We start from the raw sequence: 268,808 nt of genomic DNA on the forward strand, positions 1-268,808 counted from the left end.
GAGCACTCACGTGGACTCGTGACGTCATCTGGAGGGGCAACCGACCGACCAGCGGGGACATCACGCCACCTCGGATCACTTTTGCTAGCATCGCGCGCAGCGTTCACTTGTCTTAGATTTATTATTCTGTGTCGATCGTTCCTACCCACTTTTGTATTTTTTTAATTTATTTAAATTATTAAGCCGTTGCTAAAATCAGAAGTGGGATAGGGCTTGTGCCCTATCCGCTTTTGGGTTATCCTGGCGTACAGTTTGTTTTTAAAATTTGCATTAAATTAACAACGTAATGACCGATATACGTGTAACTGGAAGCAGGGTAGGAGGACGCTCGCATTCGCCGAATGTTCGAGACCAATTAGGAATAATATTGGCGCGTTTAATTGCTTAAAACTCAAATGTGAACGTTGCGCGTGAGTCGAGCCCGCTAGGGTCGTCTGCGACGCGTAGAAGACGCACGTCTCTCGACCGCGGACGGTGGTGGCGCCGGACCCGTGGTGGCGTTGGGAATCACATCACCGCCGCCGTCAGAGTCCCGCGCGTACGACGCTACAGACAGGATCATCGGAGCATTAAGTGCACTGTCCAAAGTAAGGTCGAAACATTTTTATATTTCTAATTTTGATCCCAGCGTTAATGATATCGATTCTTGGTGCGAAGTAGATTTTTTGTCGGATACCCTCTCATCAAATGTAATAAATCACCAAGTAACTAGGTCAACGACTTTATCACAACCGACCTTACGGTCTATTTTTATTGACGCGATAGAACATGCTCGAGACTGAATGCTCAGTTTCGATGGGTGGAAATAACATTCGAAGGGTACAAAATGTTACTAGTCGGCAACACACTCCATCAATACGTCAATTAGACAACAGTCCGACTGTCCAAATCGGTGATCATATAAACGGGACGCCGTCTTGTTCCATCGCCGTGTCGATTGTACCCGCGTTTGAGAATAGATGTAAAATAGTTCCACCACGCGTTGTGACAATAAAGAGGCAACTACCACATCAGCACGGATGTTAACCGAATCCATTAGATTCGTAAATTCAGATCGAACTCATGGTTACCTTATTTCTAAGTTTTACCTTGCCGTGCAATACATAGACACATTGTGTAAGGAAGTAGAACGGGCTAGATCCTTAACTGGGAAGGCACCGAGTATTTGTCACGAGTTTTGGGCTGTCTTAAGAGTGATGAGCGTACTTGGTTACACGTGTGATTGTCTAGTGACCGGACGTGGGGTAACTTCGTAAAAGACTTTAAGCCGTTGGGTCCGCAAAAGTTTGACTATGCCAATATTCTTTATAATGCTATGCAATTAGCATCAGATTGCTTTGCATCATACGTCGAGTGGGCCAGGAGATCGTTGGTCTGTCTTAAGATGGTCAGAGGTCTGACTAACAAACTCGGAACTTTAATAATGATACGGGGCATAATGGGCCCTCTGGTTGACTCGCGAACGCTAGTCTACAGATTCACGATTTGATTTAATTTTTGGTGGAGGTCAGGTAAGGCCGAGTCCTCGTAGGGTTCAGGCACTAGTTGAGTCACCAGTGACGCGTAATGTCAAACATTCTTGGGGTTGACTGCATGCTTCCAGAGATTTACGTGGTAACATAGTTCACGTAGATGTTGTACCGTGGTAACATAGTTCACGCAGAGATTTACGTGGTAACATAGTTCACGTAGATGTTGTACCGTGGTAACATAGTTCACGCAGAGATTTACGTGGTAACATAGTTCACGCAGAGATTTACGTGGTAACATAGTTCACGTAGATGTTGTACCGTGGTAACATAGTTCACGCAGAGATTTACGTGGTAACATAGTTCACGTATATGTTGTGACGTGGTAACAAATTTCACGTAAAGGTGTGACGTGGTAACGCAGTTCACGTTACGAGTGTATTGGCTTGACATGTTAACTTGGCCATGTCAACCAGACTTTACTCTCACAGTATATTATACACCCGATATGGTAACAGTGCCATGTCGTCAGTACATCTAACGTAACTCAACAAGAACCTACTATACATGAACACACTGAAATGTGATGTAAAATGCTCACAAAAACTACTAACTTTTACTAATGGTACAAATGGTACCATGAGTACAAAAATCATGATGGTAATGCAAACAATCTATTTCTATGACGATATCATAGAACACCCCGATAGAAACGCTGTGCACACAGTGAGTCCTGCATCGTCAGAGATTGAAGACGGTCATGACATCGAGGTGAACGTGGACGTCCACCAGTCAGGAGAGGCCGTATTAGAGGCGACTTCCTCTTAAGTCAAAGTCGATGGGCGGAGCCATTGATGACGAGCACTCACGTGGACTCGTGACGTCATCTGGAGGGGCAACCGACCGACCAGCGGGGACATCACGCCACCTCGGATCACTTTTGCTAGCATCGCGCGCAGCGTTCACTTGTCTTAGATTTATTATTCTGTGTCGATCGTTCCTACCCACTTTTGTATTTTTTTAATTTATTTAAATTATTAAGCCGTTGCTAAAAATAGATAATTTGTTAGTTACGTTAGATTCTTGTCAATAAACGAAATTATTTTATTATTACACTGGTCTAAATAAAGGAAATCAAAAACATTTCAATAATCTGTTTTTAAAGTGTCAGATGTTATTAATTCATGACCTCGTTTTGAATATTTCTGTTGTAGCTCTGCTCTTAGAGTTTTGCAGAATTATCAGTAAGGGATAGACAATGTATCAGGCTGTCAATTATCAGCGTTTCTATTCACGCCTAGGCTTAGGAACGTAATAAAAACAATTTTTCGCCTTTTAATATCATACATTATTTTTTATTTAATACATACGAGAATTGTTTGAAATTTGAATGTAAATAATTTTTCGTGTTATTTCTCTATAATCTGAGTTAATTCATGTAGACAACCAATCGATGAAAAAAAAAAACGATCGTTTATTTTTATAATTTATTGATGAAGAAGAAGAAGGGAAATATAAAGTTCGGTAGGGATTCTTGTTGACTTTTAAGTTATTCAAAATGACTTCTATGCCAATTGAATGATAGATTTAAAATTGATTGTCACATATTAAGCAAATTTAAATTCGGTTGCCAAATGTAAGTGCCAATTATTGACACTTTCGTCAATTCTGCCGATTAAATCTAATTAATCCGATTTCCAACGAGTAACTACAGTACGCCGGAACGTAGCGATCTATTGTACTATTGTATGTATTGATGGAGAAACAAAGGCTGCTCTCTCTTTGACTAGAATTAGTTTTGATTGAAGCTTCTTCACTCATAGGTATCTTATACCTTTAAACGAGCAATTCTTGTATATTAATATATATATATAATCTGAATCTCGGAAACGGCTCCAACGATTTTCATAAAACTTTGTATACAGAGGATTTCGGGGGCGATAAATCGATCTAGCTACGATTTATTTTCAGAAAATGTTGTTTTATTCGTGTTTTCAATAATCAACTCTTCCCGACATCTATTGGCGAATAATAATACTATTTTTCTTAATTGAGGGCAACTAATCGCTTTAAAGACACAACAAGATGGCGTTATCAAAAAAAAACCATCTAGGTCATCATCTAGTATACATATATGTAAACAAAACGTCCATACAAAGAGCAAACGAAGCTGTTCATCACATGAAATTGGTTGTGATGGGAGAATCGAGCCTGCGACCTTCGGTCCAGCCGTCAAGGGCGCTAACAACTGTTTGTTTGTTAATAACAATCTATGGCATAGCTGTTATATAATGAAATTGATACTTCGACTTCACGCCTTAAACAAATACAGATGACAGCTTTACGTAAAAGCAAACATAGCGTTGGACCTACCTGTGTTCACATACAAAGTCCTATAACTGTAAGTAATGATTTTACACATTTGATTATTTATTTTTTCTTTTTTATTGCTTTATTAGATGGGTGGACGAGCTCACAGCCCACCTGGTGTTAAGTGGTTACTGGAGCCCATAGACATCTATAACGTAAATGCCCCACTTGAGATACAAGTTTTAAGGTCTCAAGTATAGTTACAACGGCTGCCCCACCCTTAAAACCGAAACCCATTACTGCTTCACGACAGAAATAGGCAGGGTGGACCCATTCTCATGGACTCATAAGAGGTCCTACCACCAGTAAGTCCCTCAGGAATCCTGTAAGCTGGAAGCTTCGATAGAAGTGCCCTATGCCAGACCCTGTCGAAGGCCTTCGCGATGTCAAGGCTCACAGCGAGAGCCTCACCCTTGCTTTCCAAGAATTCAGCCCATTTATGTGTGAGGTATACAAGAAGATCGCCAGCTGAGCGACCATGACGGAAACCGTACTGCCGGACACTGATCAGCTGGCGATCCTCAAGATACTTAAGAAGTTGTATGTTTATGATTCGCTCCATCACCTTGGAAATAAATAAAAAGTAATCCGAGATTGAGTTTAAGGAAATCATTCGATTTAGGCCACGGACGAACGGAGTCTTGTCCCTTTGATCCATGTTATTTCATTTCGTATACAAACAAAACATCCCGGAATATAAATAAAATTATTCTCTCTAAATTGAAAAATGAAATGAAACTTATTTAAGCTACATGTTTTCTGCCGACGAACAGCAAGCTTAAAATTAAATATCCTCTCGGAGACTTCAAAGGATATCCAGTTATCTCTTGTTTGTATTATCTATAGAGTGTACTTAGATTTTATTATCTACATAATATACAAAGACTAAGGTTTTTGCACTGATAGGTGAATTCGTTCACAGCCTATCTGGAGCTCAATCACATAAACATCACAGCTTGAATACTCTCATCAACCTTCAGATGTTAGGCTGAAGTCTCAAAGGTGCTTAGATGGATGAGCCCACAGCCCACCTGGTTTTAATTGGTTACTGGAGCCCATAGACATCTACAACGTAAATACCGCCACCCACTTTGAGATATAAGTTCGAAGTTCTCAAGTTTAGTTACAACGGCTGCCCCACCTTTCAAACCGAAACGCATTACGGTTTCACGGCAGAAACAGGTAGGATGGTGGTACCCACCCGCGCGGACTCACGAAAGGTCCTACCACCAGTAATGTTCAATATTTTCATGATTTAATGATCTACCAAGAGTGATGCAATCGTTCTTGACAGTAATACCAGTTCCACTGAAATAGGGCTGTCGAAAAATTAAATTCATCTCATGTTTTTTATTGCCCGCTATGTATTACATATAAAATCGGTTGGTGCGTGGCGTCTGGTCTTGTATGACGTGAGACGGGAAGCAGCCTTCATTTAAATTGTAGGCTAACGAAATGTTAGCACCTTTTTTGGTGTCGAGAACGTTTTGCACATAAGACACAGTTGCTTCAAGTAAATTATTGTTGCTCCAATAACATTGACAATGTATTTAGATATTTCGATATCTTGCTAATGTCAATTTATCAGAAACAAAAAAATGGTGCGCGTTCTGCTTGGTGCACGTGAAAGAAGTGAAACTTCTTTTACGATGTGTAGTGTTTCTTCATTTTTCATCCTTCGATCAAATTTCTCTTGTAATAGGGAGTGAAACAGTGAAACAGCCTAGATCATTTTGTCTTTTCCCTCTCTCCACGGTCGAGTGGTTCGCGAGACGCTCTATCTATTTTCTCACTCTCGCTCTTCCTAAATTGTATATTTTCTCTCTAGCCGTAACGAATCTGTCGCGAGTTAAATTTTACTCTCAACGCGCCTAAAGAAGTCTCACTTCAAAAAAAAACTTACTGAAGAAAACAATAAATTGTGACACGCTTACTGGAGAAATAATTAATACGTCTCACATAGTTCTGAGATAGAGCAGTCTGTTCCTTTTCCACGAAGTGAATATCGGTATAGCATATTGCGCTCTACAATATTGACGTCACTCTTGAATTCAATACATTTTCTAGTATGAAATTGAAATAACCTCTAAGTTTCTTACTTTTGAATAGTCTTTTGTTTGATAGCGTTGACGGCTATATTTACCGTTAGCGTGATAGTAAAAAAAGTCAATAAAGCATTATTAGTATCTTTAAACGTGACAAATTAACGTATTAATATCAACAATTAAATTTTTTCAATGATAATTTGATGTTGTCGTCAAAAATATTTGGCATCTGGATATTGCGATTTTTTTTTTTGCCAGGAGGAAATCGCCGGACTTCCGCCCTCCACTGGGGACGGCGGGCGGAGCATGTCGAAGTCGAACCGACTAAAACCTCCTGTCGCTCAACAACCAACGTCCAAACCTCACATGAGACAGAACTCATGAAAAGGCAAAGGGGGGAAAGTGAAGTGTTTAGTGCGGAGCACATCTCTCCTATCACCCTCCCCCTCGGGACGCCGGACTGGCGGTCGTCGGCGCCACGACCACCAGCCCTCTCGGTCGGCAGGCTATCCGGAGCCCGCCTAGATGGCGCCGGTTAGAGTGAGCTATCCTACGGAATACCCCGCTGGGTCAGAACCAGCGTGGGTCGAGGATAGCCGGCCTTCCATCACCCGGATGCTCTTGCGTAAAACGCGTGCAGAGCAGCTTGCACGACGTCTTCTTAGGTCCCCCTCGCCGGTCCCCAGACCGACATATGAGGTGGACCCGAAACACTTAGAGGGCCAGGGCTTGGGCGAATTCCGCCTCCCTAGCCCCCGCTCGACGGCAGCGGGCTTGCGCGTCTCTAACGCGCCCCGCCGCCTCCTTCTGCGAGATGGTGCACTCGCAGAAGTCGAGCATCGCCTTCCACGACTCGTCGTCGCCGAGCATCGATGCCACAACACTCGGCAACGACTATTTTTGCGATGAGGACACGGCGCCACCCCTCCCATGCGGGGCAGGCGACGAGCGTATCCTCTGCCGTGTCCAAGTCGCAATCACAATGGTGGCACTCTGCCGTCGGCTCGGCTCTGATCCGGTGCAGGAACTCACCGAAGCAACCATGCCCAGTGAGGACCTGCGTGAGCCGGAAAGTGTGTTACCAAATAAATGGCCGAAATATAGATTGTATCGATGTGCCGAAAAATTAACTACCCATCAAATGGAAGTAACGAAAAAAAAACTGTATTCAATTTGTACATTCATTATTAATAACGGTTCCCGTGTCTTTGTTAATTCTAGGTCTCTGGGATTTAATTAGTCAGTCTCAGCTCTACCTGAGAGTGCTCTTATAATTTAATCTTGTCTTTTGTTTCGCTTCGCACCAATCTCGGGAAGTTACTTATCAGTGAATATTATGTTTCTCTAGAAACTATTATTCTTTAAAAATATTATTTTAACCAATTTCATAGAGCGAGAATTTCGGCTAGGATAGTTCTGAAAAAGATAATTAATAGCAACAAAACGGACTAAAATACTTATGTATACATGTGAATTAAAATGTGAAGGCTATTCGGATGCTTAAGGATTTTTTCGCAGTGGATGGGCCAGATTCATTGTAGCTCGCATGGCATTAAGGGCTACAAAAGATTCGATAAGAGAAGTTAGTATCACAGTGAAAAACGGCTGGTACTAGTTTTTAAAGCGCATTATAACTGATTAACTTCTATGTAATTTTTATTCTCAAAGATCATTAAGCATTTGCAAAAGATATTCATTGTTGTAACTACAAAACTGCGGCGTATTTAAGATACTTGGCTTCCAGAATGGCTCGTAAATTCCACAATGCTTCAAATTATTCCTCTGGGCTTCGCGGCAGCTTTTCCTCCAAATTAATATCGTAGGCTGTTCAAGGTTTTGTATTTAGAAAAAGTTGGGCAACATTTTTTTATTTATTTTTATTTCTTAGGTGGGTGGACGACCTCACAGCCCACCTAGTGTTAAGTGGTTACTGGAGCCTATAGACATCTACAATGTAAATGCGCCACCCACCTTAGATATAATTCTAGGGTCGGTGAGATGACGGCTAATAGAAGAAAATGGAATAGAAAAATTAGCCGTGCCGACCCTACCTAGTGGGATAAGGTGGAAAAAAAGAATACATAAATACACTTATAATAATCTCAATTACTAGGTAAGTAAATATTAATAATTATAAATAAGAGCACCGATTATATATATATTATATATTTGTAACTATACTTGAGACCGTAGAACTTAGGTATATCTCATATAAGTTCTAAAGTCTAAAGTATAGTTACAACATTTTAAATGTCTCATTTCAAAGGACTTTAAACTTATAGTAGCGCATATAAAATTCACGATACGGTCTATAACTCTCGCTGTAAATTCAAAGCCTTGACAAACTACGTTACGGCCAGTTCATCAAGCGTTTCAATAGAAGATAAATTGAGTTCTTTGATGGCGCGAACGAGGTTTGAGTACCTAAGCTAAAGGTTTTGGCCGGTACATATTCTTTTTTTTAAATCAGGATGTCATTGAATCCTAGAGATAACAAACTGAAAAAAAAGTAAAGGCAAGAACTAGCCTTTCTTGCAGGGTTTTGTCATAAAATAAATACTAACAAATCTATACTAATATATAAATCTACAGTGGTTTTTACGGATGTTCCATTATAACCACTGAAACATGCATCCGATTGACTTGAAACTTGGTATCCATGTAGAAAATACATTAACTTAATGGATAGGCTAATACTTAATATGAGTGTTGGACTCCCTAATAATAATGACAATAAATAATAAAGTTAATTTTAAATGCCCAGCGAAGCGGGCGAGTACATACATACGGTTAGAAGATAAAATATGATAGTAAAATAATGTTAAATATTATTATTAGTTTTTTTTTTCGGAACAAAGAAATATGTTTATCGCCTGTCATGATTTACATGATTTCAATTGTTTTAATCATGTATGATAAGCGTTATCTGTATAAGATATTTCCGTAGCAACTGTTTTGTGTCAAATAATGTTTGTTTTGAAAACTTGTAATCAATTCGATAAATGTTTATTTATTTTGCTTTTTTCAACAATGATTATAAATTATGTTACGTTACAAACGTCACAACGTTACAAATGTTGTTTAAAAGTAACAGTTTTTATCATGTCAACTTCCTTTAATAAAGGAAAACTAAGGATTCGCAATTATATAAATGTTATGAGCAGTAATTATAAATAATATAAAAAAAAATCAATTAAAATAATAATTATTATTATATTATTAAAATAATTATTATTATATTATTATATATATTATAATAATTTGTATTAATTGTATGTATATTTACGGAGATATGTATGTATATATGTATGTGTACATACATGTATATGTACTTCACTGGAATGGTACACCGCGCCTAGTTCGTTTCCAAATGATTCTTATCCACCCGATGGTTGTCTGGAAGAGATCGCTCTTAGCGATAAGACTGCCAATTGTACTTTTTTGTTTTTAATGTATCGCACTGTTTATTTGTTTTTTGGTGTACAATAAAGAAAACTCTCTCTCTCTCTCTCTCTCTAAAAAAGAGATCAAAATTTAAACAGTCCCCGAAAAATAGAAACAAACAACAGAAGTACTGCGTAGTTATAAAACTGCGTAGTTAGTGCCTAGTTACTACTGCGTAGTTTCCCCTACTACATAGTTATAAAACGTAGGTACGTAGTAAACTAATTAATTTAATTTCAGTGCAAATTTGGTAAATCACTGTTTTAGAATTACCCTGTTCCATGAAATGCTGTGGATTATTGCATTATGCTTAGCGTTTCGCAAGTTGCGACGCGAGGTAAATTGGCAAGTCGATATCACTCGCCGCATGCGCTGTCGAGGTATTGAACCTTAACTCCTTAGTTTAAAGACTACATTTGCAAAATACAAAAATAGATTTACTGGAGTTCTCATTTTTGAGCTTGCCTCGAATCCTATTTCTGATTTTAAACTAAAATTGACGCATTATTGAGTTTTATTCGGGGAAATAAAAGGGAGTTAGGCAGAGCTACTATCTGTATATTTTGATAACTAAGCATCGATTTGGTAGGTATTACTTTTTCATTACTTGATAAATAGTAAGTTGACCAATTTTTTTGTGTAAGCTTTTCATTATTAGAGATTCGTAAGCCGGGCTCTTGGCCGGTCCGTTTATCCGTATGTCACATTCATTGAAATCAGAGAAGTTTTTCACATTTAATTGTGTTGCGTTATTTAATTACTGCATAAAGAAATACTGAATGGACATTGCTATGAATTGTTTTTTTTTTTTTTTTTTTTTTTTTTTTTTTTTTTTTTTTTTTTTTTTTTTTTTTTTTTTCTAACAGCGAGACGCAAACGAGCAAGACGGATCACCTGATGGTAAGTGATTCACCGCCGCCCACGGTCACCAGCGTTTACGCCAGTGCGTTGCCTACCCTTCAGGTAAGAATATGCTCTTTTCTTGAATAACCCAATGTCGCAGTTGTTGGGGAATACCGCTGATGGCAACGAATTCCAGAGATTTACTGTGCGTGGCAGAAAACTGTTTTTAAAACGCATTGTAGTGGAACGCCAACCATCCAGATGGTGCGGATGATAGTTCCGGCGAGACGATCGGTTGCGAAAATCAGCGGCTTCTATTAAATTGAACAGCTCCTCGGAACACTCCCCATTGTAAATTCTGTATTGTATGTTTATGTATTTCACCTTTTTTCTCTATCGAATCGTTGGTAGCGTAAGTAGCTCTGCCAGCTTCGCTCGTTCCCGTAGGTGAGCTCACGGGCTCAATCCGAAAGAATGCCTAACATTAGCCCTAGCAAAGGCAAGGCTTCGTTCGGTGGATTACCATGGTCAACGTTACAACCTGACGCGCAGCTCTTCCCAAGGACACCCACTGATGGAGTCGTCGAGGCGATTATCTTGCGAAGTGCAGTGTCCGCAACGTGATTATAGCCGGTTTTTTGACAGAATTAAACAAGAATATACCGAACCGTGCGTCTTACTTAGCAACATTTGTCAGCAGATACTAAATTTAAAATAAAAATAGTACAAACAAAACATCTTTGAAATGTTAAGAAAATTTTCAAACTCAATAAATTCGAGGCACGTTAAAATGTATACTTGAAGAATTTCATTACACGGGAAACCTTTCCGAGACATCTGTTGATGTGCTTATACAATGTGTAGATTCACTAGAGAAATATAGGCTCTAATACTATGAGCAACAAAGCTGAATTTATATTAATAAAATTTTCCACGAGCAACTTAGACAGGCGTGTAATCAGAAACTATTCTCGAGACGAATTGGATCGATGTTTCAGGTTCTGTCGGTTAAAATATTGTTGCTAAAACAAGACTGATCTTTCGCCAATTAAAAGTTTGATTACTGAATAGCCGAAATTCTAATTAGTGATCGGAAATCTGAGAGCTGATTTTTATATTACTATGAAAAATTAAACCAAAAAAATATTATTCTAATACATATATTTACGCGCTGAGGATCGGGATAAATAAAAAGTTCCACCTAAGTACAAATCAAAGCTGTATTAACATTTAAAACACTTAATGAACACTTTAAAAATTCGCATCTTCCGCTTCGCTTCAAGTGCTCCGTTCGCTGCTTCGCTTCGAATAGTTCCGATTACTAACTGTTTCGTGTCAACGTTCTCTGCAACGCTTTTATAGTCGATGCGATATCCTTAGATTTATCGAGAACATTCTGGGCAAGTCGAGTAGCTTCAATGTGTGTTTCTGCTATCTGACAATAGATGGCGTTGTACTTCTTGATTTTACTAGTAGATTCGATATTCGTTTTTGATATTCGGCGATAGGTGGCGCTGCTCTTACCGACGTAACGATATTATATAAAAAAGTCATTAGGGCTCTTAAAATATTATAGATTAATTATTCTGCCTATTTTTGTGGTAATGTACAAGTGGAAAGTGTACTTTAAGTATCTGTAGCCCAAAAGGCCCGTGTCAAGTGATTCAATTATACTGTGGTTGCAGCTAAGCCAGGTACAGGTGAAAATTATGAACAATTTCTAAATTACGGCGGCTTGTGAAATCGAATTATAAAATGTTTAGGACAGGTATCGTTCGAAACGCTTCTGGACATTTTGCCGCAATCATAAATACTGAAAGCCAACATTAGTGAAACAACGTGTAATACACTACTTTCACTAATGATTGAACTCTTTTAGTTATTTTTTATCTAAAACACAATAATTATTCAATTTTAAATAATGATCCACGTGCAAAGAGGCGAGCTTAGGATTTTTCCTATGGTTGAAAAACCTCAATTCGAATCGTCCCGATTTATTATCCGTGCTTTTAGGTAAGCACCGGTCACCGTTCTCGTCGAATCCGTCATATGCGGCGGAAGGGTTCGGCAGTAAATTAACTCACAGAAGGAGCCGTCAGAGTTTCTCGCCGGATCTTTTCAGTGGGTCGCGATTCCGATAGGGTGGAATATTCAGCGAAGCACTGCCCTTCCTAGGGCTAGTGTTAGCAAATTGGCTGAGCCCCGTGAGCTCGCCCACACGTTCGGTGAAGCTATTATAATCCCGGAAGGTTACTAGCATAGGTAGGCTAAAAAAAGTGCGGTTGTGAGACGAACAATTACGAGACCAGACGTCTAGTTGATCCGAATATCATGTATTTTTGGTAAACAATAGGAATCAAACGCACTTAACGGATAAGGTGATCGTGATTTACGTGATATGCTCTCGTGTTATCTGAGAATGTGTGTACATGACGTGAAGGTTCGACACGAGTGGTTACGATTTCGTACCCGTTATAAATCAATTTTTTTTTGTTGTTGTGGGAATGTGTAAGGTTTGCGTTTAGTTTGTTTATCGATCTGAGTAGTGATTCCGATCCGGTGGTAGATTAAGCGAAGCACTGCTCTTGTTAAGGTTAGTGTTAGCAAGTCCTCCCAGGCTAAGCGACGTGAGCTCACCTACCAGACCGTGCGTAAGGGCAATAACCTCGAGGCTACCAGCGTTTAGGTAGGAACTTAACAGAATTTATAAAAATATTAAATTATAAGAATAAGAATTTGAAATAAGAATAAGAATATTAAATGATTTAATGTTAGGTGCCCGACTGGCATGAGACTCTCGGGTTGTCAGTTCCAGTATCGGCCGGGGACACATGTTTGCCGCTTCAAAGTCTGGCACGCACTAATTGGGGGTGCAAATGATGCAATAGATGCGCGGGCGCGTGTAGCGCGAGGTGGGTCGTCACGGCACGGACCTGAGTCACAATCCCTTTGGCTACTGTTGCCCGCGAAACGGAACGCTGCGTTACAATTATAAGAATAAGAATTTGAGGAACTTAACAGAATTTATTGAATAGTCTAAATGCGCGCCTGTTTCACCGACGCATTCTCGAACATTCCCGAATTAATTGTGTCACTGCCGGCAACGGTGCCGATGCATCTATCTTCGTAAGATTACCTACGTGCTCCGACGAACTAGCTTCTCACTTTGAGCTAGTAAATTAACTTGAAAATTACTTAACTTTGTACTCTGAGGGTGTTTTGTGAGTTGTCATAGGAAGCCGAAAATTCGCGTACCTTAACACGCTTTTGTTAACTTGCCATATTTGTACATATGTAAGGGAAAATTTGAACGTCATTTACACCAACTTCAAGAGGTCCGGATAACTTAAAAAATTTCACACGCATCAAGTACCGATGATAATACAATAATTATACAGCTTCGCTCTAATATCCTGACTAATATCAACACGATAAAAAAAGATGAAATTCATTGTAAGCTCGGTTTGCTTTCTAAGATTGTTTTCGACTTCTTAGACTACGTACATATGTTATAAAAAAAAATTTTTTGATTGCTTAGATGGGTGGACGAGCTCACAGCCCAGCTGACGTAAAGTGGTTACGGGAGCCCATAGACATCTATAATGTAAATGCCGGCGCCCACTTTGAGATAAGTTCTAAGGTCTAATTGATTTATATCAGCTGCCCCACCTTTCGAACCGAAGCGCATTACTGCTTCACGGTAGAAATAGGTAGACTGGTGGTACCTACCTGTGCGAACTCACAAGAGGTCCTACCACCAGTAAAAATTGAAAAAAGTTTAATTGATGTACCGCCTCTACACTCATTTACAAAATTTGCTGAATACATTTCGTTTCTTCAAATGAAATGTAGGGAAATATAAAAATTTATAGGAGAACTTAGTGTTTATGGGTGGAGGAAGATGTTAAATTCTTTCTTCCGAGACGTATTCTAGATCTGACGCGGCTTCGGCTTTCGGTAAAATTTTGTTTTAGTATGTCGTTTAAGTTTTACGACCTCTCTCCTCTCTGCGTTTGCAACTTTGTATTTCCCATGCGACGCGAGTCTTAGGGCTGATATACACAAGGCGCTTTGAATACGAGTCGCAAGTCATCGGATGCGGTTAAGTAATGCGAGAGCGCTTCATGAAATTTGGCTTGAAATTTTCATATACTTTTATCCTGAAAGTAACCGCCGACCCTACGAGAAAAGATTTAAGGCTCCATTGCGTGCTTTTTGAACACATCCTTGTTTGTAGTTGTTTATTTAATACATAATTGTTCTGTTAATGTCGTGGCGTGCAACCTCTTTGACCGGACATATGCACGACCTACAATGACTAGACCTGAATTAAGACGGAGACTTGACATTGTGAGGGTGTCACTTTTGGAGACTGGACAAGACAAATGAAAGAATGCGACCGTTCAATTGAACGAAACGACAGGAAAAAAGGGAAAAAGATAAGGTATTATGAATTTAATACTTATTAGACGACAAATCATCGAACCCACCGTTCAGTCACCGTACTTAATGAAGCGGATTGTCATCGTTCTCATCGATTCCGTCGCTTGCGACGAAAGGCTATACGAGGAAATTAACCCACAGACACAGCCCACTGAGTTTCTCGCCGGATCTTTTCAGTGGGTCGCGTTTCCGATCCGGTGGTAGATTCTGCGAAGCACGGCTCTTGCTAGGGTTCGTGTTAGCAACGTCATCAGGTTTGAGCCCCGTGAGCTTACCTACTAGTTAAGGTTACGTAGAAATAGCCTCTCAAAACTATCAGCTTAGGTAAGAAAGAAAAAAAAAGAAATAAAAAGAAGCGGATATATAACAGTTGTTCATTTAACAACGATTTTATGTTTGAATTATTCTGACCACTAGAATACATATTTTCTCCTGTTTCCGCGAGTCGTAGACATAATTAAAACTAATTTTACAGTTCAATTTCGTCTTTATTATATATTGTTAGACGCTGGGGCTTGGGATAAATAAATCTCCCATTGAAGTACAGATTAAAACTTTATGAAATACTTAGAACACGTAAGGAACACTTTAATATTCATAATTCACTTCCTACGCTTCGCTTCAGATGATTCGTTCGCTATTTCGCTTCGAAACTAAGTCAGTTAGTAATTGGATGTAGATCCTGCTTTAGTATCGTCTCTGCAATGCTTTTGTAGTCGATACGACGTCTCTACAATGATAATTATTGAAAACATTCCCAATAAGACCAGTCGTTTTCAGGTGTGTTTCCGCGATTTGATACTAGATGGCGTTACACTTCTCGAGCGTTCTCGATATTAATAATTCTTTTGATATTCGTCTCTGCTATTCGACGACAGACGGCGTTACTCGTACCAGCATAACAATATTTGTATTGTGTCTAAGTCTTATTTTGACTAAAAATAGTTCACAGGTTAGTTAGAATAGTCACGGATGGTCTTGCAATTTGTTTTTTTTTAAGTAAATAAATTACCATAAATATAACTTATATGTTTTTTCTTTGGAGAATATTTAAATAATTACGACAATATTATGTACTTTTTGTCGATTAGACCGTTACTTGTCGACATTTCATTAATGTGCAACTAACTACCGTTGAATTATGTATAAAATTAATAACTTACTCGTATTAGTTGGCATTTTCGTTTTCTTACAAACAAGAAACTTACTTTTTTTCGAAGTCTGGCAGGTTGACTTGGATTTTCATATTTTACGATCGGTAGGTACTCGAAGAAATTGCTCCTGTTTAAACGAGGCTTTAGTTTATGTGTTAGTTGGAAGGGAAACGCTACTCTGTTCGTCGGTAAGAGTTTGAAATTGGATCTATTGGTGCGATTATTTGTTACGAACTTAGATCTCAACTAATGGATCAGCCATCCTAAAACTTTCAATTTGATTTAAGCTTCATGTTTTGAACGTATTTGAATACTCTTTTTGAAAAAAATTGATGATGATTGATGAATGAACGTTTTGGAAAAAATCGTAAAATAATTTTACAGGTATTGTTTGATCGGCAATGGAATATTAACAACGGCCAATTTTTTTTAATACGCTTTTGTTACAATATAATAAAATAAATAAAAGCGTATTAAAAAAGATGGCCGTTAATATTTCTATTCTTAATTATTGCGAATGACTAAGATTTTGTTTGCTGCATTTGCGAATCAGCTGCCCTTGACCTGTTAGGTCTTCTTCGGAGGCGCTCGGGCGGCTGTTAACTAATTCCACCCCTCCTGGCTGAGCTTTTTCTTGCCCACCTGTCCTGGTAAAACTTGAAAAGCCTTCGAGCCACCAGTAATCCTTTTTCCTTCAAAATGTTTTTGAAGCATCCATTATTATCGCCAGGTCATCGTTAGCTCGTCTGGTCATATAGAGGAATTAAAACATACACCTACCCTAGTAAAGGCTCAAATCAGACAGGTACACTATTTTTCTAAGTAAATAAATACATGTATTATATTGCATAGCGAAATACATTGCGCTCTATTCATGTTGTGATGTGTATGGGCTGCATTAATCATCTGACATCAGCTGGATCAGGAGCTTTTTTTTTTTGCTTACAATAACTACCAAATAACTCTCAATATAATATGAGTATAAGTACAGTTAGGTACTGCTGTGTAAAGTAATTGAAATAAATATGACTTGTTTTATTTTGTCATCGAATTTCTGTTTTCTTCTATTTTCCTCAAGAGCAAATAATATCAGCATTGATGTAACTAAAAAATAAAATGTCTATATTTGTGGTTTTAATATAGAATTTATTTTAAACATATTTCAACTTAGATTTTATAGCGACAGCTAGCGCCATCTCTGTAATCACAGCGTAATTGATAGTTCAACACGCTTATGCTAGATGGCGCGGTTCAAGTTTAATCAATAAAGCTGTATTCAGTTACTAACAAGAAACCTACAATTAGAACAACCAAAACATACAACTTATTTGAGCGAGATATATTTAATAAGCCTTTCGAAATTATTTTTGATATATAAATTCGTAGACGAACCCTATGGCATGACCTTTGACTTTCAAAGTTCTATAAAATGTTTATGTTCGAAGAGTAATTAATTAGTCGACAACGTGTCTCGCAAACAGATGAATAAACAAAGAATTGTGATAAAAATTAACCGATCTTTATTTTTGTTTCGACTTTACCAAGTTTTCTTCATAAATTAGTATCAAGATGACATTTGTGGTGTAACTTTATTTTGTTTCTTATAAGATTTGTTTATTTATAATATTAGGTATAAATTACCTAAGATAATATTTAATTTTAGTCTTTTCATTTCATTATTTAAGATTATTGATAAATTTGCGTGACGAGAGCAATAAGTAACGTTCCAAGAAGGTTATTTTCTGGTGAACATTCTAAAGCATTTGCAGGTAGATAAGGAGGGGACCTTCAACAAGGAAGCCCTAGAAACCGACCCAGGAGGTGTTAGAGGCATTGCTTGCAGGAAGACACTGGGTGAACAGGGAGTTGAAACGCCATATAAATTAATCAATGAATCTATACTAATATTATAAAGAGGAAAGATTTGTTTGTTTGTTTGTTTGTTTCGAATAGGCTCCGAAACTACTAGACCGATTTGAAAAATTCTTTTTCCATTAGAAGCCGACATTGTCCCTGATGAACATAGGCTACTTTTGTTTTATTTTTTTGGTTTCATGAGTGTTTTAATGTTTCCGAAGCGAAGCGAGGGCGGGTCGCTAGTGAAGGAATAAAAGTGTAATTCAGAATTCTGTAGTTATTCAGATCAAGACTTCCTGGAACATCCTGAGGCGCTAAAAATCAGCGCACATCCATGAATATTTATCTTGTTAAAAACTTTTCAGGAATTTCACGTGGCGTTCGCTAAAAACGGTTCGTTGCCGCGAAAACAGATTTATTGGATTTGTACGAAATCATGTTAATTCAGTTTTCTTAGGGTTTTTCGTCCAGAAATACATCGTCGCGCCGAGTTTACATTGGAATTGGCCTTTCATTTTCTGAGATTACACAATCGCTATTTTCGCGTGATTATTTATTTACTAAAAAAATATTAATTAATAATACAGCGGCCTTTTTAATATCATACCACCCGCCACCGGCATACATTTCATCCGTGCTACCAGGGATTACAAGACGCATTGAAACCTGCCGGAATATGGTTGCGAGCACATGAGATCCCATCATTGATAACAGAAGGTTGCTTTACTTTAAAATAATTACCCGAAATTGCGGCTCTAATCTAGGGTTGAAAGTTAATAAAGTTAAAGCTAAAATTACTGATATGATAAGACGCCTCGTCTACCCGTACCGGGTGATGCGAATAAGCCGATGTTCAAATCCCGGCGGGCAGGTACCAATCACGTCTGTAGGGCTGCCTTCCACGATAAATCAATGAATAGTATCGGGGAATAAAAATGAAAACCGAAAATTTTATAGATTTGCGTAATTGTTGCAATTATGTAGGCATAGGTAGGTGCCACGATCCTGATTATAAATGGTCAGAATTAAAGGTCGCGGAGCAGTTTTTCTTTACCTACGTAGCCGCTGGTAGCCTAAGGGGATACTTTAATAACTCGCTTGATAGGTGAGCTCACGTGGTTAGCCGGAGAGGACATGCTAACACTAGCCCTATCAAGAGCAGTGCTTCGTTGAATCTGTCACAGGATCGAAATTACGATCCACTAAGAAGATCGGGCGAGAAACTCAGTGGGTTGTTTCTATGGGTTAGACTGCATGTCGAATCCTTCGACGAGTCCGACAAGGACCGATGCGTAGTGTGGCTAAAAGCACCGAGAGGGAATCGGAAGGATCCGACAGGAGTGGTCGCCGTAGGATAGGAGGATAGGAGGAGCCATAAGCGCGTCCACTCATCTAAGCAATAAAAAAAAAAACAATTGTGACTTGGTCCTGGATCTCATGTCTCAAGGTGGGTGACGACATTCACGTTATGACGTCTCTTGGTTCCAGGAACCACTTAACACTAGGTGGGCCGTCATTCATTCATTGAGGCAATAATTATATTTTTTTTATTGCCCTTTTAGGCAGACGAGCATACGGCCCACCTGATGGTGAGTGGTTACCGTCGCCCATAGACTTCAGCAATGCCAGGGGCAGAGCCAAGCCGCTGCCTACCGCAAAATTATATATACAACTTAAATTAAGACGACCATAAAATCTAAACAAAGCGTCTCATCTCTCATTTAAATGTGAAATATCGATTCAATCAATCGATTAAATAGTAAAGTGCCAACGAACATTTGTAGCTACGTAACAAAGTAATTTGAAAGTAATCCCCATTTATTTGCCTGTTGAGGCGGAATCTGTGAGAGAAATAATAAGGGTAAGGCGTTGTAATGGAAGACAGAGCTCCTCGGGAGAAAATAGATAAGAATTTCTCAACGGACTTTACGATGTTCTGTAGGTTATCGAAAAAAATAAACTAAGACCTTATCATTGGAACATTAAGGTGGGATTTTAAAAAGTATACGTTTTTAATGCGTCGTTTTAATCTACGTGAAGCAAAAACTTTGTATCCCTTTTTACGAAAATTGCGCGGACGGAGGAATATGAAATTTTCCACACTTATAGAGAATATAGAGAAGAAGTGCACAATGCTAATATTTTTTTTTAAATAATGCATAAAATATACATTAAATCAATAAAGAAAACATTACACACACTAGATACCATGTATTTGACGCACACACGCATGCATACTATTTATTGTCAAACTTTTGTTCTTGACGTCTCTGGTCAAATTGAGAATAGATTAAATATTGTTTGTGTTTATTAATATTTTTTTATAGTGTAGCCTTGGCAAAATTTGTGATTATAGAAATCTATACTAATATTATAAAGAGGAAAGATTTGTTTGTTTGTTTGTTTGTTTCGAATAGGCTCCGAAACTACTGGACCGATTTCAAAAATTCTTTTTCCATTAGAAGCCGACATTGTCCCTGATGAACATAGGCTACTTTTTTTTTTTATTATTATTTTATTTTTTTGATTTCATGTGTGTTTTAATGTTTCCGAAGCGAAGCGAGGGCGGGTCGCTAGTATAAAATACAATCATAAGAGTGTACAAATTTACAATTCCAATTAATTATAGTCGAATTTCGACTACTGCGGGACCTCTAGTTCTATTAATACGTTGTGTAAATGTTTCTGTGTGTTAAAACAGTTGGTAATATACAAAATAAAATCACTATTTGAAAGCTCTATGATAAACAGTTTCCAAACAGAGTTGTATCGAGTTTAAAGTTAATCGTACAAACAAATATTAATTTTGATGGGGCTAGGCACCGACGCGTCTTTGTTCCTATCGGTGAGTGCTCTACGGGCCACATTGTTCGTTTCCTCACTGAAGAATGAAAAAAAAGAGGCAAATTAAGTCGTAAACATTAATTTTAATAATTATTTTCTGAGGGACGACATTGAAAATAAATGGATTTTTTTATTATTAATTGAATTATGGATGAATGAATGGTAAATTATATAATATTATAACTATGCACTGCACTAAAATTCGCATGTCAAATAATAACAAAGCATACACGCTGCTTTTAATTTATGTAATAACTCATTTTCACTATGCTTGGCGAATAAATTATTTCTTTCTTTCTTTCTTCTTTCTTTATGTCCTAAGAATATTTCCATTGCTTTGTAAGACACCGTTCATCGCAATAAAGCCTTCAACTTTAGTTAGCGTTATGCTCTTCTGCTTACATTGGCAATAATCAAAAATAACTTCATGAAATGTTCCATGATCAAATGATTTTATCGTATCAATGATGACAGGTGGTAGGACCTCTTGTGAGTCCGCACGGGTAGGTACCACCACCCTGCCTATTACTATCGTGAAGCAGTAATGCGTTTCGGTTTGAAGGGTGGGGCAGCCGTTGTAACTATACTGAGACCTTAGAATTTATATCTCAAGGTGGGTCGCGCATTTACGTTGTAGATGTCTATGGGCTCCAGTAACCACTTGACACCAGGTGGACTGTTAGCTCGTCCACCCATCTCAGCAATAAAAAAAAAGTTAACTACTCTAAACTAAACTAACTCTAAATTATAATTATTATTTATTTTTTAGTTAAACTTAAATTTTTTTAATTTGTTTTTCAAATATTGAATTGTCATCGGTCCATAATAAGTATACCAAATTTCGAGTTAATCCGACGTTTTGAAGGGGGTCAAAATCCGTGTTCAAAGATTCCGTTACAAACATATTACATACGTCTGAAGCTAATAAAAGCGTATTAAAAAAATAATGTATGTATATGCGCATAATTCAATATGAATATTGAGTCTCATTTAATCTGTGTTATTATCACGGCTCCGATTTAGTCCACGGGGAACGCTAGAACAGGAGCTACTGAAACCGATTATCATAGACGGGTGAGCATCCCATCACAGGGGCATCAGGCTTCGCTGAGCATCGAACGAAACTGACTGGACCGAGAATTGCGTACTGAACATAATCCGTTGGTGAGTGCCATAGGAATTTATTGTAATTAATGAATAGTTAGTTTACTTTACTATTATAGATTGAACGACTTTTAGGTTTTTGAATACGCTTTTATTAGCTTCAGACGTATGTATGTAACGGAATCTTTGAACATGATTTTGATCTCCTTCAAAACGTCGGATTAACTCGAAATTTGGTACACTTATTAAGGACCGATTACAACTAAATATGAAAAAATATATTTGAAAAAATTAAAATTCAACTAAAAAATTAAAAATAAATAATAATGTTTAGATTCATCTATTTCTATGACACCTTAGTCCAACTCAGCCAAAGTATACCTACGTTTTTTTACCCTTGAAAATTTGAATCAGATTTAGCTCAGTCCTATTTACTGGAGCGCATTGTAAACCCATGGTAGGTGCGACCATTCTGTAGCGAAGCATTTACACAATCCGGTTAGTATGAATATAACTAATATCATTAACTCGCCCGACAAACATTGTTTTGCCATATAAATTATTTCTAGATTTTTTTTTGGGTGAACCACTCTTATCCTTTAGGGGTATGAATAATAGATGTTGACCGATTCTCAGACTAAGAGGCTAATTGTTTTTTTTTGTTTTGAATTTATAAACGTTTTTGTAATGCCCTTCTTATATTCAATATAATAACGCGTTTAAGGTGCTGGTGGTGCTGCCCCGCCTTTGTAGCGCATCAGGGATGTTTGCAGACGCGCACATATATTGTTTTTACGCTACCATGCGTAAGAGGTGTGCATCTCTGGTAAGCAGAGTGAGGGCCAGCTCCAACAGTATCCTGAGCATGATCGTAAGCAGGCTGGACTGTGTATACATGGGTCGCTGTGGTGCCATCTCCCATGGGATGTTACGACAGTAATTCATTGTGATGTAAATATGACTACTAACATAGGTCTTTTTTTTTTTTTTTCCTACCTAAGCTGAGAGCCTTGAGAGGCTATATCAGCGTAACCCTAACTTTTGTAGGTGAGCTCACGGGGCTCAAACCTGATGACGTTGCTAACACGGACCCTAGCAAGAGCCGTGCTTCGCAGAATCTACCACCGGATCGGAAACGCGACCCACTGAGAAGATCCGGCGAGAAACACAGTGGGCTGTGTCTGAGAGTTAATTAACTCGTCGAGCCCTTCGTCGCAAGCGACGGGTTCGATGGGAACGGTGACCGGTGCTTGAAGTAACTAGAAGCACCGTTAGTGGATCGGGAGGATCCGAGATGACGTGTTTTGGGCGACGTCGACTGCTTTCCATTCTGTCCGCAGGATCGGGAATGTAGTTACCGGCGGCCACGATGAGAGGGTTCTCGTGTCGTGCCGCTTTATCGAAGTGGCGCATTGACGCCGACTGCATATACTTACTGGTGGACTCTAAGTCCAGGTCGTCATGGAGGTCGACGTTCCTGACGAACCACGGGGCTCCGACGGCTATCCTGCAAAAACGGGATTGAATGATTTGGAATGACTTTAAGTGAGTGCGGGCCGCGTGAGCGAACACTACACTTGCATAGGTCATGACGGGGCGTATGCAAGTTTTGTAGAGTGTCACCTTATTTCTAAGGGACATTCTACTTCGCCTACATATCATCGGGTAAAGACGTCCTAGAATGAAGGCGGCGCGGTCGCGTACCGTCTTGATGTGAGGGCGGAATGTCATCCTACTGTCGAGGGTGACGCCTAAATATTTGACCTTCGGGGCCCACGGTATGGGCTGGTCGAACATTGTGATTGGGCGAATGGCGGGAGCGGAGGTGTTGACGCGCCTAGTCGGGAGGGGGATGCTCAGCGTGGTGTTCGGAGGGCGACCCCTTTTGAAGAGCACCGCTGTGCTTTTCGTGGGGTTGATGTCGATGCGCCACTTCCGGAACCACTGTCCCATGGTGGTGGCTGCGGTCTGAAGTCGTCGATGAAGCAACGCCTTCTTCCTACACGAGTAGTAGATGACGGTGTCATCGGCGAAGAGCGCCAGATGGGTCTCCGGAGACCGGGGTATATCATTGATATACAAACTAAATAGTAACGGGGAGAGGGCGGAGCCTTGCGGGACTCCGGCTGTGACGTGACGGGGCCGGGAACGCGTTCCCTCGACTCGATATCGGAACGGTAACATAGGTCTAAGTCTTATTAACAATTTATATGAGTCATGGTTACCTGCAATAAAAACATTATTATTATTATTATTATTATTCGATTTGCTTATTACTTTATCATTTCTGGATCGTTTTATTTTGAACGGGTAAGTATTAGCGCTCGAGCATCTTCCATAATTGAATTGTAATGTAATTTTGCGCGAACCAAACGTTGTATCAGAAAATATGTTTTTTTTTTTATTAGAATTGTTTCTTCAACATCAGTCATAGGTGTATATCGCGTCAGTTATACATATTGCGCACCTCTGTATATTACGTTTGTTCTAAGATAATATGTAGATCTAATATTATAGCGGAAAGCCTAAATACTATACAATTTTTTTATAACATATTCAAGTTTGATACTGATGAAAATTTGCTTTCATAAATTATTATTTAGTACACAAGATGCTTGGACGAGTACTTAGGCTCACATCACAACTTGAATGCCAAACCCATATTGAGACACAAGTTTTAAGTCGCAATATTAGGGTTTAACAGGTTTCTCAACTTTAACCTAGAGCGTATAGTAGGAGTAGGTAGAAGCAGGATTACGGCACCTTCCTGCCTTCCTGTGCACACGTCCTACCTACCCTACTTCTTCTTCCTAGTCGTACACTCTTGACAGAGTGCTCGTGGTCATGTATCATTCGAGTTTTACGACACCGATGCTCTCGCGATGCGACGCCGTGGGGCACATTTATGTTTGGTATGAGTCACTTTTATGAGGTCGGTCCATCGTGTTGGAGATCGTTCGCGAGATCTTTTGCCCTCAACTTTCACTTGCACCACCAACCGCTCAATGGAGTCCTCTATGCCTACTATATATGCCTCTATACCAACCCTACTATGATTTACGTAAATATGTACAATTTACGGATTTCATTAAATTCTTAAAAAATATATTTTATTTCTTAATCGCGGAAGTCAATCGTGAACACGTCTTAGCTACATATTTGCTTGAATAGTTTTTTTTCCTATCTGTTCGATTTGCACACCAAGTCTGATTGGATAAGAGTTTATCCGCCGTTTTAATCTTTAGGCTTAAATGCCAATAGTCCAACAAAATGGTTGCCACAGACTGATAAAAGTAAATTTTCATCCAACTTTAATACAGAACCCTAAAAATTAAATGTGATTCGAATTCTTTTTGAATACTCGTAGTTTCGGGATTAAATGGTATGTGTTAACTAGAAATGTCGCTGTTAATGTACCTCAAGACGTGCCTAAGGTGCGAAGTGGGTTATTACGACGTGCCCTAATGACGGTACGCGGAGGAAATGTTCTGCGGATGTGAGGACTCGTCCCGGACCGAATAATAGTTGTCCTGACTACAAACGTGAGAATTCCCATGATAACAACCGTTGCACCCACTTTGAATTGAGCTGTTTCGGAGACGACAGTGATTCTTGTAAGTATAAAATGAAAAAAGGAAAATTCTAATACATTATTATTATAAAAGAAAATATCAAAATTATGCCGTTGAATTGTTTTTCATTATCTATATTTTTACTCTCCATTATACTTGATAAAGCTGAAGTTTCTTACTTTATTATTGATTTAATATATGTATTATATATAAACAACATTAGTACCCAAAATACAACATGCAATCTGTTTTATAGAAAAAAACATGGTAAATTTAACATTTTTTCCTGTCCCACTATCCCTCGCCCTCTATGACTTTGTCTCTATCTTTATGCCTCTGATTTACTAATTAATATATAATACATATAAATATATATGTATATAAACAAGCTTAGTGTCCAAACCACACTTTGCAACCTGTTATATAAAGCATTTTGTTGTTTTTTATTGCTTAGATGGGTGGACGAGCTCACAGCCCAACTGGTGTTAAGTGCTTACTGGAGCCCATAGACATCTACAACGTACATGCGCCACCTACCTTGAGATATAAGTTCTAAGGTCTCATGTATAGTTACAACGGCTGCCCCACCCTTCAAGCCGAAATGCATTACTGCTTCACGGCATAGGCAGGGTGGTGGTACTTACCCGCGTGGATGCACAAGAGGTCCCACCACCAGTAATTACGCAAATTATAATTTTGCGGGTTTAATTTTTATCACACGACTAGCTGACCCGGCAGACTTCGTAGTGCCTCAATCGATAAATAAAAGACCGACGGGGGGACACATCAAAGGAAAAACAAAATTATTTTACTATTTAAACCCTTCTCTGGACTTCCACAAATAATTCAAGACCAAAATTAGCCAAATCGGTTCAGCCGTTCTCGAGTTTTAGCGAGACTAACGAACAGCAATGCATTTTTATACATAGAGATGTCATTCCTTCACCGTGGAAGTTAATCGTGAACATTTGTTGAGTACGTATTTCATTAGAAAAATTGGTACCCGCCTGAGATTCGAACACCGGTGTATCGCTCAACACGAATAAAAATATGGTACTTTTAACATGTTTTTCTGTCCCGCTTTCCCTCGCCTTCTGTGACGTTGTCTTTATAGCTAGGCCTCTGATTTACTAATTGTACTAATATTATTAATTGCGTGATGTGTCGATAGTATATTATAATGTATTGTAAAATGGTATGTTGTTGTAAGTCCTGTATATGTAAGTCTGAGATCGAACCTAAGTATGGGCACCGTGGCAAGGAGAACCAGGGCGATGATAATCAAAGGTCAACGAATTAAAAATATTCCCATATTTTAGATTTTCTGAAATATTCCCAAAACGTATCTGTTTATACATGGCTGAAGTCATTTAATTTAGTCTACATTTATTAGATATTAAAATAAATTAAGGAGTGTTTATTTTAATCTATCTATCCGTTGATAGGTATTTAATACACACGTCCAAGATTATCTGGAACATAGCCAAGCACTGTATCGAAAAAAAAACAAAAGCTTCTACGATAAACAGTTATAATTTATAATCGCGGGCATGTCGATGGAGCTGGGCTATTCATATTTATGGCACGTTATAATGTGTGCTTAAAATTTTCAAAAAGACTGTTAACCTGTCATGTTGAATGAAAACTGAGAGCTGATTTGTTGGAATGATTAATGTAAAAGTACTGAAAATGGCCGGTTTATTTAATAATATGATAAAGTTTGGTAGGGTGCGTGTATAATATTTTTTCGCATCTAGAATAATCTTTACAAGCTTAAACTGACATCTGACACTCTTTGTATAAGTAACCTAATGAAAGTGGGCATAGTTACCATTATTTTATTGACGTAAGCGGACCCAGTTTACTACCAGCCAAGCGACTAAAATCTATTATTAGAGGCAATCTATAATTTGCGTCACGAGGATCAGGAATGAATAGAAGGAACGTAATTTTTTTAATATATTTGTAATCAATTTAAAATTATTCTTTTTGAAAGTAAGCTATAATACCGATTCAAAGATGAGCCAAACTCTTGAGAAGTACTAGCGCTAACTTACCGGGCTTATCTGTTTGTAGGCGAGTGATTAGCTCACGTCCGATCTGATGTTGAGAGACTTGAGCTTGTGGACATCATAACTTAAATGCCGGCGCTCATCTTGAGAAATGAAGCCGATGTCTCGATAGCATATTTTAAGTGTTTTCTTGTTAAGACAAAATTACGTGAAAGAATTAGGCTTATGATTTCTCAGCCTCAAGCGAAAGAGGGCTAAGTGACATTGAATGGAGACTATGGCCCGCTTTTGTTTTCAAGTGTTGTATGTTACTTGCTGTCTTGTTATGAACTTATGTACAAAGAAAATTAAAACAGCGTGTAAGAAATCCGTGTACGAAATGATAAGAATTAACTGTCTTGTGTTCCAGTTTAAGGGATGGACAAACTTTTTTTTTTTTTTTATTTTTTTTTTATTGCCTTTGTTGGCAGACGGGCATACGGCCCACCTGATGGTGAGTGGTTACCGTCGCCCATGGACTTCAGCAATGCCAGGGGCAGAGCCAAGCCGCTGCCTACCGCTTAATACTCTCCACAAGCCTCGTTTGAAGAAGGACATGTCATAGCGCTCGGGAAACACCGCGGAGGGGAGCTCATTCCATAGCCGGATGGTACGTGGCAAAAAAGATCTCTGGAAACGCACTGTGGATGACCGCAGTGGCTCCAGGTAGTATGGATGAACTCTACTCCGGTGGCGGGCGGTGCGATGGTAAAAACGAGATGCTGGTATCATCTCGAACAATTCCTCAGAGCACTCCCCATGGAACATACGGTATAAAATACAGAGGGAACCGAAGTCCCTCCGCAAACCCAGAGGCTCCAAACGATCCGAGAGAATGGGATTATCGACAATCCGAACGGCCCTCCTCTGTATGGAGTCAAATGGAAGAAGCTGGTATTTGGGAGCCCCGGCCCAGAGATGAGAGCAGTACTCCATGCGAGGCCGGACTTGTGCTTTATAAAGCAAAAGTCTTTGTCCAGGCGTGAAGTACCGCTTCGCTCTGTTGAGGACTTCCAGCATTTTGGACGCCAACTTGGCTTTGCCTTCCAAATGACTCCGAAACTGGACATCGCTCGAAATGTCGACCCCAAGTATCCCGATACTCTCGGAAGGTCGCAGGGATACTCCTTGGAACTGCGGCGCCATGACAAAGGGGTCCTTCTTCGCAGTGAACGCGCAAACTTGTGTCTTTATCGGGTTGAATTGAACCAAGTTCAATTCACCCCATTCGGAGACTCGCCCCAGAGAGTTCTCCACTTCAGACACAAGTTTTGATCGTCTCTCTTGCACCACGCTCCGAGAGAGACTCTGATGGCCGATATATCGCGCATCCCCCGTGCTATCATCTGCATAGCAATGCATGCCATCAATAGACAGCATGTCATTGATATACAGGATGAAAAGCGTGGGGGAGAGCACCGAACCTTGTGGAACGCCAGCGTTAATGGTCATGGTATCAGAACAGTCACCGTCTACAACGACCGTGATGCTCCGCCCATCCAAAAAGCTAGCGATCCACTTGCAGAGACCCTCGGGGATTCCGTAAGATGGTAACTTCGATAGAAGTGCCCTATGCCAGACCCTGTCGAAGGCCTTCGCGATATCAAGGCTCACAGCAAGAGCCTCGCCCTTGCTCTCCAAGGCTTCAGCCCACCTGTGAGTAAGGTATACAAGAAGATCGCCAGCTGAGCGACCGTGACGGAAACCGTACTGTCGGTCACTGATCAGCTGGCGATCTTCAAGATACTTCAGGAGTTGTGTATTTATAATTCGCTCCATCACCTTGGAAAGCAAGGAAGTTATCGCGATAGGCCTGTAGCTCGATGGGTCCGACCGGTCACCCTTCTTGGGGATAGGGTGGACATGAGCAGTCTTCCATGAAGACGGAACCTTGTTAGTGCAATAAGAGAGGCGATACAAACGCGTTAGCGCAGGTGTCAGCTCAGGGGCGCACGTTTTCAGAACCACTGCGGGGATGCCGTCTGGCCCACTCGACTTATGAACGTCCAGGAGTCGGAGCTCCCGCCTGACTGCACATTGTGTGAAGCAGATATCCGGCAGGGAGCTATCACACCGGGGGATGCTCGGTGGTGTGGCACCCCCGTCGTCCACAGTCGAGTTCGAGGCGAAGAGTTTGACCAGAAGGTCAGCCTTCTCTTTCGCGCTGTGGGCCAGATTGTCATTTATGTAATTTATAGTTGAGGCTCTAACTTCATACCTCAAGGTGGGTGACGGTATTCAAGTTGTGTTGTCTATTTGTTTGGGTATTTCCTGGCCACACCCTCCGACCAGCCGAACTGTTGTAAACCCATGAAAAAAATTATTGTCTTGGATTGGACCGCAAGTTTCATTAGAATGTATTGGAAGACATATGCATTTAGATTTCGATTTTCTACCTCAAAAGCGGAAGACAATGACAGAGCACTCAGCCAGAAACAAAAGATAAGCTCAACTACAATGCATCAAGGGTCATTTAAGAAAGCGCATTGCATGTTCATTGTTCCTAAGATTGCTTTCCATAGGATGCGATCCTTCGCGGTCTGTTTGCAAATATGCTTGAGTATTGAGAAATCGTATGAAAGTTCGAAAATCGAAGAAAATCGTTATAAAAGTAACTTAAATGAGCACTTTTTTTTCTGGCCGGTTGCCCAGCCTCCTACGAGGTCCCCGCGCCTAGGGGGCGCGCGGGGTATGTGGGACTCAGCGATCTGCAGGTGTTGAGAGCAGACCGCGGGCCCAGGGAATTTTAGGGCCCACCCACTAATCGACTCCCCTGCACTCTTACACCCGACGTCCGATCTCCGTCCGGGGTCAAAACCCGGTCAGAGTAGGGGGGTTCCCGCAGTCAACACTAGAACCAGACACGCGGCATCACCCCGAGGACGCCCGACCGACGGGTCGTCGAGGCGTTAGTCGACGACCAACGACGTCGGTCTCCGCGGTACGGCCGCCCTACCAGGCCGCCCGGGCGATGCCCCTGGTGTTCCGGGATACCCCGCTGGGCCAGAACCAGCCTGCCGAGTCGGAACGCGATACACCGTCGACCCGGAACGTAAATGAGCATGACTCAAGCCTTATATTACCTTGTCCCATCTCAAATTGCACAATGATCAATGGATCATAGATTTCAAGGATATAATTTGTATAATTGGTAATCCTATTTTGAGCTATCCTTCTGAGTAAGCCTTAACTGTAATTAACGCCTCACATCAGAATATACATATATAACATTATTAATTGTATGGTATATGGGCTTCGGTAACCACTCGACACCAGGTGAATCGTGAGCTAGTTCATACATTTATGCAATAAATAAATAAGAATGAAAGGAACGAAAGGAATGAAACGAATGAAATGAAAGAAATATGAAAAATTAAAAACAATAATTGAATAAGTTAAGCATAAATACTTATTACGAATGTGGCGGGTAGCCATCATACAACGCAAGATAATTGACAGATGCCTGAATCTCGCTTACGACATTTTCAAGATAAAGCGCATACCTATATACAAGTTCCGAACAACAACGTTCGGAGTAACCTAGGTTACTGTATTGCCATACTGGTTGCAAGTGTCCTGGAAGGCTGATCTCCCATCGCCGGCGGCGTCGCAAATCCGCAAATTCATCTCCCCCTTTTTTTAGTCCATAGAATAGCCGCTAAGACCAACATTGTGTATTAATATAATACAAAAAAAAAAAACCCCATTGCTGTGGGACCCAGAATTTTTGGACAACCATCAATGGAAAAAAAAAAAAAAAACACACACACACACACAACTTCACGGGGGGACTGCAGATGGTTGACGACGGCGGGTGGAGCGGCGGCGGCTGGGTAGGAGGAGGAAGAGGAAGAAGAAAAGGGAAGAATGAAGAACGAAGACTAGAGAACGAAGGTATGAGGGTCGTCCATCCCTCCCCTACTTCATGGGAGTAGACCCGCCTCATTATCATCATTATCATCATCGTCGTCATCATCATCACCTACAGCATGACCATTATCAGTCACCATGATCATCATCATCATTCCCACATCAAAAATTAAACCTACGAAATATCATTACCTTCTCATACCAGCTCATCACCTACTAATCAACTACCAACAGGCAACAAACATCACCCCTGCCTCGTTAGGCAGGGAGTTCAAGCCCGGGCAGAGGGGATTGCCTCGAGGCCAGATCCGTGCCCCCGTAAGGGGACACGAAGACCCAACGACGTCCGGAGCAATATCACCCGCTCGGTGGAAGATCTTCTCTCTGTCGTTAAGCTTCCCCAAAACGAATAATGAAAATTATATGTGAATTCTACATCCAAGAAATTAAATACAGACATCAGTCATAATAATATCAGAATGCTTCAAATGCAACGTACAATTTTTCATATAATAAATTGGTATCGACAACGAGGCGTTGCAATTTTGTTTAACAAACACGCGCCCCTCAAATTTAAAAGCCTATGGCTTAAGCTGCTAAGCCATCGGTTCCATTGTTGCGTTGATACTTACTTATTGTTCTTGTGAGTTGTTTAATATTTTAAGTCTCGTTTCCTTCGAAGATGGCTTTTAGGTTATAAAAATTCACAATTCCGTTGTAGAAACCTTTTGTTTGACGTTTCAAATTGAGAATAGCATTGTCCGAGCTTTCTAATCTCTTGCTCGTTTATCGACATCAACTTATAATCAATAAAACAGATGATGCTTGAGTAAATACTCTTACAGATAAATAAACCGTTTATGATAATAAAAATAAATGAGAATATCCAGTCCAGATCTTTATGAAGGTGCTTTGAGGAGTTTCTTTTAGTTGCGATAACACGCAATTTCCCCCTATTAAATCTCTGGTAGCTTAAGGGCTATTCTAGCGTGGCGTGGCTTGGTAGATGAGTTCACGGGACTCAATCTGGAAAGACTTGCTAGCCCTAGCTAACACTAGCCCTAGGAAGAGCTTCGTTGAATCTACAACCGCATCGAAATCGCGGCTCACTGAGAAGGTCTGGCGAAACACTCAGTGTGTTGTGTTTATAGGTTAAGTTGTACTTCGAACTATAGCTCTCCGGAGAATCTGGATCAGACATGTTTCGGGCGACGTCGGCTTTGTCGGTGTTCGGGCCTTGTCGCCTCGGTCGGAGATATTGTTTGAGGCAGCCACGATAATAGGGGTCCCGTACCACGCCGCATACTCTAAGAAAATAGCGCGTATAGACGAAAATGAGAGATCTACTATGCAATAGATATTTGAAATTTGTTTATACCTTAACAAGCGCCGTCTTTAGGACTTGTGCGAAATATGTGAAATATAGTGCATTGGTGAAATAATTAAAAATAATGTACGTATAAATATATCTGTGTTTTATTTCATTCGTTAGGCTGAGCGAGCATTGCTTCTGGGATTGTCTCTGCGATTGTCTTGATACTTGGTACACTTCTTGTTGACTCTTTAGGAAAAGTTTTCATCTGTGTTTATTAAAATTATGTCGTCGGTGTCCGTATTGTTACATAAATGAGACTGTAGTTATTTTCATGTATATTTGAAACACACGTATGAGCGAAAGTTGCTGATGTATTTTGTAAAATAATAATACTCGTAATATAACGATACTTATTACTTAACTTATTTTGAAATAGCCTACATCGAAAAAGAGAAAGGAAATACTGAATCCTAAGTTTTTGGAACGAAGTTTCTTATGGGACGATGCGGAGGGGTACCCTAACCGCGAAAAAACGTCCGTAACGTAAGATTTTTATTAGTAATGCACACGGTGTACGACTTAACTTTGTAATAACGTACAAAAAATTACATATTTTTTTATCATTCATTGACCACGATCTCAGAGCGTTCGTTTGCGCAATACACTTACTCTTATGCAAACAACCGTGAATGAAGTGCACCACAATAAGTTCGCACGTTACCGAATGGCCGTGGGTTGTTGCGAAACCTCCAGTTTTATTTTCTTTATACCTCGAATAGAACTTAAAATTAATATTTTTATAATAAGGAACTTCGTTCCTATCCGGTGTCCCACGACACCACACATCTTTTTTTTCTTTATCACGTACATTTACCAACAATGTTAAATGTAACCTATGTCAATAAGAACTGTCAAAAATATGAGAACTTTTTGGCGGGAATGCGAGGAGTGAAGTTGTGTGATTTGTTTTATTTTGTCTATTTAGTGTTTCTTCGGGTTTAAATGTGTAATAATGGTGGTTTATTAACTGTTTAATATCTGTGAAAGTGCGCAAATGTGGGAAAATGAAACGTAACTTCTCGGGATCCTCCAAAAAGTCCACTGAAAAAATCTTAGTAAATGACCACCATTTTACTAAGATTATATTTCATCCCATATCATCTCAATTCATTTCATTTAATTTCATCCCAGTTGATTAGTGTCTCAAATTAATCATCTTCATTTCATTTCACTCCATAATATCATTTTTCATAAAAATATTAATAATATAAATTAAAATAAGACATGACTTAAAGGTCTCAGTTACCAGGTCATAAAATTTAAAAAAAAAGTCAAAAATATGAAAATATTTTAATTACAGATAACTTCTTATCATTTTATTGCGATATATCTCTTATTCCGTATGTCGGCCCGTATGATCTACACTAGCCTTGAGCCATAAAACCATTCACTATGAAAAGGCCAAAAATTTCTATACATTTCTTTTGAATATGAATGTCGCTCAGCCTAAAGATTTCTCATTAACATCCTCTTAATTACATCGAAACGTTTCAAGCTCCTCGTTACATGCTGACACTGAAAACGTCCAGTGAAAAGCTCTTTTGTTCCAAAAAAAGGATCCCTACAAGGACATTTTCCGAAAACAAAATTCTACTTTGAAAATAAATCAAAAGAGACCTTAAATTGATTCCCTTAAAGAATATTTTTGTTAGTTGGTGTGCTATGGACAAAAAATTAAGTCGTGGGGTGGGTTGTAAATGGCTTTCAAACAAGATATACTGGAACGAGTCATTATACTTGGATGACTGCGAGAGATTTTATTATTATTAAAATCTTCTAGCTCTCGGCTATCGCTTTAGTAATCGAAACATTAGTGCATATAGTATTTGTAAGTTATTACTAAGTCGTCGCAGCCTAAAGGATAAGACGTCCGGTGCATTCGTGTTGAGCGATGCACCGGTGTTCGAATCTCAGGCGGGTACCAATTTTTCTAATGAAATACGTACTCAACAAATGTTCACGATTGACTTCCACGGTGAAGGAATAACATCGTGTAATAAAAATGAAACCCGAAAAATTATAATTTGCGTAATTACTGGTGGTAGGACCTCTTGTGAGTCTGCGCGGGTGGGTACCACCACCCTGCTTATTTCTGCCGTGAAGCAGTAATGCGTTTCGGTTTGAAGGGTGGGGCAGCCGTTGTAACTATACGTGAGAACTTAGAACTTATATCTCAAGGTGGGTGGCGCATTTACGTTGTGGATGTCTATGGACTCCAATAACCACTTAATACCAGGTGGGCTGTGAGCTCGTCCACCCATCTAAGCAATAAATAAAAAACAAAAAAAACTTAACTAATAGCCTATTGTATCTTCTTCAGAATTTCTGTAGATAAAAGCGCTTGTCTAGGAGAGATCGCTTTGTAGAGATAAGACCGCCTATTGTACAATTGACAAATTGCTAGTCGTGAATGTCATGTCAGCTGTCAAATATATTTTTTTTACAAAGCAAAGCTGTCTAAAGAGCAGTGTTTCGTAAACGTGACGTCATTTGGCGCTTACGTCTATTTAGAATGAAACGCAATTCTAAGCCAAATTCATGAATGAAAACTATCGTATTTCCATAAAATAAATTATATGGGTCTGTTTATTTTGAATCTAGTATCAATTAAGATAATAATATGAGTATGTTAAAAAAATGAAATGATGTCAATTATAGCTGTCTGTTGACTGATTATCAATGTTAATTGTGTTTGACGGGTAATAAATTATATTCTCTCTCACTCGCTCTCTGTCTCTCTCTCTCTCTCTCTCTCTAGCTTGGAGCTTCAGCTAGTCTTCTTGTTTCTTCCAACATCATATTAATGTTTGAATACTGTTACTGATTTCATAAGATTCATATTGGTATTGTGAGACCGTTGTCTATTTCTACCAGTAAGAAATAATGCGTTCCGATATAAAAGATGGGACTACAATTCACTATAATTGTCAACTTAGATTAAAATAACGATAACAGCGTAAATGAGACGTACTCCAGTATGAAGATAGCACTAGATGGCCCTAAGCTCGCTCATTTGTCTAAACGATAAATAAAAATTAAAAACAAATGTAAGTGTAGTCATCGAAAACACCCAAGAGTATATGACAAATACCCGAAGTTTTTTTTTATATTGCTTAGATGGGTAGACGAGCTCACAGCCTAATTGGTGTTAAGTGGTTACTGGAGCCCATAGACATATATAACGTAAATGCGCCACCCAACTCGAGATATAAGTTCTAAGGACTCAAGTATAGTTACAACGGCTGCCCCACCCCTCAAACCGAAATGCATTACTGCTTCACGGCAGAAATAGGCAGGGCGGTGGCACCTACCCATGCGGACTTATAAGAGGTCCTACTACCAGTAAAAAGTTTCATAATACTTGAAATAATAAATAATTTTTTAGCCTTCCTTAAAAAAAACTTCTCATTTGAGCGGGCACGAAACTAACTTTCTCAATACACCAAAGGCTACAAAAAAGTCGAACAAAGTTGACGGTTAAGTGAAATGGCAGTAAATTAATCTGACGATCCGACGACGCGTGAACTTCAAATATGAACCTAGTACAGTGAATAAATATGTTAATAGAGATCGAATTTTCGTCCGTTTTTTTGCTAATGCAACTGTATCGTTATTGTTACTCTAGTTACTCTAAATGGCAGTTTAATTCTTAAGGTTTTATCTTAAAGCATTCAATTTCAAAGTCTGCATTATAACGTTTGCAAGTACATATACATAGATAATTTCAATGCCCATTATATATAGGCTTGTCACGGGCATTGTGCTAGTCGAAATTACCTCAAACGATTTCACAAAAATACGTGATGACTGTTAAGTATTCTAAATTATTTAAAGTGTAAAATAAGCGAGTCTGTTATTCTATACGGTTTTCCGTTCTTGTACCGGAGCCATCGAAGGCCTAATCTGTGCGAAAGCCTAATGGCCGACATGCTGTCATCAATCACGGAGTTAGGAATAGGTATTCACAAATACAGGTTCACGGATTTTCAGTGGTGAAATGCTCTGACAACTGCTTAATTGAATCATTGAATATAACGTATCGGTGCGAATTGACTTGATATTTCATATGATATGGAGCGATTTTTCGGTTTGACAATATATTATTACGAGTAGTAGCCGGTGTTATGGTGAAACATTTCTGTTTTGTATCCGGGGCTGCTTTTTAACTAGATAGCAGAGAGGCTATTATTATCCAGTGTCATATATTTTTGGAAGAAAGGTGGCCGTTTTTTTTCCTCCTACCTATGCTGATAGCCTTAAGAGGCTATTTCCGCTTCGCCTTAAAGTGTAGGTGAGCTCACGGGGCTCGAACCGGGAGTGTTGCTAACACTGGCCCTAGCAAGAGCAGTGCTTCGCAGAATCTACCACCGGATCGGAAACGCGACCCACTGAGAAGATCCGGCGAGAAACTCAGTGGGCTGTGTCTATGGGGGATGACCGATAATTTTATATCTAAAGCCGCACAGTGGCAGGTAGCGGCGTCGTATTACAGAAATCTATGAGCGATAATTGTTGTTCAGGTATGTAAAATTGGATATTTAAAAAAAAAGGTGAGAAATGTCTTGTGAATTCGGTTGGGACGTAATTCTTTTTTGTTTGCGTTTAATTTAATTAATGAAGTAATGATTAGAATGAGTAAAAAATAAAGAGTCGGTATAAAACAATGACACGAATCATGCGAATGTTATGAAATGCGAATAAAGTTGGCATTGCTGATAAATTTCTGGAATGTTAGTGAAAAAATTATATCACTATTTTATGTCAACTATTTTAAAAAAATTCACATTCTCGGCATATTGCCGGTAACGTGCGATAAGGAACACCGTTCCAAGAATGTACATTTTTGACGAAGCATGTTGCTGATAACTCTATTTCTGTAATCTGACGAAGCATGTTGCGGATAATAACATGTACTTTTAGGTTAGGAATATTGTGTTCTTTTTTTATAATAAATAAAGTTTTATAATTGAATCAGTTCTCTGTTATGATAGAAAAACGGCAAAATTATGGGTTTTGAGTAATGTGAAACATCTCAGACAACATAATTAATTCGCGACCGAAATAGCAGGTAGTGGGTGGATGATGCCGCCTACACATGCGACCAAACAGACTAAAACTTTCAACAAATTTCATTTGAGAATTTAGAATTAAATAAGTTATATAAGTCTCATTAATAAAATCTCTAATTTATCTAATATAATCGTGTCTTCCAAAACAGAAATTATAGAAACTTATGTTTTAATTAAAGCTAAATTGGTATCAGCATGAAATCAGACACTAATGAGGTTGGTTTTTAAATAGAAAATGTTGGATTTACATCGAACACGGTTTTATTTTGTGAAAATATAATTAGCACTACTTTCAGTGAGTATTACATTCGGTTTTGAGCAATAAAAAATATTAATTCATCGCATGTCTTTTTTATGATAAGGTTGTTTTTTATTAAGTGAGGATTTTTGGTGGCCCGAAGGCCTTTCCAATTTTACCAGAACAGGTAGGCGAGCAAAGGTTCAGCTGGAGGTATGGGATTTGGTAACAGCTGCCCGAGCGCCTCTAAAGGAGATGTAACAACTCAAGAGCTACTGCATCGCGAATGAATCTACTACCGAATCGGAATCGCAACCCACTGAGAAGATCTGCCGAAAAACTCAGCTGAACTGATAAAATTGTGTATCAAAAGATTGCATCTATGGTCGAAACTATTATATTCAGCTTCTTCAACGGAAAAATAAATTTAATTTGCTGGCTTTGTCACAAATTCAGTAATATGACATTCTGCAGGACAGAAATGTAAAGTGTACAAAGCTTGTAGATCATTTACGTGTACTTGTGTAGAATATAATATGTGTTATATTTGTAGTATATAATAAATTTCGTAAGTTTTTTTTTTGGGTTCCGAGTGTTGACCTCTTTGTTATTTTGGAACATAAGAAGGCATCTATATATTAATACGTGAAGCAAAAACGTTGTATCCCTTTTTACGAAAATTGCGCGGACGGAGGTGTATGAAATTTTCCACACTTATAGAGAATATAGAGAAGAAGTGCACAATGCTAATATTTTTTTAAAATAATGCATAATAGATACATTAAATCAATAAAGAAAACATTACACACACTACATACCATGTATTTGACGCACACACGTATGCATACTATTTATTGTCAAACTTTTGTTCTTGACGTCTGTTGTCGAATTGAGAATAGATTAAATATTGTTTGTCTTGTTAATATTTTTTATAGTGTACTCATGGCTAAATTTGTGATTATAGAAGTATAAAATACAATCATAATAGTGTACAAACTTACATTTCCAATTAATTATAGTCGAATTTCGACTACTGCGGGACCTCTAGTACACATTGAATTTGCTGTATTATTGTATAGCCGTGTTTTAAACGAGATACGCTATGGCGGGGCGATACAAGTTCTTAGCGTAGCCGAGAGCCACTTAAAACTCGTTTCGAACTTTATCCATTTTATGATACTTCAAAAGATTTGTGTAGAAACTGTGAAGATGTATGATTGTGCAAAGCTGTGTGCCCGAAACAGATTGCTTAACAACAAAAAACTCTGATTTACACATTATTAATTTATACCGAAGATAGGTGATTTCTCATTATTATTTTTAAAGTTATTTAATTTTGCAGTATACACAAAATATTATGATTTAATATATTAAAATATATTAACACAAATAAATTATTTAATACATTTTACAATCATAATTAAAGGTATGACATGTTCGGATTTTATCCTGTGTTTTTTGGAATGTTTGTTTTTTTGTTCGTGTCTTTCACGCTTATACTCTATAGCTTCTGTTGGCCCTTCAAGAATGATAGGGTATAACCCTACCATTCTTGAAAAATAATAATAATAAAAGAAAATCGGTTGACGAGCAAAGGAGAAGTAGAAGGAGGAGAAAATGGTACATTGATTTTGCTTTACCTATTTGTATCAAGATTTTCCTTCTCTTTCTCTCGCATGTCTGCTGTGTTTGTATATTTTATTTCTACAATTAAGGGCCTGTGCACACCACGTTTTTTAAACGCGCCGTTGACGCGCGTTCGTAGCGATGCAGACGCGATACGCACGCAAGTCAGACGCAGCCTGTAGACCTTTGCACACCTGTATAAATTCAAATACGCGTTTGAATCGATACAGACGCGATGCTCACGCGCGTTTGTATCGATACAAGCGACAAGAAACCATTCTGTGGGATAAAAACGCGCCGTCAACGCGGGTTTGTATCGATACACATGTGCGTTAGCATCGCCTTTGTATCGATACAGACGACAACAAACCGCTCTGTAGGATAAAAGCGCGCTTAAAAAACGTGGTGTGCACAGGCCCTAATTGTCTTTTATTTGTTCTATAAATTCGTTTCGTATTAATATACTGTTAATTAGTATCTTCAAAGCGTATTGTTCGTTGGATATAAGCAAAAGATGGAGCTTAGTTTCGATATAACCTATTAAGTGGAAAATAATTAAATGAAGGTTTTTTTTTTTATTACAACATCATAAGCCCGACGACGTTGTAGCTATTTTCGGAACGAAAGTGTTTTGCATGAAATATAAAGCGTTATTTCTTCGAAAAACTGTTCGTTCAACGGGCCCTAATTAAATATTGTATGGCTTTATTGGCTTAAAATAAAAATAAAAATTGTTAATATAAGCTATTCATTTTTAGAACATTGGTTATTTGTGATTCAAATTACGGATACGTGGAATTACTTAAATCTAGCGTAGCTAAGAAATCTTGTTTATCATTGACATATTTAAATAGTGGTTTTAAATTTCTCACTGCAAACGGCTTTTAAAAGGAACATTTGTTTTTAATGAAACACATCATCGTAATAGTAACATTCTAAATTAAAAATATTAAAATTTAAATTTAGGAGTTAAATTTCTTTTATTCTTTCTTAATTTTACCATATCTACATTTATCCATACAGGTCATGCAAATCCATGATGGCTCTTCGGTGGTCGGCGCCTGGGTGGTGGTCGTGGTTGGCTTGGGGGTCGTTGTCGTGGTTTTGCAGAAGAAATAATGACCGAAGTGAAGTGGTGCGTGATATTCGATTGGAGAGTGATCGAAGTAAGGATGCGGTTGTTCATCTTCAATGTAAATCAGAGATGATTCATCTGGAAAATAAACTTTTTAATTCAAAACCTTTTTAGCTATTATTGATTTTTAGGTAGTATGTAGTGGTTCTAATATAGACACTTCTTGGTTTATTTTTTACTTTTTCTTGTCCCATTATTCAACTAAATTCTATGACTGCTTTGTGATACGTTTTACCGACGGTAAGGCGTCTTGTAAGCCCACGCGGGCAGGTGCCAGCCATTGTATTGCCTATCTCGGTCGTACGCGGTTTGAATACTGGACAAGCCTGTACTGTAAAACTACAACTTAGAACTCATATTTCAAAAGCGGGTCGTGGCATTGATGCTATTAATGTCTACAATAGGTGGGCCGTGAGATCTTCCACCCATCTAAGCGATAGCAAAAAAACTAGAACACTAGTATCAATCCGTGCGTGCGATGGTGTATGTTTTTTAACCGACTTCAAAAAAGGAGGATATTCTCAATTCGATTGTACGTTTTTTTTATGTTTGTTACCTCATAACTTTTGACTGGATGAAACGATTTTGATGATTCTTTTTTTATTAGAAAGCTGACGCTTCCTGTGTGGTCCAATTTAGTCCAGTTCTGATAATGGTGTTCATGAGAAAATAAGTCTTAAGTTTGCATTAAGTATGTGCGCGACAAATAAATGAATAACTCAATATCACGCCAACCGAATTCGATAATAGTGTATATTAATTTGTTTTGGAATATATTTTTTTCTATTGTAAGTCGGTTTTTGTTAAATCATGTCTATTTACAATTATTAATATGCTCTGTAACTTGCATTTACGTAAATTTATTAATTTAGGATTGGGAGGCAGAGCGTGTCTTGACTGATGACTTATGTTCACAGTGAGTCGCATAACAATATTTGGCCTTGTCACCGTGATTGTCATACCACAGTTCCAAAAACGTCACACTCATAAATTACCGTGACTTTACGTAGGTCACTCGCATCACAGCCCTCGATATTAGAATGATAAAGTCGTTTCATTCTTTTTTGCTTTTCTAAATTACAATCTATTTAGATAAAAATGAATTGCTGTTCGTTAGTCTCGCTAAAACTCGAGAGCGGCTGGACCGATTTGGCTAATTTTGGTCTTGAATTATTTGTGGAAGTCCAGACAAGGTTTAAAAGGTAGATAAATATATGAAAATGCTCGGACTTAAATAAAAAATAACAATTTTGTTTTCTCTTTGATGTGTCCCCTGTCTGACGGATTCCTTTGGTTTGTTTTAAGTTTATTTTATACAAAAGTTTAGGTCTTTTATTTATCGATTTAGGCACTACGAAGTCTGCCGGGTCAGCTAGTATTAAATAAAATTACATTCAGGAGAACGGCAATTGTTTTGGCACGTGTCTGGCGTCAAATATACATTTGGACGACAGACACAGCTGAAAATTCAATGACTAATTGGCGCAGTTACTTCTTTGCTTAAAGGTCTAACTGTATAATGTGAAATGACTGTGAATTTGCATGTGTGTGAAATCTAGATTTGCAAAATTTTCTTAATGTTTTTTTTTATTGCTTTGATGGATGGACGAGCTCACAGCCCACCTGGTGTTAAGTGATTACTGGAGCCCATAGACATCTACAACGTAAATGCACCCACCACCCACCTTGAGATATAAGTTTTAAGGTCTTATTATAGTTACAACGGCTACCCCACCCTTCGAACCGAAACGCATTACTGCTTCACGGCGGAAATAGGCGGGGTGGTGGTACCTACCCGTGCGGACTCCCAAGAGGTCCTACCACCAGTGAAATTGGTGAGTATTTAGATTTTCTCTTTAACGCAAATCGATCTAGGGGTGGGTAGGTACTTAGATTTTATACCTCAAGATAGGGTTCACCTTGAAAAGTAAATCGGTCACGGTCGGTGCTTACTTAATGATATCTCGTTAGCTTGTCAACCTTAAAAGTCTCTTTAGTAGCTATAGGTACATAAAAAGCCAAAGTGATATCACACTATAAAAAAAAATCTACACGGTAACGCTTCGTAGATAAGTAGAGCGTGATCTCTATCTGAGAGTCGTAAAGCCATCTTGTTGTAAAGTGGGCTGAAGATCACGGAAATGTAAGAGTAGGAATACATACTAGAGACCTGTATTGTGATGTGAACGGAAAATAAAGTTTATTAATTGAATTAAGCTCAAATAATTGTCGTGTATATTAATACTGAACGAACTAGTACTGAAAAAAAAAAAAAGTTTTTTTTTATTGCTTAGATGTGTGGACGAGCTCACAGCCCATCTGGTGTTAAGTGGTTACTGGAGCCCATAGACATCTACAACGTAAATGCGCCACACACCTTGAGATATAGTTCTAAGGTCTCAGTATTGTCACAACGGCTGCCCCACCCTTCAAACCGAAACGCATTACTGCTTCACGGCAGAAATAAGCGGGGCGGTGGTACCTACCCGTGCGGACTCACAAGAGGTCCTACCACCAGTAAAACGTTATTTCAACTCTTTTTTTGACTTGTATTACATTGCGCACAGAAAGCTTAACTAAAATATATGTTTTAACAAGATTATTTTATTAGAATTGTGAATAAATTAATTACATATTCATTCTTTTTTTTTTTGCTTAAATGAGTGGACCTACTCGTAACTCACCTGGTGTTAATTGCTTATCGGAGCCCATAGGCATCAAGAATGTAAATTTTGAAACTTAACGTAAACCTGAATTCTAGTTATCAGTTTTATGACAGGCTGCCCCACCCTTGAAACCGAAACGCATACGACAGAAATAAACAAGGTACTTATCCGATGGTACTTTTATTTATTTATTTTATTTTTATTGTTTAGGTGGGTGGACGAGCTCACAGCCCACCTGGTGTTAAGTGGTGACTGGACCCCTTAGACTTCTACGACGTGAATGCGGGTGGCGCACCTTGAGATATAAGTTCTAAGTTCTTTTTTTTTTTTTTTTTATTGCCCTTGTAGGCAGACGAGTATACGGCCCACCTGATGGTGAGTGGTTACCGTTGCCCATGGACTTCAGCAATGCCAGGGGCAGAACCAAGCCGCTGCCTACCGCTAAGTTCTCAAGTATAGTTACAGCGGCTGCCCCACCCTTCAAACCGAAACACATTACTGCTTCACGGCAGAAATAGGCAGGGTGGTGGTACCTACCCGTGCGGACTCACAAGAGGTCTTGCCATCAGTGAAATTAATCGTGCAGGCTCACGCGATATCTCACCATCAGGAAAATTTTTACAATACATTTGTTCATTTTAATGCTGAATTGCGTATCTGAAGTACATATACTTATTTAGGGCCTTAAACACACAGGCTAACGGTATAAATGGCTGGTCTTATTTTTCTAATAAAAAAAACATTAATTGTTTCTAACTTACCGAGATCATGTCGACGCGGCGAACAATACAAAGGGCATATTTTGTAACAGAAGAAGATTGGCTCAGACTTATCTGTGAAACGAAATTCAATAATTTAAATAAAGGGCACAATCAAAAAGTTTTAATCCCAGCTATCCTGATTAAATGAAAACAATAAAGTTCAAAGGTTTGAGATTATTGGTTGGAAGAAGTAAATTTCAATGCTTACAAAATTCATTGAAAGAGCTTTATTGGGCTTAACTTCTTAAGCCAGAAACGATATTTCGGTGTCTGTTTAGAGTTAGTCTAGAATAGCACCACCCCATCTTTTCCCGGGGGTGTTGTAAACGCAACTAAGAGATTTACCGGGGAACGGGAAACAGTGTTCTTTGAGTTTTATAATAGTGGTTGGGTGGGTGTAAACTTGGGTGGGTATAAGGTGATCTGTTTGGGTATGTACCATAACCTTCCTTAGTCCTGTCGCGAAGGAGTCGGTTTCGGTTTGAAATGTATTGACAGTCGTTGGATAAAAAAGTTAGAATTCGATCTAATGTTTCAAGATACGGCATGAATTCTGTCATACATCCAAGCAAAAAATCGGTTGTCTGTAAAGTCGGTTTACTGACAATAGTTGAACGTGACAACGTCATAAGAAAATACTGATGGAATGGTTTCATTTTTCAAAAGAAAATTTTAATTTTGTTTGATAGATATTTTGTATGGATATAGAGAAGGAGGTAAATGGAAATCATTATTGAATTGATCGTGACGTTTCAATTTCCATCATGGCGTTTTCAATGTTCAAATTAGACTCGATTTGACTACGGCGTTCCATGAACGCGTCTTTGTTGTCGTCAAATAATTGGAGAAATTTATTGTCAGTTTAGCCACGTGATCGTGGAATGCCTCAGCGCGAGGTAACGCCGCACGAGTCATGTTTTTTCGTGCGTGCAGCCGGCTCCATCGAATTAAAGGACGTTGTCACGTCAAAAGAAAAACTCGCGCTTGTAAAAGACCGTATTCGCGTTCCAGAGATGCGAAATAAAAACTAAATTACACCAAATCATTAAAAAATATGACAAAATTAACATTCGTAAACTTCTAAGATTTTAAACTACCAGTTGTCGAGCGTCGTTTTAATTAATCACAGGACTACATTTGTGAAACTAATCTTGATTACGTTACGAACAAAAGCTATATCATGGGGTCTTAGAAAGCTTAATTTGAAATTCGAAAACGAATTAAGCAATATTGATAAGTACTAAGGAGATATAAATTATAGTTTTCAAAGTTTCATTAGTCGCGTCTTTGTGTTTTATTAAAGAGACTCTTTTTTTTTTACCTAGATGTGTGGACGAGCTCACAGCCCACCTGGTGTTAAGTGGTTACTGGAATCCACAGACATCTACAACGTAAATGCGCCACACACCTTGAGATATAAGTTCTAAGATCTCAGTATAGTTACAACGGCTGCCCCACCCTTCAAACCGAAACGCATTACTGCTTCACGGCGGAAATAGGCGGGGGGTGGTACCTACCCGTGCGGACTCACAAGAGGTCCTACCACCAGTAAACTCGTGTGATCCTAAAAATACTGTTGACTGTTAATGAACCTTAATAGATAATCATACACTGGAAAAGAGATTATTTACCACTGTCATAAATGTGTGAATTATTTTTATATTTTTTAAATATAGAAACAATTTAATTTAAGCAGTTAATAGATAATTTTAAAACCGTAATATGTATGTAGTTATTTTAAATAATATATGAAACGGTGAGCAATGCGATATGTCCTAATTCAATATATTAAAAATCTATGTTTTTATACTACTTTTACAAATAATCAAGTACTATTTAAATTATAAAACAAAATAAGCGTCATATAATAAAATAGAAACGAATAAATTTAAATAAATCAATTGAAATTACACTTATTTCTAATGCAAGAATCTATAATCTAATTTCTAGGATCATATTCAAATGTAATCTTAGTTAAATTAGCTTAGCTAAATGTAATATTAACAGAATATTAGTCTTGAAATTGAAAGCTATGGCAAGAGATAAGAATACATGAAAGTGAATTTTGCAATAAATAAACAACCACATAGACCACACGTAGGTATTAATGCTCCTACTTAATGGATTCTTATTAGGGTTTTTAAATCTAGATCTCGATATTGATACCTATGGTATTGTCCGGGCAACTCATCGAGTTCAAGTGGTGATACCAAAAAATGAAATCCTACTCGCACAGGTACTCACTGAACACGTAAACACGTAATGGCAGCATCAAGTAGCAATCCCAATTTTAATACAATTGATATCTAAACGTTGATCAATACTTATAAAAAACTTGTGGTTAATATTATCAGTTGATAAATTAAGCCTCCTAACAGTTTTTGCGCTTCAATTATTATAATATAATATCGATATATCGATTGGGTTTGGTTTGTGAAAATGCAAATGCAAATCATTAAATACAAAATAAAATGTATAGTTGGTCGGTCTTATCTTTAAGAGCGGTCTCTTCCAAATAATACACTTCGGGTGGATAAGAATCATTTAAGCATCTTTCCATACATATTATAAATGCGGTCTAATTACCGTTTGAAAAAAAAAGCAAATTTATTAGTAATACAGTACATTATATTAGTAGCATAGTATATTCAATAATGCTATATAAGATATTCGTAATATAAAACGTAATAACGGAATAAAAAAATAAAACAATACCCGCAAACAGAAAAAATGCTTCCATAAAATCCAATTTTAATAAAACAAAGCAAAATATAATGTTAACAAACATTTTACACACTAGAATAAACACGCGCCTTTCACTACTACACGAACACAGCTTTTCTTGAAAGCTTTCCGCGATCTTTATACGAACGTAACAGTGATTCGCTTATTACGTATCTGCATAACGACTTTGTGGCTTTTAAGTTATTGTGATTGACGTCATTGGAAGATCTTGGCGTCTAAAACACTCGTAAGTCTCTTATGAATCCATCAGATCCCATAACTTTTGCATTAGACGTCTTCAGCTCTAACATTAGGAGCAGGCTTAGGAGCCCCGGTAACCGTACTCGTCGAACTCGACAAAGAGTTCGACGTGCAACCTAATTCATGCATCAGCCCGCTAAGTTTCTCGTAGGATCTTCTCAGCGGGTCGCGATTCCGATCCGGTAGTAAATTCTTTCGCGAAGCAGCTGCTCTTGAGTTGTTAGGTCTCCTTCGGAGGCACTCGGGTAGCTGTTAACAAATCCCACCCCTCTTGGCCGAGTCTTTGGTGAAACTGAAAAGGCCTCCGGTAATCCTTCAATCATAAAAAAAAAACTCGTAATTCGTCATTCAAAGTTTTTCACTTAAATTGAAAACCCTAAAATCAGTAAATTGTCTGAGTTTATTGTTCTAAGGTAAATGTAAAAAAAGAAAGTATGAGATCAGTAAAGTAAAATTTGTCTCGGTCTACTACTTTCAAAATTATGCATTATACCTATATAAAAGCTAACTTTTAAAATATTCAAATCTATTTGAGATAGCTTTGAAATGGAAATACATTAGATAAAGAATGTTTGGAAGGCATTTTGGTTTTATAAATACCTTATTGTGATTTTTTTCAAAATGATTGATTGTTTAATTAAATTGGTTTTAAATATTGGTGGATTCGATTTGTTCAAACCGCTGTTGGGATTAAGAGATTTCGAACTCATGATGTTGTAAAAACTTAATTAAATTGTCTAATGTGCTGTTTTCCACTTCACTCTACCTCTCTGTAGCTTACTATTCTAATTCTCTCTCTCTCTCTCTCTCTCTCTCTCTCTCTCTCTCTCTCTCTCTCTCATTTTCTTCCTATGATCTTCTTCAGTCTTTCACCTTCTACGTAGTCCCAGGTTTCTGAAGTTAGCGTCTAAGTAATCTTCGGAGTTCAACGTTCGTCAATTCTCTACTTAATAAGAAAACCCACTACTTACAATAAATCGTAATAGCGTTATGTAATAGCACCGAACAATAAGTCTGGAAAACATCTCACGATGCAAGCGCACATTTAAATAAATTGAATTTACACAGAGGAAAGTTGACTGTGAATCCTAAGCTCGTTTCCTTATTACTAATACTAACTATAACAAGATCTGTTGTACAATTATTATAAGTTAGCTTGTTTAAGTCTTGGATTTATTGCAAGCAGCTTATAAGAGTTCATTCGTGTCTGAAATGTTTCGATAGTGATACTTCAATTTAGTTGGTGAATCGTAAATGTTCATAACAAATTTATAAGGAAATTTATTTCATAACATATGTTTTGTGAGAACAATGACTGTTGTATTGTAATGATTTGTTATAGCTTTCTTTAGCTCTGTAATATTTTCTATGCTATGCTATGTTATACTAAGATACATTAATGATATAAACACAGCACCCTAACTCGTGTAAGTCGATCTCAACAATATGTATCATGTCGTCATTGGTAAACGAATTTGGTGATAAAATTGGTTTGGTTTGTTTCAATCAAAAAATATATAGCAAGGCACAAAGTAATTTTTAAACTAAAACAAGACTGAAACAAATATATGCTGAGATTAATGGTTCAACGTTGATTATACACGTTTTCTTCTCAAACGAACCATATTCAATATTTGACCATTATAAACAGTACAAAGAACTAAACATAAAACCAATTTTTACTAAAAGAAAATCGGATCTTCTAACGCGCTCGAGAATAATGATAGAACTTTTCAAGATTGGGTGAAGCCCGTGAATGTACGCTTGTTCGAAACTACAAGGGATTATACCGCAAGGCGTTTCAATGCCGCGTAGTTCAGTTACCAAGTTAAGGAAGATATTATTATTTCGTATTGATTTCGCAGTTTTTTTTTATTGCCTTTGTAGGCAGACGAGCGTACGGCCCACCTGATGGTAAGTGGTTACCGTCGCCCATGGAGTTCAGCAATGCCAGGAGCAGAGCCAAGCCGCTGCCTACTAACAGTTTTCTAACTGTTTTTCTAACTGTTTAACTAACAGTTTTTCAACATGAACTGTAAATATCTATTTGTGTAAAGGAATATTTCAACTAAATTAATTTTCACTAAATTCAAGGTATAGGTACTTGACCTGAAAAGTGACACATGTTTCAATGAACGATTACAATACATCAATTTTGTTAGTTTGGACTGCAATCTTGGCGAGAATACCCAAAGACAATATTTAGTCCAGTTTGCCATGTTTTAATGGTAGTTCTTATATAATAATATTATAACACCATATTCAATATCTGTAAGTACATATTATAAATGTGTATATGAGAGAGAAACTGGTTGCATGGTGTTTTTAAAATAATGACGTCAGCGTTGCCGATGCCATTCTCTTCATCACTACATTGCCTTCCATAGTGACAGTAATTAAGTAATTAATTTCCAATGAATTCCACTTATTACATTTCAAACGTACAGCGATAACAACAGAGAGCTCCGCTCCGTTCGGCTGCTCGAGTCGGAATGGAGATAGCTTAGACATGAATTCTCTTGAATACCGTCTTAAACAGTTGTTGTGCGTAACATTAATGAAATTTAACTATTTTTAGTTAACTAAATAGTGACGTTGCATCGACACAATTATAATGCTCTATAAAACCTATGTTCTAAAAATTAATAATAATCTAATAAAAATTGCGGTCTTCCGGACATCATTCGAAAAAAAAGGCGGCGTCTGATTTTCCCTTCTTTGTTTTGTATAATCTGTACCCTTTGTCAATGTCACTTAATTGTCCAGTAAAAGCATAAATTCATTTATCAGGCTCAGCTTTGAGGTCTTCATGTAAATTAAACGGGTCGTTCATTGATTAGAGTTTAAAAAGGTTTTAACAAGCTTACATTATATATTTACATTTCTATTATTATTATATTTTAAATTAAAAGAAAAAAAAATAATTCTCTTGTGTAACAATATTGAGTCTGAAGAAATTAAGGAATTTGATATTAAAGAGGTGTTTAGACATATCTATTAACGCAAAATACGATAAGTGTCTCAGGAACTATAGGAAAATACGAAAAATGTATTGTTCTTGGGGAGAAAGATGAGCCCACGGTCTAATGTTATGTAATACCGTTGAAAAATAGACACAAAGAAATAAGCACCCACATCACAAGGTTATATCTATCTTGCGATGTTACATCGAAGTACCAATTACCTTCAAACAGGTATGAATGAAGGCTTATTATTTTATAAGGTATAAGGCGACTCTTGAGCTCGTCAGCCTATATTTAATTAAAAAAGATTCACTCGTATGACAATAAAGGTAGTAAAGTTAAAATTAAATGTCTATGGTTACACATGATGATGTTAAATTTAATGTAGAATTTCATTGAATTTAATGGTACTAGTATTAGTGTTTCGGAGGTTTTTATTTTTTTTATTTTGGGTAAATCTCTTTCGTAAAGGTAGCTTCAGTAAATAGTCACTCAATCCATCCGTAGACCCTCATTTCCATGTCGTACATACGTAAATTGTTTGATTCGTATAGATCCCTACCCATTTGGACCACTTCGGGAATCACTGGGTTGCTTCTGTGTTTGGAATACACTCGAGATACAACCCTTTTACTAGACGTTTATCGAGACACCTTATTTGTATCTTATAAAATATTTATACAGGCATGTACATTTTGACGCCGGTTATCGGAAGTATTGAGAAACAATCTTACCTTTTGAATGATAAATTTTGTTGACATGTTTTTCTTTTATCTATATACTAGCGACCCGCCCTCGCTTCGCTTCGGAAACATTAAAACACACATGAAACCAAAAAAATTAAATAAAAAAAAAAAAAAAAAGTAGCCTATGTTCATCAGGTACAATGTCGGCTTCTAATGGAAAAAGAATTTTTCAAATCGGTCCTGTAGTTTCGGAGCCTATTCGAAACAAACAAACAAACAAATCTTTCCTCTTTATAATATTAGTATAGATTAATACGTGAAGCAAAAATTTGTACCCCTTTTTAAGAAAATTGCGCGGACCGAGGACTATGAAATTACTCAGACTTATAGAGAATATATAGAAGGAGTGCAGAATGTCAATATTTTTTGTAAATTATACATAAAAATATATTAAATCAATAAAAAATACATTACACACACTACCATCTATTTGACACACACACGCATGCATACTATTTGTTTATTGTCAAACTTTACCTATTGTCTAGAGTGTGTGGTCAAATTGACAATAGATTAAATATTGTTTATCTTCATTCATATTTGTCTAAAGTGTAGTCTTGACGAAATCTGTGATTAGGGAAGCGTAATAGTCTTTGACAATAGAATCATAATAGTGTACAAACTTATAATTTCAATTAATTATAGTCGAATTTCGACTTCCGGGGGACCACTAGAAGATTATATAAATGACATCATTAATTTTGAAGTCGTCGTGGCCTAACGGATAAGACGCCTGGTGCATTCGTATCAAGCGATGAAACGGTGTTCGAATCCCGCAGGCAGGTACTCATTTTTTCTAATTAAATACGTACTTCCCAATAGTTCACGATTGACTTCCACGATGAATGAATAACACCGTGTAATAAAAACAAAACCTTTTCTTTTTCCTTCCTATGCTGATAGCCTTGAGAAGTTATTTCAGCTTCATCCTGACGTGTAGGTGAGCTCACGGGGCTTAAGCCGGAGTGTTGCTAGCACAGCAAGCGCAGTGCTTCGCAGAATCTACCACCGGATCGGAAACGCGACCCACTGAGAAGATCCGGCGAGAAACTCAGTAGGCTGTGTCTATGGATTAATTCGCTCGTCGAGCCCTTCGTCGCAAGCGACGGGTTCGACGAGGACGGTGACCGGAATAAAACCCGCAAAATTATAATCTGCCGTGAAGCAGTAATGCGTTTCGGTTCGGTTCGGTTTGAAGGGTGGGGCAGCCATTAATTACACTTTTAAAACTGAGACCTTACAGCTCGTGTCTCGAGTTGGGTGGTGGCATTGACGTTGTAGATGTCTATGGGCTCCGGTAACCATTTAACACCAGGTGGGCCGTGAGCTCGCCCACTCAACTAAGCAAACAAAATATATATTTAAAAAAAATGTAGTCACGACTGTCAGTCTATTACGTTTTCACGCCCGAACCATTGAAATAATTCTGACGAAATTTGGTATTGAAATAGTTTGAACTCTGAGAAATAATGATAAAAATACTACCTTTCATCCCTCTGCCGAGTACGGGTTTCCGCCCACGACTTACAAAGTATAGTCTACGCGGACGAAACTGTGGGCGGAAAGCTAGTTAATAAATATATGTAAATTGAAATGAGACATTTGAAGGTGATATATCAATTTCACACTGTAATATCTGGATATGAAAATATTTTTTTCTCTTCTGACAGAGATAAACGAGGGTATCTGTGAATAAATGTATTATTTGAATCCTATCCCAATATCATGCTGTCAAGGATAATTTTAAATTGCTTTTTTTTTGTAGGTAATTATTTTTCGCAGATATTTTCTGTTCTTGGTGCAAGTAGATATGCGCGATGTTTAAGGCTTAATATACGCTTTGGGCAATCAACGATTGGTAGGAACAATTACTTATACCGTAAAGTTACTATGGGAAATTTTGAAAAGAAATATCTGTTAGAAGTCAGGACCTTATGTTTGGTTTATGAAATTATTAAATGAACTTTCATAAGTTAATCATTATTTATTTAATTTATGGGTGAAATAGATCGCAGACCACTCACTAATTGGTCTATCCTAGTAATAAATAATAACAAAACAAAAACTTTCACTATGCATATTTCTAGATTGATTCTCAATTGTTTTAGAATTAAGTTATCATGGTTTTGCAGTGAGATCACCTCATGACTTGCTGGCGATGCTCTGTGTGCACAAAGCAAATCAGGTAAAAATGAGTATCGAGAAAAGTAATATAAAAAAAAATCATGACATAACATTTTCAAAGGAATCAGGATATACAAAGTTGTTGAGAACTCTCACTTTTAGTAATACTGGATTTACCTGCGAATCCACTTAGTTTACCTAAGAACAGGTCTCAGATTATCAGCTTATTTTTACTGGTGACGCAACGTGGCGATAATGATGCAAGCACCTGATATGATTATCGTGAAACGTCTCTCTAACTGTAAATTCTGCATCTTAATATTGATAAGTGTGGATACTGGTTGCTCAGCTTGTTTTTAAGCTTTATTTATTAATTATGGGTTTTTTTTTTCGCTTAGATTGTGGACGAGCTCACGGCCCTCCTGGTGTTGAGTGGTTATCGGAGCCCATAGACACCTACAATGTAAATGCCGCCACCCACCTCGAGACATGAGTTGTATCTTAATATTGATAAACGCGTATACAGTTGCTCAGCTTGTTTTTAGGCTTTATTTATTAATAATTAATATTTTAGGGCATAGCTTCGTTCTCTGTGATTGCTTTTGTGAAGCCATTCATATGATCCATTAGATGCAGTGGACGAGTTTTTCTAATATTTGTTGGAATATAGGCCACACCCCTGGTCCAAGAGTAGGGATTTGGTTGGTATATCCTGACAATCATGTGCTGAGAGAATATGATTTTTCAATAACACAGTCAGTATTTTCTAGCTATTGAAGAGAAATTAATACTAGTACGATGATCATAGATTTCGGTAGGCAGCGGATTGGCTCTGCCCCTGGCATTGCTGAAGTCCATGGGCGACGGTAACCACTCACCATCAGGTGGGCCGTATGCTCGTCTGCCTACAAGGGCAATAAAAAAAGAAGATATATATCATAGATCATAGGAATAAGTTCAGTTTCGTTCTCCGACATATTTATGTTTTTTTTTTATATATGATAGACCAAGCCACAGACTATAAAGTAAGCTAAGAGCAAAAATAAATTGAAAAATGCATAATGACATATGATATCGGTAGGCAGCGGCTTGGCTCTGCCCCTGGCATTGCTGAAGTCCATGGGCGACGGTAACCACTCACCATCAGGTGGGCCGTATGCTCGTCTGCCTACAAGGGCAATAAAAAAAAACCTCTTATTGTAATAAGGACCTATCACTCCGGAACATATCAAGAAATAACTTAGAATACGAGAAATAAATCTCTCAAACTATCTTCATTTCAAACTATAACTCGCTGCGAGATTTGCGTTTTCAATATCTGTGCAAAAAACAACAACGAACACGCAAAACTTAAGTTATTTTGAATTGTAGAAACAGGATAGGCGAAATTAATACTTGTTACAACAATAAATCCATCGAAATAAAAGTATAGTGCAATAGAATTTTTAAGAGCTATAGCGGTTCTTATTTGGAATTAAAAAAGTTTTCAGCGTAGGCTTTCGCAGAACATCGAAATTAATGGTTTTTATTTTATAAGAGATTCCTTGAAATTAATTACTTAGTGTAAGGCATATTGTAAGTTCGCACATGTATTACTAAAAGTACACATAGGTACGCATAGATTTACTGGTGGTAGTACGTCTTGTGAGCCCGCACGGGTAAGTACCACCATTCTGCCCATTTCTACCGCAGAACAGTAATGCGTGTTGGCCTGAAGGGTGGAGCAGCATTTGTATTATAAAAATGATGACTTAGAACTCATGTGTCAAGGTGGGTATTTACGTTTTTCTTGTCTACGGTCTTTGATAGCTATTTAAGTAGTAAGTAATTTTAAAGCTAAACTCGTTCACTTGTCATCATCATTCTCCTGCCCTTCTCCCAGTCCACCTGGGGTCGGCGCAACATCATCATCATCATTACAGTTTGAAGGGTGGGGCAGCTGTTGTAACTATACTGAGACCCTAAGACTTATATCTCAAGGTAGGTGGCGGCATTTACGTTATAGATGTATATGGGCTCAGGTGATCGCTCAACACCAGGTAGGCCGTGAGTTCGTCAACACACCTAAGCAATAAATGAAGTGTTTTCTCCGGCCATACTCCTCTATCATATACTAATTCTTCGCTCATTCCCTTCTTACCCATATAGTCTTTCACGCAATCCATCCATTTTTCCTTAGGTCTACCTCTTCCTCTAAAGCCTTCCACATTCATAGTTAAAACTCTCTTAACTCCTTCATCTGTCTAAGCAATAAAAGGTATCTCCAGTCGACCTGTTTTTGCTGCGAAGCATTTATGCGTTCCGGCGTGTACGTCTGTGACGAGATGACATGACCTTACAAAATCTTTAGGCCCGTTAGTTGTTAATATGAAGTGAACCAAGAAAAAAAGGTAGGTTTCTGTTTTAATGCTTCCAAATTAATAATAATATTAATCAGGGACAATTCACATACGATCATCTGGCTCCAAATTAGGATTTCCTGTACTATAGGAACAGAGACTGGTATAAATAGGTACATAGAAACGTTTAAATAAGCACATATTGAAGGTACGGATAAGGTACAATAATGGTATAATGCGCAGACATTAACATCACGTCGACTCCGAAGATCTGGAAGGCAACGAGCGTAATTAGATCTTTAACTTATTAGATGTTAGTACCGTGAGCTGGGTAGGTATTACGGCAGATAATTTCATTAATGTTACTATTCTTACACCTATAAAACTATATTAAGCTTATCGACAGATAAATATTGAAGTAATAGTGATCGCTTTGTTGAAATATGCGTAGTTACTGACACTTTTTTCTTCTTCTTTTCGATCGGGTCCAATCCGGCATTACCAAAGCTACTAAGCCTGACTACTATCAGACTTGATTAGTCAAAATCGTAGTTAGTTAAATTTGGTATTAGATTTTATTACTTGTGTGGTACGTACATACGTTTTTTATTGCCCTTGTAGGCAGATGAGCATACGGCCCACCTGATGGTGAATGGTTACCGTCGCCCATGGACTTCAGCAATGCCAGGGGCAGAGTCAAGCCGCTGCCTACCGTTAAGTAGTCAAGCCTCGTTTGAAGAAAGATATGTCATAGCGAAGGAGGACATGTCATAGCATACATTATTGTATGTTTTTTTTATTACGCTTGGCGGGGAGGGGGACCATTTTATGACCCATCGGGTGTTATGTCAAAGATGCCAGATATTAAAACGTAAATATCATGATCCGTATCGATATGAAGCTAAAAACTAAATACAATACGGCTGCCTTACCCTTAATACACCGATGAATGGGATACAAAATGGAGGGATGGTGGTGCCTTTGTGTACCATATGAATATATGCCCTACTTCTTATTCTACGAATTTATTAGTTTCGCTGGTTTAGTTTTTAATACATAACGTTTTTTATGTTCCTTGATTAAGGAAGTGGTTCGTAAAATCGTGCCAAGTGCCGTGTTTCATTAGAAAATTTGATATCCGCCTGCGGAATTTTGATTCCAAGCCTAGTCACATCGGTCGATATGAGTAGGTACATCGCGCGTTTCATCTTTCAGGCCACGACAACTTCAAGTAACGGATAATACATGGATGATTTATTATAGGACACGTCGCTCATTATAGAAAAACATTTTTAATGTTTTGAGCGATGATAATGTAGTTCGGTCATGTTGTTTCCGTCATTGGACGAAATATCAAATTGCTTGTTTCTTGATCTTCCTGCAAGATTTTAACAGTGACATCCATAGAATATTTTCTGCACATAAATTTTTTTTTTTTTTTTTAATTTTTGTTTCGAAATTAGTGTTTGTTTTCTGATACATTCCTAAGCTGTTCGTTTCTATATGGACCATAGATTATTTCTCGTGCAATAAGCACGATGAAATTATGAACCGTACTTTCATTTTCTTAAGGCATACATCAAACAGAATTATTTAGTTGCGGTAAGAAACAAATATCTCAACTGACCTATCGCGACAGAGTTTATTTACATTTTATTAACTTTCAAATTTTATTAGTTACTGCGCACCTTAAGCCAGCGCTGTTCAAAATAAAATACGCAACGTGGAAATTGTCTAACATTAGCACCGGCTAATGAAACTGTGGAGACGCCTTAATGAAGATTAGCTCTCGCGAGTCCCTCCTAAATGAGATTTGATACGTCTGTGAAAACGACCCGCCGACGTTTTTGTTTGTTCCGAATTTGTAGCTAAGCAGTTTTTTTGTGGGCTTCCACATTTCGAACAGTTGTCGGAAAATCTTCGAGATTTCGCACTGTAGTGTCTTCGCTGCTCGTTGCAATCAAAGAAAGGATTGTGTGGTTTTATGAAATCACGGTAAAAGTGAAACTTTTTTTCACATTATAGACATTTAACTCTGACAAAAAACATTTACGTTAAACACTGACAAAACAAACAAAATAGCGTGGAGCACTGGCACAAATGAGTAATAATCTATACACTAGACTAGACGGTCAGCTGCTGCGAACTATAGGCGCCACCATATTGGCCTTGGCTGCTCTGACTAGCGCCTTTCACTTTATCTCTACTCCGCGGCCGACCGTCACGCGACATGCAACACACAGACGAAAAAATTTGGGACCTGTAATAAAAGTTTCACTTTAATAATCCATACTAATAGCTTATAAAGAAAGTTAGTTTGTTCATTTATTACGTTTTCACGTCTTAAAACTCAAACGATAATCGTGAAATTTTCCTTACACTTTTTCAGGGTTAGGACACAGGACGAACGAAAAAGACACAGGATACTTTTCAGCCAGACACATAAAATGGTTTAGAGAGTTTTTTTTTTCACCAACGGCTTCGACTGCACACTTTGTATGAAAAACTTTTTTTTTTCTGTCAGAGTCCGAAGCTCATACGAGATGTCTGCGACTAGGGAGCACGCGGCGTATTTGGGACTTAACGATCTGCAGATGTTGGTAGCAGACCGCGGGTGCGAGGATGTTTTAGGGCCCTACCTTTCTTACTGGTGGTAGGACCTCTTGTGAGTCCGCGCGGGTAGGTACCACCATCCTGCCTATTTCTGCCGTGAGGCAGTAATGCGTTTCGGTTTGAAGGGTAGGGCAGCCGTTGTAACTATACTGAGACCTTAGAATTTAAATCTCAAGGTGGGTGGCGCATTTACGTCGTAGATGTCTATGGGCTCCAGTAAATACTTAACACCAGGTGGGCTGTGAGCTCGTCCGTGGCACATGTATTTCGAGACTTGGAATTCACGTTTCGAAATGTGTATTCAGGCAAAGTTTACGTTGTGGTAGGCTCCGGAAACCACATTGGGTAAGTCATATTATCGTCTACCGACGTAAAGACAGACATACTAAAACTTTAATGCTATTTATTGCTTATCGTGATCAATTTGTTAGTCCCACTAGGTACGGTCTGCACAGCAAATTTTTCTCTTCCATTCTCTTCTATCGGCCGTCATCTCAACACTCACTCCTCTCTCTCTCATATCGTCATTCATACACTCCAGCTATGTCTTATTCGGTCGACCTCGTCCCCCTCTACCTGTTAAAATAATTTTATATATAAAAAAAAAACCATATTTAATATATATAATTACATAAGCGATAGTTATCTGAATAAACATTCAAAATTTTCACATTCGAAATGTTAAGTTGAATGAAAAAAATGTTAAAACCCCGATTTATATTACGGTTTTCCAGATCGCCGCATACGTAGAGCTCTGGGTTGAATTTGAATATTTAGCACGTCCACAAAAGCGAAAGGCTCAAAACAATTGGCGAGCGATCAGTGTCGCACAAACAAAAAAGTGATTTCGAATCGAAATAAATAAAAACTGTATCATTCGTAAATCCTTGGGATTACATTATTCAACAAAGGATTTGTGAGTCGTCACAATGGGATGATCATTTAAAAGGAAAAACTTAGACTTAGAGTTCATCATTTAAATTTCTGCAGTGAATTGTTTTTCTCTGATCATTCTGAATAATTCTAAATAATTCTTACTGGTGGTAGGACCTCTTGTGAGTCCGCACGAGTAGGTACCACCACCCTGCCTATTTCTACCGTGAGGCAGTAATGCGTTTCGGTTTGAAGGTTGGGGCAGCCGATATAACCATACTGAGGCCCTAGAACTATATTTTAAGGTGGGTGGCGCATTTACGTTGTAGATGTCTATGGGCTCCGGTAACCACTTAACACCAGGTGGGCTGTGAGCTCGTCCATCCATCTAAGCAATAAATAATCAGACAGACAGATCACGCACGGTCATCTGGCCCCAAATTAGGATTCTCTGTGTTACCAGAGACCAGGGTACCAGAGACTGACATACATTCTTATTTAAATATATTTAACCTACGAACGAATCGAACCCGCGACCCTCGGCGCATCAGTCCGAGCCGTTAAGTATTGCGCCACAGAGTGACTTTGCATTCATATTGTCATGTATTTTTTTTTAAATTATGAGCCGTAAAATCATCTGTTTAATAAATTATTAAATAAGCACACGATTAAAAGCCAAAAGCTTTTTTTTAAAAGTGGACCGTGGAAGAGTTCAATTAAAAAATAAAAATCACGACTTTTCTTTTACTTTTTGCATACCGAATTTAAAAAAAATCGGTTCTGCCGCTTAGCCTTGTAAGCATGCAAGCATTTATAATGATATTAATTTTAAAGATGATTAAAGATTAAAAAGATGTAATCATAATAACTACATAACAAGCAGCGAAACTCCGTACCGTAGAAAGGCTTCGAAAAATTTAAAGAAGATATACATTTTAACGGCTCGGAATGAAGTTTACTGCGAATTATGAAAGAGCTAGGCTTCAGATGAAAAAAAAAACAGAATATAATCGGAAGCTGGTAATTGAAAAAAGTAACATTCGATTACTACGAATCGAATATCTTCAAAAAATAATTAATTATAGACAAAAAAGAAGATCGAACCGACCGAGTTGTAAACTACACCGATGAGCCCTATGTCGACTCATCACGATGATGGCGACTCGGGTGATGAAAACAGTGATGATGATGATGGTCAAGATTATGATAACGAAAAAAAAATTACAAATACCAGCTTCGCTTCAACTGAACGAAGACCTGGCAACAGCTCTAGTTTTGACTTAATAGAAGGAATATCTATTTTACCCCAAGATTAAATTATTACAATTATTAAGCTATATTTTTTGTTCATGTTCTAATAAATATATAAATAAATACATATGTTGATTTTAATAATTTAATTGCATTATGACGCAGAGTAAATAATGTTTTTGCACGTGAGTGTACCATGCGCAAACTTATCCCCACTACGTCAACAAATGCTCAAGAAGTTTGCCGGCTATTATATCTAAGTTTAATTTTCCCGATGAAGGAATAACATCGTGTAATAGAAATCAAACCCGTAAAATCTTCTTCTTCTTTTTCTTCTGTCATTGTTCGCAGCGAGCTCGGCACACTCGTATCGACATGATATATACGCGAAGGCTTGAATAGAGCAAGGGATAACGCCCGGCAGCAAGGTCCCTCCGGCGTCGTGCTGTTCTCTACTTGATTTTTTTTTTCTTTTAACACTTACTACAAACTAACTAAAACTACTATATACAATACAAACAGGGACAACAGTCGGCACGAGGGTCCCGCCACCGGCCCCACCTCTACAAACCAGAGGAGGAGCCGCGGCACTTGATTTTGGCGCTCACCCGCTCCCCAGAATGGGAAGACCGGAGCGGTGAGGGACGGTCATTGTAAAAACACTACCCTAACGGGAATTGGTCCAGCCACGGGGGTGGGAACTGCGCTCCCATAGGGAGCACCCCAACAGTGTGGAGGGAATGACGAGAGTGGACAGCTCAGCCCCACGGGGGCACTCATTATGAGCACTCCCATATCACTCTGGTTAAGCAGATTATCTTGCCATAGCAGGGGGTTCCAGTAGCTCCCTTGGTAGCACCCGACCATCAGGTAGCCTAGCGTGCTAGGGACCTATATTGTGGAGATGCTGGGTCCACCGTCAGCTCGCTCGTAAATATTACGAGTTAGCTTCCGGATGAACTCCTCAAGCGACTCCACATCAAGATCCCAGGCTATTACGTCATTTCTGACGTACCGGCCTGCTCTTACTATCGCGCGAAGAGCTAGATTTTACTGTGCCTGCAGCGCATACGCTGTGGGATGAGGTGATACCAGGCCGCAGTTGCGTACGTGATACGGGAACGGACATGCGTCTTGTAAATGCCGAGCTTAGTCCTGACCTGGAACAGGCAGGCAAACACCGGCCGGAGGAGAAACCTCTGGATCCAAACACGATATTGACGCCGCGGAGGCTGAGCTGTCCCGCTACGACTCTTGTACGGACCGGACCGAACCCCGGCCGTGACTGGGCGCACCGACGATTTGGCGCCCTCGACCGTGACAAGGAAGGATATTCCCTCCAGGTACGACCTCAGCAGTGTCACCTATGCAATTAAAAAAGTAGTTTTTAAGTGGGTGGTAGCATTGAATATATGGTAGCCACGTATACTTGTAATAACTTAATATCAGCTAGACTGTGAGATATGAAGGCCAATTAACATAAATTTTTCTGGAAATTTCCACACAAGTAATCGAGTAGTAAGAGCTTTAGCAACAAGTTAATTGGACGAAATTGTAACGATAAACAACTGACCCGTTCTCATTCGTCACGAGCTTTGTGGTTACCGTGAAGAATTGTCGTGTTGGGATAAACGTCTTTATATCATTATAGTTAAAGCTTCGAATTGCTTATAGTAAATTGATTTATCAAGATGGATATGTGGTTTATCTTTGCTTCATGGACGATTTACAGAAATAGTTACATTGTTTGCAGTCTTTTATTAGTAGTTAGTTACCCGTTTTCAATCGAATCTCATTTAGCTTACTCTTCAATTGCCCTGAAGGTTGCACCAAATTTCTGAAACAATGTCAAAGCGTAAACTTTTTTGGTACCAGGGATGTGTTGGTATTTTTTACACCCAAATCGAAGTTCCTTTTGTTTTGCTTGTACGGCGATTTCAAGACAGTCCTCAACGAAGGGCAGGCAGCTGGTTTGACATTTCGCCTAGTAATTCCCATAACCATACGCGGCGATAACCGGCTATTATGATGTCATCGAGGAACATTAGCTATGCTAGCTGGCCTATGATTATTTCAAAGCAGGAGTGAATCACAATTCATAAATCGCAGAGAGAGTCTGGTAAGCTATGGTACGGTATGGTAAGCGCTGTCTACAGACCTTTTTAATCTCAAAGCCACGCTTCTGATCTTCGAGATATGTATATTTTTTTGAGCATTAACATTTCTATATTTACGTCTAGTTAGCAAATAATTTTCTAAGCCTTGGTCGTTAATATGAACAAGTCCCGCGGTAAGCGAAGGTAGGCCATAACTATCTGTGACCCTTTTGTTTGAACTTCGTTAGTTTCGCCCTTTGACGATTCGTGCGTTTGAGTTGTGTGTCAACACGATTCAGACAGCCGAAATTGGGGTGAAGGCGTCAAGTGGACGAGTCGCTGACTGCTCACACACGAGGGCTTTGTTTTTTATTATCCTCCAAGTATTTGTTTCAAGGTAATGGGGTGAAGTTGTGATGTGCCGAATGTGGGCTTGTACTTATTATGTTACAACGAAACGCGGCTAAGAAAAGTTATTTTAGATTACTCCACTTAGGCGGAGCATGCAAGCAAAAATGTAATGTTAAAAAAAGTAGAGGCATTTTTTCTTTGATCAATTTAAAAGGTAATTTGTAAGTAGATAGTGAGGTAAGCGTTGAAGAATGAATAATTACAGCTTGTAGAATTCAGAAGTCTCCCGTATGATACTGGTACCAACCTGGTACTGGGGTACAAATGATTTTCACAATGAGATGCATATTATAAGAGCGTACAGTAAGCTCCGAGGGATCGGTTCCATCATGCTTCTCTGCATCCCACCTCGACGAGTGGTGGACGGGTGGCTTTCTACGATAAAAGAGATGTGAGGGTTAGCAGTAGGTCCTTCAGCAAAGAGCTAACTTTAGGGGCGTCATGATCTCAGCAGTGGTTGCTCATCTCAATCACGGAATCCCAAACTGCCATTTTGGGCAAGAGGCCTTCATTCCAAAATGACGTTAGAGACCCATAGCCAAACTACTTTTAAAATCCTATATCAGCTTTTAATCTTACCAAATACAAAATTTCGCTGTTAATTGAATTAGTGAAATTGTCAGTTTCTCCTCCAGATTAAAAAAAAAAACGCATAAAAACAATTAAATAAAAATAAAAGTTCAACAGGGTTCCAGGATTTCCACGGTTTTCAGGTTCTAAGCCACCACTTTGAGGAGCGTTGGTCTAAAACAATATTACATAAAAAAAAAACTAAATAACATCAACGTATTTCATAATTATCGCAGTATCAGTGAAAACCACTCGAATTATCTATCATTAGCCTTATTTGGTCTAGATACTGAAATTACTACAAAATTGCAGTGTTCTTATCTAGAATTTTATGCTACATTTGCAAAAAATAGTATATAAATAGCTGGCGTTCTTTTATTTTGTACATTAGTGAGTTGGAAAAAAAAACAACATGAAAGCGATTTTTGTATTGTTCGCTGTGTTTCTTGTGCTCTCCGTAGAGGCTGGTAAGTCTTAAAGGAAATTTTCTTTTGAAGCTTCATGACGAAGCTAATTCCGTTTTCGATATACCGAGGATTAAATGTTGGATAAACCAAGTTACAGACAATCCGTCTTCAGCGATTGCCACGCGACGACATGAAATAACTTTGTTTAAAAAAACTGCTCTCACAGGCGCACTGGCTTCCGGGTACATCTGTGGGACAGTTGAGTGGTTAACCCGATATATAGAGATCACAATGAAACGCCCGCTTTTAAAATTAATGAGGCGCAAGTTTCTATTGCTATCACACCTACTAAAGCCGAAGTCGGTGCTGATTCGAAGAATTAGGCGGGACTGAGTAGGCTCAGAATATGGGGCGCGAAGCAATCATCCGTTCTGATCGGAAGGGTGTTTGTTACAAGTGCTACAACATACTATTGAAACTTTGACCTGATGTCTCAAAGAGGATGGCTTTCATAGCACCTGATGAATTAGTTATAAGATGATAAACTAGTTTCGCTCGTCAAGAGTAATAAATAATACACTACGCACAATTAACCTCTGGGTCTGCGGAGGGAATTCGGTTCCCTCTGTATTTTGTACCGTATGTTCCATGGGGAGTGCTCTGAGGAATTATTCGAGATGATACCGGCATCTCGTTTTTACCACCGCACCACCCGCCACCGGAGTAGAGTTCATCCATACTACCTGGAGCCACTGCGGTCATCCACAGTGCGCTTCCAGAGATCTTTTTTGCCACGCACCATCCGGCTATGGAATGAGCTCCCCTCCACGGTGTTACCCGAGCGCTATGACATGTCCTTCTTCAAACGAGGCTTATGGAGAGTATTAAGCGGTAGGCAGCGACTTGGCTCTGCCCCTGGCATTGCTGAAGTCCATGAGCGACGGTAACCACTCACCATCAGGTGGGCCGTATGCTCGTCTGCCTACAAGGGCAATAAAAAAAAAATAAAAAAAAAGGAACAAACTCTAATTGCAAATTTCTCTGACAACGAAGTTAATAGCTTCGATCAGAATAAATCTGAGCAGCGATGAGAGTATTCAGGGCAGCGCTACTATTAAATCCTAATGAGGCAACCACTATTGTTTCAATAGTGTGTATCAATAATGTATCTATGTGGTTGTGTCACTAAAATGCTCTCAAACTGGTTTTTTTTCGCTATTTATTCACTGGTAGCCTAAGCTATTTCAGCTACGCTTTTACTGATAGGTGAGCATACGGGGCTCAAACTGAGCGAATGTGCTAAAACTGGCCCTAGCAAGAGCAGTGCTTCTCAGAATCTACTACTGGATTGGAATCACGACCAATTGATAAGATCCGCCGAGAATTTCAGTGTATCGTGAGGCCATCAGCCGGTAGAACACAGTGAGGGTAGATAATAATGTAGATATTGTGATTTTATTAATGTTTCGTTGAGAACAGCGTGTGTCCTATCGTATAACGCTGCCAAGTCTTTATTAAGATTTATAGTTATTAATAAAAAGTTATTATTGTGGGTGTTTTGATATTACATACATATATGGTTTGAGATGTACGAAAATAGTGTCTCGTAGTTGCTTTTTTTCAATTATTGATGCAGTTTATAGTACCATTAATGCATCTTTTGAAAAAAGTTTTAATTCTATTCTAAGTTTCAAAATCTCGCTTTACAATTGAACAGTAGCACGGTATACCAGCCAGTTTATCGTCTCTAAAATTTTCTATATGCGTATCTTCCGTACCGTTAATCTTATTTGACTTCAACTAAAACAATTTTCTCTCGTTCTAAACTCAATCAAATTAATTAAGTATACGGAAAATGTTTGCGCGAGTCAGTATGTGGTTGTGTTCCTTCTGCCTTACGGTAATGCGTTTTGACGTCACATTAAGAATATAATATTTAATATATTACGGCAAAGGCCAAGAAAGATTGGTTAGTTTTATTATTATTTCTTAGCTTGGCTTCGTCGAGGTGGACTAAAAATCAATGAAAAAATCTCATACTTTCTTATACAATTTATGGAGTTAAAGTACTTTAGAAATTTGATATTTGATGAAGCGGAAATGACACAATTCGAGAATACCATTCGAAACAATACGCTAAAGACACTTATACAGAACTTAATCTGCGAGAGCATGAGATAGAATTCACACACAGTGGAAATTCTTCTAGAGAGTTCTGTGAACGGCAAATCTCTTTTTTCTTCTTCTAAAAACAAAATTATGAGATATTTATACAATAGACGATCTCGTTCATTTGCTGTGTTGTTGCCTGAGCGTAGAACCAACCTAGGCAGCGGTTTGGCTCTGCCCCTGGCATTGCTGAAGTCCATGGGCGACGTTAACCAGTCACTGTCAGGTGGGCCGTATTCTCGTCTGCCTATAAGGGCAATAAAAAAAACACACACACACACTTGCTTTATTGTTAGTTTAAACATTTTATTATAGGCCCGAAGAATCAAAATTAAAATTAACGGGGTCCTATTAAAGAAATCAAATTTTCCACTGAATTTAATCTACATAGATTAGTGATGGTTCATGTATATTTTATACGTATCCATTCATGAATAATATTAAACTCTCATGAATATCTAGTGAAGTGATAATGATTGGTTTACATCCCATTTATTTTGTGTATGGAATCCATTAGGAAAAGTTTTAATGATTGTAAAGTCATGTTACAATGAGGCGGCTTAGAGCATTTTATAGATAATATACATAAATTAGTTATAAATAAACAACACAGGCACTCAAAAAAATGTTTACGGGTGTCGGCCACTAGATGGCTTGTTTACGGGTGTCGGCCACTAGATGGCTTCGCTTCCATTACTTTCTCATTGCTCCTGTAGATGGCAGTAACATATTACCTATCCTATATTTTATTTTTAATGAAGGATTTTGTAAACTTTCAGAAACTACAAATTGATAAAATTAAATCAATTTGTGTATAATAAATAAAGGCTTGTATGATTTTTTAAATTTTTTATTTAGTTGTACAATAACTTTATCATATATCTTTAACATATAAGTTTAGAGGCATCCACTACAAGATGTCGCTAGTTTCCATACAAAAAAAAATATTTGTCTTAAAGTATCGTAGTTTCAGGGGCCTAGATCATTTTGCTACAAGCGACAAAGTTTTGTTTTTAATGTCATGATTTTAAATGATAACCGGGGCTCATGAACACTTCAACGTAATTATCGTTTCTCATCGCGAGCGTGTCGTATCCGTGTAGACTCAGATTACGCCCTATCACAAGTAACGACGGGCAAGTGCTCACAATATGCTGATATCATTCTCTGAAAATACTGCTATCTGCGAAAATCGTAGTTGTGTCTGTAATACCGGTGAGAAGAGATTAAATAATTAAAATGGCGTCATATTCAAATAACAGCTGATCGACTTTCAAACTAAAGAACTTAAAAAAATATGTTTCAAATTCTCTTCACATTCTAAATAAGAATTTACCTGTTAATTATTGTATATGGAAAGTTAGCAGTAAGTTTTTAATTAGAAAGTTGTATCTAGCTTTACAACAAAGCAAGGCATTATCTTGCAGAATCTGAGAAAGCTATAATCCTAACAAATGTAAAACAATTGTCATGTCTTCAAATACTTACACACCGATTTTAAATGCTTACATTATCAATGTAGCAATAAATTATTAACTTTACCTGTCAGTTAGTTATTCCTTTTTGATCTTTATGAAATGTTACTTTAAACATATGATTTTTTGAGTAATTAAATTATCAATAATCGTGATATTAATACAAATTAAGAATAAATTTGGAATAAGTACATGTACTAAGAATGGTTTATAATTAAAAATTGCATGTAGTAAGTGTAAAACAACTTAAGTGTATATTTCAAATTTTCTTAAACCGATTTTACGAACATATGCAAATAATAAATTGTATTTGATCATAAATTGACATGAGTCAGTTCAACCTCGAAGTTAAGTAGACGATTTAATCCAATCAGAAGAAAAATCGTTGCGATGTTTTTTTGTACGCGGAGTTTTTTGTTAGGCATTGTGAGGCGATAAGGTCCCGGAAAATTCCGAGTGAAAATTTAAATCCATATTGACAGGTATTGTTTTCGTGTCGTCTTAGTAATTATCTGTGAAAAATAAACTAAGAAATTCATTGATAAAATAAAAATCTTTAGAAGTTTCTCAATCTCCCGCAGGCTAAATCATGTATATACATAGAAATATAAATATAATCTATCTATAAAATATACACATACATAGATCTATAGGTTTGTCTCTTTTTATGATTTTCAAATTCAAATGGTGCTAAAAGATTTATTTTCGAAAATAAAAGAGACATTTTTTTTTATTACACTAGATAAGTCAGCCACCTGTGTCTTGATGTTTTCGCTGGAGCCCTCAGATGTGACAACGTGAAAGCCCACACCTGCCTTGAGAAATGAGGTTGAAATATCAGTTGCGCTGTATATAAACTATTCTTCAAACCCAAAAATATTACAGCTTCCCGGAAGTAGTGCGACTATATGTAGCAAATTGTTGTTTTTATTTTATTGCACAGCTGGAATTCAAATAAGACAAAGTTACTCCTTACACTTGTTTTAGGTTGTATTTTAACCATCAGGTAGACTGTAGGGTCGCGTGATGTTTTTTTATTGGCTTACGAGACTGAGCATAAAGATTGTCAAGCATTTACTTTTGCACTGTTGAGTACAAGCCAAACACACTTCAGAAAAATATTTTTCGTAGACATTTTCCTGCCGCAAATCCAATCTGTAATCGCGGATTTAGCTGCATTCACTTTATTACAAATTATTTTATAAGTTTGAACATTATTAACTTTCTATTGTCAAAGACTAATAGACGTCTATAATCGCAGATTTGGCCAAGACTACAACAATATAGACAAATAATATTAAAGATAAAATTAATCTATTTTCAATTTGACACACTTTAAGCAATAACCAAAGTTTGACAATAAACAAAAAGTTTAAATATGTGTGTGTGTCAAATACACGGTAGGTATGTGTAATGATTTTTTTATTGATTTAATGTACATATTATTAATGGATAATTTTTAAAATAAAAATATTTGAATTCTGCACTCCTTCTCTATGTTCTCTATAAGTGTGGGAAATTTCATACCCCTCTGTTCGGGCAATTTTCGTAAAAAGGGGTACAAAGTTTTTGCTTCACGTATTAATAGATAGATGATTATTATAAATTGTGTCAAATGATTGTCATGAAAAAGTTTACTAGGTTCGGTAAATGAGAATTGTCTTCCGCCTATATATTAGCACAATGGTAGTTTTTTTCCTACCCAATCTAGTGACCTCGAGGGGTCATAGATTCACCGGGCGAGGGCCGTAGTACATTTCCGTTTCGCCTTTGAGATAAGTCCCCAGACACCCCAGACCCTTCCCTATACCTATTGTGTAGTGTAATTTCGTTGGCTTTTTTTTTGGTAAGCTTTCAAGACGATAAAGACATCGAAGATAAAAGGTTTAAAGTACAATTAGCACTATTTCTCGAAATACTTTCTTTTTGTAATAACCTTCGCCCATTAATTGAAACTCAATTACAATCGATATCTCAAAACTTCGAGATCTCTAGTTTACTATTTTGACATTAATAAAGATAAAAATTGATATTATGTAGCGTACTTAATTTGATTTTTATTGATAGCAGCTTGACTGTAGATACCAATGATATTTTATATGTAAAAAGAAGCAGATATGACTCGAAAACAGGCCAATTGGGACGTTTCGTCTTTAGTCGCGTCTAAACAAATGCAATAATAATATAACAAGTGCAATCGTTCCAATTATAGCTGCCTTTTTTACTCACGCGCTTATCCCATCTTTTGTACTTTTCATTAATGCTACTTGTCAACATGTGTGTGCACTATATCGGTAGATATGTAGATATATATGGCGCGATCAGATTTGAAGAGTCAGTTACTATGAAGATATCTGTTGTATAAAAAATCATTGGTAGATACTAAAAAAAAAACAGATAAAAAGGAGATTATGAATAAATTGAATAAATTGGAATTCTTTGTGAAATTCGTTAATGTATTACATATTTTTTTCATGACAATTATTTGATACAATTTATAATCTTATATATTAAATTCTCGTGTTACAATGTTAGTTACCATACTCCTCTATGAAATTTGACATATGAAATTTGACATGCATCTTCAGTAGGTTTAAGAATCGGCTACTATCTGTTTTTCATACCCCTTAGTGTTAAGGGTTATCCAGCCCTACCATTTATTTTTTATTTCTTGGACAATTTTTTTTTTGTTATAGTGAGGCATTATGTGGTTGAATGAGGTTTTGTTATTTTTATATTTCCTCATCGTTCACAGCGCTACATGCCACTTTCACTTATTTGTCACTTCCTTATATACTTAAAATAAGTTATTATTTTTTTCTACACTAGAAATTCCCTAGAAATCTTATATAATATGGCAAAACAACGTTTGCCGGGTCAGCTAGTAATCTATACTTATCTATACTAATATTATAAAGCTAAAGAATTTGTTTGTTTGAACGCGCTAATCTCAGGAACTACTGGTCCGATTTGATGAATTCTTTCAGGGTTAGATAGCTCATTTATTGAGAAAGGCTATAACGCTAAGACTCATCATCTTGATGATTACAGGACCATTCGGGAAGTCTACACTTTCGAACAAAAAAAAAAGAAAAAATAATTATCAGAATCGGTTCAAGCATTTTCGAGAAATCTGTGAACATAAATAGATAAGAAATGGTGGTCGAATTGATAGCTTCCTCTTTTGAAGTCGGTTAAAAAGCGTGATTTTGATACCTTAAATAGCTCCTTAAAATTCTGTTATTCAAAAATATTTTCACTTTCTACGTAAATGAAGAGGCGGGTAAAAGTTAGCGTTATGCCAAAGTAACTATTCCACGCGGACGAAGTCGCGGGCAAAAGCTAGCTATAAATATAAAGATTAAGTTCGTGCATTGAATGCCGTCGTTTCCGTAATCTTGGATTGGATATGCGGAAGGAAAATGGCTTAGAAAAATATGTTATCTGAATTGCTTTTGGCGTGTACTCAGGAGTCAGGAGTGCAAAAATATGTTATAGTTAATTGAAATATTTTGTCAGACAGTCTCTGTGGATTAGAATGATTTTTCGATCGTGATCTTATATACTACGATATACAGTGTGTGTATATAGTATATAGTGTAATCTATATATATATAAATGAATTGTTGTTCGTTAGTCTCGCTAAAATCAAATCAAATCAAATTTTTTTTATTCAACATAAATGAAAGTACATACTTGTTGAACGTCAAAAGAACTACCGCCAATTCACAAGAACTAGCCTCCGTCCTGAGAAGAATTGGCAAGAAACTCAGCGGGCATGTCTTTTTTTTTTTTTAAAAAGAAATTATTATTTATTAATTTTTTAATATTAGTTTTTTTTTAATATGAATTTTTTACAATGAGTATTATAACGCAACAATTACTACAATATTGAAATGCCCGGAGCGAGCAACTCATTCCCACTTTGTGCAATCTTCTAGATAATCATTGACATTATAGTAAGCTTTATTGCACAGATGTTCTTTAACAGTTTTCTTAAACCTATGTATATGTAGGTTCTGAACATCTTGTGGGATTTTGTTGTACAGGCGCACAGACAAACACCCGAATGAATTTCGTATCTTATGTAACCTACTCATCGGCACAACAAGCTTGTGTTTGTTCCTAGTATTTCTATTATGTATGTCCGACTTTTTAGGAAACTCCTCAATATGTTTACGAACATACATCAAATTTTCAAAAATGTACTGGGATGGCATAGTGAGAACTTTAATTTCTTTAAATTTCTCCCTCAGGGATTCCCTTGAGTGCATGTTATGAATAGCACGTATAGCTCTTTTTTGCAGAATAAATATCATTTCTACATCGGCGGCATTGCCCCATAGCAAAATGCCATAGGACATGACACTGTGGAAGTAACTAAAGTAAACTAAACGAGCCGTGTCCGCGTTTGTTAACATTCTAATTTTTTTTACTGCGTATGCTGCAGAGCTGAGCTTACTCGCCAATTTATGAATATGAGGTCCCCACTGCAGTTTGGAGTCCACTGTTATACCAAGAAATACGGTTGACTCAACAAGCTCCAATTATTCCTCAGAAACAATTACATCACTATCCACTTGTCTCACATTTAAAGATGGTTTAATACATTTTAAAGTAAATTTAATACATTTAGTTTTCTTACTATTCAATAATAGGTTATTGATACGGAACCATGAACCACACAAACTCGAGAACGGCTGGACTGATTTGGCTAATTTTGGTCTTGAATTATTTGTGGAAGTCCAGAGAAGGCTTAAAAGGTAGATAAATATGAAAATGCTCGGAATTAAATAAAAATAACAATTTTGTTTTTTCTTTGATGTGTCCCCCGTCGGACGGATTCGTTTTCTTTGTTTTAAGTTTATTTTATACAAAAGTTTAGGTATTTTATTTATCGATTGAGGCACTAAGAAGTCTGTCGGGTCAGCTAGTCAATAATAAATTCTTGGTAGTGATAGTTTCGATGAGTTACCAAAATTGGTTTACATGTCTGCTCATGAATTTTTTGAATGTCTCAGTCTTAGACAGATAGTTAGTCCGCTGTTTTTAATATCAAAGTCCTGCTCAGTTCTCTCAGTCCGATTTTATGGGTGGATTTTATGGGATTTTACTAGTCACTTATCTAGAAACTAGTTAACGATATTTTTATCTTAAGCACAAACGCTCTTAAGCAAGATGTGTTCACACCCAAAAGGGTGAATTCTATAATGTATTATTTTATGTAAATAAGTTCAATGTTTATGTGTGCAGTTTTCATCCAGTTGTGTGAACCTAATACAAGAAAAAAAAAAAATAACTCCGACCTTATTTCTGAAGGTAGATTTCTTCGTTAACTTTTTATTATTACTAGTGACTACTAGAATACAAGGCCCCCGGTAGCCGAAATTCGATTATAATTAATTGAAATTATTAGTTTGTACACTATTATAATTCTATTGGCAAAGACTATTATTACTTCTATAATCACAGATTTCGCCACTATAGACTACACTATAGACAAATATTAATAAAGATAAAAAATATTTAATCTATTCTCGGTTTGACCACAGGCTCTAAGCAATAAGAAAAGTTTAACAATAAACCATAGAGTATATATATGTGTGTGTCAAATACGTGGTAGTGTGTGTAATCTTTTTTGCATAATTAAAAAAAAAACAATTATCGTTCTACGCTCCTCCTCTATATTCGCTATAAGTGTGTAAAATTTCATTTTTTGAAAATAAATCGTAGCTAGATCGATTTATCGCCCCCGAAATCCCCCGTATACTAAATTTTATGAAAATCGTTGGAACCGTTTCAGAGATTCAGATTATATAGGTATATATTAATATACAAGGATTGCTCGTTTAAAGGTATAAGATAGTTAGATGAGCTATGATTTTCAATTAATTTCTCGGCCGTTAGCTCATCTGTTCATCTGTCCAAGCAAAATTAATACAGTTATGTACGTGAGAATTTAACATGTCTTCTAAATAAACGCCCCATGATATTTGGTTACGGTCCTTGCGTGAGCGACACACATTCCTTGAATATTCGGAAGCCTTTCAGAGATATTTTCGGGACATTGTAATAGCACGAACCTCGTACTTATTTATCTAATATTATCAGACGTAATTTTATTATGAAACGTAACGTTCTTTGTTCGTTTTTTGGTGTCTCCAAGCGTTTTAATGTTATGTTTATTAATTGGTGAACCTTTTGCGGGATTATTTTGATATTATGATAAATTATGAATAAACAAAGATAGAACAGTTGAGTCCACCTGTTGTTTTGTTTATTCGCTGTTGAAGAATTTTATATAAATATTTGGCCGATGTTTTGGTTATATTTACTGAAGCAGGCGACAATATTATCATGCCGGTGGTCATTCAGATGTTGAGAGTGGACCGCGGGCTCAATGATGTGGTTAGGGCTCTACCCACCAAACTACGCCCACTTGCATTTTCTCACCCGACACTCGGTCTCCGCCTGGGGTCAAAATCGGGCAGAGTAAAGGGGCTCCTGCGGTCATACCCTTACCAGACTTGCGGCGCCACTCTTTAGATACCCGAGCGACAGGTCACCGAGGCGATAGTCAACGACCAACGAAGCTGGCTTCAGCAGTACGATTATCCGCTAGGCCACCCGGGCTATCTCGCTGGTGTTCTAGGATACCCAGCCTGAAACGCGATAAAACGCCGCGTTGCTCTGCCACAGCTACGACCCCCTCAAGTCACTCCGTGATCATCACAACGGACGGGGCTGGACCAACGTCCTCCAAACCCCGGCTTGGAGGTGGCGGCATGGTGCCAACAGGGAAGAAAGACTCTCCCTCTCCCATTCCGCTGCTTCTTTCTGCGATATGGTGGACTCGAAGAAGTCGAGACACGCCAGCGACAGGTCCGGCTCTAACTTCACGACGAGCACACGGCACTGCTCCGCGAAAACAGTGCGGTACACGAACCTATGCTCTGCCGTGTCCTCGTCGCAGCTGGTGCAGTGGTGACACCTCGGAGCAATAAAGTTCCTAGGTTAATTACAACAAATTTAATTGTATGCACACTCTGCTTGCCCTTTTAAATTTTAATTCTAACCCTTCCAACTCTGTATGTTTAGAAAGTTTTTGTCACGTTCAAAATTTTACTCATAGCTCGCAATCTACGAGTATATTAGCTATTCATTTTTGGACAGTTATAAAGGCTTTTATTTCTCTCATCGCTAGTTTACAAATATTCATTCCTGAGAGATTCTGAATCTGTTATACTATGATATGAGACCAAGACTGTTATGAAACCGAATACATAATTTTTATTGATAAAAAAACATTCTTATACCAATCACATTTGTTCAGACAGGACGCTTTCATTGATGAAATTTACTTGTCATTTCAATCCATTCGGCCTGTTGTATACGAGTTAGTGTTGTCAATAGCACTCGCTCAGCTCGCATCGAAATTAATGAACCTTTTGTTGTACGGAGACGTACTTATAATTTCCTGTTTACTCAGAAACAGGGTTGTGTGATCCAAGTTTGGATCGTTTCAAAGAAAACCGACTACGTTTGTTGATTTATTTCATTAACGTTTAACCTTTATGACGCTTATGTCTGAAAAATAATTTATTCGCTACCGTCATACATACACTCAAGAAAATCATTATGTATATCTAAGAATCGAAAACTTTAGAGCGCAAACGAATGTAAGACCAACAATCAGACAAGTCGTCGTGGCCTTTTTTTTTTTTTTTTTTTTTTTTTTTTTTTTTTTTTTTTTTTTTTTTTTTTTTTTTTTTTTTTTTTTTTAACGCTGGGGAATCCATTTACGGATACCCGGTCGAGGGGGGTAACGGACCGGGTTATGTCGGACTCCGGCGCCTCCTGAGAGGAAGAAGGGGAGAAGAGAAGAGCCGAGGTCCTTCACCTCCCCCAATTTCTCACAGGAGACTACGCCTTGAAAAAGGCGCGCGAAGCACTTGCCCCGCAGAACGACTACCGACTAAACCCCATCGAGCCCCACCACTCCGACTCCACGAAACCCACGGTACCGCACAGTGCGCGCCGAAGGCTCGCCGTCGCCGGTACCCATCCTGTTAATAGGACGGCACTCCATCCCCGGGAAAATCCCGCAGGACTTCGTCTCGGAGACACACCGTGAGCGGTGCACAGGAGCCACCTTGCGCCGCCTCACCACCGGACCAACAGCCGAGTACCGGGCACCCCCGCACCCGGCACCCGACAGCCCCTACGGGAGATGAACGGGAGCTTCGCGCCCGTGCCGCCCACTCCGCCTTCTTCGCTGTGAAGCCGAAGAGGGATCCCACTCCCTTTCGCGCTCCTCAGCCTCACGGAACGCCATGACCAGGTCGCAAAACCTGGTCATGGCCTCCCAAGAATTCTGGTCCTCTAGCATGCGGGCGATGACAGCCCGCAAGGAGAGGTCTCCCCCCAGCACCGCGATGAGGTCTCGCCGCGAGCGCTCCCAACGCGGGCACGCTTCGAGTGCGTGCTGAGCGTCATCGTCCGGATGCCCGCACTGGTGGCAACCCGGATGTGGCTCTCTCCTGCAGACCTTCCACAGGTACCTCCCGAAGCAACCATGCCCCGAGAGGACCTGCGTTAAGTGGAAGGAGAGCACGCCGTGTCGTCTATCTGACCATGCCTCCAGCACGGGCACCAGGGCCTCGAGGGTGCGTCGGCGAGTGACTGAAGTTTGGCCAAGCTCCTCCAGCAACCGCTCCCTCCACTTGGCGTACGCCAGATGACGCGCAGCACGCCTCCACCGACCGACAGCCGACGGGCCGGGCGTCCGTCCCCGACTCAGGGACTGTGTTCTGCGCCGGTATACCGCAGCTGCTACCTCAGCCTCGAGATCCCAAGGAAGGGAACCGGCGAGGGCGCAGGCGACCTCCCGGGAGATCGTACGGTACCCCCTGATAACTCTCACCGCGAGCACCCGCTGCGCTCGTAGCAGCAAAGCTGCATTGCGTGCAGAGAGTGCGGGCGACCACACGGGAGCGCCGTACAAAGCCATACTGCGCACGACCCCCAGGTACAGACGCCGGACGCCGGCGCTGCAACCACCGATGTTGGGGAGAAGACGGGCTAGTGCGCCCGCCATCCCCAGCAGCTTCGGGACTAACTCACCAAAGTGGTGGTCGAAGCGCCATCGACTGTCCAGCACAAGGCCCAAATATTTGAGCTTCGGCTGGACTGCGATCGATACTCCGCCGACTATGAGATTCGCTCCCGGAGGAGGCCCCCTCCGGACTGGGTGAAAGCACACCGCTTCGGACTTGCGGAGGGCCACCTCAAGACCTAATCTCCGAATGCGACTAACGACGGTGGAGACCGCCGCCGTCGCAAGGATCGCTGCGGCTCTGTAGTCAGCTCCGCGGGCCGTCACCAGCGTGTCGTCGGCATAGCACACTACGTCGACGCCACGCAGGCTAGCCCCGCGCAGGACCCAGTCGAAACCGATGTCCCACAGGAGTGGTCCCAGTACCGACCCCTGCGGGACCCCGCACGACACCGCTTTCCGTCCCCACCCCCTCCTCTCGGGGAAGACTACATTTCGCCCTGAGAGGTAATCCTCTATCAGGGTGCGGAGACTAGGGGGGACGCGGTGAAACCGGAGCGATTCCACGATCGTGCTCCAAGGGATCGTGTTGAAGGCGTTGGCGATATCAATCGACACAGCCAACAACACGCCCCCCTCGGAGCACGCACGATCGGAGAGGTGGCGGACGCGCAAGACCGCGTCCATGGTGGAGCGACCTCTCCGGAAACCATATTGGTTAGGAGCCAGGTCAGGCCCAACGCTTTCGAGGTGCTGGACGAGGCGACTGGCGACGATGCGCTCGAGGAGCTTACCAGCCTCGTCCAGCACGACGATTGGGCGGTACCCGCTTGGCTCGTCACGTGGCCGGCCTTCCTTAGGAATAAGGACAAGCCGACCAGTCTTCCATGGCTCTGGGAACCTGCCCTCACGGAGGCACCTGCTGAATAGCCCTTGGAGGGCAGGCCCCAAGCCGTCACCTGTCAAGGCGAGCGCCCACGCTTGGGACGAGATCCCATCGGGACCGGGTGCCGTGCGCTTAGCCCGCATCCTCTGCACAGCCAAATCGAACTCCACCTGGGAGACGTCCTCAAGCTCTTCGCTATCAGCAATCCGCGCCATTGTCATCACAGGGGGACGAAGGCCGTCCCGGATAAATCGGGAAACAGACCCCCGACTACCCGCTGCAATGTTTCCGGCGGCAGGGTGCTGGTTGCGGGAGGAGCCCAGCGGCGAAGCGCATTACGCGCCAGCCTGTAGGGCCGCCCCCACGGGTCACGGTCCAGCGAGGCCAGTAGGTCGCTCCAGGCGGCCTCCTTCGCCTCCCCGATAGCCAAGCGCAGGGTTCTTATCGCCGTCCTGTACACTTCGTACAGGCGGTCCTCCTCGTCGGGGTCCCGGCGCGTTCTTCGTCGTCGATATCGCTGGTATGTGCGACGACTAATATCGCATAGCCGGCGCTGGCTGGCGATCTCCTCGGTCCACCAATGAACTTGGCGCTTAGGAGCGAGAGCTCTCACGCGAGGCATAGCAGCGTCACACACCCGTGACATTGCCTCGCGCAGACGCTCCACCCCCTCGCACACGTCTGCTGGCTCGCCAAGCGAGTCAAGACGCCACGCCTGCACTATGGCCGCCTCACGCAACCGCTCGATGTTGAGGCGCTTCTGGGCCCAACGAGGACCCCTAGCGCTGCCACTGATGGGCAAGGAAAAGCCCCGAACAGAACCCACCGGGGTCGCGGCGACAGTGAATCGGATGTAACGGTGGTCGGAGAGGGTCTCCTCGCCAACCATCACCGCCCAACCGCGCACGCGATATGCGACGTCAGGCGTGGCGAATGTAACGTCCACCACGGACCCACCCAAACGTCGCACGCATGTGAGTTCCGTACCGCGATTGAGGATGAGGAGACCGCTTCCGACCAGCCACTCCTCCACCGCTCTACCTCTGGGGCACGTCCTAGAGGAACCCCAAGACAATGACTTGGCATTTAGGTCACCCAGAACGAGAATCCGTCGGAAGTGCGACCTTCCAACGACGCGGCTGAGCTCGCTGAGGAAAACCTCAAACTCGGCGAGCGTCCTGTTTGGGGAAAAGTACACTCCCAACACGAATATCTCGGCCCAGAGGACGGCAACGAAGCCGCGACCTCTTTCAACAACGGCAAACGTAGGCGGAGCACCCACACAACAACGCCGGATGATTGCCACTCGGCCCTCCAAATCGGCCGCCCAATCGGGGCTCGAAGGGACCCGATACGGCTCGGCGACCACCGCAAGATGGGTCAACCCCTCCGCCATGCTCTGGAACAAAAGGTCCTGAGCTCTGGCGCAATGGTTGAGATTCCCCTGCAGGAATCGAAGGACACCTGTCATAGCAGGACGCCATTCGATGTCTCCATAGCCGTACCGGGCTGCCTCCGTGCATTTTCAAGTGCAGCGGAAGTTCCTCTTCTAAGTCTCGGTCTCGGGGACTTGGCACAAGCCTTGCTCCCGGAGACATGGTCCGCCGGTCTGCCGGCAGCGGTACATACAGCGCAGTGTGGTGCAAGAGAGCAGCCGGCCGCTACGTGGCCGGTCTGGCCGCACCGATAACAATCCCGGCTGCGGTCGACCGACGAAGGACATCGGGCGCTCACGTGCCCTAGCTCATGGCATCGGAAGCACTGTAGCTTCTTAGCCTCTAACAAACAAGCGCGGAGCACGCTCCAACCAACCCTCAGTTTTGGAACGGCGAGAACCTTCATCGTGGCAACGACGGGCAACCGGACCAATACTTGACCCATCCCGCCTGGGCCATACTTGATGTCTCCGATCTTCACCGCATCAGGAGCGCATTCGCCAATCCGGGCAAGCTCCGCGGTAAGTTCCTCCGGCATCAGGGAGTCGTCCAGTCCGCTGATGCGGATGGCTGCAGTCGTTACTGGCCTGGTCACTATGACCCCTTCTGCGGGCAGAACCTCACGAAGCTTTTGGGCCAGGAGATCGGCCTTGGCGCTCTGGTCTGCACCTTCCACTACCAGCACCTTAGACCCAGTCACTGCAGACCGGATGCGCTGGATGGGTATTCCAAGTGCCCCAGGATCTACCTTGGCCCTCGCTTCGGCGAGTACAGTGCGGTACGTGAGTCCTCTTTCCACGGCCTCTGGTTGCAGCTTGAGGACAACGGCCTGAGTGCGTGGAGGGCGCAGCTTCTTCTCTTTCCTCTTTACAGAAGACCGGTCTTTCCTTTCCGCTTCAGCGATAGCTGCCGCTGGAACCGTCCTCACTGCTTCCTCCCTCGGTCGAGCACCCCTACGGGTGACCGTTGACCAGCTCTCGATCATGGAAGCTGGAGCCGGGAGGAAGGTGTGCGTTTCGGATGAAGCCGCTTGCGCGGTGACACTTCTCTTGGGGCCACGCATCCTCTTTTTCGCCAATGTCATCGGTGGCACTGATGACGGTGCCGCATCCGGTGCAGCGTCAACGACGACAGGGGGATTAGACGATTTTTCCCGGCTCCTCTGCTTGTCCGCCGCTAGCGGTGGTCGCATTCGGGGCTCCGGTAGAAGCCGTGCCTCCAGCCCTTCAAAGCGAGCGTCGAGCATAGTGCCGACAGCTCGCATAATGCGCTGTAGGCGCAACTCCTCCTCTTCCTCCTTGGTGTTCGGGGCCGGGGTCGCAGTCGATGTGGGCAACGCTAGCACCTGCGAAACCCTCGCCAACTCCCTTCTAACTTCATCGAGCTCCTTACGCAGTTGCAGGATCTCCTGCTCCTGCTTGACGTTGACCGCTCGCAGTCTCTTAGCCTCTTCGGCTGCGGTGTAGCCCACAAGGTCCTCCGTGGCCTCCTTGACAGTGACTGCCAACTCCTTCAGTGCACGCACGTACGTGCCCTTCGGGCTGCTGGATTTGGCGGCGACCATCAGGGCCACCTCTGCACTTTGATGGAGCCTACGCTCGGCATCGGGCTTAGGGACAGACCCTTCAGCCGCTCTCCTCTTGTGGCGTGTGGTACGCGCGCTCTCAGTGAGCTCCTTCTCCTCTTTTTGTGCCTTGAGGTACGCTTGCCTGGCAGCGGCCATGCCAACGTACTGCCCTGTGGTCGCAGGGCGTCCCCGTCCACGCTTTGACGGCGTGACTGCTCTGGGCTTCACACCTGTCGGATCCTGAGCCTCCGAGCCGGAGCTGCTACTCAGCCCGTCCGAGCTTATATTGAGCACCCTTTTCCGCCGTCGTCGTGTCGGCGACGAATGGGTCGACGACTGGGCCGAACCAACTGTGGCCATATCGTTGTCCGACACGACATCGGCTCTTAAGGAGCTTACCTCAGGGTCCTTCTCGGACATAATTTTCTTCTTCTGAACTCCGTCCTTCCCGGACCTGACGTCTAGGCAGTTTTTGCCCCCCCCAGAGTACGCGGGGCAGCGTGCGTCCGACGAGTCGGCCACACGGAGGGATTCTCCTCCCGCTGAGCGGGAGGTACCCTCCTGGGGTAATAACTTTTTTAAACTGGCCATTACATAAATTTTTATTTATTTTTTTAACCCGGGGTACGGTTCCCTGGGACACCCTAACGACTGGTCCCCCACCAGCCATTCATTCTCTCGCCGGGTGTCAGAGCTTAGAATTGGGTATGAGAAGGAAAGAAGATGAAAATAAAACCAAATACAACAAAATAAAACCACAGGCGAAGAAGAATAGAAAGGCATGTAAAATAAAACAATGAACGGAAACAAAAGAAGAGAAAGAGACAGGGTAAAACTTAAGATAAATAAAAAATTACCAAGGGACAGTAAAAACAAAACAATAAAGTAACAAAGAAAAGGGAAAAAAGTGGAGGCCCACGCATCTCCAGAAGAACCACCCTTCAGCAGGTGAAGGGGGAGGAGAGCGTGTAGCCCCCGGTGCTGGTTTTGGTCCGCGTCGCTCAATCTCTCCCGCCGTAACACAACGGGAGAGAAGGAGCGATGCCCCTGTGACTATTGCCCAGAGGCCCGTGATCCGCCACCTACGGACGCGCCCGGTCGAAGTCCAGCAACTCCCCCGCAGACGAGACCCACAGCACGCAGAGTGCGCACCGCAAGCCCGTCCACGACCGGGTAGTCGTCGTGGCCTAAAGGATAAGACGTCCGGTGCATTCGTACATAGCGATGCAACGGTGTTCGAATCCCGCAGGCGGGTACCAATTTTTCTAATGAAATACGTACTTAACAATTGTTCACGATTGACTTCCACGGTGAAGGAATAACATCGTGTAATAAAAATCAAATCCCGCAAAATTATAATTTGCGTAATTGCTGGTGGTAGGACCTCTTGTGAGTCCGCACGAGCAGGCCATAAAAAAAAAAAACGTGATTTTGATGATCTTCTGAATCAAATTATATACACTGTATACAAAGTATACCTTATGTATATATGTTGGATGATTAACATAATATCGATATTGAAAACACTGCAATAAGATAAAAGTGTGACAGCGATGTCAGAAAAAGAGAATTGTCAAATACAGATTTAAGAATAAAGCCTGAATTTTGTACATAAGATTATAAATTATTAAAAAGTTGTAAAAATCGTGGTCTATTCTAATTTAGTGTTCCGATACTACTATACATATGTATACAACAATACCTAAAACATAATGCCCAAAGTGAAACATGTTAAGAACCAATTCTGTGCATTATTACTGGTGGTAGGACCTCTTGTGAGTCCGCGCGGGTGGGTACCACCACCCTGCCTATTTCTGCCGTGAAGCAGTAATGCGTTTCGGTTTGAACGGTGGGGCAGCCGTTGTAACTATACTTGAGACCTTAGAACTTGAATCTCAAGGTGGGTGGCGCTTTACGTTGTGGATGTCTATAGGCTCCAGTAACCACTTAACACCAGGTGGGCTGTGAGATCGTCCACCCATCTAAGCAATAAAAAAAAAAAAAAAAGTAGAATGCTCTTTGCTATAAATACGTTTGAGAAACGTTTGTAATTTAAATTAATTATTGGTTCTATTGCTTATTAGCGCGCTCGAAGTCTCAGAAGAACAAAGGCGCGAAGACAGACGATGTAGAAGTCACTGATGACATCGGCGAACTGGAGTGGCCTCTGCCAGCTCAGATTAAGAACTTTGATTTCTCCAAGGACTTTGAATTCGAAGATGAACCTGAAGAGGTAGGCAGTACCTTGTTTTGGTTTTGGTTAGGTAATTACGCAAATTATAATTTTGCGGGTTTGATATTCATTACACAATGTGATTCCTTCACCGTGGAAGTCAATCGTGAACATTTGTTGAGTACGTATTTCATTAGAAAAATTGGTACCCGCCTGAGATTCGAACACCGGTGCATCGCTCAACACGTATGCACCGGACGTCTTATCCTTTAGGCCACGACGACTTCAAACCTGGTAGCTGACCGTGCAGGCGTATAATACCGATACGGTAGGGCTATCTTTATCAGTAATTAATCGGTGGACCTTCGGCCACCGAGTCCAGCATAAATCACACGTTCCTTTAAGAGCAATAATCCTGTAGGAGGATCGCCTTCGCCCCTTGGCCCGCCCGCTAGTGGCATGAATTAAAAAATAAACAGCGTCACTGTTGGCTAACAAAAATATTAGTTAGATAATAATAATACAATACATCAGTACAGTAATTACGCAAACAAAAAGGCTTTAGTAATTTTAGAACATTATTCCAGAAAGGTAAATCCAGCTCCGGGAAGACCAAACATTAGACGGGCGACGATGCAATAACGGATCTTCCTCATATAGTATACTTGTTTGTTTGAAATCAAAGTAAACAGTGCCTAAGATTTATGTTGTATTATTTCCTGAAATTTCTATAGCTACAGTGTATTGGCTGTGGTGACCATTAGATGAAAGGACGATGATGGGATAGAAAAGATGTGATGGTCTATTACAATCACCTTTTATTAAGATGAAGGTGTTGTTAATTATTTAATGTTTTATTATAAATTTATGTTAATTTTTTACTGGTGGCAGGACCTCTTGTGAGTCCGCGCAGGTGGGTACCACCACCCTGGCTATATTTGCCGTGAAGCAGTAATGCGTTTCGGTTTGAAGGTTGGGGCAGCCGTTGTAACCAATCTTGAGACCTTAAAACTTATATCTCAAAGTGGGTGGCGCATTTACGTTGTGGATGTCTATGGGCTCCAGTAACCACTTAACACCAAGTGGGCTGTGAGCTCCTCCACCCATCAAAGCAATAAAAAAAAAAAAAAAATTAGCGATAGGCAGCGGCTCTGCCCCTGGTATTGCTGATGTCCATAAGTGACGGCATCAACTCACCATCAGTTGCGCCGTATGCTCGTCTGCCTACAGAGGCAATAAAAAAAAGAAAAAAAAAAAAGGTTTACACAATAAAAGTCTGTTCAAAGGTAGCCAGCCGTTTTTCTAGACGAGTGAACGAGCTAGTTAGGTTATATAAGATAGCCTCAATTGTGAAAGACTTTATTGTTGTTGTGTCAAAGATTGTGTTGAAAGACTCGTGAGGCCTTCGAGCCGGAACATTGGTTCATTGTCGTAATGAGTAATCTAGCCGCGCGGTCTTAAAATAATAATTAAGTGATTTTTTATTGCTTAGATGGGTGGACTAGATCACGGCCCATCTAATGTTAAGCGATTGCCGGAACCGATTGACATTAACAAATGTAAATCCACCAGCTACCTTGAGCTATGCGTTCTATGTCTCAGTTGGACAGTACAACGGCTGCACCACCTTTCAAACCGAAAAGCATTACTGTGTCACAGCAGAAAAGGCGGAGTGATGGTATCTACACGGGCGACGCAATACCACGCCCTGCCGCCAGTAAAAAAATATATTGATAGTTAAAATATATACACACATTCAGATTTTAAAAGCCGTGACAAAGAGCAGATAAACCTGATCATCAGCCGAGTGTTTGTCCGATGTGAAAATTGAAACCTCGACCCTCGATTCAGCGGTCAGGAGTTCTAATTATTGCACCGAGTCAGTCTGCTTCCTGATGGAATCACGTATACAAAGGTAGAGTACAAAACAACGCATCGTCGAACCCAACAGACAAACCTGATCAGGTAATGATTTTTGTAACTCAATTTTATTGATTCATCGCGAAATCTAATCTCAATAACGTTAATAATAATGATCATTATTATTATTTTATTGCCATTGTAGGCAGACGAGCGCACGGCCCACCTGATGGTGAGTGGTTTCCGTCGCCCATGGACTTCAGCAATGCCAGGGGTAGAGCTAAGCCGATGCCTACCGTAAACCACGTATTCTTCAAGAAGTTGTAATTTATGTCTTCAGTATAAGAGATAATAAGATATGGCGCCGTCGTGATAATCGCTTTATCGTTGCCGTCGCTGACTATTCCCTGAATCCTTATCACGCAGGAGCCAGTCAGCGTCGACGCCCTAGACACGCCCTTACGGATCCATCAGATCCAATAACCTTTGCATTAGACGCCTTCAGCTCTAACACTAGGAGCAGGCTTACGGACCACGGTAGCCCTACTCGTCGAACTCGGCAAAGAGTTCGACGTGTATCCTAACCCATGTATCAGTTCGTTGAGTTTCTCGCGGGATCTTCTCAGCGGGTCGCGATTTTGATCTGGTAGTAGATTTATTCGCGAAGCAGTTGCTCTTGAGTTGTTAGGTCTCCTTTGGAGGCGTTCGGGCAGCTGTTAGCAAATCCCACCCCTCTTGGCTGAGCCCGTGCTCGCCCACCTGTCCTGGTGAAACTGGAAAGGTCTCTGGGCCACCAGTAATGCATCATTAATAAAAAAACAAAAAAAAGACATGGGGTTCTTATTTATCAGAAAGACAAACGATCAAAGTTAAGATTCTCTGACATTAAATCCTTATTCTTAATCTTTAGCCTCCTAGTGTTTTTTGTGGTAAGAGGAAACCTTCCAATGAATTTGAATAATGCACCATTAACACTAGCATTTTTACCCACTTGGTCCGTAAAAAAATTCTCACAATTGACTATTTGGTGAAAAAAATAATTGTTTTTATTGCCTTTGAAGGCAGACGAGCATATGGCCCTACCCTATACCTGATGGTGAGTGGTTACCGTCGCCCATGGACTTCAGCAACGCCACGGCTAGAGCCAAAGCCGCTGCTTATCTTCGAAGTGTCAAAAAGACACACATGTATGTTCACGGTTGAAAAACATTACACTTTTGCTTTGTTGGTCGTGTAAAAACATGCTCTTAAGCCGCGAATTCCCTACAAATGAATTTGGTTTTTAAAGTTAACATAATTAAGTCTCACCTCGTTTGCAAAAATTAAATTAATTCCCTGTTCTCTCTCACGTCGAGGGGTGCTGTACTTCATTCATGTCAGAGTTGAACTTTAGAGGATTTATTATGCAAAATCGCGGTCATGCCACCGACGTTGCAGATAAAGGCTTGGATATTTGGCGCTTCATTATGAAACGTTATAGCTAACATTATATTCTAATGCTTTTAAAATTTTCATGTCGCATTCACAATTTGAATTAGTTGAAAAAAAAAAGTATCTGCAACTGTGCTTGAAAAACAAAGGCTTGTTAAAAATCATCGCATTTTACCTGCCGTGTGTCGATGGTACTTAAACAAAACCAATACCAATAAACCATAAATAAATAACTCGAATACAAGCATAATTCATGTTTGTTTTCCGACTTAATATTTATCTATAAATAGTGTTTTTTCAAAAGTACACTAAACACAATGCTATATGCCAAGTTCCTAAGTAATTTACAAATAGAGATTATGATTGATTGGATCAAAGAACATTTGTGATGTGGGGAGAGTTCGATTTTTTTAGCACTGCAATCTGCATATTTACTTTATAATAGCATCATTATTACTAAATAGCGCGGTATAAACGTGTATAATTATTTGGTAAGATTATAACGGATACAAACAGAGCTATCAATAAATGTTTGTGTTTCTAACTTTGTCTTGTTGTAACTTAACGCTAGCCGAGCCATACTAAATTTATAATATCTAAACAAGCTGAGCTCATTGTTGAAGTTTAAATCACGTCTTATTTATCTTGTGCTCAAAAATAACGTTTCCTTTTTTTTGGGGTTTATCAATTTTTTCATCTTTGAGTAAAGTTTGAGAAGCGAGAAACATCATTTCTAAGATTAAAAGATGTTGGGCTTTTATTAAGATAATCGTTGGATCGTATTCATTTCACATTTTTATTCGGTCGGATTACGCAGATATTGTTGAGAGCCTTAGGTTAGTAGTGGAAGTCTGTAAGCTTTTGATGATAACAAATGTTCGTTTTTCATGTTTTGTTTTTGCATGCTATTACTCATCATCATCATTATCCTGCCCTACGCCCAGTTACCTGGGGTCGGCGCAACATGTTTTCTCCTTCCATACTCTTCTATCATATACCATTTCTTCGCTCACTCCCTTCTTACCCATATCGTCTTTCACGCAATCCATCCATTTCTTTTTAGGTCTACCTCTTCCTCTATATCCTTCCTTTGCATGCTATTACTATTAACCATATTTAACTATACCTTTGTCAATGGTGGTAGGGCGTCATGTGAGGAAGCTGTTACAACGTCAATACCACCACCAATCTTGAGACTTTAAGTCTGAAGTCTCAATAGTTTTGTTTGATGGCTGACCTATTTCCCAAGCCGGAACGCATGACTCCTTCGCGGTATCATATGGTCAGGCCGGTGATACCTATCTCTGAGCGGACTTACAATACATACGGTATGAGACCAATATATTTTTATACGGAGGAGAAGAGCCTGTGGCTCCAAGCTGTTGTTGTCATGCCAAGTTACCATGTCCATGCTATGTAATAATATAAATAATATTACTTTCAATTATTTTATTAAAATATAAAAGCGGAGAGAAAATTTCATTATACAAAAGAGCCTTAACGAAATTTATCTACCTAACAAATGAATATAGTCTGCCACTTTTGGATAGAACAAAAATACCTAATAAATAAAATTGAATAGATAACAAGTCTTTGTAATGTAATTATAACATTAGCCATTACTTTAAATGAACCTAGAATGCGTGCCTCAGGGTATTTGTAAAGAATGTTTTCGAAATTGAGGGTTACGTTTAAAGATGTTAAAAAATAAATCGTGCCGTGGTAAAAGCTTGTAAAATACTTGTAACAAATTCTTTTTTAATTAACAAATAAACTGTTTTGAATATTCTACACCATCAAGGAAAATGAGTTTTAATATTCTATAAAACGGTAACCAGAGATTCTATTCTATTCTGCTACAGTACTATCTTCAACTACAGTAGATTTTGGACGTGATGCTGATGAGGAAGACGCTAGATTGGGTGTCGTTGAAGCTGCAATTGTTGTTGCCGATGTTGTTGTTTTTGTTGTAGTGACAGGTTGCAAGCTGGTGGACGGTATCGAGGAAGACGGTGATGTGCTAGGTCTTGAAGTTGTTGTCGTGTTATTAAAACACGATGGATCTAGTCCTTTGCAAATTATACACCATATCTGAAATAATTGAGGTGGTGAATTCACGTGAAAAAAATCTTAACTAGTTCACGTTGGTAAACACACAGACAGCGTTTTATTACCATCGCGTGTAACATGCAGCAAAGATGTGAATGTTGCGATGGATGTGTGGAGTAACGAGAATGGATAGAATGCGGAATGAACATGTTAGAGGGAAGTCTGAAAGTGGCACCTGTAACAGAGAAGCTGATAAGTGCGTGTTTGGGATGGTATGGACATTGTGATAAGACGAAATGAAAATGAGGTTGGTAAAAGAATGTTAAAAATGAATGTGGAAGGTTATAGAGGAAGAGGTAGACCTAAGAAGAAATTGATGGATTGCGTGAAAGACGATATGGGTAAGAGGGGATTGAGCGAAGAAATAGTATATGATAGAAGAGTTTGAAAGGAGAAAACATGTTGCGCCGACCCCAGGTGACTGGGAGAAGGGCAGGATAATGATGATGATGGTCTTTACTTAAACAAAAAATGATAATGTTACTTGACGACACAGAGATACCTAATGGTACGAGAGAGAACAGTGCTATGAAATTTATTTCTTTAGTCATTCTTGAACTAATTTCGATGCTACTTTAAAAAAAAAAAAACTCGTAATGATGGTCTGCTGCTGAATAGAAAACAATTTAAACACAGAATGAAACTATTTAAACTCATTAAAGCATCTGGCTGTAAATAGACAGTTAAAAAAAAAAGAATGTAAAATATTTATGGCATTAAATCAGCAACATTATATAGTTCATCGTTATCTACATTAACATTCTTGACGACATTCAATGAACTATGGTAAATTGATTCATTCTCACCACCTTGAAACGTGACGTTATTATCATTCAAAACGAAAAGGAGTTTTAAATTTTGTATGTACGTTCAGACTTCAAGAGTTTAATAAACAGCTGGATGTTATGAATGTTTCAGAAAAGACGTTTCGGTGTGTTTAATCAAGAAGTCCCCTAAAGAGATAAGAATTTCAGCAGGTAGAGGCGCAGCTGCGAATGAAGCCTCGTAAAAATATATTAGACTTACCTTTTTGTGCAGCGATTGACGAAAACTTGAACACAAGCCGAAGAGATTGGGGGAAGTTATTCTCCCGTCTGAAACATGATGAAACCTAATACTTATTAATGTAAAGCTAGAGGGATCTGCTCTTATGAAGCGTTTGATCAAAATTTATAGTTTTTTCTGGCGGAAATACGCCCACAACTGGCTGTATTAACATTATTTCGAAGCCTAAATAATGTAAAATGCATATTATTGTAAACTTTAAAGAATAAAATAAAATTTTATCAGCCTTAATAATAATTTTGAAAAGTTCGGTTATTACTTTAAAACGACTAATCATGTGTAGTTTCAATGAAATCCTTTCAGCATCTATTACAAAAGAATAGAGTGAATATTTACGTTCTTTTCCTGTTCCCTTACTATATGATTTTATTAAAACATTAATCCTACTAGACGACAATAAATTTAAAGGAAACGAATAATTTCGATATACCTGCATCGCCTTAAAAAATATTTTTACCTTTGTTCATTACAAGATAACAATCAAAACCCGAACACAAAAGCGAAACGAATATTACAAGGGTAACTTTGAGTAAAAGCGTCATGCTTAAAGTTCTTGACAAGCGCAGATTGAGTAATGACAAAAAGTCTGTTGAGCTACGCTTAAAATTATCTACGGACAGTTTACGACACAAAAATGAATCGCAATAAGACAGCTATGTGTGGATATAGGAACTGTAATTTATGGAACGAAGTTCCTTATGGGACGATGCAGAGGGGTATCCTAACAGGGAAAAAACGTCCGTAACGTAAGATTTTTATTAACTTAAAATTAATATTTTTATAATATGGAACTTCGTTCCTATCCGGTGTACCACGACACCACACATATTTTTTTTAATTTGTGGATAGGTAAATCGGTTTAAAGCCGACCAGGTATTCAAAGCCTGTGAGATCCAAGTTTCAGTTGTATAGCTATGTCTGTCCTCTTCAAATCAGAATGCTTGACTGCTTTTCAATAGAATAGGCAGCATGGTAGTATAAATCTGTAGTGGCTCACAAAAGGCCCTACTACTAGTAAATGCTGGTTTATGCAGTATTCTGGTGTGCAGAAAGCCCCCATTCTAGCAATACGCTTTGAGATTAGATTTCATGCTAATGCGCACTACTAATAGATATTAGTTTCTGCCTTGCAATGTGGATTGTAGATTAATTGTACATAATATTAAGTCTTCGACTGCATTTATAGATTTAGATTTACATTACTGAGATGTACATAATAAAAAAGAAATATTAAATAAAAATTAAAACCTTCACACACTGTTTTATTAAATTTTGTTCTCGGCTTTAACACAGGTTTTCCCTTGGGAAATATCGACTTTAATGTTCACTGACATTTCGATGGTCATCACTAGGGGCCAAAACATTATTTTGACATCGTCGTATCGTATGAATGAAAGCTAGATGAAAGTATACTGTTGAACAGAAAAATGTAAACCGATTTTTACCTTACGTACGTTTTGAGACAAATAATTTATATATTATCCATATTGTTCTTGTAAGAACTAAGGTATTATACAAAAAATATATAGCATTGTTTAAGAGCCTTTGGATTTTCCGTGAAGTCTATACCTTGTTATCTATGTGTTTCATGGCTGTAAATGTGATAGTCGCGACGAATACGGCCAGTTTCCGGAGACCCTCGCCGCTTAATCAACAGTACTTTGATTGGCAGTTACAAGTGACTTTAGAGGTCTGGATAAACTGGTGATATGAGTTTCGAAGGGAGCTGTTTCGCAACAGGCTGTCACGCACTTACGTGATTACTCATAATGCTGTTTTTCTTTATGGCTTGAAATTACTTGCAAATGGGCCGCGTAAATTGTAATATCCGTTTTGACAGTGGCATGGTACGGAAAATGGTATTATTCAAAGGAAATTTAAAACATACCAAGAAATAGAAGAAAAGAAAGATGTCTTTTAATTTAATAATTTTAAAGAATGCATCCAGTGTCCTTCGAATATTTGTTTTTTTTTATGGGATTTTATGACCTGGTAACTAAGACCTTTAGGTCATGTCTTATTTTAATTTATATTCTTATTTTTATGAAAAATGTTAATATGGAGCGAAATGAAATAAAATGAAGATGATTAATTTGATACATTAATTAACTGGGATGAAATTAAATAAAATGAGATGAGATGATATGGGATGAAATATAATCTCAGTAAAATGGTGGTTATTTACTGAAAAATTTTCAGTGGACTTTTTGGAGGATCAAAATTCAAAACTGTTCGGGAAAAAAGGCGCTCTATTCCGGACTCTATTTACCTTTCTGTAAGCATAAAACACGTTTATTTTAACTTTATTTACAAAATGTTATTGTTAAAACTAGGTGTGTTTATGTTTATAGTCTAGAAAGTTCTTCGAGTTTTTCAAATTTTGAACTTATTTAATAATAATAATATTTGAAGGCTTACATACGCTTTGAATAAATACATTAATTATAGATTTTCGTTCCGATGCAATTGCTTAACGTGCAAGTAAGACAAACTTTGTTACGATTTATGTGCTCGACTGTATTATTCAGCTGGAAAGCTGTTATTGAATTTCGCCCTAGTGTCGAAGTTTGGTATATTAATACGAAGATTCTGGCCTCGAAGCGTTGATGCGTAAGTAAGTAGTAACAAAGCGATTCCGAGAAAATGGATGCATCATTGCTAGGTCGAAATAGGGTAGGCGGCAATCTTTCGAGTTAGAAAGCGATTTCTCGACTATTCTTTTTGGAACGAAGTTCCTTATGGGACGATGAGGAGGTGTAGCCTAACCGGGAAAAAACGTCCGTAACGTAAGATTTTTATTAGTAATGCACACAGTGTACGACTTAACTTTGTAATAATGTACAAAAAATAACATATTTTTTTATCATTCATTGACCACGTTCTCAGATCGTTCGTTTGCGCAATACAGTAATTCTTATGCAAACAACCGTGAATGAAGTGTACCACAATAAGTTCGGACGTTACTGAATGACCGTGGGTTGTTGCGAAACCTCCAGTTTTATTTTCTTTATATCTCGAATAAAACTTTAAATTAATATTTTTTATAATAAGGAACTTCGTTCCTATCCGGTATCCCACGACACCACACATCTTTTTTTTTATTGCTCTTGTAGGCAGACGAGTATATGGCCCACCTGATGATGAATGGTTATCGTCGCTCATGGACTTCAGCAATACCAGGGGCAGAGCCAGGCCGCTGACCATCTACCTATTCACAACCGTATTTCGTTCGCACATCTTTGCTAGTGGCTACCATCATTTCTTTTTCTGCTGCGAAACAATCATGGGCTTCGTGCTGTTTTAGAAAATGGCGGCATGTCTAGTGACGTCAGTCTTCATCTAAGGATAAGACGTCTACTGCACTAGTATCGAGTTTGCGACTATGCAGGTGTTCAAATCCCTCAATCGGTTTCCAAATAAAATACGCACTACATCAGCTTCAAGAATGACACGACGAAGCAAGAGCATCGTGTATGTAAGAATGAAACTTGCAAAGATTATAAATTACATAAATACTGGCGTTAGAACATATTGTAAAACTACCCTGTTTGTTTCTGCCGTGAATCAGGCATGCGTTCTGACTTGAAGGGTGAGACAGCCGTTCAGACTTAGACTTTAGACCCTATGATGATTGATCTCGGGGCATGATTTACAACTTTTTTTATTGCTTACATGGGTGGACGAACTCACGGCCCACCTGGTGTTAAGTGGTTACCGGAGCTCATAGACATCTACAACGTAAATTCCGCCACACACCTCGAGACATGAGTTCTAAGATCTCACTTTTAACAGTACAACAGCTGCTCCGCCTTTCACATCGAAACGCTTTACTGCTTCGCGGCAAGATTAAATGCATTGGTGGGTACCTACCCGTACGGACTCACAAAACGTGCTACCACCAGTAATTACACAAATTATAATTTTGCGGGTTTCATTTTTTTTATTACCCGATGTTATTCCTTCACCGTGGGAGTCAATCATGAATATTTGTCAAGTACGTGTTTCATTGAAAAAATTGGTACCTGTCGGCGGGATTCGAACACGGGATTCCGCCGTTCTAAATTAGCCGGGTAAAAAAATAAATGCATTGCAATTGGATGGATGGTATATGGTATATGGAGGCTATACTAATATTATAAAGAGGAAAGATTTGTTTGTTTGTTTGTTTCGAATAGGCTCCGAAACTACTGGACCGATTTGAAAAATTCTTTTTCCATTAGAAGCCGACATTGTCCCTGATGAACATAGGCAACTTTTTTTAAAAAAAAATTTATTTTATTTTTTTGGTTTCATGTGTGTTTTAATGTTTCCGAAGCGAAGCGAGGGCGGGTCGCTAGTCTGTTATATTTCTCGTAACTGTCCAAACAGAACGAAATACGATTAAGTCTTGATTGCTCTAGACGATTTGAAGCACTTAGATTGACTATTCAGATAATAACAGTAACGTTCACTTAGTTCGCATTGGGGTTAAAAGCTTTAACTCGAGGCTAACGAATTTAGAATGAATTTTAGAAAACATTATTCTCTTTCGCTCTCTTTGTATTCGTAATATGTTGGACCGAGATAGGTATATATCTAAAATTATGACCACAATTTTCGCTTTTGCTGCGAACGTTACTCACTTACTTAGCTGCTTGAGATGGCGTAAATTTTGGTCGAGTGGCGGCTGAATTCTCTTCAGAATGCCAGACATTGTCCCGAGTAAGGGATAATTGGATTAGAATACATAATGCCTAGACTAATATAAGTTATAGTTCATATGGTTGAGCGAACTTTTAGAAATGCTGTTTGCTTGAAGCTAAATTAATCAAAATAGATCAATAATAAGGGAATCTTTTCCGCGGATTTTTTTTTACGGCACATTTTGGACGAGGCTTGTCAAAGAAATTTGAACATCCCACTATTGATTTTTATTTAAGTTTAGTTAGTCGATAACATCATATTATTTAAACTAGTATTAAGATTAGATAATTTATCTAGTTTATTAATTGTTAATCAATTTATAAAGTTTAAAAGACACATTAAGAATGTAATTATTTGTTTCATTTGTTTTAATTCAGTTTAAATTCTTGAAATTTAGTTTGTGATTTAAAGCTTAATTACTGGTGGTTCTTAATCCAGTTTGGCTGGTGCGAAAGTCGCTGCGGCGTAAAGGATCAGACGCCTGACGTACTGATAACGAGTACTACGTACGTAAATATGTACTAAAGAGATGTTTACGAACCAATTCCACGGTAAAGAGTGACTTAGTGTAATAAAAATTAAATTGAGATCAATTGAGACAAGGAACTCAAGTCTCAAGGTAGGTGGCAGCATTTAATGTTGTGCTGTCTGTGATCTCCGATAACCATTTAATACCTGATGGACCGTAATTTGTTCACCCATTAATTAGCCATTAAGCAGGCCGAATGCAGGCAACATTGGAGGAAGCTAGTGCAAAAACTGGACCAAGGTGATCACGACCCTCAGTAATGAGGAAACGACAAAGAAGAAGAAGAATTAATGCAATAAAAAAACGCTGTGTCAGTTGCGTGTAAGCAATTATAATTCTCTTTGATATGACCAGCGTCTACATGCATTATGGTAAAGTATGGTAAAGTAAATCGCTTTTAGCTATTAATTTTACAAAGTTTACCTTTGGCTAAACCTTCAAACGTTTGAGTGCTCTTACTCATTGCTATCCAATATTTGGCTCGTATTGGAAGACGATGATTAATGATCTATCCGACCGTGACGATGCTCAATAGTTAACTAACATACTAACTAATAAGGTTCAGGTCGAATTCGTGAGTTTCTTTGTGACTACTAATTAATTTGTGCACGATCTATCGGAATTAGTTAATACGCTTTTATTTGTTTCTGTTAAATTTATTTAAACGAATATATCTTTCAGTCTACCTAATGTTTTAAAGATATTTCCTAATATTTCAGATGACGTTAATGTCTCTCTGCTTTTTTTTTTATTGTTTTTGAATGTAAATTGTGTTTTTGGTGTGCAATAAAGTGTGCAAAAAAGTTTCTCTCTCTCTCTCTCTCTTAATCAGATATACTGCTTGTTGGCTTCTCTGCTTTCGAAGGATTTTTGGTAAAAATAAAACGAATAACGCGATATTAAACTCGACGACTCTATCCAATGCTTTGTAGTCGAAGCAAACTGTCCCTCCGCAATAAGGTAACTCTCTACAAAACTTGTATACGCCCCGTCATGACGTATGCAAGCGTAGTGTTCGCTCACTCAGCCCGCACCCACTTGAAACCCCTTCAGGTTATTCAATCACGATTCTGCAGGATAGCCGTCGGAGCGCCATAGTTCCTTAGGAATGTGGATCTCCACGATGACCTGGAGCTCGACTCATTTAGTAAGTATCTACAGTCGGCATCGCTGCGCCATTTTGAGAAGGCGGCACGACATGAGAACCCTCTCATCGTAGCCGCTGGAAATTACATACCCGACCCAGTAGACCGAATGGTAAACCGTCGACGTCGCCCAAAGCACGTCATTACGGATCCTCCTGATCCATTAACGGTGCTTTTAGGCACCACAAGCACCGGTCACCGTCCTCGTCGAACCCGTCGCTTACGACGAAGGGCTCGACGAGCGAACTAACCCATAGACACAGCCCACTGAGTTTCTCGCCGGATCTTCTCAGTGGGTCGCGTTTCCGATCCGGTGGTAGATTCTGCGAAGCACTGCTCTTGCTAGGGTCAGTGCTAGCAACTCTCCGGTTGAGCCCCGCGAGCTCACCTACAAACGTTAGGGTGAAGCTGAAATAGCCTCTCAAGGCTATCAGCATAGGTAGGAAAAAAAAATATTAAACAATTTTGATAAAAGAGCATAGTAGAGATAATTTGTTGAATGTATTAACATTGGTTCAGTTATTTTAAACGCGTGTACGATAAAATCCCGCGACCCTTATTTCAGCGGAAGGAAGGGCTGACAAAAGGGGTCGTTTGTTGCCTTTTCAGAATAATTTTATGTATAGCGAAGTTCCTATAAACATCCACAAGTTTTCTTTAGTTATCTGTGTTATAATAAAAGTTTAATAAATGAGGCAAAAAGTGAGAAACTATTTTTAATTTAAATTATGCCTCAAAGACTCCACAGTAATTAGAATGTGAATTGCATAACTGTCTGATTCGTAAAATAAGCGGTATATTTAATCGTATAAGTGAATCAATATAACAGTAAGTTAGTGAAGTAAGTCCTTGTAAGTCCTTAACAAAAATGATGAAGTCATGAAGGGCAGTTCGGTAGTTTTCCGTGTCATTGTAATTACACCTTCTTTTTTTTCGAACCGCACCTCGAATGAGGTACCCACGCCTAGGGATGCAGATGATGGGAGCAGACCGCGGGTTCAAGTAAAATTTTCACCAATTATTCACCAAACAACTCATAAACAACAACTACCACACAGTGCGTGGGCCCGGGAATGGGTTATACAAGGTACTTCGCAAAACCTAGTCGTGGCCAATATCCCACAGGACAGGGCCAAGTACCGACTCCTGTGGAACTTCGCGGTCGACCGGAGAGTTGAGCACCACATACGACCGAACTATGCTAGATAGGACCCGATCAGTTGGCGGCGGACGTGGGGACGCCATGATAGTCGAGCGCCTTTGCGATCACTGACCAGGGCTAATTGTTGAAAGCGTTGACATGGCTAAAGTTACAGCTTCGTCAGAGAGTGCACGCACGGGTATGATCGTATCGATGGTAGAGCGGCCCACTCTGAAGTCCTCCTGTTCCGCCGATGGGTTGGAACCGGGTCGGGATCGGGTCAGGTACTCGACGAATAGGGCGGCGACGACACGCTCCACTAGTTTTCGGCCTCGTCAAGCAATACAATATGGCAGTGTCCATCTTTCCTTAGTAGAACGAGTCTGCCCGTCTTCCCCTGCGTCGAACATCGTCCGACTGGAAGCAGGCTTCGAAAAGTCACACAAACCGATCCGCCAGAACACCGAAAGCCAAATCCCAGACCGGGCCTTGAGCACCGTCAGAGCTGGGGGTACAGCTCACCTGGTGTTAAGTGGTTACTGGAGCTCATAGACACCTACGACGTAAATGCCGCCACTCACCTTGAGTTATGAGTTGTAAGGTCTCAGTACGGTAGCCCCACCCTTCAAATCGAAACGCATTACTGCTTCACGGCAGAAACAGGCGGGGTAGTGGTGCCTATCAGTGCGGACTTACAAGAGGTCCTACCACCAGCTTCTTCCTATTGTACACTTGGGTTTTTACATTAGCTAATTTATTGTTAAAAGACAACACTCTACAAATATACTAAACAGAAGCTAGTTTAATGTTTTTCATTTTTTCACTTGTGGCTTTCGGAACTAAGCTAAGTCGCAGTTATGCGACATTGTAAAGATTGAGAGGTACTTTGTATATTCAGATATGTTTGTATGTACAAGAGGGGTTAGGTCAAGCCTTTCATATCTCACACTCTCATGATTGATTGATCAAGTCACTGAATTCGAGTGTGGTGAAAAAGGATTACTATAATAAGTAGAGTTCACATTAGTTACTACTAGTCAAGATTTAGCTTCATTTTATGTGTTAAATTTCATTTTTATTTATTAACTGACATTTCTTTTGTAAATATGCACTATAAAATTATTTAATATTTTCTAATGATAACACTGAAATTCGTAAAGAGCTTAGTAGGTCAACAAACAAAAAAAATGATTAATAAACAGATTATTCTACAATAGATTTGACTGGTGGTGACTCCGATAGTACACATTCCTCTCGATTAGTTCTTAGTAAGAAAAAGTATAAGAGATATTCTAAGTTAAATAAGTTTATAAATAATACGGAGCAACTTTTAAAAACTAGAAAATCTATTAATTATATAAAAACTATATGCAAAGACCGAAATGCACTGCGTACAAAACTAAATACTTCACTTGAAGAATTACAACATGTTCATCACAATCATGAGTTAGAAATAGAAAAGTTAACTTCACAAATAAATTCGTTGAAAACTGATTTGGACAATGTAACTAAAAATTATGAATATGCTCAAAAAGACATATGTGAACATATATCGGTGATGGATAACCTGCTAGATTTGTGTAATAATAATAAAGAGCGATTTGAATCTCTGACATTACAATATGCTAATTGTAAATGCCACTGCTCTATATCAGGTTCTCCAGTACCAGACTGTTCCAATAGTCAAAATCAATTTTCTAGTTCTACCTCTAAGTCCGTTGTAAACAATATAATGAAACCTGCGCTTACTAAAAACATTATTAAAATATTCAGTGATGAACTAGGGAAAAATATGGGTGTAGCGCTGAATGATCTGTGTTTGGGACAATCTGTCATAAATTATTGTATGCCTGGGGCTTCATGTACCCACATACTCAATAAAATTTTAAATGTGACTCATTGCCCTAACACAACAATAATCATAATGATTGGGAGAAGGGGAAATGCAGATATAAGAGATATAAAATATCAAATAAATCAATTATTAACACTACAGGTGAAAAAGATCATCATGTTTGCATTTCCATTTATTCAGAGTATGCCAGCAGAAAATAAAATCAGACATTGCATTAATGATTTCATGCAGACAATTTCTAATGTTAATAATTATTATGTCATGACACAATCAGAAAATATATTTTATACTATTGACATTAATTGCATGATAAAGAATAAATGTATTATTATGACAAAACCTAACAAATTCTATTTAGGTAGCTACAATTTTAGACAAGTAGCAAACTCGCTACATTATTTTTTACACATTTATCTAGCCATGAATTTGGCTAATCAACCTACTGCTTCTTTTGAGCAGAAAAAAAATATGACATCTATTAATTTGGAATCCGTTCCAAGTAATTTAAATTAATTACTAAGACAACAGAGTTTACCTCTTGCAGTAAATATGATTTATTTGGACACAGCCCATCAACAAATAATATTTCTTTGAAAACAACTGTGATCAACCTGGTGCATCAGAACTTACAAGGTTTGATGGGTAAAGAACTTGAAATTGATTTGTTCCTAGATTATAATAAAGTCAATGTTCTATGTGTTACTGAACATTGGCTTAAAAAATATGAATTAAATTGTAATTTTAAAAATCACCAGGTTGTAAGTTCCTTCTGCAGAGAGAATGCTATACGAGGTGGCTCACTGATCATTGTTAATAAAGATTATAAATGTAAGGAACGTAGAGACATTGTGAGCCTCTCTGTGGAACGGATTATTGAAATGGCCTGTGTAGAGCTTGAGCGATTCATTGTTGTAAGTGTGTACAGGCCCCCGAATTCGTTATATGATTTTTTTGAAAATATAATGGAACGTGTTTTATTAAAGCTTTCTGTTTCTAATAAACATGTTTTTATTTGTGGTGATTTTAATATAAATTTATTAGAAAATACAAATGCCACTATTAGACTCAGAACATTGTTAAAATCATATAACCTTAGCAATCTATTTTCAGAGCCCACAAGAATAACTAGCACATCGGCAACCTGTATAGATAATATTTTCACAAATGTAAAACCTTTACATAAATGCATTATTAATCATTTAAGTTCAGACCACAATGGACAATTCTTATCTTTTAAAATTAAATCTGTTTCAGATGTTAATAGTACAAGAAAGCTACCGTTTGTTCATATTAATATTAGACGTTTGGAGAAGCTTAGAGGTAAAGTTTTGGCAAAAATTCCGAATGTTTGTTATAGTAAAGATCCTAATGTTCATTACATGGATTTATTTAATGTTATTAATTCTGAATTTAGTGCCATCTTTACTTCTAAAACTCTGATCTTACATAATAAAAGATCATTCAATGAATGGGCGACTGTTGGAATTCACAAAAGTAGGCAGAGATTATACGATCTCTATCATGAAAAATCATATAATCATAATAAGTCATTTCATGAGTATGTCTCTCAATATTCCAAGCTGTTTAAAAAAGTCTGTACATTGGCCAAGTCATTGCACTTAGGCAATCTTATAAAAAATGCACCTGACAAAATTAAAATGACTTGGAATATCATTAATAGGGAGACTGGGAATGTCAGAAACAGCAATGCTGAATTAACTTTAAAAATCAATAATCGAATAATAACTTCTCATCAAGAAGTGGCCAGTGCCTTTGAGCACTACTTTGCTGATATCCCAGCTTCTACCACAAAATCTTTAATTTCATCTCCAACCGTCGCCGAATCATTACTGCAAAATCATGTTGATAAATGCAGTGTTAAGTTTAAGTTCACAAATATTGATATAAAGGACATAATTGATAATTTCAAGCTCATTAATATTAAGAAAAGTGGTGATTTATGGGGAATTTCAATTAATGTTATAAAATCCATTATTGATATAATTGCACCTTACCTTGCTACAATATTGAATTACTGTATTGATGGTGGTGTGTTTCCTGATCTAATGAAATATAGTAAAATAATACCTTTATTTAAATCTGGTAGTACTTTTGACCCCTCTAACTTTAGGCCCATTTCAGTGCTACCTACATTGAGTAAAATTTTTGAAAAAATTATTCTGGAACAACTTTTGAACCACTTCAATTCCAATAACCTGCTTCATAACAAACAATATGGATTCACTAGAGGTCGGTCAACTATTGATGCAGGTGTAGATCTCATTAAAAATATTTTTCAGGCTTGGGAAGAGTCGCATAATGCCCTTGGGGTTTTCTGCGACTTATCTAAAGCTTTTGATTGTGTTGAGCATAATACATTGTTGAGGAAATTACACCATTATGGTATTAGGGGCGTTTCATTAGAACTTATTAAATCTTATTTATCCGGAAGAATCCAAAAGGTAGACGTTAAAGGAACCAGATCTTCCGGTGTCTTACTTAATATGGGTGTTCCTCAGGGTTCCATATTGGGTCCCTTCCTATTTCTTGTATATATCAATGATTTACCTAAGTTTATTGAAACCCGTCACGAGGTCGTATTATTCGCTGATGATACATCATTATTGTTTAAAATTAAACGACATTTGGAAGATTATGACGATGTGAATGATGCTATCTCGCGCGTGGTACATTGGTTTAGTGTTAATAATCTGTTATTAAATAACAAAAAAACAAAATGTATAAAATTTACCACACCTAATGTTAGACAAGTTGACACTAATATTACTGTAAGTGGAGAGACACTGGAGCTTGTGGATTCGACAGTTTTTCTTGGTATAACAGTTGATTCCAAGCTGCAGTGGGGTCCTCACATATGCAAGTTAGCGAGTAGGCTTAGTTCTGCAGCGTTTGCGGTTAAAAAAATACGAATGTATATTAATGAAGATACGGCACGCCTGGTTTATTTTAGTTATTTTCATAGTGTTATGTCCTATGGAATTTTGCTATGGGGCAATGCTGGCGATGTCGAAACGATTTTCATCCTGCAGAAGAGGGCTATTCGTGCTATTTATAATATGCACCCGAGGGAATCCTTGAGGGACAAGTTTAAGGAAATCAAAATTCTAACTTTAGCGTCCCAATACATTTTTGAAAATTTATTGTACGTGCGTAAAAACATTGAAGAATTCCCCAGAGTCTGCGATTTGCACAATGTGAACACTAGGAACAAACATAGGCTTGCGTTGCCGGCGGCTCGAATTAAGAAAATAAGCAACTCTTTTAGGGGGCTGGGTGTACAGCTTTTCAACAAGATCCCACTAAACGTTCAACTACTACCTGTTCATAGATTTAAGAAAACTGTTAAGGAACGTTTGTGCAACAAGGCGTATTATAAAGTTAAGGATTATTTACTAGATGGCACTACGTGGGAATGAGGCGCTCGCTCCTGGCCTTTTCATTTTTCATTATTATTATTATTTTTTTAATTGTATTTTTTTGACTTGTTTTTTCTTTTATTGTGAATATTTCTATTTATTTAAAAAAAAAGAAAATATTTGAGAAAAAACAAAAAAAAAAGCCCGCTGAGTTTGTTTCGCCGGTTCTTCTCAGGACTGTGGCTTTTTTTTGGAACCGGTGGTAGAGTTAACATTGTTATTTGTATTTTGACATTCAACAAGTGTGTCATACTGACATCTAAGTTGAAATAAATGATTTTGAATTTGAATTTGAATTTGAATTTGAATTAATTTAATTAACTGTGTTTCGTCTTTACCTATTTATACGTAGATAGTCCGGGCGTAGCCCCTTAGGCTACCGCCGAGTAGGTACAGAAAAAATCCAGTGTAGATACTATACTGTTAATGTTAAAAAAATATGCCAAAATGTATAATTTATTAGTATAAATCTTCAAACGTTACGATAAAAAAAACGAATAAATCTAAAAAGGAAGTCCCAACAAAAGACAAGACGAGCTAGAAACACAAGGATAATTTGAAGGGGTACTCAGATTACAGCCAATCATTAGAGGTAATGTTTTTCCAGTCTTAAGAACACTTTATTGTGGGTTTAATAACATCTTCATACATTTTGACCTCCGCGTTAAGCGTTCGTAAATAATTTTCTTAGTCATAGTCTTAATTCTTAGACTTTGTAAATGCTATTAGGTTTATTTTTATGATGGTTATAGGTTACCAACAAGAACTTTGCTTTCAACTACTTACTTATCTTACTTAAAAGAAACAAAAATGCCGAAGATTCGCAGTAATTTAAATAGTGAAATGTTTTAAATTTCATGGAAATCAGGTAGGTATCACCACCCTACATATTTCTGCAGTATTGCCTGTGAAGAGTGGGGCTGGTGAGGTTTGAGGAGATGATTTAGCGGTGGGCAGAAGCTTCACTCTATTCCTGGCATAGCTAATGTCGTGAGTGACGGTAACTACTCAAGATCAGTATGCTTAGTGTGAATTTTTAACGTTTTCGATAGCGTAAAAGTTAACTCAAATTTGTATGGAGTTGGAACGTTTGCCGCTAGGAACGCTGTCCCAACTGCATCCAAATTTGAGTTAACTTTTACGCTATCGAGAACGTTAAAAAACTCGAACTAAGCACACAGGTGGGTTGTATGCACATCTGCAAAAGGCAAAACTACAAAAAAATTATCATGTTCCAGCTGTGACCCAACAACAATCGCTAACATTACGTAACTTCCACTTGTAGCGATCACACTGTGCGTTAACTAACTGATACCTACATCATGAAAAGCTTTTAAGCTCACCTCGTAAGTTCAAGTATGTATTCCTATTTATTTATTTTTGCTTAGATGGATGACTCTTCGGGTGTTAAGTGGTTATAGGAGCCCATAGACTAATTCTAATTCGCAGTTTTATAGTATTTAAAATTTGCTAGGTTTGAGTTATTTAGTTCATTAGTTTCTAGTTTTAAGATTTCACGGTTCGGATCAGCTATTTTAACAGTAATCTTCACTAGTGGCAAAAAATCTCACCTAGGGATGATTGGGAAGAATAAGTCATTGGGTTCATATCTCTTTAGAGTTTTTTTGGTGATTAGTCTCAATATTGATCAGTCAGGTTTAGTGTTTGTTTTTAAAGTGTGCACGCTTTATGTCCGTGTAATCATTGAAGTTATCCATTACGTCAGGCAACAGTTTGAAAAATTCACACAGAGTAAGTATCTTGAATAGATTTCCCCTTACAAAAAAAGTCCATCTACCCTCGATATTGAACAACAACCATACCATCCCAGTTTAAATAATTGAAAAAAAAAAAAAACTGTACAGTCAAGTTTTACAACAAAGAGCACCAAAATCGTATTCCAAAAATCATGTCTATTCGTAGCAATAAATTATTTGCTTTGTTTCAAATCTCGTAAAAGTACCCGGATACAATTTATGCTTCTAAATGCACGATTTTGTCTGTCTTTGTTGAACAAGAAACAGGCGAGAGAGCTGTAAGACTAGTTATTTAGGACCATTCGGGTTTGTTTAGACTACGCACTTAGTTTAAGGGTTAAATTATTTGAACATATTTCAGTACATGTTTGCTGATTTTTGTTTGTTTTGTTTATGTTCTGTGTAAATGTTAATTTGTTAACTGTATATTTGCACACGTTGTGACGTAGGCCGATTGTGATTTTTTATTACTGTAAGCGGGTGAACAATGACAATATAAATCACACAACATTAATTTCGTCTCCCTCGAGACATATATTTCAGGGTCGGTGATCACTTTATACTAGTGTGGGCTACTCACACATAGACATTTGCACATTTACATACGCACACACATTTACATTTAATACCGACACAAAGTACAGTCGTGTCGATGGGCATTCTCTTCTTCTTCTTAGTCGGACGCTCTTGTCAGAGCGGTCGTGGTTGCGCATTATCCTACCGCATCAAACGCACGCACCGAAAAACAATTTGTTGTGACGTCAGGTCCATACTTCGTTGACAACGCATAGCGGCTGGTGGAACGCGCTGACTTTAGTCAGAGTTTACACGCAGCACGTAACGCCTGGTTATGCTTTTATGGTATTACTTTATTTAACATATTTATTAGAGATTAAGAAAAAAAAATAAGAATAAAGCATATTGCATAGAATAATACGAACGCATTAGATTACGCGTCAAATTTTTAAATTTTTCCGCCAATTCATTCAGAAAAAGTTGGAGGACCTTTATTTTGAAACTACACTATAAGTGTTCCACCTTAGGTTTTTTTTGTGGACGAGTTTACAGCCCACCTGGTATTAAGTGGTTACTGTACTGGAGCCCATAGACATCTACAACGTAAATGCGCCACCCATCTTGAGATACAAGTTCTAAGGTCTCAGTATAGTTACAACGGTTGCCCCACCCTTCAAACCGAAACGCATTACTGCTTCACGGCAGAAATAGGCAAGGTGGTGGTACCCACCCGCGCGGACTCATAAGAGGTCCTACCACCAGTAAAACGAAATTTCTACTATTTCTAATATTTCTGAATTACCCTTTCGAGCTCAGATTAATTGTGTGTGTGTTTCGTAATAACTATTGTGTAAATAAGTGGAAGCGACGAAACTTAATTACGGACTTCCCATTGCCTTTCACCCACTTCACGCACATCACCCACCATACACTGTACCAGATTGGCGGCATACGTACCCGTGCGGACTCACAAGAGGTCCTACCACTAGTAATTACGCAAATTATAATTATGTTGGTTTAATTTTTATTACACGTTGCTATTCCTTCACCGTGGAAGACAATCGTGAACATTTGTTAAAAAATTTCATTAGAAAAATTGGTACCCGCCTTACGGGATTCGAATATCGTTGCATCGTTAGATACGAATGCACCGAACGTCTTATCCTTTAGGCGACGACGACTTCAAATCTCAGACCATGCCATGGGGATCAGCTCTGCTTCAGGGTTAGGTAGTGCGAAATTAAGATAAATATGAGGGGATCATCCTGAACAAATTTTCAAAGCATTACTCCGGAAACTTACCGTATAAATAGCACGGAAAGCATCAAAGTCTGTTTATACTTAAATAATGAGAGAGATCAAGATTACTTGATTTAGGGGGTCGTGAAATGAGTTTTACTAAGAGTTTTTCCTTTTACAGGGCTAGCAAGATTGAAAAGGTTAGAAACCGCCCCTAGCTAGCTAGGGTGCCAATTTTAATTCTGTTTTTTTTCCCCTGTAATTTAAAAATTTCGTAAAACATAATTTCTTACCTATTTAAAAAATGTTGAGTAGTCCAAAATAGTCTCTCGAAATTGTAAGCTTCTGTATTTAGTGCTTCAGCTACGCATCTAAGGACACTATTATGTAATAGCCAATGAAATCTGGCTGCACGCATTTAAAACTATTTGAATACTAATCTATAAAGATAGTCTGAACTGCTTACTATAACTATACAAAGTATTTAGTAAAATGGATCACCGACGCGCGACGCATACAACAAAAAAAGATATTCATCTCTTATGAATGCGATTACATGTTTTTTTAATTTTTTTATTTCTTAGATGGATGGACGAGCTCACAGCCCACCTGGTGTTAAGTGGTTACTGGAGCCCATAGACATCAACAACACAAATGCGCCACCCACCCTGAGATAATAGTTCTACGATCCTGAGATATAAGTTCTAAGGTCTCAAGTATAGTTACAACAGCTGCCCCACCCTTCAAACCGAAACGCATTACTGCTTCACGGTAGAAATAGGCAGGGTGGTGGTACCTACCCGCGCGGACTCACAAGAGGTCCTACCACCGGTAATTACGCAAATTATAATTTTGCGGGTTTGATTTTATCTGTAAATTATCTTATCTGTAAACTATCTTATCAATAATTACTATTCCATCAATCAGCTCATTGAGGGGTATAAAAGATAAATAAGATGCCGGAATTAGAAAGAGAGCCGAGTTGATCCTTAACGATTGTAAAGGTTCTCAGTAATTCGTTCCGCTCAGGCGTTCACATTCAATACTCGGTAACTAAATACACCATTTTAGTACTACTGAAATCTGCTGTAGTTTCAAAATAAAAAGGTTTTTTTTTTTATATTTCAAATGGACGTAATGCATCTTATTAATTATGTATTTATTTATAGCGTACATTTAATTTTTTTTTTTATTGCTTATATTGGTGGACGAGCTCACAGCCCACCTGGTGTTAAGTGGTTACTGGAGTCTATGGACATCTACAACGTAAATGCGCCACCCACCTTGAGATATAAGTTCTAAGATCTCAGTATAGTTACAACGGTTGCCCCACCCTTCAAACCGAAACGCATTACTGCTTCACGGCAGAAATAGGCAGGACGGTGGTACCCACCCGCGCGGACTCACAAGAGGTCCTACCACCAGTAAATAAATAAACCAGTAAATAATTAAGCACGCTATTAATCGTTTTAACATTGCCACCGATTTTTCAGAGCAATTTTTATCTGGCTTTTAATTAGTTTCATTATCTGTCTATATAACGGAATCTTTCCCCGTAAATTTCCAATACTTGGAAAAGTCTGGTTTACTTGAAAATTTGGAGTTGGCTTAATATTCAGATTTAATGAGACCAGAATTCTAGGGATAAAAATGGATTATTTTAAATCGCTTTACTATTTTCGTGCTCATTGTGTGCGTATTACGTGCTTTTCAATTTTTGAACTATATTCACTTCTTAAATATTATAAGTAAATCTTAACAAAGAAAGTTTTCAATTTTTTTTTTATTTTTTTTTTATTGCTTAGATGAGCGGACGAGCTCACAGCCTACCTGGTGTTAAGTGGTTACTGGAGTCTATGGACATCTACAACGTAAATGCGCCACCCACCTTGAGATATAAGTTCTAAGGTCTCAAGTTTAGTTATAACGGCTGCCCGACCCTTTAAACCGAAACGCATTACTGCTTCACGGCAGAACTAGGCAGGGCTGGAAGGCGATGCTCGACTTCTGCGAGTCCACCATCAAGATGGTGGACTCGCAGAAGTCGAAGGTCGAAGTCGAAGATCTGCAAGCAGAAGGAGGCAGCGGAGCGAGAGAGGGAGAGCTCTTCCCTTTCCGCACCGATCCGTCGCCGTCGAGCCGGGGGCCGGAGGCGGGAATACGCCCGTACGTCCCGGCCCCTGTAGGTAGCGGCCTCCCCCCGGTGAAGGTCAAGGGGCGACCTGAGGGGGTGAGGCCACGCGGCGCGCTACCAGCACTAGCGCGCTGCCGTGGAGCGAATAGAGCGACCGGTCGACGGTGTATCGCGTTCCGACCCGGCAGGCTGGTTCTGGTCCAGCGGGGTATTCCAGGACACCAGCGGCACCGTCTGGGCGGCCCGACGGGCTGCCGTACCGAGACGGCCGACGTTTCAGAGCCTTCGATTCGCCTCGAAGGCTCCGTCGGCTGGGCGTCCTTGGGGTGAGCCGCGCCGTCTGGTTGTAGTGTTGACCGCGGTAGCCCTCCTACCTCATCCGGGTTCTGACCTCGGAGGGGATCGGACGTCGGGTGTAAGAGTGCAGGGGAGTCGTTTAGTGGGTGGGCCCTAAAATCCTTGGGCCCGCGGTCTGCTCACAACACCATGCAGATCGTTGAGTCTCACATACCCCGCGCGCCCCTTTTGCGCGGGGACCTCGTAGGAGGTTCGGCCCTCTACCCGAAAAAAAAAAAATTGAACTAGGCAGGGTGGTGGTACCTACCCGCGCGGACTCACAAGAGGTCCTACCACCAGTAAAAAAACTATATCGGCAGTATTTTAAATCGGCACACAAATGTATGTATAAGTAAGCCGATTTATTTCCTTCTTTTTTTTTTTTTTTTGAGGTTTTATTAGCGTAGCCGGGCCAGTTTCAATGCAACCCATCCACGACTACAATGCCACCGCATACCTTGAGATATAGACAGAGAATCTCAGTGAAAATGGAATGACTGTTATCTTTCCCATAAATTTGGAACATGCGATTACGAGAAAAATATAGAAAAAAAAAAAAGTGTGTGTGTCCGCTCCGACGCACGACTGGAGTTTACTGGATATAAAAAATTAAACGAAACAATACGAGAAATAGTTCTATATTACGACAACACGATACACTACAGATTATTAACAAATTAACGAGACACAAAACAAACGACTAACAAATATATGAAAATACAATAATGAGAGAAACGCGCGATCAGTACGAGGCTTTGTGGCGGACTGCCGGCGCAGCAGCCCGGCGTCACCTGCGATAACGCATTTCGTGTGACATGCGCAATCAGGCGCATAACGCATTTCGTGTGACATGCTAGTACGATTTTGGTCCCCATAATTTTCATACCCCGGGCCTATATATGTAAATCGATTCTAAAGGAGTAAACTCCAAAAAAATTTCACAATTTAAAAATCAATAAACGTGTTTTTTTTTATTGACCTTAATTATTCCGACGATTATTCCGTCATATAAGGCGTCAGCTTTTAAAAGAAATAAAAAAACGTCGAAATCGGTTCACTTACAAAAAAGTTATGAAATAATAATATATATATCAGACAATATATTTAAAAAAAATACAGTCGAATTAGGATCCTCCTCCTTTTTGTGGTTGATGTGAAACCAACGCCGTCAAATAATGAAAAGCTAAAATTAATTTCACTCTTTTTCAGTTTAGAAATTCAGATTACTTAATCCCGGATCGAGTGGTTTATCACGGCCCACATTAGCCGGAGCAGAGTCAACACTCTGCCATCATTAGCGGTGTGTGCGTTGATAAGCGCATTAGCTGTACCGATATTTTCAATAATCATTACAATTCTGTTAAGCGCGTGACTCATGACCGAATCAGATATTATCAGTGAAACATTGGCGACCACTTTTACGAAGACTATGTTTTTTATCGGTTAAATATTTTGAGCGCTTTTAGAGTAAACTGAAATTAGGTGCAGATTATTAGGAACCATTTATTAGAAACTATGTGGATCTAGCCTAAGAGGCTACCAGAAGTAGTAGTAGTATGCCAGCTACGCCCAAACGGGTAGATGAGCTCACGGGGTCAAATTGACAGAATTGCTAGCACTATCCCTAAAAAAAGCGGTGCTTCTCAGAATCTACCACTGGATCGGAATCGCGACCTAATGAGATGATCCTCGATTACTGTTCGTCGTAATCGACGAGCTCCACGAGGACTGTGACCGGTGCTTGAGGGGCCTAAAAGCTCCCTGTCTATTTCAGTCGCGAAGATATTCTAGGTTTCCGTTTGAAGCTATACAATTCAATGTAGACTTCGATCGCAGGACTTCAGGTAAGTGTCCGTAATAACATTGTGACATCCATGGTCGCTAAAGACTTAAGTTATTTAGATCAACAAGAAAGCCCCTACTTTTGTATGATCGTGGGTTAGATTATGTTTTTCAGTTGAAGACGAATGATATTTAAAAAAGTTATTTATTATTGATTATGTCTTAAACCATTATAATTAAACAAGATTTATAATGTCTGTCTAGACTAGTGACGAGAAAACACTTACGGCTAATGACGCAATTGAATTTATTTAGCCGTTAATAATAAAAAAACACTTTTAATTAACACTAAAAACTTTTTATTACTGCTACATTCGCAATTGTACAACATAAATAACGAGTGTACTCAAAGCAATCATTCGTTCCGATATCAGTTATGCTGATATTTTAATAATAATTATTACTGGGAACAACTCACGTACGGTCATCCGGCTTCCATTTAGGATTCTCTGTGTTATGGGTACCAGAGATTGATAAATATACTTATATATGTTTAAATATATACTTCTTCTTCTTTATCCCCACCTTAACACCTAGGTGAGGTTGGCACAGCGGATTTTGCCATAGACATCTTAACGTCACACATCACCTCGACATTAGATAGGTCATCGAAACAAGTTGTAGCGGAGGACTTCCTTCACCGCTTCAAATTGTCCGATGATATTAGGGAACTCCTTAGAGCTAAGAACGCCTCGATACGCGCCTACGACAGGTATCCTACCGCGGAAAATCGTATTCGAATGCGTGCCCTACAACGCGACGTAAAGTCTCGCATCGCCGAAGTCCGAGATGCCAGATGGTCTGATTTCTTAGAAGGACTCGCGCCCTCCCAAAGGTCTTACTACCGCTTAGCTCGTACTCTCAAATCGGATACGGTAGTAACTATGCCCCCCCTCGTAGGCCCCTCAGGCCAACTCGCGGCGTTCGATGATGACGAAAAAGCAGAGCTGCTGGCCGATACATTGCAAACCCAGTGCACGCCCAGCACTCAATCCGTGGACCCTGTTCATGTAGAATTAGTAGACAGTGAGGTAGAACGCAGAGCCTCCTTGCCACCATCGGATGCGTTACCACCCGTCACCCCGATAGAAGTTAAAGACTTGATCAAAGACCTACGTCCTCGCAAGGCTCCCGGTTCTGACGGTATATCCAACCGCGTTATTAAACTTCTACCCGTCCAACTCATCGTGATGTTGGCATCTATTTTCAATGCCGCTATGGCGAACTGTATCTTTCCCGCGGTGTGGAAAGAAGCGGACGTTATCGGCATACATAAACCCGGTAAACCAAAAAATCATCCGACGAGCTACCGCCCGATTAGCCTCCTCATGTCTCTAGGCAAACTGTATGAGCGTCTGCTCTACAAACGCCTCAGAGACTTCGTCTCATCCAAGGGCATTCTCATCGATGAACAATTCGGATTCCGTACAAATCACTCATGCGTTCAACAGGTGCACCGCCTCACGGAGCACATTCTTGTGGGGCTTAATCGACCAAAACCGTTATACACGGGAGCTCTCTTCTTCGACGTCGCAAAAGCGTTCGACAAAGTCTGGCACAATGGTTTGATTTTCAAACTATTCAACATGGGCGTGCCGGATAGTCTCGTGCTCATCATACGGGACTTCTTGTCGAACCGCTCTTTTCGATATCGAGTCGAGGGAACCCGCTCCTCCCCACGACCTCTCACAGCTGGAGTCCCGCAAGGCTCTGTCCTCTCACCCCTCCTATTTAGCTTATTCGTCAACGATATTCCCCGGTCGCCGCCGACCCATTTAGCTTTATTCGCCGACGACACGACTGTTTACTATTCTAGTAGAAATAAGTCCCTAATCGCGAAGAAGCTTCAGAGCGCAGCCCTAGCCCTAGGACAGTGGTTCCGAAAATGGCGCATAGACATCAACCCAGCGAAAAGTACTGCGGTGCTATTTCAGAGGGGAAGCTCCACACGGATTTCCTCCCGGATTAGGAGGAGGAATCTCACACCCCCGATTACTCTCTTTAGACAACCCATACCCTGGGCCAGGAAGGTCAAGTACCTGGGCGTTACCCTGGATGCATCGATGACATTCCGCCCGCATATAAAATCAGTCCGTGACCGTGCCGCGTTTATTCTCGGTAGACTCTACCCCATGATCTGTAAGCGGAGTAAAATGTCCCTTCGGAACAAGGTGACACTTTACAAAACTTGCATAAGGCCCGTCATGACTTACGCGAGTGTGGTGTTCGCTCACGCGGCCCGCACACACATAGACACCCTCCAATCCCTACAATCCCGCTTTTGCAGGTTAGCTGTCGGGGCTCCGTGGTTTGTGAGGAACGTTGACCTACACGACGACCTGGGCCTCGAATCAATTCGGAAATACATGAAGTCAGCGTCGGAACGATACTTCGATAAGGCTATGCGTCATGATAATCGCCTTATCGTTGCCGCCGCTGACTACTCCCCGAATCCTGATCATGCAGGAGCCAGTCACCGTCGACGCCCTAGACACGTCCTTACGGATCCATCAGATCCAATAACCTTTGCATTAGATGCCTTCAGCTCTAATACTAGGGGCAGGCTTAGGGACCCCGGTAACCGTACTCGTCGAACTCGACAAAGAGGTCGACGTACAACCTAACCCATGCATCAGCCCGCTGAGTTTCTCGCCGGATCTTCTCAGCGGGTCGCGATTCCGATCCGGTAGTAGATTCATTCGCGAAACAATTGCTCTTGAGTTGTTAGGTCTCCTTCGGAGGCGCTCGGGCAGTTGTTAGCAAATCCCACCCCTCTTGGCTGAGCCTTTGCTCGCCCACCTGTCCTGGTGAAACTGGAAAGGCCTTCGGGCCACCAGTAAACTTTCAATCATAAAAACAGCGGATTTTTCTATTCCATTTCTCCGTCATCTCCACACTCACTCCTCTCTATGATAATATCGTCATTCACACACTCGATCCACGTCTTCTTCGGACGACCTCTTCCCCCTCTACTTTGCACTTATTTAGACTTCGTAAGCCAAGGTGAGAAGCCGCATTTTGATATTTCGTTTCTAGTGATGAAAAAAGAACCGGTCAGTTCCATATAATATACAAGCAAAGCTGTGTCTATATTTCCTTTATTTTATCGATTCCGATCCGGTGGTAGATTCATTCGCGAAGCAACTGTTCTTGAGTTGTTAGGTCTCCTTCGGAGGCGCTCGGATAGTTGTTAGCAAATTCCACCCCTCCTGGCTGAGCCTTTATCACCTGTCCTGGTAAAACTGGAAAGGCCTCAGGGCCACCAGTAATCCTTCAATCATAAAAAAAAGTTTATTTATTTTTTAGGTGGATAGACAAGCTCACGACCCACTCGGTGTCTAGTGGCCACTGAAGCCCATAGACAACAATATTGATTGTCATTGCGACATGAGTTTCTAATTTCAATTTTTATAGTAAATTATTTATTTTTCTACTCTTATTATTCCCACCAAGATTACAGAGGGCAATCACACGGAAACACCGAATGATGTAGTTCGTGTTAATCTAGAGAGTTCTAATTTGTTTTCAATCGTGCAACGTACTAAATCACAAGACAATACCGCTATTGTATTTAGATACTGCAAAGTGGGAGGCAATGAAAGCAGAAATGGCGCTTAGCCAGAAACCGGGAAGAGTTGCAATCGACAAAGGCTCATTTACTGTGCTGTGCTGTGAAAAAATTCTATCTACTATCAATATTTTTTACTGGTGGTAGGACCTCTTGTGAATCCGCACGGGTAGGTACCACCGCCCTGCCTATTTCTGCTGTGAAGCAGTAATGCGTTTCGGTTTGAAGGGTGGGGCAGCCGTTGTGGCAAGACTGAGACCTTAGAACTATAACTCAAGGTGTGTGGCGCATTTACGTTGTAGATGTCTATGGGCTCCAGTAACCACTTAACACCAGGTGGGCTGTGAGCTCGTCCACACATCTAAGCAATAAAAAATAAAAATAGTATTAACGCATTATTGAAAAATATAGCTTTTATTGGTATTAAGCATGATCCTTGCCTGCCTTGAAATAAGCCTTGTGATGTTTATGTCTGATGAGGCTTTAAGTTAAGCAAGCAAAACCTAACTCAGGTTTGAGCATGTGCCAAAGTAATTTTGATAATCCAATGTTTATTATACATATATTTTCGCTTCATGCTATCAAGGTCAGGGAAAATTCCTTATCGTGGTTTTTGTCAAGCGAAATATATAATTTAATAGAAATAGCAATATAAATTTTTGTTTTAGCTAAATGAGCTGCTGAGCATATATTTCAAACAGGAACAATATATACATATATAATAGTATTCGTCGATATAGTTTTTGATGAAATAATAAAAAATATACTAGAAGGCACATGCGTCAGACGCGCTGACATAAAAAAGTGGTGCATTCCTAACCTCGGCGGCTCCAAATGATGCAGATTGCTTTTCTCGCCAGAATACATTAAATTACTCTAACCAAAAATAAAAATGGATTTAAAAATAAGATCTGACGCACAAATTTTAATTGAGTTAATAATAGTAATGTTCGTTTAGTGGTCGAAGGTGCATTACATTTTCTGTCTTGTCTTGTATAGTTTTCCTTTTAAAGGCGAAAAAAAAGGGAAAATCTGTAAACAAACTATTCATACTAGTGGTTCGCTCTGTGATCTAAATTTAATCATATTCATTGACATCTTAAATTTTGAATTAAATTTTACAATATCGTTTTCTTCATTGAATTTTGAAAAGAATAATAAGATTTTCCAAAAAAAATTTGTAAAAGAAAAGAAATAGTTCGACAGAGAAGAAAATTGTACTTGACATCTTTGCGATCTTAATAATATTATTATATATGTTTAAAATATGTATATAATAATAATTGTAATAAACGCAAATGTCGATTTCAATTACAATTATTTTCCGGTCAAAAAGAAAATTACATAAACATATAATATTTAAAAATATTATTTATTAGTATAATTTTTTTCTAGAACTGAAAAATACGTTTCAGTTTGACAAAAAAAAAACCAAATTGACGACGGTATTAATCGTGAACAATGCCCGAATTTTCTATTTTATATGATATTGTCGCGTCTGTTGCGCGAATTCCCTGTTCGTCGCCACTGCGAGAACTAACCCCAGTCTATTCTCTGAGACTCGACCGCATGCCCGCCTCCACACGCCAACCAGAATGTTCCCAACTTTCCGCGCGAGTTTCATCTTATTCCAAAAACGAATTTCACATTACGAACAAATTGTTTAGTGGCTGACAATACTGGTATGGTCGAGAAAGTGATTAATATTTCATAACTTTTCACATTCGAAGTTAAATTGAGTAATATGATTTTGTTGAAAAAATAGTTTGGAATTTTCGTAGTAGTTAATTTATTGCAAAGTGTGTGAAGAGTTTGTTGGTTTTAAATGATTTACGAGACCGTTGCCAGCGGATGAGTCGACGGAAATTTTTAATCATAACTGAACGAACGGCTCTAGGTGAGTATTCAATTATTGTAATGACTCATTAAAACCAGTTTTTATTTTTTAGTGTTTTTTTTTCCATTTATTTCGGGGGCCATTTTTACTGTATTATTTGAAGTTCTTAATCACTACTATACGTATAATTCTGAAGCCTTATTCGATTCAAGTGCCCATTCAATTGATAATGTATTCAAAAAATATATATATGATGAGGAAAAGTAATTAAAAACAATTTTCACCCTATCAAGCAGTAAAATTTTAAGCATTCCGCAATAACTGACACATCCGTCAGTGTCTACGTTTTTCGCACGATACATACTTGGCCTCGTTTGGTAATGCGATTCACAGCACACATTATGAGCTGAAAATTGAGAAATTTTCAAACTACGGAGGATCGTTTTATGGCGTAACATATTATTATTTAATAAAAAAAATAAAGGTCTAATTTAAACAAGTGGCACGTGTGTTACATTATACATAAAAAGAAATGGTAAGCGTTATATTGTTGTACTATAGCATCTTTTTCGGCCTTTTGATACTTTCGCAATGGAGATGGATTGTGGGCCCACGCGATAGTCTTTTAATCACTGTCCTGCCAGTATCTACCATGTTTCTTTCTATTTCATCAAAATATCTCAAGATGGACGGGCTTGTCTCGTTCTAGTAATTATTTTGGATGAAGTGGTTATCAAAGTCTATCATAGACATAACGATTAGGTACCACCAACCCATCTTAAGACACAAAAACAAAGTTTTAATTGTATTGTAACGGCTGCCCCATACCTTTAACAGATATGCATCATTGACTCGCTCGGTATTTTATTGTAATATCTGCTAGTATCGCAGGCATGTCGATACTAATAACAAAGCCTCTAGAAGCCACAGGGTTTTAGATTCAAATCAAATAAATTATTAATTAACCTACCTTGTTAGAAAGCTTTTGTTAGAAAAGACATTGATATTTTAAGAGCCACAATCTGATATCTGCAATGACACGGGCGGTCGATACATTTAGTACCAAGCATTGCGACAATTTTGTGGACTGCAAAAAGTATGAAGCAAAATTTCGTCTTATTTTCAAATCGATAGTAATGCCTAAGGGCTTTCTTAGGAAAATTAGTGTTACTAGTACCGATGTTAAAGATAAAACAATGTAAATATTCGTGACTTTGTATGGCGTAATATACAATATCATTTCATTTATTACGTACATTTATGTAATCATATCAGTGATTGGAAATTGATTTAAAAAATAAAATAAAATTTACTAATTCGCAGTCAAAACTTTTGTGATATTTTTATCACCAAATGAAAAAGTTCCGAAGACATGATTTGCATCGTCGCATTGGTTTACCGATTAGATATTCCGATTGTTGGAAGATCTTCCCCTGGTAATACCAAACACTCGCAGCATTTTTCTCTACGTTAAGCGATTACTAAATTCGCGAAACAATTGCTCTTGAGTTGTTAGGTCTCCTTCGGAGGCGCTCGGGCAGTTGTTAGCAAATCCCACCCCTCCTGGCTGAGCCTTTGCTCGCCCACCTGTCCTGGTGAAACTGGAAAGGCCTTCGGGCCACCAGTAATCTTTCAATCATAAATAAATAAATAAAACTAAAGTCAAATTGATTATTAGATAGTAATCACTCGTGAGCAATTTAATATTGGAACCATTTGCTCTTATTTAATTAAAGTAATCCTTATTTTAAATTTCATTGGTATCAAAGATTTCAATTAATTACTGGAATTTAAATATAATTCTTGTCTAAACTAGCATAGGAATTTAACGCCAAACTACAATGAAGTTCAGTGAGTACCATGTTTAAATAAAGTTATAGCAATAAGATTACGATTATAAGTAATGATTTGATAATTTTTGCTCAAATACGAATTATCTTTTTGTGTCTTATACAGAATTGAATTATTTTTAAAATTTACATAATAATATCTCGGTTTTTCATGTTTGACGAATATTTCTACGCAAGCTCTAGGCACCACAAGCGGTAAGCCCTTAATACAAATTGAGCCACGATTTCAAGGGAATTAGTCTTAGACTTCGCAAATCCACAGCGTTCTATGTGCACTAATGCAACAACTACTTCCAACATCCGGTCCTGTAGACGTTAGCATAATCTCTCAGGTTGAGCCCCGTGAGTTCGCGTATCAGTCCGGATAAGCCGGATTAGTCGCTCGAGGCTACCGGCAATTTGATAGTGAAAAAAGCACTGGTTAGCGACGTTGCAATACATATTCAGTGCTTTTTTATTTTTTATTTGTTATTGCTTGGTGGGTGAACGACCTCACGGCCCACCTAATCTTAAGTGGTTACCGGAGCCCATAGACATCTACAATGTAAATGCCACCACCCACCGTGAGACATGAGTTGCAAGATCTCACTTTTAACAGTACAACGGCTGCCCCGACCTTCAAACCGAAACGCATTACTGCTTCACCGCAGAAATAGGCAGGGTGGTGCTACTACTACCCGTGCGGACTCACAAGTCTTACCACCAGTAATTCCGCAAATTATATTTCAGTAGGTACTACACTACATTAGTATAGTGTTTTGTTCACTACATACGTCAAACCCAGTTTCAATACAGCTTATTTGCATTTATAATAACGATATTTATATAGGCTCCCGATATTTTTATATTAAGAATAAGAAAAATATGTATATTTAGTTTAATTACGTAATTTATTGTTATTGTATTATTTATGTTTATTAGAATTGACGACACTATGAGTTTGATTACATGTTGTTGATAATAAGTTTGTTTTATAAGAAGAACATAAAGGTATTGTGATTCTTATACTTAATCTCTTTTAGATAATGTTCGTAACATATTTAAGTAGATTCCCTTTAATATTATGCGATTTCAATCCTTTGGTAGGTTCACCGAAGCATTGGTCTTGCTAGGGCAAGTGACAGCAATTTCCTGGGACTGGATGCCTGAATTCACCTACCAAACCGATGAAACTAAAGTAGCCCCAAAGGCTATCAGTGAGGTAGGGAACAATAAAATAAAGGTAGTAAATTCATTCCCGAAGCCATTTTCTCTTGAGTTGCTAGATCTCCTTCGGAGGCGCTCGGGCAGTTGTTAGCAGATCCCACCCCTCCTGGCTGAGCCTTTGCTCGCCCACCTGTCCTGGTGAAACTGGAAAGGCCTCCCGGCCACCAGTAATATTTCAATCATAAAAAAAGAAGTTACAGCCCTACCTCTTGCAGCGTCTTTTTTTTTTTTTATTGCCTTTGTAGGCAGACGAGCATACGGCCCACCTGATGGTAAGTGGTTACCGTCGCTCATGGACGTCAGCAAAGCCAGGGGCAGAGCCAAGCCGCTGCCTACCAAACCTACTGTCTGTTGTGCTGTATAAGGTCGACCATTGTAGCGTAGGACTAGTGAGGACGAGTGACTAAAAAAAGTTGGCCGGAGATTCGCCAGTTTCTTCTCCATTGTCTCCAATTCCTGACAGTACACATCCGCAGTAATCCTGGTGACATTTAGTAAAAACTTGATGAATTATAATAGCCGCACTAGATAATCAAACAATGACCATGACTTGTAGGGGTGAGTTTTCGTTTGGGGCATTGCCTAAGTGCTGAACCGGGAATAAACTAACATGATGACCGCGATTATCAAAAAGAATCCATTTTTCATTGCAAGTGAAAATGTGGTTTAAAATACCTTCTTTCTTTCTTTCTTTATTCTTTATTGTACACACAGTTAATATTACAGTAATTGCGTAAGATATAAAAAAAAAACCTTCGTTTCTATATCTGTTAAGGAATGCAAGACAAACCTTAACGCGTTCGTCGCGTTGGCGATCGTAGCTGCTGCTAACTCAGCGGTAGATTTAGTATAAAGAAAATTCTGATGACTCTTAGTCCACATAAACGGATAGTTTCCTTCATGGAAAATGGACACTAGAACAATTGCCTTTGGTCACAAAGATCTACTCCTAGTGCTATATTTCAAACATACGTATGTATTACTAGCGACCCGCCCTCGCTTCGCTTCGGAAACATTAAAACACACATGAAACAAACAAAAAAATAAAAAAAAATAAAAAAAAAGGAGCCTATGTTCATCAGGGACAATGTCGGCTTCTAATGGAAAAAGAATTTTTCAAATCGGTCCAGTAGTTTCGGAGCCTATTCGAAACAAACAAACAAACAAATCTTTCCTCTTTATAATATTAGTATAGATAATAAAATTACAATATTTTCTTCGCTTTTCACGAGTCTTAAGCACAATTCGTCTTTGCGCATTAAAAGTGTACAATTTCCAAAAATACTCGAAATGGAGTGAATATGCGTAAACATTTGGTATCACCAGTACTTTTCTCATAAATACTCTCAAAAGGCGTAGTTTCGTTTTTTTTTTTTTTGAGTTTTCCTATGTTTTGACTACTATTAACAAAAGTAATAGTACATAATTTTATCCTTAATTTAAAAGACAGATAATGTAACAGGTAAAAATTGAAAAATAAAAGTTGCAAAGATGAGTAATATTAAAAATATCACATGTTAAGCCTTTAAAACACTCTCCTGTAAAATTAAATAGTAAGTTTTGAGATAATACAGTTTTAATGCGCGAAGACGAATTGCAATTTAAATTTAGGGTTTTATCTCGTTTTTTTTTTAATTGTCTTTTCTATTACTTTCGATGTTTTTAATACTTTAACTTGACGGTCAGCCTTCCGATTAATCCGTATGACTTATATTGTTTTTTTTTATAATATGAATTATTATTACACGTATTATTAATTTTATATTTGAGAAACCACAAAAGTTGGCAATCTTTTTTGCCTTTTCAGATCTTTAGAAAATAATTTATAAGTATAACCAAATTAAAAGAAAAACACAAGTCAATAAAAACTTTCACTTTATGTTATTTCTTGCTCTGCTTTCTTTTACCGAAAATTCCAAGAGATGTGATCGACGATTTTCTTTGAATTACTAAAACTCTCTTTTATTTAATCAGATATTTTTAAATATCCGTTATTATTATATATTGTTATTATAAATTATTTTATATAAAACAAAAAAAAACTACCCAAAACTGTCGTATTTGGCGATATCCACAACGCTAGGCTCTTAAACCCTGGAGGGTAATGAATATAGTTTATTAATATAATTTTGTATTACCGGTGGCAGGACGTCCTATGAGTTCACATGGGTAGGTACCACCACTCTGCCTACTTCTGTCGTAAAGCAGTAATGCGTTTCGGTTTGAAGGGTAGGGCAGCTGCTGTACTTTAAAAACTGATACATTAGAACTCAAATTCAAGGTGTTTTTTTTATTATTTTTTATTGTCCTTGTAGGCCGACGAGCATACGAGTGGTTACCGTCGCTCATGAACTTCAGCAATTTCAGGGGCAGAGCCAAGCCGCTGCCTACCGCTTAATACTCTTCACAAGCCTCGTTTGAAGAAGGACATATCATAGCGCTCGGGTAACACCGTGAAGGGGAGCCGGGATGGCCAAAGCCGGATGGTACGTGGCAAAAAAGATCTCTGGAAATGCCCTGTGGATGACCGCAGTGGCTCCAGGTAGTATGGATGAACTCTACTCCGCTGGCGGGCGGTGCGATGGTAAAAACGAGATGATGGTATCATCTCGAACAATTTCGAATTTTTTCCGTGTACAAAAAAAAAATACAAGATTTAGATCACCTGTGTGCAACTAAAGTATAAATTTATTGACTCGGTGGTGCAATAGTTAGTGCGATGAATAGGTTTGTTTACTCTTTATCTGGGTGTTTGTTATCTATATATTATTATGTATACAAATAAACATCTAGATTTATGTTTATCACTCTCTGATACCAATAGCACGGAATTCTTATTTGGGGCCGGATGACCGTGCGTGATTTGTTCCCAGTTATTATTAAAAATTTAAAAATATAAATACATCAGTTGTAGTTAATTTTAAATGTGGTACTCGTATAACTGAGGCGTAATTGATATTAATTATAATTCTCGTTAACTAACGGGACGAGAACCTAAATTCAGGGTAACTGGAGACTGATGATGGGAATTCATATATTTTAATATTGGCATATCTATTACTCGCCGCCATAATTACTAAGTTGGGATAAGAAATAACAACATAAACTTTAGGCATCCTCAGTGGCAGATTGTGATGGTTAGGTTCCATCTCCTTCTAGAATAAATTTTTCTAATTTATTATAATTTTAAATTGTAGTTAAGATTATTTTAATATTTTTAATACGATCATATATAGACAAACCCAAAAACGTGTCCCGTTCACACGCGTTAGAAGTGAAAACTCCAGAAGTATTTTCTATCTCATTTACGCATTGGCTAAATGCTCGCTGACAATGTTTTATTTGTCTGTTTGTAACTTCACTTTTAGATGATTGAATCTTCTACATTGTCATGATGACATTTTTCAGAGTAGACCCGAATATATTTCGGTAGGCTTGACAAAATGTCATGATAGGTTTGAATATGTCTCCAGCATAAGTAATGTGTGGTTAATGTGAGCCCAGGGCGTGCAATGATGCACCACGCAATTCGAGATCGAGGTCTCTGATATATTCGAATCGTATTTTGCACGATATGGATTTGCACTTTTCTCTTGGGGTAGAACATTCATAAAAATGACAAGACTGTGGTACCGACCATAGTATCATAGCATTTCGTGTTATTTAAAGTTATAATTATAAGACTGGCGATCATAAAAATTCTTGAAAACATTTCAAAAACCTTTCGTTGGCTTTCTTCAAATTCATTTACTCGAACCCAGAGATAGATAGCCGCCGCCTATCTTGACCCATGCGGCATAAATTTCAATTTTATTGCATTGGAATAACGTCCACTCAAACCAGAAACGATGATTTCATTCCTTCGAAACTAATAAGCAAGGCGAGTGCCGATCTGTAAGTTTTTTTATTATTTTTTTTATTGCTTAGATGGATGGACGAGCTCACAGCCCACCTGGTGTTAAGTGGTTACTGGAGCCCATAGACATCTACAACGTAAATGCGCCACCCACCTCGAGATATAAGTTCTAAGATCTCAGTATAGTTACAACGGCTACCCCACCCTTCGAACCGAAACGCATTACTGCTTCACGGCGGAAATAGGCGGGGTGGTGGTACCTACCCGTGCGGACTCCCAAGAGTGATTACGCACCAGTGATTACGCAAATTATAATTTTGCGGGTTTGATTTTTATTACACGATGTTATTCCTTCACCGTGGAAGTCAATCGTGAACATTTGTTGAGTACGTATTTCATTACAAAAATTGGTACCCGCCTGCGGGATTCGAACACCGGTGCATCGCTATACACGAGTGTACCGGACGTCTTATCCTTTAGGCCACAACGACTTGATTTTAATTTTGCGTGAATACACCACTGATTTGATTTTAATTTCGATACATTATGTTGTTCATTGATGAGTTAAGTAACATACCATTACCATGAAGGTTCTATGTCAATTCGAAGTACCTTTTACAATAAAATGGCAATTTCATACTTTAACCTCCATCATTATACATGTTACGTTTTCACCGTGGACAAATACTACACGTGAGTGCTCGTATTAGATAACGTTATACAGTATAATCTGACTCCATTAAATGAGTTGCTTTTGCTTAATGGGTGGCGTCACAAAAATTAAAAATATTAGCCGCAAATAATTTTCGGTAATACACTGACTATTGACATATGATAGGCTACTTGATTTAGATAGTGCAAAAGGAAAATCACTGGTTTTGATATTTGTTATGCAAGTCGATAATCTTCTGAACGCCTACATAAAATAAGGCCTCAACCGCGAGAGATATTTCCTTCAAGATTTACTACAGCGTCAGATATAGTTGACACGTTTTTCTAATGTATATTGTTTCAATCATAGTCTTAATATAATAGTTTAAAATGGTCAATGCATTCATACGCCACTTAAGGCTGGTAATATTTTCACTTATTTTTTTTAATCAGTGATGTGATAAAGTTAATAATAAATTGTTATAAACGAAGGAATTTAATTATATTATTTTGAATAATTGTTATTTAAATTTCAAAACGAGATTCATTTCTGTTTGAATTATTCCATCTTGCGATGTATCTTTTGAGAAAGGCTTCGCGTGAAGATTTCAATTGTAGTTTGAGTCTCCGGTAACTCTTCCCCACATTGGGCCTCCAGATCTGGGAATAGCTTCAGATAATAGAAAGAAGACACAAAAATTATAACAGAATTTTAGATTGTAGAATGTGAGTTAGGAATAGACACGATTACTTACATGAGCACTGACAATCGGTTGGGCACAAAGTACTGGGAGTGGAGACCTCATATTAGACTTTTTAGCGTGGGCAGACAACCAACGAGCTAGACCGATGAGTCAAAGTGGCTAGTAAGGACTAGATGCGAAAGACCGAAAAGAATGGGGTACATTTGAAGAATTACATTCACACTCTGCATTGGGTGGACACGGGTTGAAGAAGAAGAAGAAGAACTTTGATGAGTATTGGTAAATGATAACACAGGTTTTTTTTTCTTTTTTTATTGCTTAGATGGGTGGACGAGCTCACAGCCCACCTGGTGTTAAGTGGTTCCTGGACCCCATAGACATCTAGCTATAAGGTTTATAGAGATATAAAGCTCTAAGGTCTCAAGTATAGTTACAACGGCTGTCCCACCCTTCAAACCGAAACGCATTACTGCTTCACGGCAGAAATAGGCAGGGCGGTGGTACCGACCCGTGCGGACTCACAAGAGCTCCTACCACCAGTAAAAAATACCACCAAAAAAATTAAATCGGGTATCTGAGTAGTAATTGACTTGTAATTAATATGTATTTGTGTTCAACGTCCCGCCTACTCTGTAGTCTGAGATTAAATTTCAAATTTCATTACAATAACAACAGGAACTCGTGTTTGGTGTTTACTGTAATACAATATTAAAACAAATATTATATAATAACAATAATAAATACCCTTCAAATTTACATTCAAAGTGAATTAGCATTGCGGTCACGTCCGAGTGATGCGTCCCTTGTAATTATCGGTTCACATATGGATTCCACTCTGTTGGTATTAAACTGAAAATCGTACTAAGAGGCTATTTCCGACTTCGCTCTACCGCAAAGGTAATAAAGCTTCTTCGGTTTTCAGTATGTGGCTTTGCATATTTTATTTCTAAATGAAATTTTCCAAGCCATAAATTAATAGTTTATGCGGCTTTCATTAAACGGTTCTGAAAAATATAGGATCATTTCGAAATACCTCCCCGACAAAAAGCCCAAGAATGCCTCACGACGAAAACAAGTAATAAGGTGTGAACAAATAATACAGAATATCTCCTTGTAAGTCACTTTACCGATCTATGCGGATTTAGAATTTGCACCTACCAGCAGAAAAAATGGACTAACCTCCCCAAGGCTCTACGTACCATTTCCAGCAGTAGTGAGTGCGAAGCTGCCGTAGCTTATTGTAGAGAAGCTATCCTTATTATCCGCCACCTAATAGAATTTTTTTTTATTGCCCTTGTAGGCAGACGAGCATACGGCCCACCTGATGGTGAGTGGTTACCGTCGCCCATGGATTTCAGCAATGCCAGGGGTAGAGCCAAGTCGCTGCCTACCGCTTAATACTCTCCACAAGCCTCGTTTGAAGAAGGACATGTCATAGCGCTCGGGAATCACCGTGGAGGGGAGCTCATTCCATAGCCGGATGGTACGTGGCAAAAAAGATCTCTGGAAACGCACTCCCCATGGAACATACGATACAAAATACAGAGGGAACCGAAGTCTTTCCGCAGACTCAGAGGTTCCAAACGATCCGGATGATGATACATTTTTCTAGTATTAAATTAAATCTTTGGATCTTTTAGATTTAAAATCATTGCGATGCAGGTTCTTTTATTACTATTACAAAACAACGTTTGCCTGATCCGCTGAATATTTCAAGTTCTTATCGAAATAACGTTGTTAACTTCTTGATAATATTGTATAAGTTGTATTTTAGTTTAAATTAGTTAAGGCAATAATAAGCAAACGAGATTAAGAAGAATTTTAACTAACAGAAAGGAAATGCCCGAGGTCAGGGACCGTTCTAATCCTCTTATCGCGCACAAGTGGTCATTTTAAAAGTAATTGAATATTATACCGTAGAGTTAGCTTATTACGTGAAAAACTAGATTAGTCTTACAAAAAGTAAGTTTTGGACGATCTCATCCTATTTTGCGGATTTACTGATCATCACAGGATTGTTTTGTTCTTTCTAAGATCTTTCGTTTTCGTCTAAAGCTACTAATATCATAAACGAATTAATATTGCATTTCCAACCTGAAATAAGAAGAACAGTTTCAATCTAATCAGTCGAACTGCTGTATAATCTAATGTAATATAGAATATGTATACCTGCATCTCTGCCCGTGGGTGTCGTAAAACAAGACTGAGAGTTTCACCATATAATGGGCAGTAGCGTTCTCTGAATATCATACCAGTATACTGAGATCGCCAAGTCGTATTTAATGGTAAGATATATTATAGATCCGCACCGGTTGGTAACATCACCGTACTTATTTCTGCCGTGAAATAGTCGCACGAATTGAATGATGGAGATTAATGGATGGATGAAACACAGCCCTAACAAATCAGACTTAGACCTCCGTCTGATCCTTTATGGACTTCCGTAATCACATACCACGAGGTAAGTTCTCATCTTGCACAAGAAGAAAAACAAGAAAAAGATAATTTAAATGATGCGTAAGATAGAACACGAACAAAGCTACAAGAGTACAAATGCTCATTTTTAAAATAATTACAAATGATTTTATTCGTTCATAAACCCAAGATTAGTATATTTTTATTAAATTGGCGAACAATAATATTTAGTATCGGCTGATAGGAATTTTAATGAGTTTAACGTAAGTCAATTTTGATTTAGGTTTACCCTCTCTAAATAATTCAATTTTGGTTTTACCATAAACTGGATTAGAAACATTTCATGGTTATAATTGCTTCAATTTGATTGTGGTTTACGGAACAATTATTATTTATTTCGGTATCCTAATAACAGATTTTGGTTTAATATTAAATTTATAAAAAATATCCTTGAGTTCTATTTATTGAAAATCGTCAGATGGTTTATTTTATTTAATAAGTTGGATCTGTATTGTTATTTCAACAGCCGATTTTTTTATCTATATAAATAGTTGTAGAGCTCAAATTTGTCTGCTTACTTTGAAACTGAATAGATTGAAATTATTTTTGCAATATGTGAAATTCTGTTTAATAATGCCTACGCCCTTTACCTATTTCCGAAAATCCCTTTCCAAAACAAATTTTGATCAGCTCGAAAAACCGCAAATAGCAGCGGGTATTATTATAAGTCGGATATTTACAAAGTAATTAACGAGTTCTTGGATTTCGTTCCCTTCTAAAATATGATGAGCGATATGAAACGCATTGTTTTCAACGCTTTAACAAACAGCAATAAGAAATTGAAGACTACTTATTATGGCCCAGAAGCTTTTATACCCAAGGGTAAATAAAATCGTCATCTTTCTCTTTTAGTTTGGATATTATAGGTGTTTGAAGCTTCGATCAACAATACAATGTATTGTTTGTTGATCGAAGGTTTGAAGACATATTATTATTATACCGAGTAAAAGCGGGTAGAATTATGAAATAATAGACTGACACTTCAACTTTGCATACAGTTATTGAGCTGGTTTATTAAAAAAAATGTTAGTAGTCGTGTCCTTATATTTTAATGTTTTTTTTAATAATATATTATGCTTACGATAACACACACTTGTAGTCTAGTGAAAGAAATTAATATGTCAGTCAGTAGTGTTCTAAAGTCCAAATAGTTGATTTTATAAGATCGAGCGTGTGAAGGTTATAATAATTATATTTATTTGAAAATAAAACCTACCAAAGTAGTAAATTTTAAGGAGCGAAATGAATTTAAAAATATTAACGTTCCCATTCACACCGAGGCCAAAAATAGACAACGGTTATGGTAATCGTAGTCTATTTTTGGTTTTGGAAACACGTTCAATGTTAGAATGTAATTCCTAGTACATTTTTACATACGATAAATGATAGAATAAAATATAGGTGGTAATAGATAGGAAATACTTTTTTTTTATTGCTTAGATGGGTGGACGAGCTCACAGCCCACCTGGTGTTAAGTGGTTACTGGAGCCCATAGACATCTACAAAGTAAATGCGCCACTCATTTTGAGATATAAATTCTAAGGTCTCAGTATAGTTACAACGGCTGCCCGACCCTTCAAACCGAAACGCATTATTGCCTACCACCACCAGTAATTACGCAAATTATAATTTTGCGGGTTTGATTTTTATTACACGATGTTATTCCTTCACCGTGGAAGTCAATCGTGAACATTTGTCAAGTACGTATTTCATTAGAAAAATTGGTACCCGCCTGCGGGATTCGAACACCGTTGCATCGCTCGATACGAATGCACCAGACGTCTTATCCTTTGGGCCACGACGACGAAATACATATTATTATTTGCAATCACCTACCTACCATTTTGAATATATAAAATGAAGTATCAATAAATTTTCACTTTAGCATTTACAGCGTTAAATAAATTAATTCGAACTAAACATTAATTATTAAAGACATACTTAATTATCTTTTTTAACTACTGTTTAAAACTTACCAAGGGACATCTAAAATTAAAAAAAGGCATAAAATAATTAAAATTATCCATCAAATCATTTTGAAAGTTTCTATCACGAGATTAAATTAAATTAATACAAATAGGATAGCCGAGCAATTTTTCTGCTTCCCTCTATAAATTTACTGGTGGTAGGACCTCTTGTGAGTCCGCACGGGTAGGTACCACCACCCCACCTATTTCTGCCGTGAAGCAGTAATGCGTTTCGGTTTGGAGGGTGGGGCAGCCGTTGTAACTATACTGAGACCTTAGAACTTACATCTCAAGGTGTGTGGCGCATTTACGTTGTAGATGTCTATGGGTTCCAGTAACCGCTTAACACCAGGTGGGCTGTGAGCTCGTCCACATATCTAGGCCATAAAAAAAAATGTAACAACGCATACATGGCTCACTCCATTAAAATTTTCATATGAACATACCGTCAACGTCGTCTTTTATGACTAGAGGTCCCGCGGCCGTCGAAATTCGACTATAATTAATTGGAATTGTAAGTTTGTACACTGTTATGATTGTATTTTATACTTCTATAATCACAAATTTCGCCAAGGCTACACTATAAAAAATATTAACAAAGACAAACAATATTTAATCTCAATTTGACAACAGACGTCAAGAACCAAAGTTTGACAATAAATAGTATGCATGCGTGTGTGCGTCAAATACATGGTATGTAGTGTGTGTAATGTTTTCTTTATTGATTTAATTTATGTTTTATGCTTTATTTAAAAAAAAAAAATAGCATTGTGAGCTTCTTCTCTGTATTCTCTATAAGTGTGGAAAATTTCATACTCCTCCGTCCGCGCAATTTTCGTAAAATGGGATACAAAGTTTTTGCTTCACGTATTAATATATAGATATCTAATACTAAGTAAGTAATACGAGTCCGCGTTAATTAAAAAGACCAGGAATCTACTTCTCATTACCTTAACATGTATTATGACGGAACCTCTAGGGATTGGAGAAAAACAATGAAAGTAAATTAGGTGTTCCTTCGGAAGATAAATTGTTATGAAAAATGGAAGATAAACTGACGTAAATTCTATAGAGACCAGAAATTTATGATCATTTATTTTTGAAGTTGGATATTTATAATTCATTAAACCAATTTTGTTTCGGTGTAAATGAGTGCAGATTTTTATAATTCGCTATAATTTTTCAAACATTGCCAGGAAATCTGTGCTAAGATTGGTGTGATGTGAATTTTTGTGAAATTTGAATGCTGAAATTTCGCATTAATATAAGTTGGATTTACACTTTTTTTTGCTCAACAACCAACGTCCAAACCTCGCATGAGACAGAACTCATGAAGAGGCAAAGGTGGGAAAGTGAAGCGCTTAGTGCGGAGCACATCTCTCCCGTCACCCTTCCCCTCGGGACGCGGGACTGGCGAGCGTCGGCGCCACGACCACCAGCCCTCTCGGTCGGCAGGCTATCCGAAGCCCGCCTAGATGGCGCCGGTTAGAGTGAGCTATCCTACGGAATACCCCGCTGGACCACAACCAACGTGGGTCGAGGATAGCCAGCCTTCCATCACTCGGATGCTGTTGCGTAAAACGCGTGCAGAGCAGCTTGCACGTCGTCTTCTTAGGCCCCCCTCGCCGGTCCCCAGACCGACATGTGAGGGGGACCCGAAGCACTTAGAGGGCCAGGGCTTGGGCGAGATCCGCCTCCCTGGCCCCCGCTCGACGGCGGCGGGATTGTGCGGTGCGTCTCTCACGCGCCCCGCCGCCTCCTTCTGCGAGATGGTGCACTCACAAAAGTCGAACATCGATGCCACAACACTCGGAAACGACAAGGCGTTTCCTATTTTTGCGATGAGGACACGGCGCCACCCCTTCCATGCGGGGAAGGCGATACTTTTTCTGGGGACAAATAGTTCTCTCATAGTTCGAACAACGTCAGGTATTACCGCTAAGATAAATACGATAGTATGTTTGCTTGTTCGTGATTTTACGAAGCAATGGATCTGCAAATCACCTACACAAGCAATGCTTTATCCGGGCAAACATTTTTCGTATTTTCTATCGTAGAAGCAGCTTCGGTAGGCAGCGGCTTGGCTCTGTCCCTGGCATTGCTGAAGTCCATGGGCGACGGTAACCACTCACCATCAGGTGGGCCGTATGCTCGTCTGCCTACAAGGACAATAAAAAAAAAAAAGTAGACAATTACAATTATACCGCGCTTGAAACCGCAACAGACATATAGTGTAGTATAAAACACAATTTAAATTTATCCAAATTACGCTTTATCATTTTTATGGTTCGAGTAATTAATATCACTCGTTCGTCATCTGCGTTCGAAATTGGTATCAAGTTTCTAATGCGCGTTCAGACTAGAATTTTTATCATTGTCAAATAAATTTTATTGGCGTTGAAGGGCAAATGAGGATCAGGCAGCTGTCGGAGCCAAACGTATCGAGACCGCCACTATTCAGCTGTTTACAAGGTTGTGGATGGTAATTTCAAATGCATTGGAGCAACCGTCTTGCCCTTAAAACCGATCGAATGATTGCTTTGCTGCAAATGCATAGATAGCCAGGTACTACAAAATACCCCGTTAAAAATGAAATTAATTATCAAAGCCAAAAATTTTGTCAACCCTAGTAAGCTGTTATGTCAGGGAACTAAATTGTTTAACAGAAAGGCCTACGTAGGTAGGTAGGTAGGTACCTATTTTTTTTGTCGTTCCGCGAATTAGGTGGAGATGTAAGTACATTCTGCGTAGTTTACTCTTTAATTTTACTGAAATAGGGTTTGCACATCAGTGAAAATATATATTTTTTTTTTGAGGTATGTTATACAGCGTTACTACGGTTCTTAATTATTATTTTTTATTGCATAGATATGTGGACGAGCTCACAGCCCACCTGGTGTTGAGTAGTTACTGGAACCCATAGACATCTACAACGTAAATGCGCCATCCACCTTGAGATATAAGTTCTAAGGTCTCAGTATAGTTACAACGGCTACCCCACCCTTCAAACCGAAACGCATTACTGCTTCACGGTAGAAATAGGCGGGGCGGTGGTACCTACCCGTGCGGACTCATAAGAGGTCCTACCACCTTTTAAATTGTGTTAATATTGTGAATGGACTCGTTATAAGGCCCCATTTAACCTCCTTTCGGCTTTACGGGTAGTTTTGTAACACCCTGTATACAGAGTAACAGCTCGTGAGACCTCTTCTTATTAGTCTTGGGCATATATCAAAGAAGCTCATCTCTACTTCAATAAACAAAATGAGACGCTCACAAACAAGCTTTTAACGTTTCAACGATTCTCGTCTGTGCCAAGGGAAAATAGTCCTTAAGTTGATTTACGTATTTAAGTGAAACGAGGTGACAAGAAAATAGGGTCGAATGCGTCGTACATTAAAAGGATCACGTACTTTATGGCTTTTATTGTAATGGGGCGACGTGACGCGAGTGCGAAACACAGATTCAATAATCGAGCCCGCCTTCAATAATGTTTGGCGTATAATTAATTTCATTATTCGAAGATATGTATGTGTGTGTGCATGTGTGTGTTTGTGCAATACATACCGTCTGTATTCAATAAAATAATTTAGTGATAGATATTGGTTTTGTGGTGATAGTGTTACTATCCATTTATTCATTTAATCGTCTTTTTATTTAATACCATGACTAAACAAGCGTTTGTCCATTTTGTTGATTCGATTAGGTTCAATGTTAATTATGATTGGTGTGCATGTTATCTCTCTCTCTCACTCTTTCTCTATCTTTCTATTCCTATCTCTTTTATACTACAAGTACTAAAACTAACAATTTGGAGAGTGAATATAGGAACTAAGGTACAAAAATAAGATGGCGATGAAAGAGAACGAAGCAATAGTTCAATACTTGTAGAAGCCACGCACATCCACAAAAACATTCTTATTAATAACATAGACAGATTATCATAATAAGCATTACCGCTTATCACTAATATGCAATGTATAAATATCTTCCGTTTTCTAAAGCAATGTTACTTCAAATACCATTCTGTAACCAATTATGCTATAAATTATGTCAATTAGCCATAAATCAGCCAATATCTAAAGATACAGATCATAATAGTAGAGATAAATACCGTTAAATTTTAAAAACAACCATTACATTGGAATAGCAAATATATTTAAAGATCATTTTAAAGTAATTTCTCCATTAAAGACAGCATCATTGAGGAATGGTGCTGAGTTCTGTCAGTCAGGTTTGCCAGTTCATTTTACATGTAAAGAAATAAAAACTGTGATAAAAGGTATGAAAAGAGGCAAGTCTCCTGGTAATGATAGAGTCAGCATCGAGCATCACCAGAATTCTGGTGTTCACCTGCCAAGAGTTTTGACTATGTTGTTCAATTTGTTTGTAAGGCATTCTCACTTACCAAGGGAGATGTTGGACACAATAGTTGTACCTATTGTAAAAAACAGGACAGGAGACATAGCGGACAAGGGAAATTATAGACCAATTTCACTGGCAACCGTCATAGCCAAGGTGTTTGACAGCGTGCTTGACTCGCATCTCAGTGGATACACTAAACTACATGATACACAGTTTTGATTTTGTGCTGGGCTATCTACTGAGAGTGCCATTTTTGCACTGAAGCATGCTGTCAAATACTACACCGATAGGAAAACACCAGTGTATGCCTGTTTCCTGGACCTATCAAAATCCTTTGACCTTGTTTCCTATAATATCTTGTGAGAAAAGCTACTGGGTGAGGGTGTACCTCCTTCATTAGTAAATATATTATCTCTGTGGTATGAGAAGCAGAGGAACTTTGTAAGGTGGTCCAATGTACTGTCGGACCCTTACAAACTAGAATATGGTCTATGGCAGGGTGGTTTGACCTCCCCGAGGCTCTTTAATATCTATGTAAATAAGCTACTTGAAGAGCTCAGCAGCACACATGTTGGTTGTCAAATGGATGATTTATGTCTTAATAACATTAACTATGCAGATAACATGGTGCTGCTGGGCCCATCAATGTGTGGGTTAAGAAAGTTGCTTTCCATATGTGAATCCTATGCTGAGGATCATGGTCTAAAATATAATCCTAGTAAAGGTGAGCTGTTGGTGTTCAGAGGTGTAAGCAAAAGTCCACCTCATGTCCCGCCCCTAATGCTCGCTGGCTTACCTGTACAAAGAGTAACACAGTCCAAATATCTAGGGCATATTGTAACTGAGGAATTAAAAGATGATATGGACATGGAAAGGGAACTCAGGGCATTGGCTGTCAGAGGGTATGTAGTGGCACAAAGATTTGCGGGTTGTTCAGTGGCGGTCAAAATTACCCTCTTCAAGGCTTACTGCCATACCTTTTGCCACAAGCGGTCTTCGGGCTACTCATACCCAAAAAACGGATAATACCCTGCGCATACAATATATAATGCTTTCAGGGCGTTGTTGAGGCTCCCACCTTATTGTAGTGGCATGTTCGCCGATGCGCACACGGATGACTACTTCGCGATAATGCGCAAAAAGGTGGCATCCATTATGCGTAGAGTAGGAGGAAGCACCAACAACGTCTTGAGGGTACTAGTTGAAAGACTGGATGGCCCGACCCTGGGTAGGTTCATCAAGTTGCATGTTCTACATGCTACTTGATGGGGCTGCCAGGGACGGAGTTGATTGATTTATCTAAATACTAACATAGTTCGTAAGTTATTTGTAATACTAACACAATATGAGACTGATGTCTTAAAATAAAAGTTTTTTTTTTTATTACATTTCAATTTGGATTCCTTTATTCAAATTATCAAGAATCTTTATCGACAATTGGGATGTTGATGGATCGAATTGGTGTACTGACGATATTTCAACAGTTATTCATATAAGTAAAACAAATTTACATAATTCCTTAAAATAGCGTTATCTGTGCACGAAATTTCGTACTTCGTCTTTCGTCGTCACTTCTGTTACAGAAAATGCTCCCTGGAATCGTTTCGTTCAAAAATAGTCTCATATTTATTATTTAACTCCCGCTCCCAAGAATTAAGTAGGTAACGCACGCCGCAGCACTCAATGTTTCGTGTAGTAGAATAAAAAAATAATTACTTTCTTATCAACAATTTCATGTCATTATCACCAGACTAATTAAAATTAACATATTTTTTTTATTGCTTAGATGGGTGGATGAGCTCACAGACCACCTGGTAAAGTAGTTACTGGAGCCCATAGACATCTACGAAGTAATTGCGCCACCCACCTTGAGATATCAGTTCTAAGGTCTCAGTATAGTTACAACGGCTGCCCCAGCCTTCAAACCGAAACGCATTACTGCTTCACGGCAGAAATAGCCGGGGCGGTGGTACCTACCCGCGCGGACTCACAAGCGGTCCTACCACCAGTAAAAATTACCAACAATTGCTTACCGTACACAACAAATAATAGAATATAGATTACATCCACATACATTACCGGTGGTAGGGTATCTTGTGAGTCCGCACGGGTAATCCCCCATCCGTATTTACGTTATTAAGATGAATATGGGCCTGATTATTATATAAATAAGGTATTATTACCCTATTAGGTAAACCCTTAACAGAAGATGCGCTATGAGCTCCTTCACCTTTGTAAGTAATTAAAAAAAAGGCAGATGAAACATAAATACATGTTTAAGTTTATCTATTTCCTTAGATTTCGGTCATCGAATCTAATCTGTAAGTTATTTTAGACGGCTTAAAATGACATTTCTCTCTGCGTTTGATCACTAATTTCAATTTTAGTTTTTGCCTCATAGAACTAACTTCTAGATGTGATCGTCACAATTATTAAGTTTTGGTTAAATAGGTAGGAATAGAAATTTGATAGGTTACATAGTATTTATTTTCTAATTATATCCCTTTAAAGTAAAGTTAATATATTTTAAAACCATCAGATATGATTTGGTTGTACCTCTGGTATTACGTGTGTCTACGAGCAATACCTATTAGCAAATGGAAAATGCAAAATAAGCGATAATTTAAATGCTTTAAAGTTGATACCCTCAATAAAGAAGAAAGATACAAGCTTAGTTTCGCTCGGGACCTGAACTAATACACTTAAGAAATGAATCCAGCTCACGTGCTCTCCTTTTTTTTAAAATGTGTTTTATATTCTAGATTTTAGCTTGTTTAACCACCTTAGACTGCTTTAATGAAACACGCACCCTTCATTTCTATCTTGAGATACAACCACTTTGAGTTTCAATTAGTGGTGATATAAAAGGATCGTGTCCTTATTTCTCATTCATATTACAATTATTTTCTGAATTGACATTTCTATGTTTACCATTATACATGGGCTTTCAGATGAAACTTTTAGAATTCTCGACAATAATTACTTCTTACTTTATGGGTTGCATGGTTATAACAAAAATTACTGCGTTTTTGATTTGTCTTATTATGAATGTGAAGTAGATAATAAGTGTCGCGTGTGAACGCGTGCTCTGAGTTGATAGTTTGTTTTAACAATTGTATAATATCATAAGCAATTATATCTTTTAAGCCATTTTGCGTAATTCATCATTAGCTAGCGGTTCTATCCGGAATTAAGTTTCAGTAATAAGCAGATGTGCCTTGCCTATTCAATTCAAACGAGTATTCACGCCTTTGAGACGTAAATAGACAAGCTTATGGCAAATATCCCAGATGCATTTCTTGCGGCTGCTATGAATTTAAATGAGCACATTGAAATACATTTTGTCATATAAGATTTGACTAAGTATTTTAGGGATAAAATATCTTGTTATAACTGTGGTCTGGGCTTACATGTTTTTCATTTTTTCTCGTGGTCATTGTAAAAGGCGACTTAGAGAGTAGCACTGTCTTTTAGACATTATACCAGCACACTGCCCTAACCAGCATTCACTGGCGGTATGGTGTAGTATGACCACAGGAGAAGATACCACTATGACCGTTTCGGTTTGATGTGTAGGTGGGATGTGCGTTATACTATACAATCCAGACTTCGACAACATGTCTTCAGGACAGGGCCACATTAACGTCGTGATATCCATGGCCTCCAGGAACTGTTAACACTAGGTAGATCGTGAGTGCTTTTAAGCTCTAAATATATTAGTAAAACCCAAAGATTAACCATAAATTGTCTTTGTTCAAAATAATTATCGTCGATTTTATTATCAATCCTAAATATAAACCTTAAAATTATCAGAGAATCAGAGAGGTTTATCAAAGAATTAAAAATACATTCTAATCGGTTTCCGATACAAAATGTTCTCGAAATTTTATTTTAGTTTAAACAAAGCCATGAGTTTGATATTGATGTTTTTCTTATTATTATTTTTTCCTACCTATGCCGATAGCCTTTAGAAGCTATATCAGGTTCGTCCTAATGTGTAGTTGAGCTCACGGGGCTCAAACCGGATTGTTGCTAACACTGGCCCTAGCAAGAGCAGTGCTTCGCAGAATCTACCACCGGATCGAAAACGCGACCCACTGAGAAGATCCGGCGAGAAACTCAGTGGGCTGTGTCTATGGGAGTGGTGTGTTGTTGACTTTTAATCAACAATTATATCAATTTTCAGCCTTACGTGGCAAACTGACGTAATTTCCTGATTTTCTCACTCGTAAAGTCTTTGAAAGAAGCAATTTTTCTTTTTGTTTATTGAATAAGGCCCATAACATTTAAATTCAGTCTTAAATTAATTTTCCGAGTCACAAATCTATTCGTCTACAGTATACTTTTACTTATGCTAACAATGAAACTAATAAAATACGTTCATTAGTTTATCAAACGTTACGAACTCAATTCACCCTAAGTACATTAAAAATTGAATAACTAAAAACACCATAATCTTCTAACGCGTAATCTTTGGATTGACGGTCACAAATAATAGCCGATGCTGTCTAAATATTTATGATCTGACTAAATTATTCGCCAACCAGGTGGACGGACATTATCAAGGAGGCCACAAACACCAGCGTCCCTTGCGCCATTAAGCAGGCCGAACGCAGGCAACATTGGAGGAAGCTGGTGCAAAAACTGGACCAAGATGGTCACGACCCTCAGTAATGAGGAAACGACAAAGAAGAAGAAATTATTCGTATCTGATTATAAGAAAATACCATCAAAAAGAAATCGTATTCTTTTCAAATAATACAAACGATCGAGTGTTTCATTGACGCAAGCTTTCAGATACAGCACTTTTATACTGATGGAAACGTTAGTGACGTACATATTGCGACGTAATATTCAATGGCAAATGTTTTTTATGATAGTCTATTTTGATTCAATGCAAAATTCGTGTGTCGATTTCGCCGGTGATACTTCAATTGAATCTTTAATATAAAGTGGTGATAGGACCTCTTGTGAGTTCGCACGGGTGGGTACCACCACCCCACCTATTTCTGCCGTGAAGCAGTAATGCGTTTCGGTTTGAAGGGTGGGGCAGCCGTTGTAACTATACTTGATACCTTAGAACTTATATCTCAAGGTGGGTGGCGCAATTACGTTGTAGATATCTATCGGCTCCAGTAACACTTAACACCAGGTGGGCTGTGAGTTCGTTCACAGATCTAATGAAGAAAAAAAAAGGTGATATAATGATCGATTTGAATTGTGGCATGAAGTCCGAAAATCTTATATGATAATAGAGTCTGTGACTTTGAACCAGCAGGTAGGTACACTCTGAGTTTTTCCAGCTACTGCTTTATTCTAGAAGCTGAAGAAATGCTTCTGGTAGATAATACCTAAATTAAAAATCACTAAAATTTACAATGTGGAAGGGGATATTTCTCGAAAATGAATGAATGAAAATGGAATATCGTCACACTTATCGGTAGGCAGCGGCTTGGCTCTGCCCCTGGCATTGATGAAGTCCATGGGCGACGGTAACCACTCACCATCAGGTGGGCCGTATGCTAGTCTGCCTACAAGGGCAATAAAAAAAAAACACTTGAGTAAGACGGTAACGTAAACAAAACCTAGCTCGGCTCTCGATTCTGAGTTCATTAATGACAATTAAAATCCTTTTACGATTGTATCTCGCGTTTATTATTCTCATTTTATTATTTGTCGTTTCGAATACTTATAGTTTCCATGGTTACGGAGCATTGTGAGCAAGATCAAAACGCAAAAGCAGTTTCAATTACAATCTACGATTCACTCGCAAAAGCCGAAGAAAACACAAATATAATAATATGAAGTTTCGATATAATTGTGTTTAGTTTAGTAAATGACTATTGTTTTAGAACTTGAGAAGATATTGAGTAAGCCAATTATTGGTTTTGCGAGAAAACATTTTTAGCTATTCATCACGAAATAACGAGCTGTATAAAAAGAAGGATTAAAAAAAAAGCCGTAGAAGACCGAAAGAAAAATTACCCTCTCTTAATATGTTGAGCTGTTATAGCTTACCGTGGTAACGATTTGCTTTTAAAATAGGTCGGGGAAAAAGTTACTTTGCATTTTTTAAGAAAATTCACAACATTTTTTAATATCGTTTATTTACATTTAACTAAAGTATGCAGCTACCAATTTGTTCGATAACTTTTTTCCATCTTGTAGATAGGCACATGATCCCATTCCTATAGAAATTTTGGGGTTTCTGATCAAAATACCGCGACAATTGGTTTCGGCAGTCCTCTCGTGATGTTAAACTGACACTGCCTAAAAAATTCTGAAGAGACCGAATCAGGTGGAAATCTGAAGGTGCAAGGTCAGGACTATACGGCGGATGCACTAACACTTCCCAGCCAAGCTCTCTTAATTTTTAGTTGTTATCATTATGAAAAACCACACCCCTTCTGCCAGTTAAAATAGTATAGTAGTAAATAGTAGTAATAGTAATAGTAGCCAAAGATATTTTATTACAAGTTCATACATACTATAATGCGAAAAGACTTTTTCTCCAACCTTTTATAAATCTATTCAAATTCCTAGTCCCGAAATCTCTGTTTGACAAAATACAGATTTGTGAAATTCAACTTCTTTTTTTTGGCAGAGCAAATATTGACAGCTTCATAGCACGGCTATCAAAGCATTTCGATAGTAAAGTTTAAAAAAAAGGGGTAGAAATTCAGCAACAAACTTCTTCTACGCAAATGTACTTTTTCTGTGACTGGGCAGCGGAAAATTCCTTCTCTTAGACAAGTATATCTCTGTAGACAATAGTTATCCTACAATAATGAACATTTTTTTTATTGCCCTTGTAGGCAGACGAGCCATACGGCTAACCGGATGGTGAGTGGTTACCGTCGCCCATGGACTTCAGCAATGCCAGGGGCAGAGCCAAGCCGCTGCCTACCGCTTAATACTCTCCACAAGCCTCGTTTGAAGGAGGACAAGTCATAGCGCTGGGGAAACACCGTGGAGGGGAGCTCATTCCATAGCCGGATGGTACGTGGCAAAAAAGACCTCTGGAAACGCACCGTGGATGACCGCAGTGGCTCCAGGTAGTATGGATGAACTCTACTCCGGTGGCGGGCGGCGCGATGGTAAAAACGAGATGCCGGTATTATCTCGAACAATTCCTCAGAGCACTCCCCGTGGAACATACGGTACAAAATACAGAGGGAACCGAAGTCCCTCCGCAGACCCAGAGGTTCCAAACGATCCGTGAACAATACTCATTATAATGTTTTTGTTTTTATGTAATAAATATTTGGCAAACTAGTATTTTTTTTATTGCTTAGATGGTTGGACGAGCTCACAGCCCATATGGTATTAAGTGGTTACTAGAGCCTATAGACATCTACAACGTAATGCGCCACTCACCTTGAGATATAAGTTCTAAGGTCTCCGTGCACCATTCTGTTATGAAGCAATCGCGCATTTGAGTTTGTACTAAAATTGGTTAATCCAAATAGTTAAAAGAATTGCAATAGCAAATTATTGTGGATGTCGACTCCGTTAATCTTTTGAAAACTAAATTCCATTGGCTCATTATAAGCAGTAACAATAATAACGTACTTTATAGAAATTCTAAATTTATTTGTATTAGTACTAAGTTGGTGTAACGCAAAATGTTTCTTATACAAAATTACAGTAAATCGAATTTCCTATCGTCAACGGAAATAGTTCCTTCGTTATTTTTTTTTTTTTTTTTTTTTTTTTTTTTTTTATGATTGAAAGTTTACTGTTGGCCCGAAGGCCTTTCCAGTTTCACCAGGACAGGTGGGCGAGCAAAGGCTCAGCCAAGAGGGGTGGGATTTGCTAACAACTGCCCGAGCGCCTCCGAAGGAGACCTAACAACTCAAGAGCAATTGTTTCGCGAATGAATCTACTACCGGATCGGAATCGCGACCCGCTGAGAAGATCCGGCGAGAAACTCAGCGGGCTGATGCATGGGTTAGGTTGCACGTCGACCTCTTTGTCGAGTTCGACGAGTACGGTTACCGGGGTCCCTAAGCCTGCCCCTAGTATTAGAGCTGAAGGCATCTAATGCAAAGGTTATTGGATCTGATGGATCCGTAAGGACGTGTCTAGGGCGTCGACGGTGACTGGCTCCTGCATGATCAGGATTCGGGGAGTAGTCAGCGGCGGCAACGATAAGGCGATTATCATGACGCATAGCCTTATCGAAGTATCGTTCCGACGCTGACTTCATGTATTTCCGAATTGATTCGAGGCCCAGGTCGTCGTGTAGGTCAACGTTCCTCACGAACCACGGAGCCCCGACAGCTAACCTGCAAAAGCGGGATTGTAGGGATTGGAGGGTGTCTATGTGTGTGCGGGCCGCGTGAGCGAACACCACACTCGCGTAAGTCATGACGGGCCTTATGCAAGTTTTGTAAAGTGTCACCTTGTTCCGAAGGGACATTTTACTCCGCTTACAGATCATGGGGTAGAGTCTACCGAGAATAAATGCGGCACGGTCACGGACTGATTTTATATGCGGGCGGAATGTCATCGATGCATCCAGGGTAACGCCCAGGTACTTGACCTTCCTGGCCCAGGGTATGGGTTGTCTAAAGAGAGTAATCGGGGGTGTGAGATTCCTCCTCCTAATCCGGGAGGAAATCCGTGTGGAGCTTCCCCTCTGAAATAGCACCGCAGTACTTTTCGCTGGGTTGATGTCTATGCGCCATTTTCGGAACCACTGTCCTAGGGCTAGGGCTGCGCTCTGAAGCTTCTTCGCGATTAGGGACTTATTTCTACTAGAATAGTAAACAGTCGTGTCGTCGGCGAATAAAGCTAAATGGGTCGGCGGCGACCGGGGAATATCGTTGACGAATAAGCTAAATAGGAGGGGTGAGAGGACAGAGCCTTGCGGGACTCCAGCTGTGAGAGGTCGTGGGGAGGAGCGGGTTCCCTCGACTCGATATCGAAAAGAGCGGTTCGACAAGAAGTCCCGTATGATGAGCACGAGACTATCCGGCACGCCCATGTTGAATAGTTTGAAAATCAAACCATTGTGCCAGACTTTGTCGAACGCTTTTGCGACGTCGAAGAAGAGAGCTCCCGTGTATAACGGTTTTGGTCGATTAAGCCCCACAAGAATGTGCTCCGTGAGGCGGTGCACCTGTTGAACGCATGAGTGATTTGTACGGAATCCGAATTGTTCATCGATAAGAATGCCCTTGGATGAGACGAAGTCTCTGAGGCGTTTGTAGAGCAGACGCTCATACAGTTTGCCTAGAGACATGAGGAGGCTAATCGGGCGGTAGCTCGTCGGATGATTTTTTGGTTTACCGGGTTTATGTATGCCGATAACGTCCGCTTCTTTCCACACCGCGGGAAAGATACAGTTCGCCATAGCGGCATTGAAAATAGATGCCAACATCACGATGAGTTGGACGGGTAGAAGTTTAATAACGCGGTTAGATATACAGTCGAAACCGGGAGCCTTGCGAGGACGTAGGTCTTTGATCAAGTCTTTAACTTCTATCGGGGTGACGGGTGGTAACGCATCCGATGGTGGCAAGGAGGCTCTGCGTTCTACCTCACTGTCTACTAATTCTACATGAACAGGGTCCACGGATTGAGTGCTGGGCGTGCACTGGGTTTGCAATGTATCGGCCAGCAGCTCTGCTTTTTCGTCATCATCGAACGCCGCGAGTCGGCCTGAGGGGCCTACGAGGGGGGCATAGTTACTACCGTATCCGATTTGAGAGTACGAGCTAAGCGGTAGTAAGACCTTTGGGAGGGCGCGAGTCCTTCTAAGAAATCAGACCATCTGGCATCTCGGACTTCGGCGATGCGAGACTTTACGTCGCGTTGTAGGGCACGCATTCGAATACGATTTTCCGCGGTAGGATACCTGTCGTAGGCGCGTATCGAGGCGTTCTTAGCTCTAAGGAGTTCCCTAATATCGTCGGACAATTTGAAGCGGTGAAGGAAGTCCTCCGCTACAACTTGTTTCGATGACCTATCTAATGTCGAGGTGATGTGTGACGTTAAGATGTCTATGGCTTCAGCGGTAACCTGAGGAGACGGGATAGAGTCCGGGTTAAACGGGAGCGATGGTGGATCAGATTCAGCCAGGCTGATGCCCAGCGTGTGCCAATCCACCACAGTCCTCGTGACGGGAACGGAATCGGGAGCGCGACCGAGCTTCATAACGACGGGACGGTGGTCTGAATCTAACTCTGAAACTACTTCGATCGAGTGTAAGCGCAGAGTTACGTTTTTTAATAACGCTATGTCGAGTATATCCGGGCGATGCGCGATATTTAGCGGGTAGTGAGTCGGGGTTAGCGGAGCGACGATATCGAAGGCGAGATCATCGACTAACGCGTCAAGCCGCCTGCCATTCGGGGTTGTGGTGTGTGAGTTCCACCTGATGTGTTTACAATTTAGGTCGCCCGCCAGAATGACAGAGCTCCCCATACCGAGCAGCGCCTCGATATCACTGCTTAGAACGATCTTATCCGGTGGAAGATAAACGGACGCGATAACGATCGGCGCGTGTCCCGTCAGTGAGATTCGGCACACTGATGCTTCGATATTAGCGAGCGCGGGAGGATCGAGCGGGACGCAATGCAGGGCTCTTCTATAGTAAATGACGGTACCACCACCACGGGCAGAGAGCCTGTCGTTCCTGACCATGTTATAGTTCGCGATTTTAGGGTCACGGCGCGCGGGCTTAAGTAGGGTCTCCTGCACTAAAAAGATATCAATTTGGTGGTCACGCAAAAAGTCAGAAACCTGATCACGTTGATTTGCGAGACCGTAAGCGTTAAAAAATCCTATCGTTACGGATAGGGGCTTTATTCTACTTATATACGCCATTGATTACCGGCGGAGTGAGGGGAGGACGTACGTATTTAATGACGCGTATACGTCGGCGTATTCCTGCACAACGGCGATAAAGTGTTGTGCAGTGGAGGCAGCGCGAATGGCGTCGCCCAAAGCGTTAACGCGCTCAAAGTTGATCGACTGAAAGAAGTCGATCGCTAAAGCGAGATTGTCGGACGCGGTCGGAGGGCAAGTCGCGGGAGAGGGACGAGTCGCGGGGGCGGGACGAATCGCGGAGGAAGGAGTTGTAGCCGTGTTCGTGTACGGCAGCGGTTTTGCCCAGGCCGAGACACTGGGCACCGCCGCCGGAACGAACGCTGGCTTAGCCTGCGACGCAGAGGGTGCCGAGGCTTTGATGTCTGGGCCGGAAGCTCGGAGGCGGTTTTGGCGGGCGACGCGGCGATTTATTTTAGGGGCTCGGGGGCAACCACGGTAATTCGCGGGGTGACCCTGTGTTCGACACAGGACGCAGCTAGGCGGTTCCGTCGCGGTTTTTTGGTCGCGAGCGCAGAGGGCCGTGGCGTGATCGCCCAAACACTTAACACATCGGGGGCGCGCGTGACAGTTACGGGAAGAGTGCCCGTACAATTGACAGTTATGGCACTGGCTAGGAGTGCCTTTTTTATGGGGGGCTTCGACAGCGATACCAGAGAGCCTACAGACGGTCTGTGTGTTAAAGATTTTCTTACCCTCGGGGGTAGGCTGGAGAGCGACTAGAACCATATTATATGGCTCCCTACCGCGACCGGTGTGCATACGGTGCACAGAATTCACTGGTAGGCCTTGTTCTAACAGGTCGGCTTTTACGAGCTCTATATCTAACTCTTTAGGGATTCCGCGTATTACAACGCGGAGTTCGCGCTCCTCCTGGAGCGTATACGTATGGAAACTTATACGCTCCTTACGGAGGTAAGAAGAGAGGGCCCTATGGTCGTCGGGTGTTTGAACCTTAATTTGAATGCCGTTCGCGAGGTTACGGGCATTCGTGAAATTTATATTTTTGGCCTTAAGGGCCAGGCAAACTCGATCCCAAGCTGCCTTCTCCTGAAGGATAACCGGGGGAGGGGTCTGGGTTTTATTTTGTGCCACCGGACGCGGCGACGGAGTGGCACGGGCTGGGGGCGCAACGGGAGTCTGAGGGCGGGGGCGCGACGCGTTCACGGCTTTGCTAATTTTAGCGGCCGCGGGAGCTCGAGACTCCGCGGCACGCTTCTTACCCTTCTGTACCATTGTGAATCCATCCGTCGATGAGGCGGGGGCGAGGTCGACCTCCATGTCCGAGTCAGAGTCGGAGCACGAGGAGGCGGGTGCAGGCGACCTACGAGCAAGTGTAAGTGTTTTAGAGGGGGCGACGGAGGCCGCGGATGATCGCTCAGCTGAAACGATGGTCACGGCGGACGACGCAGCAGCTTTTCTCGCCAGTATAGGCGACACGGGAGCGGCAGGCACGACAGAGGCTGCGGTGCTCAATGCAGAAGCTCTGCACGCAGGTACAGGCGACGCAGGAGCAGCGAGCGCGGCGGAGTCCTCGAGAGGGCTCGCAGTGTGATTGGCCTTGAAGGCCAGAAACTCCGAGGCGAGCTGTGGGTGGCGAAGTCGGAGGAATTCCGCGAATACAGCGTCCATGATCGCTGAGTACCCAGGTGGGGCGGCCCCGGGTCTTGAAAACACTCGCCTTGCGGCGAGGCCCCAACTTCTCGGACCTGAGCGGTTCTATTGAACACAGGTGGCAATGCGGCGCGATTACTACAGGACAAAGAAAAAGCACAACAAAACAGAAATTACGAAAAGAAACAAAACAAATAAATACTTGCAGGAAACCACTTTGTCGGCAGATGTACCACGAACACAGAAACAACAAAAGGAAACAAAACAAATAAAAACTTCCAGAAAGAGCACTTAGTCGGCAGATGTACCACGAACACAGGCCGCGCGAACAATGGCCGGGCTAACAAAAGCCGGGCGAACAAAGACCGGGCGATCGAGTGGACGATGAGCACGTCCGCACGTGACGGGTGCCTCTATCGGAATGTCCTTCGTTATTATTAACTTTCATTAAATTCTTCTGAAGCTATTCTTTGAGCGAACAAAACGGGGTGACATCGCCAACCCGCATTCATTCTGCTACGGATTCGCTTACATTAACTGTAAATTAGAATTTCTCTTTGTTTGGCCTTTTTCTACGTGCAACTTAAGTTGAATTCAACTTTTCGTCTTTCGAAAGTGAATTGTCTTAGGATGAACTAACTCGTGCGACTTTGTGTTACGAATTGGATTATTTATTATTTAGCTTTGTATTGTATTGGAATTCTGAATGCAAATTCTGTGGGCTGCAGTGCACAGTTTACCTTTGATTAAACGTGTTTCGGGTGTCGCAAATAACTGCCTTGGGTCTGTAAGTCGGCAAGAATCAATTTATTTTACTCCTTTTGAAAACAAACTTGAATAGTTGTTATGGATAAGTTTCTATCGAGGCCTCTTGACTCTTGATTGAATGAAACTCTTATTGTTAGGACTATTTGTTTACTAATCAAACTATTAATCAATATTAAATTAAAGTCCTATTTTATATTTTAACATTTTACAGAATAGTTTAGTTAATTTGAAAATTTTCCTTTTTTTTGGTATTATTAATATATGTGTTTGTGGTTTATTTAATCCCGTATATGGAAAGGTGACCTACCCATAGACATCAATCACGATAATGCCGTCACGCACCTTGAGACATGAGTTCTAAGTCTCAGTTTTCAGAGTACAACTGCTGCCTGACCCAATCAAATTAAAATGCATTACTGCTTCAAGGCAGAAACAGGAAGAGTGGTAGTGTGGTGTGGTCTTGTCACGATGGATTAGAAGAATTGAAATAATAGGTCCATTCAGTTTGAAGGGTCGGCTTATTCTGTAAAAAGGTGTATTTAGTTACAAGACAGTAAGACAGTAGTGCTGAAGAAGGACTTTAAATAAGGCTGTTTACATACTTGAATGGTTACATACTACAGTGGTATATACCCGTGTGTGTCGACAAAACGCCTGGTATTAAGCAGTTTCATTAAGCGTATTAATCTTATCATATAATCGAAACGTGTGGATCGAATTCTCTAATGTATTGCTCTAATAATTGTTCAAGCCTTCAAACCGAAACCCACAACTTCTTCGCCTCGGAAATACGTAGGACGGTAATAGCCATCGACATTGGCTCACAACATCCTAAACGTTGGTTGGCGATTGAAATATGCTGAATAAATACTCAACGAATGTTGCTGAGAATTCTCTAGTGAATACCTTAGTCGCCATTTACGACAGCTGCGTGAACTGACGTGGTGATATTCTGAACTAACACACGATCAAAAGAGATGTAACTCTGTGTGTGATTCGAGAGAAGCACCTAGTAGAGTATCTATGAACCCAATGTAATTTCAACTAACATCCTAAATATTATTAATAAAAAAAATAAAAAAAATGTATACAATTTATTAGGTACCTACATTCCGATGAAACTTTGCAGTCACTGTTCTGCTCCATTACAAGTATGTTTCGTACCATGAAGCTCCAATTTGAATCATAGATGTACAATAAAGGAATACAATTATTAATTTGATATTTTAAGATGGGTTGTAGAATCGAAATTAGGATTTCTAATTTTCGGAATATGTGGAGCGTACTCTGCTTTCTTTACGATAAGCTTGCAAATATTTGTTCAGTATTCTTAGTTATTTTTACAACCCTATTCACACACAGTGAATAGCAAAGCAATTTCTGTACGCATGACAATACTAAAACGAAACAGTATAAATGTGACATTGAGAAGCAATAGAAAGTGTATCAGTTTTCAAACGACCTCAAAGTTTAAGCCCTAATTGAATTGAAGCCGTGCAAAAGATGATGATAAGAAAACGAAGGTCTGCATGTTTTTAAGCTTTAATGACGAGTAACTAAAAAATATATTCAAAATGCTTTTTAACTACCACAAATAGAAGCTATTAACTAGTTTTTGATTAATTATAGCAACGTTGTTTACTCTGAAACTAGAGCAGTTTAGGGCTCTGATTTATGTGCTTAGTTACATGTGACCTGACGTGGAGCTATAACAGGAGCCTGTAGTAACTGTTAAGGGTTATTTTACAATGTATCTCCCTTAGGAGTGGAGCTAGTGATGGCAGTAGACAAAGACGAATAGAGACGGTCTGGTCTTTCTGAGCATTTCTCGATATTGCAGCCAGGCCTTTGTATTGCTAGAAGCAAAGTCAAGCAGTTGTTTGCTGTAGAAATGTTGCCATTCGCCCCAGGAGGCTTTTTAGTCAGTTGCGAAATTTATAAATTTATCTCTGACTTGGAGCCATTCCAAAATTAAAAACAGTATAATAGCTCTCCCACCCGTCAAACCGAAATGCTTTACTTCTTCGCGTCAGAAATAGGCAGAGCGGTGGTTAGCTACCCGTGCGGGCTCACAGACGCCTTACGTAAATAAATCAACCAATAAGTCAATCAAACATTTTTTTCCCTACATTATGACTAGTAGTTTTTCGATGGACGAGCTCACAGCCCACCTGGTGTTAAGTGGTTACTGGAGCTCATAGACATCTACAACGTAAATGCGCCACCCACCTTGAGATAATGTTCTAAGGTCTCAAGTATAGGTACAACGGCTGCCCCACTCTTCAAACCGAAACGCATTACTGCTTCGCGGCCGAAATAGGTAGGGTGGTGATACCTACCCGCACGGACTTACAAGAGGTCCTAACCCCAGTAATTACGCAAATTATAATTTTGCGGGTTTGATTTTTATTACACGATGTTATTCCTTCACAGTGGAAGTCAATCGTGAGCATTTGTTGAGTACGTATTTCATTAGAAAAACTGGTACCCGCCTGGGTTTCGAACACCGCTGCATCGGTTCAACACGAATGCACTGGACGTTTTTTTTTTTTATGATTGAGAGATTACTGGTGGCCCGGAGGCCTTTCCAGTTTCACCAGGACATGTGGGCGAGCAAAGGCTCAGCCAGGAGGGGTGGGATTTGCTAACAACTGTCCGAGCGCCACCGAAGGAGACCTAACAACTCAAGAGCAATTGCTTCGCGAATGAATCCACTACCGGATCGGAATCGCGACCCACTGAGAAGATCCGGCGAGAAACTCAGCGGGCTGATGCATGGGTTAGGTTGCACGTCGACCTCTTTGTCGAGTTCGACGAGTACGGTTACCGGGGTTCTTCAGCCTGCTCCTAGTGTTAGAGCTGAAGGTATCTAATGCAAGAGTTATTGGATTTGATGGATCCGTAAGGACGTGTCTAGGGCGACAACGGTGACTTGCTCCTGCGTGATCAGGATTCGGGGAGTAGTCAGCGGCGGCAACGATAAGGCGATTATGATGACGCATAGCCTTATCGAAGTAACGTTCCGACGCTGACTTCATGTATTTCCGAATTGATTCGAGGCCCAGGTCGTCGTGTAGGTCGACGTTCCTCACGAGCCACGGAGCCCCGACGGCTAACCGGCAAAAGCGGGATTGTAGGGACTGGAGGGTGTCTATGTGTGTGCGGGCCGCGGGAGCGAACACCACACTCGCGTAAGTCATGACGGGCCTTATGCAAGTTTTGTAAAGTGTCACCTTGTTCCGAAGGGACATTTTACTCCGATTACAGATCATGGGATAGAGTCTGCCGAGAATAAATGCGGCACGGTCGCGGACTGTTTTTATATGCGGGCGGAATGTCATGGATGCATCCAGGGTGACACCCAGGTACTTGACCTTCCTGGCCCAGGGTATAGGTTTGCCGAAGCGGGTGATCGGGGGGGGTGATATTCCTCCTCCTAATGTGGGAGGAAATAAGCGGCGAGTTTCCCCTTTGAAATAACACTGCTGTGCTTTTCGCTGGGTTGATGTCTATGCGACATTTTCTGAACCACTGTCCGAGGGTTAGCGCTGCGCTCTGGAGTTTACTCGCGATTAGAGACTTTTTTCTACTTGAGTAGTAAACGGTTGTGTCGTCAGCAAATAAGGCTAGCTGGGTCGGTGGCGACCGGGAAATATCGTTAATAAATAAACTAAATAGGAGCGGAGAGAGAACGGAGCCTTGCGGGACTCCAGCCGTGAGTGGTCGCGGGGAGGAGCGGGTTTCCTCTACTCGATATCGAAAAGAGCGGTTCAACAGGAAGTCTCGTATGATGAGCACGAGACTGTCCGGTACGTCCATATTAAGGCACCGGACGTCATAACCTTTAGGCCACGACGACTTTTAAATTTTTTTTTCAGTTTTATTTTTAATATTGCGTGTCTGAAAGTTTGCCAGGATCATTTTATTATAAAAGTTTTCTTGCACGTGTAAGGTCGGTTTACTGTGTGAATATTGGATACAGCTCTTTGAAAATGTTAGACGACGCACTTTAATGAAAGCCTTCGTTATTTTGAAGTTTTGCTTTCATAACGTTGACTTCCTTTACAAAGTTGTACTTTGTGAGTGAGTTCTGAGGTTAAGTACGCTGGGAGACTCAACGATTAAGAAAACTGCAAGGATTTCATCGCGTCATAGATAATAATAATATAATGTTATACGCTGGGGTTCGGGATAAATAAAATTCCACCATAGTACATTTAAAAACTTTATTCAACACTTAAAACACTCAACAAACACTTTAAAACTCTCAATTGGCATGTTCCGCTTCGCTTCAGGTGATCCGTTTGCTGTTTTGCTTCGAGTAGTTCCGATTACTAGCTACGTGCCATCTCTGCAACGGTTTTATAGTCGAGACGAAATCCCTAGAATCGTCGAGAATATTCCACAAAAGTCTAGTATTGTGTGTTTCCGCTTTCTAGCAATAGATGGCGGTGCACTTCTCGAGCGTTCTGGATACTACTAGATCCTTCGATATTCGTTCGATTATTTGGCGATAGATGGCGTTACTCCTACCGGCGTAACAATAATATTTTGATGTTTTTTTTTAGTACCATTAATGTAACTCACATGTTGCCCACAGCAATGCTACTGAATGACGACCACGACCGCTCTGACAAAAGTTATATGACAAAGAAGAAGAAGAATTTAACTTAAAATCACAATTGACTTTTAAGTAACCTTTGCTCAATGGTCAAAATTCCACAATAACCTCGGCGATCAGCCACTTATAATAATTTAATGCACTGCATTTACTCAACTACTTTGTAATAATAAAATAAAATAAATAGTAGATAGTGCTCAACTATTTTATCTGCACCTGCATATGTGTATGTGAAAGTGGTTTGTTTGTTAATAATGATAAGTCAGAAGAGGGACTTAGGCTATCTTTTATTCCGAAAAAACATTAATTTCTACGGGATAGTACACTGACACTTTGACTATGCGGTAACGGTTACTGTAGATATATTACCCCCTATTATCTATTAGATAGGATTTGGTTGCTTCACGGCAGAATAGGGTGACTCTTGACTTGTTTCTTCTTCCTGTTCAACCTGTGTCCACCCAATGCTGAGCATACGTCTCTCATATGTATTCCATTCTTTTCGGTATCTTGCTTTTCGCAGTCCTTACTAGCTATTTTGACCAGATTGTCCACTTTATTGGTTTTCTGCCCCCGTCACGACATCCAGTATGAGGTCTCCATTCCGATAATTTTGTGCCACACCGATTACCAGAGCGAGGGCTTTTATGGCCGGTCCTCTTCGACTTCTGTAGAATTTCTTCTTCTTCTCAGTCGTATGCACTCTTGGCAGAGTGGTCGTGGTCATCACTTCGGTTGGTGGTGCGCTTCACCAGACGTCGCCATTCCTCGCGTACCGCAGCCCTTCTTGTGCACTCGTTAACGGGACCGCTTAGAGCTGCCTTTATTTCGTCGGTCCATCGTAACGGTGATCTGCCGCGCGGTCTTGTATCCTCTATCATGCCCTGCACCACAAGGCGCTCAACTGAGGCGTCACCCCGTCGCGACACATGCCCGAAGAAAGTGAGAATGCGACCCTGAACGATGGAGGATAGTCGTAGTAGAATTTCTAGCAGCTACCAATAAATAAGTCCTCACAAAAGTCTAAAAATTACAGAATTTACAGTACATTTTAGTACCCTATATCTACTATACATTTATGGTGGAAGTAAAAATATTTTATGTATTAGTTTGTAAAAATTCGAGAATAAAAATAAATTTATTAAGGAACATTACATAAAAGATGAATAAATAAATAGTATGTGGTACTGTGACAGTCGGAAATTATCATCATTTGCACAAGGAAATGTGAACGTTAATGATATATTTTATGCAAAATACACTCTAAAGCCAATAAAACATAAGGTTCAAAATTTATTCCCGAAGTACATTGTTACATGCGAGGACAAGTTTTCCTTAAATCAAATTTAATTAAATATTACTTGTCAAAACATGTCATTTTATAATACAAATGTGTGGTAGCGTCACGTAAATGGATTTCAAAATTAATGTGTTGCATTTCTTAATTTTATTTCTAAGTAATGTGCATAACGGAGTTTCTGAAATTACGGGCTCTACGAGATCACCTACGAAGGCACAAACGCAAAAGACAGGTTTGTACTTAAGAATGAGAACCTATTCGATAGTTTTAACAAATTAATTAATTTTTACTGATAGTAGGACCTCTTGTGAGTCCGCACGGATAGGTACCACCACCCTGCTGATTTCTGCCGTGAAGCAGTAATTAATGTGTTTCGATTTGAAGGGCGAGGTAGCCGTTGTTGGGTGACCCATTTACGTTGTAGTTGTCTATGGGCTCCAGTAACCACTTAACACCAGATGGGCTGTGAGCTCGTCCACCCATCAAAGCTGCTCTTTGAAGCCTGCTTCGAAGCGGGACGGCTTTCGAAGCGGTGGAAGACGGGCAGACTTGTTCTGCTGAGAAAGGAGAGACGTCCTACGGACTCACCTGCGGTTTACCGCCCCCCCGCGTTACTGGACAAGGCGGGAAAGCTGCTCGAACGGGTGATGGCCGCCCGCATTTTCCAGTATCTGGCAGGGGTTGGTCCCGATCCGTCAGCAAAGCAGTTCGGATTCAGAGAGGGCCGCTCGACCACCGAAGCGGTGAAGCGCGTACGCGCCCTCTCTGATGAGGCCGGGACGGCGTTGGCGATGTCCCTGGACATGGCCAACACGTTCAACACCCTGCACTGATCGGTAAACGCGCGAGCGCTGGAGTATCACGGCAACTCTGCGTATCTCCGTCGGCTGATTGGTTCCTACCTCGAGGACAGCTCGGTCGTGTGCACCGGGAACGGTGGGGCGGTGCTCCGCTTCCCTGTCGAGCGCGGGGTTCCACAGTCCTAGACCCCCTCTTGTGGAGCATTGGCTACGACTGCGTCCTGCAGGGTGCCCTTCGCGGTCCTCTCCCGGGTCTGAACTTAGTTTGTTACGCGGACGACACTTTGGTCGTAGCCCGGAGGGGGAACGATTTGCGGGAGTCTGCTTGTCTTTCCTGCGCGGAAGTAGCTTTCGTCATCGGCAGGACCCGAAAGCTAGGTCTGGAGGTGGCACTCGATAAATTCCAGGCCTTGTTTTTTCACGGGGCCCGGAGAGCGTCGCCCACCTCGTGATCAGAAGCGTCCGCGTTCTGGCGCGATGGCAGTTTGAGCGTGGAAGCTTCAATCTCGGCATATCGTGCTTGAGGCCTAGTCTCACTGACTGGTATACGGGCGACGGAGCGTAGAGGTAATCTGCCCGGTCCTCTAGGTGAATCACGACCGAAGATGTCTCACCTTCCGGGTGACGCAGGTGCTCACGGGATGTTTCGGCCGCTACCTGCACTTCGTTGCCCGGAGGAAGCCAACGGCATAGTGCCACTAAGCCACTACTGAAGTTGATGTAACGAGGACATGGCGGAGCACACGCTCGCGTACTGTCCCGCTTGCGCGGAGCAGCGCCATGTTCTTGTTGCAAAAATAGGACTGGACTTGTCGCTTCCGACCGTTGTGGCTGCGATACTCGTCAGCGACGAGTCCTGGCAGGCGATGCTCGACTTCTGCGAGTCCACCATCTCACAGAAGGAGGCAGCGGGACGGGAATGGAAGAGCTCTAAAAAAAAGTTATAGGGATTTTTTTTAATTTTTTTATTGCTTAGATGTGTGGACGAGCTCACAGCCCACCTGGTGTTAAGTTGTTACTGGAGCCCATAGACATCTACAACGTAAATCGGCCACACACCTTGAGATATAGTTCTAAGGTCTCAGTATAGTCACAACGGCTGCCCCACCCTTCAAACCGAAACGCATTACTGCTTCACGGCAGAAATAGGCGGGGCGGTGGTACCTACTCATGCGGACTCACAAGAGGTCCTACCACCAGTGAAATTACCATACAATTAATTGAAAAATAAACAAAATATCTATATTAAACAAAACAGTTTCGTAAATAGTTGTACAGATCACAGCCTTAAGACTTTTTCAAACTTTTTTTTTCACATCAAAGGGAATACCTTCTCCAATTTTGATATTTTAAATAGAAGCCTCACCTATATTAGAATAACTGCTCAAAAATGTTATTCAGGGCTACTTCACTGTAATATTATTAAATAGCTTAATGATGTACAAGAAATCTCAACTGAAATAACCCCAACAGTGTATTAAATTGGAATTTTTCATTTTACAGATCCGGCTGGAGTACATATACCAATTCATGGAGTTGTCTTGATAGCTATCACTATAATCATATTGTGTATTATAATAATTTGTCTTGGCATAGCTATTTACAAGTTAAAAAACAATAGAAAAGAAACAGCTATTTCAAACTCGGATAATAATGTCGGTGATACAAAAATAGGACAGAATATATCTAGTACAACAGAAAAATACGTTAAACTGAAATCTTTGAAACAGGATACGAGCAATTATGATATACATATTCACAGTACATCGACATTGTCTTTGTTAAAAGTGAATGAAACTGATACATTAGCAAATTTAAATGAGGCTCAGTCCTCATTACAGTTAATAGATGCATCGAAAAATCCATTACAGTCAATGTTGTCTGAAGAATTGAGAAAAAAATTTGAACTGAAAAAACAAAAAGACATTGTACTTTTAAATGAAATATCGGAACAGATAAAAGGCGAATCTATAAACAAAACTATGATAGAAAACGTGTCAATATTAAGTGATTCAGGCAATTCAAAACGTATTGATGACTCGAAAGATATTCACAGTGGCACTGAAATGAATGACACAAATATGCCTTTAACTTCAAAAAGGCTTTCGGACGATGCTAATGTAACTATTTCAGTCACTGGTGTGAACGAAAACAATGATAAAACTGTACCGCATCATTTAATAAAAAACGATGTTTCAAGTTTAGCCTTTACAACACTTGAGCATGAAAATAATGAGAAATTTAAGGTTAAAAGTTCACATGAAATTAGAACAGAACAACAATGGCCTGTGCTCGTTAAAAAAAAAGAATCAAATGCTGGATTATCAAGATCGGCATGCGACTTAACCAGTGCTTCATCTTTTATGGGTTCTTATGATGAATTACCTTCCCCTTTACCTTTGAATTGTGATAGTAAAAAAATAATGGAAGATAATAATGTATATCATACTATACCACGTAGAAGATCTTCGTGTCACCATCTCTTTGTTGAAAATTACGATATTCTGCCACCGAACGAAAGAATTTCATACGTAGAACCTTCTTATTGTAACGCTAAAACGCCGAAATTAGAATTACCTACGGAATAAATATATATTTTTTTCTTACCCCTGTTACTCTAGTTGGGGTTGGCACAGTGTTAGTTTATGACATTTTATTTTGTATAGAATATAATATTGGTTTTAGCTCAGAATCGAAAGGGTAGTTTCATCAGGTTGATGTGAACTCGAACATACTGCAGTTATAGTAAGCCCCTTTTTCTTCTGCATTTATTTGTGTATGTTTTTAAATAAAACAACCGCAATATTGTCCGAAACTGATCTTGAAAACACTTCACAATTTACGTGTCTATAAATCAGAATAGTGCATAGGCTATTGGATAGTACTGTAAGGGGGCGGCTAGCGTCAGTCTTTTAAAAAACACAAGTCCTTTTCCACAACACTGTTTTATTCAAAAACGCTCACAATAAATGTTTGTTTAACATCTCTGTTTCAGTTCTTCTATTATATTCTGATACTACGCGAAACGACTGAACTTTACGACTGAGCTGGCTTTTACTGCACTGTGACTGTAACTGACTGAGACTAAGAAAGAGACCGATGACTGAGACTGGCACGATGACTGAGACTGGCACAGTGACTCAGACTGGCACGATGACCGAGACTGGCACTGACATGATGACACTGACGCCCACGAGGCCGCCTCGGTTTTATATTACTCTATATTGCTTGTTGAAGACGATCTAGAGGTCGTAGCCGAAAAAGATGGAGTGACCAAGTGTCTGAGTATCTGGACATCAGACTGAGCCACGCACTTCACTGTGCCACTGACCGACATAAGTGGCTAAAAATTACAAAAAAAGGTCACAGGCGGGCGCATCACGATGTTCAGCAATGAGCGATCGACTGAAGGAGGAGGAGGATACTGCTTGTCTAAGCAAATTAGTGAAGTGATGAAAAAATATAACATGTGCTGCTTGTTAAGCACATTAACAGTATTACAAAAGGATATTATAACAGTACGATTCATTTATGACAGGGTGACACGGGAGTGGTTTCAAGAAACTGGTAGCTTCACTAATATTTAAATAACGCTGTCATGCTTGTTGACGCTGTCATGTCAACCAAGAGTATTCACAAAGACGAAATACTACTTTAAAAAATATTGAAATATTTAAAAAACAAAAATAAAATATATAAATCATTACTTACATATTTTTTTGCATTCGTTTTTTATTTTCTATGATCGTTTTCCCTGTATTTCCACAATGACATGGTAGATATGATATTAAGAGGAGATGGTAAAAAAACTTTCTCTCGAAATTTTCGAAAGTAATTGAATTCCCACGGCAGATTTTCGAAAAATAGAACATTTGGGGGGTCATATTTGTTAATGTTTTAGGCAGTTCTAAAAAGATTCACACGACGGGCTTGATATGTAATACTATCTTGTTGACCTCCACACTTACATTATTATATTATGATCGACAGGTATATTGGCACAGATAAACTTAACACCCTTGTTACTTTATTTGATAAACTTTTGAACATCTTTTACTATAAGAAACATAAACATGACTTTTAAAAAACAGACTTGCATGTCTTTCCCGTGTTTATGGCTTAAACAAAAAAGACTTAGCATTTAGGCAAAGCAAGTCCCGGCTTTTGAGTTCATCGTAAATGTGAACATGAAATGCATCTCGTTGATCCGAAAAGGTGTTTTAGAGCAGCAGACTTTTTGGATGCAACTCTCGACCTATCGCTGCAATTGTTTTTTACTTTGTTTTTTGCGCAAAAGACTGCAATGTTTTGGTGCTACTTACCTTGATTATGTAGGAGTTAAAGTATAATATGCTTTGCACAGCGTGCTAATGCTAACATGTTTTGTTTGTCAATTGTAACATAAGGAAAAGCTATTTTGGAATATTTATAAGGTGACTAGCTGACCCGGTAGACTTTGTAGTGCCTCAATCCATAAATAAAATACCTAAGCTTTTGTGTAAAATAAATTTAAAACAAACAAAAGGAATCCATCCGAGGGGGGACACATCAAAGGGAAAACAAAATTGTAATTTTTATTTAATTCCGAGCATTTTCATATTTTGTTCAACTTTTAAACCTTCTCTGGATTTCCACGAATAATTCAAGACCAAAATTAGCCAAATCGGTCTAGCCGTTCTCGAGTTTTAGCGAGACTAACGAACAGCAATTAATTTTTATATATACTTAGTCAGGTCATAAATTCTGTCACATGTTTAATGTAAAATAATTGAAACAAGTTTATTCATTATGTAACCATTCATATACCAAAATGAACTTAACAAAACATAGATTCTTATGACACTAAAGTTTATTCAAAATGACCTCCGTGATTTTGAATACAGGCCTTCAATCTGCGCGGCCAGTCGTCTATCGCAGCACGAACGAGGTCCATGTTAATATCGGCGGCTGCCTTAATCAAGAATGTCTTGAGTGACTCCAAATTGGGATGAGGCTTTGAGCACGCCTTTTCCTCCAAGTGTTGCCATATCTTGTAATCTAACGGATTCAAATCTGGACTGGAGGAGGGCCAGTCTTCGTGCCGGATGAAGTCGATTTCACGCGCCGCCAGCCAGTCTTGTGTGCTCTTCGCTCTATGAGCTGGTGCCGAATCTTGTTGGAATACCCAGTGCCTGTTATTGAACATGGTATGAGAAACAGGTTCCACAAGGTTTGTCAGGACTGTATTTTGATACACAACTGCATTCGTTTTTACACCTTTCTCACAAAAATGTACCTCTGTTAAGCCCCAATAAGAAACTCCCAACCATACCATGAGCGAGGATGGAAAATGACCTCGTTGGACACGCGGAATACGGTTGCTCGCTTCTTCACTACTGTGTGCGTACACCTTATCATTTTGTTTGTTGTAGCTCTCTTCTACGGTAAAATTTTTTTCATCCGAAAAAAGAATTTCCCGATATTTTTTTCCCGCGTACCGCTTCAACAAAGCGTGGCATCTCTTCAGTCTCAGGTCCATTAGACGAGCATTCAAACGATGTCCTGTTTTTCTTAGATATGCCCGAAGCCCTAAGTCTTCATTTAACACCCTTTTCACCGTGGTTCTGCTTAACCCCATCTGAAGGGCCAACAGTTTCTGCTTACATTTGGGATTTCTTTGAATTCGCGCCTTCACAGCTTTTATCACTGCTGGAGTCCTAACAGACCGAGGGCGACCACTTCTTGACTTGTCATCTACACTAGAGTCGTCATTGTATCGGTTGATGGTACGATAAACGAATCTTTTGGTTATATTCAAAATTTTCGGTATGTTAAAAATTTGAATTGGCGCGTAACCGCAACGATGCAACGCAATAACTGCAACACGGTCTTCTTTAAGCGTCCACTCCATATTTAAAAATGAGTAAAATTTCTAAAAGTATACATTTTTATTTTCATGAACAATTCGAAATTCGAATTCGATAAACTTTTTTGTGGCCAGCATTCTAAAAGAAAAGTTTTTACTGTGTGACAATACTTATGACCTGACTAGTTATAGATTTAGTCCGATGAGTATTATTAAGTTTTATAGTATAAGTTGATGTATATAATAATATGTGCCTATTGAGTTGCTATTGTTATTTTTGTGTAAACTTAAAGTTCTCTTTTTTTTCTTTGTTCACTCTCTACTTATATGAGATTTTGATGGTGGAAATATGTTTGGTTATTGTTTTAGCAATTTATTTAAATATTATATGTTTATTTTGTACCGTTGGTTTCACAAATAAATAAACAAAACAAAATTTAAAAAAATATAATAGCATTCTGCTTTAAGTATTTAATAAAATTATTTTCTATTTATTTTTTTATGGACGACCAAAGTGGCTGTTAGCACTCATAGCATGTTTCTGTCTTTGACGTTTGAACAAACACAGCATTGTGTACATGATATGTGTAGTCTTATGCGGTTAGTCCTTAATGGAACTTGATTTATGTACTGACACATAAATAGTACTTGTGACTGCTACACTGTGTCCTGGTACAGAGTCGACGCCAGTTGAACTAATACACATCGATAAAACGATTTAAAATAAGAGAATAATACATTTTTAAACTATTACCAAGCCATGGCGGTAAAAGATATTATTTTTTTATTCGGCGATATGGTTTAGGTAGGACCTCTTGTGAGTCCACACGGGTAGGTACCACCACCCTGCCTATTTCTGCCGTGAAGCAGTAATGCGTTTCGGTTTGAAGGGTAGGGTAGCCGTTGTAACTATACTTGAGACCTTAGAACTTATATCTCAAGGTGGGTGGCGCATTTACGTTGTAGATGTCTATGGGCTCCAGTAACCACTTAACACCAGGTGGGCTGTGAGCTCGTCCACCCATCTAAGCAATAATAAAAAAAATATGTCCAAAATACATATCCATTAACATAATGAACGTTATTGTGTTTAAAAAAATATTTTAGAGACATTCACATAAAATGTAACACTTAAAATTTCAATACGTACGATATTTTTATTCTGCGTAATTTCACATGTTTATTCTTTTTCCAAACGGGCCGTCGTCTTATACTTTTAGCATGTGAACAAGATTTAGATGTTTTACGAACGACTTTACGAGTTCTCGTAAATGTTTGTTTTGTTTTGAAGAATTCATTGAAATAACATAGGTATTTGTAAATGGCGATTTATCACTTTAGACGTCGACGTTACACACTCTTTCTGTAATAAATTAATACATTAGAAAAATCTCTATTCATTGTCAAATGATTATATCGTCTTCTCGCATTAAAACTGTACTAGAGGTCCCCTAGTAGTCGAAATTCGACTATAATTAATTGAAATTGTAAGTTTGTACACTATTATGATTGTATTTTATACTTCTATAATCACAAGTTTCGCCAAGACTACACTATAAAAATATTAACAAAGACAAACAATATTTAATCTATCCTCAATTTGACAACAGACGTCAAGAACAAAAGTTTGACAATAAATAGTATGCATGCATGTGTGCGTCAAATACATGGTATGTAGTGTGTGTAATGTTTTCTTTATTGATTTAATGTATCTTTCATGCATTATTTAAAAAAAATATTAGCATTGTGCACTTCTTCTCTATATTCTCTATAAGTGTGGAAAATTTCATACTCCTCCATCCGCGCAATTTTCGTAAAAAGGGATACAAAGTTTTTGCTTCACGTATTAATATATAGATATTCTGAAAACTTACTAAATTTTACAGGAGAGTGTTTAAAAAGGTTTAAAATATGATATTTTTAATATTAATCATCTTTGCAACATTTGTTTTTTTGTTTTTATCAGTTACATTATCTGTCTTTTAAAGTAAGATAAAATTATGTACTCATTTTTTTAATGGTAGTCAAAATAAAGTACAATAAATAAAAATAAAAAACTATAGCTAAACTACGCTCTTTTGACAGCATTAATGAGAAAAATACTGGTGATACAATAAATGATTCCGCATATTAACTCAATTTCGAATATTTTTGGAAATTGTACACTTTTAAGGCGAAAAGACGATATGTTAAGTCTTTTGTAATGGTTTTTAAAATCAATAGCTGCAAGCTTAACCAACTCGGCACGTCCATGTTGACAGTTATAATAAACTTTCTAGCATTCCAATAAGAGGTGACGTGCGATTTCTTTCTGTTAATTAATTTATTTATTTCAGATATTTTTATAATCTTACAGCGAAGAGGAACGGCTTATATTTTTTTTGTTATTGCTTAGATACGTAGACGAGCTCACAGCCCACCTGATGTTAAATGGTTACTGGAGCCCATAGACATCTACAACGTAAATGAGATATGAGTTCTAAGGTCTCAGTATAGTTAGTTACAACGGCTGCCCTATCCTTCAAGCCGAAACGCACTGCTTCACAGCAGAAATAGGCAGGGTGGTGGTACCTACCCGTGCGGACTCACAAGAGGTCCTACCATCAGTATTTACGCAGAATATAATTTTGCGTGTTTGATTTTATTACACAATGTTATTCGTTCACCGTGTAATTCAATTGTAAACATTTGTTAAGTACGTATTTCATTAGAAAAAATTGTACCTATCCTGGTCCTGGATTGATATCTGGTCTTATTCTTTAGGCAACGACGACTTCAAAGTAATTACCAGCTTAATTACCACCAATAACTCATATTTTGTGGAAAATTCACTGTCTATGATGAGTGAATACGCAAGTTTCGCAGCACATACTTAATAATTAGATAGCCGTGTACAAGCAACAGAATTAATAGAAAAAATTGTCATTGTTTAATAATCCACTGAGTTTCTCGCCGGACTTTCTCAGTGGCTCGCGATTCTGATCCGGTGGTATATTCAGCGAAACACTGTTTTTGTGAAGCAATTCTATCAGGTTGAGGTGAGCTCACCTATCAGTTCGAGCGTAGCTTCGAAAAAATATACTTTTATCGTTATAAAAAGGAGTTTTCTGGAAAATTAATTTAGTTATTAACTGTTTTCCTTTGGCGTAACCTATACTAGTATATAAATCTACAGTGATTTTTACGGACGTTGCGTTATAACTACTGAACCATGCATCCGATTGACTTGAAACTCGGTATCCATGTAGAAAGTACATGTACTTAATGGATAGGCTAATATTTATATGAGCGTCGGACTCCCTAATGATAATTACAATAAATAATAATGTTAATTTTAAATGCCCAGCAAAGCGGGCGAGTACGGCCAGTATGCTTATAATTCAATTCGATGACTAAAATTTTCCAAAACAAAAGTTTATTTTGAGCGGCCTATCTGTCCCAAACAGCTCATTGTGATTGTTTCGACACATTCACTCGATCGGAACCTACCGGTGTGTTTGTTCCCCGGCGGCTTGTGACAGCCATGAGCCTAATAATATTTATCTTTCTGACGTTTCTATAAAGGAATTATGCCGGAAAATGGAGATTTAATAACGTGGGCGGGAAACCCGTGTTCGAATTTCCGTTCGGACAGATTTGTTTCGTAATTTGTCTCTTTATTTATTTTAGATGAAATTTTATTGTCACCATGGAAGATCACCATCGTATACTGACTGGGCTTAATAACAAAATTTGGATGTATTTACATTTATTATTTTTCGTGCTTAGGTCGTCCGTTTTTGATGATCAGTTCGGTATCAATCTCAATGTAAAAGACACACACTTGGTCTAATCAAATAAATCAAGGATCATGCTTCATCACACATTGTTACAAAATGACATGTAACCAATGGACCGAATTCAATAAGCTTTTTATCGTTATCTGTCTCAAAAAAAGATATCAAAATAGATCGTTATAGGGAAACATGAAAATATCAATGGAAAAGCGATAACAACAATCTACACGTTCAGTTTTAGATTGATACGGTTTTTGGATTCAGAAGAGCGTGAAATTTAACAAAATAGTGTTTTATATTTTTTTAGTTCTGTATTGTGAGGAAAATACTACTATTGAGAGGGTGCTATCGCTTTGTAGATCAATGTGATGACGCGACGGCACGAATTCTGTCACTACTCACTTATATCGCACATATGGTGTTATAAAGTGACTTATGAAATTTTTGTTAAAATTGAACTGAGTATGAGAAAATACATTTTTTAATAGTTATTATTGAGACGACAGAGATTTTTGCTTTTACTGATGAAGTTTAAAGTTGTAGTTTCAATATTATCATTTTATTTCTATAGTCTAGTAGAACTAATAAGAATTATATAATAATGCTACCGACCCGCCCTCGCTACGCTTCGGAAACTGTAATTTATTATTGATTTCTCCACTATTTAATGGATGTTATTATACAGATAAACCTTCCTCTTCAATCATTCTATCTATTAAAAAAAACCGCAACAAAATCCGTTGCATAGTTTTAAAGATTTAAGCACACAGGGATATAGAGAAAGAGACTTTGTTTTATACTATGTACTGATGTTGAATTTTCCAACGTTGCTCCTGAAAAATTACATAATTTGCTTAAGTGACGTTATCGCACCGTATGTGCGATATGTACGTTTGTCTATGCAGCGTTCTGATTCAGATAATTCATTACCTTGAAATTTCCGTTTAGCACGATTGCGGTTATTGCGAGATTTTTTCTATTGTACTCACCATTTATTATTAAAACATGCATTTTAGTAAATAGAGCATTTCACGAATTTTTGTCGTACATAATATTATAATAAATAAAAATTTCCTTCTGGAAATAAATAGCAACCGCATACAGAAACAGACGCGAGTGAAATCCTATACATATTAATAAATTTGTATCAGTAATAATTTAAGTACTTAACGTAAGACTGAATCATTCCAATGAAAAATCTGTAGTGTTAGAAATGCGTGCCAAGGAAGTGTGAATACATTTTTGACACTGTTTTTGCTTACACGGCTTTTAGTGTAATGCAAATATATGAATAATTGTAGGCGTGCAGCTTGGTGCACGTGAAATAAGTGAAACTTTTTTTGCGGTATTGTGGTTTTCTTTATTCCTCATCCCTAAATCAAATTTCTCTTGTAATAAGGAATGCTATGTATAAGAGAAAGGACCTAGCTCGCCTTGTCCTTCCCCTCTCTCCACGGTCGGGTGGTTTGCGAGACGCCTTGTCTATTCTCTCACTCTCACTCTTCTTCTTTTTGTATCTTTTCTCTCTAGTTGTAACGAATCTGTCGCGAGTTTTTGTTGAGGAACGAATGCTACTCTCAACGCGCCTAAAAAATTTTAACTTAAATAAATTGTATAAGATGTATCAAAAATGAACGAAATAAATGGAATGATTTCACTGATAAATAATAATTTTAGCATTGAAAGCCTTCTCCAAGAATAATAGTGATCACATACCAAATATTTACATATCGTCTTCTCTCGATCTTATTACTATCGGACACTAAGTATTTCTGACAGAAACAACAGTTATAACACCGACTACAATGCTCTTCGAAGTCTTTGAATTGATGCTTAGCTCAAAGCATCAGTACGCTGAGTTTCTTAAAGGATATTCTCTGCGGCCTGCGATTTGAAATCGAAAAGTGACAAGAAAAAATATATCTGCAAACCAGCTACCTGATCTGTTAGGCTTTCCTTTGTGTCGCTCGGTTAGCTATTGGCAATCTTTCCGCTCTCCACTAAATAAGCAGTTTAGCGAATTTGACCACTTGTCTCAAGATGAATAGCCGCATCTAAGCTCTGTAAAACCATATCGTTAGCTTCAGTAACGGCTTAATACCAGGGAGACCACAAGAACGCGGCTCATCTAGAACAAAAAAAACTCGCTCCACACTTTTTTTCGATATGGACATTCAAACCTTTCAGTGTGAGGATCGGTCCGAAAACAAAAGATTCATTACAGCCGGCATCAGATCAAACATGTTTGTGCATCGCTTATACGCCAAATGAAATTGGTTCACTATCCAAACATCTGTAAGGCAAACAGCGTTTGTATGCCTAGATCGATTAATAACTATGATCGTTCCCTTTTGATTTTATTTGGAAGATTTTGTCAACATCGCTCCCACTGAGATCTGACAAAATCATGACCAAAGAAGTTTCATAAAGCAAAAACTATTGAAATATTCATCAAAAATGTGAAATGGAAATGCATTCAAAAAATAGAACGAGAAATGGAATTTCTTTTCAGAATTTTAATCAAACATTTCAATATAGAGATGAAAAGAAAATTTCAAGCCATAGGTTAAATAAAAAAATATTTAATTTTAAATTTTATGAAGGAATCCATTTTCAAAAATGTTGCTGGTATTTGAAATTTAGATTTTTCAATAAAAGTTTCATAAAATCATTGGAGCTTCTAGGAAGTGTGGTACTTTAATCAAATATGATGGAATGAAGTTTAATGGGAATTATTGTATCAGAAAATTCTAACAAATTCAAAATTCTTGTTGTTTATATATAGCTTTTAAAATGCTGATTTTTGTTTGTCTTCGCCCTTTGTATAATAAGCACATTCATGACATTTAACGGACTTTGACTTCCACAGTGAAGGAATAATATCGTATAATAAAAATGAAACCCGTAATTACTGGTACGTCTTCTAGTACGTGTTCTGAGTCCGCGCGGGTAGGTACCACCTCCCTACCTATTTGTGCCGTGAAGCAGTATACGTTACGGTTTGAAGGGCGGGCCAGCTGTTGTTGGGTGACCCATTTACGTCGTAGATGTCTATAGGCTACAGTAACTACATAACACCAGATGGGCTGTGAGCTCGTCCACACATCTAAGCAATAGAAAAAAACCACTTAAAAATACTTCTTTATTGATTTTTTAATCATCAGATGAAATTATACTAGATTTAAATGATGTGTAGTGTAAGTAGTGTAGATAATATCTTATCTACACAACAGATGTAATTGATATTTTTTTGTTTAGCACCTGGTGTTAAGCGGTTACTGGGCTCAGGTAACCACTTAATACCAAGTGTGGGCTGTGAGCTCGTCCACACATCTAAGCAATAAAAAAAAACTCACAATGTATCCTACCACCAGTAAACTAACCAGTGTACTAATAATAAATTTTCCTTAACAGCTATCCATAATGACTGCCGAAGCTAACTACACGATGTCTGCGGAAAACGACACTGACGAATATATGCCATACGATGAAAGGTTGGAGACATATTTGGTTCCAATATTGTTCGCCATTATATTCGTTGTTGGGGTGCTTGGGAACGGAACATTAGTGATAGTCTACGCCAGACATAGAGGAATGAGAAACGCTCCTAACACGTAAGTGGCGCTTTTTTGATTTATATGGCGGGATAATCTCTATCTTAAAGCAATTGAGACTTTGATTTATCTTTCTCTCTTTCTATGAGATTTGAATTTTCATCTACAGTAATGATTCTCCGGAGATTGGGCAGTAGGGTCCTGTTAAGTATTAGACCAGCATATTGTAATACTAAACCCATATGACTTTGATTTATTTTTCTCTCTTTCTATGAGATTCGATTTTTCATCTACACTAATGATTCTCCTGAGATTGGGCAGTAGGGTCCTGTTAAGTATTAGACCAGCATATTGTAATACTAAGCCCACATTTATATAAAACTTCCTAACACTAGTCTCAGTAAAAGCGACTTTTTAGTAGCAATAGGGTTTTGCAGGCCAAAAATGATTCATCGTCTTATTAAACGTCTATGGTAAATTTTCTAAAAATTCAACAAAAGCAATTAAGTATAACAATAAGCACTTATTAGCAATTTAATCGATTTTATGTGAGATACACCTTGTTATAACGATTTTATAAAGTACTTAGATTAAAATAATGTAAAGAAGTTCATGGAAAACTTTGATTTCCTTACAAAATTAACTCACTTAAGTGGTGCTGTAAAATGTTTATTGAATACTAAAAGTTTAGTATAACATATCAAAAATTCACAAAATACTCTCTGTTAGAATTTAGATCTAAAAACATTCCGACTGGTGAAAGACTATTTGGTTTAAGCGATAATTTTCTACTTTACAGGAGAGCCATTTATAGTTTAAAATTTGGCAAAAGAAGATTGTGACAAAAAACTTTTTCAGCTATTTGAATGTAGTAAGCTTAATTGAGATTCAATTAAAAACATAAAACTGCTGATGCTAATACCAAATAAAACACATCTTTAATTGCAAAATAAATGTCCAAATAGGTTTTCACCCCTCGATTTAATTTCCACAGGTATATATTTTCATTAGCGTTAGCGGATCTGCTAGTCATCTTGATATGCGTGCCGTTCGTCTCCATAATCTACACTTTAGAGTCCTGGCCATGGGGAGAGCTTATATGTAGGATCTCTGAATCAGCAAAAGATGTGAGCATTGGTGTATCCGTGTTCACGTTGACAGCCCTATCGGCCGAGAGATATTGTGCGATCGTAAATCCATTCAGGAAACTACAAGTGAGTTACCGCTTAGATTATATATGTTATCATGATTTATGTTACGTTTCGAACGAAGCAAATGACAATCTATGTCCCTTCAGGATTAGATCGTGCCAAATAAAAACATTAATGGGGCAATATTTTTAGTGCTTCATACGGTTTGATATGGTTAGTGGGATATCTAAAAATCATATAGATGCCCAAAAATAATGTTAGCGTCATCTTTAGGATATAATCTCAAAATTTAAATTGCATTACGTAAAATTGCGTAATGACTTCTCGAAAGAAAAATACAAGACGGTGGAGAAGAAACGTGCCAGCTCGTGCCACCGTGCACAAGGTGCCATAGCATGCAATTAGTTACGTTTTACGATAATTTTTAGGAGTTGCTTTCCAGAGAATAGTATCTGTTCATGACTGTGGAGGTCACTCGTGAAGATTTTCTAGGTAAAAAAAAAAAAAGGTATACAGTGGTTTAAAAAACTAGTTACCTTCCCAGATTAGTACCATATATTAGTAGGGATCTTTCAAATCTTGCTAATATTCAACTCTATATTTGAACTTTTGACTTTCGATTGAATCAAATTACAAATTGATAAAAACAAAATTCATTGATGCAGGACCAATTAACATTTAGTCAAACAAGATTGAGTGCACTTAATTACCAGTATTTTAATCATTCTATTCATTTTCTTCTGATTAATTGATAAGTCAATCGACTATGTTATTTAAAAGGGCGTTGTGAGCATTTCGATAAATTTAGTAAAGGTCTACAGGCTTCGAAACGGAATAATTGATATACACTCGAAATTGAAATTAAATTGGGAAGCCAATTTTGATTCGGTAAGTAGTTCTCAATTCCGATAATTAAATCGATGGACAGTTTTGGAGTACCGAAGTTTCATTGAAATACTTTGGTTCTCATAAGCGATATCAACTTTCATTATCTGGTAATTCAGTTTGCTCATTATAATTGGAATTAAAACTGCATTCAAACAGCAGTTTAAAGTTAAGCATTTAGCACCTCAGCTAAGCATTCAGGTAAATGACAAACTAACGATAGGTTGACAAAGATTACCATTTAATCTAAACCAGTGGCCCCGCAGTAGTCGAAATTCGACTATAATTAATTGGAATTGTAAGTTTGTACACTATTATGATTGTATTTTATACTTCTATAATCACAAATTTCGCTAAGACTTATATACTATAAAAAATATTAACAAAAACAAACAATATTTAATCTATTCTCAATTTGACAACAGACGTCAAGAGCAAAAGTTTGACAATAAATAGTATGCATGCGTGTGTGCGTCAAATACATGGTATGTAGTGTGTGTAATGTTTTCTTTATTGATTTAATGTTTAATATATCTTTTATGCATTATTTTAAAAAAATATTAGCATTGTGCACTTCTTCTCTATATACTCTATAAGTGTGGGAAATTTCATACTCCTCCGTTCGCGCAATTTTCGTAAAAAGGGGTACAAAGTTTTTGCTTCACGTATTAATATATAGACTCTTTAAAGTTTACCGTTTTGCACGTCACCCACAGAATCTTTGTTTCCTTAAACTTTTGGCCGCTAAAACAGACATACAGACACCGGTTTAATCGATAAACGTTTGTTTCAGCTCCGCAAACTCCCACTTGTTTGTGCCACATTCATCTGGGGCGCGGCGTTTATCTTTGCCATCCCCGCCGCCATATTCTCCAGTACAGTGACAGTGGAGTTAAAAGACAACGTTACTATCGTATACTGCACGCCGTATCCGAAGGACTGGACTAACTACTCCAAGTACGATTTTAAATGGCTACGCTAAAGCGTGATAGATATTTTTTCATTGCGCCCGCCAGAATTTTCCAGAATGATTTCACGAGGCTAGCAAATGCGCGAAGCCAATTTTAATAGGGCTGTGGTGTATGCGAAACTTGGCAATATGTTACATATAGAATTAATCAAAATAATCTTAGTTGTAGAACACAATGGTAGACATAAACAAAAAGTACTTTTCAACGTTTAGCGGGTCAAAGGCGTAGTTAAAGCCACTTTGACTGGTCTATATTAGTTTTCCATTAATTATATTGATGCAGATTAAAAATTAAAAGCCAGACGAAATTTATGAGTCTTCATAAATTTAATAAAAAAGGCTCCCTCGCGCTAACTAAAATCGGAAAGTGGCCCAAAAAATGGACTAAAAAAAATAACGTTTTTGGATAAAAGCACAACTTATACAACCCTGCTTATTCTGATTGTGATTGATTCAAAAGTGATTCTGATTGGTGACTGATTGATCGCCAGTTGTTACGTAGCTGTCGGGATCTTGTTGCGTTGTGATTTATATTGTTTACTCAACTGCTTGCTAATATGTACGGTTCAGTGAATTATTTTTAATTGAGACTGGAACATAAAACTGCTATAATTAAAATGCTGTAAACACGGTTTAGTACTACCACACTTTTCTTTAACGTGCTCTTTTGATACCTAGTCAGGTCATAAATTCTGTCACATGTTTAATGTAAAATAATTGAAACAAGTTTATTCATTATGTAACCATTCATATACCAAAATGAACTTAACAAAACATAGATTCTTATGACACTAAAGTTTATTCAAAATGACCTCCGTGATTTTGAATACAGGCCTTCAATTTAGCGGTCAGTCGTCTATCGCAGCACGAACGAGGTCCATGTCAATATCGGCGGCTGCCTTAATCAAGGATGTCTTGAGTGACTCCAAATTGGGATGAGGCTTTGTGCACGCCTTTTTCTCCAAGTGTTGCCATATCTTGTAATCTAACGGATTCAAATCTGGACTGGAGGAGGGCCAGTCTTCGTGCCGGATGAAGTCGATTTCACGCGCCGCCAGCCAGTCTTGTGTGCTCTTCGCTCTATGAGCTGGCGCCGAATCTTGTTGGAATACCCAGTGCCTGTTATTGAACATGGTATGAGAGACAGGTTCCACAAGGTTCGTCAGGACTGTATTTTGATACACAACTGCATTCGTTTTTACACCTTTCTCACAAAAATGTACCTCTGTTAAGCCCCAATAAGAAACTCCCAACCATACCATGAGCGAGGATGGAAAATGACCTCGTTGGGCAAGCGGAATACGGTTGCTCGCTTCTTCACTACTGTGTGCGTACATCTTATTATTTTGTTTGTTGTAGCTCTCTTCTACGGTAAAAATTTTTTCTTCCGAAAAAAGAATTTCCCGATATATTTTTCCCGCGTACCGCTTCAACAAAGCGCGGCATCTCTTCAGTCTCAGGTCCATTAGACGAGCATTCAAACGATGTCCTGTTTTTCTTCGATATGCCCGAAGCCCTAAGTCTTCATTTAACACCCTTTTCACCGTGGTTCTGCTTAAACCCATCTGAAGGGCCAACAGTTTCTGCTTACGTTTGGGATTTCTTTGAATTCGCGCCTTCACAGCTTTTATCACTGCTGGAGTCCTAACAGACCGAGGGCGACTACTTCTTGACCTGTCTTCTACACTAGAGTCTTCATTGTATCGTTTGATGGTACGATAAACGAATCTTTTGGTTATATTCAAATTTTTCAGTATGGTAAAAATTTGAATTGGCGCCTAACCGCAACGATGCAACGCAATAACTGCAACACGGTCTTCTTTAAGCGTCCACTCCATATTTAAAAATGAGTAAAATTCTAAAAGTATACATTTTTATTTTCATGAACAATTCGAAATTCGAATTCAATAAACTTTTTGTGGCCAGCATTCTAAAAGAAAAGTTTTTACTGTGTGACAATACTTATGACCTGACTAGTTATAATTTAGTAAGCTTCTGATTTTTTGGCGCTCTTGCAATCGCTATGATCATTGGGTATACTGAAGACTGAGGATAGGAAGCTGGGAGCAAATAAATCTGTTTACCTTCTACCTAGTCTTTGGGGACTCGCCAAACGATCGATACCATAATTGTAAATTGTAAGGGTAACTTAGTAATCAAGTTCCATTGGGAACACTTAAAAACGAACAATAAGCAATATGCCTTTTATAAAAACATCATACAATTTTTTCCTTCACAGAGGAATGACAATTGCCAAAGCCTTGGTATACTACGGTTTGCCGTTGATCGTGATTACGGTTTTCTATTCTCTGATGGCTCGGAGACTACTTGCAAGTACCAGGGAGATGCCAGGAGCTCTTCAAGGCGGTCAAGGCGAGGCTCAGGCTAAAGCTAGAAAGTCGGTAGCTTGCATGGTCCTTATATTTGTTATTGGTATGTATTCGTCTTTGTTGCAAAGCATTTTTTTACTTTTAGTGTAGCTTACAAATTTTTTTTGTCAAAACAAAATTGTTTTCAAATACTAACATAATTATTACATAATTAATTATTCGTATCAAACAGCAAAGGGTAGAAATTACTTCTGTATTTTTTTTCTGTCGTTTTTTTGATACACTTTCCGAATTTTATAATTCATCACTAAGACATTTTTCTTTCAGCAAAATAATAATAATAGCAAAAATTTCGGTTCTGAAATAAATATTCAACTATAAGAATTTTAGGGATCTGGATCTATCCGTCTGTATTGGATATCAGAGGCTAGATAAAACAATTTCCCGACACTTAAACCCTTCGCAATCTTTTTATCACTTTCCTATACTACTACTTTTGAAATAAAGTCACATTGGTTTAAAAGCTACGTACATTTTTCTCGCTAAATCTTATTAGGAATTACTTGATTTATCGAAAAAACCGAAATATTATTTCAAAGGTATTTGAAAAAGAGTGTGTGGGCCGTTCCAAATAATTGAATACCAGCCCACAAATCCCTTTGTTACGCCTCATCGTTTTCTAGGACCAAACTCTCTAAATGGTTTATGTGTTTGGTTCAGTAAACTTCATGTAAAAATGGCAATTTATGGTCAATCGATAACTAAATATAAGCATTAAATTAATATTCTTTTCTTTTTATTAGTATATACATATAAATGGCAATTAGTATTTGGCATATGTTCTGATTTAATTGGACGATCATGACCGGTTTTTTGCACGATGTCAACGTATTATGATTAAGGTAAAACTGGGATCGATGAATCGTGATGACTAGTGGAAGAGCTTTATAAGTCTTTAAACAATCGTGACCTAAAGGATAAAATGTCTATAGGGCATTGATGGGGCTGTCGCCATAGTGTATCTTTTCACTATGCATGAAATCATGGATCATTTCGCCTGGATGGATGTGTACTGCCTGATAATGCAGCACTAAACCGGACTGGGTGTTAAGCACTTCGGGTACAAATCGAAATTTAAACCACGATAGTGACCAGAATATATTTTTATTTGTGTGATTATTTTTAATCATTTCTGGGTTTTTTTATAACGTTTCAATGATTCTATGTAGGTACACATTTGGACTGGTTTCTGAAATAAATGATTTTAATTTAATTTAAGAATGGCCTCTGAATGAAAACGATTGGAAGTTTGTTTTGTTGCAGTATTCTTCATCTGCTTTCTGCCTTATCACGCTTTTGAGCTGTGGTATCATTTGTCTCCGACTTCGTTACTCGACTATAACGATTGGACCCACGCATTGCGCATCATTGGATTCTGTTTGAGGTAAATAGAAATAAAAAAAATCATCATTCTGAGTGTTTAAAATTATAATGATACAAGGACTTCTAAGTCAATTGACACGAAATTGCCCAGTTATATCACCTGTCCGTCAGCGTCGTAATCACTCATCATCAGAAATCACAATCATCATCACAGAATGCTCATCTTCAAATTCGTTTCTTTAAATCTTTATTGATGAAAAGGAACGCAATAGGTTGATCTAACGCTAAAATGATATCGGTCAGCAGCCTTTTTTCATAAACATTATAATATATATAAGATTAACTTCATATTGCACTTATTGATAATTAAAATTTAAAAAAAGACTGCAAGCAAAAAAATTAAGTTTTTATTTTATTTATTTCAATTACTACACTAATCTGTAACCACAAAGAAACCAAATTTAGAGTCTATTATATAGTAAATTCATTAACAATTGTAAGTAGATATTAATTTTATAAGTTTATATGTATTTACAAAAGTTCTGATTTCGTTACTACTCGACCGACAATATGGTCAAATGCTATATAACTTATAAGTTAGTCGTAAAATGAAATAGCAATCAGTACTCCAAAGATTGTTTTAAGAAAGAGTGATTAAGTTGTGGAAGCATTACGCGACCTCCGAACCCATCTATTTAAAGGTGATGACGACACGTAACATTACATACATTCTTTTAAAATTGATACTTTACTGATTTACGAATTATAAATACCTCCTCTAGTAAATTTAAAAAGTATATTTTTGACATATTCATTCAGTTCCCCGAGCGCTATGACATGTTCTTCTTCAAAAGAGGCTTGTGGAGAGTATTAAGCGGTAGGCAGCGGCTTGGCTCTGCCCCTGGCATTGCTGAAGTCTATGGGCGACGGTAACACTCACCATCAGGTGGACCGTATGCTCGTCTGCCTACAAGGGCAATAAAAAAAAAAGTTCGTACTAATGTTTAGATTTTTGTGTGACAGACTAGAACATCCTAATTGATTTATTTAAAATTCCTAATCTATTTAAAAAGTATTTTTCCACAGTTAATGTAACTTTAAATTGTGCTAACTTATTTAAATTTTGTCGATAACGAATTTTTGTGTTTCCTTATTTTTCGAATTTTGATTTTTTTCATAACATTATAAACTAGATTTCTTTGAAATCTTTTAAGTAATTCAGTCAATTTACAAAACTGAGCCGTTGACAAGGGCGCTTCATATACATAAAAATTAATTTCTAGATAAAATGCTCTCTTAATTATAAACACCTGTACATTTTTACAAAATAATTGCTACACTGAATATTTACAACGAAAAGCCTATTTGTGCTGCTATTAATGATGCACAAATTATTAAAGCTTCATACAGACATTTTAAACTTTAATTGGCTCTCGTGTAAAGTTGCAAAAATTTCACTTTAACCAAATAACCTTTAATGTCTGGATATAATGAAACCCAATAACCGCAAGACTACATCCTAATATGTAGTAGTTTTAATTATGTCCACGATCAGTAAAAACCGAAGAAAAGTCTATGTTCGCAGCCGGCTTATCTATACTCTATACTAATATTATAAAGAGGAAATATTTGTTTGTTTGTTTGTATTGAATAGGCTCCGAAACTACTGAACCGATTCGAAAAGTTCTTTCACTATTTGGAATCTACACTATTTCCGTGTGACATGGGCTATATGCCTTTTTTTTTTAAAAATACGGATCCTTACTAAAACTCCAATAATGTAACCCAAGGTGTAAAAAAAATTACCTAAAATATTCTTCACATCGCGTTCCCTGCGAAAACTATTGATGATAGAATAAAATAATGTACTACGAATTTGTAGAACACATTATTATTTACAAAAAGTGTCGCAACAGCATATTATTATGTCTAACTATTATAGTTATGCCGCAATAAGTATACTTTTATTTAAAAAAATAAAACAACGTCAAATATCGTTGAAATTTTTGTTAAAGACCCGTGCGGAGCCGGAGCGGGCCGCTAGTTTCTTTTAAATTCTTAACAAATAAGCGGCATGGCCGTTTGCCAGTGTTTGAAAAATAACCGACTAAGCGTAGTATTCAATACAAGGAAAACATTTGCTGTTGGCGTCCACGGCTTTAGTGGGGCCTCGAAAGGGAAAACCCCGATCTTTTTTTACTATAGCCACGGTTTTTCCCCTTTCCTTGATTAAAAAAAACTTTCTCACACGACACGGGTTTAGCTATATCCGTCCAAAAAATTAATTCAATATTCCGTTTCGATATCAAAGAGCTGCAAACAAAACATACGTTGATAATATAATAATAATAATAAATAAATAAATATTTACTAACAATCACGCCACGTTAACTGGTCCCGTGATAAGTTCGTAAAGAACTTGTGTTACAGGTACCAGATAACGGATATTAATGTAAGATTTTTATTATACACATACATATATTTAATATTTAATATACATCCATAACCCTGGAAAAGACATTTATATTTATCATACAAATATCTTCCCTTGGCGGGATTCGAACCCGCGACCCCCTTGTGTAGTGACCATGTCACTTACCACTACACCAAACGGCCGTTATATAATATCTATGTGTACCAAACATTAGGTACTTCTTCTTTGTTTCCACCTTATCCCACTAGGTGGGGTGGGCACAGCGATTTTTTTCTATTCCATTTTCTTCTATCAGCTGTCATCTCAACACCCACTCCTCTCTCTCTCTCTCTCTCTCTCTCTCTCTCTCTCTCTCTTTCTCTCTCTCTCTCTCTCTCATATCATCATTCACACACCCATCCATCTCTTCTTCGGTCAACCAAACAGTAGATTGACTGTTTTAAATTCGTAGCTCCAAAAGGTAATATAATATCACAAGGAGAATTAAATACCTTTACAATAACGAAGTTATCTAATACATTAAGCTTCGTCCGTAGTCCGCAGTCCGGAGGGTTCGAGTATGTCCGGAATGTATCAAAAATACACCGTAAAACGACGGAGATCCTTTAAGCGTGGCTTACACCTGAAAATGTACTAAGAAATGTTGACTGGAATATACCTCCTGGGTCCTGAAATAACCCTTGGACTGCTTTTAACAATATTTACTATCCATTTACTTCCGACACACGATACGGTTGGGAATGCGTTTTGTTCACTATACCTCTGCGAGAATATGAAGTTATTTAGGCTTTTTGCTAACATTATAGTAAGGACACGCGGTAATAGGTTTTAGGGTCGATTTATTTTCATCAGTTCTTTTTCTTGTAAAGGTAATGTAGTTCAACTTGTCTCCCAATACAAAGTGAATATTGACATAAACAATAATATGCTTGTAAGATATTGTTACTACGATTTACATTCTTCATAGACTGTTTGTATTCCGCTGATAGAAACATCAAACAGTTGCACAGCAGAAATCACACAAAAACAGTACAGTACGACACATTACTACTAATTTGTAGAGTTATTAAACTTAAAAAAAAAACTGATCAAAGTAACACAACTAAAGAAACATCCAACTAGTTCTCTCAAGACCATTTTTTACAATGCACAAAAGTCCTGAAAATTAATAATATTATGACTTCTTGAATGATAAAACCCATTTCGGCTTTAGAGCATTCCAAAAATATTCATAAATTAAATAAACATTACAAGAAGTTCCTCATTACAAGAACTTCAAGAAACATTTGAAGTCGTCGTGGCCTAAAGAATAAGACGTCCGGTGTATTCGTATCGAACGATGCACCGGTGTTCGAATCCCGCAGGCGGGTACCAATTTTTCTGATGAAATACGTACTTAACAAATGTTCACGATTGACTTACACGGTGAAGGAATAACATCGTGTGATAAGAATCAAACCCGCAAAATTATAATTTGCGTAATTACTGGTGGTAGTTCCTCTTGTGAGTCCGCACGGGTAGGTACCACCACCCTACCTATTTCTGCCGTGAAGCAGCAACGCGTTTCGATTTGAAGGATGGGGCAGCCGTTGTAACTATACTGAGACCGTAGATCTTATATCTCAAGGTAGGTGGCGCATTTACGTTGTAGATGTCTATGGGCTCCGGTAACCACTTAACACCAGGTGGGATGTGAGTTCGTCCAACAATCTGAGCAATAATAAAAAAAAAGAATCTCTCTCTCTCTGTGCGTCGTATTTCTCAGAGCTGAGGGTCGTGACCTTTACTGAGCACTTTTGTTAGGACTATGCTCCTCCATTCACTCCTGTCCTCCGTGCAGTGGATAGCGACATTGATGCTGGCTTCCAAAGTCGTCTTTATCTAATCGGACCAGCGCATGGAACTACGCCCCCTAAGCCTCTTTCCTTTCACTTTGCCGGTGATGAGAAGTTTTTCGAGATTGTTACCCTTTTTCCTCGCAACGTGACCGAAAAACTCTAAAATCTTAGGTAGGCAAATGGTGGAGAGTCTTAAGGAGACGCCTAGTTCTTCCAGGATTTACACGCATTTGTCCGGTGCGCCGTCCAGGGAATCCGCGGCATTTTCCTCCAGCACTAAAAAAGGATAATCAAGAACGAATTTTGTCTTTAGTTTCCTGAACTCCTGCGTGAATCCGGTCGCTTTGTACTGCGTCAGCGGCGTCTTCAGGCAGCATTTCAATCGCTACCTGTGTTGTCGCCGAAGCGCTCTACATCCGACCTGCAGCTCGCGTCTATCTAGAACCGCCATCTGCGAAACATCATTCCGGAGCACTCACCGGCATCGGTGCAACAGGTTCGAATCATGATATTTATTTTCCTATTAGTTAATTTAATGCTCTACGCGGTTGAAAGTGTTATTCTTGGAAAGGTTGTGAATTATGGACGCTTATTTTAATGTACTAATGATCCCTCGAAGTCGATAGTCGGAATTCGACTATAATTAATTGAAGTCATAAGTTTGTACACTATATGATTCTATTGTCAAAGACTATTATACTTCTGTAATCACAGATTTCACCAAGACTACACTTTAGACAAATATTAATAAATTCAAACAATATTTAATCTATTCTCAATTTGACCACAGATTACAAGCAATAAGAAAACTTTGACAATAAATAAATAAATAGTATATATTACGTGCGTGTGTGTCAAATACATGGTAGTATGTGTAATGTTTTTATTTTTATTGATTTAATGTGTTTTTAAGCATAATTAAAAAAATATATTAGCATTCCGCACTCCTTCTCTATATTCTCTATAAGTGTGGGAAATTTCATATTATTCCTCCTTCCGCCTAATTTTCGTAAAAAGGGGTACAAAGTTTTTGCTTCATGTATTAATATATAGATTTCCTCTTTTTTAATTAGCGTTATTGGTATAGTTTTCATGTATAAACGCGACCGTGGCGTAGGTCGCGCTTGTGTATTTTACGATGATATGAAAAGTGTACATCGGACTATACAATTAGGTTCTCAAATTTATCGATACTTTAGAGCTCAATAATAATTTAGGAGGTACATGCAGTTATCTTACAATAAAGAATAGAAAAAAACTGTTACATATGCTCTTGCAGTCTGATCATGAAGATCTAGACTGTTTTGTATAAGGTTTTCCAATTAAAAATTGTGGTTACGGCTTGGGCACGGTTTGGGAATGAGATTCTCTCTTCAAATCGTGTCATCTAATTATTTTATGTGCTACTAGGTGACCTGGCAGACTTCGTTGTGCCTCAATCTAAACCTAAAAGACCTAAACTTTTGTATAAAATAAACTTAAAACAAACAAAAGGAATCCATCCAACTTCCGATTTTCATATTTATCTAACCTTTTAAACCTCCTCTGGATTTCCACAAATAATTCAAGACCAAAATTAACCAAATCGGTCCAGCCGTTCTCGAGTTTTAGCGAGACTAACGAACAGCAATTAATTTTTATATATAGAGATTTATCTGATCTATCTATTGATCTGTTTTAAAATTTGTCGAAATATATTAAAATTGAATTACCTATATGAAAAAAATTCATGTGCGACAATTGAGCTATCAAGAGCATTGACAATTCAACCTTTAATCTTGATCCAAAAATATGCGTTCTAATCGTTCACATTTACCGGCGGACCGTTTATTTCAACGATGAATGTTCCATCAACTATTCCAGGAACCCAACAACAGAGAGTGTGGTAATATCGAACTACGATTACGGAAGTACCAACAAGAAGAGCAATATCATAACGAGAAACAACGCCGACGGGGTCACCATACTTACGATTAGGGACTCCAATGTATTCATTTCTGGTGAAATTGACGACAAACGCATCAACAGATAAACTTTGACTTGGATTATTTCCATTATAAGAATTTGTATACGTTTTTTTTATTGCTTAGGTGGGTGGACGAGTTCACAGCCCATCTGGTGTTAAATGCTTACCGGAGTCCTATAGACATCTACAACGTAAATGTCGCCACCCACCTTGAGATGTGAGTTCTAAGGTCTCAGTATAGTTACAACGGCTGCGCCACCTTTCAAACCGAAACGCGTTACTGCTTCACGGCAAAAATAGGCAGGGTGGCGGTATCTACCCGTGCGGACCCACAATGCGTCCTGCCATCAGTAAAATATGTATACTAAAGATGTGAGATTTATATTACTCGTAGGTACTGTATGATAAAATGCAGAATTGTAATTTATTCTGCTGTGAATGCTACACTAATAATGAATTCGGATAAATTATAAGATTTATAAAAATATATTTGTTTAAAAAATTTCAGATTCTATAGTTACTTAATATTGAAACGTTCTAACTTTTGTAGAGTTTGAAAAATCCCAATTTTATACTGAACTCATTATCAAGACCAAAGAAAATTAGTTTTTAAGATGAAAAATGTTTAATAATATTAGATTGAAACATTTTTAGATTTTAAGAGAACTGAATAGCACGTAATGTTTGAAAAATGAATAAGCTATGCTTATAATATGACTAAATTATGATTACACCCGTAGAAAAACGAGAATCTTCGGAAAGCTCTCAAAACTTTTTTTTTTATAATAATTTTATCATTCCAATTTTTATACAAAAGTACCATTTATACATAAGCTAAAAATATAAAGATTTAATATAAGTAATTATAATGCTGTTACATTTAAACATTATCATAGGATGATATAAGTAAATAATTGCTTTTTTTAAACGTAGATTATTCAATAAGTATATAGAGTATTCATTCCTATTCGATTAGTGCAAATGTAGTAGTTTTTAGCCAAAACTTAAATTCATATAATAAATGGATGTCTGTAAAGAGCTCTTTTATTTAAGTCTACCTTCATTTTTACCATATATAGGAGCTTGTTGTTTGTAAATACAGAAAAAGTCATGAGATATATAATGTTACGCGCTGGGCTTTGGGATAAATGAAATTCTACCGGAGTACAAATTAAAAATTGTATTCAACACTTAGAACACTTAAAACACTTCACAAACACTTTAAAATTCTCAATTCGCTTCTTCCGCTTCGCTTCAGGTGATCCGTTGGCTGTTTCGCTTCGAATAGTTCCGATAACTAACTGACTGCGTGCCATCTCTGCAAATCTTTTATAGCCAATACCACAACCCTAATATTATCGAGAATTTTCCACAAAAGGCTATCTGACAATAGATGGCATTGTACTTCTCGAGCGTTCTAGATGTTACTAGATCCTTCGATATTCGTTCGGCTATTCGGCTATAGATGGCGTTATTGTTACCCGTTTAACATTATTAATATTGTTAAAAATAACGGTGCACGCATGAATGCCAAGTTTACACGGTTAGAGCTAGCCTGTAAACGTAACATACGAGCCATATTAAATTCCAAGAACACCAGATAAAAATATAAAATAAGACAGATTTGAAAAGCGTGCTTGGAAGGACTTTCAAAGGAAATGCAAAATGGTATTTTTTTAAATCACGTTGAGTGAAGCACTACAAGATCTCAGTAACATTACAAGATCTCACTACAAGATCTCAGTAACATTACAGGATATAAGTTGCATAAAACTAAACTACCATCCTAGCTTACTCTCTGACAACTGACACTTGTATCTCACCAGTCACAGAGGTGTTTAGTCGTATATAATCTATATTAGCAAATAAATATAAACAGGGCCATTAGTTCGCTTTCCGAAACTTGCAGACAAGATTCAAAAACCTTAATATTTTATTAAAATTCAAATGAAATTGTAGGACACTTGGGTAGAAATTTATTCGTAGGTAGAAAGGTGTTTTGTCCAGATAAACGTAATCCCGATATATGGGGACGAAGATATCAACAATGAACTTAAAAAAATCTTTAAATTTCTCTCCAATTCGCTCTAATTAACTCCCGCGTTTCCTATTGAGCTGTTTTTTGCGCCTGTTGTATATATGAAAGAAAAGTAGATTTAAAATGAAACCTGCATAAATTACGAACTCATTAGACTTACCTAAATGTTTCACCCGCGTTTAATTTGTAATTCAGAATGAATAGAAACTCTTTGTCGTTTCCTGGAATCAATTTATTTGTGCCATTCTTTCGTCCATAGCCTGCAAGTCGATTTGTAAAGTCGTTGGTACGTAAAATACGAACTAGCAAACAGTCTGTCGTATTATTAACAGCAAATAGGGTTTTACCCAACGTCGCCCGTTGTTATGTATTTATTAATCCAGGATATTCTAGAAAAATATCTTAGAACGAAATTTTAAAGAAAACTATGCAGCCATTTTCGCGTGTCTGAGTAACAGATGTCCAAACATTCACATTGATATAATATTAAGCGCAGACGACAAGCAATAAAATTTAGCATTCCGTTTTTAAAATCCCTTATTCGAATGCACGCTAACATGGAAGATTTTGTGTCGATGTCCTTTAGGAACCACTTAACATTAAGAGGGCCATTAATTCGCTTTCCGAATCATGCAGGTAAGATTAAAAACCTTAAAAGTTATACTTTCAATGCTCATTCAAAGTTTCAAATGACTATTACTGTCAATATATTAACGCGGTTGGGTTGGTTCATCAGCTCTTTCATTAATCTATATATTATAATACACAAGTCGATGTATGTAAGTGTGTTTTTTTATTGCCCTGTTAGGCAGACGAGCATACGGCCCACCTGATGGTGAGTGGTTACTGTCGCCCATGCACTTCAGCAATGCTAGGGGCAGAGCCAAGCCGCCGCCTACCGTTACCGTTCTCTGTAGACTCCAAAACGGCTGGACCGACTACAAAGAAATTATCAGGGAATTTTAAGTTTGATCTAGAGGGTGATTCTGTGAAGTTTGCTAACGATCGAATCAGAGACAAATCAAATATCGGCCAGCAAAGTAGGTCAGGTTCGATTGAAACATACGCGCCTTTTAGAGAAGAGACTTGTCAAATTAGTGAAAGCGTTTTTGTCAATAGCTTCATATTGAGGGGTAAAATACTATTTGTTTTAACCGGCATTTCGCTTAATACGCGGCGACATTAATCTTTGTAATTAAATGTGCATTTTATTTGGTACTAGCTGACCCGGCAGACATTGTAGTGCCTCAATCGATAAATAAAAGACCTAAACTTTTGTATAAAGTAATCTTAAAACAAACAAAAGAAATCCGTTCGACGGGGGACACATCAAAGGAAAAACAAAACTGTTATTTTTATTTAATTCCGAGAATTTTCATATTTATCTACCTTTTAAACCTTCTCTGGACTTCCACAAATAATTCAAGAACAAATTAGCCAAATTGGTCCAGCCGTTCTCGAGTTTTAGCGAGACTAACGAACAGCAATTCATTTTTATATAGGTATATATATATTAGCATCAACAGTTCAATATTTTTTATTTAACTTCAATTAAGTTTACTCCATTCATATTTGAAGTATTTTTGTTATGATATATTTTCCCAAATTTTAATGTCTCTCCTCTTGTAAAGTTGCAAAAATGTCACTTAAATCATAAACCCTTCATTCACCCTCCGATATAATTGTGTATGTGTCATTTCGTAATGTTAATATTCATTCCAGAAATTCTGTCACCGAAAAGTTCCGATATTTACCCAAAGAACCACACGTTATGTAATAATTCTTTGAGGATTCAGGAGGTACATATGTCAGGTAATAAAGAGAACGAGTTCCCGAAATTCATTTAGGTGCTGCCAATCAAGATTGCGTGTTGTAATTACGTTAATAATTACAGCTGCGTCTCTAATGTACTTCATAAAGTTTTGAGTAGCAAATTGGGATATCAAAGAGAATCGTATCGTATAGGGTTTTCCTCACGATGGCTTCTGGTTTAATTTGCACTGAATTTATGTTATTTGCCATAGTTTTTTTTTTGTTTTCCTTTGTAACAGTATTTATGGCCAGACTAAGTATATGGGTTTGAGGCTCACGTCCTTACGGATCCATCAGATCCAATAACCTTTGCATTAGACGCCTTCAGCTCTAACACTAGGAGCAGGCTTAGGGACCTCGGTAACCGTACTCGTCGAACTCGACAAAGAGTTCGCCGTGCAACCTAACCCATGAATCTGCTCGCTGAGTTTCTCGCCGGATCTTCTCAGCGGTTCGCGATTCCGATCCGGTAGTAGATTCATTCGCAAAGCAGCTACTTTTGAGCTGTTAGGTCTCCTTCGGAGGCGCTCGGGTAGCTGTTAGCAAATCCCACCCCTCCTGGCTGAGCCTTTGCTCGCCCACCTGTCCTGGTGAAACTGGAAAGGCCTCAGGGCCACCATTAATCCTTCAATCATAAAAAAAAGGATTTGAGGAGCTAACGGACCACCTGGTGTTAAGTGGTCACCAGTGTCCATAGACATCAAAGCACGTCAATGCCGCCGCCGCCGCTCTTCAAGCCGAAACGCATTACTGCTTCACGACAGAAACAGGCAAGGTGGTGATACCCATCCGTACCGACTGACAAGACACCCCACCGGAGTACTTTCTAGTACTACTTGCACTGTCACAAGCACTGTTACTGGTGGTAGGACCTTTTGTGAGACACCGCGCGTAGGTACCACCACCCTGCCTATTTCTGCCGTGAAGTAGTAATGCGTTTCGGTTTGAAGGGTGGAGCAGCCGTTGTAACTATACTGAGACCTTAGAACTTATATCACAAGGTGGGTGATATTAATTTGCACTGAATTTAAACGTAAACACTTTATTTTGCGTCTGTTAAGGAATTCGGTAAGTGTTTCTTGTTGAAGTGAAAACTTCTTTAGAATCGTTGTTATTTGAAAGTCAATGCAACGAAAAAGCGACAGTAAAAAGAGACAAATACATAAATTCATAAGATTTATTGTCGTATGAGAAAATGAAGTAGGAAGCTTTTTTTTTTTGCCTACCTATGCTGATAGCCTTGAGAGGCTATTTCAGCTTCGCCCTAGCGTTTGTAGGTGAGCTCGCGGTGCTCAAACCGGAGAGTTGCTAACACTGACCCTAGCAAGAGCATTGCTTCGCAGAATCTACCACCGGATCGGAAACGCGACCCACTGAGAAGATCCGGCGAGAAACTCAGTGGGCTGTGTCTGTGGGTTAGTTCGCTCGTCGATCCCTTCGTCGCAAGCGACGGGTTCGACAAGGACGGTGACCGGTGCTTGTGGTGCCTAAAAGCACCGTTAATGGATCAGGAGGATCCGTAATGACGTGAGTAGGAAGTATGTTTGCGTTCATCCACAGTGCGTTGCCAGAGATCTTTTTGCCACGTACCATCTGGCTTTGGAATGAGCTCCCCCCACGGTTTTTCCCGAGCGCTATGACATGTCCTTCTTCAAACGAGGATTGTGGAGAGTACTTAACGGTAGGCAGCGACTTGGCTCTGCCCCTGGCATTCCTGAAGTCCACGAGCGACGGTAACCACTCACCATCAGGTGGGCCGTAAGCCCGTCTGCATACAAGGGCAATAAAAAAAAATTATACTGTGCTTCTTATATGCGTGGTTATCTTTTTGCCATGCTTCATACCTAATATTCGTACTTAGTACATTCTGAATAAATCATATGTAATTAATATATACGAATAAAATGTAAGATAATTATCAATCTTTCTCCTCTTCCCGAAATTTTACATTCGTCTCATTATCTTGAAGCCAAAATATTTGAAGGTTTCACTCCTACCACGTGTGAACACATGCTTTTTTTATTATGTTAGGACTATCTGAATTCTTCGTAAGAGTAACTTTGTTAACGAATTTTAATGCTCGCTTATTATCTGCTAATTTATTATTACAATACATGCTTCATTGTATTTTTTTGCAAGCTCTCTAAATCAGAAATCAGAGGTCTAAATTTAGAAAAAAAATCCGTAGTTCAAAAATAAAAGTGAAAAATACTTCAATTTTGCTTACAGATTACTAAAATTATTAACGTAATTAATATATTCCTAGTAAATTTAATTGTTATTATTTTCAGAACAATGACGCATTATTTAGAGGTCACATGTATTAACTAATAAATATATCAACTCTGTACCTACCTGCTTTCATTTGTTTATGTTGTATGTATTCCTAATTTGTAATTAAGGCTTCGTTCACTCGTGCTTAATATTTAATTAGTCTCGTAATAATTTATTTTGTCCCAAGTAAAACGTGAAATTCTTTGGAAATAATTAAATCATTAAATTAGAAGAAATTTATTCAATTGACAGTTAATGAGATTTAAACAAAATATTATATTTCAAAGATTCAATGGGTTTCGATATTTAGGGACAATGAAACGTAAAAGCTTTTAGCTAAGCCAAGACCTAAAAAGTATGTTTTTTTATATTGCTCTTATGAGGAGATGGGCTCACAGCTCACCTGGTTTTAAATGGTTACAATGGAAATGCGTCACCCACCTTGAGATATAAGTTCTAAAGTCTCAGTATAGTTACATCGGCTGCCCCACCCTTCAAGCCGAAACGCATTACTGCTTCACTGCAGAAATAAGCAGGGTGGTGGTACCTACCAGTGCGCACTCAGAAAAGGTCCTACCACCAGTAACAGTGTTTGTGACAGTGCAAGTAGTACTCGAAAGTGTTTTGGTAGGGCGTCTTGTCAGCCGGCACGGATGGGTATCACCACCTTGCTTGTTTCTGTCGTGACGCGTTTCGGTTTGAAGGGTGGGACAGCCGTTGTAAAAACCAGGACTCCGAACTCAAGTGTCAAGATGGGCGGCGACATTGACGTGCTTTGATGTCTATGTACACTGGTGACCACTTAACACCAGATGGTCCGTGAGCTCGTCAAACCCATATAATGATATTGGGTACTTCAGAATGAATAAAAAACAATAAAAGGCTTAATTGCGTTTTCTGTTATACAAGTATCTATATCTATACTAATATTATAAAGAGGAAAGATTTGTTTGTTTGTTTGTTTCGAATAGGATCCGAAACTACTGGACCGATTTGATTGTCCCTGATGAACATAGGCTACTTTTTTTTTTTTTTTTTGTTTGTTTCATGTGTGTTTTAATGTTTCCGAAGCGAAGCGAGGGCGGGTCGCTAGTGTATAATAAGAAAACAACATTTAAAGCCCTTAATCTAATAAAAAGATAAGATAATAATATATATTTTTTACCTATGCTGATAGCGTTGAGAAGCTACTTCAGGTTCGCCTTGACGTTTAGGTGAGCTCACGGGGCTCAAACCGGGAGTGTTGCTCTAACACTGGCCCTAGCAAGAGCAGTGTTTCGCAGAATCTACCACCGGACCGGAAACGCGACCTCTTCTCAGTGTCGAGAAACTTAATGGGCTGTGTCTATGGGTTAATTTACTCGACGAGTACTTCGTCGCAAGCGACGGGTTCGGCGAGGACTGGGACCGGTGTTTGAGGGAATAATCTAATAAACTAAAGAGTTTTAAATAATAAAGGTTTTTCTTTACACCCATATTAGAAAAATATGAAAAAAAGTAGTCGTTTTTATTTACCCAGCTTCACATGTTCTATTAAATACAACGATGTGAGAAAGTTAAATATTGTTCATTATTAAAATACGTACATATCGAATTTTAGAGCTGTTAATTTTTAAAAATAACAGGGCAATTTGATATGGAAAGAAAAAAAAACAGTGTTAATTAATATGTGTACGTAATTATGACAATTGCAATCTGCGGAACTGAATAACACAAAACCACATTTCCATTATCAGTGCCCAACAGACTGTCAGATTAAACACAGTGAATTCATAATTTGCAAATTCATTGGTATTATGTCTACAAACAAAAACTTTTATATACATAATTTTGATATGGTTCTTTCAATACACGAAACCATATAAATGGTGACAGAATAAGGATCATAATAAAATATAATCGCCAACATTGAATAATAAATTCATGTTTTTTTTAAATAAATTTTTTTGTTCAATCATCAATTCATCATGTTCAATTCATCGCTACGCTAGCGAAAGTATTCTTAGTCTTGACTATTAAGAAACTTAAAATCTTATATCTTTAAACGAGCAATTCTTGTAATATAATATATATAATCTGAATCTCGGAAACGGCTCCAACGATTTTCATAAAATTTAGTATACTGGGGCGATAAATCGATCTAGCTACGATTTATTTTCAGAAAATGATGTTTTATTCGTGTTTTCAATAATCAACTCTTCCCGACATCTATTGGCGAATAATAATACTATTTTCTTAATTGAGGGCAACTAACCGCTTTAAAGACATCGACTAGTAGATCATTAAACTAGATCATTAATGTAAGGTCAATAGATAGTTGCACTAAGCCAGCTTCAGACATCGATATTATGTGATGAGAGAAACAAATTATGTCACTGAATCACAGGCCGCTATAGAAATGACCAGAATAATTGTGAATCTTTCGCTGTGCTCGAACCCGAACAGCTTGCGGCTAATAGCTCCCAAACGTAATTAGTGATTGTCCACATGCATTGCATAGTAATTCATCTAATTAAACTTGACGGAAAGTACTATTAAATTCAAGTTGATTTATACAGGGGCTCCCAAAGGCCAAAAAGAGTATAACTTACTTTAATATTATACATTCAGATGAGTTTAGTTTAATTAGAAGTTTTTATAAATCAATATTATATTATATAGTTCAAATTTTCTATTTCAATACTTTCGTTGTTTTGTGAGACGTGTGTATATATTATAATGGAAACTATTTTTAGTGCAGTAAGTAGTAAGTATCCTTTTTTTATGCAATACATTGCGGTTTATCCAAAGAGTATTGGTAAAAAAAATCCACTACCTATATTGATCTTTAAGAATTGTCAAAACAAAGTAACAGGTAAAAACGAAAAGTATTTTATGTAATTATAAAATTCATCCATTACTTTGAACAAAAAATATCACAAAGACTAACCTTCTCTGAAATTATTTTGCCAAAGCGATGTACACACGCAAAAGTCAAGAGGACAATAACCCTTGAATTAGGTGTAATTCAAGTATAGGACCGTTCATTAAACTAGAAAGGCTAAATTATTCAGGGTGATGGATTACGACATTGAATCTTGTAAATAATTCTGGATTAACGAAAAAAAATATATATATATACTGGAGAACTTCTGAATTGACACTTATATAGTTTTATTACGATTCAATTTGGCGTTTATTATTTCGAATCCTTTACAGTTTTCGTGGTCACGCGGATGCCCATCGCCCGCGGCTCGCGAAAACCGAAGAAAATTCTACACAGAAATTCTGTCATAATTCGAATTTCCATTTACATTGGAATTTCGTTAGGTTGAAGTGGCTGGTTGTACTGGGCCTTCAGTGATTCGCAGGTTACTGTTTTAAGATTTGTTTGTTTGTTTGTACTGTACCGAAACTACTGAACCGATTTGAAAAATTCTTTCACTGTTTGGAAGCTACACTATTCCCGAGTGACATAGGCTATAATCTTTTCTGAAAAAAATTAGGGATCCTTACTAAATTCCAATAATGTAACCCAAGGTGTAAAAAAAATACCTAAAATATTCTTTACATCGCGTGCCCTGCGAAAACTATTGATGATAAAATAAAATCATGTACTACGACTTTGCAGAACACATTATTGTTTACAAAAAGTGTCGCGACACCAAATGTTTCTGCCGTCATGATTCTAAAGCCTCGTACGGACTTTCCACAATCCGTACGTGTTGTACGCGTACCCCGCAAGCCAGGCTCGCGGCGATCCATTCGCAGATGGTTTGCAGTCGGTATTTAGTGGAGTCGAACGAAGTTGTCACGCGTTATTTGGACGGCACAATGGCAAGCCACGCGTTCCCGTGTTTCGAATAATGAAACCTCTATAAAATTAATATGGTTGTATGAATCAAAATCATTTTTATGGAATACGAAATCGTTGGATTATAGAAATACATCATTACGTGAAGATGCGCGGAGAGATATTTTAACAAAAAAGAAGATTCCTGTGAAAGACAAAGACGAAAAAATTTTCAGTTTCATGGCTTAAATCGTACTTAAGTCTGTTTCCTTATTGCTATAGATCGCGATACAATTTTTGAATGCAGTATCGCGGTTTCTTCTTTTTCTTTATATTTTCAAATTCAAATTCAAAATCATTTATTTCAACTTAGATGTCAGCATAATACACTTGTTGAATGTCAAAATATAAATAACAGTGCTAACTCTACCACCGATTCCAAAAAAAGCCACAGTCCTGAGAAGAACCGGCGAAACAAACTCAGCGGGCTTTTTTTTTGTTTTTTCTTAATTTTTTTTTTAAATAAATAAAAATGTTTACAATAACGAAAAAACAAGTCAAAAATACAATTAAAAAAAAAAAAATTTAAAAGTAAAAAGGCCAGGAGTGAACGCCTCATTCCCACGTAGTGCCATCTAGTAAATAATCCTTAACTTTATAATATGCCTTGTTGCACAAACATTCCTTGACAGTTTTCTTAAATCTATGAACAGGTAGTAATTGAACGTTTTGTGGGATCTTGTTGAAAAGTTGTACACCCAGCCCCCTAAAAGAGTTGCTTATTTTCTTAATTCGAGCCGCCGGCAACGCAAGCCTATGTTTGTTCCTAGTGTTCACATTATGCAAATCGCAGACTCTGGGGAATTCTTCAATGTTTTTACGATTATGGAATATATTTAATAACGCGGCAAATGCCGTAGCCGTTCTCTTCGTCAGTATTACACAAGGGTTACTCATGTCGCTTTATAAACGGATACGCGTACTTTTTTAAACGCGTAGCTTCGGCACGCGTTCTTTGGAACGCAAAGTCCGTACGAGGCTTAACAACGGCACAGTCGTGTCGCTCAATACGAATGCACAAATTCAAATTCAAATTCAAAATCATTTATTTCAACTTGGATGTCATCAAAAACACACTTGTTGAATGTCAAAATGTAAAAGAAAATGTTAACTCTACCACCGGTTCCAAAAAAAAAGCCACAGTCTTGAGAAGAACCGGCGAAACAAACTCAGCGGGCTTTTTTTTTTTTTTTGTATTTTCTCAACTATTTTCTTTTTTTTTTAACAAGAAAACATATTTACAGTATACAAAAAAACAAGTCAAAAAAATACAATTCAAATAAATAATAATAATAATGAAAAATGAAAAGGCCAGGAGCGAACGCCTCATTCCCACGTAGTGCCATCTAGTAAAAAATCCTTAACTTTATAATATGCCTTGTTGCACAAACGTTCCTTGACAGTTTTCTTAAATCTATGAACAGGTAGTAGTTGAACGTTTTGTGGGATCTTGTTGAAAAGCTGTACACCCAGCCCCCTGAAAGAGTTGCTTATTTTCTTAATTCGAGCCGCCGGCAACGCAAGCCTATGTTTGTTCCTAGTGTTCACATTATGCAAATCGCAGACTCTGGGGAATTCTACAATGTTTTTACGCACGTACAATAAATTTTCAAAAATGTATTGGGACGCTAAAGTTAGAATTTTGATTTCCTTAAACTTGTCCCTCAAGGATTCCCTCGGGTGCATATTATAAATAGCACGAATAGCCCTCTTCTGCAGGATGAAAATCGTTTCGACATCGGCAGCATTGCCCCATAGCAAAATGCCATAGGACATAACACTATGAAAATAACTGAAATAAACTAGACGTGCCGTATCTTCATCAGTATACGTTCGTATTTTTTTTACCGCAAACGCTGCAGAACTAAGTCTATTCGCTAACTTGCATATGTGAGGACCCCACTGCAGCCTGGAATCAACTGTTATACCAAGAAAAACTGTCGAATCAACAAGCTCCAGTGTCTCTCCACTTACAATGATATTAGTGTCTACTTGTCTAACATTAGGTGTGGTAAATTTTATACATTTTGTTTTTTTGTTATTTAATAACAGATTATTAACACTAAACCAATGTACCACGCGCGAGATAGCATCATTCACATCGTCATAATCTTCCAATTGTCGTTTAATTTTAAACAATAAGGATGTATCATCAGCGAATAATAGGACCTCGTGACGGGTTTCAATAAACTTTGGTAAATCATTGATATACACAAGAAATAAGAAGGGACCCAATATGGGACCCTGAGGAACACCCATATTAAGTAAGACACCGGAAGATCTCTTTCCTTTAACGTCTACCTTTTGGATTCTTCCGGATAAATAAGATTTAATAAGTTCTAATGAAACGCCCCTAATACCATAATGGTGTAATTTCCTCAACAATGTATTATGCTCAACACAATCAAAAGCTTTAGATAAGTCGCAGAATACCCCAAGGGCATTATGCGATTCCTCCCAAGCCTGAAAAATATTTTTAATAAGATCTACACCTGCATCAATAGTCGAACGGCCTCTAGTGAATCCATATTGTTTGTTATGAAGCAGGTTATTGGAATAGAAATGGTTCAAAAGCTGTTCCAAAATAATTTTTTCAAAAATTTTACTCAAAGTTGGTAGTACTGAAATGGGTCTAAAGTTAGTGGGGTCAAAAGTACTACCAGATTTAAACAGAGGTATTATTTTACTATATTTCATTAGATCAGGAAACACACCACTATCAATACAGTCATTAAATATTGTAGCAAGGTAAGGTGCGATTATATCAATAATGGATTTTATAACCTTAATTGATATTCCCCATAAATCACCAGTTTTTTTAATATTAATGAGCTTGAAATTATCAATTATGTCCTTTATAGCAATATTTGTGAACTTAAAGTTAACACTGCATTTATCAACATGATCTTGCAGTAATGATTCGGCGACGGTAGGAGATGAAATTAAAGATTTTGTAGTAGAAGCTGGGATATCAGCAAAGTAGCGCTCAAAAGCACTGGCCACTTCTTGATGAGAAGTTATTATTTTATCATTGATTTTCAAAATTGATTCAGCATTGCTGTTTCTGACATTATCAATATTGTATAACGATGGGGATAGGGGGAGAGGACTGTAGCGTGGAGTGCGGATTCGCTCTCTCCCCATATTAGGTTAGCTAGGCTATGCTAGGTTAAGTTAGATTAGGATTAGTTTAGGTGTGACTGCTGTCACTTAGATGTAAGTTAGATTAAGTTAGGTTTACTTTAGGTTAAGTTAGGTTAAGATGTAATTGTAAAAAAAAAGGGGGAAAAAAAGAAAAAAAAAATGTAGGAGAGAAGCAGCCGCCCCTGAAGAAAGAAGAAGAAGAAGAAGAGAAGAGAGAAGAAGGAGACGAAGAAAGAAGTCGACCCCACCCATATCTTCAAGCCTGCCTATACTCCATCCAGCAGCGCATCACCCCTGCCTCATTAGGCAGGGAGCCACATGTCCGGGCAGAGGGGTTTCCCCGAGGCCCGCTCCGCGCCCCCGCAAGGGGACGCGACGACCCCACGACGCGCAGTCAGTCAGTAATCGGAACTACTCGAAGCGAAACAGCGAACGGATCACCTGAAGCGAAGCGGAACAATCGAATTGAGAATTTTAAAGTGTTTGTTAAGTGTTTTAAAGTATTTGTGAAGTGTTTTATGTGTTGAATACAGTTTTTAAGTTTTACTTTGGTGAAATTTTATATATCCCGAACTCCAGCGCGTAATATTATGCGTATGAAATATTAAGCTACAACCGATTGGATATTTTTTTTATTAAAATAAAACCCAGAATGATTTTAGCCTATGATTGAAAACTGAGACTATATTATATAAAATCTAATATTGGGCGCTAAACACTTAGGTACAGTGTATAAAAGAATCAATAGATTTCAAATCGTATTTTTTTATATGGGTGGACGAGGTCACAGCCCTCCTGGTGTTAAGTGGTTACTGGAGACCATAGACATCTACAACGTAAATGGGGCACCCACCTTGAGATATAAGTTCTAACGACTCAAGTATAGTTACAACGGCCCGCCCTTCAAACCGAAACGCATTACTGCTTCACGGCAGAAATAAGCAGGGTGATGGTACCCACCCGCGCGGGCTCACAAGAGGTCCTACCACCCGTATATGAATTCTCCTTATTGAACTATCTAGCAAAATTCTCGTAGGATATTACTCAATTCAATGAGTAAGGAGCTGAAGTTCGGTTCGCAGTAGCCGCATCCAATACCCTTCGTAAATTGGCTTCCGTCTTCCGCGGTCAATAATTGTCCAACACAATATCCCGCTGTATTGGTTTCAGTGTAACATCGAAGGCTAACACACAACACACATTTCATTTGAAACAATGACGTTTCGTCACTGCAGTATTTTATGAGTTCCCCATTGGTGATTATGAAAATTCATAGTGTCTAAAATTTAAGGCCCTAAATTCGTAATTGGTTTTTTTTTTTATTCGAATCAATACAAAGTCAGGCTTACAGTTTGCACCAAAACAATTAACTCGTTAATACAAAAAACATTATTAAAATTATTAAGTACTATTATTATGATAAAAATAACATTATTTTAGAAAAAAAGTCTTCCCCAACTATCGGCAATAACGTCAGCATTCTGGATTTCGGACAGAAATTTGTTTAACAGCGCAATTGCCCTGGTCGTTGGACAGTTCCTAGCTCTACGGGTCCTTAGCCTCACCAACGCCGCGAATAAGTGGTGGTGGCGGCGCACTCCCGCCCGCGCATACTGTTGCAGGACGAATAGTGTCATTTTCCGTAGTGCCAAGGGATTATTTTAGATTTAGGGTCAAAGAAAAATATGATAAATTATTTAAAAAAAATTTAGGTACATTAATATTTCATAGACTAAATGAACTGCGAACTTCCTATTATACACTTCATACTTCAGTGTACACAGAGCATACATATATAATACATATAATTGACACTAAAATAAATATATATTTTATATCTATATGTCGTGTATAACGACTTTTAGTAATATTAAGACGGTGGTTTTGATTATTATTTTAAATGATGAAATGTTGTTTTGATAAATATCACAAAATGAAGGGTAGACTCCGTAACGCCACAGTATAAAATGGCGATACGTGGACAGAGTCGTGGCATTCCGTGTCAGACAGTCATTCCGTCCGTCTCAGTCAGTGAGTCTCTGGCAGTCAGTCAGTCAGTCAGTCAGTCGGTCTGTCGGTATGTGCAACGAAACTGTCGGTTTATCCTGTCATTGTGAAAGTTGTGTGTGTTGAGTTTCAATAATTATAATTATTATTGAAAAGTTTTATTGACTAAACTGAGTTCAATCGAATACGAGTGATGACGGAACCTAAAGCTCAGCCATCCGGGACGTGTGCCAACATATACCTAGTCAGGTCATAAATTCTGTCACATGTTTAATGTAAAATAATTGAAACAAGTTTATTCATTATGTAACCATTCATATACCAAAATGAACTTAACAAAACATAAATTCTTATGACACTAAAGTTTATTCAAAATGACCTCCGTGATTTTGAATACAGGCCTTCAATCTGCGCGGCCAGTCGTCTATCGCAGCACGAACGAGGTCCATGTCAATATTGGCGGCTGCCTTAATCAAGGATGTCTTGAGTGACTCCAAATTGGGATGAGGCTTTGAGCACGCCTTTTCCTCCAAGTGTTGCCATATCTTATAATCTAACGGATTCAAATCTGGACTGGAGGAGGGCCAGTCTTCGTGCCGGATGAAGTCGATTTTACGCGCCGCCAGCCAGTCTTGTGTGCTCTTCGCTCTATGAGCTGGCGCCGAATCTTGTTGGAATACCCAGTGCCTGTTATTGAACATGGTATGAGAAACAGGTTCCACAAGGTTCGTCAGGACTGTATTTTGATACACAACTGCATTCGTTTTTACACCTTTCTCACAAAAATGTACCTCTGTTAAGCCCCAATAAGAAACTCCCAACCATACCACGAGCGAGGATGGAAAATGACCTCGTTGGACACGCGGAATACGGTTGCTCGCTTCTTCACTACTATGTGCGTACACCTCATCATTTTGTTTGTTGTAGCTCTCTTCTACGGTAAAAAATTTTTCATCCGAAAAAAGAATTTCCCGATATTTTTTTCCCGCGTACCGCTTCAACAAAGCGCGGCATCTCTTCAGTCTCAGGTCCATTAGACGAGCATTCAAACGATGTCCTGTTTTTCTTCGATCTGCCCGAAGCCCTAAGTCTTCATTTAACACCCTTTTCACCGTGGTTCTGCTTAACCCCATCTGAAGGGCCAACAGTTTCTGCTTACGTTTGGGATTTCTTTGAATTCGCGCCTTCACAGCTTTTATCACTGCTGGAGTCCTAACAGACCGAGGGCGACCACTTCGTGACCTGTCATCTACACTAGAGTCTTCATTGTATCGTTTGATGGTACGATAAACGAATCTTTTGGTTATATTCAAATTTTTCAGTATGTTAAAAATTTGAATTGGCGCGTAACCGCAACGATGCAACGCAATAACTGCAACACGGTCTTCTTTAAGCGTCCACTCCATATTTAAAAATGAGTAAAATTCTAAAAGTATACATTTTTATTTTCATGAACAATTCGGAATTCGAATTCAATAAACTTTTTTGTGGCCAGCATTCTAAAAGAAAAGTTTTTACTGTGTGACAATACTTATGACCTGACTAGTTATATATAAAAATGAATTGCTGTTCGTTAGTCTCGCTAAAACTCGAGAACGTCTGGACCGATTTGGCAAATTTTGGTCTTGAATTATTTGTGGAAGTCCAGAGAAGGTTTAAAAGGTAGACAAATATGAAAATGCTCGGTACTAAATAAAAATAACAATTTTGTTTTTCCTCTGATGTGTCCCCCGTCGGACGGATTCCTTCTGTTTGTTTTAAGTTTATTTTATACAAAAGTTTAGGTCTTTTATATATCGATTGAGGCACTACGAAGTCTGCCGGGTCAGCTAGTTAACAATAAAAAACATTAAAACTTTATTCATAAGCGACTCTTTCTGGTTTCTGTTCCTTATAACGGAAAATGGATAGCCACGAACATTAATAATAGTTTTTTGACTGAATGGAATCGATTCTCCAGATAGAACCGTCGATTTGTTCGGCAAAGCGAGAAAAACCTGACAATATCAATCACGGGTTGCTTTCAAGAACTATTCGGGAATCCACAAAAAGTGAGTATCCATAACATTCATTGTTGTATTTTGATTACTGAGGTTATGGTAAGTGATTTCTATAGGTTATAAGCATCACCTACTACTACTTGGATCATCATTTTAAGACATGACTTTTATACTGGTTGTAGGACGACGTTTTGTGAGTCCGCACGGGTAAGTTCCACCACCCTGCCCATTTCTGCCGTGAAGCAGTAATGCGTTTCGGTTTCAAGGGAGGGGCAGTCGTTGTAACTATACTGAGACCTTAGAACTCATATCTCAAGGTGCGTGGTGGCATTTACGTTGTAGTTGTCTATGGGCTCCGGTAACCGCTTAACACCAAGTCGGCTGTGAGCTCGTCTATTCATATATGCAACAACAAAAAAAAACATGACGATAAAATTTCAATAGTTTAATGGTTTATCTAAAGACTTGTTTTGGCCCTACAAGGGCATGACTGATCCGCAGCAAAAATAGTCCCGATGATCACATTCGTATGGCCTCATTATATATTCTTCTACGTTATGTATTGAATTCTCAGAGTTCGATATACATAACACACATTTAACTATTGCTTAGGGTTTGAAACAATCAAAAAATATCACGATATTTCCTCATACAATCAATACCATGAATCACTAAATCATTTGTTCTTGGGTCATATCTATCTGTGACTACGCAAGTACTAAGAAAATATATGCGTCGCGTTTTTGAATGTCATTCAAATATTGTTCAAATTTTAAAAGATTTCGGTAACTAAACAAACTTGAGTGATTTCAGAGATAATTTTAGAATGAAAAAGCATAAAGGCTTTCATTGTTCTTTGTTTCATTGCTGTCGGCCAGGCTCCATTAAAGCGAAGGTTAGACGTTAATCCTAATTTGTCAGAGCGCTATGTTTAAGACCGCTGTGTTTACAAAAAAGATATTTGTTTTCTTCGTGTTTTAAACTTGTGCAGGGTACATCCTGACTTGATTGATGATTTTTTGTAGTTATGTTTACCTCTGTAAGACAATTACAATGCCTATGGTGAGTAGTTATCGATGCTCGCGGGTGTCAGTAATGCCAAGAGCACAGCCAAGCCACTGCCAACTGGCGAAGGCTCTAGACATGTCACAGCGCTCATGAAACACCATGGACATAAGCTCATTCTAAAGTCAGATTGTACATAACGGAAAATATTTCTAGAAACTGAATCCATGGAATGGTTCTAGGTAGTACGGATGTATGTTGCTCCGGTTGTAAGCAGTGCTATGGTAAAAGCGAGACGACTTGATAATCTTAAACAATTCTTTAGAGCAGTCTCTGATAATTTTCTTTTCATCACTGCATAAGCGGCTACAAAAATAGTAATCATCCTTATGTGCCGAAATCTATCGGTCTTTCTTCATTTCTTTAATTTTAATTATTATCCTCCATACACATACCACAAAAAACGAAATAAATGATATTTGCAAAAAACAAGCCTTACGCATATACGAATTTTCTTCGAACCAACTTCCAAAAAAGAACAGAATAAACTAAGTCAAAGAAGATGGAAAAGCGTATAACAAAACAGAGGACATATACAGGGTGTCCCAGAAAGAATAGATAATCCTGAAAAACCTCATAGTAGAGCTATTGGGGATACAAAATAAAAAATAAAAATTCTTAGGCACTCACTACCTTTTTTTTCGGGGACCGAACCTCCTACGAGGTCCCCGCGCAAAAAGGGCGCGCGGGGTATGTGAGACTCAACGATTTGCATGGTGTTGTGAGCAGACCGCGGGCCCGAGGATTTTAGGGCCCACCCACTAAACGACTCCCCTGCACTCTTACACCCGACGTCCGAGGTCAGAACTCGGATGAGGTAGGGGGGTTACCGCAGTCAACTGCCTGAGAAATCTATTTTTTTTTGAGTCCCCAATAGCTCTACTATGAGATGTTTCAGGATTATCCATTCTTTCTGGGACACCCTGTATAATAGAAGCATAAACAATGAACATACTTATAAAATATGTATGTACTGTGATTTTTTATTCAGTATGAAACAGGAAGTGTTCCATTTGTTTCCTTGAAACTTTCACAGGCTGTTAGCAGATATAAAATAGAGCTCCATAATTGATGCAGAAGAGTCAGTTCCACTGAGGATCAAATGCCGAAAGCTATCACGAATGTAGATAGGAGTACTGAGTTATGAAGCATAGCGTGGAGATGAGTAATTATTTGACAATTTCGACGGCGCTGAATCGGCAACCATATCCGCAACGAATAATCACATTTCTCGATTCCGGAATAGAAGCGAATCCACAAGATCTATAAACGTTCGAGTTGGTCTAGTAAAGCTTCGGTACCATTGAAGACTTAACACTAGGTGGGCTGTGAGCTCGTCCACCCATCTAAGCAATAAAAAAGAAGAAGAGGAAACACCGAAGATTTGAATTAGTATATGTATTAGTAGTCCCACAGGCTCGATTCCGCAACGTGTTGCTACCGACCCGCATACATATGCAATACTAGCGACCCGCCCTCTCTTCGCTTCGGAAACTGTAATTTATTATTGATTTCTCCACTATTTAATGGATGTTATTATACATATAAACCTTCCTCTTCAATCACTCTATCTATTAAAAAAACCGCATCAAAATCCGTTGCGTAGTTTTAAAGATTTAATCATATATAGGGACAGACAAATGAGTCGACTATTATCAAAGCCGGCAATCTGACTTTTGGACAATGATTGGTAAATTAGAAAAACGAATTATTGACTTTGTATTCCATTGGCAGTCACAAAACTCTTCGGAACGACATCTTAGATAAATAACAGGTTAACTATTAACCTTTATTTAATGCAGGTTTTGAACCGTATTCTTTGAAGGAGACGTTTATATTCAAATCAATCTGTATTGACATATCAATAATTTTTTTTTGTCCAAATGCACAGATTGCTACCTTTGATAATAGACGACTCAAATATATAGACAGAGAAAGCGACGTTGTTTTATACTATGTAGTGATTCTTCGTGGTTTTATTTAATTATTTTTAAAAGAACTAGGTTTGAGAAGAATCGTTTGCTTTTGACATGTCCGATTTCTGTCAGCGACAATAACCTTTTAAAACTAAGTGACCCGTAGAAGTTCTTTTAGACAGTAATGTCCTGTCAATTGTTTGTTTATTTACGTCAAAGTTCTCCAAATGACGTAAAATTTTGATTTGGAATTTTTGTATCTTACACTAACATTATTATCATTTGCGTTGTAATTTATCGTGTCGAGTCAATACATAATATTAACATAAGAAATTGTTTACCAAAACAGCAAGATATGTTTTATGATTAATACTCGTACGTACGTCTGATCAAATTCAAAGAGTTTATAATAGTAGTAATAGTAACTCAAGGTTCATTCATTGAATTACCCGCGTGAGCCCGCTTTTTTTTTTTTTTTTTCCACAGTAGAAAATCGATCCCCACCCGCGCGGCAGGTGGGGTATGTGGGAGTTGAACCTCACTAAAAACTCCTGCCGCTCACAACCGGCGCCCTACCTCGGACCGGGCCGGAGCCCAGTCGGGGCTATTGAAACGGCGGGACAGGGTTGACGCAGAGCACATTACATCCATCCCACCGTCCCACGGACGCCGGACCGGTGGCCGCCAGCGACACGACCACCGGTTCCCTCGTTCAGCGGGCCGAGAGCCCGCTTTGATGGCGCCGCGTTACACCTTCCCCCAGAGCGGTCGGGGGAACGCGGTCTACCATCACCCGGGCTTGAGCCCGCTAGGCTTTTTTTATCTCAATTATTACCTATTATTTTTGTCTCCCGAATTACAATGTACTTGCAAAGTTTACGATACGATAATTAAAAGTAAAGTTCCGTCCCGTACGTATTTTTTTTTACTTTTTACTGGGTTTTAGGAGACCGCTTCTGAAATCGAAGACAGACGATAGTACTAATGACACCTTTGATGATGGGACGGAAACAAAATCAATCCGACATCGTAAATAGATTATAGTATAATCTTAACCGTGTTCATTGTATTCATATTTGTTAGTAGTAATACAATGGTTCGTTATCTGAAGGAAATTGCGATAAGATCGATTATTGTATTAATTTGATCGTGACCACGTCTTTAGATTCACGGAAGCTAGATACGATTTACCGTCAGAATCTACATGTATCTTTATAATGGACTATTTCGGTCTTTGGTGTGTATGATATTTTCTCGTAAATGTTTCTTTTTTTGTCCTTGTAGACAGACGAACATACGGCCCACATGATACTGAAACGTCACTGTCGTCCATGGACATCAGTAATGCCAGAAAACAGCCAAGCTACTGCCTACTGCTGAGCCGTTTCCTGTGTTTCTAATATTCACGTAATAAAGTATTTCGAAATACATAATCTGCTTATCTCTTATGAGTATAAAAAATTAAACAAGTAAAATGAACTTATAAATGTTATGTTATGTTTTCAAAATTAAATTAATAAATAAAATAAATAATAAATAAATAATTACTAACAATCACGCCACGTTAATTGGTCCCGTGATAAGTTCGTAAAGAACTTGTGTTACAGGTACCAGATAACGGATATAAATGTAAGATTTTTTATTATACACATACATATATTTAATATACATCCATAACCCTGGAAAAGACATTTATAGTTATCATACAAATATCTTCCCTTGGCGGGATTCGAACCCGCGACCCCCTTGTGTAGTGACCATGTCACTTACCACTACACCAGACGGCCGTTAATACTACTACTATCCGGATAGGATATTTTCTTTATCATTAAAACATATCAAAAGTTCCTACATATGATTTGAATTGACAGGATACGTTGAGTAATTCACAAGGTCAATAAGTATTTGTCGACAAAATACGGTCTATATTCGATCTTCAATAAGAAGAGCTCTTACCTACATTCAAGGTAATGTGTACGATCGACTTACGAAGCGACAAAAGGCGATAAAAATGCTCTATTTTTGCAATATCCCCAGTATATGTATATGTATAAGGTTTGTATTCTGAATAAATCGCATATTTGAATCAATCGCTGTTTTGGCAATTTGAAAAGTTGATATTATGGACATCGAACGATGATATGATTAACTATCGATAAATATATATCAGAATTTACATTTATTCATATCTATTAAGTTTAAGATTTTAATGCTAGTATTTTTAAGTTTAAAAATTCATTGTACTAAAAGATCTGAATAAAAGGCTATATTATTATTATTATAAATATATATCAGATTGATTTCGATTTGTTAATAATTTACTTAAATTTCTCATTAAGAAGATATTTCTAGAACGCCAGTAATCTCTTACTATAGTTTAATATAAACGAAAAAACATATTTTTTATTTTTTTGTTTCTTAGATGCGTGGACGAGCTCACAGCCCACCTGGTGCTAAGTGGTGACTACAGCCCATAGACATCTACAACGTTAATGCACCACCCACCTTGAGATATAAATTCGAAGGTCTCAAGTATAGTTACGACGGCTGCCCCACCCTTCAAACCGAAACGCATTACTGCTTCACGGCAGAAATAGACAGGGTGGTGGTACCTACCCGCGCGGACTCCCAAGAGGTCCTACCACCAGTAAGTAAGCATTGACATTTACTAACAAACTGAGCATAGATACGTCTTGTAGCTTTAATGCGTTAATTTTTTTTATTGCGTTGATGGGTGAACAAACTCACGGCCAACCTGATTTTAAAGGATCATAACTTCATCATAACTTGTCGCTACTATTCATTCTATTCATTATATTCATAAAACCGGAAAGCATGACTGCTTCGTCACAGAAATAAACAGTAAACAACATCTACCCGCTTTGGCTTACGGCTCGCAATTATCTTAACTACGTTTCCTAAGGGTTTTCAAGCCACGAATTAAAGCAGTCCTTATCTCCTTTATCCAATAATAGCAAAACATGTACGTTCTATTAAATCGAAATCATTCAGGTTCCTGTTCTATATTTATTTCAAGATCATTTCTAACATTACCGGGGGGAGTTCGGGATCAAAGGCGACCATACCAGGAAAATCGAGTGGCAATTCACTGGATGTACTCGTTATCCCCTTTTCAAGTACGCGTGTACTAGAAATCGAACGTTGGCGTAGTTTTTTTTGTCTGTAACATATCTTTTGTCGTGAAATATTAATTTTCATTGAGTGATCTTCTGGCGTGCTTATAAACCAATCCAATAGAACCTTTAACATAGATATTAGGTTGGTATATTTTGATTGGCCTGTAGAAGTTATATTGGGCGGCCTTCTTAAGATTGTTTTTTTTTCCTACCTATTCTAGTAACTTCGAAGGGATAATCTAGATTCACCGAACTAGTAGGTGAGCTCACGGGGCTCTAACCTGACGTTGTTGCTAACACGAACCCTAGCTAGAGCCGTGCTTCACAGAATCTACCACCGGATCGGAAACGCGACCCACTGAGAAGATCCGGCGAGAAACTCAGTGGGCTGTGAGATGAGAGTAGTTGGCATTCGAGACGACGAACAATCTTAATGTCGGTGGAGGCACTCATCTTGTGATAGGAATGGAAATATTAGCACCATTCTATCTTGTTGGTTTTGGAGTTCAATATCTGTATTAAAATATTACCTTATTAGGTTATGTGTGTGTGTGGCTCGATTTCGTAATTGAGACCTGTAATACAGGAGAAAATTCCAGCTTATGAGCATTGACTGAAATAAGCTTAAGGGCATTGAGTGGTATGGTAGAGTATTTTTAATGCATACATGGATTACAATCTCAATTCCTCGACACACCTTGAAACTTGACTTGAATTGTATAGCCCTGTTGTCGCTTACATGTAAGAACGCTTCCTCATTACTGGTGGTAGGACCTGTTGTGAGTCCGCGCGGGTAGGTACCACCGCCCTGCCTATTTCTGCCGTGAAGCAGTAATGCGTTTCGGTTTGAAGGGTGGGGCAGCCGTTGTAACTATACTGAGACCTTACAACTTATATCTCAAGGTGGGTGGCGCATTTGCGTTGTAGATGTCTATGGGCTCCAGTAACCACTTAACACCAGGTGGGCTGTGAGCTCGGCCAAGCATCTAAGCAATAAAAAAAAAAAAACATATAAATAAACTGAATACACACGAATGCGGGTTTTCAATGGTAATTGCGATTTGGCAATCGAATTACACTGGTATAGTAATCACAAAACTATGCTGCCGATTCTTCGGTGAATCTCTTAGGCGCCTTCTTCGTTATCTACGAGATGGAGTGGCACTCCTCCTCCTTGCGTCGGTTTCCTCATTACTGAGGGTCGTGGTCATGGCCTTGAAACAGTTTGTTTTTTATAGTGCACCGCCATCTGTTCCTATCTGCAGCTGAGTGCAGAGCATCGTGCACTGTGGTATCCAGGGCTGCACGAATCTGGTCCGTCCAACGGGTCGGGTTCCTGCCTCTTGGTCGCTTGCCCTCGACCTTTCCAGTGACCACCAATTTCTCCAAGTTGTCACTGTCTTTCCTTGCGATGTGGCCAAAGTATTCAAGTATCCTTCGCATGCAAATGGTGGAGAGTCTAGTCCGGATCTTCAACTGAGCTAGGATGGATACATTGGTGCGGCGTGCGGTCCAGGGAATACCCAACATCCTCCTCCAGCACCACATTTCGAAGGCATCAATCCGATTGCGGTCAGCTTTCTTTATAGTCCATGTCTCTGCTCCGTATATGAATATTGAAAACACTAGTGAATGTGTGGCACTAAGCAGGCACTTTTGTAATTTCACACTTTGTCATATTAGTACAGTTATATTTAAAGTTCAAAGAAGTTATGTGTACGACGTAGTATTATTGTTTGTCGCGAGATTTAATGAGATCACGACTTAAGGTTAGCAGATGCGTCACTAGCTTTATTAATTAACTAAGGAGTTTGGAATTATATAAATATAATATTAATTGCAGCTGCTCATTTATCGTCTGCGTAATACAGACCATATGCCATGAACTGTTTTGAAATTACATTGCTTTTCATTTAATTTTATTTATTTATTTTTTATTTAGTGTTTTATGAAGTGTAATCATGTAAAATTTACATTGACAGACTTATTGCCTAAGTCTACCAGTCAACCAAAGGTAGTGCAGAGTAAAATAGTGGTAGATGCAATAAAATTTATATTAAGTTACAAATACATACACAATAAAAGTATACATATATATAGTATATATAATCATATATACATACATACATATATACATACAGATAATAGTTTATACAGTATTAAAAGGAATATATTAATAAATTTTAATAATTACTTCCGTTGAATGATATAACGATCCCATAGACACAACCCAGAGCGCTTCTTTCCGGATGTTCTCAGTGAGCAAGCATTGCTCATGCAAGGGGTAGTGTTAGCAAACTCTTTCAGGTTGAACCCGTGAGCTCACTTACCCGGCCGAGCGTATGTGGAATAGCCCCTTAGGCTACCAGTGATTAGATAGGCATACATAGAAAGCTTACATGGAAACATATATTATCGGAAGATTAATTTGCGGTAGGCAGCTGCTTGGCTCTGCCTCTGGCATTGCTGAAGTCCATGGGCGACGGTAACCACTCACCATCAGGTGGACCGTACGCTCGTCTGCCTACAAGGGCAATAAAAAAAATTTTAAATTGGTCCAAACATTATGACAAAAAGCGTATTATGTGGACGGCTTTCGACAATCGCAAGGGCCACATGATAGACGATGATAACCGCATGCATCGGCATCACAAAGCGACCGCGATGGAGAGTTCTTTTATTGGCACAGAAACGCCGCTGGCTCGGATAGCCTTTCAGATTTACCACAAAAGATTGACAAACACAAGGGCTGTCTTTTGGGTTTAGTAACAACTGCTCGAGCGTCTCATAGAACTAATATCTTAAGGGCAGCTGTTTGTATGCATCTTCCGCAGGATCGGAAAAGCGAGCCATTTTGAAGATTCGACAAGACACATAACAGACTAATTCTATGCGCTAGCTTATTTAATTTTGTAGTCATATTGTTTTATTTTCAACATTATTACTGTATGGCTCCAGATTTATATTTAACTTACGATTAACTTCCCATGACATGAATAATTATCTTTTCAAATTACGACTTAATATTTTTATTTATATCGTGATCTTATTTTTAATACTAAATTTTTTTTTGGTTAATTTTTATTTATTTAATTGAATATGGGAAGATTATTTATTGCTGGGTCTTAGGAAACAATATTACTAAGCATCTATGGCTCGATGTATGTGTACAATCCTAAAATAAGTACCTTTTGACTAGACTACATTAAACATTATAATATAATCACTTGTTAAGAACGCTTTCTATTCTTATCTTAATTCGAACTATTTTCGAAAACGAAGATAGATGTTTGAATCATTTGATGGTCCTAAAAATCGATATTCATTTTTTTCATAGCATACCTTTTGCTTGGCGCACAATGTAACGTAATTAACAATGAACCGAGACGCCCGGAAATTACGTAAAGCCACGCGAATTGTAGCTACCGGCTTTCTCAGTACAGACAGTAAAACAGTCATGTATATAACGCAAAGTAAACTTAAGAGAACTGCAAAATACCTATGCTTAATTTGTTAAATTGAAGTTGTTTACATTCAAGTAATATCCCAGGTCTGGAAGCCGGAACGGACTCTACATACTAACTATTATTTACGATATGCTATTGATAAAAAGCTACTTGATATTGGTGCTTAATATTTTGGCTGAAATTTGTTGTGAAATAGCGTTTTTGGTACATCTGCTATTGCAAACTAAATGTAAGATAGCAGTCTTCATTGACATAGCGCAAAGATCAGACGGCCGGTGGGGCAGAAGGATCCTCGAGTGGAGACCACGTACTGGCAAGCACAGTGTGGGACGGCCACCTACGAGATGGACCGACGACCTGGTAAGAACCGCTGGGTCACGTTGGATGCAGGTGGCAACGGACCGGCCGCACTGGAGATCACTTGGAGAGGCCTATGTTCAGCAGTGGACAATGGACAGGCTGAGATGATGATGACGATGAGTCTTCATTGACACGCTTTTGAAAATAGAATGTTTTATAGAAATTGTTCCTAGCCTTTGCGTAAAGTACGACATACTTCATTCTACTTATATAAAAGAGATTAATAGGTTTTTTTTTAATGTTCAAATTTAACTCTTCGATTTTCATATGCCTCTATTACTTGATTAGTATTTCTAACGGTATATTCTAACGTAATTTTCACCAACTTCAAGACATTATAGTTAAATTGAAAATTTTATTCACTTAATCAAGAACTAACTGCAATACAATCATTTTATTACTTTCTCTTATTTTCTCTGGCTAAGATTATAAGAGGAAAAGGAATATTTTAATATTCCGTTCGACTAAGTTATTGTTTCTTTTATGTTTTTAAATTACATTTACATAGACCTCTTGTGAGCCCGCACGGGTAGGTACCACCACCCTGCCTATTTCTGCCGTGAAACAGTAATACATTTCGGTTTGAAGGGTGGGGCAGCTGTTGTAACTATATTGAGACCTTAGAACTTATATCTCAAGGTTGATGGCACATTTACGTTGCAGATGTTTATGGGCTCCAGTAACCCCTTAACACCAGGTGGACTGTGAACTCGTCCAGCCATCTAAACATTAAAAAAAAAGATATAATGTCACACTTTGCACTAGCTAAGGCAAAGACTGATTTTAATCTGAAGAAAACCGAATACTTATAAAGTATACAATAGAAATAATTTGATTTTATCGTTGACAAAGTACCTACTACGATTGACACAGTAGCGGTAGTTACTTTTGCCGTTAGCTAAACGGTATTTGTAGCCTTCGTATAGCAGCTGTATAAACGTGTTAATTGTATCGACTCAGACTATTTAGATTGCTTCAAACTCTCAGAACTGTCCCCGCTAGTTCTTGATCAGTACTAAATAGATCACACAGACAAGCGACAAAGTTATCGATATCGAAATCGATTTTCATAAACGAAAAAGAAAGACCACATCTTTCGAACATTAACCACCAGTTAAAGAAAAATCAAAACATATTCATTTTGAGCGTAAAAGCAGCAAGCGAAGTGCAATCTTTTTTCCGCATCAAAATTAAAAACCTTGTTTTTTCAATAGAGTTACTTTTTTCAAACTACTTATTGTATATTGTAGTGCCGCTCGTTTGGAAGAAATTAAATGCATATTTATTTATGCCAAAATTAATGCACAAACTATTTTTTCTCTAATATATTATCCACTTTGGCCCTGAAATGGGCATTCCCTTTGTAAATTATACGTATATAAAACGATGGATTTTTAAAGATACGCCAGTCCCAAAAGATACTTATTACGTACGATGCCGGCCACGCCTCTAAGAAAATGACTTGCAAAATACAAACGCGATGCAACAAAATACGTCAGATTATTGAATCATCGTTAGAACAGTGCGCGAACAAAAAAACCAATTAACTAAGATCTTTTTACTTTAGTGAATATAAGCGAAACCGATCTTCGGCTATGGTTCACCGAATTTTGGTGATCGTTTAGTTCGAACACAATCAATGACGTCACTGGTAGAGAGCCCGTATTCCCGCGCGTGTGTAGAATGGGTTTTTACGTTGGCTTTAGAACTGTTCAGAGGTCTCATTGTTTTAATAAATGGTCATTAGATTTATTTTACGGGTTTATATTGTGCATTTTCTATTTCAATAAACGGTTTTACTATTACTCAACGTTGTAGTTGAGTTCATTTAAAAAATAATACTGCTCCCGAGTAATCGCGTAGTTAGTTGTTAATTACGAAATAGTAGATAGTACTTTGAAATTTTTTGCTAAGTTAGACCTCTAACAATAAGATGTCTATAGCTGGGATTCATTGATCTATGAACTGTTATTTATGCTATGATGATATTTATTATGATATTGCGTATAAAGCATACTGCAATAATGACAATACAAGATACTTTAGATAACGAGTTGGGTTACCTACATTTCTTTGAAGAGGCTAAACGAAAAAAAAAAACAGTTTCAACCACATTTATTTTCTGTTCGACAGGTACGCGAAAACATATTTTATCCAAAACATTCGAAATTAAAATTTAAACAAAACGCTAGCTGATTTTTTACTAGCGTCAATATTAACTAGACGATGACCGAGTTTTGCTCGGTTTTTTATTTTTTGATAAGTAACTCAACAACGCCATCTGCTGAAATAGCCTTAGTGTTATTGTGTCTTTAAAGCAGTTAGTTGAAATTATGAAAAATAGTATTATTATTCGCCAATAGATGTCGGGAAGATATCAATAAAGTTGATTATTAAAAACACGAATAAAACAACATTTTCTGAAAATAAATCGTAGCTAGCCCAATTTATCGGCCCCGAAATCCCCTGTATACTAAATTTTATAAAAATCGTTGGAGCCGTTTCCGAGATTCAGATTATATATAAGTTTATATACAAGAATTGCTCGTTTAAAGGTATAAGATAAGATTTTTTGCCATAACCCATAGATACTTTAAGATGCGAGATTGAACTTTCAATTGCATTGATGCCGCGTTTCTTTTACTCTTCAAATCAGAGGACGTAGCAGGGCTAACTAGGCCTCCATCAATTTTATTACGATAAGCATGAGGAGTGTCACGTGGATGACGATCTATAGAGTAGTGATATAGAGTAGTAAATAGCAATTTAAAAGGAATTTTAGAATAAAGACTGCCTTGCTCTCGAAATCAGGACGCTTGTATTTTCCACAACCGAAAAAAAACCGCAAGTAGTAACTACTAAGAAGTCAAGGTTTTTATACTACCTCAAGTACAGTTTTGTATTAAGGTAATTAATAAGAACTGTTTCTATATACCAACAAAACAATTTAAAATGACTATCTAAATAAAAACAATAATGATAAAGATAAACAAAATTAAATATGTGTTGACATCTAATGTAAATAACAAAACAGCACTTGTTATGGAAAAGAAAATATGATGACATCTCTAAACCATATGATGTCTGTGGAACGCTCGTTCAATCCGATAACCCGTGAAGCCAATTCATATTTATACAGAGGCGAGTCTCATCCAAACACAGTCTGCATCCAACACGGGTCGTGTAAACAATTAGTGCATTCACCCAGTCGGCCTTCATCAGCTAAACAAGGTAAATAAAACACAATATTAAACTTCCGATTATTTCCAATTTGTTACGATGTCCAAATAAAAGTCTCCGAGGATTTCGGTTCAATAACTATTTGTCTTTGAAAATATTGTTTTTTTTTATGAGACAAGATACATTTATCTACGTCCGTTAGTTAATTGTGCTTATTTAACTTACTTAATTTAAATAAATGTTTTTTTCCAAGTTTTATATTATAATACTTTTTAAATTCCGAATATATATATATATTTTGTGATGGATAATTTTGCGTTAGTATATGTACAGTAGTATTATGACATTTTGAGACACATACATATATAAATATTTTACATTGAATGTTTATTTATGTCTCTTCATTGTTTGTCTTATTTTGAAAATTAAATAAGCTTGTTACAATGACTTACACACGTCCAATATAATTGTTTTTGTATTATTATTGTATCAACACGTTCCAAGAGCCGGTTCTGGACCTGTTTTTATTAAAATAATTGCTTGTTTATTTTTAATGATCGTTTATATATCACGATCTCTTCCCACATTCAATGGTACGTTTTTTTTTTCTTCCAGATGGCAACATTAAACACCATACTTTTCGTTTTTATGATTCTGGGGGCATTTGTTAAAGCCCAAAGACCGTTTTACGCTGGCCTCAGTCCCATAGGGTATCCAGCCGTGGAGACTGATTTGCTATCGAACAGATTCGGGGAAGACGAGGAAGCTCCTATCGAGGTCCGAGGCGACGGCAATCTGATTAACCGATTAAATTCTTTACCAATCGAGAACCAACCCTTCTGGTACCTGAACTGGAAAGCCTATGAGGCTCAAAGAAAAAGACCCCAAACCTTCCAGCAAAGACCGAACAATTTTATCGATAGAAATTAATAAAGGCAAAAAAAAAAACACAAGCATTGAAAATCATGAGACGTTTGCAACAAATTCTTCAACAGTGCTTGATGTTCGAATTTCAATATATTTTTTTCGGAATGGCAAGCTAGACCTCATTCGCTTTGTCGAAGTCTATATTATTTCAAAACATCATTGAACCATAGAAGACAACATGGCGGACATGAATGGAATTGAAAATTTAATTAGCCGTATAGTATTAGTAGGCATAAATGCCGTGCCATATTGTTATAGATTAAGTTAATTTTATATTGTTCCTTTTATGTTGAATATAACGCATTTTGAATAGTATTTATTTTGTGTCATTAACCAGCGGCAGCGTTTGAAGGTAGCTTCGGTAAGTTCACCTTCAAATGCTCATTTTCCTTATACTGCACACCGAAGTAATGCCCATATAATTTTCTGCTATACAAGACAAGGCTTTATTTTAAAGACTTTAGTGCACAAATTTGAATGAATTGCTCACATAAATATCATAAATATATCAACTTCCACTATCGTTCGTAAATATTGGAATTTAACTAAAATTCTCTAAATACCATTCACTGTAACACAAACCATGCATAATCGGGCTTAGTATTAATAAATGGAGTTTTACATACATATTGTAAGCAAGCGGTTCATCTTATACCTTTAAACGAGCAATTCTTGTATATTAATATATATATATAATCTGAATCTCGGAAACAGGTCCCACGATTTTCATAAAATTTAGTATACAGGGGATTTCGGGGGCGATAAATCGATATAGCTACGATTTATTTTCAGAAAATGTTGTTTTATTCGGGTTTTCAATAATCAACTCTTCCCGACATCTATTGGCGAATAATACTTACTATTTTTCTTAATTGAGGGCAACTAACCGCTTTAAAGACACAACAAGATGGCGTTATCAAAAAAAAACCATCTCATCATCTAGTGAATCATTATCACAACATGAATCCCACTGCCGAGTTTGAGATATCTGGTTGAAAATTTAACTGAATTCAAATCATATCGATAGTTATAAATAATAAAATAATTGAAATCTGAATTGCTGAAAATAAGTACGTGTTTAGAATACTAGGGCCTGTATGCTCCTTAGGCAAGGTCCGCTAAGCCCTTTATTCTTGGTTCGTACGGTATAATGCTATATTTAGCTCCGATAAATAAAAAAATATGTACCATAATATATGCTAATAAATACCATTTGGAATGAAATCAAGACCTTGAAATCAAATCACTTGAAATTTATGACTTGAATTTTAGTTTAGATAGATCATCGGAGAATCATGACTTAAGTGAATAAAACATTCCCAATACTGTGTACTGTGGGCATTGATCACGAACTAGACAAACGTAAACGATTATTGCTTAGATGGGTGGACGAGCTCACAGCCCACTTGGTGTTAAATGGTCACTGGAGCCCATAGACATCTACAACGTAAATGCGCCACCCACCTTGAGATATAGGTTCTAAGGTCTCAGTATAGTTACAACGGCTACCCCACCCTTCAAACCGAAACACATTACTGGTTCACGGCAGAAATAGGCGGGTGGTGGTACCTACCCGTGCGGACTCACAAGAGGTCCTATCATCAGTAATTACGCAAATTATAATTTTGCGGGTTTGATTTTTATTACACGATGTTATTCCTTCACCGTGGAAGTCAATTGTGAACATTTGTCAAGTACGTATTTCATTAAAAAAATTGGTATCTGCCGGCGGGATTCGAACACCGTTACATCGCTAGATACGAATGCACCGGACGTCTTAACCTTTAGGCCACGGTGACTTATAATAAGCGATATTTGTTCTTTATCAATTTTCAAGAAGTTTTATCGAAAATCTCCAGGATAATATATTATACTTGTGGTATTCTTATACTTTATTATATGTATTATAATCATATAGACAGTGAACTTGTTTACGAGAATCATATTTATTTACCTAAACAAAAGCTTGGGTCAGGTGTCTAGGGAAGTACAAAAAATAATAATGCAATGTCTCAATGCAAACTGTTTCATGTGCACTCCGAACTTTCTGTTTACGAGGCGCACGTGTTCAAAATTTCAGAATGACGACTTTTGTTAGTAACAAAACATGTTTTGGGCGTGATTATGGCTGTACTATAATTTAATTTTACTGAAGATTTATTATAGTGGAATGTAATAGTATAAATAAAACGATTATATCTAACCACAGATCCGTACGAACATAATATGTTCGTAGGAAGGTACATAGTAGACAGTTTCGGTAGGCAGCGGTTAGGCTCTGCCCCTGGCATTGCTGAAGTCCATGGGCGACGGTAACCACTCAACATCAGGTGGGCCGTATGCTCGTCTGCCTACAAGGGAAATAATAAAAAAAAAGATAATAATATAGTAGTAGAAAATAATTAAAAACACACTACTTGATGTTATAGACAGAAGGTCATATTGTCACTTTTCTATAAAAACTGTAAAATAGTATTTAAAACAATTGTAGTTGACTCTAATTTATTTATGTTCGAAGTTCGAGCGATCGCTTATACCTTAAAATAATTAAAAGATTCTTTTATGTATGAATTGACGGGTGAACGAGATCGTGGTCACCCGATGCTAAGTACCAGCCGAAGACTCCAGACACCGCAATATGAATGCAGTCACGCAACGTGAACACGAAGTCGAATTATGTATGTAAAGAAAAACCTTCATAGTCTAAAACTCTTTAGTTTTATAAAAAGGATTTTTCTTATATGTCATTCAGTGAAGTTTGACATTCAGTAAAAAGAAAGTTCAGTTTGTTAAAAATAATAATTTTATTAAATTAAGGGCTTTAAATGTTGTTTTCTCATTATACACATAACAGAAAACGCAATTAAGTCTTTTATTGTTTATTTATTCTGGAGTACCCAATATCATTATAAAACAACATTTTTTGCAACACCATGAATAAAATAGAAAAATTAAGTTTTGATTTTGCTGTGAAATCAACGGAAGATGGAAAATCAAATGTTATATGCATAACTTCAATTGCTACACCTGATGGACAGATTTTTGGGATACCAACCGAATATCAAAATGCCAACTTTCATGAAGAAATTACAAAAACTTCAAATTATGCAAAGGTAAAAAAATCTTTAAACAAAAGACACCAAACCAGAAAAGTATGGATTACTTTGACAAATGATATGTCAAGAATTTATTTAGACGAGGATCAAAATTTACAATTTGATGATTTTTATTTGGAAGAAATTTCGGAGAGCAATGCTAAGTCTATAATTGACGATTCGAATCAGAACGTTGAAAAATTATTAGAAAAAATGCTTGAAGAAAAAATTAATAAAACGGAAACTCAAAATTTAAACAACATTTCTAAGGAATTCATCATTGAAAAATTTTCTGGGAGAAATCCAAACGCTTCACAATGGATTAAAGATTTCAATAAGGAATGTGAGCGTTTTAAAATAAAAGAAGACAAAAACAAAATAGTAATTTTAAAATTTTTTTTGGTGTACAGTAGTGTAGATTGGTATAATTGTATGTTAATGAAATTGAATATAGACTCAGAATGGAAAAAATGGGAAGAAAATTTTTGCAGGACATTTGCAAGCAAAGGCTGGTCACCCGTTAAATATGCTCTAGCTTTCAAATATCAAGCTGGATCTTTACTTGACTATGCTTTAAAAAAAGAAAAATTGTTGCTAGAAGTCAGGAAGTCGATTGATACTGGGACACTCATAGACCTGATAGCATTCGGATTACCTAATTATGTTGCTGACAAAATAGATAGGGAAAACATACAGGGAACAGAAGATCTTTATAACGAAATCGGAAAACTAGAACATCTTGTTGGGAAAAATAAATTTGATATTAAATATTCCGATACTACATATTATTATAGAAAAAATAAAGAAACAAAACCTTGCTTAATATGTTTAAAGGAAAAAAAAGGTAAACGTTACCATCCCGAAGAAAACTGTTGGTTTAAGGAAAATAATAAAAAAACAGTTGTACGAAACATAAATAATTCTGAATTGGAAATCGAATTAAATGAGAAGAATCCAAAAAACTAGAGGTGCCACCATTAATAAAAGTCAAGTTAAAATTAACTGATACTTTAAAAGTATCTATGAGATCTATGAGTAAAAGTATTTATGATTCTGGGTCAAATGTGTCTTTGATCAATGCAAAATTATTGAAAATACAACCCAAAGAAAATTCAGGTGATATAGAAAAAGTTAATTTGAAAACTATTAATGGTGAGAAGAAAACAAAAGGTATTGTAACATTAAAAATAAAAATCTAGAATATTGAAGGTTTTATGGATGTATTTATAATAGATAACGTCAACTTTAATTATGATTTTTTAATTGGTTTGGATTGTATAAAAAAAATCAAACTAATACAAACGGAAGAACTAAAAATTAAACAATGCTACAATTCAGAAGAAAATCTGAAAGATAAAAAAAGCTATAATTATTCTCCTACAACTGTCGAAATTCCTAATGTAATAGGTAACAGAAATGAAGGAGGTTTTTCAGAACCTGAAGTATTAAAAAAAGAAATTAATTCTACACACAATGGTGAGATTAACTTTAATGAACACATAAACTCGGAAGGATTTGAAATAGTTGTAAGCCATCTTGATGCCTACCAGCAGTCGGAAATTAATAAATTAGTAGAAAAATACAAAGCAGTCTTCGCCAAAGATAAGTATGACGTGGGGACAGTAAAAGATTATGAAGCTCATATTGACTTAATGGTGGATAAGTATTGTTTCAAACGTCCCTACAGATGCACGGTTGAAGATAGAAAAGAAATAGAAACCCAAATATCAACACTATTAAAAAGGAATTTGATCGAGGAGTATTACAGCCCATTTGCTGCTCCAGTAACTCTGGCATATAAAAAAGAAGATGGGAGAAAATCAAGGCTATGTATAGATTTCAGAGAATTGAACAAAATAATTGTACCCCAATTACAACCATTTCCATTGATAGAGGATTTGATGGTAAAAACTGTAAATTGTAAATATTTTTCAACCCTTGACATAAATTCAGCTTTTTGGTCAATTCCAATGAAAATTCAAGAAAGATACAAAACTGCATTTGTTACACAAGAAGGCCATTTTCAATGGACGTGTCTTCCATTTGGAATAAAGACAGCGCCTGCCATTTTCCAAAGAATATTGAGTAACGTAATTAGGAAACATAAACTTTCGAGTTTTGTAGTGAATTTTATAGATGACATATTAATTTTTTCGAAAACTTTTAAAGAGCATTTAATGCACCTATCAAGACTACTGGAAGCAATACTAACAGAAGCATTTAGACTGAAATTTTCGAAATGCAGTTTTGCAAATAATTCCGCCAAATATTTAGGTCATATAATAGAAAATAATTCAGTTAAACCTCTGAAAGATTACTTAATCGCTGTAAAAAAGTTCCCAGTTCCAGAAACAAGAAAAAATATACGTCAATTCTTAGGAAAAGTAAACTTTTACCACAAATTTGTACCTCATAGTGCAATTATACTAGACCCGTTACACAATCTGTTGCGAAAGGATGTGAAGTTTATCTGGTCTACAGAATGTCAGAAATCATTTGATAAAATAAAAGAACTGCTATGTTCAGAACCAGTTTTAAAGATTTTCGATCCTGAATTACCGATAAATATTTACACGGATGCAAGTATCAAAGGAGTGGGAGCGGTGCTAAAACAAGAAGAAAAAAATGGTATAAGTAAACCTGTTTCTTATTTTTCAAAAAAACTAACAGAGGCCCAAAAGAAAAAGAAGGCAATATATCTAGAATGTCTGGCAATAAAAGAAGCTGTGAAATATTGGCAGCACTTGCTTATGGGAAGAGAATTTATAGTATATTCAGATCATAAACCATTAGAGAATATGAATGTTAGAGCCAGAACTGATGAAGAACTAGGGGATTTGATGTACTATTTATCTCAATATAATTTTGAAATAAAATATTATCCAGGATAATCGAATCAGGAAGCTGATTGTTTGAGCAGAAATCCTGTTCTAGAGTCTTATGAAAACGCTGATGATTTTTTAAGAGTGGTAAATTTAATAAGCCTAAATTACATAAAAAATGATCAGAACACAAATACAGATCTACGAAATGGAAAACCTATCTTCGAAAATGGAATATATTACAAGTTAAACAGAAGAAGAAAAAAAATCGTACTTACAGAAGAATTTAGTAAGAATTTCATAAAAGTTGTTCACAACAGCTACTGCCATATAGGGAGATCGCAATTAATAAAAAAAATGACGCCTTTTTACGAGGCCAAAAATATTATCGCAAACATTAAAAATATTTGTGAAAATTGTGAAATTTGTATAAGGAATAAGTCAAGAAGAAAGTCAAGATTTGGATTAATGTCACATTTGGGTCCAGCAACACGTCCATTCGAGATCGTATCTATTGACACAGTTGGAGGTTTTGGAGGGTCACGATCTACAAAAAAATATATGCATCTTTTAGTAGATCATTTTACGAGATATGCATTTATTTTAACATCTAAGAACCAAAACTCTGGAGATTTTATAAAACTTATACAAAGTGTGACACAAAACTATAATATTGACATAGTATTAACAGACCAATATCCTGGCATAAATTCGAAAGAATTTAAAGATTTTCTGAAAAAGGAAAATATTACAATGGTTTTCACTGCTGTAGATGCACCATTTTCAAATGGGCTTAATGAGAGATTGAATCAAACTTTGGTTAATAAGATTCGATGTAAAATTAATGAAAATAATAAAAAAATAGCATGGACATCGATTGCACAGAAATGTGTGGAAAAATACAATGAAACTGAACACACGGTCACGCGGTTTGCCCCTAAATACCTTTTGGAAGGTAAAAATGTGGATGTTTTACCACTGGAACTAAAAGCAAATGGTACAATTGAAGATCTTGAGAGAGACAGAAAATTAGCTTTTGAGAATACAGTTAAATCTCACAATTATAACAAAAAAGCATTTAATATTAATAGAAAAGAATGTGAACTGAAAGTTGGAGACCAGGTTTATGTAGAAAATGGAAATCGATTAAATAGGAAAAAAATGGATGAATTGAGAATTGGACCCTTCAAAATTCTAAAAAAGATTTCAAATTCAATATATTTAGTTGATATCGGACACAAAAAAATGGAATCGAACCTCTATCACATTACAAAATTATCTCCAGTATCAGTTCCTACATGAACAATTACACGTAATTGTTTCCCTAAGGGGGGGAGATTTAAAGAAAAACCTTCATAGTCTAAAACTCTTTAGTTTTATAAAAAGGATTTTTCTTATATGTAATTCAGTGAAGTTTGACATTCAGTAAAAAGAAAGTTCAGTTTGTTAAAAATAATAATTTTATTAAATTAAGGGCTTTAAATGTTGTTTTCTCATTATACACATAACAGAAAACGCAATTAAGTCTTTTATTGTTTATTTATTCTGGAGTACCCAATATCATTATATGTATAGTATAAAGGATGTCTCATACTATAAGCAGAAAAAAAAGAAAAAAAACAGAAATAAGCCGTGGTACTAACCAGTACCATCACTACTCTACCACCAATAAATGATTCACGTTTTTATCTTTTTTTTACTGTACATATTAGGGGTTAAAGTATGAAATTGCCGATTTGTACTGAAAAATTAAAATTCGTTCAATTTTTCATTTAACATAATTTATTTAATCAAACTATCTTCTATAGTCGAAAGTCGATAATCGAATGTCGCACATTTTTTAAAAGAAGAACCTCATAGGTACCATTTGAAAAAAAATTCAATCAAAAATCTCAAAACATGAAGGTTCTATGTCAATTCGAAATAGATTTGTTTTTTATTTGACGACTCTAAAGCTCATTACTAGGTATCGGACGAGAAAAAACCAACAAATGAGAAAATCATACTAAGCGGTTTTCTTTATTATAAATACATATATTTAGTAAAAAAATATACAGGAAATATTTGATTTATTTATTAGACTTTTTTGTTGTTGTTAGATTGGCACAACTGCATTCGATTATGGCGCGGAGGTTAAGTTGCGTCTGTAGGTAATATAGATTAACTCTCTCTCTCTCTTCGATCGGTTCCTCACTGCTGAGGATCGTGACTCCGTCCGATTTCGTCAACCAACTGTCTCCATCGATCCCGCCCTGCAGCCCGGTGGAGTGCGTCGCTGATAGGTATCCACTATAGATTAACTATAGTGCTGTTTTTAGTTAAATCACGTCTAGTGTGTATTGCAAATTTCATAATGCACTAAAATGAGGGTTCGAGAACTGTTTCTCAGAGAGTTAGCAGAGTTATCAAATTGATAATATTTAAGTAATATCACTAACACACTTCACCTACCAAGGTTCATCTCTACACCCCCCTAAGGTAGACTGTCAGAGAATGCCTATGGCATTAAGTCTGCCTATAAACTATCAAGTATATAAAGTTATAAATAAATGAATGAATAAAAAAAAACATCGAACAAAGAGTTTGCATCTGCAGCCGAAGTTAACATCGCAAAAGTGAAAGAAATAGCGACTGTAAATCCTCAATCAATTTTAAGAGTTATAGCCGCCGAACTTTCTGTAGCTCACGAATCGATCCGTTCCACTTTAAATATTCACTTGAGTATGGAACATGTTGCCGGTCGGCTAGTTCCAAAACACGTGAATTTACTCCAAAAGATCAATCGCCTAAGAGTCGCTGTGGACATGGTAGAACGAATCAATTGCGACCTAATATATATATATATATATATATATATATAAATGAATTGCTGTTCGTTAGTCTCGCTAAAACTCGAGAACGGCTGGACCGATTTGGCTAATTTTGGTCTTGAATTATTTGTGGATGTTCAGAGAAGGTTTAAAAGGTAGATAAATATGAAAATGCTCGGAATCAAAGGAAAATAACAATTTTGTTTTTCCTTTGATGTGTCCCCGTCGGACGGATTCCTTTTCTTTGTTTTAAATTTATTTTATACAAAAGTTTAGGTCTTTTATTTATCGATTGAGGCAATACGAAGTCTGCCGGGTCAGCTAGTATTCAATAAAACGCATTGTTAATGGTGACAATGAGAAGTAGATTTATGAGCTTGATATGCAGACTAGTCAGATAGCTTCGGAGTGGCACCTTCCAACTGATCTTAAACGGAAAAAACAGTCCAAAGTCAAAGTCATGTTGACTGTTTTTTTATTGGTCAGATTGTTGGACGAGCTCACAGCCCACCTGGTGTTAAGTGGTTACTGGAGCCCATAGACATCTACAACGTAAATGCGCAACCCACCTTGAGATATAAGTTCTAAGGTCTCAAGTATATTTACATAAACGTTTTGGTCATTCGATTATTCGTTGACATACCTACGTGTATCGATTAAATAAATTTGATGATTAGCTAACATTTTGTGTGCTATTGATCTTTTCCCGAGACTCTCTAGACAGTGTAGTGCGACCTTAAACTTGTATAAAAGTCAAGGCCGAAAAAAATCACACACGTATCCACATAAAGCTGTTTTTTATAACTTGATGTTTCTGTTGTCAAGAATAATAATGCATTTATCACTTTAAAAGGCTTTTAATTTTATAAACGTATTTTACACAATAATATTGCGTTTTGTGTTTGATTATCTTAAACTTTTTAAACGAGCAATTCTTGTATATTAAAATAATATATAATATGTATATAATCTGAATCTCGGAAACGGCTGCAACGATTTTCATAAAATATGGTATACAGGGGATTTCGGGGGCGATAAATCGATCTAGCCATGATTTATTTTCAGAAAATGTTGTTTTATTCGCGTTTTCAATAATCAACTCTTCCCGACATCTATTGGCGAATAATAATACTATTTTTCTTAATTGAGGGCAACTAACCGCTTTAGATACACAACAAGATGGCGTTATCAAAAAAAAAAAAGGGGAAAGCTCGGTTATCATCCAGTAAAATTAAAATTAATACGAACAAACACTAATTTATTTTACACCAGACAGTAAAGTTGAAATTAAATAAGTTTAAGACAGACCGAAATGAACCTGATGCTTTGAGTTGGTAAATTTAGAATTCATGTGTTCCGTCCCAGAGCGATGTACTTTGTGTGACGCTTTAGCGAAGCGTCCGCGCTGTTATATAAAACTAGAGGTCCCGCAGTAGTCGAAATTCGACTATAATTAATTGGAATTGTAAGTTTGTACACTATTATGATTGTATTTTATACTTCTATAATCACCAATTTCGCCAAAACTACACTATAAAAAATATTAACAGAGACAAACAATATTTAATCTATTCTCAATTTGACAACAGACGTCAAGAACAAAAGTTTGACAATAAATAGTATGCATGCGTGTGTGCGTCAAATACATGGTATGTAGTGTGTGTAATGTTTTCTTTATTGATTTAATGTATCTTTTATGCATTATTTTAAAAAAATATTAGCATTGTGCACTTCTTCTCTATATTCTCTATAAGTGTGGAAAATTTCATACTCCTCCGTCCGCGCAATTTTCGTAAAAAGGGATACAAAGTTTTTGCTTCACGTATTAATATATAGATACTTTGTTTATGGTGTTAGATGGTTGTCAGAACATAAAGAAATAATAAACGGAGACTGACATTTAATTGTATACATATATATACATAATCTTATATATAAAATTCTCGTGTCACAATGTTAGTTACCATACTCCTTTGAAACTGTTTGACCGATTTTTATGAAACTTTATATGCATGTTCAGTAGGTCTGAGAATCGGCTACTATCTATTTTTCAAACCCCTAAGTGATAAGGGTTGTTCACCTCTAACATTTATTTTGTTATAATGAGGCATTATGTGGTTGAATGAGGTTTTGCTATTTTTATATTCGCTCGCATCATTCACAGCGCTACATGCCTCTTTCACTCATTTACCACATCCTTACGTATTTACAATAAGTTAGTTTTTTTTTTCTACACTAGAAATTCCCTAGAAATCTTATATGGCAAAACAACGTTTGCTGGGTCAGCTAGTTATATATATAACAAGCGACCCGCCCTCGCTTCGCTTCGGAAACAATAAAACACACATGAAACCAAAAAAAATAAAATAAAAAAAATAAAAAAAAAGTAATTTATGTTCATCAGGGACAATGTCGGCTTCTAATGGAAAAAGAATTTTTCAAATCGGTCCAGTAGTTTCGGAGCCTATTCGAAACAAACAAACAAACAAATCTTTCCTCTTTATAATATTAGTATAGATACGTAATAAATACCCAGACAAAGAAAGACCTGTTCATCACGAATGCCTGCCCGGTGTCGGAATAGTACCCACGACCCTCGGCGCAAATAGTTAGGGACGCTACCTACTACACCACCGAGTCCGACGAAATTAAGGATAAAATCTCAATTTTACAGCACATTCACTGTCCCTTCAGATTGGAACGCATGACTGAATGGCGTCAGATAGGCGGCACGGTAATATTGCTATTTCGAATGATTTTTGCTCAATATTTAGGATTTTTCTTTTTTCTTTTCTTCGACGAACTCACGGCATGTGTACACAGTAAATACCACAGCTCACCTTGAGATATGAAATTTAAGTCTCAGTTCTATAGTAAAACGGCTGCCACACCTTTCACCTTACTGGTGGTAGGACCTCTTGTGAGTCCGCGCAGGTAAGTGCCACCGCCCTGCCTATTTCTGCCGGGAAGCAGTAATGCGTTTCGGTTTGAAAGGTGGGGCAGCCGTTGTGACTATACTGAGACCTTAGCACTTATATCTCTAGGTAGATGGCGCATTTACGTCGTAGATGTCTATGGGCTCCAGTAACCACTTAGCACCAGGTGGGCTGAGAGCTCGTCCACCCAACTAAGCAATAAAAAAATTCAATAAAAAACTGAATCGCACTACTGCTTCGCGATTGTAATAGGTAGGGTGGTAATGGCCGTGCGGGCTCATAATACGACCTTAACTGTAACAATTTAAAGTCGTGTTTACTATAACGTGAAATCGATAGTACATGAGTCACCAAAGCTTATTCCTTCGTCTTCTTTCGAACCAACTAACCAATAAAAACAACAAAAAGAACTTAAGCCACAATGCATTACGTGTTGTATAAAAAACAAAGGTTAATGTGCTTTATAATAATGTGACCGTAAAATCTCGATGGCTAGCTTAATGTCACACGTACAGATGACTGCGTAATACTTCTATTCAAATTTAACTTCAACGCATTATTCATCTTGGAACATAAACTTATATGAGCAGTTTAAACACTAAAAGTAACGTGTGGCACTCGGGAACTGCCGCGGTAAAGCTATTGCATAGCATTTTTTATCAACTTATGCAATTATTATTAGACAATGATAATTTAATATTAAAACAATAATAAAACAAGACCACGCTATATTAAACATTAATAAAAGCAAAACATTAACTTTCCCCTTCACACTCATGAGCTAGACCGCGCGAGAGAAAGATGGGCAGACTTTTCATGATGCGCATGCAGTGTGACGTCACGCCTCGCGCTTATTCACAAACACTACACCAGCGCAACGTGTGAATGTGTTGAACGCGAGCTACATGGTAGGCGGAGTGAGGGGTGTTAGGTTTTTTTCGTTACGGAATTTCACGATTCGGTCGCCGCGCTCAAGGTCCGCGATAAAAGCTATGCAATAACTTAAAAAAACGAGCTTAAATAACAAATTGAACTAACAAATACCTAGCACAATATGATTTTTTTGTCATCTCGATAATGATCAGGATATTAGAGCGATGTTACAATTTGTTTTGACCGTTACCGGCCTTTGATGCGTGAGCAATTTTTAAGTTAATTGGACGTCTTGAAGTTGGTAAAAATGACGTTCAAAGATTCCTTTACATATGTACATACATAATAAGCACGTGAAAGCGTGTCAAATTGATGTTATTACTATTAGCCTCTGCAGCTATATAGCAACTACTCATCGATTACAATATTGTTAAATACTAATCTGTATTTATAAAAAACCCATCAAACGAAGATTCAATGCAATTTATTTACGTTCTCAATGATATTTTACGAACGAATAATGCCTATAAATTCAGTCACGCGGCGAAAAGATCTCCTCTATTTCTGGTGAAACATTTGTAAGAGGAAAGTCTGTCCAAGAATACATAGTAATGCTTTCAAGTGCCTGCTTGCTTGTCTTCGAGGGCGCACCCAGTGCTTGAGAATCGCTTCGATACACTGAACTCTTAGAGAGCTAATTTATAGTTTTTTCTTAGATTATCTCCAGTTGCAGACATAAGTAAAATTACTTTTACAGTTTTATATTATATTTTTATTGTAAATCTATTATTTCAGAGGTCTCGAACTTTTTAGTTTTCGTAAACCAGTCGTAGTGACTGCTATAGGTGTGCCGCGAAAGCTTATAACAATTCATAGTAATCTGTTTCTTCTGTGAAACAATGCGATGCTAGGTTAAAGGATTCACGACATAATCCCTTACAAACAGATGAGCCCATAAACCTATGTCGTGGTAACATTAATTGAGGAAAATCATTTAAGGATAATTATACTGTGGTGTAAAAACTATTGTTAATCTACCATTAAGTGTTAACATGCTGCGGTTAACGATTATTACAAGATAGAATGAAGAAAAAACAGCTTGATTAAAAAAGCAAACTAGTACCGCACGTTGTGTGTGTTAATTTTCTCAATTTGATTGCATCTCAGGGAGACAAAAATATGGATGCACTGCTCGACTAATGCCTGCTTAGATTGCTAACATCATAATAGCGATATCTGGACTAGCGGCCCGTTCCGGCTCCGATCGGGTCTTTAATAAAAATTTCAACGATATTTGACGTAGTTTTATTTTTAAATAAAAGAACACTTATTGCGGCATAATTACAATAGTTATACATATGTTGCCATGACACTTTTTAAAATTAATAATGTGTTATACAAAGTCGTAGTACATTATTTTATTCTATCATCAATATTGTTCGCAGAGCATGCGACGTAAAGAATATTTTAGGTATTTTTTTAACACATTGTGGCACATTATTGGAGTTTTAGTAAGGATTCCTAATTTTTTTCAAAAAATATTATAGCCTATGTCACTCGGGAATAGTATAGCTTCCAAACAGTAAAAGAATTTTTCAAATCGGTTCAGTAGTTTCGGAGCCCATTCAATACAAACAAACAAACAAATCTTTCCTCTTTATAATATTAGTATAGATGATACGAACTAAGGTTCAAAACTCGATTGGACACTTTTAGAATGTAAATTGAACCTCAACTTTAAAAATCTTTGTACATAATCAGCTTAAAATCCAAAGATCCCTCCACGCCCATCTGAACCTAAATCAAATGCCATTCAAAATAATATTGATTTTAGTTATTACTAACTTAATTCGTCTATGATTTCCTGGGAAATTATTGTTTGATCTTTCCAATCAAATATCGTAATTAAAATCTTTAGTTAAGTGTAGGCTTCGGAAATTACTTGAACAATGCGAACTAAATTGCTCCAATTAAAATAAATATTACAAAAAGATTGCAATTAATGAAAATTTTTATCAATCAATATTTTTTTTAATAGTTAGCTAACTGACGGCTCTGCCAGTATTGGGTCGTGATGTCACCTCGAGACATGAGGTCGATCTTTCAAGTTTATTGTATAACAGTTATCGTATACTAGTGGGGTTGAACTAGCTACTTCCTTATTCTCGACCCGAACGATATTTGAAAATAAAATTTGATATTCATTCAGTTAGTCTTTCCTTTGAATGCTAATTTAAGGCCGCCAGAATATTTGAATTTCGCCTGAAATAAGCAGATACTTACTAATTTTGATAATTATTGAGCTTCCGATAGTTGAAGGCTGTTGCAAGCGCCTCGTTCATGGGTAGACTAAAGACTGTGTGAAGATATTAGGAGCACCAAAATTCATCTACTGTCCTTCTAATAGGTTTTTGGAAAAGTATGCTGCTGTAGTAAGAACCCATCGAAATAGAATTAATTATGTTGTGAAACGAAATAGCGTTTCATATTTATCTAATGAAATACGTACTCAACAAATGTTCACGATTGATTTCTTCGGTGAAGGAATAGCATCGTGTAATAAAAATCAAACCCGCAAAATTATAATTTGCGTAATTACTGGTGGTAAGACCTCTTGTGAGTCCGCACGGGTAGGTACCACCACCCTGCCTATTTCTGCCGTGAAGCAGTAATGCGTTTCGGTTTGAAGGGTGGGGCAGCCGCTGTAGCTATACTGGAGACCTTAGAGCTTATATCTCAAGGTGGGTGGCGCAATTTACGTTGTAGATGTCTATGGGCTCCAGTAACCACTTAGCACCAGGTGGGCTGTGAGTTCGTCCACCCATCTAAGCAATAAATAAAAAAATCTGGTCTAGATGACATTTCTCTCGGTAATCTCGGTAATATCTTATGTTTTGGTCTGGCAGCTTTCTATTACCTACCTAATCGTTGGTAGCCTAAGGGACTTTTCCACCTTCACGGACCGGTAGGTGAGCTAACGGGCTCAACCTGAGAGGATTGCTAACACTAGCCCTAATAAGAACAGTGCTTCGCAGAACAATTTGTGAAAATAGCATAGATATTTTTTTTATTGCTTAGATGGGTGGACGAGCTCACAGCCCACCTGGTGTTAAGTGGTTATTGGAGCCCATGGACATCTACAACGTAAATGCGCCACCCACCTTGAGATATAAGTTCTAAGATCTCAGTATAGTTACAACGGCTGCCCCACCCTTCAAACCGAAACGCATTACTGCTTCACGGCAGAAATAGGCAGGACGGTGGTACCTACCCGCGCGGACTCACAAGAGGTCCTACCACCAGTAAAATGACGTAGCAATTATAATTTTATATATAGAACTACAAGCGTTAGAGGCGTAGGTATTAAAAATAGTTTGGGAATCGAGACAACACCCTTAGAAATCATATTATAGATTGATCTTTTTCTAGAAAAATTGGTGTCTTCTCCAGGATCTAGCTACGGATGCCTTGAACTTTTGATTTAGATATTTATTTAGTTTCATCGTCACAGCTTAAAGTTCAGTAGGTATGTATTCGAACATACATATTTGTCGGATAGTTTTTTCGTAAGATTTTAATCAATCCATTGTTCCTTTTTTGAAATATTCTCAGATCGTAAAACCAACGCCTCCAACTAAGTGTTAGCAAAAAACAATATACCGACAACGTAACATATAATTATTTAAATAAAAAACCGAAACTAAAAAAACGTTCGGATCTGCGATAATCATACTTGTTTAGTGGACTTTAAAGCTCTAAATTCTAAAACACCAGTACAAGATTAAATACAATCGGTTAAAATTTCGATTATCGATTTTAACAGAATAAGGGCTTTTTTTTTGAAGGAGGCTATCATTTTTATTTATTTTTATCGAACATTGTTTCATAAAACGCGATAATAATCGATTTTAATGTATCATAATGTTTTAGAATATTTTTTGCAGCTTAAATCGGCTTGGTATCTAGTGATTCTGGTGTTTATAACCACATTTAATTAGCTTTTTAATGACGTAGAAAAGAATCACCTCTTTTTCTGTGAGTATCGAAAAGGCGACTAAGACAAAGCAGATGCCGCGGCATTTTAGTTAGTATTATTATTTTTTGTTTTTGCGAAAACGGCTAAAAGAGCTCACGATCCTCCATGTCAATGTGCTTATTTAAGCCCATAGACATCACTACGTGAACGCCACCACTCGTTTGAAGACAGCAGGTCTAAGTTTCAGTTCAGGCAGTACCCATATGGGCTCCTAAGTGCTAACAATGCAATTTAATAAGGTATGCAGAGTCGTCGACTCCAACGAAGACTTCGACGTGCGAATTATAGACATAACCCACTGAGTTTCTCGCCGGATCTTCACAGTAGGTCGTGATTCCGATCCGGCGGCGGTAGATTAAGGAAAAAAGGTTCCGAAGTCACCATGGCCCAAAGGATAAGGCGCCCGGTGCATTCGTGTCGAGCGATGGATTGGTGTTCGAATCCCGCGGGCAAGTACCAATTTCTAATGAAACGCGTACTTAACGATTGTTCACGGTTGACTTCGACGATGAAGGAATAACATGATGTAATAAAAACCAAACCCTCAAAATTAGAATTTGCTTAATTACTGGTGGTAGAACGTCTTGTGAGTCCGAACGGGTAGGCAACACCACTCTGCCTATTGCTGCCGTGAAGCAGTAATGCGTTTAGATTTTAAGGGTGGGGCAACCGTTGTACTATTTATACTGAGACCTTACAGCTCGTGTCTCGAGGTGGGTGGCGGCATTTAAGTTGTCGATGTCTATGGGCTCCGGTAACGTAACAGCAGGTGGGCCGTGAGCTCATCCAACGATCTAAACTAAAAAGAAGTTACCTATGTAGATGAACAATTACGAAGGGAACATTTTCCACCGATCGGGAGTTTTTTACCGACCGAATGTTGTTGTTCCGAAATTACATATAAGTAAAATCTTAAAAATGTCGTTAGCCCGATTCAGTTTTCTTCAAACATCTTCTATTCTATTCTGTATCTAGTGTAACATGTATATATAACAAGAACTTAGGAAGAATGCCTTACGTGTTTCAACTAAAAATAATAAAATGTACCTACTGTGAGCCACAGTGGCCGCATTTCAGTTTCGATTCACCAATGAGGTCGAGATCACGTCTCCGAACTTCAATCTCAATATATTTTATTCAAAAAATGCACACTGTTCTAGACGCGTCGTTTTAAAGAAAATTGTGTGAATATAAGAAAGTTTCTTCGCTTGTGCGATATCTGTAGTCGATATTACAATGTAGCTTTCTTTGAATTGTTTTAAATTTCAAATTGTTTTTAATTTTATTACTGGTGGTAGGACCTCTTGTGAGTCCGCGCGGGTGGGTACCACCGCCCTGCCTATTTCTGCCGTGAAGCAGTAATGCGTTACGGTTTGAAGGGTGGGGCAGCCGTTGTACTATTTATACTGAGACCTTACAGCTCGTGTCTCGAGGTGGGTGGCGGCATTTACGTTGTGCTTGTCTATGGGCTGCAGTAACCACTTAACACCAGGTGGGCTGTGAGCTCGTCCACCCATCTAAGGAATAAATAAAAAAACCTTCTGAGATCGTTATCATCAGCAAAACCTTCAATGCTTGTATTTTTTAACACCACACATTCTTATAACAAAATCTGAGTAAGTACAGATTTAAAATGAAAACGCAAAAATCAAATAGGGGAACTATTAAGATTTTACAAAATTACTGTAAGCTTGCCCGAGTTTAGCTAGTTAAAACTAAATAAAGTAAGGAGAAAACAAAACAACGTACACATGTGTGTGTGTTTATAAGGATATCATACCCGATCCTGTGGACCGAATGGTAAACAGTCGACGTCGCCCTAAACGTGTCATTACGGATACTCCCGTTCCATTAACGGTGCTTTTAGGTACCTCAGGCACCGGTCACCATCCTCGTCGAACCCATCGCTTGCGACGAAGGGCTCGACGAGTGAATTAACCCATAGACACAGCCCACTGAGTTTCGCGCCGTATCTTCTCAGTGGGTCACGTTTCAGATCCGGTAGCAGATTCTATGAAGCCTTGCTCTTGCTAGGGCCAGTGTTAGCAACACTCCGGTTTGAGCCCCGTGAGCTCACCTACACGTCAAGGAGAAGCTGAAATAGCCTCTCAAGGCTATCAGCATAGGTAGGAATAAAAAAAACGATCAGATTTGTTTGACTTTCTATTTAAATTGAAAGAGACCTACCTGTAAACATGAATATCAGCTGATATTTCACAGTCTGGCCGTGTGCAACGTGAGCTGTGAAAATAGAAAATATGTAGTGTTAAGATTAATAAATAATACCGGAAACTGAGTACTAACTAAAAGTCTTCGTCTAAGTGTACTTCAAGGATCCTCGGGTGTCTGATTTAAATTTATACGTTTCCTAGATTTTCTCTTTTGTTTGTTTTGTTTTTGAAGTGAAAACTTCTTTAGAATCGTTGTGATTTCAAACCGGATGCAACGGAAAAAACGACAGGTAAGAGACACAAATAAAAAAATGTGTAGGATGAAGCCAGCAAAGAATGAGACAGAAATACACATACTATTTAATACAGCGCCATCTGTGAGATTTTTTAATACTAACGTGTGTATGAAAGCTCTTGTAGTGAATTTTAATTTAGGATTATACGTGAAATTAAAATATCAATTCACAGAGGGCGCTACCTTACAATTATTTACTAATGACAAAATTTTACATATACTTAAGACGTTTAGGATAATTGTATTTTAATTTTGGATGGTTTCACTTCTACCACGTGTGAATTGCACACATTTTATTTTTTTTGTTTGTCTATCTAATAAAAGCTATAAAAAAAATAGCCACTACGATATTATTCAATTTCTTTAAATGACATTGTTCGAGATGATACCGGCATCTCGTTTTTACCATCGCACCGCCCGCCATCGAAGTAGACTTCATCCGTACTACCTGGAGCCACTGCGGTCATCCACAGTGCGTTTCCAGAGATCTTTTTTGCCACGTACCATCCGGCTATGGAATGAGCTCCCCTCCACGGTGTTTACCGAGCGCTATGACATGTCCTTCTTCAAACGAGGCTTGTGGAGAGTATTAAGCGGTAAGCAGCGGCTTGGCTCTGCCCCTGGCATTGCTGAAGTCCATGGGTGACGGTAACCACTCACCATCAGGTGGGCCGTATACTCGTCTGCCTACAAGGGCAATAAAAATAAATTAAAAAAAAAAACATTTTGACATTTGGAACAACGATTCAAGCTTAAAATAGCTCTTTAGCAAGAGGGTCCGGTTCGTCGTCCCGTCCGTCCGGGTTTTCTTATTACTTAGATGTGTCGACGAGCTCACAGCCCACCTGGTGTTAAGTGGTTACTGGAGTCCATAGACATCTACAACGTAAATGCGCCACGCACCTTGAGATGTAAGTTCTAAGGTCTCAGTATAGTTATACATATATATTATGTACATATATAAGTATATACATAATATATATTTAAACGTATAATTAAGGATTTATATTATTCTCTAGTATAGCACAGGGAACCCTAATTTGTGGCCGGATGACTATACGTGACTTGTTCACATTTATTTATTTATTTTTTATTGTAGATTGAAAAGCTCCCAACCATTCTTCAATTTTCAGTTGTACTGTATAGTGGATGTTACTTTATATCAAAACATAAATCCGATTAAAATAAGAAAAGGTATTTATTTAAATAAAATTGCCAATTTAGAAGAGAACTTACAAACATGTTAATCAAATCTTGTTGCAAATAATCTTATACCTTTAAACGAGCAATTCTTGTATATATCTATATAATCAGAATCTCGGAAACGGCTCCAATTATTTTCATAAAATTTAGTATACAGGGGAGTTCGGGGGCAATAAATCGATCTAGCTACGATTTATTTTCAGAAAATGTTGTTTTATTCGTGTTTCCAATAATCAACTCTTCCCGATATCTATTGGCGAATAATAATACTATTTTTCTTAATTGAAGGCAACTAACCGCTTTAAAGAAACAACAAGATGTCGTTATCAAAAAAAAAACCGATCAAAACTCGGTCATCATCTGGTTATATTATAATAAAACAATTCAATCGATTTGTATCAGATTTTACTTTTTCAACAATTTCCGTTAGTACGTATTGTAAGTATTGCACGATTTCATAAGATTATTGATCTTGCAATTTTATTTAGGTATAATCTCGAAGGATAAAAATTAAATTATTTATTCGCAAAAGTGAAATCGTGTGGATTACTTCTAAAACAAGTTCTGTGTCTGGGTTTTCCCTAAAAGCTATTATAGCTCCTGCGTGTTTTATGAATACGTCAGATGTGTTATGTTTTTATTTTTATTTCGTTGCATTTGTGACGCAGTTATTTTATTACAGCTTTTAATGTGTTTTGTTATGTGTAAGACGTCAGCTTGATTTGACCAAACAGGATTTCTGTTTATTCAGCAACACAACTGGCTTGTTGAGAGCTTACGACGACTTATTCTAAAGTCGAAGTAGTTATAAGATATATTTTTATATTTTATAAATTGACGAATCTGTCTAGATCAGTTAAATTATATATTTTTTAACTTTCTTGAATGTGGAGTAAGTTCCATTTGCTAAGCTAATTATTTACTGAACTGCTAAGCTAAGTACTTATCATAGAATTCATTGTATAGGTACATATTTGAGTATGTAATACAGATGTATATCGCGATTGTAAGAGCTTGTAGAAAATTAGCTGATGCGATGATTTCATGCTTCGATTTCATTTATTACATTGCAGGAAATTTACTAAATAATCACTTTTTTTATCTTTATCACAATCGGAGGTATATTTTTAATTTTATGTTAACAACGAAGAATAAACTTGCATTCACTAAAATAGGTACATAGCTGATGTAAACCTTTAACTAAACGCCATGTAATAACTTTATCACAGCTACGCACTTCTTGACTCTTTCACTTCATCAACGAGGGTTAACTGGAAGAGACTGCCTGCATGGCGTTAAGTTTGCCTTTGTACAATATTTTTGTGCATTAAAGAATTTTCATTCATTCATTCATTCATTCACCTTTCCTTTATCGACTCAATGACTGATCTCTCTGAAAAAAATAATGCAAGCCAGCGTCGGCGCATGCATTTCCCTCTAAAAGTCACGAGGGACAACTGTAGGGATGTACGCGTTAGAACATAGATTTCCATGACGACTTAAATTTTTATTTTGGTACTTATTGCGTATACGAGCTAGCTGATGGCTCACTTTAAGCTGGTTTTAAGTGGGCGCAGCTCATCGAGTTCCCAACCTGAATGTAGTCAGTTAGCTAAAGACACGAGGTGGAAACCTAAATTATTATTATTATTATTATTTTTATTGCTAGATGAGTGGACGAGCTCACAGCCCACCTGGTTTTAAGTGGTTACTGGAGCCCATAGACATTTACGACGTAAATGCGCCACCCACCTTGAGATATAAGTTCTAAGGTCTCAAGTATAGTTACAACGGCTGCCCCACCCTTCAAACCGAATATATTATATATTATTATTATAATATATATTAATTATAATATATTATATTATATGACAGCTATCCCAACCTTCGAACCAAAATACATGATTACTTCACACCAGAATTAATAGTATTTATAATATGTAAATACATATAATTTTACATGCTTTACTTTGCTACACACGATACAGATGCCTGCTCATTTCTGTCGCAAACCAATTTTGCTTAAGTACTACATTCAATAATTTTACCGGAACCCTTAACGTGTATGTCCGTTCATTGGATTATACGTAACTACATGTTTGTTTGTTTTGCTTCGATGGTTGGACGAGCTCACAGCCCACCTGGAGTTAAGTGGTCACTGGAACCCATAGACATCTACAACGTAAATGCGCCACCCACCTTGAGATATAAGTTCTAACTCAGTATAGTTACAATATTCATGAAATCCTTTAGTGCCAAAAGCCTCGAAATCTATATATTAATACGTGAAGCAAAAACTTTGTATGCCTTTTTACGAAAATTGCGCCGACGGAGGAGTATGAAATTTTCCACACTTATAGAGAATATAGAGAAGAAGTGCACAATACTAATATTATTTTAAAATAATGCATAATAGATATATAAATCAATAAAGAAAACATTACATACACTACATACCATGTATTTGACGCACACACGCATGCATACTATTGATTGTCAAACTTTTTTTCTTGACGTCTGTTGTCAAATTGAGAATAGATTAAATATTGTTTGTCTTTGTTAATATTTTTTATAGTGTAGTCTTGGCGAAATTTGAGATTAAAGAAGTATAAAATACAATCATAATAGTGTGCAAACTTACAATTCCAATTAATTATAGTCAAATTTCCACTACTGCGGGACCTGTAGTATAGATAATAACAGAAACATTTTCATAGCATTCACGCTCTGTAAACCGAATAGATTCATCTAAAATGTTTTGAATATTAATTTTAGTAGTTCGATGCGTGGGTTCACCGTCGACGATATGACTTTGAAAATTATGAATTAGAATTATGGGCCGAATTTTAAGTTTAACTTTAAGTCCATATAAACTATTTTTTTTTGTATTGTTTAGCTGCTGGTTGACGAGCTTACAGCCCACCTGGTTTTAAGTGGTTACTGTAGCCCATAGACATCTACAACGTAAATACGCTACCCATCTTAAGATATAAGTTTTAAGGTCTCAGCATAGTTACAGTATACTAATTATTAAGAGTTGAATTAATTCATGAGTAGTGGAACTAGTTAAAAATACAAACTAAATATCCAAAGCAATTAGAGTATATTATCTGAGTATCTGAGTATATTAACATCAACAATATGTATGTTAACAGGGTTACAAACGTGAGCACAGCTGAGCATGCATTACGTACAAGATAAAATTATAAAAGGTAATATTGCGTACCCAGTTCATAAATTTATTTCAAAAAACATTTATGATTTCGCTATACCACGAGTGGAATCTATTAGCATACGCTTAGAATTCTAAAGATGTGAAATATAAATTTAAAATACAGTACGTTATGCAGATAGGCACTTCATAACATCGCTTAAACCATTGGCAAATACCAGGAAAATAGTCTCTTTTTAACGCTGGGGAATCCGCTCACGGATACCTGGTCGAGAGGGGTAACAGACCGGGCTATATTGGACTCCGATACCTCCAAAGTGAGAACAGGAAGACCGAAGTCCTCCTCTTCTACAGATTCGTCTTCTTGTTCCAATTCCTCCTACGAGAGTGTGAGTATTGAGAAAGGCGCGCAAGGTACCGGCTTGAGCCGAGCAAGCCCGCCCCGTAAATCCCCACCGAGCTTCACCACTCCGACTGGACAAAACCTACTGTACCGCAGAGTGCGCGCCGGAAGTCCGCCTTTGCCGGTAACCCTTCTTATGACAGGACGGGATTTGATCACTGAAAAGATCCCGGGAGGCAAACTAAGGGCGATGACAGAAGCCATCTTGCCATCTTGCGCCGCCTCACCACCGGATTGACAACCAAGAACCGGGTGCCCCGTATCCAGTACCCGCGTGTAAGCATCCTGGAAGACAATTGGTGAATTTGGTACGTGGGACCAAATTTTTTAATAAACAGTTTTACACGTGACAACCTAATTAACTGTTGTTAATCATGTAGCTTTCACTACAACGGTGAGTACCATCAGATGGGCCGTATGTTCGTCTGTCTACAAGGCCAATAAAAAAAAAAGTGTATGAATGCACGTGCACTAATCAAATTAGAGTATGTTTGGGAACTCTACTATTTCTTTCGTTCTTTCTTTCTAACTAGGTAAATTTGGTGAGACTTCTTTAGAACATTATTGTATTCGATCGATAAATTAAATTAATGTTCCGATACTGGGGGTAAGGATTCATTGACCACAGATTAATGAACTACACGAAATTGTACTTCGCGACAAGATGTTCTGTGCTTGCTTAAACCCACTTGTTAAAACTTTCCGAGAAATTTGTTAAAGCACTTTGTAGGGTCACACACACATATGCTTAATAACGTACGTGGCGTGTTACCTGGCTACGTAATGCAAGGTGACATCTTCACCATTCCACGCTTGTGGGAAAAGGATATTGGGACGACAGTCCAGTTGTAACGGTCATACAGCGAACACAGTTCCACTTAGATAGCTATAATAAAACTGTATGTACCTGTTGTATTTTCCGTAAATATATAAGAGTTTGTGAGTTAATAACGACTTTCATTTACAACAACTGGGCTCATCCTAACACTCTATAATTTTTACAAAAAAATTAACTTTCGGTGCATGTTACAAGTTATGTAATTTTTCACACTTTGAACAATCATGCACTGACCTTTTCTTTTCCTAGAACGGTCTTGAAGATACGTATGTTTTTTTGTCATAAAGACAGTTGATTTGATGTTATATCTATGGGGGTTTTCAAGAAATTATAGTATCAAAAAATTAGCATCAAAGCATCATCATAACATTTCGACTCGGAAGCTCGTTTTGTGTCGCATTAAGTAACGCCTTAAAATTTGCCAGCAGAGTTTGTGTTTGTTTGAAGAGTAAAGCTGAAACTTAATGATAAATGTAAATAAACACCAAACATTTTTCTTTCTGTTTTTGTCTTTTCTTCTGTTGGGGGTGAAATATAACTAAAGTTTAATAAACTAATCTTCTCTAAAAGCTGCTGCAAACATTAATGGCACTTTTTGTTTGTTGGACAATATTCCTCTCATTTAAAAGTGGCGATAATAGTTCACCGCGATTGATTTAACGCGAACAATGTTATTGCGCGCGAACAATTCACGACAATGAAGGTTAAAAGATACTATAGAAAAATAACATACTCGTAACAGACTAAAAAAAAATTCGATTTAAATATTAATTATCATTTATAGAAATTATCTAATTTAAATAGGGAATTAAAACTTTTCACTTGTAAACTAAATATTACATTTCATTGAATCAAATTAAAAATCAAAATTAGACAACAGAAATAATTGAACAAAAGTAAATCAAAATATACGAATCGACAAACAAAATATTAAAAGAATTCGCACCCAGTCAATCGGTTATCACTTGAAACATAAAAACCTCGTTAAGTGGGTAAGGGTAAGACCGGGACAATTTTCTATACTTTGTAACGATGTCTGTACCTAATGTTTGCGGTACTTGAATATTTAACCGGGTCGCGTATACTTTATACGTAAAAGATGCGCAGTCGGAAAATGTGAAAATTCATTAACGATATCGTCTATTTTTACTGTGAAAATTTGCTGACAAGTTTATATGGTCTAAATAACGAAGAAGCTATCCAATTACAGAACTACGAAAACGTTCTTTTTGATTTGCCAAACCTACACGGTAAAATATCACAATGATAAACATATTGCAGGTTAACAAAATTAATCCGCGTGAAGTTGAATAGTCGCTTAGGCTACCAACGATTAGGCAGGAAATACCCTGAATAGAATTGTAAAGTAGAGTAAGAGTCATAAGATATATTTTGACGTGACAACGTCTTATAATTCGATGGAGCCGACTGCACGCACGAAAAAACATGAATCATTGAGGCGTTCCATTTAAGGCTTGAAGTGCAAGCGAGAGCGCGCAACGAGCGACAAAGAAGCAGAATCGGCTTCCGCGTTCGCCAGCGTTCGACATCTGTCTCTCTCCTACTTGAGTGAGCGATGCATCCGCGTGGACAGCTGCTATACAATAATACATTTACATGTTTTCGTCAAGTATGAAGTTCAGTGAAAAGTGAATGTGGTGTCAATTGTCCATACAAAATATCTATCAAACAACAATAAACAAACGAACTACAAGTTCCACCTGATATTCAGTGGACATTGGACACTTTAAAATACCCAACGTGAATACCGGTGTGTCCTCTTCAAAACATGAAACCGAAGTCTCAATCGTAATATTATTTTTAAGCGTGTCGTGTCGTGTTTGTAGAAAGGAACAATAGATACGGAAATCCTTTGATATCGCTCCACGCCACACCTAATTATCAAGATCTTCTTTCGACCCACGCAATTCCAACTCGATTGTATTGAAATTTACAATCGACGCCTTAATGTACTCGAAACCCAATTAGCAACGACATATTGACTTAAAATATAATTTGTTTTCAACGTTATCACTGAGTCTTACCTTTGATGCGGCTTATTATTGATTAAATGAGTGAAAAAGCTCACGACCCACCTATACAGTGATCACAGAAGCCCATAAGCATGAACAACGCCGCCAACCACTTTGAGACACTAGTTCTAAGTTTCACTTTTACAGTACAACGGCAATCTTATTTTTCAAAACGAAAGGCATTACTGCATTGTGGTAGAAATTGGCAAGGCGGTGGTACCTAAGCCTCCGGGTTTCCAGGGTAGGACAATCGCTATATATTTGAGACCCTTCATGTTTCAGTAGCGAAAAATGGTATTCAAGATGCGTAATGTGTAGGCTCCGGTAACCACATTACCCAAAGTGTACGTCAACTCCGTCTATAAATCCAGAGGAAAAAGTGTAAGTAATTTGAGGTCCTTAGTCACAAAGATACATGTGAGTTGTAGCGATTTGTGGCCTTGAGTGTTTTCAACACCCTATTCTGAATAAGTAATGCAATAAATGCTAAACTTCTTTTAATACTTTTAATTTATGTGTACTAGCTTCGGCAGTACATATACTAAAATTGGAACGATACAGAGAAGATTAGCATGGCCCCTGCGCAAGGATGACACGCAAAATCGTGAAGCGTTCCACATTTTTGAGACACCTAGTCGACCTTCCCGTGATTCAGGACCCCACCACCCCTGATGGGGTCGACGAGGTGGCAGTCCGCCTCCTTGACTCCATCAAGGGAGCGATCGACCAGGCGACGACTCTTGTGCCCAGCAGCGGGCCCAGAGGTAGACTCCCGGCCCATCTGAAGGCGATTATTCGCCGGAAGAGGGGCTTGAGGAGGCTCTGGGCGACAACTCGTTGTCCCAGGATAAAGCGCGAGCTTAATGAGCTGGAAGCGGAGCTGGCGACGAAGATTAGCACCTTTAGGGCCTATACCTGGGAGGAGAGGATAGAGGAGGCCCGAAAGGATCATTTCTCTGTGTCCCTCCACCGGCTTTGTCGTCAGCTCTCAAATCGGCCTGCCCCGACTTGTCCACTCGTGGACGAGAGGGGCAACCGATGCTTCTCTGCTCAGGCCCGTGCCGATATCCTGGCCGAAATGCTGGAGCGGCAGTTCGCTCCAAATAACTCTGTACCCTCAGAGGCCGCATTCCACCAATCGGTGGAAGAGAGCGTAGCAAGCCTACTCTCCTCCCCGGTGCCACCGTTGGGAGATGATAAGCTCATCACTCCCTCCGAGTTGCGCCTCTCCATCAAGCGGATGAAGAGGCGCAAGGCGCCGGGTGAGGACGGTATTCAATCCCTCGCATTTTTCCACTTCCCTGAAACGGTCGTGTCGTGTATGACACGACTGTTCAACTCCATTCTGTCCACAGGACACTTCCCGGGAATTTGGAAATTGGGCAAGGTTATTGCCTTGCCCAAGCCCGACAAGGATAGGAGAAATCACTCCAGTTATCATCCGATCACCTTGCTGTCGCATGTGGGCAAGTTGTTCGAGCGGCTGCTGCTGAGAAGGGTGTCGCCGCACATCCTTCTCAGACCCGAGCAAGAAGGTAATTGCCAAGGCGAAGTCGGAGCACGTTGCTAGAGTTGGCGAGCGACTAAAGAGCTATCCCTCTGGGAGCCGTGCTTTTTGGTCGCTCGCCAAAGCTGCAGAAGGAAACTTTTGTAGGTCTAGTCTCCCACCACTGCGCAAGTCCGATGACACTCTGGCCCACAGTGCGAAAGAGAAGGCTGATTTTCTGGTCAAACTCTTCGCCTCGAACTCGACTGTGGACGACAGGGGTGCCACACCACCGAACATCCCCCGGTGTGATAGCTCCCTGCCGGAAATCTGCTTCACACAGTGTGTAGTCAGGCGGGAGCTCCGACTCCTGGACGTCCATAAGTCGAGTGGGCCAGACGGCATCCCCGCAGTGGTTCTGAAAAAGTGCGCCCCTGAGCTGACGCCTGCGCTAACGCGTTTGTATCGCCTCTCTTATTGCACTAACAGGGTTCCGTCTTCATGGAAGACCGCCCACGACCACCCTATCCCCAAGAAGGGTGACCGGTCGGAACTATCGAGCTATAGGCCTATCGCGATAACTTCCCTGCTTTCCAAGGTGATGGAGCGAATAATAAACACACAACTTCTGAAGTATCTTGAAGATCGCCAGCTGATCAGTGACCGACAGTACGGTTTCCGTCACGGTCGTTCAGTTGGCGATCTTCTTGTATACCTTACTCACAGGTGGGCTGAAGCCTTGGGGAGCAAGGGCGAGGCTCTTGCTGTGAGCCTTGATATCGCGAAGGCCTTCGACAGGGTCTGGCATAGGGCGCTTCTGTCGAAGCTACCATCTTACGGAATCCCCGAGAATCGAATCGTCTCTGCAAGTGGATCGCTAGCGTTCTGGATGGGCGGAGCATCACGGTCGTTGTAGACGGTGATTGTTCTGATACCATGACCATTAATGCTGGCGTTCCACAAGGTTCGGTGCTCTCCCCCACGCTTTTCATTCTGTATATCAATGACATGCTGTCTATTGATGGCATGCATTGCTATGCGGATGACAGCACGGGGGATGTGCGATATATCGGCCATCAGAGTCTTTCTCGGAGCGTGGTGCAAGAGAGACGATCAAAACTTGTGTCTGAAGTGGAGAACTCTCTGGGGCGAGTCTCCGAGTGGGGTGAATCGAACTTAGTTCAATTCAACCCGTTGAAGACACAAGTTTGCGCGTTCACTGCGAAGAAGGACCCCTTTGTCATGGCGCCGCAATTCCAAGGAGTATCCCTGCAACCTTCCGCGAGTATCGGGATACTTGGGGTCGACATTTCGAGTGATGTCCAATTTCGGAGTCATTTGGAAGGCAAAGCCAAGTTGGCGTCCAAAATGCTGGGAGTCCTCAACAGAGCGAAGCGGTATTTCACGCCTGGACAAAGACTTTGCTTTATAAAGCACAAGTCCGGCCTCGCGTGGAGTACTGCTCCCATCTCTGGGCCGGGGCTCCCAAATACCAGCTTCTTCCATTTGACTCCATACAGAGGAGGGCCGTTCGAATCGTCGATAATCCCATTCTCGCGGATCGTTTGGAACCTTTGGGTCTGCGGAGGGACTTCGGTTCCCTCTGTATTTTGTACCGAATGTTCCATGGGGAGTGCTCTGAGGAATTGTTCGAGATGATACCGGCATCTCGTTTTTACCATCGCACCGCCCGCCACCGGAGTAGAGTTCATCCATACTACCTGGAGCCACTGCGGTCGTCGACAGTGCGTTTTCAGAGGTCTTTTTTGCCACGTACCATCCGGCTATGGAATGAGCTCCCCTCCACGGTGTTTCCCGAGCGCTATGACATGTCCTTCTTTAAAAGAGGCTTGTGGAGAGTATTAAGCGATAGGCAGCGGCTTGGCTCTGCCCCTGGCATTGCTGAAGTCCATGGGCGACGGTAACCACTCATCATCAGGTGGGCCGTATGCTCGTCTGCATACAAGGGCAATAAAAAAAAAAAAAAAAAATTCGGGTTTCGTCGAGGTCACTCGACAACGCTGCAATTGGTCCGAGTTATAGTTATGCACCACTTGGCGGATCGGTCCAACGCGCGCCAGTACACGGCCGCAGTCTTTCTCGATATCGAGAAGGCCTTCGACCGTGTCTGGCATGCGGGACTGATCTACAAGCTGCTGCAGAATACGGACCTCCAGCTCGCCTACGTGCGGCTGCTGGGGTCGTACGTGGAGGGAAGATCCTTTCTTGTCGCGGTCGAGGGCGCCAAATCATCGGTGCGCCCAGTCACGGCCGGAGTTCCTCAGGGAAGCGTCCTGGCTCCAGTCCTCTACGCTCTCTTTACCAATGATATTCCCACACTCGAGGGCAACCTCCAAGCGTGGGAAGCCGACGTGAAGTTGGCGCTGTTTGCCGACGACAGCGCCTACTTCGCGTCATCGAACTTCCCCTCTGCGGCCATCTCGAGGATGCAGAGGTTGTTGGACTTGCTGCCGCAGTGGCTGGACCGATGGAGGGTCGCGGTCAACGTGGGGAAGACCGCGGCAATTCTTTTCGGTCCGGTCCGTACAAGAGTCGTCCCGGGACAGCTCAGTCTCCGTGGCGTCAATGTCGAGTTTGGATCCAGCGTCCGGTATCTGGGGGTCAATATTGACCGGAGTTTGAGGATGACCGCCCACGCCATGTCGGCGTTGGCGGCCGCTCGAAATGCGAGGCATCTCCTCCGGCCGGTGTTGTCCTCCAGACTTCCGGTCAGGACCAAGCTCGGCATTTACAAGACGTTCCCGTATCACGTACGCAGCTGCGGCCTGGTGTCACCTTATCCCGCAGACTATGCGGGAGAGGTTGCAGGCCCAGCAAAATCTGGCTCTTCGCGCGATACTAGGAGCAGGCCGTTACGTCAGAAATGACGTAATAGCCCGGGATCTACATGTGAAGTCGCTCGAGGAGTTCATCCGGAGGCTAGCTCGTAATCTTTACGAGCGGGCTGACGGTGGACCCCACGAGCACCTCCGCAATTTAGCTCCCTTGCACGCCAGACCACCTGATGGTCGGGCGCTAGCAAGGGAGCTACTAGAACCCCCTGCTATGGCAAGATAGTCGGCTTAACCGGAGTGATATGGGAGTGCTCATAATGAGTGCCCCCATGGGACTGAGCTGTCCACACTCGCCATTTCCCCCCCCACACTGTTGGGTTGCCCCCCTATGAGGACCCATTGCACCACCCGCGTGGGTGGACCACTCCCCCTTCTGGGGAGTGCTAAAACGTCGGTCCCTCCCCGCAACGGTCTTCCCCTTCTGGGGAGACCCGAGCGGGTGAGCGCCAAACTAGTGCCGCGGCCCCCCCTCTGGTTTGTAGAGGTGGGGCCGCGGCATGGGGCCGGTGGCGGGCCCCGTGGTGCTGACTGTTGTCCCTGTACTGTACATAGTAGCTGTAGTTAGGTTAGTTAGTTTAGTTAGTTGTATTTAGATATAAGGAAAAAAAAAAAAAAAAAAAATGCATTAGGAAGCAGAGGGCAGCAGCCGGCGCCGGGGTGCGTCGTCCACGGGCATCGCTCGTCCTGTAACATCAAGCCCATCGTATTAAATATATGTATATATTTCTTTTGTCGATGCGAGTGTGCCGAGCACGCTGCCAACAGTCCCCCCCCCTAATCCAGTCTTGCATTTATTTCACCCCTGCCCTGTGTGGCAGAGAGCTTCGTTCCGGGCAGTGCGGAGCACGACGACCCCGAATAGTAATTTATGTTTGGTTTCAGTTTGTATATAAAGTAATGCAGATGTCTCTATTTAATCGTTTTCTGAAATTATTTTCAAGTGAGTATCTACCGACGATTCTTTTTTTATATTTTTTATCTTTTTCATGACCTTACTTACTTATTTAGATTTCTATTCATTTACGCATCACTTATTTTTAACTTCCATTTTTCACTTATAATACCAATTTAGTTTTGTTGTTATAGTGCTTTTTGTAAATACGCAGCTACCAAAAATAATTCAACAATTCAATTATAGTTTTTTTTTTATAACAAATAACAAAATAAATACGTTTTTTAAACGTTTGATTAAGATCAGTCGAAAGCAGTGTCTTCGTGAGATTACGTTTCATTTAATAACCTTTTTTCTTGTTTTATCCCAGCAATTTGTAAGGCTCGAGTGGAAGATTCATTTCGTTAAAGTTGAGGTCCCTGAGCCGCATGTTAGTCACAAGATAATTGTAATTTAATTTATTCATTGGCAATTTATATACATAGAATAGGGCCGTATGCTCTTTCGGCGTATAAATCAAAGAGAAAAAATTATATATATGTATAGCGTGGGGCGTCCTCCAACCAGGTGGACTGACGACTTAGTGCGCACGGCGGGAAGTCGTGGGATGCGGAAGGCGGAGGACCGCATTATGTGGAAGGCATTGGGGAAGGCCTGTGTCCAGCAGTGGGCAGATAAAGGCTGATGATGATGATGATGGTGATGATGATGTATAGTGAGTGTTATTTAATTGAAAAAACCTCGATATAGTTGTATAGACATATTGGATCTTAGCTACCGGAAACGCAAAACTAGTTGCCATTGAGTAGAAAAAAGTTTTACTCACTTTATGCAACGTTTTAAATCTAAATTCTTCCATCCTTCCTTTTTTGCGATTTCTTTTTTGAGAATGTCCTTGATTTAATTTCATAGACCATGGACTGCCTTGTATTAAATAAGGTATTTCGGTAGTTCTGTTTTTGTTGGCTCATCGACCAGAAACTAGCTGGGCTCAGTCACCGTAATGTTGATCCGTGTAAATTGATTCTTATCTAAATTCAAAGTTATATTCATGAACGAGCTTTGCTCGGTTTTTTTTTTAATTTTTATTAATTGTTTTTTTTTAGAAATTATATTTAAATACGAATTACATATTGATAAAATGATGAAATATTCCAAGATCGTTTAGGCATTTTTAAATGAGCACGTGAGTTAAAAAGACACAAATAATATAAATAAACAATTCATTTTCTTGATGTAACCTTAAACCAAACACTCATTGGCTTCGGGTGGCTTAACAACGCCATCTGCTGAAATAGCTTTAGTGTGATTGTGTCTTTAAAGCAGTTAGTTGCTCTCAATTATGAAAAATAGTATTATTATTCGCCAATAGAATGTCGGGAAGAGTCATAAAGTTGATTATCGATAAAGTTGATTATTGAAAACACGAATAAAACAATATTTTCTGAAAATAAATCGTAGCTAGATCGATTTATCGCCCCCGAAATCTGGTATAAGATTTATAAATTTAAATAATACTATCCTCAAATTAGTTGTCATTTCGCAAGCAATGCATTTCAAGTGATCCTAAGTAAGTATTCGTTTATAGGGAGAACATTAAACAAAGCTCAGAGTGGCAATTAAATGAATATTGCATGAGATTTAAGGTGATGAGGAACCATGTCTATTTGCGTATGGATTTCGTCCCAAAGGACTCGAATTATTCAAGGGTAGTTCATGAAATTTCATGCAGCTCTTTTGGTACAGTTAACAATGACCCTATTAATCGAGTTTGTAAAGGATTATAAGCAATATCATTTAACGGACTTCCACCACGATTTTTAGATTTTACATTTACTACTTATATAATTATACTGTTGCTGGTGGGGCGTGTAAATAGTTCAACCATGGGCGCGAATAGTATATTAAAAATAGGTTACGAGGTGCAGTCGATATGGCTTATGTTTAAAGTATGGCTATAATAGAAAAATTAACAACGATCTAAAAAAAATTGGGTAATTAAATTTAAGTTCTATTTTGATCCTTCGTGGAGGTCAAAGAGTTTTCCGCCAACTGGCGTCAGGGTAGACAATCACGAAAGTATAAAATAATTTACATAAGATTTACATTCACGTAAGTTTTTTATTGAAAAGTGCACAGAGTTCATCTATACCATCTGGAACCGCTGCGTTCATCCACAGTGTGTTTCCAGAGATCTTCTCTGCTATGTACTATCTGGCTTTGTAATGTACTTCCCAAGCGCCATCATATATCCTCATGAAAACGAGGATCAAGTGGACTGTAGGTTCTTCTGCCTACAAGGGCAATAAAAAAGGCCAATGCAAAATCACAAGGTTTTTGTCTTTCCATTGTTGATGTAAGAATTTTGAATTTTAACATTGTTGAAGATTTAACATTTTCTAGGCTCCTAAATAAGTTATATGCAACTCGCCATCGAACGCTCTCCTAGAAAAGCGGTGGGAGTGTTACTTATGTTATTCCGGCGCGAGTAACGCCATCTGTTGTAAAATAATGTAGACGAATTTACGGATATAAACACAAAATAAGAAAAGAACCAAAATACATGCCAGAAAACCAGCAAACAGATCTCCTGTGCCTTGTTATGAAGGGAACCTACGCCCAGGCATGGGTTTGCCCCTAGGCTCGATCCACGCTCCCCTAACGGGACGCGAGCACTCCACGACGACATGAAGGCGGTTAGTAATCAGTTTTACTTGAAGCGAATCAACGAATGAATCACCTGAAGCGAAGAGAACGAAATTTTACTGAAATCTACCTTATGTGGCGTAACAATTAAATTGATTTTTGTCTAAGTATGTAACACTTATTGAGTTTGGAATTCTACCCCAAAGCCCCCAAAGGTGGGGTGGTGATTATCCGACGGCTCAATCTACTGACTGCCCTTCCCATGTCTCAGATTGGATGGGAGCATTGACGTATTGACGCATGTGACATCGCGGAAATTTATGAAAAGTACGAAAATATTGATTTCTGTGTATGTATTTGTTTACATGTTTTTTTTTTTGATTGTGGGATGGGTGGACGAGCTCACAGCCCACCTGATGTTAAGTGGTTACTGGAGCCCATAGACATCTACAACGTAAATGCGCCACCCACCTTGAGATATAAGTTCTAAGGTATCGAGTATATAGTAGTTACAACGGCTGCCCCTCCCTTCAAACAAACTGCTTCACGGCAAAAATAGGCAGGGTGGTGGTACCTACCCGTGCGGACTTACAACAGGTCCTACCACCAGTTTTATTATTGCTTGTTTACTCTATTTATTTGCTTTGATGTGTATCTTTAAAAACTCCTATTGGGCAATCAATTAAAAAAGTGGAAAATGCATAAGAAGAAAAGTCGAGAGAAACGACAGATCACTAAACACAAAATAAAAATTGGTAAAAAAACTTTTAAGTTAAACGGTTTTATTTTATGTGCACTGAAAACTACAAAATAAATAAATAGTTACTTACCTATCAACCTACGTAGGTGATCTCGGTCATTAATATCTCTGATGGTAGTGGTTGTCATAACATGAACCATGTCAGCGGCCGAAAGGCAGTTCATGAAAGAACACTAACACCAGGGTTTGCTTGGTAGGTAAACTAAGCACACACTATAACAAGTAGGTATTTTGACCTTCTAGTTCAGAAATATTTTAGTGCTAGGCAGAATAGCTTTTAGGCATATTAGACTAAAATAAAAACGTGGGGCCCATTATTATTTCTGTATTACTTTCTATTATACTAAGTGTGGATTGTATCGACTTATTATAATCGTTATCATCATCATCCTAGCGGCTTATCCCGGTCGCATCCGAAACCTCATAGCTCCGGAGTCCAGGGTCCGCTGAATCGACTTACTATAATCGTAACTGGAGGTTTTGACCATCAATAACCAGCCGTGGCGGCTTCACCAGCGAACGCCGAGCTCATGATCTACCAAAGTATAAGATGTGCTCTGCCATAGGTATGATTTCAGAGGGGCCCCACGTTTTTATTTTAGTCTAATATGCCTAAAAGCTATTCTACCTAGTACTAAAATATTTCTGAACTAGAAGGTCAAAATACCTACTTGTTATAGTGTGTGCTTAGTTTACCTACCAAGCAAACCCTGGTGTTAGTGTTCTTTCATGAACTGCCTTTCGGCCGCTGACATGGTTCATGTTATGACAACCACTACCATCAGAGATATTAATGACCGAGATCACCTACGTAGGTTGATAGGTAAGTAACTATTTATTTATTTTGTAGTTTTCAGTGCACATAAAATAAAACCGTTTAACTTAAAAGTTTTTTTACCAATTTTTATTTTCTTGTTTTTAGTGTTTAGTGAAATTGTCTACCGAATATTCCTCATTCTATTTAATTCATTCAGTGCATCATTATTACATGGTTTCTTACCTGATAATTTAGTACAATCTAATTCCTCAATACATAGATAGCCCTTCCAGAGACTTGACTCGACTTAGAGCCACGTATGCTTGTCCTTCCTCAAACAATTTTGAGCCCAAATATACTACTGCATGGTTGACGGTGCTGCCCTGCATTTTATGGACGGTGGATGCCCATGACAAAACTAAGGGCAACATCCTTCTTTCAGCCGTACCATAATTGAATTTTGCTGGAAACTGTATGGCTTTAGGGTAAATAACGTGCATGCCATTACATTGCACGCCGGCAAATCCCGAAGTGAAAACGCTGTGGTCACCTTGATGCCATGAAGCCCGAATAATTCTAGCAACTTCATTAATACTAATGAATACATTTGGAATTTCAATTCTTTCAGGTTCACCGTTTTCAGGTATATCTGGCACACTAAGTCGTATTAAGTCTTGTTCACTAATCTGGACATTTTCGTCAATGCGTACATCTCTATAAAGTGGGTTATTTCTAGTTAGCCATCTTAAAGCGCTGTAGAATTTTTCGCGAGATATTGTGAACTCTCTTGTGATGTTCAAATTCTCCAAACGTTCTGTAACTACAACGATACCCACCTGGCTGGAAGATCTTGGAAGCATATTAGGTAATCTTTCACTGACCTCAAAGATATCTTGGGCAAACAACACTGCTTGTCCGCGGAAACCGTACTGCCCGTATAGCCCAGTAAATTTTACGATTTTAACAAGCGGGATTATTCTACACAGCAATCGCTGCTCTGCTTGCGTCAGCACTTGAATCTCATCTGGTATTGAACCTGGATCCAGATTATTCCAGTACGCCTTTGATGGTGCTATTGTTTTATTACTGGTCACATGTGTTTGGCAGCGCGAACATAAAAGTAATGTTGTTTTTGAAGACAGTTCTGCAGGTAGATATCCTAATACAGCTGTGTTGTAACGTACAGTATGAATTTGGTTAGGATATCAATGCTTCGTGCAAATGTCACAAACGTGTATATACACGATGTGTTAATGGCATTTTCAAACGCTTGTACATGATTTTCAGCTCTGCGTTGCTGTGCACGCTCACGTTGGTTATTTAACCTGTCGTGGCGTTGCTCAGGTGTTTCTGAAGCTTCTAACTCCTTTCGTCTCTCACGCCGTCCTGTTAACCTGGCTTCATGTTGCTCAGGTGTTTCTGACGCTAATAGCTCTATTTGTCTGTCACGTTGTGGTGCTAGCCTAGACTCATGACGCTCAGATGTTTCTGATGCTAACAACTCTCTTTGTCTGTCACGTTGTGATGCTAGCCTGGACTCATGACGCTCGGGTGTTTCTGACGCTATTAGCTCTCTTCGTCTGTCACGTTGTGCTATTAACCTGGTATCATGTTGCTCAGGTGTTTCTGTTGCTAACCGTTCTCTTCGTTTCTGTAGTCAACTGTGGGTTTCATTTTCACTTTCCTTTGCACGTTTCGTTCTATACTTTTCTTTTGCCTTTTCGAGCCTTCTTTTTCGTTGTGTAGCAGTTTCGTTTTTATTTTTGTTTGCTTTTTTATTTATTGTTACCATGTTGTTCCCACGATTAAGGGGCATTTTGACGGTCGACCCCGCCAGAAGTCCAGCAAAGGGGCAAGGCTTAATATACAACAAGATGCGCCCAATCTTGAGGGGGAAGCACTGACGACATTACATTTTTACCCACCCTAATGCCATACAGTCCTCGGCACGTTTTAACCTATTATTTTCATCGCCGGATCATCATGCCATCGTCTTTAGTGACTCAGGTCGTAATCATCATGGATTAGGATCGGAAGACCCCCGAGATTCCCACCCTCCCGATCGTGGCCGTACGCCGGCGAAATTGGATCAGTAGATGTTTAATGTCTGTTTCTGATGTTACAATATATAAGGGAAGCCAAGGGAGCGAGCTCCGGGGGAGAAACAGACGGGCCTGATCTACACCCTTACCGCTGGACTACTGTGCAAGGCTCAACCAACGCCGCCCCCCATGACGGACGTCATCTGATTGAACCTGGTCCAGTTCATGTGCGACCCCCTCAACGCCAGTATCGGAACGATTTGTAGTGTCGGTTCCCGAAGCCCGATTATGGACCTTAACTCCTTATAAGAAGTCAGGCTCCATACTCCCCTCCAAGATATCGTGCACGAAGTGGCTCGCACGCACTCAGCTTTCGGAAGTCCTAGTCTACCTGCGACCAACTCAACCAGCTCCCCGTGATTCCCGTATTTGTTACGTTTCTCACGGTGGAGCTCGTCAAGCGATCGCTGGCCCGAGACCACCTGCACGTCCACGATCACTCCGACACCATCCCTGGAGGCGATAATATCCGGCTTACGGAGACCAACCGATGTTCGTAGCCTCGGCTCCAGCTCAACCGTCCACTTGTTCTCTTCCATGGCTTTCGCCACGAAAGATACAATCTTGTTGTGTCGTAGAATCCGGCCGCCGTGTGTTCTGTGACACTGTTGTAGGATGTGAGCCGTCGTCTCCCTAACCTTGCAACCAGCACGGCAGGTCAACGAAGACTCACCCCCACCTCTACGCCCTCTCGATCCGCGAATGCGGGATGGGAGGGCGTTGATATGAGTGTGCACGAACTGCACGAAGTCCCGTCCGGTTATCTGCGCGCATCGCTCCCTAATCCACTTTGTGGATGTCGGGGTGCGTGTGGATTCGCGAAGTTCGCGTCCATCAACAGATGCGTGCAGATGTTCTCGCCAAAACAAGCGCACAGATGGTCGTTGCGTTGTGGAGTCAACACGGCTGAACCTGCGGAGCTGTTTCCAGGCCCACCGCAGTTTCTTCCGAATCTTATCAGATTTGGCGGCGGCTTTTGCCACTGACCATGGTGACGAGTCGAGCCCCCCGAAACGCCTCACAATGAGGTCCGGGATGGTCGCTCGCACCGATGGGATCGCTAAGCCGCCGTCCTGAACTGCGGCGTGATAGTATGCCTTGGGCACATCCGCCGGTAGCCTTAGCCACTGTCCGACTGCTTTCCGGATTTGGACATCGAGCATTCTTAATCGGTCATCCGAGATATTTCCAAGCACAAAACCGTGCTGGAATCTCGGAATCAGATGAGCTCTCAAAATCTCCAACCTCTGTTGGGGTTTGAGAGGTGCCCTTGAGATGTTATTCAGAGCACTACTGATACTATGCTCTAATGTCACGCATCCAGAGGCCTCAAAATCGACACCAAGATATCGCCACCGCTCAACACAACTCACCTGCCTGAGCGGCTTACCTCCAATATTGAAGGTTCGCTCAGTCAGGTAGTGATGCTTCTTGCGGTGGCCATCCGGTATCATAGACAGAACCGCGCTCTTCCTGCAATTCAGGCGTAGGCCCATCTGCTTACCAACACAGTCCACAGCAGAGATGGACTCCTGCATCCCTACCTTCGACCCCGCAAGCAGGACTAGGTCGTCAGCATAGGCCAGAGCGGACACGAGTTCCATCTCCAACCTATACCCGACCCTCTCCGGCAGGGAAGCTAGGATGAGGTCCATCACCACGTTGAAGAGTATTGGCGACAGAGGGTCCCCTTGACGAACCCCTCGTCCCACTTTCACAGGGCTGCTCATTTCATTGTTCACGGCTAAGGTGGTGGACGCCGTATCGTATAAGTGAGCAATGTAGCCGCAGAACTGTTCGGGCATGCCCCTCAACCTCAGCAATTCGACAAGTGCCTCGTGAGACACAGTGTCAAATGCCTTGGCGAAGTCTAGCACCGCCACGTGACATTCCCGCAGCTTCTTCCTGCTATCCCCAAGCACCGCGTCCAGTACTGCGGAATTCTCCAGCGTACCGTCGGCGCAGATAAATCCGCGCTGTCGTGCGTCAGGGGGGCAGCAAGCCAACAGCCTCCGGGCCAAGATGGAGTGAAAGTGTCTCAGGGGAATCGACGCGATCGAAATCGGCCGATATTCCCCCGGTCCACCCGGTCTCTCCACCTTAGGCACAAAGACGGTTCGGCACTGCCGTAGAATTTCGGGTATTTCGCCTCGTGCCATCCATGCATTAAACATTTCCGCCTTCAAGTGCACAGGAACCGCACGCCACTGACCCGAACGTATACCGTCCGGGCCCGGCGAAGTTCGCCAGTCAAAGCTTAACTTGGGTGGTATAGCTACCGCTTACTAACGAGGTATCTAATTACCTATTTTTTTTTATCTGCCCCTCTAACGTCACACAATCTTGGACGCAACTGTTCTCGACACGACTAATCATGCCCCCACCTAATACGCCATTTTGTAACTTGTAACACCTAATACGAAATTTTGACATAATGACAGTATTCTGCTAGTGTAGTCCTATTATTTGATACCCATATTGTGGTGGTTGTGGAAAAATATGTACCTAGTCCGCCATATTGGAACGGCGTCCATCTTGAATTTTAAATTTTGACATAATCATCGTGTTTTCAAATCAAATCAAATCAAAAAAGTTTTATTCAACATAAATGAAAGTACATACTTGTTGAACGTCAAAAGAATTACCGCCAATTCACAAGAATTAGCCTCCGTCCTGAGAAGAATTGGCAAGAAACTCAGCGGGCATGTTTTTTTTTTTTTTTTTTAAATATTAGATTTTTATTTTTATTTTAAATATTTATTTTTTTTAAATATTCATATTACAATAAGTAATTATAACATAACAATTTTACAATATTGAAATTCCCGGAGCGAGCAACTCATTCCCACTTTGTGCAATCTTCTAGATAATCATTGACTTTATAGTAAGCTTTATTGCACAGATGTTCTTTAATAGTTTTCTTAAACCTATGTATATGTAGGTTCTGAACATCTTGTGGGATTTTGTTGTACAGGCGCACAGACAAACACCCGAATGAATTTCGTATCTTATGTAACCTACTCATCGGCACAACAAGCTTGTGTTTGTTCCTAGTATTTCTATTGTGTATGTCCGACATCTTAGGAAACTCCTCAATATGTTTACGAACATACATCAAATTTTCAAAGATGTACTGGGATGGCATAGTGAGAACTTTAATTTCTTTAAATTTTTCCCTCAGGGATTCCCTTGAGTGCATGTTATAAATAGCACGTATAGCTCTTTTCTGCAGAATAAATATCATTTCTACATCGGCCGCATTGCCCCATAGCAAAATGCCATAGGACATGACACTGTGGAAGTAACTAAAGTAAACTAAACGAGCCGTGTCCGCATTTGTTAACATTCTAATTTTTTTTACTGCGTATGCTGCAGAGCTAAGCTTACTCGCCAATTTATGAATATGAGGTCCCCACTGCAGTTTGGAGTCCACTGTTATACCAAGAAATACGGTTGACTCAACAAGCTCCAATGATTCCTCAGAAACAATTACATTACTATCTACTTGTCTCACATTTAAAGATGATTTAATACATTTTAAAGTAAATTTAATACATTTCGTTTTCTTACTATTCAATAATAGGTTATTGATACGGAACCAATGAACCACACACGAAATCGCATCATTCACTTCGTCATAGACTTGTAATTGTCGTTTAATTTTAAATAATAAAGATGTATCATCTGCGAATAATACGACCTCGTGTCGGGACTCAATAAAACTAGGCAAATCGTTTATATATATTAGAAATAAAAAAGGACCCAAAATGGAACCCTGAGGTACACCCATTTTTAACGTGGTGCCTGAAGATCTATTTCCTTTCACGTCTACTGTTTGTATCCTTCCTGATAAATAGGAAGTAATAAGTTCCAATGCACCATCCCTAATACCATAGTGATGTAGTTTCCTCACCAATGTTTCATGTTCAACACAGTCAAATGCTTTGGATAAGTCACAGAAAATTCCAAGACAATCATGCGATTCCTCCCAAGATTGAAATATATTTTTGATTAGATAAGCACCTGCATCAGTTGTAGAGCGACCCCTTGTAAACCCGAATTGTTTATTATGAAGCAGGTTATTTGAATTGAAATGTTCTAAAAGTTGTGTCAAAATAATTTTTTCAAAGATTTTACTCAACGTAGGGAGTACTGAAATAGGTCTATAGTTAGAGGGGTCATCAGTACTACCAGATTTAAAAAGAGGAATCACTTTACTATGTTTCATTAAGTCAGGAAATACACCACACTTAATACAATCATTAAAAATACTAACAAGATGAGAAGCAATAATGTCTATTACAGACTTCAAAACCTTTACTGATATTCCCCACAAGTCAGCTGTATTTTTTACATTAAGGCTATTAAAACTTTTTATTATATTGTTTGAATTAATTTTCTTAAATTTAAAAATTTCATTGCATTTCTTGACATGGTTATGCAATAATATTTCAGCTGCTGTGGGGGATGAATTTAGAGATGTGGTAGTAGAAACTGGAATGTCAGAGAAAAACTTTTCAAAAGCATTAGCCACATCTTCATGACTAGTTACCAATTTATCGTCTATTTTTAACGAGAATTCTTGATGGCTATTTCTGACTTTTCCACTTTCTCTACCAATGATGTTCCAAGTCATCTTTATCTTGTCAGGGGCATTTTTGATTAAATCACTTAAATGTAAAGATTTTGCCGCTAAACAAACTTTTCTAAATAGTTTGGAATAGTTCCTGACATATTGATGAAATGTTTCATCATTATTATAAGCTTTTTCAGAGTACAGATCATACAATTTTTTTCTACTTTTGTACACTCCGGTGGTGGCCCACTCGCTGAACACCGTTTTGTTTTTTAATGTTACAGTTTTAGGAATAAATACATCAGTAAAGACCATATTAATTCTCTCAAACATATTCTGGTATGATAAATTTGGGTTTTTGTTATAAATAATTTCTGAATGTTCTTGCTTAATATTATTTCTAAACTTCTCAATTCGTTTTTTATTAATAGGAACAATCACAAGAGTATTTTTATCTTTAGAATTCATAATAGATTCAAAAGACACAAATTGTCCACTATGGTCTGATGTTAATTGATTAATAATTTTTTTGTTAATCGGTGTTACATTTGTAAATATGTTATCTAAACATGTTGCCGATGTGGTCGTTGTCCTAGTAGGCTCTAGAAATAAGTTTGGGAGGTTATATGACTTTAACAATGTTCTGAATCTAATAGTGGTATTTGTGTTTTCTAAAAGATTGATATTATAATCACCACATACAAAAATTTGTTTATTAGAGACAGAAAGCTTTAGCAATACATTTTCCAAAATATTTTCAAAAGAATCATATAACGCATCAGGAGGTCTGTACACACTTACAACAATGAATCGCTCAAGCTCTACACAGGCCATTTCAATAATCCGTTCCACAGAGAGGCTCACAATGTCTCTACGTTCCTTACATTTATAATCTTTATTAACAATGATCAGTGAGCCACCTCGTATAGCATTCTCTCTGCAGAAGGAACTCACAACCTGGTGATTTTTAAAATTACAATTTAATTCATATTTTTTAAGCCAATGTTCAGTTACACATAGAACATTGACTTTATTAAAATCTAGGAACAAATCAATTTCAAGTTCTTTACCCATCAAACCTTGTAAGTTCTGATGCACCAGGTTGATCACAGTTGTTTTCAAAGAAACATTATTGGTTGATGGGTTGTGTCCAAATAAATCATGTTTACTGCAAGAGGTAAACTCTGTTGTCTTAGGATTTAATTTAAATTACTTGGAACGGATTCCAAATTAATAAATGTCATATTTTTTTCCTGCTCAAAAGAAGCAGTAGGTTGATTAGCCAAATTCATGGCTAGATAAATATGTAAAAAATAATGTAGCGAGTTTGCTACTTGTCTAAAATTGTAGCTACCTAAATAGTATTTGTTAGGTTTTGTCATACTAATACATTTATTTTTTATCATGCAATTAATGTCAATAGTATAGAATGTATTTTCTGATTTGCATGGTGTCATGACATAATAATTATTTACATTAGAAACTGTTTGCATGAAATCATTAATGCTATGTCTTATTTTATTTTCTGCTGGCATACTCTGAATAAATGGAAATGCAAACATGATGATCTTTTTCACCTGTAGTGTTAATAATTGATTTATTTGATATTTGATATCTCTTATATCTGCATTTCCCCTTCTCCCAATCATTATAATTATTGTTGTGTTAGGGCAATGAGTCACATTTAAAATTTTATTAAGTATGTGGGTACATGAAGCCCCAGGCATACAATAATTTATGACAGATTGTCCCAAACACAGATCATTCAGCGCTACACCCATATTTTTTCCTAGTTCATCACTGAATATTTTAATAATGTTTTTAGTAAGCACAGGTTTCAGTATGTTGTTTACAACGGGCTTAGAGGTAGAACTAGAAAATTGATTTTGACTATTGGAACAGTCTGGTACTGGAGAACCCGCTATAGAGCAGTGGCATTTACAATTAGCATATTGTAATGTCAAAGATTCAAATCGCTCTTTATTATTATTACATAAATCAAGCAGGTTATCCATCACCGATATATGTTCACATATGTCTTTTTGAGCATATTCATAGTTTTTAGTGACACTGTCCAAATCTGTTTTCAATAAATTTATTTGTGAGGTTAACTTTTCTATTTCTAACTCATGATTGTGATGAACAAGTTGTAATTCTTCAAGTGAAGTATTTAGTTTTGTGCGCAGTGCATTTCGGTCTTTGCATATAGTTTTTATATAATTGGTAGATTTTCTAGGTTTTAATAGTTTCTCCGTTTTATTTATAAACTTATTTAGTTTAGAATATCTCTTACACTTTTTCTTACTAAGAACTAATCGAGAGGAATGTGTACTATCGGAGTCACCACCAGTCAAATCTATTGTAGGTATGTCACACTGAGAAGTGGTGATCACTGTTCCCGAAGCTGGTTCACTCTCGATCAGTTCCGAGTACAGGCTCTGTGTTTTTTGGGCTTTTAGATTTATTATCTCTAACTGTAAATTAGAGATACAATCATGTGCCTCAGAAAGTTTGACTTTCAGTTCAGCTGAGAGTTGGAGCGACTCAACATACTCACCGCTGCACTGATCGAAGCCGTCTACAACAATTTGTAATTTCTTGTTAGTCTCAAGAACTTCATTGTATTCAATGAAGAGCTGAGACAACTGTCCTTTCAACATGGTATTTTTCTTTATTACCTGGAGTGTTTCGACCTCGTTGTCTTCTCTCTCTTTTAGTAGTTGTTGACACTGTTCCCGTGATGTTTTTAGTTGCTGAAGAGCCACTTGAAGTTGGTCATCAACTTGACGAGCTTTGGTACCTCTGGTCATCATTTTGGATTTGTATAAAATAATTGATAGTACCCTCGTAAAATAAAATAAAAATTACAATTATGCAGTAAAATGCACTAATTCAATGTTTTACGTAGTAATAAACTTATAGTATCACTTAGATATACGTTTTATATAATTTTAAGCACAATACAAAACTTATAAATATTTTAATTTAAATAATAATTGGGAGAGCACAATAATATTGACAAGTAGCGGTCAGTGCTGCCAGCAAAAAAAACTTTTACTAGTGTAGCCCTTTCATTTGATACCCATATTGAGGGGTTTAAGGAAAAATATGTAATCCGCCATTTTGTATCGGCGGCTATCTTAGATTTATAATGTCATTGATTTTATTATATTGTATTGTCATCTAAATTAAATGTGTGTACCAAATTTCAGATCAATCTGACAACGGGAAGGTGCTTAAATTTCAATTTCTAATTTTGACCCAAATAAATAAAAAACAAATTCCGTACAGGTCGAGCTAAATAAAACCGTTTAATAAATCTCGTATATCATTACAACTTCAAGAAACAAACCCCGAGCCAGTAGAAGCAGATGTCGCGTATTTTTCTCATATCAAACTCTCAGTTGGCAGTGATACCTAAGTTTCGGCGTGGTTAGAATTTGTAATGGAAACGATATCTGACTCATGGCGATATCAAATCGCAATTTCAAATACTTCTGCATCCGCTCACCCGCCGTAGCGTGTAGTTCAAAATCGTATACTTTCTGATATAGTAGCTTAAGTAGTATTTTTTTTTATTTCTTAAAAGGGTGGGTTAGCTCGCAGGTCCATCTGGTGTTAAGTGGTTATTGGAGCCCATAGACATTTACAAAGTAAATGCGCCACCCACCTTGAAATATAAGTTCTACGATCTCAGTGTAGTTACATCCATTCTCGCTCACGACTCGGTCGTGCGCGGACGTGCTTTCCGATCCGTGGCCCGCTTGCGAGCTGCGTCTCTGACCTCACAGCTGTGCTCGACAGTGTAGTGACCGTGAATACATCGTGCTTACAATTCGGTAGTGCGGACGTTCCGATCCGTTGGTTGCTTGCGATCTGCGTCTCGGAGTCCATTTTTGTGCGCTAAAGTGTTGTAACCGCGAACCCACCCTTTACCAACTGCCTTTTTCAAGGCAAAACCAATCGCTACGATCAGGCTTCCTGTGGCACTCACAGGCTTGCGATTTCCTAACCCTTCCCAAAACAACAGTCTTTTTCAAGACTAGACCCCCGCTCGCGATTCTGCCTGCTGTAGCATTATACAGCCCGAGCGGGTTCCTTTCCTTTTCCCCGCCGATTGCCGTTTTCACGGCATAGGCATTCCCCCCCCCTGCTCCTTGCTGTCCTGCAGCACAGGGGGGTTACAAATCCTATCCGGGGCCTCGCCTTTCGGCGAGTTCAACAAAAGTCCCGGGGCCGCCCCCCCGGGCAAGAAGACCGAAAATGCAGCATGAAGAAAGTGTCAGTGAAAGTGCTAGTGACATTGTCGGGTTCCTCCGGGATAGGTACCCGTCAATTAGGGCCGAGTACTTAGCTTATAGGGCCTCCCGTGGCAATCCCTCCCCCCCGCGTCCGTCGCCGCGTATTTCAACCGTGCCTCGGAGGCACGCCGCGCGCCCCCCGCCGCCGCGTAAAGTTCAAGCGCACGTTCCGACGATGCGACTCACGAAGCGCCTAGCGCTACCCCCACCCCCGCACCCGCGTCGTTTACGTCATTGCGCGCTTCGTCCGTCGCGACCTCGATCGTTTCGAGTTCAGGCTCCGATACCGAATCGGAGATGGATTTCGAATCCGCGTCAAGCCCTCAGCCTGGAACTTCGGATGGGTTCCAAACCGTAACGCGCGGCAAAAAGCGTACTCGCGCTGTGGAGTCCCGGAGCTCCACGACGAAACAGACTAAATCCGCGTCCGCCTCTCGACCGAAAGTAGTAGTTACACCGGAGTCGGACTCCGCGCGCCGCGTAACCCCACCACCGCGTCCCAAGCCCGCGCCCGCTCCCAAAGTAGCTGCCCCGCCCCCGCTGATACTTCAAGAGAAGACAGCGTGGAATCGCGTGTCCCAGGCCCTTCAGGCAAATAAAATTAACTACACCCATGCGCGTAACGTCGCGCATGGGATTCAGATCAAGGTCGCAACGCCGGGCGACCATAGGGCCCTCTCAGCATACCTCCGAAAGGAGAACATAGGTTTCCACACCTATGCTCTTCAGGAGGACCGCGAGCTCCGCGTAGTAATACGCGGAGTCCCTAAGGAGCTAGAAATAGACTACATTAAGGAGGATCTGACCGCTCAGGCCCTCCCGATAGTTAGTGTGCACCGGATGCACAGCGGGCGGGGCAAACAGCCCTATAATATGATGCTCGTCGCGTTGGAGCCAACCCCGGAGGCCAAAAAGAAGATCTCATGCCTCTCGACAGTCTGCGGCCTATCCGGGGTCTCCATCGAAGCCCCCCATAAGCGTGGCACTCCCGGGCAGTGCTACAGGTGCCAACTCTATGGCCACTCGGCGCGTAATTGCCACGCGCGCCCCCGCTGCGTGAAGTGCCTCGGCGATCACGCTACATTAGATTGCGTTAGAGATAGGGAAACCGCGACCGAACCTCCAAGCTGTGTCCTATGCCTTAAGCAAGGGCACCCCGCGAACTACCGTGGATGTCCTAGGGCTCCGCGAAAACGTCCAACCCACCCGGCTCCGCGAACCGTCGGCCCAAAGACTTCGGCACCTTCAGTGCCGAAACCCGCCTTCGTGCCGGCTGCAGTTCCCACGGTCTCGGCGTGGAAAAAACCGCTGCCGTATACTAAGGCGGGAACGGAAACCGCACCCCCGCCCCCGCTCGTGACACGCCCCGCGCCCCAGCCCCTGCTCGCACCTCGCCCCGCGCCCGCGTTCCGTCCCCCGCAACCCTCTGCCGTCAACGACTTCGCGCTCGTGCGCGACTTCGTCACCGCGGTGAACTTCGACCGTCTGCGATCGTTCGCTGACGCTATCCGTAGGTCGGTAACCCCCGAACAGCGGCTCGCGGCCGCTTTCGATCACATGGACGTTTACGAGTCCGTGTCGCGTACGTTATAAAATCTTTACCGGTAATCAATGGCGCAAAAAGGTAGAGAAAAACCGTATTCCCTTACGTTAGCATTCTACAATGCTAACGGACTCGCGCGGCAACGCGATCAAATTTTCGAATTCCTTCGCGACAATCTTATAGATATCTTGTTAGTGCAGGAGACCTGTCTGAAGCCCTCGCGTCGCGACCCGAAAGTCGCGAACTACGTCATGGTTAGGAATGACAGACTCACCGCCTCGAAAGGCGGGACTGCCATTTACTATAGACGGGCCCTGCACGTTGTCCCTCTCGATACTCCCTCGCTCTTACATATCGAGGCGTCAGTGTGCCGTATCTCGCTGACGGGACACCAGCCGATCATCATCGCATCCGTTTATCTCCCCCCGGACAAGCCCCTCCTGAGCAGTGACATCGAGTCACTGTTCGGCATGGGAGACTCCGTCATCCTGGCAGGCGATTTAAATTGCCACCACACTAGGTGGAACTGCCATCGTACAAACGTTAACGGTAGGCGTCTCGACGCGTTTATAGACGACCTCACCTTTGAAATAGTCGGTCCCCCAACTCCAACATGTTATCCGTATAACATCGCGCTCCGTCCGAGCACTATAGACCTGGCATTGCTTAGGAACGTAACTCTGCGCTTGCGTTCCATCGAAGCAATGTCAGAGCTCGACTCAGACCACCGACCTGTCGTTATGCAGCTCGGTCGCCCTCACAACCCAGTCACTGTTACGAGGACCATGGTGGATTGGAATAAGCTGGGCACGTGCCTAGCCGACGCCGCTCCGCCAATCCTCCCTTACGGCCCGGATTCGAATCCATCCCCCGAGGACACCGTCGAATCCATAAACATCATTACCGATCACATCTCTTCCGCGATCGTTAGATCTTCAAAAGAAGTCGATGTGGAGGACAGCTTCCACCGCATCAGACTGTCCCCCGATCTTAGGAATCTCTTAAGAGTTAGGAACGCGGCAATCCGGGCCTACGATCGTCTTCCCACGCATTCAAACCGGATTCAGATGCGTCGTCTACAACGCGAAGTCCACTCCCGCTTAAGCGACGCGCGTAACGATAATTGGCATAGTTATTTAGAACAACTCGCGCCCTCCCACCAAACATACTGGCGACTAGCTAGGAATCTCAAATCCGAAACTACCGCTACTATGCCTCCCCTCTTACGCCCTTCAGGCCAACCACCGGCATTCGATGACGATGACAAGGCTGAGCTGCTGGCCGATGCACTGCAAGAGCAGTGCACCACCAGCACTCAACACGCGGACCCCGAACACACCGAGTTAGTCGACAGGGAGGTCGAGCGCAGAGCTTCCCTGCCGCCCTCGGACGCGTTACCCCCCATTACCACTGACGAAGTTAGAGACGCGATCCACAACCTCCAACCTAGGAAGGCACCAGGCTCCGACGGCATCCACAACCGCGCGCTAAAATTTTTGCCAGTCCAACTGATAGCAATGTTGGCTACAATTTTAAATGCCGCTATGACGCACTGCATCTTTCTCGCGGTGTGGAAAGAAGCGGACGTTATCGGCATACATAAGCCGGGCAAACCGAGAAACGAAACTTCTAGTTACCGTCCGATTAGTCTCCTCTCGACGATAGGAAAAATTTACGAACGTCTCCTTAGGAAACGCCTCTGGGATTTTGTTACCGCGAACAAAATTCTCATAGACGAACAGTTCGGATTCCGCTCAAAACACTCGTGCGTACAACAAGTGCACCGCCTCACGGAGCACATTCTGATAGGACTAAATAGGCGTAAACAAATCCCGACCGGCGCCCTCTTCTTCGACATCGCGAAGGCGTTCGACAAAGTCTGGCACAACGGTTTAATTTACAAACTGTACAACATGGGAGTGCCAGACAGACTCGTGCTCATCATACGAGACTTCTTGTCGAACCGTTCGTTTCGATATCGAGTAGAGGGAACTCGTTCTCGTCCCCGTCAACTGACTGCCGGAGTCCCGCAAGGCTCCGCGCTCTCTCCGCTATTATTTAGTTTGTATATCAATGATATACCCCGGTCTCCGGAGACCCATCTAGCGCTCTTCGCCGATGACACGGCTATCTACTACTCGTGTAGGAAGATGTCGCTGCTTCATCGGCGACTCCAGATCGCAGTAGCCACCATGGGACAGTGGTTCCGGAAGTGGCGAATTGACATCAACCCCACGAAAAGCGGTGCTCTTCAAAAGGGGTCGCCCTCCGAACATCACTTCGAGCATCCCACTCCGTAGTAGGCGCGCAAACACCTCCGCCGTTAGTCCCATCACTCTCTTTGGCCAGCCCATACCGTGGGTCTCGAAGGTCAAATATCTAGGCGTCACCCTCGACAGAGGGATGACATTCCGTCCCCATATAAAAACGGTACGCGACCGCGCCGCGTTTATACTAGGACGACTCTATCCAATGCTTTGTAGTCGAAGCAAACTGTCCCTCCGCAATAAGGTAACTCTCTACAAAACTTGTATACGCCCCGTCATGACGTATGCAAGCGTAGTGTTCGCTCACTCAGCCCGCACCCACTTGAAATCCCTTCAGGTTATTCAATCACGATTCTGCAGGATAGCCGTCGGAGCGCCATGGTTCCTTAGGAATGTGGATCTCCACGATGACCTGGAGCTCGACTCATTTAGTAAGTATCTACAGTCGGCATCGCTGCGCCATTTTGAGAAGGCGGCACGACATGAGAACCCTCTCATCGTAGCCGCTGGAAATTACATACCCGACCCAGTAGACCGAATGGTAAACCGTCGACGTCGCCCAAAGCACGTCATTACGGATCCTCCTGATCCATTAACGGTGCTTTTAGGCACCACAAGCACCGGTCACCGTCCTCGTCGAACCCGTCGCTTGCGACGAAGGGCTCGACGAGCGAACTAACCCATAGACACAGCCCACTGAGTTTCTCGCCGGATCTTCTCAGTGGGTCGCGTTTCCGATCCGGTGGTAGATTCTGCGAAGCACTGCTCTTGCTAGGGTCAGTGTTAGCAACTCTCCGGTTGAGCCCCGCGAGCTCACCTACAAACGTTAGGGTGAAGCTGAAATAGCCTCTCAAGGCTATCAGAATAGGTAGGGAAAAAAAAAAAAAAAAAAAAAAAAATAGTTACATGGGCTGCCCCATCATTCAAACCGAAACGCATTACTGCTTCACGGCAGAAATAGGCAGGGTGGTAGTACCTACCCGCGCGTACGCACTAGAGGTCCTACCATCAGTAAAAAGAAGGTTTTTATCAATTTATTTTAAATTTAAAAATCAATGTTAAATGAACACAGTTAAATCACACTTGAATCATTAAGGCTTTTAAGTGTAAAATCAAAAGCATCGTTACCTACTAAACATGTGATTTTTAGAATTTTAATGTAGATCAAAATAGTTTTAGAATATTGTTCTAGTTCATTTCATTAAAAAAGGATTAGGATATTCATTCGTCATATTCAATTTGTTATTCAAGACAGACTTAGTGATCAATCTTTTTTTAGATTAAAATGTAAGCAAGTTTTGAATGTAATTTTATAAGATAAATTATATTTTAATTGAACGAGTGCACATTATTATTAATATTCTCTCAACGAGCACAATTTATATATTGAAAGTTGTGGAAGCTTCGCTCAATACTATTTAGTCTGGCCATAAATACTGTTACAAAGGAAAACAAAAAAAATCTATGGCAAATAACATTTATTACTTTTACAGTGTGTTAGTTTAATACATAAATATAAAACAATTTAAAGTATAAAAAGCTTATTCGAAGTGGTCTCCATTGGCTGCAATACAGTCCTTTAAACGTTGAGGCCAGTTATCAATAGAAGCACGCACTCTTTCCATGGGATAATTTTTCACTGCCAATCTTACAGATTGTTTTAGGGACTCCAAATTATCATGGCGTTTAGAGCAAGCCGTACTCTCTAAAACTGACCATAAATCATAATCCAGCGGATTAAGATCGGGGCTAGACGACGGCCAGTCTTCAGCTCTGATGATGTCCGAAACGTTCGTTTCCAACCAAGACTGCGTAGACCGAACTTTATGACCTGGCGCCGAGTCTTGCTGGAAGGACCATTCTTGATTATTGAACATGGTGATGTTAAGGGGCTTCACTACCTTCTCAAGAATGGGCAAAATAAGAAAACTCAATGAGCAATCATATAAAAATGACAGATTCCAAATTCAAATGTAATATTTTGTTTATTTTCAATTGTAACAGTATTTATGGCCAAACTAAGTATATACGTAGAGCGAAATGTCGGAAAAAAACATGTATGACAATAAGCGTTGGGTAGTTTTTGGAACGAAGCTCCTTATGGGACGATGCGGAGGGGTACCCTAACCGGGAATAAACGTCCGTAACATAAGATTTTTTATTTTTTAAATAGGTAATGAAAATTTAAACGTTGAAAGACACCCAAAAAGGAGAAATATCTGAAGATAATGATTAATTATTAAAACTAGCAGTAATTTTATTGCCAGTACATATTAAATGTATTTATACAGAATTTCGTCAGATGCTCCAATTAATTAGGCACGTGAACATGTTTATTCTATAACTCAGTAATGAAATTCTACAAACATTTTCACCAATTACCAACTTAACTCCGAATTATTAACGTAAGGTTATATCAACGTACAAACTAATATAAGCAAAACATTAAATTCCAGGGAAACATTAATACGAATCACACGAAAATTCCCTCTAGTATGTTGGAGCCTGAATCAAATTAATATCAATTTATGATCCGTTATTGTTGTGTTTTAGCAAGGAGTTAATTGCCAGCTTTGTTCAGTACTGCCGACTTAATAGTAACTTCCAACCTATCTCTGTAGTAATTCTCTGTACAATATTAGAATCCATGTAATTTAGACGCAATTTAGGATAATTCATCAATGTGAATTAAAATTTTATTTGGGTCGGAACATTCGAGAAAGTAATTTTAAAGAGTGCAATGAAAGTAAATTGCTGTCCGCTCTTGCAAACGATCTTGTTTAGCGAATGAAAGGGATAGCTGATATTGGGACTGAATAAATCCGTATAGAAGTTCACGAAGAAGAAGCGTTGGGGAAGTTACCCAAAAACTGAAGAATATTTGGTTTCTTTTTTCAAATTTAAATTTGGAAAAACCGCTCATACGCTTTGCGTCCATTTCTTTAGAAGCCGACAAAAAAAGCGCATCAAAAATCTACTCGAAATTTCTAAACCATTTAGCCGGTTGTTGAAAAAGAAAACAAAATGTATGGTACAAAATTGTATTGTCCCAATTTACTCTTAATAAAAGGTTACATTATAACATCGTGAATAAAAATGAATTTTTATTACGATTCACGAACAGAACCTGGCAAACGGATATCCGCGAGGCATCTTTTGATAATATAATGTTATATTCAAATACATGTTACACAGAAGCTTTTTATGAGTTCATTCATTGTATAGCAAAATTGGGTATGGAGAGTATAAGACTGTTTTCACTGAAGGAATCCTCGCAAATTGATATCAAGCTTGTGTTGTTATGTTTGTGGAAATAGGACCAATGGATGTCGCATTGAAACTTATTTTGATTGTCTTCAAATATAGGAATATGGTATGTTTTGAAGATAGAAGGTATTACTGCTCTTTCATGCCATGAATCATAACGATTTAACAATAACAAATTAAAGGGCCATAAAAATCTTACCATTTGTAAAACTTAACTCATCACGGAATCTTTACACAAGTGGACATGTTGTGAGCTCCTACATCCATAAATATAAGAAAAACTACTTTACGATTCAAATCAACACTAGTAGCCACTTTATACTGAAGAAACAGAGTGCAACTGCTGCTACAATTAAAAAGGTCTATCATCTGACACGAGGAACATAAAAAGGAGATGTGTCTCCATGATGCCAACTTTTTCTTTTATAAATTCTTCTTCTTCTTCCTATTCGTACACTCTTGACGGAGTGGTCGTGGTCATGCATCAGTCGGATCCTGCGATACCGATGCTCTCCCGATGAGACGCCATGCGGCACGATGTTTGTCGGATTGAGTCACCGATTTTATGAGGTCAGTCCATCGTGTTGGAGATCGTCCGCAAGATCTTTTGCCCTCGACTTTTGCTTGCACCTTCTAAATAGGACACTTAAATTTTTTCGTCGGATAATAGAAACGCCATCACGTCTGCTTCTAGCATTTCTAGTAAACACCAGTTTGGTGTACTCACGTCCTCTTCGCGCAGTAAGCGTAGCGTTATCTTAGTTTACTGTGATGGTTATTGTGACTCTCAACTTTGCTAGATGTACTGTGGCCAGGATAAGTGACTATAACTCAAGTTGAAACCTAAAGAGCTTAAGTAATATTATGTCATACTATTGTTTAGTTGAAAGTAGGTAATTCCAACTACGCCATTCTCGTATAGAATTTTGCGTTCGTGGTTATCAAAAATGGCCATGACTCCAGCTTATTACTGATGGTAGGACCTCTTGTGAGCCCGCACGGGTAGGTACCACCGCCCCGTCTAATTCTACCGTGAAGCAGTAATGGGTTTCGGTTTGAAGGGTGGGGCAGCCGTTGTAACTATACTGAGATCTTAGAACTTATATCTAAAGGTGGGTGATGCATTTACGTTGTAGATAGACCTCCGGTAACCACTTAACAACACAAGAAAGATACAATACAAGAAAGATTACTATGTGATTAACACATTTTACTATAATTAGCTCAACTCTGTTATCTATTTAATGAAATCTTTCAATGTAATTTTCACCAACTACAATACTTCCGATTATCTCGAAAATATGCTAACGCATCAAGGGCCGGTGTCAATAAAATAAGGTGTATTTTTAATGCGATTTACCTATTATTGACACCTATTTTTTTTAAAGTTGATAATATAATTGAGTGATTTCTTTCGTCACTAAAATTTCATTCCTACCACGTGAGTCTGCTAGGTTCATCCCCATTATGTTTCTAAACGAGACTTAAGAGGAAATGCTTTGAAGTAAACATAATCAATTCAGGGTGAATCTGCAATAATCTTCCGGTCGACCAGAGAAGTCTGCACAGCAAAAAAAAAACAGAATCGGAAAGTGGCAAAATTATTTCTAAAAATGCAGGTCTCTCTAAACCTTAAGTGATCAAATAAACTTCTCACTTTCTAACTTATTTAGGTTCAGAAAGAATAATCTCGATTGGGGGAATCGTTATTAATCGTACTTGTAGTCGTGATAGTAAGTTGTAAATTGACAAATTGAAAGTTTTTATTGAATTCGAAAGCATGAAGGGCTTAGTTGAGTTTCTTTCTTCTTGATATAAATCCTTTGTTTCAAAGCCAATACGTATACAACTTTAATCTAAACTGCACAGGAGGGACCTTACGAAGAAATTTGTTGCAATATGTATCTCTTGGGTACTGATTTTTTTTCCTGTAAAGAAGTTGCTCAAACTTTCAAAAAAGCAGAAGTCTGTCGGCGCAAAGCTTGGTGAGTATAGTGGATGATGCAAAACTTTCAACCTACAAGAGCTTGTTGTAGCTTAAAGACGATCTCTTATACCAAATTAGGTCCAGCGCTGTCGCGTAGGAGCAGTGGAGACGATAAGCCGAGGCCGGCTAGACATTCGCGAGCTTCTCCATCATTGCTTCCAGGTCCTCACAGAAAACATCCGCAGTAGTGGTAAGAAGCTGTGATTAATTATGCTGGCACTACACTATCAATTAATAATCATTACTTTTTGAAATCTCTACATTTCTATACGCAAGGCATACCTCATTTCAGTTCGTGTGGCATCCACTTATAAAGTTTTTTACTTTACCTTGGATTGAGTATCGTCAATTTCCACTATCGCCTTTAATTTGTCATTGTTGACTTTAGATTTCGGGACGCCACAGGGCTCATCTCTAGATCAAAAGTTTCATGTTGAATACCTTCAAACCAATAACGAGTAGTGTGTTCCGTTTTTTTTTTTATTGCCCTTGTAGGCAGACGAGCACACGGCCCACCTGGTGGTGAGTGGTTACCCGCGCCCATGGACTTCAGCAATCCAAGGGCAGAGCCAAGCCGCTGCCTACCGAAAAAGCGTAGCGTTCACACCGTAAACATTATTACTGTTGAGAGCCGTTTGTGCGGCATTGCTACCGCAACGGTATTCGGGTTATAATTACTATATTGAAGAAATAAATGTAATCAAAATAAAACACTAATCAATAATAACTGACTGAATTTGAAAATAGAATTCTATGAATTCCTATTCTATTTATGAATTCCGATAATTACTTAACGCCAAGCTGTTTGCTCATTGAATCATGTACTGTCAAGTCTGGGTCAGCTATTAGAGAATAAAATAAAATAAATACTAATCAATAATAAATGATTGAATTTGAAAATAGAATTCTATGAATTCTTATTCTATTTATGAATTCCGATAATTGCTTAACGCCAAGCTGTTTGCTCATTGAATCATGTACATAATAACAAAAAAATATTTGTTCGTTTTGTTTTTATGTCTCTCAACAGTAGTTTGGGTATCACACCGGTAACTCCTAACTTACTATCTCACGTATTCCTTAGAGGCAGGTGAGGCGTTATTCCATTGGATTTCACATTTCGGTCTTAGCCTAAAAATGAGTGATGAAATTCACGTTGTCATATTACTAAGCTAATACGCAGGTGATTTAATATGTAGTGGATTTTTTAAAAGAGATATATCTACAGAATAGAATTGTTATTGAAGAGCTTTGCTAAATCAAAAATATGTATATTTAATACAATAAAAACGTATACAAAATCTTAAATGATCATCCAAAGGAATTACTTCGCACGAAATTTCTTAAATTCCGACGAGGTTCAGTAAACAAAAGCTTCCGACAAATAGAAACTTTATTTCACGCAAAACATTCTACTAATTGAAGATCTCCCGCAGAAAGACAAATGTCACGTAATGTTTCAGAAGTTTCTAAATTCACTCACGCAAGAAAGATACTTAGGAAATACGAGGTTGGTACATCGTCAAATTTTTATATGGTTCGGCTTTTTTTAAATAGGCAATGTTATCTCCATCCAATACTTTGTTAATTTCCTGTGCACTGCAGGTCATTGTACGATTATATCAAGATAATGGAAATAAAAATTATAATAAGTTAAGGCGCTCCCTAATCTGGATTCGAAATGACTTTTGTTCCCACACATTAGGCTTATCATAAAGTTAAAAATCGAATGTGATATTTAAAAATGTTGATAGGCCTGTGAAATTTTTATTATACATTTACGGGTATTTTAGAGAATCAATTGAACAAATCAATATAAACAATAATAGTAAGAATTGTTTTTAATTTAAAAGATTAACTACCGCCAACTGAGCAGTGTTGATCCACACCATCTGAAGCCACTGTGTTCGTGTGACTATTGCGCATTTCCAGTGATTTATTTGTCGGAAATCATCCGGACCTGGAATTAATTCCTCCTGGCGGTGTTTTCCGAACGTTGTAACATCTCCTTCTTTAAAGAGGTTATTTTTCCCTACAAATTCGCTGGTAATCTAAGGGATTCTAATGGGTTAATTCCAGATACGCTATGGGTGGTAAGTGAGCTCACGAAGTTCAATCTGACCTAGTTTACTAAGACTAGCCCTAGCAAGAGCAGTGCTTCGCGGCATCCATCACCGGACTAGCATCGCGACCCAAGAGAAAATTCAGCGAGAAACTCAGTGGGCTATGTCTATGGGTTAGTTTGCCCGTTTCGACGAAGAGTTCGACGACAGTGGTTCACGAGGACGGTGAAATGGGGTTTGCGAAAAATCGTTAGCAGTAGGTAAAAGGTTGACTATGCCCCTAGCACCTTTGGTATGAGTGACTTGACTACACGAGGTTGGTCGTATGTTCGTATGGACGTTTCCCAACGAAGGCAACAAAAAAAGATATGGCATGTCCAGTTCACTCCCAAAATGCGAAAAAAACTGAATTATTACTTTATGAATTAAATTTTTAAATGTTTTAATAATTTTGCTAATTTTAATTTTACTAACATAGTTACTACTAAATAACATAAGTGTTACTCTACTTACAACATATTATGGACTTTAGATGGTCTGAATTAAATGATTTTTTTTTTTTATTATTACGACCATCGTTGTTTTTGCGCGTTAACGTGCCGGTCCAATTTTTTATATTGAAATTTAAAAGCGTCATATTCTTATTTCAAACATTTTATTTCGGAACAGCATGTCGCCGAGGACTGTTAGACTGAATTACTTACTATCTCACGTTTATGTCATACTCAATTTTTATGTTACGATCTGACCCGATATAAATAACGTATGCCTCTTTATTGCATATCGTGATGGTAGCCATATTTTATATGTTCAAAGTGTACTTTATCATCCTGTTTAAAATAATGTAATTTTATCAAATTGAACTTCTAAGGTACTATTAGTATTGAAACCAAAAATATGTTGAACCTATGATTCAAAATAAGTAGTGAAAAGATTGTTAAAACAAATTTTTTGCTTGTTATATATATTGGCTATAGTTACAATGTTGTTTCGCTATTATTATTTTCGTGCAAATACTTTCTTCATACTTATTTTTAAAATACTCATTGTTTATGTACATACGACTTTCATTTAAATTAAATTCAACTTTATAATAATAACAAAAAACACGTTTGAACGTGGTTTTTTTATGATTGAGGGATTACTGATGGCCCAAAGGCCTTTCCAGTTTCACCAGCACAGGTGGGCGAGCAAAGGCTCAGCCAGGAGGGGTGGGATTGCTAACATTTGCCCGAGCGCCTTCAAACGAAACTTAACAACTCAAGAGCAGCTGCTTCGCGAATGAATCGACTACCGGATCGGAATCGCGACCCGCTGAGAAGATCCGGCGTGAAACTCAGCGGGGTTAAGTTATACGTTTAGTGGTCGTCGTGGCCTAACGGATAAGACGTCCGGTGCATTCGTGTTGAAGCGATGCACCGGTGTTCGAATCCCGCAGGCGGGTACCAATTTTTCAAATGAAATACGTACTCAACAAATGTTCACGATTGACTTCCACGGTGAAGGAATAACATCGTGTAATAAAAATCAAACCCGCAAAATTATAATTTGCGTAATTACTGGTGGTAGGACCTCTTGTGAGTCCGCACGGGTAGGTACCACCGCCCCGCCTATTTCTGCCGTGAAGCAGTAATGCGTTTCGGTTTGAAGGGTGGGGCAGCCGTTGTGACTATACTGAGACCTTAGAACTATATCTCAAGGTGTGTGGCGCATTTACGTTGTAGATGTCTATGGGCTCCAGTAACCACTTAACATCAGG

The 268,808-nt window shown here is 38.9% G+C and overlaps 5 protein-coding genes, 2 long non-coding RNA genes and 1 other non-coding gene across 9 annotated transcripts; 6 read left to right on the forward strand and 2 right to left on the reverse strand.

The window, feature by feature from the left end:
- Positions 1 to 21,025: 21,025 nt before the first annotated feature.
- On the forward strand, positions 21,026 to 113,113 carry LOC149503261 (uncharacterized). The gene is made up of 2 exons (XR_016325631.1): positions 21,026 to 21,082; positions 113,001 to 113,113. It is a non-coding gene; the product is annotated as an uncharacterized LOC149503261 (long non-coding RNA).
- LOC149503262 (uncharacterized) lies at positions 40,355 to 44,851 on the reverse strand. Its single transcript, XM_089738489.1, has 3 exons — positions 44,728 to 44,851; positions 43,937 to 44,008; positions 40,355 to 40,587 (listed from the first exon to the last, which is right to left on the reverse strand). The coding sequence occupies exons 1-3, from the start codon at positions 44,849 to 44,851 to the stop codon at positions 40,355 to 40,357; spliced, it is 429 nt and encodes a 142-aa protein (XP_089594615.1).
- LOC149503263 (uncharacterized) lies at positions 63,266 to 82,776 on the forward strand. Its single transcript, XR_016325625.1, has 3 exons — positions 63,266 to 63,374; positions 81,987 to 82,135; positions 82,663 to 82,776. It is a non-coding gene; the product is annotated as an uncharacterized LOC149503263 (long non-coding RNA).
- Positions 86,940 to 89,698, reverse strand: LOC149503264 (uncharacterized). Its single transcript, XM_089738312.1, has 3 exons — positions 88,998 to 89,698; positions 88,502 to 88,569; positions 86,940 to 87,457 (listed from the first exon to the last, which is right to left on the reverse strand). Exons 1-3 carry the CDS (start codon positions 89,080 to 89,082, stop codon positions 87,215 to 87,217), a joined length of 396 nt encoding a protein of 131 aa, XP_089594438.1. The 5' UTR covers positions 89,083 to 89,698; the 3' UTR covers positions 86,940 to 87,214.
- A 1,170-nt stretch (positions 113,114 to 114,283) lies between the features above and the next one.
- NGR-A14 (neuropeptide receptor A14) lies at positions 114,284 to 178,737 on the forward strand. 2 transcript variants are annotated; one of them, XM_028184466.2, is made up of 8 exons: positions 114,284 to 114,619; positions 164,605 to 164,804; positions 165,739 to 165,958; positions 167,574 to 167,737; positions 169,990 to 170,183; positions 171,404 to 171,524; positions 176,049 to 176,231; positions 177,599 to 178,737. In XM_028184466.2, the coding sequence occupies exons 2-8, from the start codon at positions 164,614 to 164,616 to the stop codon at positions 177,765 to 177,767; spliced, it is 1,242 nt and encodes a 413-aa protein (XP_028040267.2). In that variant the 5' UTR covers positions 114,284 to 114,619; positions 164,605 to 164,613; the 3' UTR covers positions 177,768 to 178,737. The 2 variants fall into 2 exon arrangements, with proteins under 2 accessions (XP_028040267.2, XP_028040275.2); XM_028184474.2 differs by having other exon boundaries at positions 177,613 to 178,737.
- On the forward strand, positions 132,258 to 132,659 carry LOC114242721 (uncharacterized). Its single transcript, XM_028173982.2, has one exon. It carries the CDS (start codon positions 132,258 to 132,260, stop codon positions 132,657 to 132,659), a length of 402 nt encoding a protein of 133 aa, XP_028029783.2.
- Positions 150,720 to 155,195, forward strand: LOC114250565 (uncharacterized). The gene is made up of 2 exons (XM_028184483.2): positions 150,720 to 151,001; positions 153,073 to 155,195. The coding sequence occupies exons 1-2, from the start codon at positions 150,881 to 150,883 to the stop codon at positions 154,155 to 154,157; spliced, it is 1,206 nt and encodes a 401-aa protein (XP_028040284.2). The 5' UTR covers positions 150,720 to 150,880; the 3' UTR covers positions 154,158 to 155,195.
- A 57,327-nt stretch (positions 178,738 to 236,064) lies between the features above and the next one.
- Positions 236,065 to 236,171, forward strand: LOC114251604 (U6 spliceosomal RNA). Its single transcript, XR_003625111.2, has one exon. It is a non-coding gene; the product is annotated as a U6 spliceosomal RNA (small nuclear RNA).
- The last annotated feature ends 32,637 nt before the right edge of the window (positions 236,172 to 268,808 follow it).

The sequence above is a fragment of the Bombyx mandarina genome, chromosome 03 (genome assembly GCF_030267445.1).
Source record: "Bombyx mandarina strain Sakado chromosome 03, ASM3026744v2".
NCBI classification, from domain to species: Eukaryota; Metazoa; Arthropoda; class Insecta; order Lepidoptera; family Bombycidae; genus Bombyx; species Bombyx mandarina.

Excerpts from the sequence above, each read along its gene's own strand:
- LOC149503262 (XM_089738489.1), bottom strand. The coding sequence starts at position 44,851 with ATGACTCGTGCGGCGTTACCTCGCGCTGAGGCATTCCACGATCACGTG. Across the intron at positions 44,009-44,727 it reads GAACGCCGTAGTCAAATCGA|ATAAGTCTGAGCCAATCTTC; the intron begins GTCTAATTTGAA and ends TTCGTTTCACAG. Across the intron at positions 40,588-43,936 it reads GCCGCGTCGACATGATCTCG|ATGAATCATCTCTGATTTAC; the intron begins GTAAGTTAGAAA and ends TTTATTTTCCAG.
- LOC149503264 (XM_089738312.1), bottom strand. The coding sequence starts at position 89,082 with ATGACGCTTTTACTCAAAGTTACCCTTGTAATATTCGTTTCGCTTTTG. Across the intron at positions 88,570-88,997 it reads TTATCTTGTAATGAACAAAG|ACGGGAGAATAACTTCCCCC; the intron begins GTAAAAATATTT and ends ATCATGTTTCAG. Across the intron at positions 87,458-88,501 it reads GTCAATCGCTGCACAAAAAG|ATATGGTGTATAATTTGCAA; the intron begins GTAAGTCTAATA and ends CAATTATTTCAG.
- LOC114242721 (XM_028173982.2), top strand. The coding sequence starts at position 132,258 with ATGGTGCTGCTGGGCCCATCAATGTGTGGGTTAAGAAAGTTGCTTTCC.
- LOC114250565 (XM_028184483.2), top strand. The coding sequence starts at position 150,881 with ATGGATTTCAAAATTAATGTGTTGCATTTCTTAATTTTATTTCTAAGT. Across the intron at positions 151,002-153,072 it reads GGCACAAACGCAAAAGACAG|ATCCGGCTGGAGTACATATA; the intron begins GTTTGTACTTAA and ends TTCATTTTACAG.
- NGR-A14 (XM_028184466.2), top strand. The coding sequence starts at position 164,614 with ATGACTGCCGAAGCTAACTACACGATGTCTGCGGAAAACGACACTGAC. Across the intron at positions 164,805-165,738 it reads ATGAGAAACGCTCCTAACAC|GTATATATTTTCATTAGCGT; the intron begins GTAAGTGGCGCT and ends TAATTTCCACAG. Across the intron at positions 171,525-176,048 it reads ATCATTGGATTCTGTTTGAG|TTTCCTGAACTCCTGCGTGA; the intron begins GTAAATAGAAAT and ends TTTTGTCTTTAG.